This window comes from Metopolophium dirhodum, chromosome 5 (assembly GCF_019925205.1).
Source record: "Metopolophium dirhodum isolate CAU chromosome 5, ASM1992520v1, whole genome shotgun sequence".
Classification (NCBI taxonomy): Eukaryota; Metazoa; Arthropoda; class Insecta; order Hemiptera; family Aphididae; genus Metopolophium; species Metopolophium dirhodum.
Window position 1 is genome coordinate 12,971,754 of NC_083564.1, and position 288,358 is coordinate 13,260,111.

A 288,358-nucleotide genomic window follows, 5' to 3' on the forward strand; every position below is an offset into this window, starting at 1 on the left:
GTAGCCGGTTAAGTTGAATTATTATTATTTGTTTATTATCGTATTTGTATATGATAATATATTTTAGACGTTTCAATTACCCACGAATAATATTTTTTAAAATAGGCATATGTTTATATTACAAGTAACAACGAATTAAGAACGATATTGCAAAAAATAATTGCCGGAAATCATTAGTTTTTAACTGAAAACGACAGGGAAGTCTGAACTTGGCGGTCAGTCTTATTTTTAAGTTCTATGTATTATAACTAATTGAAATTTTTGGTATTTTCATATGTACCCGATATACCACACTGCGTTTGCTCGAACAATTAAAATCAAAAACATCCCTCGACTTGTTATGTAAAACCACCATGGGTGGGTGTCAGAATTATTTTTGCATCATCAATTTTAAAACGTTGATTTACCTAGATTAAAAAAAAAATTAATTTGTAATACTTAAGCTCGGTAAACTTTAAGCGTTGTACGGGTGTGTAAAACACCGAAAATCGTGAACTTCGTAAGGCTATACCATAAAAACCAATGATTTGCAGGTAGTCGAGTTTTGGACAAGTACCTACATAGGTAACTTATAATAATTCATATTGTAAATTAATTAGGTACCAAAAAAATATAACTTCTCAAACACTTTGTCTATTGGCACTGGCGGGAGAATGTATTAGAATGTCTATAAACTTGCGGACCAGTTTGTATAGTTAAATTTGGCATGCGAACTATAATTGAAATAGAAAACCAGAATAGGTGCATTGCAGATCACAAAGATTTCTGTAAAAGAACATTATACGATTTATAAATATACCGTATAGGTATACAGAGTACTAATAACATATAAGTTCTTTGGATTTATCATAGTAAATAATATATTTTATGATATCTATGGCAATCGTCAATTGTCGAAATTCGTCGGCGACGGTTAACAATTCTAATAATTTCAGAAATACTATTGTATTATAAATATAATATACTGTATATTTTGATTTCAGAGAAAAAAATAATAATAGGCCACAAATATAAACGGACAGTTCGTTAAACCGGAAAAGTTGTAACACAAACTCGCAAATTTCGTTTGATCAGGTTATTTTCATAAAATATTTCGATACTTTCAAGTTTCAGCTCATCGGAGTGAGATGATTAGATAAGGATGGATGAAGATAGCTGTTTCTTCGGCGATGGCGGCACTCTAGCTACGTTTCACCGGAAGAGTAGATGTTTACGAGTAAGTTTGTTTTCATATTATTACCTACTATTTTACATTTACTTTTTAGACTTAAATTAAATATTTATTGCCACGGACAATCTGTTAACTACGTGAGGTAGAAGCATTTATAAGTTTAATCCCAATAGCGCAATGTATAAAATACGCGAGACCGTCTTCGTTTCACCACGCCAAGTTTAATACGCACCTTTTTGCATGTTATACTATACGCCGGGTATCACCTTAGGTTTGCGCGAAGTATTTAAAACAATATAATGTTATCAATCTTTATATTTTATATTTTTATATACATAAATACATTATACACCTCATATATTTTATTAGCATATTTACACCTTTTTTAGTGTAACTTATACCCTAGATGGCTATAGATATAGGTATTAAATGTCTTGCAATTATATATTTTACTATAATTGTTAATTTCATTATAATATAATATAACAATACACTCTAAATTAAATTAGTTGTTATCAAGACAGACAGTCTTAAAACAAACTCTTTTCTGGACGTTTTCAAAACGTATTATGCTTAAAAAAAATTGCACAGTTGTCGTAGCAGTCAGTTGCTAGATCAACCCGTGTGACATCAAATAGGAATTATTCTTGTTTTTTTAAATAGTTTTTTCGAAAAATATATGTAACATGTATAGCTCATACAATTATGAATTTATAGTTAATGGAAATGCGGATGTTTATACTTCATAGATATTTTTTTAGTTAATAATCGTGTAAATAATTTGATTAAACAATAAGGTAATTATTAATAAGGTACCTACTCATCACTAGTATCAATTTTATTATAATATATGTGTAAAATCACCAACACAAGGTGCAGACTGCGTTTAAAAAATTAAAAACATAAAATAAAATATAAAATAATGTTTTAGTAGAAGCTGGAAACTGTAGTTTATTTTAATTTATAATCCAATTAATGTAACCGAGAATGTAACTATTAAATTCATCATTGAATGATTATTCAGAGATCACTTTGGGATAAATGTAAATTAAATAAAAAATAATTAAAAAACATTTTGTGAAAGGAACAAAATTACTGCTAATATTTAAGTCTTAATTATTATTAACAAATAAATACAAATAATAGATTTTTTAATAGCTTTTTACTATTAACATTCAGTGTAAATATAGTTTCTGATCGACTTACCAATATGTAATAAACCTATATGTAATAAAATAATTATTCATATCAAATAATCCTAACAATTTAATGCAAGGATTCTCATAAATTTATCTTACAGCAGCCTTAAAACACCAAAAATATATTTGTACATCATTTACAAAATTTTAGTTCCCTATTAAGGTGTAGGTATTAATACAAACAATAAATTGCTATTCGAAAACACAATTTCGTATACCTATTATTATTTACTAAATACCTACAATTAAACTAAACTAAAAATAAAAATATGATTACATACTGAGTGCCTATAATATAATATTATATATGAATATTGAATCTTTATTACGAATACTTATCGTTTACACAGACCACAAGAAAAAATAATTAAAAATATTAAAAAAAAAAAAACACACATCATTGTAAAAATATAGTTGGTATTATAGTATTTGATGAATTTACTGTGTACGTTTATGGCTTTATGTTAACTCTAAAATCCAGTAATCACATTTTTATTTAATAATTCATAAAATACAATATGCTCTTATAAAAATATTCTTGTGCTTCTGATATCTATTCACCACCTTAATCAATAATTAAATCGATAAACAAAAATAATAATTTAAATAATACTTATATCATATTATTATAATTCAAATTCAAAATTATAATAAACTATTTTGGTTTATTGTCATATCAAATTTCAATGAACAAATTGGTCCCTAACATAGAACTCTTTGATATAAAAAGTTGCATTATATTATATCCGTGGATTCATCATATTGACGTACCTAGTATAATATCTATCATTTATTTATTTAATCTATGGCAAATCTCAAAGTCGTTGCAGAAGACACAGTCGATTAAAAATTCTAAAATTTCAATAAGCAAAGAAGATATGAGCAAAAAACTTACTGCGTTTCGTATAATTTTATTTTTCATAAATCACAATATTCTAAGTTCTGGCTGTATTCTGGAGCGTTTCCTCACGGGCGTCGCAGTTCACACACGTCACGGATTCCGCCGAAGGAGTCGATAATTAAAGTAAGTTTGTTTTTATATTGTTTTGGGGCTTAAATTTACTTTTAAGACTTAAAACAAATATTTAATGTCACGAAAAATGTGCTATCCAAGTGTTGTAGGCGCATATTTTAGTTCCGGACTAGAAATGTATAAAATACGCGAGATATAAACGCCGTCGTCGTTTTTCCAGTCCCTGTTTGTAGAATAATTATAATTAATAGGTGCATACCAATACAGGGTACTTAATATAAATATATAAATATTTTGGTTTAATTTATAGAAATATATGTTATGGCTTATAACTGATAATAGTCATAAGATACAATTTTAATTAATAACTGGTAATTTTTTTTCCAAATACAACGTTATAAGTTATAGGTAACTATTAATTTAGTGTTACATACTTAACTTCCATTGTTCACCTAATATCTATATTCTATATCATAGGGATTAGTGATGTATAACCATGTACACATAAAAGTACATTCACGGAATGGTCAACTGCCTATCCTGACGTGTGCGCACTTATGAATAATATACCTACTCATATACTTGTATAGGTATATAAATAGTGTAATACTACATACACGAATGTGTTACCTATTATGTCCCTAAAAGTTCAACAGTTATTATTATATTTATTTATTTTTTAAATATAGGTAGGTACATTACAAGACTCTAATTAAAATCACATTTTTTTTTTATTTTTTTGAACACAATGTTTTAAAAATTATTAATTAATATATAATTTATTGGTATAGTACTAAATAAATTAATGAAATAAAACAAACACAACTACTATAATTATTAGTAATAATAATATATCCACGTATAAATTATTAAAATACAAAACGAACAAACGAAAAACGATTATGAGCAAAGATATCGTTAACTAATAAATAATATTGAGATTAAAGTAATTTATTTTTTCGGTAGAAAATCGGTATAAATATGAATTATAAATATTTTTTTATTTTCATATCATGACGCGTGTGTGAAAAATTGTTTATATTAAGTGTTTAAGATGTTAGATTTCGGTTCGGCTGATTGTCCACCCCCTCACTCTTCCGCATCAATGCATCAGAAATTATTATTTATAATATTTAAATATAAACTGCATTTTCTGAATTTTCTAAAACATTGCTTTCCAAGCAAAGAATTCGTTTCATATATTATCAACGAATTGAAAAATGAAATTAGAACATTTATATGGGATAAAGTCAATTTTATAAAAACTTATTAGAAAAAAATTAAATACAATTAAATAAAGGTAATTTTTTTTCTTAGATTTCTATTTTTTTACGTACCCATTATGTTCGATACTATAATTTCATTCTTCAGTTATAGAAAACAACACTTGCCAATATGGAATTACTGTCGAATTTTTTTATTTTAAAATATTAAATAGCATCTGATCGACTGATGTGCTATAATGAAACTCAAAATATAACGAATACACTACCTATACACTTATCTAAATTCTATTTTATATTCGTTTAAATTGGACTTTTAATTTTTCTGGCCATTTTATTAAGCTTTGTAATAGGTATAAGTGCATTAAATCGTATTTTTAAGGCATTTTTCTTATTTTTAATGCATTTAAATCCACGTCCTATTTATAACTTAACGTTATTTTGTATATACCAACCGATTAGTATACACAATAAAAAATATAATATTATTCATAGGTTAATAGGTTGATAACTATTATGTAGGTAGGTACAGTTTTGTACGTTCAATGTATCGTTTTTAATTCATAAAGTAGCTAAATGAGTCAAATGATTTTGTCAAGGGGTGGGGGGGGGGGGGGGGAGGAGGATATGGCTGATTTTTTAACATGCACAATTTCAAGTGTTCATCACCTCCTATGCTACTCTAAGGAGAAGTGACACAATTTCGTAAGAGAGGAGGCGTGAAAATGTTTAAAAAAAAACACGAATTTATTTAGTTATTTTGTTATTTAGGTAATACATATTAATTAATAGGTATTTCATAAATTCTCTTTTTTTTTTTTATTTTTTTAACTAATAAATGTTTTTTTGAAGATAATGTAAAAATATCCATCATCCATCGGTTAGGACCATATATATATTTTCTATGATTAGGACGGTTAGGTTATAATTATAAATAATCTATGGCAAATGACAATCGTCTGATACGAACAGCGATTCCAATACGTACTCACATATTTCGTTCCATTCTGGTTATGAGCTAGGTGCCTATTTTTTTAAATGTCATTAATCTCAATACTTCCAGACTGAACTTTTGGATCGGAGATATGAAGACGCGCGCTGCATTTTCCTTGGCGGAGATGCACAGCTCTGACACTAGACAATATTATACACTTGAAGGGAACGCGTTTCGCCGGAAGAATAAATAATTACGTAAGTTTTGTCCTTCTACTCTGTTGATGCGGTAGACTTAATGTAAATATATTTTATTGTCAGACAAACTTATATACCATCTAGGCGTAGAGTAGTTTTTAAAATCCAGTTGTTATAGGTGTACAGAAATAAGGATATTATGAAAAATACCTTAAATTATAATACTATGCCTACAACTGTTAATTTATTGTTATGGTAGAATAATTTTTAAAATTTGAAATCAATGATTAGGCAATGCTTTTATAAGTAGGAAGGTAGGTTTTTATACCTACCTAATAAAATAATAAAATACATAATGATTAATGTTATTTAATATGATTTGTAAGTACATAGCAGATTATACCTACCACTTGGTGACGATTTTTTTTGTCTTATACGTTCTTCGTAATTCCGTTCCGTCACGATAGTTTTAGTTTTCGTTAAATGTGAAACATACATTTTCTACGCATACGGGATACGGGTATTAAACATTTGGGTTTTAAGAGAACACCTCAAACGTACGTTTTATTTTGGGGGTTTTACGGGATATACCTATAGGAAATTTTCTTCAAATTTTCACATTTCACTATTTGATATTATGATATTATTTGTACCTAGGTTAAGTTTCTGTTTTAGAATCGATCGATTCTTTTTCTCAGTAGGTTTTTTTTTATAATTGTTAATTGATCAAAGGATGTATTGCCCGAAATTTTTCAATATTTGTATTGTAATTATACTGGTATAACACTTTTCCGGCTATCAATAAAGTCGTGTTCAAAATTAGAAAATTGGGAGGTATGATATTTTTTTAAGTAATTCTTTCGAATAGGGAATTCGCTCAATGATATTTAAATATTTTCACCGATAATCAAGTACGATTACTTGTAGGTAACTAGAGACTGGGTGAATAGGAATTAGGTAGTGTGTAATATGGCGAAGATAAGGAAAATGGGTCAACAGGATTTCAGAATGTTTGGTGTATGAAAGGGAAAGATAAAAAAGAAATGTAAGGTTAGGGTAGGTAAGTGGAGTGAGGGTAGCAGATATGAGAATAATAAGTTAGGTGTTAAGGTACAAAAGAGGATAGAATAAGAAATTAATTAATTAAGGGTAGTGTAGGTTAGTGGTTAGTGTACATATTGTAGTGAAAACAAGAGAGAATAGGTTTAGGTGGTTCGGTCACTGTATGATAAGAGATAGTGAGAGTGGCTATAGAAGTTAGTTAATTTAGGTGGGAAATGAGGGGCGAGAAGACTGAAGAAGAGATGGATAGACAGAATACCGATCATGGTGGTGTGGAATGAGAGTGGCTGAACCTGTATATAGCTGTGAGAGACGGGGGAAGAAAAAGTGTAAAGGTAGAATAGTTATGTTAACAATGCCGAATACGTAGGAAAAGATCTTGAATTGCAAAGGCCTCTAGCTTCAACTAACCATAGGTTTACCTAACTAACCTTTTTATGACTTATTAGGACACTTTTCAGAATAAAAAGATCCTGAGTTGCTGCAGGTTGCCGAACTTAAGTGTTTGATTATCAAGTTGATCCTCTGGTTGTTGACACCATGGATAGTCCACGCCTATGTTAAATACATTTGAGGCCGCGTTCCCGGAGGGGAAGGCAATTGAGGCTCTTTATATTGATAGTCGATACTCGATATGAGTATAATTTATTTGGCCTCAATTGTTCCCCTCGAAGGACGAAGACCGCTGATAAGACCATTATGTCCTATCCATATCTTTATTATCTTTGATGGAGCCATACCAAGCTCACTCGTGTAAACTTGTTGCTGGTTGGGATGTCAGCGCACTATTTGTTTTCCATCTTTGACCCACGCGTAGCATACCAAATGTACGATTAAGAAAACACTAAAATGATTGTGCGTGGGTCGGAGAGAGAAATAAATGGTGCGCTAAAAATCTGACATCCTCTTAAGTGTTAAATATTTGCCTGCATGTATGCACTAAAAACAGGCAAATATATGCACTGAAATATTCAAAAATATTAAAAATAATAAAATAATCAAAAAAATACTGAATGAAAACGTTTTTATTAAAAATTTTTTAAATTAATAATTAATAATTCAAATTGGTTTACAGCCAACTGTAATAAATATTAATTTATGAAAAAGTATATTAAAAAGCATTATTATTATAAATGAAACAAAACTATCAACTATGGACCGTGACATAATATAGGTATTTCTATATTTTTAGCTCCATAATTTCTGTTAAAATATTAGGAAAATGTATTAAGTACCGTAAAAGTGCTAAATTTGAGTTATTACTTAAAATATTATATTCATAACAAATTATAATAGAAGGTTAGGTACTGTTTTCCACATACCTATATTATAGTTTAATGTAACTACAACATTCTAGTAGAGTCTGATAAAATTTGGTTCCACGACTTTGATCATACAAACTTTAAATACTAAACTATGGGTCTGAAATTTAGTTTATATAGATCTAAATAATCCAAAACATATAATATTGCTTCAAAATATAAAAATAAAGTGTCTTGTATTGTAGTAGGTAGGTAACTATCAAAAAAAAAAACTAAAAAAAATCATACTTGAAATCTATGTATAATATACGTATATTGTAATAAACGTTCAAATGTTTACTATAGTACATTATAAAAAATTAACTTAAGTTCAATATAATACATTATAACAGGTGTTCAAATAAACATTTCATACCACAAATTTTGTTAATTCACACAGTCTCTCTTCAATTTTAAATTTTTCTTCAAATTATCTACAAAACATAAATGTTTAGTAAATTGGAAGACTTGATTAAGTATTTAATCATTTATCTAAAAGAGATGTGCCGGGTCGCCACATTACTATATCGAGGGGCCATGGTGCAAGTGTCGTCCATAAATATTATAACATATATTATATTAGAAATACAAACTTAATATTCCACTAACAGTAAATATTATAAAAAAATATTACGTAATGTACTATACTCATATTATATTATGATTGTATTAGTTACAAACTCTTGAATCAAGAGTTATGTTTGAGGATTTAATTAATTTCCTAAAAGGAAATGCCTCAAGGTTGCCTCAGTAGGTTAGGTTTACTAATTATTACTAATTATACAAAATACTGAAAATTAATGAAATCACAAATATTAGTACAATAGAGAGACTGTGCATTGATTTACAAATTTGTCTTAAATTCACTTTTTGCATAGAGAATATGAAGGTGGGCTGGGCTCTTAATATCAGAGTATGGGGGACAAGATCTGGGATTTCATATTATCATTAATAGAGACGCGTTAATCGCTTTTATGTGCTTCAAATTGTTTACACGAGTGAGCTGGGTATGGCTCCATCATAGATAATATAGATATAACATAATGGATAGGACATAATAGTATATGGTAATAGTCTTACCAGCGGTCTTCGAGGGGAACTAAGGTGTCAACAATCTAAGGATCAACTTGATAATCAATCACTTATAAGTTCGGCAACCTGCAACTCAGGAACTTTTTATTCAAAGTGTCCTAATGTAATTAGTCATAAGAAGGCTAGTTTGGTAAACCTAAGGTTATAGTTGAAGCTATGGTAATGATAGACGACTACAATCACTGGTCGTGAGCTTTGCGATGATCTTTTCCTACTAACTATAAAGGTATTCGATATTGTAAACATAACAATGAAAGAAAATATTTAAATATTATTAATTTGGTTATGTTAGGTTAGGTTAGGATAGGACAGTAAATTAGACGTTAACTAATTATTATAGTTTTTAACACGGTCTTAAAGACTGTCAGCTAGAGTTGTACCAGTATAGTTATTAAAAACTTAAATACAGCCAACATTAAATAATGATTTTTTTAACACAACAAATTATAAAATGTATTTTAAAATATAACAAAATATAATTTTTTTAGGATTTTATAAGGTTTTCAATACTTATGAGCTTTTGTAAATAGAAAATGTATAAAATCAATAGTTTTAATTTAATATATAGTATTGTGTTTTATTATCCTACTGTCAAAGAATTCTCAGGGTTTTCTTTCCACATTTTTTTACATTGTACTAAATCTAATTTTTTTCCGCACATATTTACAAAGACTAAAACAGATATCTGACTATGTTTTTATTTGCATTTAGACTTTATAGTTTGTTATTTAATATTGACTGTAGACCCAGCCAAACACAATATTATTTTAAATTAAACATTATTTTATGTCCTTCATAAATTACAATCACATAATAGAGTCCATGCAGGACCTTTTTCTGATTTAATTTTTTTGCATCCTTTATAAATTACATTCGTTTTTAAACATTTTCTAATACATATATTATGGTGATACACCTCTGATCATAATAACTGTTCGTATTATTATAATGTAAACAATACCTAGTTTTTGGATTGTAGTTAATATGTATTGCAGTATTTAGCTTCCAGCGTATTCTTTTGTTTAGTGTTATTTCACACAGATTTCTTAAACAATTTTTTTTTCAATTCATTGAACTCTAGTAGATTTTTTTGTATAAATATTTTTCAAGATTAACCGGTTATATCTGGGAGTACGCCGAGTACCCGTGTACTCCTAAACCGTGTTAAAGTAAAATTTTTTCCAAATTTTTTTTTTGTTTTCTAAAATCTATTTGCCTGCGGGCGCCAACATCTCCCTTCAATTTTTTTCTTTATGTTTTTAACTCTAGCCAAATTTTTTAAACATTGACAATCTGGTGCTCCATGAATAATCATTCTTTAATGAACTAAATATTTTAAATAGTTTCTTCTGTTTAAGTTTCGGGACATTTTAGTTTGAACTTTGTAATGTGTATTCATACAGTCAAATTTTTTTCAAATTTTTTTTTTTTTCAAAAATCTATTTGCCTGTTGGCGCCAACACCTCCCTTCAATTTTTTTTTTTTTTAGTACTGTAACTCTAGTTGAATATTTTGTATTGACTTGAAAATTGATAACTTGGAGCCCCATGAATAATCATTCTTTAATGAACTTAATATTTAAAATAGTTTTTTCTAAATTTTTTTCCAAATTTTTTTTTTGTTTTCTAAAATCTATTTGCCTGCGGGCGCCAACACCTCCCTTCAATTTTTTTTTTTTAGTACTGTAACTCTAGTTGAATATTTTGTATTGACTTGAAAATTGATAACTTGGTGCCCCATGAATAATAATCCTTCTTTAATAAACTAAATATTTTGAATAGTTTTTTCTGTTTATAGGTTTCGGGACATTTTAGTTTGAACTTTGTAATGTGTATCTTACAGTCAAATTTTTTCCAAATTTTTTTTTTGTGTTTTAAAATCTATTTGCCTGCGGGCGCCAACACCTCCCTTCAATTTTTTTTTATGTTTTTAACTCTAGCCAAATTTTTTAAACATTGACAATCTGGTGCCCCATGAATAATCATTCTTTAATGAACAAAATATTTTGATATTTTTTTCTATCAACTTGGTGCCCCATGAATCATCATTCTTTTATGAACTTAATATTTTGAATAGTTTTTTCTAAATTTTTTTCCAAATTTTTTTTTTGTTTTCTAAAATCTATTTGCCTGCGGGCGCCAACACCTCCCTTCAATTTTTTTTTTAGTACTGTAACTCTAGCCAATTTTTTTAAACATTGTCAATCTGGTGCTATGTTTCGGGACATTTTAGTTTGAACTTCGTTATGTGTGTTTCTACTGTAAACTTTTTTCCAAATTTCTTTTTTGTTTTCTAAAATCAATTAGCCTGCGGGCGCCAACACCTCCCTTCAATTTTTTTTTTTTAGTACTGTAACTCTAGTTGAATATTTTGTATTGACTTGAAAATTGATAACTTGGTGCCCCATGAATAATCATTCTTTAATGAACTTAATATTTTGAATAGTTTTTTCTAAATTTTTTTCCAAATTTTTTTTTTGTTTTCTAAAATCTATTTGTCTTCGGGCGCCAACACCTCCCTTCAATTTTTTTTTTTTTTAGTACTGTAACTCTAGTTGAATATTTTGTATTGACTTGAAAAATGATAACTTGGTGCCCCATGAATAAAATCATTCTTTAATGAACTAAATATTTTGATATTTTTTTCTATCAACTTGGTGCCCCATGAATAATCATTCTTTTATGAACTTAATATTTTGAATAGTTTTTTCTAAATTTTTTTCCAAATTTTTTTTTTGTTTTCTAAAATCTATTTGCCTGCGGGCGCCAACACCTCCCTTCAATTTTTTTTTTTTTAGTACTGTAACTCTAGTTGAATATTTTGTATTGACTTGAAAATTGATAACTTGGAGCCCCATGAATAATTATTCTTTAATGAACTAAATATTTTGATATTTATTTTTATCAACTAGGTGCCCCATGAATAATCATTCTTTTATGAACTTAATATTTTGAATAGTTTTTTCCAAATTTTTTTTTTGTTTTTATTAAAATCTTTTTGCCTGCGGGCGCCAACACCTCCCTTCAATTCTTTTTTTTTTAGTGCTGTAACTCTAGTTGAATATTTTGTATTGACTTGAAAATTGATAACTTGGTGCCCCATGAATTCTTTAATGAACTAAATATTTTGAATAGTTTTTTCTGTTTAGGTTTCGGGACATTTTAGTTTGAACTTTGTAATGTGTATCTTACAGTCAAATTTTTTCCAAATTTTTTTTTTGTGTTTTAAAATCTATTTGCCTGCGGGCGCCAACACCTCCCTTCAATTTTTTTTTTTAGTACTGTTACTCTAGTTGAATATTTTGTATTGACTTGAAAATTGATAACTTGGAGCCCCATGAATAATCATTCTTTAATGAACAAAATATTTTGATATTTTTTTCTATCAACTTGGTGCCCCATGAATAATCATTCTTTTATGAACTTAATATTTTGAATAGTTTTTTCTAAATTTTTTTCCAAATTTTTTTTTTGTTTTCTAAAATCTATTTGCCTGCGGGCGCCAACACCTCCCTTCAATATTTTTTTTTAGTACTGTAACTCTAGCCAATTTTTTTAAACATTGTCAATCTGATGCGCCACGAATAATCATTCTTTAATGAACTAAATATTTTAAATAGTTTTTTCTTTTTATGTTTCGGGACATTTTAGTTTGAACTTCGTTATGTGTGTTTCTACTGTAAACTTTTTTCCAAATTTCTTTTGTGTTTAATGAACTAAATATTTTGATATTTATTTCTATCAACTAGGTGCCCCATGAATAATCATTCTTTTATGAACTTAATATTTTGAATAGTTTTTTCCAAATTTTTTTTTTGTTTTTTAAAATCTATTTGCCTGCGGGCGCCAACACCTCCCTTCAATTTTTTTTTTTAGTACCTACTGTAACTCTAGTTGAATATTTTGTATTGACTTGAAAATTGATAACTTGGTGCCCCATGAATAATAATCCTTCTTTAATAAACTAAATATTTTGAATAGTTTTTTCTGTTTATAGGTTTCGGGACATTTTAGTTTGAACTTTGTAATGTGTATCTTACAGTCAAATTTTTTCCAAATTTTTTTTTTGTGTTTTAAAATCTATTTGCCTGCGGGCGCCAACACCTCCCTTCAATTTTTTTTTATGTTTTTAACTCTAGCCAAATTTTTTAAACATTGACAATCTGGTGCCCCATGAATAATCATTCTTTAATGAACAAAATATTTTGATATTTTTTTCTATCAACTTGGTGCCCCCATGAATCATCATTCTTTTATGAACTTAATATTTTAAATAGTTTTTTCTAAATTTTTTTCCAAATTTTTTTTTTGTTTTCTAAAATCTATTTGCCTGCGGGCGCCAACACCTCCCTTCAATATTTTTTTTTTAGTACTGTAACTCTAGTTGAATATTTTGTATTGACTTGAAAATTGATAACTTGGTGCCCCATGAATAATCATTCTTTAATGAACTTAATATTTTGAATAGTTTTTTCTAAACTTTTTTCCAAATTTCTTTTATGTTTTCTAAAATCAATTTGCCTGCGGGCGCCAACACCTCCCTTCAATTTTTTTTTTATGATTTTAACTCTAGCCAATTTTTTTAAACATTGTCAATCTGGTGCTCCATGAATAATCCTTCATTAATAAACTAAATATTTTGAATAATTTTTTCTGTTTAAGATTTTGGAGATATTAGTTTTATGTTTGTAATGTGTATTCCCACAATATAATTTATATAAATTTTTTCTGTATTCTTAATTGCATTTTCCGGCGGGCACCCACCTTCCTTCAATTTTTTTTTATAATTTAACTTTAGCCGAATATTTTAAACATTGATAACCTGGTGCCATACAATTCTTCTTTAATGAACTAAATATTTTTAATAGTTTTTCTGTTTAAGTTTCGGGACATTTTAGTTTGAACTTCGTTATGTGTGTTTTTACTGTACATTTTTTTCCAAATTTCTTTTTTGTTTTCTAAAATCAATTTGCCTGTGGGCGCCAACACCTCCCTTCAAATTTTTTTTTATAATTTTAACTCTAGCCAAATTTTTTTAAACATTGACAATCTGGTACCCTTTGAATAATTCTTTAATGAACTAAATATTTTGAATAGTTTTTTCTGTTGAAGATTCTGCAGGGCATTTTAGTTTGTACTTTGTATGTGTATTCCTACAGTTAATTTTTTTTAAATTTTTTTTTGGTTTCCTAAAATGCATTTGCCTGCGGGCGCTAACACCCTCCTTCAATTTTATTTTACGATTTAACCTCTAGCGAAATATTTTAAACATTGACAATCTGGTACCTCTTGAATAATCCTTATATTTAATGAACTAAATATATTAAATGGTTTTTTTTATTTAAGATTTTGGGCATTTTAGTTTGTACTTTGTAATGTGTATTGCTACAGTTAATTTTTTCAAAATTTTTTTGTGGTTTCCTAAAATGCATTTGCCTGCGGGCGCTAACACCCTTCTTCAATTTTTTTTTTAGAAATATAACTCTAGTTGAATATTTTGTATTGACTTGAAAATTGATAACTTGGTGCCCTATGAATAATTATTCTTTAATGAACTAAATATTTTGAATAGTTTTTTCTGTTAATATTCTGGGCATTTTAGTTTGAACTTTGAAAGGTATTTTTCTTCTGTAAAATGTATTCAACATTTTTTTTTGGGTTGTATAAAATTGTCAAAATTGTACTTCATTGTTAATGTAGTCGTTAAACGTCTGTGTTAAAATATTTCCTTATTTATATGAAAAAAACATTATATAGCCATATAGGTAGTATTATTTAAACATTGTTAATTAATCAAAAGATCATATTATATAATATACATTTATAACTTAGAATATAAATTTAAAACCATAGTACGTGCAGTGCTACTCTACCTATGTTGTGTTAAAATAAATTAAATTATTTATCTAAGTAATCACTGTAGCTTATGAAAAAAAACAGTCTGTTGTGGCATTGTTCATGTACAAAATGTATCTGAACCACTCAGAACACCCTGAAAAAAATTCTTATGATGTGCCTGATAATTATTAATATAGTATAGTGCAGTGGTCGGCAACCTTTTGAAGAAGGTAAAAAGAAAATAATAACTTTTTAAAACTTTAAAATAATAGAGCATAAAAATTACAGTTTTTAATAATATAATAATTATAATATAAAAGTATGGAAATTAAAACTGCTTAAGGCTTAATTTGATTTTTGTTGTTGGATATTGTTTATTATTTTTTAAATTTCCACATTAAAATTTATTGTGCTGGCTCGAAGTACATGGTGGAGATGGTCATTAATTAAACGTGAACGGTATGGATTTTTAATTTTTTTCATATGAGAAAAGGCCTGCTTCACACACGTAAGTGGATCCAAACATACTGAAGTATTTTGCAGCTATATTTTTAATTTTTGAAAATGATGCCGGAAGTTCAACGAAAAAAAGTAAAGGAGATGCTTTGAATGAGTCTTTTAAGATATCTTGTGACTGCAAATCTATTATTTCCATTTGAAGCTCAACATCAACTTCTTCATAATCAATATTAAATGGATTGGCGAGTAGTTGAAAAACGCAACGTTTTACTTTACTGAACAGAATAGAAAATTAATATTATAATCCAAACACACTCGTCGTATCTACTCTAGGTATCTTATCGGTAACTGTCAAGGTATATCTACCATTATAAAATATGACTGATAGAAACGTTCAATTATATATTTTATACAATATGATTTTTTTGATATAATATTCGATTAAATGTCGTTGTCGAATATAAAGCGGGCCACCGGTTGCCGACCACTGGTATAGCGTGTACTGAAAGAATTCAGATTTGTTTGTTTAATTAATATAGTATTAAAACAATTTTGTTAATTTAACACAAGAAATCGATAATATTTTTAATATTTTTTAAAAAAATTAACTTAAATTATAAACTTAGGTACTGTATATTTTATTATGATTACTTCTAACAGTAATTCAAGAAAGATAATGTGTTTATTGGTGCAAATGTATGTTTTCTTGCCAATTATAAAAATATTGAGTGCTGAGTGGGTATAATATTACATATAAATAATAATGTTTATTTTAGTAACAGTAAAAAACTGTATAAGGGATACATTTTCAATTCAGAATTAAATTAAAAGTGTAAAATTAAATGTTATACCCAAAAACGTATTATAAGATGTAACAACTAATAGTTATTAGGTTAAGTTGCGTTCGGTTGTATACGACTTAAGCAATTATTATATTAATTTATAACTTTTTATTTTTAAGTTAGTATTGCTAACCTGTGGTTATAATTTATAAGCGGTAGTTATGTTTTCAGATATTTTAAATTAAGATTTTTGTATTTGTATTTTAGAAACACTCGTATTTAATTTTTAAATAACCTAGGAATATTTAAAACATAATCTATCTATCTATCTATCTATCTATCTATACTATATATAAAATTGTAAGGGTTTTTCTTCGACCGCGCTAACCGAGAAAACTACTGGACCGAATTGGCTGAAATTTTTTTTGGCTGAAACCCGACACTCTGCTGAAGGTTATAGTACCACTTTTGTCAGTAAAAAAGTTCATAAAAGTTCATAAAAAATTAAAAACAATTGTACTTATATTGTGCGGGACGTATTTTGACCGTTTTATTTTTGTATTTAGCATAATAATATGTAACTATGACAATATTTAAAACATAATAATTATTAATCATATTTTTTTACCGCAACTAGGATTTTTACATATTTTGATATTTAACCTGTTTTGATCCCGAACGCAACTCGGATTTTTTTTTTACCTGTTATAATCTCGACCGCAACTCGGTATCAACCTCATTATCATGCCGAGAGCGCAAAGAGCACGCATTAGCAGAAGAACTGCCAATGCAACTCGAATGTATAACAGAAGGCAACAAAATAACACACCAGAACGTTCTCAAACACGTGCTCAGGAGCAACGTAACGCTTTGAGTATGAAATCAGCGTTTAATTATCAATCCGAGATTGATTATTTAAATATTAAAGCGCTTCAAATTGGACGAATGACTATATTATGTCCTAATTGCCATGCAAAAAAATGGAAAGATGAAACCCATGGACTTTGCTGCGCTGACGGTAAAGTTGTTTTACACCAATTTGAGGATCTTCCAGACCTAATTAAAAGTTTAATTGATAATTCTCACCCTCTATCAAAACATTTCTTTAATAATTCTAGACGGTATAACACTCTGTTTCAAATGACATCGTTTGGAGCAAACGAAATAAGTGAAGGGAACTTCATGCCCTCTTTTAAAATTCAGGGTCAAGTGCATCATTTAATAGGTAGTTTATTACCCGAAATTGGAAATAATGCTAAATTTTTACAAATATATTTTATGTCAGAGTCGGATCAAATATATATTCGAACAAATATGATTCCAAATTTAAAAAGAGGTCTCATTGAATCATTGCAAACAGTTTTGCGTGAAAATAATCACCTCATACAGAGCTTTAGATCTAATCTGGAGTCGAGGTCGTTTGATGAGTTGCAAAACTTTAAGTTAATTATTCATGCTGACAGAGTTCCTCAAGATGAACACAGAGGTCAATATAATGCACCTACCATCGATGAAGTAGCTGTATTATTAGTTAATGAAGATAAAGGTCCCAGAGATATAGTTCTGCATGGTCGGAGTGGACACTTGAGTCGAGTTTCCGAATTGAATAGATCTTATGATGCACTGCAATATCCATTGATGTATACTAGAGGCGAAGACGGTTATCACATTAATATATTACAGGAAAATAACCAAAATCGAACCAAAACTGTATCCTGCATGCAATTTTATTCTTATAGGTTTATGGTTAGAGAAACAGGTCTAAATCATCTACATTATTACAAAACATTATTCAGCCAATTCGCCGTAGATATGATGGCAAAAATGATTTCTGAAAGACTACACTTTATTCGTAACCATCAAAAACAACTACGTGCGGATGATTATGTTCACCTCCGAGATGCTGTTAACAATGATGCAAATATTAATGCTAATAACGTGGGGCAACAAGTAATTCTTCCCTCCTCTTTTACTGGCTCCCCACGTTACATGCATGAAAAAAATCAGGATGCCATGACTTATGTTCGTAAATTTGGCCGTCCAGATTTATTTATTACTTTTACATGCAACCCGGAATGGCCGGAAATAAAAAATGAATTATTTCAAGACCAAAAGTCGTTTGATAGACACGATATAATCTCTAGAGTTTTTCATTTCAAACTAAAAAAGTTTATGCATGTATTTAAAAATAAATATATTTTCGGAGATGTAAATTGTTATGTTTACAGTGTTGAATGGCAAAAACGAGGTTTGCCACACTGCCACATTCTTTTGTGGTTACAAACGAAAATTCAGCCAGATGAAATTGATAAAATTATTTCTGCCGAGATACCAAACAAAGACAGAGATCCTATACTTTATGAAATAGTATGCAAGAATATGATTCATGGCCCATGCGGCGAGTTAAATATTTGATCGCCATGTATGAATAATGGAAAATGTAGTAAGAAATACCCTCACAAATTGGTCAAGGATACTCAAACTGGAGATGATGGTTATCCGACTTACCGACGGAGATCACCAAATGATGGAGGTTATACTGCAATATTAAAAGTTCGTGGTAAAACAGAAATCGTGGTTGACAACCGTTGGGCTGTACCGTATTGTCCAGTGCTATCTAGGTGCTTTAATGCGCATATTAACGTAGAATACTGTCATTCGGTTAAAGCGATAAAATACATATGTAAATATATTAATAAAGGATCAGATAGAGCTACTTTTTCTGTTAATCGTGAAAACGATGAGATTACAAATTATTTGAATGGTCAATACATATGTACTTCTGAAGCGTTTTGGAGAATTTTCAATTTTGAAATCCATGATAGAGATCCGACAGTTCAGCACTTGGCTGTTCATCTAGAAAATGGACAGCGTGTTTTCTTTAATGCTAATAATCTTCATCATGTTATTGAAAATCCAAGAAAAACGACACTAACTGCATTTTTTGAACTGTGTTCACATGATGATTTTGCGAAAACACTGTTCTATCATGAAGTTCCTTCTTATTACACCTGGGATAATAGCAGAGGCTGGTTAAAGAGAAGACGGGGAAAAGATGTTCCAGGTTGGCCAGGAATAAAAATGGACACTGCCATTGGTAGAATTTACACAATTCACCCAAATCAAAGTGAGTGCTTCCATTTAAGATTGTTACTAAATTATGTACAAGGTCCTACTTAATTTGAAAGCTTGAAGGCCTTTGATGGAGTCATTCACGCGAATTTTAAAGCTACCTGTTTTGCTCTTGGGCTTTTAGAAAATGACGAGCAATGGAAAAATACTCTAGCGGAGGCAACTCTTTCAGAATGTCCTTCAAAATTAAGAGAATTATTCGCAATAATCATAGTTTTCTGCCAACCGTCTGAACCTCAATCTTTGTGGGAACAGTTCAGAAATGATTTTTGTGATGATATTCTTGATACAGAGCGCACTCGATTAAATGACTTGCAATTTACTTTTTCTGATGAAATATTTAATAGAGGTTTGATTGAAATAGAAGATAAAGTTGTTTGTCTGTCTGAAAAATATTTAACTGAATTTGGAATGAACTCACCTGTTCGAAATGAAAATGCATCTGATCCTTTTGAATTCTCAATTTTGCGTTCTTACGATAATAACCGATTACAAGAATTTGTAGAAATCAATTTACCAAAATTAGTAAATGATCAAAAATATGCTTTTAATGTTATTACAGAAAGCGTAATGAATCATCAAGGAAGAGTTTTTTTTTTAGATGCTCCGGGTGGTACAGGAAAAACATTCCTAATTAATTTGTTGTTGGCTCAAATTAGATCCTCAGGTAAAGTTGCATTAGCAGTAGCTTCATCTGGTATAGCAGCAACTCTCCTTAGTGGCGGCAGAACTGCTCACTCGACTTTCAAGTTACCGTTAAATGTATTATTTGATACAGAATACGTTTGTCCGATTCGTAAAAATGGCCCTCTTGGAAAAATTCTTCAAGAAACCTCATTCGTTGTGTGGGATGAGTGTACAATGAGTCACAGATCACATATCGAAGCAATTGATCGAACATTAAAAGATCTTAGGTGTAATAATAAGTTTATGGGTGGCATAACATTTGTTTTCGCTGGTGATTTCCGTCAAACCTTACCAGTAATCCCTAAAGGTACTCGAGCTGATGTCGTTAATGCTTGCTTAAAATCTTCCCCTATATGGAACTATGTTGAAAAACTTTATTTGCGAACAAACATGAGAGTTTATTTATGCGGAGGGGACGATATTTTTCCAAAACAGTTGTTGAAAATTGGAAATGAAACTTTAGAAAATGAAAATGGTTACATTTCTATCAATCACACGATTGGACGGGTGGTCAATAACGTGGAAGAGTTGATTTCTACAGTTTATCCTGACATTTTTAATCTGTCCAATAAATCTTATCAGTGGTTATGTAAAAGAGCTATTATCTCTCCAAGAAATGTAACAGCAGAAGAAATTAATGATATCATCCTTCTAAAATTCGATGGACACTCACGTGAATATCTATCTATTAATACAGTTACATCAACAGATGATGCTATTCATTATCCACAAGAATTTCTCAATTCTCTTTCTCCTTCGGGATTTCCTCCTCATAAACTAAAATTAAAAATTGGTGCTCCAATTACATTATTACGTAATCTTCAACCACCGAACTTATGTAACGGTACAAGATTACAAATAAAATCGTTGCGAAATAATATTATAGAAGCCGTAATTCTTACTGGGCCAGCGAAAGGAGAAATTGCATTTATTCCAAGAATTCCCATGATTCCCTCTGACTTGCCGTTTTCTTTCAAACGGCTTCAATTCCCGGTTAAAGTTTCTTTTGCGATTACCATAAACAAAGCACAAGGTCAAACATTCAAGTACGTTGGCGTAGATCTTCGTACAGAGTGCTTTTCACATGGGCAATTATACGTGGCATTATCTCGAACTGGAGACCCGAATCATCTTATGATTTTAATTTCAACAGGAAATATAACAAAAAACATCATATACTCAGAAGTCTTATAAAATTCTTATTTTAATTCTTTTTTTTTCTTCATCAACTTCAATCAAATTCTTTATCAACCATAAATTATTTCTTTTTTATCTGTATTTATTTTTATCATTTATAACGCTAGAAAAATTTCAATCCGATTTCATTAACCGTTTTTTACATTTACTTGCCGATCACATTAAACAATAATATTTGAATAAAAAATTCTACATATCATGGTCCGAAGGCAAAATAAACAACCAATCACGGGCGAAGCTGTGACGGGTCGGCTAGTATTATTATATTATTCATATTATTATAATACAATATTTAAATATAATATATTATGAACCTACTGCTCTACTATTTCTAGACGTTTACATGGCAATAGTAAAATTCTATTAAACCTATTAGGTACGTAAACAACATTTATTAATATGACAAATATTTAAAATTTCAAAAAAGGGGGACCCTCGTGTTAATAGCCCTCACTTTGTTTTTTGGATAGCGCTGGGAGTTTTTGTGCAAAAACGTCGGGACCTGGTGCACATTTCTGCACAAACGATGCACAAACGTTTGGCACATTCAAAAATCCAAATATTCAATGTGGGGGGGTTACCGTTTCAATGGCCCCCCATTTTGGTTTAGGGATAGAGCTTTCAGTTTTTGTGCACAAACGATTGGACTTGGTGCACATTTCTGCACAAACGATGCACAAACGTTTGGCGTAGTCAGAAGTTCAAATTTCGAAAGTAGGGGGGGCATTGAAATGGACCTATTCAGACCGATTAAATATAATAATTTAAATCACAGCTATCAGTATTATTAAAATAATTTAGTCCTCGAAAACAGTGACCGATGAAAAAACCTTCGATCGCAAACAAACACAGGTAAATATAGTGAAATTAAAGCATTAGGTATTTAGGTAGGTCGTTAGGTGCTAAGCAAATTTCTTCAAAAATTACACGAAAACTCCTTCGAAACCACCAGAAATTACAATAGCCACCAAGTACAATAGTTCCCAGTTTCCCACCATGAAATCCTTAAACTTACCAGATTTGGTGGAAACCCCACCAACTTGACAACACTGATGTCGGCCATCTGATGTCGGCTGCAGTGTGTGCATTCCCACATCCCACCTTCTTTTATTGTATATTACCTAACGGCTTCTTTGTCGCCATAAAAAAAAACACCGATTCATATAGCACATTTAATATGAATATTTTATATTAACTATTAGGTCATAATTTTGTATTTTTTATTTATTTTTTAAATATGTACATTATAAAAAAAAGTTCATAATCTAAAAAGTGAATAACGTTATACTTACATTTCTACCTAGGTCAGCGTTTCCCAACTTTTTTCCCTCGCGGCACACTAATCCCAACCCATATTTAGCCGCGGCACACTTGTCACTGACTTATATAGGTATGTATACATATTTTTTTTTATACTAGACTTTCATCATATTAATTATTAATACCAAAGTAGTTGTAAATCAGTATAATATTACCAGCAAACAATTTAAAATGGAAGGATAGAAAAAAAATATTATTATAATTATCCTAAATATTTAATTTATTGAAATGGAAAAACAATATAATACATACTAACTGACTAACATTTTAAATTAATTAATAAGAAATATTGAACAATATCCCGATAAGAGAATCGTTAAAACTATTTTAACCAATTACCGAAATTTTACGTAAACGTTTATTAATAGTCGTGAAATTTCGTGGCACACCGGTTGGGAAACCCTGGTGTAAGTGTTCGACTGGGATTTAGATTTTTGAATAAGAAAGTCAAAGACTCAGAGCTCAACATTGTAATAGTTAAGTTAATATTGAACCAACGATTGTAGTGTACTAATAACTAATGTATGTTTAGTGCAGTTTGTGAATTTGGACAACAGTTTTTTGATTAATGATTATTATTATACATAATAAATATTAAATAACAACTCGCCATAATTTAAACATATTTAATATTATATATAACATTTATTATCAGTTGTATTAGATATCACTTATTATAATTTAGGTACAGCGGAGTTATGATCATAAATTACAATTACAAATATAGAAATAATAAAATATATCACTTCGTTATCAATACTATACAACATCATAAACATTTTTTAGTCGTTGTTATATAATTTAAAATACCTATAGGTAATCTTTACAATATTCAATTTCGATAGCATATGGATCCTCATAACTGTGCATGTTCTTGATATTAGCGGCGTACACACATGGGTGGGAAGGTTGCCCCCTCCCCTTGATTTTTTTACGCATATAGAAATATAAAATTGAATACAATTAAAAAAATATTTTGATATATAATATACTTTGTATGTAACGCATTGAAAATATCTGTGTACGACACTGACTTATATATAAAGTAATTAGTAGGTACTGAAATACCTACCTAATTATTAATTACAGATTTCTTCAGCTAATAATTATACATTTTAATTTTCAATATAAATATCTAATACTGAACGAAAATTAAAATATTAATGACAATTTAAATTTGCAAATACATCCATCTAAAATATAAAAATAATCAAAATCGAATAAATGAAAAAAATTTGTTCTATGGTTTATAAATATTTCGATATTTAGTATAATAATATTATAAATAAATATTATTTTACTCGAGTGTACAAAAAACAGAACTTTACAACTTACATTTTCTAAAATTTTATTTAAGTAGAGTCTCATATTCTAGTTTAGGGCGTCTCTTGAATTCAGGTTTGGTAATCATATAAACCACTAATAAACAGTAAAATACACATAGAATACCTAAAATGTTTCCAAGCACACCTTCTGCCGGGAGCAGTTTATATTGTTTGTCCCTGGAAGAATAGTGAAATTGTAATAAACGTTCAACCACGTCAAAAATAAATAACACGTACAAACAAAAAATAATTTTTTCACAGAATCCTAGTACGGCAGTTGCAACTGCTAATACGAAGATGGAAATACCAAAGAACACGTGATACGGTGCCAAAGCTTCTCTATGTCGTTCAGCTGATCCCGGATACAAGAAACACCAGAATCCACTAAAAAGCTGTAGAGTATAACACATTTACAGTTTTAAAAATGCAATATTATGTATATTATTAACAATATATACATATATATATTATATAAGATGTTCAAAAAAATCGGAAACGCTTTAATTATTGTTTGAATATTTTTTTACCTACCTATAACAATATAACAGATAACACTGCTGCACATTTATTAGGTAAAATATATTTAAATATTTAATCACCTCATTAATTATATCATATTATCGTTTATTAGTCCTAATTAGTCCAATGACCGTTTCTAAACTTTTTTAATAGGTACCAGAGGTTAGAATATATATTATATATTTGAGGAAAAAAAGAATTACAAATTTAAAATGTATAGAATGTTTGCAAAATATTGATTTGAATAATAAGTAATATAGGTAGGTAACCAAGATTGATATGTAAAAAATAATTTATTTTTGAGCGACGAGAGTAAATAAATGTACAAATATTTCGTCGTTATTAAAGGACAATGCTATCGTAGTAAACTATTATTTAAATGACCTAGCAGTACAACGATTTTGGTATTAATCTTGATTCAAAATTGTCTTTTAGCACCTAACCATATATTGACTTCATATATAAAGGCATTTCAGAAATTAGGCAATTAATCTGTATACTGTATAGGGACTTTTAGGACGAGATTTCTTTAAAATTATTATACCTATTGCTCATTGATTCGCCACGGTTGGAATACGAATATCCTATAGTCATTTTTGGCACTAGAATTATTGAAGTAAATTACATATGTTATCTGAAATTCAAAATAACTTTCTTCGGTTTCTTTCATTTAAATTTCGTGTCTAAAGAATTCCACATTCAAAGTATATAAATGTTGAAGTAGATTTATCTACTTATTTAAGTAGATAATCTACTAAATTTAAAAATAGTACCTATCTAGGTATATTTAACAATAATCAATTTAAATTACTAAATAATTTAATCAATTGCCCTGAATTACTGAAACGTATTAACTTTAAAATAAACTTTATAGGATCACGTCATAAGTCCTTATTTTATCTAAAAAACACTACAAGAAATTAATTATTGAATTTTCAATGCAAATGTATTAAAAGGACGTCGCACTAGCATTTTTTAACTCCGTCCTTCAAGTGCGTAACAGAGCAAATTTACGCTCAGTAAATCACTTTTAAAAATTATAGTATATTGTCAATTGACCTGTTATGAAACATGATGGTAAGAACATCATATGTATTTGTATGTTGGTTTTTTTTTACTAAAATAAAGTTTTTAACTGAGTTATAAATGTACGCTATATTATATATGCAAAAGGCAAAATTTGCTAACCCATGTACAAACACAGATAATGTTCTTACCGACTTACTATCAAGTTTCATAAATCGTAATAATAGGTCAATTCACACTAATTGTTAGACCAACGAAGATTAACGTGTTCTGCTGAGCGCCCGAGCGTACATTCCCTATGGTACGCATTTATAAGACGGAGACAACAAATCCCAGTGTTACGTCATCCTATATAGCTAACACTATAAAAGATAATATACAATTTTTAAATTTCTCTCTCAACGAATTTTCATTACAGTTATAACTATTTAAAACTATATTTAATTTATTTATTAATATAGTTATATGCTATATACTTATACTTGACTCATTATGGTCGAGTTTGTATATTACATTTCATATACTTATTATACTAAATACTTAGATATATTATATTTTAATTTAAAATTTGCATCATGTTTAATATTTATAAACTATTTACATTGCGCAATGTCTCTTTAATATGGTAATTGCCAATTGGAATTGAATTCTGTAAATAAAGATTATTATTCTATGTATTAGGTAAACTTACCTGGGATAAGAACATTACAATAGTGACAACTCCTAACCAACTGTGTAAAGAATACAAATGAGGAATTTGAGGTTTAGCATATTGGTGTGAAACAAAAGCAGCAAATCCAGCAACTACGATAAGGATTAATATACAACCATGAATAAGCGCATGTTGGTTTTTTAATTTTCGTTTCGTATTATTCTGAAATGTACGATAATGAAGAATAGCTGAAAATAAAATAAATAATGTAAATAACACAAAATATAACATCAAAATCTATTTTGGTTAGGTTAGGTTAGGTTAGAAAATTGGAGCATTTTAAATTAAAAATGTTGAATATTTTTTACAGCATTTACTTGTTAACTTCATTTTATTTTATTATTATAATGCTATTTTATAAATTAAATTTATCATTATTATCCAACCCCTCAAACATTGTATACATTTTGATAGACCTTCGACAAATTTGAATTTTGAAACGTTTTGTTGCTAATAATTATTGTGCTATAATGAGTGATTTTTTCGGACTAACATCTTACATGGTTGGTAATTAAACTAATTTGATAATTACAGTTTCGGAATGTTCTTACTTTTTAATAGAAACAAAACGCACATTGCAAAACCCTAGGCACATGCATTAGACCTCACATATATTCGGTAATCCGGGGCTTCATATTATACAAGTTCTGAATCTGCTTAATGATATTAATTACATTTTGGAACACAATATCTTAAACAATTATGTTTTATAAATTCTAAGAATATATTTTGTTGAAACTTACAATTTGCAAATAAATAAATGAATGCAATTGTCATCAATAATGGATGCCAATTGAATATTATTTTAGGGTCAGTTATACTAAATCCTCCTCGATATTGAACAATCCAATGGTATACATAAAATATTAGTGTTAATCCAATTATCTAAAATTAAAACTCATAAAAACGAATATCATTAAAAAACATAATTGTTCAAATATATTACCTGAAATGGTATGTAGAACTTAGTATACAAACTAGTCCGGCCATTGTCACTAGACATATTATTACCGATTAATCTTATTCTTCAGTTTGATTTCCTAGAAAACTATTCTGCAAGCTTAGCTGTAATATTTTAACTATAGTTAATAGCTATAGTTATAGTTATAGTTATAGTTAGTTATTTAGTTCATATTAATATAAATTATGATATAGTTCTTGAAATCGGCGCAATAAATGTATATTAAAAACAGTAAAATCTATTTCAAATCTATAAAATTAATAACGAACATTAAATTTACCTGTGTGTTGGTATCCAAGTGTTTTGAACGAGTGTTAAATATTGACTGCCAATACTACCTACTGCTAAGTGCAGTCATCGTCGCTGTAACATATTACATACAGTGTGATTCTTTTAACATAATCATTATTTAATTAAACTATAGCCATTCGTTTAGCAGGAAACCTACTAAATTTTAAGATTATATACATATAATCTTGTATATAAAAATAATATTTAGTTTAGAATACCTACTTTAGATGATAGAAGATAACATTTATAGATGTTGTCGTTCTTTTTAAATATTTATTTTTTTTATAAAATAAATGCATATTTAATGCTTAATAATGAGGCATATCTTTTTACTTAATAATACATCTTAATTTATTATATGTATTATACTAACCTTATATAGGTTACACTTTTCTGATGTCTAATAAAAATGATAAATTTTTGACCTATGACATGTATCAATCAAATTACGAGGGAACATTATATTATCTGGAGTTGTACCGTGCTCATAGTGTTATGCTTAGATTATATTTTTATCTACGTATAGATAAGTTATCTCAACTCAACAATTATGTAGATATGTATAGATAATGAAAAAATGTACTCAATATAGCCGTATAGGTATCTAGGTAGAAATAAGATATTTTTTTATATCATATTCTTAAAAAAACATAATTTAATAACAAATATTTTTCTTGCTTCATATCAATATTAATATTAGTTTAATTTAAATCACTGATAATTTTCAATAAATGTTAAATAATTTAAACTATCATGTACATTACTGTACATGGCTATAATTTCAATCTTAGATGGGCATATACCATCTATACTGAGGAGTATAAGGTCTACGGATGGCAGTTATAGATACCAATTTTGTAATTTATCTAGATAGGATATAAAGATACTATGATTTAGGCTAAATAAATATATCCAACTAATTTTAGCTATTGCACAACACTTAGTCAATAAATTCTTCATATACAGTCGTCACTCGATAATTTGAAATTCAGGGGACTGAGCTAAAAATTCGATTTATAGAGGTTTTTGATTAACCGAGTGTTTGAATAATCGAGGGGAAAAAATAAAAAATTTGAATTAAAGAGAGGTGGAAAATTGTATTACCTACAAACATTGTATTATTTATTATTGTATATGTTTATATATGTACCTATGATTTATGAAATGTTATTTAATAAATATGTTATTTTTTTTTTTGTGATAAATTGTTGGCTATAATCTGGTCCTAGCGTTATTTAACTTACTGATAACTTCGAAACTAATAAACTACACTAATATTTTATCGCTGTCGTTATTAGTTTGATCACGAGTACGTCAATTAGGTTATTTAATATTTATACATAATCGTTATATAATAGCTAGGTATAAAAAATTTATTTAAGCTTAAATATATATAATAAAGAAATTCTAATTATAGATGTTCTGGCAAAAAAAGTTTAGATTGTAATATGTCTCCCACCGTCACACATTTCAGCTCATCGAAGGGATCGAAATACATGTATTTTCTTCTAATTATAGAGGGGACTAAACGTTTAGTTAGATTTATGTGTATTTACTGTTTAATTTTTATAATTTTTTTGTGTGTGTATAAGTAGTCAAAATAATGCTTCGATTTTTAACTTTTGTATGTTTTCTCACGGGGAAATTGAATCTAATTGGTACTTTTAAGAGGTAAATATAAAAAACTCCTAGAAGTTAGCATCAAAACAGATATTTAGGGAAATGGAAGTTTTTGCACTAAATCAGCAGCATTAACTGCACCTTTTTAAACACCTTAAAATGCTGAAAAATATTTTAACATTTTGAGCTATTTATAGGCATAAATAATTTTTATTTTTATTAGTATTTTTTTTATTATTGTAGATAAACATCGTTCGTTAAAAAATTTGAAATGCAAAAATATGCATTTAATTTTGAGTAAGAATTCATAAAAAATGTCCTTTTTATATCTAAGATTTAAAAATTAAATACACGATTCTTTACTTTTAACAGAAAAAAAATGTTCACTGGAAATTTGCATTAATGTTCTATGAAGTTCAAATGTTTATGACATTGAATATTCACCCGTTAAAAAGTTAACCTATTATTTTGTTGTAATTTATTCAATAATGAATAACCGTAGATACTTGACATTTTCACCATAGGTAAAAATTAGCATTTTCTATGCATGATATAGTTTTAAGAATGCTGTTATTGAATATTGTTGAGCTATAATATGCATTAAAACAAGGTTTCTTATAAGTGGTTTATACTCTAAACAAAAAATCCAAAAAAAATATAAACACAATTTTTTTTTTATTGACAATTTAAATTCAAATTAGGATGAAATTAGATATTTTAGTTTATTGGCGATTGTAGCCAAAAAAATGTATCCCTCTATCATTATATTAATCTTATCCTCTACTACTACTCATTATTCCCACCTTAATATAATTTAAATATTCAAATTAAACAATATCCCATGTATTATAATAAATAATTAAATTTTATATTTCCATTATTATTATTATTTTTTTTTTTATAATATTTATAACTTGTATAAACAGTTAACTATCTTATATTCTGCAAATAGTCTCTTTCAAACTTTTTGCATTTATGACCATTACTTAAATATTATAACTGTTAAGCTATAATAGTTTATGCTTGAAGATAATAAAAATATAAAAATGAAAAAATGTATTACTAACAAGTAACAACTGCGTATTACTTATAGCATAAAATAAATTAAATTTATAGCAATATAATATCATAAAATATACTTACCTAGTAACATATAGGCTGACAGACAGTCATTGCTTAGAATTATTTTTCGTAAGCAATTATATTTTAATATCATTGAGTTCACACCTACATGACATCTACAACTGTACACCCTGGCGGTGCCCATCTGTCTATTTATACCTAAAGTTGATCAAAAACCGGTCAGGTCACTTATTAAAAGAAAATCCGGTAGATCAACTATTATTTCTTAGAAAACCAAGTAGGACGTAGGATACTCGCCAAAGTTAAATAATTAAGCATTTAAGTTGTTGATAGTATTTTTTTATGCAATTCGAACTTCAAAGTCATTACAAAATAAAAACTATATTCTAGATTTTGAGTGGGGCGATGAATGTATTTATTTTACAATGATATTGTGTGTTTGTATACAGTGTACCTACACTGGCTATACTATACACGATAAGAAGTGGGAACAATTCTTAGACTTTCAACTTCGAGGGTGGTTTCTGGTAGAAATTGGATCTAGTTAGTACTTTTAAGTGATTTAAGTTGAAAAATTCCCAGTATTTTTCTTTATAATTGGAAAGAAATAAGGAAAATGGGATTTTTTTCGTAATAACTGCAGTTTTTGACAAAATTGTTATTGTTTTATGGGTAACTCAATATGCTTGAAATTTAATTCATTGTTCCTCATAAGTTGGTATTATAGCAATTTAAAATATTAATGATTCATATGCACGATTTTTTTTTTATAAGCATTTGAAGTTTACATTTTGATAAAATTTGTCAGAAACAAGAAATTTTGCAAATCATTTTGCAGTTAAAAATGTATAAAATGTTAAATAGAATATATAAATTCAAATGGTTATAGCTAGGGGTAGAAAAATCTATTACAAGGTTACTATTCTCATAAGGAGTTCGTACTGATAATACTCAAAATATATAAACACAGTTTTTTTATAGCCATTTAAATTTTTTCGTTAACATTTGCAGGATAAAATAATATATTTTAAGAAAAAAAAAACAATTTTAGTTATTTTGTTATAATTCAAGAATATTATCCGTGGGTCTTTAAATTTTCAATGTATATTATTATATTTTATACACACAATGATATTTTCAAACACAATTTTTTTGATAAAAATTAGTTCAACCTACGGTATTATTAAATATTACTAATACAGACTCGATAGTGACTCGACTGTAGTGGGTATATAACATAAGCTGACAGTCTTCGCTCAGAATTTTTTTCTTAAACATTGATGTAATATCATTGAATATGTGTTGAATTTAACACAACTATTACAGTGACCCCTGCACGATATCTAATGTACAGCAGAGTGGTACCGACATGCCCATATTGTTTACTATTTTTCATCGTAATTTTTTTTAAGATATTCATTATTTTAACGATAACATCCTTTTTTATTCCCATATTCTGAATTAGAATATTTTTTGGTGTATTTTGATACGCATACCTAAATCTGATTTTAACTTATTAAATATTAGTTTAAATTTCGTTAAATCTATTTCGACAAGAAAGTAAATAAATAATATCAACAGTTGGTAAAAAGATTTTTTTAATGTTGTTTAGTAGGTAATCTGGTAATGACTTTAGTAAGTAATGTAACAATAATACTTTTGAAAACATTCAAAGTATTTAAAATAATGAGTGTTCTACATCAAACAAATCTCCCTGTATATTATATATTAATATAATATTTTCAGATTAGGTCATACAGGGCAGTATTAAAACAAAATTAATGTATCAAAAAACGATAAGAATATTAGCTGTATTATTACTTAATAGTTATGATTTTTCGGTCCATTACTTCATAAAGTACCTATAATTATCTATAATTTATCAATAACAAAAAAAATATTTATCATATTTATAATAATAATTTATTTATTAATATATTACTATACCTATATACCAGATACGTATGTAATTTATTATTACAATTTATATTCGTATATGCTTCAAATATATTAGGTCTTTTTCTGTTATTGAATTATCTATTAAAAAATTAGCAAAGTACCTACTAAGTATATTTTATATATAATATTATAATATAAAGATTATTAAGATCTATGGCGTATCCAGAATTTTTTTCCCGAGGGGGGTAACTAAAATTAATTTTTGACAAATTTTATCTGAAAATAATTTATTAATCAAAATGTTGTCATTATTAAACAATTTTCTATAGGGGGGGGGGGTGGAATTAAATAAAAAACTCGCACGTAATTCTACCCTATTTTCAGTTTTGGCACGCAATTAGGATGCAGACATACATTCATTATTATATATTAAGAAATAAAAACAATTTAATCAATAAAGTGGGTGCCAGTTGGATATTAATATTTAGCATCAGTATTATACTAATCCAATGTCAGTACGGTGTTGACATAGAATAATATATTCTATGGTGTTGACTTTCATTATTGTGTATGTTCTTCATTATTTCTCCATTTTCGCATAAATGTTATCCACAAAGTTAACTGCCTGTATGGCTGTATCACGCTCAAAGGTTGACTCACAAACGCGGAACTACGATGACATGCTTTTGGCTAGTACCTAGGTATTTCTGTAATTGGAAGTATCTGTTAGCGTTTAACAAGGTCGTGATCGAGGCCGTCGAATAGAAAAATAACTAAGATTTATTGCTAGTTTTTTATTATTATCAGACTTATTCTAAGGTAATAAATAGTCAACAATAAGTGTGGTAACTGGTAAGAAAACATAATAGTATTTTGATAAAAGAAATTTACTTTATTATATTTATTAATTTTCGGAAAAGATGGCCCGAAGTCTTAAAATCACTGACTGGCCTGTTGCCTACCCAGTACCCAGTTTGACTCTGTCGTGTCGTATAGTGTTTTTAATGGCCATGTGCCTTCATGTCCTGCGTTTTTTTTATGTTTATACCAAAATGGAATACCAATGATATGAATATTGTACCATTTTATTATTTTTTTAAATTCTGAGCGGAGCGAGGAAGCTAGTGGTTATACAATGGTGTTTATTTATTTTTTTTTATACTGTATACAACATTTTTACCAGAAGGAGTGCTTCAATTTCAATATATAAGTACCTTATATTTTAGAAAATAAGATCAAGATGGTACTTTATATTTAGGTAATTTTTCGATTTTATCAATAGTTATTTAATACCACGGGAAAAACAACCGAAAAATCACAAAAAACTACTAAAAATGGGATTTTAATTTCTAACGCTTTGTTTATCAGCATAGAAACGAATAAAAAATTATAAAAATTATAATATTATAATATTAATTCAACTTCCATGATATAATAAATAATAACAATATAAAATATCCAGATTGACAAACCGTCTCCGCTCAGAATCGTTTTTCTTATACAATGATATTATATCATTGAATTCAAGTTTAATACAATTCATTATACATTGACCCACTTGTAACCTACTTTACAGCAGAGCGACATTCACTTACCCGCTTTTTTTAGTTATTACTTTTCCACACATAAATGTAACCACACAACCAAAAGTTGAGTATTATAGAGAATTATTACAAAATATAAGGGAAAAATGAATGATAATAATGTAGAAAATAGTTATTAAAAAAATGAATTATTATTGATTGTTAGAACTTCATGTACTTGAAAGGTTTTTTTATGTCTGGTTAATATGCACTGTTGCTTTCAAGGTATATAAATATAATATATAGACACATGAAAGTGTTCAACACTTACAGACTACAATTAGGGATTTGGCTACTTGGTATGCATTCAGAAGAACAATATTTATAAGAAGATTTTAAATTACATCATACCAAAAATATTTAATGTATTTCTATAAATATTTGTGTTGGCTCACTCCTGACCCACTCGACATCTTACGTACAGTAGAACGGTACCCACTTGCCTGCTTTTTAATAAATAAAGTATTAATATAATATTATTAATTAAAAATAAAAATTCTATAATATAAAGATAAATTCAGTTTTTAAATTATTTATTTATGCGATTTAATTATTATGTTACAAAATCTTATAATCGTGACTAAAGTCACGTTAATTATTTATTTATGTAATTAAATTATTATGTTACAAAATCCAATAATCGTGACTTAGGTCTAAAAAAATTAAACAAAGAAAAAAAAATAACATTTATTTTATAGTTTTTGCGTTTCCATAGTAATATGATTTTAGTTGTCTCGTAGTCAGACTGTTAAGCTTTGCGGAAATGAGAGACTTAGCCCCTTAAAATGATGTGTTTCATGTGAAAATATATGATATAGATTTACTAATTGTATAGTATATTATGTTGTTATAAAAAAAAAATTTAAATATTGAAAAGGATATTGTAAAACATACTAACAAGTAACAATGACTAAGTACATAATTAAAAAATGTGGGTAAGTGGATGTCGCTCTGCTGTACAATAGGTTACAAGTGGGTCACTGTAATAAATGGTGTTAAATTTGAATTCAATTATATAATATCATTGTATAAGAAAAACGATTCTAAGCGAAAACGGTCAGTCAGCATATGATATTACCAAGTATATTTGATGATATTATTGTGAATAAAGTAATTTATATATAACATATTTACGTGGAGCCTTGTTTTCAATTTTCTATCCTTAGCTATAAAAGTTGAACATTTTTTACATTTTTAACTCCAAATTAATTATTTCATTTTAAATGTAAAAATGTTGTCAACATTTGAACATTAAATGCTTATAAAAAAAATTGTGCCTATGTTTTTTTAATACTTTTCAACTGCTATTAGAACGATATATAAGAAGCCTTATATTAAATGTTCACGGTTTTTTTAACCAACAAATAAAACTTTATTGATATTTATAGAAAAAAAAACTAAAAAATTTGAAAACTGACAAAGTCCGCAAACAGCTCAAAAAGAGTCAAATTATTTTCAAAATTTTATCATGTATAGAAAATCTAATATAAACATTCAGTGAAATTTTCAAGTATCTACAATCATACGTTTTTTAATTACAACAAAATAAGAAAATCGTTACATGAAATATCGAGATATGTTGTAAAAATATGAATTTTAAACGCTCATAAAAATTTAATTTGATTTTTTTTGTAGACATTTTTTTTTTGATAATAGTAGACAAACTTATGGATAATATTGTAATATATTTTCAAATCTTAGATTTAAAATGAAAAATTTTTATGAATTCTCAACTCAAAATAATTTGCTAATTTTCGTGATTTTTTCCGTATTTTGTCAATATTTGAACTTTAATTGCTTATAAATAAAAAACTGTCACTAAGGATTTTTAATATTTTTCAAATGTCATTGTAACAATACAGTAGGAGCCTTGTATTAAAATGTCAAGCTTTTTTTAATAAAATTTTATTGATGTTTGTAGAAAAAAAAATTAAAATATATGGAAACTGAAAATGTCCGTAAACAACTCAAAATAAGTCAAAATATTTGGAAAATATTATGGCGTATAGAAAATGCTGATTTAAACATTCAGTCAAAATTTCATGTACCTATGGTCATTTGTTTTAGATTCACACCAAGAACCAAAATCGATTTTCTCAAAAATAGATTTTGCGTAAAAATTCCCGTTTTTCCTTAATTTTTCTTTTGTTTTTCATGTCGCTTTTGAAAACTACTGAGAAATTTTTACTTTTGACCCCCCCAAAGTACCAACTAGATTCACTTTTCTATCAGAAAAGTAGATTCACTTTTCTATCAGAAAAGTTACTGTCGAAGAAAATCCAAGCACTTTTACTTTCCTAAAAGAAGATGAAAAAAAAAAAATTAAAAAATTAAAAAAAAACACACATAATTGTAAAATCAATAAATTCGCTCAGAATCTAAAATTTGCAAAAAGAAATAGAACAATTGTGTTACAATAATTGAATAAATTATATTCTTTTAATGGTCTTTTGTTGTTGTATTTATGCGTCTTTACAGTCAGTTAAAATGAGTTATGATTCAATTGAATAAGAAATCCGACGCAGTGAAGTTTATGTTTCAATTACTATCATAATATTTAAATAATAATTATTTTAATATTATGAATTTTACCCTTAATTAATTTACCCCCCCCCCCCCCCCCCAGAATTTTCAATGGATTTCAGTCTATGGGCTTAAACTTAGAGTATATATATATATACTAATATATACGTTATATATACTAATATCAAGAAAAAACGATGTTCAGGTATTTAAAATACTATAGTATACTTAGTTGGGGACAAAATTATTTCACTACGTGATAATTACTGTCGTTTAATAGGTATATCAGTGAAAATAACCACTTACAATGCCCCCACAGAACTATTAAACTCAATGTCTCAATTACCTAGTAACTAAAGTACAAGTGATATTAAAATGAAATATCTCTTACCTGCCTGGTACTTTATGCAATTTGTTGAAATGTTGTCGTTCTAACTATCGGATGGAAAATTGTAAAATAAAGGCTATTCAAAACTATATTGCCTCATTTTTTATTTAAATTATTTAACATAATATCACATTTGTAATAAAAATAAATAATGGGTTCGGTACTATACACAATATAATGCCTATTTAATCGGAACAAAAATAGAATAAGCCGATAACAAAAATAAAATGAACATTTTCATTAATTTTCGGCATGCGCACATCGTGTATTTTCCAGTGTTAAGAATTTATCATAATATTATAACACGCTTTTTTTGTCTGTTTTCATATTTTATTCTTGAAATTAACGAAGGACCCGTTTGTGCGGCTGACAGGCAAGTTCACACCCCTGCGACACGATGTAGTGTGAACCCGTCAACGACCGCAATAAACAAATTTATCAAATTATTCTCGTATGGTATTCAATATTTATGCCATGTAAACCTGTCTAAAGTGCGGGTTTCCACTATATACACGTTAGCGTAAATCCTATTCTGTGTTTGGTTGGTTAGTTTAGGCTACCACACGTCTATACGATTAACCACAATACCGTGTTGTTGGACATATAGCTGAAAATTTTTCGTGTACACGGCACACGTGTATATTGGAAACCTGAATCATAATATGAAATTTGTGGTCATATACGCCAGTACTTAACGGTAAAAATGAATATATTATGATAGATTTATAATTTATTTTAGTCTTCAAGTCTGTTGATCCCGCGACACAGAAATGTCAATGCGAGAATGGTAAATCGGTACCAAAAGTAATTTTATATCTTTTTATAATATTATGGATAGATATATACGGTGGAACCTCGATAACTCGATTTGGTTGGGGGCAAAAAAAAATTTGAGTTAACGAAAATTTGACTTATAGACGTTCGAGTTATCGAGGTTTCATTGTATGTATAAGAAATATATTTATTTCTGCACTTTAAAAAATTAATTGTTACATAATGTCACCGGTGTTAGGTTAGTAACTAACCTAACCTAACCGGTATTCGTTTGCTTCTTTGTATGTACCTACCTAATATATTATAGTAATAATTTTTATCACCATTTTGGATTATTCTATTTGGATAATAGGTCCTACTATAATAGTACCTACCCACTGTAGAAAGGCGACAACAGTTATTATTTATCACACAATCCAACCTTGCCATTTGTATTCGTACTAATGATCATTAATTTACATTACTCCACCCTCAGTAGAGACTAGAGGCAATCCCGTCGAACACAATCCTAGCTGATTTGTAGCCAATAGGGCATGCTATGTTAGGATTATATACAGTTTATCTTTTCACGAATAAATTAAATATACTAAATATTTTTATTGATTACACAGGAGGAACAAAGAATATAATTATTTCGAAATTAGCAGAACTAATATTTTATTCAAATAATCGTTGATTTGCACTCTTAGAGTGTGTCTCTGAGTGATAAAACAAAATTGTTATAGTTTTCAAAAAAAGCCTGGTACTTATATCAAAAATATAAAATATGGATTGTTTCTTATGATTACCAATAAAATTAGCTACTGGAGGATGGCTAAACGGTGTGGAATTCATTCATAAATAATTAAAATGGAACAATGATAGATTCGATACACCTATAGGTATATTTGTAGGTATATGTATAGGTACATATCATTTTACCCTGAATTTGCTTTCAGTCATTTTAGTATTTTTTCATTCTGTAGGTAGTAGCAAGTCGTATCTGGTTTTTCAAATTAATTGAATATTGTGGGGGTAATGTGAATAAATAAATAAAACCCATAATCTTGTATTTAACTACATTTATTTATCAGAATTTTCAATAAATTAGCTCTAATACCTATTTAGGTACCTACATCAATATTGGGTTTTTTTTATTCCAAACCATTTCACCATTTTCATCATCTAATCCACAGACCATAATACCATTCATTTGCAATACAATATTATATTTATTAATAATACAACAAAAATTAGGAATTAGGATACCATTCCGTAGCTAAACTTAGGGTACAACAGGGGAACTTAGCGGTCACCATTAACTATATATGATAATCTTAACCACATTGACTTTTTCGTTCCACACTATTTGAGACACAGCTATGCAATCAAATCAATACTTAAAATATTAAATAAAGTATTTTATATAGCCACATAGTTGTATAGAATACAAAAACAATGATATGATAACGTGACACTCCTTAAATTCGTATAAACGTATATGATCGTGATTTAAAAAAAAATAAAAAGCGGGTAAGTGGATGTCGCTCTGCTGTACAGTAGGTTAAAAGTGTGTCATTGTATAATGGAATGTATTAAATTTGAATCCAATGATATAATATCATATTGTATAAGAAAAACGATTCTGAGCGGAGACGGTTTGTCAATCTGGATATTTTATATTGTTATTATTTATTATATCATGGAAGTTGAATTAATATTATAATATTATAATTTTTTATTCGTTTCTATGCTGATAAACAAAGCGTTAGAAATTAAAATCCTATTTTTAGTAGTTTTTTGTGATTTTTCGGTTGTTTTTCTCGTGGTATTAAATAACTATTGATAAAATCGAAAAATGACCTCTTTAAAGTACCATCTTGATCCAATTTGCTAAAAGATGAAGTACTATATATTGAAATCGAAGCACTCCTTCTGGTAAAAATTTTGTATACAGGATATATATATATATATATATATAAAAAAAAATAAACACCATTGTAAAACCACTAGCTTCTTTGTCGCTCCGCTCAGAATCTAAAATGAAGGATATTATATTCTTCAAAAAAATTGGCACTTTAATGGGTAAACAAAAAGGCAGCGCATAACTTATTATGATTATTATTATGAAATCTTATTTGAAAAAACTCTAATCGAAAGAGAGGTATTGTAATGCAACGTATAAATACATGTCGATTATTATTATGCTCTAAATACTAAACAGCCATAGGCGTTATAGTCAAAATGTTTTGTATCCTATACATAATATGAAAGTATATTATATTATTATTATACCATTTTCAGGACGGCGTAATAGGTATGCAATTTAGCTACATCGTATTGACAACGCCGTCAACGCCACACCAGATGGCTTTATATTAAATCAATATTATATTATATTAATATTATACCGGTAGTTGCTTGATAGGAAGAATGTCCTATAATTTATAGTTTTGAGTTAGAATTGTGGTAAAATATTAAATCGTATTCGAAGTCGGGAAGATCCTCGTTGATATTATTTTCGTTTAGAAATTACACAGAAATACATGACCGAAAGGTTATGATTGTATTTTACAAAGTTTGATGAAGAACTCATGGTAGATGTATAGTAAATAAATTAACTCTAAAATATAATAATAATAATAAAAAAGTATTTTACACAACTTTTAATATTTTAATAATTAGGAAATAAGGCACCTAAGAATAAAATGTAATGGCCAAAGATCACAATGTAAGAGTAAAACCAGACGATGACTGTTTATCCGAAGTTCTCGAAGTGGTGAATGAAGTATGGCAACTTTCTGCCCTTATTTACTTCTTCGCATGCCGTCATAACGCTCTTCGTCAGTGGCCTTGGTCCGCAACTGAACACTCCAATCTTGCTTACCTATGATACGATTATTATTATTATTATTATAACATGTTATTTATATGTTTTTTTATCACCATAGCCGCCGCCATCGTGGCGTAATGGATCGCAACAAGAGATGAAATAAAGATACTTACGTAACTATGTTTCTTCTGAACAAATTTCAAAAATGACGACATGTCCGGTCTACCGAAATGATTTACCGCTTTCAACCCGGTAAACATGCTCATTTTGCTCAGTCGTTGAAAGTGGTTTTCACAAATGTACTATTTTAGGAACAACACAAAAACCACATGAATTCAATATTAGCAAACGTTAAGTGTTGTGTAATTGCCATGCAAGTGTTGTATATTATACGTACCAACATGGTAGTCCGCAAATCGAACTTATGGAAGAATTGAGTAATGAATATGTGTATTTCTAAAACATTAGTCACGTCTTTTTTCTCGACGTCACGCAGCACGTCAATGAACCATTCAAAGTGTTTGTGCGAGGGGCATATCCACAAAAAGTAGACCTAAAATAGATAAATCAACAAATAAAATACAAATTTTACATTTCATCAGCCAATTTAGGTGATTCTACTTCTATTAAAAAATGTAACGTACTTTTTTACAGGAAACTCCCGAGTAACGGTTGGTCGACGTACCGAACACCAAATCGTTTAGGATAGAAGCGTACGGAGTGATACCTATACCTCCCCCGACCATGACTGCCACTTCAAACTTGTACCAGTCTTGATTTCCACCTCCAAACGGTCCTTCGAGACGTATCTGCGCACGAGACAAAAATGTTATAAATAAATGTTTGCATTTGACAATGTCTGTTGAACCAAATTATTGTGAGCAAAAATATTGTAATATATAATGCCAGGACTTCACCTTTGGCTGATGGAATTCTGGATTGATATTGCTTGGATCGAAGAAATTTCTCAACTTCCACGTCCAATGCCCTTGCGCCTTGATATGACAGGACAAGAAGTTTTCATGTGGAGCCGAAGTCAGCGTGAACGAATGGTATTCCGTAGACTTCAGAGCAGTACAATTCAAACGTATCCATTGGCCGGACAGATATTTAAAGTTCGGTGGGCGGTAGAACTTTACTTTGAGTACGTCGGATGGTAGAAGTTCAGTTTCTAGTATGTCCAAGGCCATGTATTTAGTCCTCAGACTCACCACCTTATCCAAAATGAATATGATTCCAGGACCTATGAAGTATTTCCAGAATTTCGGTGGCCCGGTTATCCTGGCTAACCCATGTAATAACATGAGTACATACATGGCCACGTACAGACAGTGAGTGGACCAGAAGTATGTGTACGCTTTTTTCCGTATGATGGGATGCGCAAACGTAAATATGGTGATCATTATCACGAACAAGCACACTCCAGTAACTCCTGAAATTAAATAGGTAATAATGTTTCCGAAACAGATTTCAATAGCACCGTCCACCGATGACTAACAAACTATTCTTGAGCTCTCGTACCTGTAATTGTTTTAAAGAGCCAGAACGATATGCCTGGCTTATAGTCAGACGGAAAATGTATTTCAGACGTCAAACAGTGAAGATTTTCTAATGGCTGAGTGGACACATGATAGAAATTGATTATATGACCAACGGTGTGTATGATGGAAAAAAAGAATGCAGTGCAAGCGATCACTTTGTGGAATGGTATGTGAGAGTCCAGTGGTATATACTGCTGTATAGAGAAGTCTTTTAGCTTCGTCAACAGATTTCTCGACATGGTGAGCAATAATAAACAATACCCGAATGACAAAGAGGCCGCGGATCCTCTTGTCAACGCTATGCCTACTCCCATTATGTGACGAAGATCGGTGTGTTCGGCCAAAAACGAATAATCTGCAAAATGGGTTCGTGAATAGAATAATAATTTAAATGCAAAGTTATAGACAAAAAAAAAAACAGTTTGAAAATCATCGGAACACTTACATATAAATTGGTGAACGAACAATGCAATAGTGATGACATAGAAGACGAACAGATAAAATATATTTTGTCTGTTTTCTTCCAAGTATGTGACAATGCAATCAATACGACTCTTGATTTTCCCTTTGTCGTCGTGGAGAGATGGATCGACGTGAAAACTAGTCATTCTACAGCAAAAAAATTAAATGAATAAAATATTCGGTGATCATATTCTTGAAAAAAATCAAAAAATTTTCTATTCTTATCTTTACCTCGCAACATTGGTCGATGTATCTAAGAAATTTTGTTTTGCACCTTTGCAATCCAATCCAATTGCGACAAAATCACCTTTGTATTCTTTCATCATGAGTTTAAAGTCTGCATACGTCATGAAATCTTTATTAGATAATCCCACATTCTATGGTAATCAAGTTTAATAGATTATTTTAGATTTGTAAAAAAAAGTAACTATTGTTGTTATATCAGTACTTGGAACATTCCATCAATTAGTTCTGTGACGTGCGCATCCGATAAACTAGTGGTCCGGGCGATCTCAACCAGGGATCTTAACATTTCGGAGAATTCTCCTTTATCAATGACTCCATTCCGATCGTTGTCGCACATATCAAAGATGATTCGAAGTTTGTCTTCAGTTTTACCTCGTGAAAAAAGAACAACTGTGTCCAAAAACTCCTATGAACAAAAATATTCGACTGTTAATAATTATGAAATTCGTGTGTGTAATTTGTATGGAGTTAATAAGGAAAATAGTAAATATCTGAAACAGTGATGAAAATGTGAATGGTTATTAAAAATGTACTAATAATATGTTATTTTAACTTAACATTTAATGAAATAAATTAGTGAGTCTTACAGTATTATGTGTCCAAGAGTGTTCATAATAATTAATTGGATCAAAAAAAAATATTATCTACCGACATGACTGAATGAAAAAAAATGATTCGAATTGATTAAATAATATCGTCCATTACATTGCGCATTTTCCCTACGGCTATTTTATGTAGGCAGTTTAGTATAATATTATAATATGGTAGTATTTACTAATATACGCATGGCATGAATATTACGAGACAACAAGTTCAAACCTGGAACGATATTCTTCCGTCGCTGTCTTTATCTACGATGTTGAACATCATTCTGACGAATACCGCATCAGCTTTCATACCCAATGCAGACGCGAATTCTGCTTTTGATAATGAAGTTCTCATGACCACCTGTGAAATCGTAAAAGTAAAATTCAGTTGTGATCAATGAACTGTTAATGTACATTGTTCATTCGCACGTTATAACAAGACATAATGAATATTGCATCGGACATCAGGTCAGTCATTATTGGTAGTGTATACCTTATTACTTTACACTATAATATATTATTTACTTTGTTACGTATAGATTCCTGAATTGTACATTTTGTTCATGTTAAATGGACATTATTGAATATTTGTAATAATAACTATGTAGGTAATATTATATAATGCAACAGCTGCCAAATTTAATCACATAGCGGTACAGACGACTGTCCACAAAAATAAATAATAGTCTTTATGCGTGGTTTTAAGCACTTTAAACACATTTTTGATATATTAGATCACTATAAAATACTAAGAAATGATTCTCCAAATATTTTTTAATAAAATTAGATTTCAATGTAAAATTTTTTTGTGATTTTAGCTTAATGTAATAATGTATCAACATTGTATATTGTATCAACTTACAGCAATGTGTACAACATGATTTGTACAATATATGTTTACTTTATATAAAAATAGAAGTCTTGTACACTCAAAAAAGTGTAAAATTCTGAAATTAAGTACTTCAAGGTTAGAATAAAAGAAATTTTATATTTACATCTCCATCTTCGTCACCTCGTCTTCGGTCACCTGGTCGAAGTCCGAATGTGAGCGCGTATGCTTCCCTGAAAAAGTGTTCTAGTCTTTTTTGTCTCCTCTCTCGCGTTTCAGCTTGGGCTAGCAGGAAGTCTCTGGGTGCCTGTAGAGTGACTAAGTGTTTTTTGTGTGAATTCAAAAATGCTTCGAACTTGTTGATGAACTTCCGCCTCTCGCCGACAGAGTCAAACTCGAGCACCATATCGTGATCTTTTGGAACTCTAATCAAGACCAATGGACGTTTTTTTTTTGCTACTGTCCACCTGTATACATTAAGATATTACATTATTAGCATTAGTTGGGCTCGGAACCAAAAGGTGCCGACTTGATTTTTTAAATTCCATTTAATTTTATTGTATACATATATGTTTAGTTATTAATGCTGTATACTTAAAAATGGCAAACAATCATTTAGAGACACAGTTCAAAGAGTTTACGAAAACTAAAAGGTTCTAAATCCACACAATTCACTAATTTATTATTTAATAATGATCTAATTATTAGTATTTATTTCTTAATTATATTGTTTAATAAATATATACTATCTACATGATAAAATCGGAGCATCCAAAATAGCTTCCGTCCATTGTTTTCTTATTCCTTAACGGCTCCCGTCGAAAAAAGTTTTACGATCAGTTAAATTCCCAAACAGCTGATGGTAATAATTTTAACCTAACTTTTTGGTTATGAGTTAAGTGCCCACGTTTATATACTCGAGGTGATGGTCATCATCTAGGTATATCAAAACGAAAAATGGTTACGATTGATTTAGCACTCAACGTTACCTGTGATTCTTCGACGGTTATCGTGTCACATTTGGCGAAATTCACGGATCTCAGTTTCTCTCCCTTTCGGTCTACTGTGTGCATTTCAGCTTGCGGGCCGAACCGCACCTTCACCAACCTTCTGTGGTTCGCATGCAACCATTCTCTCACTGACATCTTCTCGACTATTATGCCGTTCGATTTATTTCCCGATTTCATTTCTTCTTGCTTCATCCTCAAATGTCTTTTGCGTTTGTTCTGGAGTTTTACGACGCCGTATCCTGCCCCAGCGCAAATGAGTGGAACGACTCCCAAAAATATACAAACGTAAATGTACGCCAATTCGTTTCCCTGCAATTGGTATATAACAGTTTACATTTGTGAGAATTATAATAATTATTCCATAAACATACATAATATATATTATTATACACTTTTTAGATGTTTACGATTATAACACAATGGAATTAATAATAAATTCTCGTTTATAAAATATTTCTTTGATAAATAGAAATTAAAATAATGTTATTCACACCTATACTATAGTAATATTACTAAATTCAGGTAATATTATACTATATAATGTATTCTCAATTTTTATCAAGACTTGTTTTGTAATTAAATACGCATACGCAAAAATATAAATCCGCATTTAACACATTTTACATATTAGTAAATATTGATTACTTATATAATATACAATGTATATAAGTTGTAAGTAAGTTTATCTTGTTATTTATCATGCAATATATCGGAATAATTTATAAGACTTGCTATTAGACGTCATGTTATTCAAAAAACAGCTCAATTACAGTGGTTGAACATTTCAATATAATTAACATTTTACATTACCTCGAAATAGTCAAATCCTTTTAGATACGAACACGGTTCTAATGTGGACGGTTCAATTTGACCTGGCTGCGGACATGGATCTCCTTCGTTCCAGAAGAAGACTTCCCGTTGTATCGTGTCCGGTTCTATATCAGTGCTGTTTACTATTACGTCCCACAGAGTCACCGAACGTACCCATTCAAGCTCCTCGTCCGTGAACATACTGCGAAAACAATAGTTCAGTATGTTTAATGAAACGTTTCCACTCACTAAAAACGGGCGTAAGACTCACTCGTTTTTATCGTTCTCAAACCAGAATCTATCGGCTTCTCTGATTCGGACAAACTGGTCCAAGATTATTGCGGTGAACAATTCACCGGGACCGTCTTTCGACTCTAACATGCCCCCGATATACAAATCCACATTGTCTACGCTACCGTAAGCTTTTAACAATTTATCTGCCAAATCGGGATGGCGCCGGAACAGCTCCTCGTTTATGTCTTCGAACTTTTCGACTCGGGGTAGTTCGAAATACGTTCTGATCTAGGAAACGCCACCATAATCAATATTACCAATTTTTATATCACAACATCTAGTATGTGCGGTTCTTTCTCTCTCTCTTTCGCCAACACTACCGTATTGTAATCTGCTAGCCCGTTGTCCCGGCCTCGCATTATGTTGAGTGCGCCCAGATCTCTCCGGGAAAATTCATTGGGCCCAAATAGCTTATCACGGACGTCTGAACAGAGTACCGCGTCTTCCCGTTCAGCCAGCTGCGAAGCCATGCCCAACATGAACTCTTCAACGCTACTATCAGACATCACATCCTGCATCATTCGAACGTTATTAGTTATTATATACCGATCCAGGTTATAGTTAGAAGTAATGGGAGTGTAGGTAGTAGTTTTCACGCGTGGAGTCATCAGTATGTTATTTACATTAAACGTTTATAATATAGATACTAACACTGGAATCCCACCAATAAGCGCACAGTCTCAGAGCCGGATTCCCCATAGCTGTTTTCCGATAGTTGCATTTTCCGTCTCTCCGATATATGCCGGGTGGAATCATCGTGTGCCCGAACCGGAAGGCTGACGATTGGAACACGTGGCTGACACCGGGGTGTATGTCCAGCTTGTAGCCCGTGTACTCTGGTAGTTCTGTCCCCAAGAACGCAGGAATGTATTCATAAGCAATGATGTTCTGAAAAACGAAGGTAAATAAATAAATAAAACTATAAATATTCAGTAATCTGGTGATAAACTTATAATTGTACAGATAATGATTAGTGTACTGTGACGTAGTACATACCTGCAAAGTGGCCACCACGAACCGCCTAGCTCTCTGAAATACTTCTTCGTCGGACCAGTCCGGGTGTTCGAGCTGCACTCTATCGGCGAGCACGTTGTGCCATTTGAACAACAATATCCCAAACGACAACAAAGCCGGGTTTTGATTACTCCTGGGATCTCCCAATACTATAAACATATACACGCGATCGGTTTAGGGTAGGTTATAATTGAATGCCATTTACAAGAACATAAAATGAGTACTTATTACGATTTACGATGTATAATATAGTACATGGGTTAAATGTCGATATTATCGATGGATAATTATGAGTCACTTACGGAAAAGTCTCTCGGGACTAAGCGTCCGCAGAATATTGGGTACAGGATTATTAAATAAAGGAACACGCATCGTGTTCCTCACCGGAAATCCATTAGTGGGTTCGCTGAGAAGTGTACCGTTTTTAAAAGACCTCATGGCGTTTATCCACGCTTCACTAGTACTATAGATAAAACTTCCATCGATCCAGCTAGTGACCCGGTTTATCTGAAATAGATGGTTTCGTTGTAATAGAAATAAAATTAATTTATATAAGTACATAGAGTGTAAAATATTACACGTGTATGACTTGTGGTTACCTGTTGTCTCGGCGTGTTTGGACTTTGACCGGTGTTCCGGTCATAACCCGCTCTGTGGAACGGTATCGATTTACCGCCTTCGCACTCGTGGTCGTACATCTCGTCACACTTTTCGATTTCAATTGGATGCACTTCTATCGGACAACCACTTTCGCTGCCCATTACGATTTCGGAACTCACGACTTGACCTGTGCCGATTATCAACATGATAAACAATTAATTTTTATAAAATTATCATCGTTCCGGCATTTTTTTTATATAGTCTTGTATTCTGCGTACCAAAAAACGCTAAGATCGCAGTCCTGTTCTTCAGTGACGACAGACCTTCTGATCCTTTCATGAACAACGAGCTTAATTTTCTAGGGCTTGGTCGGTCTTGACCGGACATCATGTATACGCCATCGGAGTAACTGGCAGGTGTTTTCCTGGTCATGTGACTATCTGTTGACATAACAACAAATAAAAAACGATAAGTAAAGTTTTCGACAAAGGTAGGCATGTTAATTAAAAATATATTTGGATTAATTAAGTACCTAGATTCAACGTTAATAATATTAAGCTGCAATTTATAGCTAACAAACAAAATATGTAACTTAAAAAGTTTAAAGTTAATACAGAGAATACAAGTTACTTGACTTAGTTGAGTTTATCTTAATTACCTTAGGGTCACACATATAATGCTTGTGAAACTTTTAATTTTTTTTAAATAAAAACTAAATATTTCGTTAACAATATTATTATTTCTTATAGTGCACTTTAGCTGTAATGGTTTAGGCAATTACGCATTTGTGTCAACTAAATTATTAATTAAAGACATTTTTATTTATTTATTTATAATATTTGTATATAGATACAGAGTGTCGATGGATTGAACAAAAACATAATTAATTAATTAGATATTAAAATATTATAAGATATTAGATTTTTAGATATAACTATACAGTTGTAACCCATAAGTTATCACGTATGCATAGGTATACTATATATAGGTAGTTATGTATAAACATGATAAAAATTAAAAACCAAACGTATTATTTCTCAATTCAATTGGAATGACGCTATAATAGATTCTAATGAAGTTATTATGTAATTAGAAAATTGACTAATTGCTATAATTTGTTAAGTTAAAATGTTTTAAAAAAATAAGCGTGTAACTAGTTAATGCCCAACTTTGGTTTTTGGACATATTTTTGTGTAAAAAAAATCATCATCAGGTATATTGTAATGAATTATCATTAATGGTTGTAAAAGGTAAACACTCTAGTTCTCGACTTTACCGAGGCCGTTCTATTCATAAATTCGACTGTACGACGAAGGCGCGGCAAATCAACCGACCATTGTTTGCTTGAGTTGAATAATGTAACTGTTGCGACAAAAGAATGCGCGCAAATGACAAGAGAGATCCAGTTCAAGTGCCCGTTTTAACCTTATGCCTTATTCGATCATTGGGTTTATGATCGTGGTTTTAAAAGCAATAGTATAATAATTGTGCAACTAAAGCATTCGGAGAGTATCATATAAACATTATGGAAAGTAATTTATCAATTAAACCTATCTTTCCTAATGTATGCCACTCATTGACACACATACATACATATTATATACAATTCAACCATATGATATAGTCTTGTTTTTTTCGGACATTTCAGCCGGCTCATTATGAGCTATTATAGTCGAGTTGTTTATTATAATGCTTATTACTACACATGGTCTGAGTATATGTTAATTTAAACTCAATTTTTCTTTTTTAGTACAATATATATTTTTATGTTTTTGAAAGTGTTTTGCACACAACTATATGTATAAGGCATAGTACAGACATCTGTACAGTTAAATGTATAATAGGAAGGTACTTTGAATGAATTCATGTCAACTCGTTTTACAGGCATGGAGGCCAAACCATCATCACGATCTCACAACTAATTTATAAGCGAAATAATAAGAAAAAAAAAACGAGAAAATAATACCATCCATTTGTTTTGTTGTTTAGGTGCGTTTGTGAATTGAGCACGATTATTTATTGTACATTTTCCACATTATAACGTTACATCATTCCGAGGAAATGTGATTCAATGGAATTTATTTACTCATATATTATATACGACATAAAGCTTATTTATACACAACACACCGAGTGTGAATCACGTGCTGGATATAGAAAAAATAAATATTTAGGGTAAAAGTATGGTTGCCTTGAGGAAATATTTTTGGGCGCGTAATGCCAGAAGCACGAATCCGTCCTTGAGCCTCGAGCAGCTTAGTACGTGTGCGGTGAGATATAAAAAAAACTTAAGAAAAATATTAAATAACTACATAATATAAACGCCATTACTCAAACACACCAATTCATTTTTTTCTTTTACATTAAAACGACGTACCAATGAAAATATAACGATTTGTAAAAAAAAAATTACGTTTTGTGTGTATATATATTATAATAACATCACGCGATCAAGCGCGCGACACTGACGAAACTCGGTAGATCCGAAGCAAGGTCACTCGCGAAAAATTATAAAACAACATAATATATTATATCTACTGTGGTATTCGGGAACAGCAACAATATAATATTATACAGCAAAACGTTATATTATATATATATATATTATATTATTGTTGGTGAGTTGAATTTTTTGAAAGGACAATATTTTACGAAACGCGCACGCTCCACGACAGCGTATAAGTATAAGAGAACGATGACCGACTACGTGTGAAAAACACGTTTCTCGGTGCGAGTTGTTGTGATTCTAATATAACAATATTACAAATATACAGTCGAGCGAGGCCATCGCAACTTACGCAGAGTTCGAGGCACGACGCCAATTTTCGTTTTTTTGACTTGGCCGCGGGCGCCGGTCCAGGGGAGATTTCAAAAAGATTCACATGTTCGGGCGGTGACTTTGTCGTCCGTCCAGCATTTATGCGGCTGGCGATATATTATGTGACGTATATGCCGTGGTTGTGAATTTGTGATACCAGTATACCAAATCTCCGAATAAACATGTACACATATATATACCTTGGTATCGCAGATAAGAGATCGCTGCAGTTTAAACCGGTGGCGCCAATTGAGCAAAATTGGCTCGACGACCGCACTGGTAGCGTATTTGCGAACCCTTATAAGTTACAACTGAGCTGGGGCACACTATTAAATATTCGTGTAGCAACCACTACTAAACTTTTTTTTAACCACTTTTGACTACCCAGTGTATATACCTATTAATCAACTCAATATTCATTATTCATTATACCTATATGAAATGTGAATGTGTTTGTTGTGTCAGTTGTTTATTAATGTATTATACTTATTTGTTTTCATATTATCATTAAACTATTAGTAGTGAAAACTATAGGGTTTGTATATTTAATATTTTAACGAATTACAATTATTAATTACTAACTTATTTTCGTTTTGTATTTTTGTGTATAGATTATATGTATACATAGTATAATGTGGAAAAAAATTAGAAGGGGGATACAAAAGTGTAAACAAATTTGAGTATTTGAATGTAAGAAACGCCATATTGATTATATGATTTGATTTAAAGGGGTCCTCATAAATACTTTTTAATAACAAGAGGGATACCCCCTCCTCAATTCAAGCATTGTATATTCAACCTAATAAAAGGCTACAAATTAAAAACGTCAACACTTAAAAACATTTATTTTGTCTTTTAATTTTCATTAAACAGAATCAGTATTGATAAATTTACATTTTATATTCAAGCGTTTGAACAATGTGCGTATTACGGTAGAAGAATACTCTCCCAGTCATAGTTAAAATTATTGTTAATATATTGTTTATAATCGCATTTTAATAGTATAATACCTATACATATTATATACATAATTTTATAGGTAGTATAAAAAAAACTTTCATTATCTGGAACTTTGGAAATATTTTTCATCATGCACTTTTAACTTTTTACGCATAAATTAGGCATAGGAGCGTTTTTAGATAGTATAAAAGGCCAATAAAAAAAAAATAAGGGTGTTAATGTACAACCCAACCCTTTCCCAAAAATGGTGACCGACGTTAAGCTGTTGTCGTTAACAAGACCCTTGGAGGAACCTATATTATGTACATCAAGTTTTTATCAAAAATGGACCACCTATATTATAATATCAACGGTGTAATAATGAAGGCGCTTTTTACAGATTATTATTATTCTCCTAATTTTTCAGGAAATGTTGATACCAAAAAGTCGGTTTTAAATTTTTTATGTTTGCTCCGTTTCTATATACATACGATCATGTATACGATCTATATACATTATACCTATTATTGGCTATTACCATTGATTATAATTACTATAGTATTCATAATCAATGCTACTACCTACCTATACTAGTTAACATTTATATTATAATATGTATATGTGTGTATGAGCTGCTTCTAATTATTACCTATATAATTACACACAACATTGCATTAGCATTATTATAAGATTCAAAAAACATAAATTCTTTTCGAAATAATTAGTGTTTGCATCAGTTGAATTCATTCAATTTAATAATCACACAGCCCATCAAAATGCCTCTGAGGAAAGTACCTATAACTATATTTTACTGTGTCGTATGACGTATATTACTATGATATAATATTATACAGTAGATAAGTATCAATGTCGCCTGTTTTTAGTAGTTAACTGTTATTTCTATACTATTCCCGAACGTCAAAATAGATTTTCGATTTTGATAAAATGTCCACGTTACCACTTATCATAATTTATTATGCGTAAGTACCTACCTACATATACATACATCGCTATCGTAGGTAGGTATTTTACGATTCGCGTCTTTCAACAGCCCCGTTTCGTACTAGCAGCGGCGACGGCGTACGATGATTTATATTTCCTGATATCAAAATGTTATTACTTTTGTAATATACAAATATTATGTGTATGAAGTGCGTATCGCAAATATTATATGCAAAATGATTTATAATATTTACACGCGTATTTGTACACACATATCGCAGCTGTATTTACGTACACCACGATTAATCAACTAGGTATACCGTACACAACTTTGCTATTACAACCTCTTTGAACCATTCTGCATAGTACATAAATTCATAAAAATATTTTTTCGTCATTGCTGCAACAGTTATCACGGGACTCCAAGAGGCTGTGATCTGATTTCTTCACGGACACTTACAAAATAAATCAAATTCGATATTATTAGTTGCATTGCATACTGACATTAATATGTCATTTTTTTTGTTTGTTTAAATATACATCCCTCATCGTTTTCGGTGCTCCTAAATTTTTTTTTAACAACTTAAGAGCTCTGAAATCAATTGAGTAATTGAGATTGAGAACCGTTGAAATTAAGGGATGCAATCTCGAACATCAGTGAATTTCATCGGGTCTTATTGATGGTTCGCGCGGTATTAAAGAGCGGAGAGCGGACATTTTGTACTTACATAACCCATATTATATACCAATTACTGAATAACCTATTACTTTCCTAAATGTATTATGTGTGTATATCTACCTATATATTTAAATAATATGATAACAAGTACTTGGAAAATAATGTATCGTTTATTACAATATTGCCGTAGTTTATTTGGAATTGTTATAATTATAATTTATAATCATAGCCTAGGAATTATGTAAATTATCTAATCTATACCGTTGGCAATATAGAACGTATAGTAAGTTTCATGAACGTTACTATGCAATTTGTATTTTATTATAATCTTCGATACTTCGATGAGATAAAGTCGGGGCTCAATTGGCTCGTCGCGTTCCGACGCCCATGTATTCACGTATTATAAGATTGTAAAAAATGATTAGTAAAAAATATGTCAATCATTAAAAATAATACTAATATTCGTACACAAAACAGGCAATATAATTATTGTCTATAGTCATTCCTGACAGTGTCTGTAATTATCATCATTGCCGGTATAAAACCAGTAAAACTTGTGGCCCGCGAGGAATCGGGAATTATTTAGGATATGCGCGTTAAAGTCTCTATAATATACACAATATTTACATCACTACTGCTCACATACATGATATAATATATAAATGAATAACTACAGTCAACGCGGTGAATATAATATAACCTATGCGTACCTATTTGTAATAATTTTTTTTTCTGTTTCCATTAAACCCCTTCAACGTTATACATATAATATACGCGTCCATCGCGTGCTAATAATGGCCTATACTTTAAATATTACGAATTTCGATATGCCGTCACTCCCTCGTCTCTGCGTATACGGTATATACCTACCTATTACATGCTCGACTGCTACACCCTCTGTATTGTTGTACATATAAATATCAAATACAATAATACGTAATATATCATTATAAGTACACTCTACGTCGTGTAGGGTATTAGATATATAGGTACTTGATACAATAATATAATTCACCAATCGATGTGAATCTGCTAGAGTCTTATATAGGTATACTTATTAGTTATTAGCACAGCTATAACCGTCGAGTTATAACGACCGTGGTTAAATAGAAAAACATACGTTTTGAATAATATCATAATGTATTATTATTTTTTTTTTGTCCATGAAATTCCCGAATTCGAACAAGCACGCGGCGCGTTATAGCGTGTATAATATCGTACTCGCTACAAACGGTTATACTGACGTGACAGACGCTATCAAATACGTATTCGTTTACATAGGTATAATAACACACAAATACACACTGTCCGTGTTTGACTGCATCACCACGATTACGTGACGTATAGACGGTGATGATATAATATATGGGTAGGTATTATAATGTTGTTGGCGAGTGAAAAACCATTGAAAAACGTGTGTAATCGTTTGCTGTTTGTTTTCATCGCGTGTCGAATATTTCTGTCGATTATGGCCACAATCGCATGTGGCCATAATAGCCATAATATCTGATGAGATTCGCGGGACCTATAATGTTGGGACTCCGATATATTCGGTGACGTAGTGAACTTTAAATAATTGCTCAGAGCCAATTTATAGTCTATATTACCACACACCCACTCAAAAACCTCGATAAATGCATTTACTGTCTGCATATTTCTAACTTTACCTGTCCTAGTAGGTAAATACTAAATTACTACCCATCCACCCACACCAAATCTTAATACCTCAGAGGCTGCACCCTCTCGATTACCCCCTTCTCCCTGCCAATATAATATATATTATTGTACATGTACTATATGTACACATAGTCCAGGTAGAAAAACCTTTTTGTATCTCCATGTCAAATAAAAAATTGTGATTGATTCGTTATGAGCTATGACCGTTCAAAATATAGTTGAATATTGATATTTCGTACTTTGGTGAACAAAATAAAAATAAAATGCTATTTTGTAAAATAAAATCATAAACTAACCAAAAATAATTTCATCGAACTCAGTTTATCGAGTTACGTTGACGTGTCACTTGAAAAGTGTTCACGTGTCATAGATTTGCCATCCCTGCAGGAATATCCAGTACATATACTTAATAGAAGAGCCCGGAATGTTCGTGGGGCTCACAATCTAATGAATTCTAATATTTATTTTTGTTCTATTAAGTCTAGACTTTTTCATTATTACTATCATAATTATAATATTATATAGACGATATTGTTTCGTGTTGGAGCAGCTGCTGCTGTGCCCCGGAGGATTTATTATCGTTCCACGTTCACCTACACTACCGAAAACGCGGCCTTGCTAGCAATGGTTTTCGTCCGCAGCAAGACATATAGGTAAGCGTCTCGTCGTCGAAGTAATACTGTTATGCGACGACGATAACCATTTATTGAATATTATATAGGTATAGCATTATAGAAAAACGAAAATAATAATTAATATCCACGCGGTACCTATATTATGTATACATAGAAATAGGATATTAATTTATAGGTATGTTCAATTTTATTATATATTTAACGAAACGATGACCTTGCTTCAGATTCAAACAAGGAACAACTCGTCCTTGGCAAAAGCGCTAGCCAATGGTTGTCGATCGCTGCGGTTACTTCACGGATCCCGATGACGTGAAAATCCGCCTACCTATAGTATGCGTGTACCTATTATGTAAATGTGATTAAATGTTGTTTTATAATAATTCGTCCGATTTGATCGTGTCAGTTAATACAAAAAAAAAATTATCTTCGAAATTATGACGTGGCCGCCCTTATATTATAGACATAATACAATAATACATATATTTATTTTTAATCGTAAATCATAATATAATTTACGTACAGGACGAGGGGTTATAATATAACGATTTATACCTAATAGTTTTCTGTAATACATTATTACAATATTATGTTCTATCGCAGAATCTCAATCTCGCAGTGCTTATCGGGGCGATCGCCTTTTATTATTTTATATATTATTCTATACAATATTTATTTTTAGAATCATTAGAACATAATATATTAACGGCTGTCGCCTCCTACGTTGTAGGTTGCCCCTCCCAGTCACTAGATTTCATAAGACTATAGCTCCGTCGTCTATCTTACGTATGATGGGGAACTCTTGCGAAACGTAATTTTGTTTTATATATTTCTATTTTTTACATCGATCAGTTTGGCATAATTAAACTTGGCAGTGGAGAATGAATGGAAAAAACAAAATAAAATTCACCGTCCCTGGTGGGCGACGAAATCTGTTTTTGGACTGGCACACGCGAATATTATAAGAACAGTACAAATAGCACAATGGGTGCTATCTGCTGCAACTATCGTTTGTTAAAAATAATCGACTTGGTAACCAGCGGGTGGTGGGGAATTGACGATCTGCAATTAGGTGGGCATTGACTAGTTAAAAAGTTTAAGTCATGTAATAAGATATTTTTTTTTTAACTTTGATAATTATAGTTAAAAAATCCATTGTAACAACTTAGCTTTTTCCAGTTAGTTTTAAAGATAATACGTTAAGTTAAAATCGTGTAAATCATGTTTATATACATAACTTTAACTGTACACCTGTACCTAGTAGGTACTACTTATTTAGTTATTTTTTTTGTTTAATCACCCGACACTGTATTGGTACACATATAGGTACACTGATTTTAAATAGGTAGGTATATAAATTTTCCTAGATTTCATAATTTAGTTCATAGTTCAATAGTTGGCAACATAATAAGTATAGTAAAGTCTTGATCTAGAGAGACATTAGTATATAAAACAGTTGGTTTTAATGTGTTTTCATTTTTAAATGAGTTTTATAATTTTATGACTTTAAATTGTTTCACAATTTTTTTTAGCGTAAAGTCATATTTATAACTTATAAGGCTACCTATGTTACCAAATCTATTTAGTAATTATGTTACGAAATAATGAAAAATAATGATTTTAAGTACCTAACTACAACATTATAAGCATGTCTGTGGCTTGTAAAAAGGTTTGAAAAAATCTACATTATGGAAACCAATTTTACAGTTTCGTTCGAAACTTCAAACTTAAGACAAATTAATAAACCAAATAAACCAACAACGTCCATGAAACGTTTCACATATTATTGTTTTTTTTTTATGCGTGTTTTTATTGAAAATATATATGACATGAAACACAAGTAATCAAAATGGTTAGAACTCAAAAGAATAATTTTTATTTTGAATACCTAAAGTTACCTAGTATTATTTTTATTATGATAATTAGGTACCTTGTACCTACATATAAGGCTATATAGTGACAATTTAAAACAAATATTTACGTTTATTTCTAAATTTGTTATGTCTTCGTATGATTAAAATATTGTAAAACCTACTAAATCGATCGACACACACGTGATTGTCAACTAAAATTAATATTTATAAGTTCTATGGAATGATTGAGTGCAATTCGACCTGTTTTTTTTTAACCCGATTGGAATTCAAATATTTTGTTGGTTTAGCTAAGAAGTTAGTTCGAAAATCCCCAACTATACATAATATAATTTTGTTTATATATGATGTAAATCTACTTCATCCATTAAGGTACACATTTTTTTTTTACCTCGACCATATCTGTTTGACTGCATAATATATAGGGATATTATAGTTCACGCTATCATCAACCAATTACCAATAGGTAAAATGTATTACACCAGCGCCGGTTAACGACATTATATTGTGTTTTTTAACACTTTTCTTAAGTTTGGTTTCACGTCTGTCTGTGATCAAATCTTGCGCGCTCGATTTGAGGCACTTTTTGAAGATGAAAAATTCTGAAAATTGGTATAGACCTTGGTCTTGGATGACAATACAATAATCCGTTGTCATTTTGGGACATGGACCAAAAAAAAAAAAAAGGATTGTCCCCACGACGTCGCCGTAATATCTCTCGCAGATATTGAACTTTCTCTCTTCCCCAAAAAAAAACCGCAACCTCTTACGAAGCTTAACATATTTCTTAAACGTTTAATAAAAATATTTACTTTCAACTAAAAAGTAGAAAATAAAAAATAAAAAAAAAAATTTTAAAAACACACTTTTCCATAAAAACATTTAAAAAAAAAATATTTTAAAAATTGCACTAAAAAGACAAAAATAATTCTCTGTACTTAAAAATAATGAAAAATTTATTGATGAAAAATTTAAAAGTGTGTGGTGCATCATACAAAACATTAAAAGCCGAGCTAAGTCTCACATACACTTCTTTGTTCAATCCTGTTTATAAGATAGTGACTGGCAGTATATGTCAAGTATAAGAGCAAAATAATGAAAAATTTACTGATGAAAAATTTAAAAGCCAAGGAAAGTCTCACATACACTTCTTTGTTCAATCATGTTTATAAGATAGTGACTGGGAATATATGTCAAGTGTATGAGCACCACACACTTTTAAATTTTTCATCAATAAATTTTTCATTATTTTTAAGTACAGAGAATTATTTTTGTCTTTTTAGTGCAATTTTTAAAATATTTTTTTTTTAAATGTTTTTATGGAAAAGTGTGTTTTTAAAATTTTTTTTTTTATTTTTTCTATATTTATTATACACTAGTTAGATTTTGAAGAAGTGCATCCCGAAATGACCCTTATTTGTGCCGAGTATGTCTGAAATATCGTACCCAAGCGCATCCCGCGAAAAAGGATTGTTAATAATTATGATACTATTTCATATCTCTAATATTATACTTTTATGAAGAAAAAAAAGAAGAAATAAAAGCGAATATACATGAATACAAAATACAATCATAGTGCAGTCGTTCTCAAAAAAATCTAAAAATCTGATAAAATTATCGATGTTGATTTTGTGTTGTTAGCTTTTTATCACTATCATTTTTTTTTTTTTGATCAATTTCTATCTGTTGCGATTTATTCTTTCGTGATTATAATTTATATGCAGCTAGTAAGTATGCACACACGTACAGTTATATTATACATTTGAATAACGTTCACGGTACAGTAATCATTGTTATTATCTCAACGTTGGTGGTGTTGTTGTCTGGTAAGTAGATCGTTGTTGTACACACATGTAAATGTTCTGCTTACGAGTTATAAGACGTAGTTATAACCCAAATTGATTAATTTAAATATACCTAATAGGGGCACTTGAATTATACGAGCGCGCAATTAGATATGACGTGAGATATTTGCTCGATAGAGGGACTCAGCTGGTTATCATTGCAAATTCGCATCGTAGGTAGGTAGGTAGGTTATATTATGCAGGTACGGTATATAATATAATACTAAGTACAAACACAATATATACAAACCTCATTCCTCATCACACTATGTGAATATATTATTGTGCGTGTGAAATTACCGTAATCGCAATATAGCAATGTATAATTTTTCTATCGTAAATAGGAAGAGTGTACAGTGCATAATATGTAACGAAGTAGGTTACCGCACTTATCATTATACAGTGTGTAATAGAAAGATCAGAGAAAACAAATTATGCTAGTTAAATGTATGACAAAAATTGTGAACATTATATGGATGATAAATAATCTAAGAAATATATTCATGTCAAGAAATTCCCAAAAATAATATTTTGAAAAAAGTTATTACGTTTTAAACAAATTTACTCCAAAATAATATTGATATCTTAAAAAATTCTAAAAAGAAGCGCCTTGACTTAGATAAATGTTATTGATATTGATTATAACAAAAGTTATTGCATTGTTCAATTTTTTTTTTTTTACACTGTATATTTATATAAATAGGTAGTGTATATATGTGATGCTAATATAGTGAGAAAAGTATGAAAGAGAAAGAGAGAGATAGAGAGAATCTCTCATTGCACCTATCACACAGACTGTGAAATAACATCATTACTATTTCGTCCATCTCAAGTCCGTGACATTGACATGTACCGAACGACAGCAACTACAACCGTCGACCACAGAAACGTAATCAATCAGCATCATTACGATGGTCACGTTATTACGACGGGGAAACCGCGAATCACGTAATTCAGAAGGAATACGACCAAGGGGCAACAAGACGATGACGACGACACGACTAATGGACAAAAATACAGCCACCGATTGGCATAACTGTAAACTGTCTACTTTTGAAGGTAAAATATTTATTAATTTCTTTAAACGTACTGCGAATATGACTGCGCGAAATCAAAATTGGGAATATGACAAACGAAAAAAAACTAATCTATATGTAGGTAGTAGAGGTTAAGCCTAATATCAGAATGTTTTTAAAGGCCGGACATTAGGAGTGGTCTGGCTACGTTTGGCGGATGGATGGTAGTCTTATTCGAAATGTCCTGAACAATACCCCTCCCTCTGTCCAAAAACGACGAAGTGGAAGGACCTCACCAGCGGTGGTTTTGATAAGGTGAGGAAGGATATCTTGGATATATCGACGAGTCAATAGACAGAAATAGATGGAGAAGTTTGGTAGAAGCATGAAAAAGGCGCGTATAGCACTGACAAAAAACGAAAATAATATAATATGACTGCGTAGGACTAGGGAGTTTTGCTAATTTCCTACGTCATGGTTACAATGTTGCAATGTAGGTACTAGGTGTATATATTATACCTTAAGGTGTACACAAATGTGTAATGACTATAAAAAAAACAAATAAACCTACAACAAATTACAAAATATAACTACCTATAATAATATATAATATTAAATACTTATTAGGTAAATTTATATTATAATTTGCATTGTAACCTTCGTCCGATTAAAAATACGGCATATTTTATTGGACGTCGTTGGCGGCGATATATTATTATTAATGAATAAACTATTGCAGTATCATCTAGATCGCGAAGACATAGAATGTAACAATAACATTTATGCTGAATATACATATACATTATAATATAATATTATTATCATTATAATAAAATATAATAATAATACGACGGGTGTCAATCAACGAAAAACGACCAGACGGCGTCGTGACCATATTTTATAAATTATAATACTATTATAGTTCTACTAAACAATGGTGAACGACGTTGGAACTTCGATAGTCTTGTGACATTCGTCGAATCGCTACGATCTACCATTAGGTATATAATAATATATTATGGAATAAAATATAAGCTTTGACATACCGATCGAACCCCATTGCGGATGCGCCAGATTGTTGAACCATCCATCAAACCTCTGTTTCTCCGTGAAGCTGAATTTTTTTTCTGAAAACCAAAAAAAAAAACCGTTAGCACAATAATATCGGCGGTACCTATCGTAGCTAACCTATAGTAGTAGTATTATAATATTAGTAGTTTGTGCGGTGCTAATGTTTTGCAATATAAAATTTGAAAACTGTGAGCGAATAAATATCCACCGCATACTCATGCACTAAGTCGCAATGTTGCGACACGATTGATATAGGTATATATATATAATTTTTTTTTCAGCAATGGCCTTAATGAGCCAAACACAACGGCCATGTCTTTATTAAAAAATAAAATATAATAGTAAATACTCGGAATTATGACAACGGCCGCGGCGGTCGGTGGTTGTTAAGTAACGGGTCTTTAGGCGCGATATGAAGTAATTTCTTCGGCGGTTCTCACAGTCTCCACACACACATTCAAAGGAAATCGTCACGACTATATCGTTTGATGATACACGATGAGATCGTGAAAATTTCCAGTGATCTACGTCGGGTGTACTATATACCTATAGACACACGGTATACACCGTGTATTATAACAAAATTTTTTGTATACCTACAGAAATTTTTATTTTTCACCAATTGCTTAGTTAATTCCTTTTAAAAAAAGAAAAGAAATTCTAGCCCTCCAATATTACGACTCAACAATTATTAACACCCATTCCATTAATAATCGTATTGTGGCGTATGTAGAATGATAAACCCTCAAGTATTGAGGCGGTCTGAGTGTATACAATTGTTGACGCAGTCGCGCAGTGCATCGGTCTGTATATTATGGTAGGATGAGTGGTTTGTTGAACATTTTTTGAATGTATAATTTTTAATTTCAATAAAGTAATCAATGATAATTATGGTTTAATTTATTCATTCACTTATATCATCAGTTAACAGTTATTTTTGTTCGCTGAAGGGGTGGCGTGGGTGGGTGCTTATATGTGTCTTGCACCACTACATGACACTTTCAAACCACTTCTATGGCCAGTAAGTATGCAAGGCATACCTACACCTATTTTTAACAGTAAATAGTAAAATATACGCTTTTCATGATAAAATGTGGATTTATTACTATCATATAAATCAATATATATTACTATACAATATTATAGGTACACTAATTCTCGTAAATCATAATATGTAATTATCTATAATATATCAATAATCATGATATTATACAGTTATTATTTTTATTTCTATCCACAGTGTCCACCGTTGTCTGAATTCAATGTTGTCATTCAATATTTCGACAACGCTAATTTTTTGCTCTTATTTAATAGCGGAATTCGAATAAATAATAATAACAATAATATTCTAGGTACACTCTTGTTGGTTTCCGTCGACTTGTTAAAATAATAAAATAATAATAATAATATCGTTGGTGTACAACAATAGAGTAATCAATCAACGGTATTAATACGTTCAATATAAATAGAGTGATATAACATGTGTTATTCAGTTATATTTATTGCAGTGCGATTACGCACACTAATATGGCAATACACACGCTCAATCCTTTTTTGGCTTTTATACCGAGAGCCTGTTTTTATTTTTTTACTATACATTATAGTCAAATTAATTATATCAACTAAATTAACTAGGATTGAATTATTTTAAAGAATTTTGTATGAATAATTAAATAGATAATATTTATTGCTGATTTGCCTGCAGGTATACGCTTACATAATACTATATTATATGATTAAATTGGACTATATAATTACCCATTGAAACAAACAAGTATAAACTTCCTAGATTTATTAAAAAAACAAAAACATGATTTATTTGTGGTTATCTGCTTAAATTTGCTATCAATTTACAGTGTTGTTGTACAGCTATTGACTCTATATTAGCTTCATATATTTTGTTTCAAAACAACCTCAAACCGGCAGTATTTAAGTCCTGAGACCATATACTATAATTCATTTCAGATAAGAAATGGTGGTTTAATGGCTAGTATATAATACATTAATACAGTGCACTTGTTTTAATTACATTGGATAAATCAACAAAAAAAACTACAATGATAAAATATTTTTATAACAAGGACGCAAAGTTCACGAATTCCAAAATCACGGGAAAAACAATTGTTTTATAAGATTTGAACGAATTACTCACAAAATCTGTGAACACATTGAAGGCCGAAAAGTGGTTATATATATGAAAGTATATGAGACACAGGCGTATATAAAATAAGCATAAAAATTAATAGTTTTTCTAAAAGCCAATAAACTTTTTAACACCGCTCTTATATGGGATCTATACGAGGGTTAAATAAATGAAGTAATACAATTTGTCCAAATCCATGACTGTCGACAATGACGGTTACAGTGGCATTAATACTTATACATAACGGATGAGGAATTACATGAAAAAAAAAAATATATTTATGAATAATAATTATACGGCGTGTTTTTGCATTTTATATATTATAAGAGACTTAAACGCAGTCGCCGGGTGGACTCGTTGTGTCGCCCAACGCGACGCGTGTTGCCGATCTCGCTTATGTGAATTGACTGCGACAAATACATAATATTATAAAGTTATAGCAATTTATATTATGTATAAACATTTTATTAAACAGTTGTAGCAGACAACGAATGTATTTCGGTCGGTGTATAATATACACACACATACACACACAATCGTATAACATATTACCATATACAATGCGCAAACCGGGACGTGGAATCGTGACACTGACACAGCTCGACTTAAAATATTCCGACCGTTGCAACCTGCAGCGTACTTGGAACGCGGGTAATTAAAATCGCACGCAGTCTATGGTATATTATGCTATATTATATCGGAATATATATACGATGGACGCGGTTGAAATGACGAGTATTATTTTTATTTTTTGTATAAGGAGAAGCGGTTTTGATACGATTCGGATATATAGGTACACGCGCACACACACGCGGGTCACGTGTGTCTCGCAGATGTATATTATATAAGTCAAGGCAGCCTCTTCGACAGCGATGCTGGTCGCGCGGGTCGATGTATCGCATAAAGATTTAATATATTATTACTGCGACCGTATTATACATATAGGTATATTTATATTAAACTGCAGTAGACCCGTTTTCGTCTATATACGCGGCGCATAAACTATCTACAGTATAATATTCTCGTCACGATCGTGCGGAATACATGATAAAAAAAAAAATCACAGTGGAATCATTAGAAACACAACACGTTTAACGGTGTCCGTCTATCGTGTCTTGCAGCGAAATTCCTATCGTCCCCCGCCTCGGTGCAGCTGGATGACACATACAGGGCGATTCACCAAGCGTGCACACCTCCATTATTTTTCGAATAATGAATTAATTCAAATTTTAATTTCTGACATTTTCGAGTGTACAAGTATACTTGAGGTTGGTATACTCAAATATTTAGATTTTTATACCATTTAAGGAGTGTCCTGTCGTAGTGGTATACATTTTTTTTTTTAATGAGAAGATATTCCCAAAATGTTGATTTATCCAAATCAAAATTCGAACCAGTAGTTTCTGTGTTGTTAATAATATTATGTATGTTATACTAAGAAATAATAGGATAATAATCCTTAATAATGGGTTTAAAGTAAATATTTATAATACTCTATTTATATTTATTATTTTACAAATCATAACCTGTTGATGGATTAATATTAGGTCCTCGAGTTTTCAAACCATCATAGCCTCTAACCTAGTCCAAGTCCATTACCATAGACCTATAGGTACTATTCTCAATACCTATAGTCGAAGTGTTAAATAATTCAAAAACTACTTGTTGAAATTTCGATTTAGATCCATCGAAATTTTCAAAAGCTAAAGAGTGATAACAATTCACAGGATAAAAGTGTGATTTTCATTTTAAAATAAAAGCTTATATTGACACGATAATGCAATTCCTTAAATCGTATAAAAATCTAAATAATTAATTTAAAATACGATCCTTAAGTGTAATAATTTAAATAGTGATTGTTATAAATCAGAATTAAAATAAATTCAAATGAAAAAATCTGGATGAGCATCACGCTTAGTGGATCGCTCTGTATAATATTATGTATATATTCATGTATACATTATGTTCATTATACTGTTATATTTTATTCTTTTCACGGCCCACTCGTCATCTTTTCCACCAGCACATACCTATACTATTATCGTCGTTCGCCGTCGTCATTGTCGTCGACTGAGTTCGTGTATAGCAGCGATTGCGTAAAGCTCGTTTGACACGGCTGCGGAATTTACACGCACGTGGTTCATGCTGTTTTCGTACATAATTAATACATGTAATATGCATGACACTATGATATATTTATAATAATATGATATATAATTTAATGTGTACCTATTTAGCACGCACGCGTAGGATGAATCACGCTCGCATTTGACGTGTTGTTGTATATTATGTAGCCACATATAAATATGAATGATTGTTGACGTTCGCGATTTTCTATATAATATTCTGTGAATTTATGTGTGCCTACACCATGCCAAAAAAGAAACTCCTCGCCACCGCATTGACCGTAGGTATTCTCTTCGCGGCATTTCGATTTTTCATCTCGAGTTTCATTCTTGAAATCAGATCGAGTCACTTTATATTTTCAAATTTTCTGTCTCCGTACCCTGCGGATAGTCTTACGTATTTTTGTTTGTTTTTGAAACATATACAGTCCTAGTGACAATAATACTACCAGTGATTATTCGAATTGCTGCCAACGAGCTATTTCTTTTTCATATAGGTATTCTATAACCTAACCACTATATAGGTATACTATATAAATCAATAACAAGCATAATTATATAGTATTATTTGAATTTGAAATCAATAAAATTGATTTTGTGTCGATTATAAAAATATAATATGCACAGTTTAATAAAAAAAATCTTTAGAAAAATTAATTTTTGATATTATAATTGCTTATTGTTTATTGGGGTGGTGCATAATTACTATGCGTGTCAAGTGAGTTCTAGAAGAAATCTTCCTTCTTATTCAACCTAGATCATAATATATTATTAGTACCTAGTACCTACATATAAATCCTACATTTTTAAAACCAGATGACATTTTTATTCAAAATATTGATTAATATAATAAAAATAATCTATATATTATTAATATAACTGCACGTGAGCCATTCTACATTAAGTCCAGTTATTCTCTAATACTAACTTAACCTAAACGAACTCTTGGTCTAACGTATCTTATTTATTTTTAGTTTTAATAATATAACATACAAAATCCCATATTCTTATTATATACTTGCATAAGTACAAACCATGAGCTAACCTATGTATTTGGAAATAATATGGTTTTATGATGACGGTCAATGCAGGTTGCGATTTAAAAAAATAAAATAATAATAATTGCGCATTCTCTGTCAGATCTGATGTCGACGTCCTTTTTGGTCCAGTCATGAATACCGAGTACCGACTGACATTAAAATGCTTTTTACATGTTAATATACGAATTTATTAAATGTTACGTTTTATTCCATGACGTATTACGGCCTCGTAAATCATAATACGCTGACGCTACAGAATTGTTAAACATTAAATAATATTACTGCGTAAAATAGTATGTATATATGTGTATGTGTAAGCAGTAAGCCTCAAGGGCTCACTACGGCAAGTATGCAACTGCTCGATCCCATATATACATGTATGATGTATCCACTATATATGTATATTTTTTTTATATTACCTATAAATATAATATGCGCAATACGCGTGTCCTGTAGTGTATAATAGGCATGTACAATTGCGCCACTTCGGCGCAGGGTAATTCATTATAATATTATGTTCTGTGGGACATAATATTATAATATCTACGCGCTGCAGTCCATTTCACAACTTGCATAGCAGGATGGATAAAAATCAAAATCTCTCTCTCTCTCTCTCCATTTTGAAAAAAAAATGTTTACATGGTTTCTATTCCTACGTTAAGAACAACATTTTTGAAATATCTACATATTTTTAATATTTTTATCCTTAACATGTTTTAAGTTTTTACTTTTTTAAAAGACAATATACTGTTTTATTTGCACATTCCAATGTGTCCACAAATCACGTCGGAAGTATAACTACTGGGTAATTTCTTTGACCGTTGCCATTTTGTACTAGATAACATATTATTATGTTTATTGTGAACATTATACAGATTGTATATTTCATAATAAAAAAATTTGCACATAAGTTTTAGCTTTAGTAGGTAATTTTATTTATTGCAATAAGACAAACTTTAAGCTTTCAATATATTTTTTGTCACGCCTGCACCAAAAGTTTGGTTTTCGATAGCGGTTGAAGCGTTGGAAAGCGTCTTTTTTCCATCTAACGGGTTGTAAAGTGGAAATCCCCAAAAGTGCTGGGCGCACATATCACACGCGTATCCCTTGCACAACCAGACACTGAAATCTATACCATGGTCCTTACAAAACATACACTTTTGGTTACGTGCATCTTATATTCATATATTATAACCTCCACGCGTGACGCTTAAAATAAATAAAACCAAATCGTTTCTTTCATGAAATATTGTTGACAGTTGTCGTAGAATTATGGTATAGTTGTTGCATAGATCCCTGCATTACCTTTGTCGTGATCGATGAATTCAGAGGCGTGACAAAAAATAGTATGTGTGGCTCGGGCGGGAAGGCAATTTCAGTCTTGGGTGAAATGCAGCCCTCGCCTGCGGCTCGTACCGCACACGTCGCCCGTGACTGAAATAGCTCACTTTCCATCCTTGCCACACAGTATACTATTAAATATCACAAAATTTTGATATTTTTAGTTTTTCAACTATACACACTTTTTTTGCGATGCTCTTCGTTTTTCAATTGCATCACGTATACTCATGCCCAATAGTTTTTAAATTATTAGTAAGAAGCTTGTCTCAATGAAATTTGTCAGAAAATTACCAAAAACTCCATCGATTGGTCTTTAATTTTGTTAACTGAAAACTGTTAAAACAGTATTTAGTATTATATATATTATTATATTACTGTTCTAACTCCGAGTCTACCACTACAAACATTCTCCAATAACACTCTGTAGTAAATTTTCTAATGTGTTTTAATACTTACTAAATACTAGTGAATGCTTTCATACTGCTGCGATGAAATCTTAAACAATTTGTCGAGACTCGCCAATTATTATTTTGATTTATGTAAACATTCAACAATTGTAGACTTTCACAGTTACTTATATTATATATCACAAATCACAATATATTACTACCTATTAGGTACTCGTTCAGTGGTATAAAAAGGTGTTCATAATGTACGCTTTTATTTCTATATAATACACTTACATGAAATACAATTTTTTATTTGACTATCGCAATATCGTAAATTTGTTTATTGTTGTAATGTAACGTTTACCTGTAAATATATAAGCTCATCGCAATACAAGCTGTGATAAAACCTCGTCACTCCAACCTGTTCCATATGCAGAGATAAGTATCTACGCTATTGTTTACGTGATACAAGTGACAACGGACTTTTGTTCCGTTATTTCATTATTTGCGACAACATCGTCATGTGCGTTCATGTGAACAAATTTCATCTAAGTACCGACGTTTTCGCATATGAAAACAAATATATATATAGTTCAGTAGTTGCACATGCTTGCGCGTACTAGCTATGATTGTTTTATTACGGGGTGTCTAATGCCTATACTGTAGATTACCTATATAAACCATATTGTACAGTGAACAATTTAACGGTAAACACACATTATCTCGAAAAGTATAACCGTATTTGAAAATACGTAGTTTAATCAACATGATAATTATAGAAGTCGTTACAAAAATCCATTCACGGTCAGACCAATAAACCGTCCTATTCCATCACATTAAATAGACATAGGTAATGAATAAACTACCTCTGCACAAAACGTTCGTTACTTAGGCGTACATATTATAGACCATAGATCAACGGGGGCAACCCACATCCGTACTAAGGTATACATTGCTATCGTGCTTTGAATAATCGCTCTCAACAATAATAGTAACGATTTCTTCTAACATCCAAACATATTAATCTCAAAAGTAACACTTTATTTATAAGCCTCTCTCCTAGAGACAATATAAGACCCTATAATCTATACGGAATCCAACTCCAGGGCTGGAACATTAATAAAATCTAAACCTTACAATAAAAATGTCTTCGTTAAATTACTAAAACACTGTTTTATGTCTGAAATCACATACTCGCCCTCTTTAACCACTTATCCACTCTACATCAATTACCTTATTTAAAAAACAAATTACAAACTATGAAGTATATTTATAATAATAAAAAAAAAAAATGTAAAATATTGCGAGAATTAAAAAAATATACACTTACAACTATGCATTATACTTAGTACATAATATAACTAATAGTTAATTATATATGGTTGTATTTAATTATACTCGGTTTAAACATTAATTGTTGTATAGTCGAAAATAATAGATACCTATACGCGGTCTCTATGTACCTATAAATATAATTATTATGATTAATTACAATAGTATTAATTAGTAATTTATATATTCATATATATATATATATATTCGAAATTAGTTTTTTACTGACTGCCCATCTCAGAAACTACTGGATCGATTTCAATAAAAGTTATATCAATAGATTTTTTGAGACTAGGATGGTGTTATAAGCTCCTTTTTTCCGCTATAGGTTTCTATAGGATGGCTCACATATGAATTTCGTTTTTGAATTAGATGAGAACCGTATTTCACTCAAACCGGTCATATGGCAGAAAAGTAAAAGATACCAAGAAAATGTCGAAAATCGGAAATCCCAATCGTCAGAAAGAACCGAGGTCCCATCAGTACCGTTCTCTTGTCAGAGAGAATATTATATATTGTGCATAATGAATATTGTAGTATTCGTAAAATATATATTTTTTGCTTATTAAATATATGGCGACATTTCTAATTAGTAATTATTATATAGCGATATCAAACCGAACGTGCGGTAAAGAGATTATATTATGCGCACCTACGCATGTAGCCGTGTAGACTGAGAGATACCAGCTATATATACCTATTCGAGAGTCAGAAATCGTCGTTTAGTCGCAAAACGCAGTTAAACGTTATTTATGATTATGGCACGAGTAATATTATACTACGCGTATTTGAATATAATATATACACGCGTTTAATAGTGTGAACACGATTGTATTGTGTTTCAAAACAAACGATAATAAAATCACGACATTGACAACGGCGGCAACTGCAGCAACAGAGCCGTAAAGGTACATAAATCCGCAGGTATTGTACTCTGATTTTAGTAAACCTAATAATTTACAATATTATGTTTTATGCTCAGTTAGGCAAGATTTTCTAAAACAAAAGCGTCATTAATCAATTATCATTAATGTACTAATATACAATTCACACCCTCCACACGAAAAGTCATGAGAACATATTTTTTACTTATATAATATTATTAGAACTTGTAATTTGTAATTTATATTGGTTATAATTTTTAACCTACCCCTCCCCCGACATTTTTTTTCTGTTTATGTAATTATGTGAGTACGTGAGTGCTTGTTTTTGAGCATATAATATTTATTATTACAACGTAATTAAAACTATTTATCCAGGTACCAATACATTAATTTGTTAGTAGAAAAATCATTTATGCGTATATATTTGTACATTCGACTGAAGTATCTATAGACTATACGCTTAGTATAATATGGTAGTTTTAAACGTCATTTGATAGGTGTAAAAAACAAATAAAAAAACTCTTAAATAATACTAATGAAATAAAATATCGGGTTTTATCGATTATATAACTAGCCTCCGGCGGTAATAGCAAACTTAAGGAACTGTTTTTTTTTTTTTTATAGGTACATTATATTATTTCATCTATTAAGGTCATTCAACAATATAATAATTACGAGTATATTTTTCATTATAATTATGTATATATAGAGGAACGAAGATATATATTTTTTCATAGGAAAATCTGTGACTGTATAAGGATTAAGGACAATATTATACTATTTACAAAGAGAAGAGCACAGGTATACTTACTTGGTCTAACTATATAATATTTTACTGTAGTACCAACGTTCATATCTCTACCCGGCAGCGTTTCATGTTTATTTTATGGCAAATAATAATACATTAGTCGTCCGCGGTTACATATTATGTAGGTACGCATAAGCACAACACACACATATAGGTACCAGTTAACTATCTCCATATAGGTATATGGTTATACGTGTCCGCGATGGTTTTCTTTTTAAAAAAAATACAGTAATAAGACGAAAAAAATATTACATAGGTGGTTGGCACGAGTCGTCAAACCCTCACATTTACCGCAGTATAATAACAATATAGCTTTTACATATTATGCGGCCAAAGGTCACGCGAGACCGTAACATTAAAATAATAAACATATACGATTATCATTTAAACAGACGACGCCCCCCAAAAAAATCTCGATTCTCGGCGATATCTCGTACAATAATAATAATAATAATAATAATAATATTATGTTTAGGGCTAAGACATTCGTATGCTGGCTGCATACAAATTGCGTGCCAAAAGTCAAATTTGGTTCGAATTGAGAGTTTTTATTCAATGCAACCGAATCTCATGATGTTTGGATATTATACTGTACAACACAATATTGTAAGATTCCCCTACTCAGTCCTTCAGACTAGGGAGTTAGTTAACTAAATATAGCTGGTGCGGTTAAAAATCGTACACACCGTTATATTATATATTCTATATTAATATATAATGATAGTAATGATAGTAAGTACATAGTACAAATATGCATGCTAATTTATCAACGAATAATATCCATGTTATTCGGTTATTTTCACATTTATTAACTAACCATTATAATATGTATCTTATGAAATTGTCTTTGTTATTGCTACTATTCTCGTCTATTTAAAAAAATAATATATGACAATACGTTTTAAAAAATGATATCAAGATATACGATACAGTAAATTAATTAAAAACTGTGATATTATCTTATAGAGGATTATCAATTTTATGCACTAATAAGGTGTTGAATTACATGCATTTATGCGCTTAAAACAGACAAAATATGCACTAAAAACAGGTGAAATAAACACTAATAAAATTAAAAGTTATACACTGAGAAAAATGTTTACAAACAATTAACAAATCCTCCATACATATTTATAGACTATATTTCTAAGACTGTCGCTTGTAGGGTGGCCAAATATAATATACAGAAATACGGGAATAATAATGTTATATAATTTTCTTACCAAAATTTAAAATGTTTTATTTTTAATAAAATAACCTATCACCCTGATGATATTTTAACTATCTTTAAACAATATAACTCTGGGTTTAACTGATTTCTAGTGTTGGGAGGGGTAAAAGTATCGTGGTCCCCCTTCAAATACCTCCCCTCTAATACTATGGGGCGATTACATCCCTATACTCCCCCACTAAATATCACCTGTGATAGTAGTTATAGTGTCGATACGTCGAGTGTAGATACTTTGTCATTGAGTAGGCCACTGTAATGGATGGGTTGAATTTGAATTCAATGATAAATCATCGTGTATAATATAAAAACAATTTTTGTGTACTTACATTGTTTAAGTTAAACAAAAAATACATAATGTAACCTTACATTTTACACATAATATAGTATATGATTTATACACAAAGCTCTACCGATGTTCTTTATCCATGAGTGCCGAATACTTGAAATTAATTATAATCTATAATATTATTTCAATATAAGGCAGCGGTCATGTTGATGTTATAAGCAGTGAATGTTTGTATTGTTACCTTTATGTCAAAACTCTAACTCGGTGAGTATGTATACAGTTCAACTGTTGAGTGTAGACAAGAGTTTATTGTTGTCTTACCAATCAGATTAGATCAATATATAGTACATATAATATATATTATACAATTTGATCTCTTCTCCTTAGTCATTGGATTTAATTTTACACAGTACGTGCCTCATTATCGAAATCACAATAGTTTATACTATTAGGTGTCCGCGCGTGATTCGCGTGCAAAACGTGAGTGCCGCGTCATATTATTCCATGAGAAATAAACGAGCCACGTAAAAGTGTTTTCCTTACATCCGCAGTAGTCCAAAAATCTTATTTCCTGACAATTTAAAAACTATTATTTATGGCTAAATGACATAAAAATGAAAATACAAAATGTTTTGATAATGAATGTAATTGTTATTTTTATAATGCAATTTTAAAGTACTTACTTTTAGTACAATAATAAATTTATGTTAGCATTTTTAGTGCAAAGAACAGTCCTTAATTGTATAGTATATATGTATACTGTATAGGTACCTATATATACTACATCGTAGCTATATGTGTGTCAGTTGGGGGGAGAAAAGCAGGGTGTGCATTTGCACCTATTTTTTTAAAACGAATTTTTTGTCCTGCCAAAGGTAAAACGAAAGCGTTGATATTATGTATATTAAACGTGCAGATATTGAGTCAGTATTTCGTGTTTCGATTTTTGCATATTTTTACTTTTCAGATACATTTTTGCCGTAGCCCAAAAATGTACCAACTACTAAGTGAGAATTGATGACAATACCTAATATAATATTATATTATAAAGAATAAATAAAATAATAAAAACATCATGTTTAAATGATTCAGTGTTCAATGTTATCGATAGTACAAATTACAACCACCTGACTTGAGCTAAATCGTTAAATCGTGATAATAAGATATCTCACAAATCGATAATATCTCAACAAAATGTGAAAAGAAAGTCTAAAATTGCATTCCTAATTGTTTATATTTCATATCTTATGGCCTGCTTATATTACATGCGCCTATAATATATTAGATATATACTATGTGTGTATATACAACTATTTACCTACAGCTATAACCTATATCTATTAATGACTAGTAATGATTTTAAAACCGCCTGAAAACATTTGGGCACCAACTACTGAAAATCTAAAATGACGCCCCCGAACTACCTACTTCTGTTACATTGGGTATCTATAATTTGGGTGTTGGCCGATTACGTCAGTATGCGGATTGTGTAGGTACAAGCACATAGGACGGACAGCGTGACGCGGCGGTCGCTTGAAAAAGTTGCTACACAAAATATTATGTATATTATATTATTAATATTATTATTTGCAGGTGACTAGAGTCGTACAATTGTAACGAGTAGCTCATTAAAATATGTGTTACGAAACACAATATTATAATAATAATCAAAATAATTATATTGTTATATTATTATTATAGTGGATGTGAGAAACCTCGAGAGCGCGAAACGCAATAGTAAAATGCTTTAATAATATATAATATATAAATATTATACAAACATTTTTTTTATTATTATTAAGAACGTACAATAGGTACTATAAAAATATTTTACTATACCACATGAAATGCCTATAGGTATTAATAGTTATAATTAATAATGCCATTTTATTATATATGGCTATATAGTATCCCTGCGTAAGAGCTTAACACTACGAAACCGGAGCAGCTCAATTATAATTATTATAAGAAAAATTGCCATTTGTCCATTTAAACGTGTTTAACAACCCGACTTTATATAAAACTATTGACCTCAGACCCGGTTGATCTCATTTCAGAAAAGCAATCATTATATCCACCTTGATAGTTGATTTGTTGTAAATATCAGTAATGAAATAATGATACAAAAATAATGTTTAAAAAAAATGCATTATTATACCGAACATAATTCAATATTAATCATACCGGATAACCAGTTTTTTACGAGTCGTGCAAATAATGTGTATATAATAATACATCAATACATATTTAATACTAAATAAAATATAGTTTATATTGATCAATCGTTACCTTTACACATATGGCGACGTATAATAAAACATATACCAATACGCTGAACCATAAATCGCGACAGACGAACGCGCTGAGCTTCGATATATTATGTACACATCGATGTTGTAGCTATATTTATTTCCATCTCATTTCTTAAAATCATTTTTTAAGCCCCTTCAACCGATAGAATTTTTTTAATGATATAATATTATTAGACCATATTGGTACTAAGTACTATATTTTGACGTCAACCGTATATAGTTTATACTATTATTTTATGTGTACTGTACAGACGTAGGTTCTCAACATATTTATTTCTACGTACCACTTACACAGTTTGAAAAAGTTCTAGTACTACTTGACCAAAAAACATTTTTTTTTATTATCGAAAATGTATACGTTATTTTACATGTATAACATAATCTATTAGAAACTACAAAACTGTGAAAAAATAAGCATTAATGTACACAAATAAAATGAATTAGGCATATACAATTATTATTTTTTGTATTATTATTTATTAGTATCAAAAAACCCATGACAATTCATTCCATTTTTTTTTTTATAAATGGAGATTTTCTTCGCGTACCACCTATGAGCTTTCCTCTTATCGCTATTGGTACGCGTACCACAAGTTTAGCGACGCTAGTATAGACTATAGGTATAAGTACCTACACGTGCTCAATCCAAATTAAATGTCGTACCTATTGCTTCCGCGAAATGCATTGAATAATATTATGTACCTTGAACCGAAGATCAATTATGAATAAATACCAATAAATATAAAGCAGTCAAACTGGAAATTCGCCATATAAACGCCTACTATCGTTGTAGATAATATTTATAGGTAGGTACCGTTTATCTAGCTCAATCGTTGAACGGAATTATTTTTTTTTTCAAACGTCATCTGAATTGTCACTCACAGTCGCGATTTGTCTGTTGATATATGCAGTCAATATTATTATGATTGACAGTTCTAGTGGTTGATCCAGCCAAGGGGTTCATTGGGGTCATGACCCCCTTCCCGCCACCATACAAATCGAATGCTTTAGAAAACCTGACACATGACACAGAGCATGTCTTTTTTTCAATTTGATTATTGATATACCATTAATAATATTGAAGCTATATAGTTTCGGTCACGACTAACCAACGGCACCAGTCAGCCAAAAACCAGAGAAAACAATTAAAAAATGGCCTCCATATTGGATAAATAGTTGATCATCTTTAAACATGACCATTTCCAATAAATTATAAACTTTATTAGGGTGATTACTTATACTTTTTCAAAATATTTTTTGATTCCGTTTTTCTGTGAATGTTAAATTAATGTTCAACAATATACAATAGGTGTTGGAAAAAACAATGGTAAGTAAATAAGTACCATTATTGTTTATAACCTACTATACTAATAACTAATAGCGCTGTCAAGATTAAATATATAACTTCAACCAATCATATATATGTATAACAATTTACTAAAACCAAAGATTGATTCGTTGGCCAATAAACATTTCATAAACAAATTTTTAAAAATTTTCAAAAGTACAAAATACAATTTTTATGGTTTGGATCCTTTATTAATATAATAAATCTAGGACTGTAAAGTTGATGCATTAAAAACCCTTAACAATTCACCTAAAATCCCGAAATATTCACTAAAAACCCTTTATATGCATCACAATCTCAAAAAATCCAGTGTAAAATGTACTTTAGGTATATAATATATGACTCATAATTCAAAAATATGAAAATATCTCAAGTGTAAAATATTTTAAATTAAAGATATTATTAATTGTGTACAATAACTCTATGTAAAATATTTATAAGACGAAAATGAAAATAATAGCTCATCAAATGTGTGTAAAAAGTGTTGAATGTTGAAAATTATTAATAATATCATTGAATATTTTTTTTAAAAATGCAAAAAATTTAAATATAAAAGTTTCAAAATTGAATTCATTAGTACATCATTCAAGCTTTGTGTTAAGAAAGACATTTAAGTCTAAGTGTAAGAAATACACTTTAAGCTAAAAATAATGTATTTTTCTACAAATTCACAGCCCTGATTATTATAATGTATAATATTCAATTTATTTAAATGATTATAATGTATTGACTAATGATTGAATGATTGTCTTGTTTTTTTCTTTTAAATTAACTATTTAAGCAACAATCCGTTATTTTTAAATAACTTGCAAAAAAAAGCTATGCATGGCAACCAAATCCAACCAACATTTTTATTTGACTCTTGGGTGCACTGTAGTCAGGCCCGTCGTTAGATATTTTCCGCCCAAAAGCGAAAATTTTTATGCTGCTCTTCTTTACCGATATTTACACGACTTGCTTGTGCGCTAGCGACGGGCCTGACTACAGGCCTGACAAGTAGTATACCAATGCCGTTGTATACTTGTATAGATGATTCGACCGAAAAAAAGTTAGAGTCGCATGAACATAGTTTGGGGAAACGGGCTATCTTTTTTCATGGTCGTGCTGCAAGTACTGAAAGTTGGGTATAAGTCTATAAGAGAGAGTATACCTACTTAATATCCCAAAGTTAAACCACGAAATCCTTCAGTACTTATAAGTCATATGCTCAAAATTATCTCCTCTACTCTCTCAAGACTGCGCAGTGACTGTATGTGACTCTATAGTGATTCTATATCACGCGGTATATATGTCTTAAATTACGGAGCGTAGTTATTTTAAGCAACTAATGACTACATAATAAAATGCTGCGAGTTGGTGCACTGTATAATATTAAATATTGCGCAGGTTGTCTTCATACGCTCTATTAGGTTGAAAATAATACGTTGTTTCAGAAAATAATGAATTAAATAGTATATTGGTGGTATGTGATTTTTGTGACTATCAGCATACATTGCAACCGCGACGTTGCGATCTTTGTGCGAGCAAGGACACACTCCAGAAAGCGGGAAGTTTACCTACCTATGCATTAATATTATTATTTTATTGCTATTTGTATTCGTAATGTTGTGCAGTGCGGAAACAAATGTGTATAATTTCCGATATAATATACCTATATTATATAGCGCCAGAAGGGCCGTGAATTAATATTGGGTTTCAGTGTGGATTAATTTCGTGCCGACAGTTGGATAATATTATACAGCATAGGTAAATTATAATATATTATTATATTACTATAACCCTCCTGTTGATGATATTGTAGATACTTCTTAAAAGTTCATTGAACATACTACTGGCCCACCGGAGTATAATATAATAAAATAAAACGTTTTTATTTCTTTTAAAAATAATTAGGTGTATTTGAAAAACATTAATCTTCCTCAAGACAAAAGTATGATTATTAAAACGTAATTCTATATATTTGCCACATAATGCTATTGCTGTACGTGGCTGTGTATAGGGACTATTCGAATCACAATGGTATAATACATATATAAGTATAAAACCGTATAAGGCATTAAACACAATACAACCTCATTGTAATATACTATTAAAGTGTTTGATATTATGTTCATCGATACGATTTGTTTTCCCCAATTAATATAAATATATAATTTAGAAACTTAATGGAATACGTTTATATCAAAAAGTCGAGTATAGTTCTCAGACGGTTTAAGACTGTCTTCGAAACGCAAGTAGACCAATTACACATTTTATACATTCTTTATACTAATAAAAAAAATACCTTATTCATTACTGCCATCTAATAAAAACGTAATTGCATCATATTATACACATATCTACTTAGCTCAACAGAATATAATGTTTATACCTATATATAAATGCAATTTTATGCAGGAAGTTGTTTCGAAATAGTTTTATTGGATTGGTCATTGGTATATTATTATTATTATTATACATATTAATTACTTATCTATATATATATATATATATATATATATATATTACAATTACATCTATAACTATCTATAAGAAACTATTAAGGTTAATATTATATTAATTTTCTTATTTGATTGGATTGTTTACACTTTTACACATTTTGCTTCTTTGAAAGACTGCAACGTTTATTTATTTGTTTCTCTACCATGTATGTATAATTGTATAATAGTCAGTAGCTAGATAGTCGGTAAAATATAATATTATGTGGCTGCCTATATAATACGTTAGAATAAATTTAGATTATCGCTTTATGATCTATTTCATCTGGTTTATTTTAATTATGCTTAATGGATTGGCCATAAAAAAGTAGGGTTCTTTGTCATGCAAAATGAAAGTCATAACTCGTAAGTCATAAAAAATTAACACACGAGCATTGAAAAATATTTCAACCTATATATAGATGGTAATTAATATCTATAACAATAAAATCGAACTTTGCGTTGTAATTATTTTTACTTGGATTTGTATATTATAATATTTTTATAGTGCGATAATACGACTGCAGAATTTTACCACAGAATAATTGTTATAAATAATAATTAATAATAATAAAGTACACTATTCAAAATTACAGCTAACTGGGGTACATATCTACGTACTTTTATATAGGTTAAAAAATGGATAGTTATCTGAAAGCATATCGGATATTATTCTTATCTATAATATACCTATACAATACCGGTTGTTGTGAACAATGGGGTCTCGAGTATATCAGAACTTAATAATTACGGTGATCTGAATTGATTGTGGAGATCGTTAAAAAACAAATCTCGAGTCCATTATACGAGCTGGATAAAAAAAACCGTAATGCCCAGTTGTAATATTATGGAGGTATAGTGAGACCGCCGTAGCGGCAGCGTTAATACAATACGCGTGTGTATATAATATATTCTATATATTATGTTTGTTATATATTATGAATTATGTATATAGTAATATAATTGTTTCAACAGTTGGCCTGCGAGGCATATGTGGTTCAGCCCAAAAGGTTAAGGCTTTAATGGACCGCCGCGTGTGTACGCAAAAAGTATTTACTAATGACCAACAGGCTACATTTGTGACGCGTTTGTGATCGAAAAAAAAGAAATGAATACGTTATAGTACATTTATATAAAGGTAAGAACTAGGTATAATATACAAGTACCTATTATATATTTGTACTCACTGAGTACTACTCAGGTACCTACCTATAACGCGCACGTTCGACTAAAAACCACAGCAGTCACCTATGACCTATCTCAGTTTCTCCAACCTTACAGGAGATTAAAAAATCAATTTCCGTGCATGCAACTACAGTTGATATTGTTACTTATGCCTAATTCAAAAAAAAATTTACAAAAATTGAAAAATATAAGGTGTGTGCAGATGTTGTCTCTTAAGCCATGATATATCGTACTAAAATACTAGGGATAGTAGTCAGGCTGAAATCAATATAAAGATGCCTAGGTACAACTGTACAAGTGTACAACGTGTTGCTGATATTTGGATACCCAACTGATATATAAATATATAAATCATACGCAGTCATGGATGTGCACTTATATATTTATACTTTATGTACCTATACTTTTTATATTATACGAATAATATTCACTTATTTATTCACTTTGATAATATATAACCTCAGATCATATATATTATGATATAAGTAATATAACTATATAAGTAAGTAGTAACCAATAACCATTGCACCACATGGTGTGATTTTCCATTAACGGCCGCGGACGAACATCGTGGTTCAACGATCGACATCGACTGCATATTTTTATACACATAGTGATACATATATTATACAATATACACATACACCTACATTTATATATTGATGGGATTCACTAAAAATATATATTTACCTATTATATCAAATAATTTATGATTACTGATTAGTTGTGTAGTACTGTAGTGAGCCGCGGTATATTATGTTAATGCATACCACCTATCTAGTACCTATAATATAGTATAATATATATAATATATTATATTATATGCTTATAAATATGACTGTGAACTTAACGTTTTTGCATATCGGTGAAAATTGTTCTGAATTTAAGATAAGCGAGACGAACAAATAATTCAAGACAATACCATTTTAAATAGGAAATTTAATTTTGCATATTTTAGTCGTTATTAAGTGCATATAAAATATAAATACATAATATTATATTATATACTGTTTATTTTACATATTTAAATAAAAAGTTATAGAGTGAGTCTTATACCAATAGGCAATATGTATCGCCTATACCCTACCAGTAAGGCTTACCTTATTAATATTATTGTAAGAAAGTTTATTTTGCATTTATGTTTTTCTAAATTCTATCTATTAATTTTTTATCATAATAGGTACTATAGTTGCAATACTTATACAGTTGTATTATACATTTTTAATATTTTACGTACTTATATATAATATTTATTAGTCGGTACCTTACTTTTTGCACAGATAGTATAATCATCTCATAATCCTTATGATAAATATAATTTATTGATTTTATTTACTAGAATTTGGGGTTTTCGAATATTTTAGACTTTAGTTTTTTTTATATAGATGTAAGCAAAAATATTTAGGCACGATCAAAATGCTAAAAAATCTTCTATAAGATTTCTGATAATTTGTACTTATACAGGCGATTTAATAACATCAAAAATACATAAGAACAGTTTATTTTTATAGGCATTAAATTTAAAGTAGATATTTTGGATAAAACCCTTCAAAATCATAAACATATTTTGAAAATTATTTTGTAATTCAAAATTACAAATGTATGAAGTTTTAAATTTGAATAACTGAAGCTTAAAATATTAGTTAGAGGAACAATGTTCCTCATAATTTGTTCTCAGAGAAACATAAAATCTTATTTATTAATAAATATTATGCACAATTGTTTTCATAGACATTTCAAATTTTCAAGTTGAAATTTGTACGAAATAAGATATTTAAAAATAACGATTTTTGCAATTTAAAAAATATTTGGAGGAATTTAAAATTGTTCGTTACTTTCTAATCTATATTATTAGTTATTAATAACTTATTATACACGGTTTAATTTCCAAAATATTTAGATTAATTTTAATCTGTTTATACCAAGGACCTGTTCACATCGTCATCGTCATACGGTTGGTACATATCGGTATATCGACTTACAATAATTTAATGAAAAAATAGCGATGCTTTTACAGTGGCTTGTGTGACTGCAGTCGTGTACTTGTGTCCTACATAAATCGTAATGGACAGCGACGATGTTTCAGTAGGTAGGTAAATATGATTTGTAAATTTGTAATACACGGAGGAATGCGGTTGTTTCGCCAATAATGATAATAATATAAAATCTCCGTTAATGTTATTCATTTTTGTAATAAATTAAACGGACCCTAGGAAGACCCGGTCAGGCACATATAATATGTAATATTATTATGCGTAGGTATACGCAGTACGCACTAACGGAGTACGGCCTGCACGAATCGTCGACGACCTCCCGGCAGCCAGACTTTAACCTGCGGGTCAAAAGGTGTCGTACATATAATTTTATTGAGTTATATATTATACAGAGACCTAAATATAATGTAATAATGGATTACAAAAATGAATGTATTGCGCAAAACTGGCAAATGATTTCGGTTTGATATCTCTGACACTATCCGCTATAATACATAATATAATAGTGTATTCCTATACTATATGTATAGACTATAGAGCTATGGGTAACTTATTATGTTATAATATGCATAATAAGTATAATATTATAATAATATATTAGTCGTGTTTGCATGCGACCAACAACGCCACTGCACTTGGGTTCTGATTTTTTTTTACATTATTATTTTCTTAAGCAAACTGAGATACAAGAATTATTACTTTCTAAATACTATTATTACGCTATATGTAATAAACACACACACAAACAAATCCCATATTATATATAATATATGTATATATACAATATATGACTTAATATTATTATATTATGTTTTCCTCCGGTGTTACTATAATATATTTTAATATTATAACATTTGTACTTTGTGTGCACCGATTAATAACGATTTATTACCCATAAGTGTATGTAATTATTTTAATTACTGCTTATCCTCTCGGTGTGCATTACTCTCTCCAATATGCAAACGACTTAGAACACGTAAACATTATTGGATAGTCGTAGTCCACAGTGGGTAACCTAACCGTGGTAGTTATTATATTGTACACTTATACGCATATATGACATATCTTTATATCCATAAAATAGATAGATATATAACTATGTATATATAAGCATATTATATTTACGTTGCGCTTTTATGACGACCACCTATAGCTCCAAGCTTGACACAGCTTTTACATGGATCAATTAATTTTTAGCAGAACGAAATAGAATATAAAAACCATGGAAGTTTAGAACATCGCTGTATAAGTATGTTTTTTTTTTTTTTTAATTGATCTTGAGCCCGGCAGCTGAGGCCATTAGCTATTTTTAGTTTTTATTGTAGGTTATTAAGTCGGTAGGGGGAGGAACACGTGTGTGACAAGTATGTTTAATAATTAAAATAATAACAATTAATAATATTATTATTATTACTTAATAATATGTGGTTTAGGTTGAACTAATTTTTGTCTAAAACAAATCACGCGTACCTATAATTAATATACAAATAAAAAAAAAATAATATAAAAAATGATTACAATATTGTTTCATAAAATATTACTATCTGTTACTTATAAGTCAATTCCAACTGAAATTTTTAATTTACCCTTTCCATACAATACCTATAAATGATATGATTTTAAAAAATATATATTATGGCTTATTTTTAGCTTGTTTTTTAGGCTTTTTTAAATTGTTTTTTTCAAAGTATGTTAACAAATCTTTGTTGAAACGAAAATCTTGAAAATGTAATACAATAGTTCCATATAATTTATTATTTTACAATTAAATATATCGAAAATGTTATTATTCACTATTTTAAAAATAGTTAAATATGAAAAAAGTTCAACATAAAGTGAATTACTCATAGAAATAAAAATCACTCATTGCAATATTACGCGTACCTAATTTAAGAATTACATTTCGTATCAAAATTCAAAAGTTTTATCATTAAATTCAAATTTAACAAATTAATTGCAGTGACCTTATCAATGATAAGGTATTTACTTAAAACCTGCTGTACCTAGAATAGAGCAACTTCTCCAATTTTTTGTATGGTGTTTGCATAGAACGATACGAATATCGTGATAATTTGCTACTATTAGTTTATTAAATAATATCCAACTGACATAATAATATATACATAATATAATAGTAAATTTATCAAAACTGCCACCTTACATTTTATACGTAGTTTATAATTAACACTAGGTCTTTTATTTATTTCTATAATAATATATTATATATATTATATATTCATGCTTTGCTGTTCAATTTAAATTGTATTATATTTGTATTATTTAGATCAACTGCAATAGTACCAAACGCAACAAACAATTTCTAAAATACTGGGTCAATATCAAAATCATATTATTATTAATATATACGCATTTAATTAAATTATTAACGTTACGATTTTGAAGTCTTTAAACGTTTGTAATACCTACCTATCAGACAACTGAACCCGTTGCATCATAACACGATCAAGACAGCATATCAAAAATTAGATACTCAGTGATTTAAGACTGGCATAACTGCGTAAGAAATAATATTTCATTCAAATGAAGGGCCTTGCTCGAGTATCATTCATTCATTTCGCAATAACTTGTTTTTTTTTTTATTAACATTGATAAATCTACTTGGCTAAGTATTTTCAGAATAATTACTATAGGTAATACCCAAACAAAACATAGCAAATTTGCTTAACTATAAAAATAATACTTATTGCAAATAATTTGTGTGACAACGTATATTCCTAGTTTAGGTATAATAAATATTACAATTTACACAATGTATAATATTAATTAACATTGACATTTTATAAGACATTAACGGCTTAATAATCTACCTATTTAATTAGATAACACTTTTGACCCTTGTGAACATGACATGTTATTAATCGACTTATACAATGAATGACTAAATCAATTATCCAACGTAAACATAAAATTAATTGTAGAACATAATATACAGTGTAAAAGATAAGTGCTTTATTTTATGTATTCATCTTAAAGTTACAAATTATAAAGATATAAGTGGGTATAAAATATAAAAAATACAAGATTTTTAAACTATATAAATAATTTAAATATAAAAACCATAATTTATTTATAACAAAGAAATACTAACGCTAATGTATTGTACCTACGAATTATTGAATATTATACCTAGGTAATCTATAACAATGCATGTGACTTTAACGCTCGTTAAATAGATATGTGTATGTTAACAATAGTTAGGTGAGGTTATTTTAAAAGACCTTTAAGATCTTGAGAAGTCAACATAGTCTAGATATGAAACAATTCACTAAAATTGTAAATACTTAATTCAGTCAAAAATTGAGATATATATTTTGTTCTCAATATATATTATTATATTATATTAAAATGAAAGTATTATTGATAATCAGTTATATCACGCAAACATGCAAATTATTTTGTAATTAAAAATCTATATATTTTTTATTTTATTACCACACTTTAAAAGTGTTATACAATATTCCTCATATATTTTTCTTACTGAAATTAAAAAAAAGTTTAGCTACGTTAATTTACTAAGGACGTTTGAAGTTTAAATTTTGTCGAAATTGGATATAGCGATTCCTCCTTCTTAAACAATTCTTTTCATTTTAATATCGCAGAAACTTACAGGATAACTATTACTTTAATTATCATTGTCTAAGCCCAATGAGATTTTTTAAATATTTCGATTAATTATAAGCAATTTATTGGCATATGAAATTGTTTAATATATGTATACGAATTTTTCTATAAATGTTGATAGAAAATGTGTTTGTTCAAATAGTTTGAAAATGTTATACTTTATTTAGTTGTCCTTCCAGTATTTTAAAAATATTGACAATATGAATATAAATACAATTTTTATAAGCGTTTGAAGTTAAAATGTTGATAAAATGACTAAAATATTGAATCTAATTTTTAAAGCATTTTATACAATGCACTTATTCTTATTACTATACGGTTCATTGAATTTCATTGAACGTTGAAGTTAATGACAATATTATAATACTTAATACATAACATGCCCGTTATAATAACTTAATACTTAATTATAATTACTTGTATATAGCTACTCAAAACGTATATAGTAGATATTAAGTGATTAACTTATCTAGTTTTTTTTTAAAACTTAATTGATTCAATTTTAAACTATAGCATAATATTCATAGGTTTATTGTCTATATGTTACGTTAAAAGTGCTAATACCGGTGAAACCTATTGGAGTTACCGGTAGATCCTAGCTCTTATCGTCGAAACTGCCGGTAAATATCCAAATTTCGGATATTTACCGAATAACACTGGCTGAGGCTTGACTTCCGTACACGTTTGTAACTAAAGCCAACCACCGCATCACACCAGGCCACGAAATATATGTTATATAATAGAATCTTCGAGTTAATCATTTTTACCATTAATTAGACTTTAGTTATACGTATAAAAATAATAAATCAATTTTAAAATTCATTCAGGTATTTAATTACATTTTTTAAAACTACAATTCACTTAATGCATAATACAATAAATAAAAAAGGGGGAAAGTAGGTAACCGCTCTGCTGTACAGTAGGAGTCGAGTGTAACTCGGCATTGAGTAGGTCAATGTAATGAATATGTTAAATTTGAATTCAATAATAAATCATTGCATACGAAAATCGATTCTGAGCGAAGACCATCTGCAGTCAGCCTATATTAGCCAGTAAATTCTATGATAATTATGAAATTGATTTTATTATTAGTATCTATAGTACGATGTATAGTATAAACTATAAATAACAAATAGCATAAATTGAATCTATATTTTTTTGGAAATTTCATTGTGTATTTAAAATATAATAATATACTATGTAAAAATTTCAAATTGAAAAATACAAAAAATATTTTTGAGTTACAATAAATCGTTATTCTTGGTTTAAATATCGAGTTTTGTCCAGATTTGAACTTCAAACGTCTATAAATATAATCGTGTTTGTGCATATGTTAGATTTTTGGTTCTAGTATGAACTACTTAGGAGGAACCATGTACTTACTAATTTAATTTTAATGCCTAAGTTATGAAAATAAAAAAATCTTGCCTATGAATCTTTAATATTTTTAAATGGCTATAATAAACACGTATGAGGAACATTGTATTACATTATAAAATGTTTTGGTATACCAAAAATGTAAAATGTCTATAAATGCTCAAAAACAGTCAAAATATTAAAAGAATTATATTATATTATGTATATGAAATAATAATATTAACATTTAGTGAAATTTTAAAGTATATACGGCTATTCATTTTTGACCATAAAAACCATAAAAACCATAAAATCAATTTTGTCATAAACCGCGATTTAGCGTAAAAACCCGTTTTTTTATTTTTCCCAATTATCTTGAAGGGTACTGAGAGTTTTTGTTTCTTACGACTCAAAAGTACCAATTAAATCCAATTTCCTATCAGAAACCTCCTTCAAAGTTTAAGTGTGATGTATTTGTTCTTCTATTTATCGTATATACAAATACAAAAAAAAACACCCATCATTGTAAAATCAAAGCTCCGCTCAGAATCTAAAAATATGTTATTACAGGATAAAGATTATTAAATGCTAAAAGCATTTTAAGTACCTACATATTATGTTATTATTTTATTTGAAAATAAGATTTATAGCCGATATATTATTATAAGAATTTTCAAAACGAATTTGCAATAATGAAATATAGCAAGTGTATAAACTACTCACAGTAATATAATTGATTTCGTCATAAATAATATTTTATTAATAACCAATATAATATGTTATATTATGTGAGCTAGGTATATTATATATACTACCTAGCTTAGATTAGTCAGCGTACCTATAACATTGATGGATTAATATAGTAATTAGTATATTAACCTTGAAATTGGTCGAATTTGTGGCACTTAAAGTAGGACAAAAAATATGAATCACTATTATTGAGTATCTACCTCCAAATAATGAAAATTAAAATGTAATGTTTGGTAAAAATAAAAAATACATCCCAGCATTCCAGTCGTAGTTAACCTATATTTTGAATAAACCTTCGTCGAAGGATAATGGTTAAGTTCGTCAATAATATAAGGGGGACGGAGTGGCCGAGCCGACTAAGGCGTCGCTGGTTCGATACCTCGGCCGCGGGCGGCATTTTTTTCGGGCAAGTCACGGTGTCCGGAGAACAAGTGCCACCATCCCCCCACCCGGGGCATGGCAGAAACCTACGGGGGCCCCATTAGAAATTCTACCAAAACACAACACACACGTGTACCAACCTACCCAATTTAAAAACCTACAGTTCCCTCCCCCACACCCAATGGCCTATGTTACCGCGGGTTATCCAATAAAAGAAAAAAATATATATATATAATATAAACATTCTTTAATTTTAATTTTTTTAAGTGGGAACACATCTGATGTTATATCTAAAATAATAGAATACAGAGCAACAGAGCCCTACGGCCTACACCTCTACAACACTACCTATAGTACCTATACCAATACTCTAAACTGCCTACAATTTCACTGCTTCTGCATGGGACGTTTCGTAACTGTACTCTTTTTTATACTTCATTCGTACATTTTAGTATACCTACGTACACAGTAACACGTCTTAAATAATTAAAAATATATTTTTGTTACTTACAGTATATATTATAGTATACAATACTGTAATAGCTAGGTAAGTAATTATTTTGGAAGAGGACTAATTCATTATTATAGTTAAGCTCATTTAGGAATAATATACCATATACCAAGTCAAATGATAGTAGTACCTATGGTGTAGTACCTAGGTGAATATTTTATCATATACAAATAAGAAAATGAGTAGTTTTGAAGACAGTCAGCTTGGAATATACTAGAGGTTAAAAACAAATCTTAGCTGAGTTTTGACTACCAATAAATTGTCACAAACAACATTATTTAAGCTGTATTTTTGAGAAATTTTGAAATATTTTATTTTAGATATTTTTCAATTTTTAATCAACAGTTTTTTACAATTGAACTCTCAAAACTGTTTTTACAATACTAACATTTATTTATATATAGTTTCATCTCTGTAAAATGTTCAATCCATATAATATACTACTGTGTATGAGATACTTTCCACATGCAATTTTAATTCATTCCTTCTTTCTATGCACTCGATCACCCATCAAAAAAACTGTATAGGTACATAATACATATAACTATGTAAGTATATAACTACTTTATATTACTACTTTTAGTGTATAATAATATGTTAATAATATGTCATTTTCCGGAGACAATTAATTAGAAACGTTATATTTTTAGCGCGCATTTATTTATTCCAAATACAAACTTCTAATTTCCTATAATATATTTGTTATATCCCTTTCGTTTTACGTTACTTAGAATCACTGAAGATAATATATACAGTCGTGCAGACTGCAGATTAATATTTCATTATTATGAATTACAAATACAGTACCTACCTACATGAAAATAATTACCATTGTAATCATTAAACATTATAACATTATACGCACATAATTATAATTTTCAAGTGCGAGTGATGTTATACATAGCATCCGGGCGGATTACATTAGATTGTAACACCCAACAGTTAACGATATCAGCGTCACTGGCGATATACTGACAAGTTATTTTAAAACAGTTTTGTACATAATTAAACAACGATAAAAATTGAATATTATTATAATATAATTCACAAAGGGCCTCGCCCGTTTATATTAATAAAATAAATAATCTATTGGCTTTATTATAATTTGTGTGTAATAATTATTTATGTTAAATAGTTTCAATACATTTCGATTAGTTATAAATATTTAGTTTAATTAAGGCATTTATAATTTTAACTTAAATAGTATCAATAATTATAACAGTCGGAATCGAATGAAATACGAATAATATTAGTATTTATTATTATTTTTATATAACCAATAAATCTGATTTCTAATTACGATAAATTATATTATGTATATTTATTTATTTACATGTAAATAAGTTGGTATTATAATTTATAAATTAATATATTGATTTTCATTAAAGTCAGTTACGTGCAGTTCGAAAAATTAGAAGAGTAAAACTATATGTTTATGGCTTTTGCTCGTAGATTTTTAGGCAAAAAGTTATATAATAATAGTAGTAATACACTAATACCCATAAACTAAAAATGGGTAATGATGATAATTATACATTTTTTTTTAAATACTACTACTTGTACACCGAGTAAAATATAATTTAAAAATTGTGTAAGTACTAGAAAGCCATTGTTATTTGTAACAACTACACTCATTCTCGGAAATAACAAATGAATTATGTAAGTAAAAAAAAACCATATACTCATTAAAAAAGTTCTTGTCAGAATGTATGTTTAAAACACGGTGAGCGTCCAACGATGGAGGAGACCATCCTGTTGCAAGTATTCGAAAATCTATTGGTAAGAACAATGTTGGCTAACACACCACCAGAGAAATTTCGTTCTGGAAAATCTAGAAACCGATCGTGGCAATCCCTTACATCGTAACGTAATGCACGCAGTGGAAAATTATGTTTTTGTTTATTCTTTCAACATAATTTTGTATCAAATAATTAAAACTTATTTTTTGATATATTTAATATAAATGTAATACGTTAATTAAAATAATATATAGTTACTATTTTCAAATAGTATTTTGAAAATGACAGGTAAAAGTAATATTAAACATATTATTTTTAATGCCTTAAATAATACAACTTTCATATTTTTGGTAGGTACAGGTAAAAAATTAAATTGAAATTTGGATATTTAGAGAGGAAATGTAAATGTGACCTATGGTCTTTAACAACAAGAAAGAGGCGGGAGTGGGAAATCGTATGCATCGCTGTCGGCCAAAATCTTTAGAATGGACTTTATCGACCATCATGATTTACAATAACAAAAAAAAATGACTTACGTGCAGTTGACTTCGTCGTCGACAGTAACGCCGTGAGCAAGCACAGCGTCAGTAGAAACAGCACCGGCACCGGGGCCTTTAAGTATTTGGCGACGTTGTCCATCGTTGTCTTCGTCGCCGCTATATTTCCGATACTTGCAGATCTATTATACAATTTTGTATAATATATGAATCTATATGTTATGTCGTGCAGTGTGCACTATCTAACCCACGGTGTTCCCACGGGTAGTCTTGCGTTTGCTAGCTACGGCATTACGTTAAATCCTAAAATACCCCCTAAATAATCATTCCCGCGTCTGGCGTATAATTATTTATCACAGGAGAAAAAATTTTCTATCGTAAAAATTTTTTTTATATATTTACAAACACGTTACAGATAAAATCACCGTCGGACGTCGACGGGCATGCGTCGCGAACGAACCGTGTTGACGAACTGTGTATGTACGGTATGCGTGGTGGACCCGGAGGTAACGTCGGGTCTGCGGTGTTGCAGTCTGTGAGCGCGCGAGCTGGGAGAAAGTCGACTGTGCGTGCCGCCGCCCGGTTTAAGTCTTCGGCGGCGACAGTGAAAGTGTACAATGTATTATAATATAATTATATTGTGACGGTGGTTGTTTAGCCGAAACAAGGTCGCCCATCAGCCGACCTGTGAAACGTAAGAAAACATTGTACCTTTAGTATAACACTGTTTATAACATACATATATATCAATTATTATATTTATTAATCGCTTTTTATGAATGGACGTGTAAATACGCAACAATTATTATCGAATAATAATAATATTATATTATCTATATAAACATAGGATAACCATAATATTAAAATATGCATACATTATACATGTACATTGTATAATATCGACAAACCATTGTCGAAACGATTATAATAAAAACGTCAACACAGTAAGAGATAATCTGCATCTGAGCATCTCTGAACAGTGCACGCATCAGCCACAGTCTGCACTACTAATTATTTGTCTCTCTAGCGCTCTCTTTCTCTCTCTCTATCTATCTGGCGTGGCGTGACCTGCCGCAATATATTACAATATTACAATATTATTTCGTATCAGTGTATCATCAGCAAGCCACACTATCCTAATTATAACGAACCAGTGAGAACGTATCTCACTTACTACTTAATACTTATAAATTATAATATATAGCCTATACTTACGCCAATATTATAAGAGGATGACATACCAATGTTTGCCCAGTGTTTATCAAATAATTATTTATATTATAAATAATATGTATAGAAAATTGGTTCTTCGTCTTTTTCATTTTGTAGCAAAATTAAAGGGCTTGTTGTAAAAACGAGACAAATGCACTTTTTCGCGGAGTAAAATAAAGAAAATAAATCCCTACAAGTTGGCGAAATAACCATATTAGTCCATTTTATTGTATAAGTATAGTTTTTATATAGTAAACGGACTTATCTGGTTTCTTTATTTTAATGTAAGAATCTTAGAATCAGCTGATAAGTCCAGACTCCATAACCTTATTTTTTTTGCAGCAAATAATGCCATAATGGTATAATTAAATATAAGTAGTATATGCATTATGCATACATTCTAAGACTTGGTTAATGTGAATAATAGTTTCGTTTTATTTAAAATAATACAATTTATTTCTTTGTGATAAAAAAAATGTTAATGTAGGAGAAATAAATAAGATATATAAGTGCATATCGGGTCAAGCTCATTATATTATAGATTCGTGGAGCAAAAAAAGAATTGATTTTAGTGATTTTACAATGATATGTTTTTTTGTGTTTGGTGACATTTTTTGTAATAAAAACAATTTTTATATAATTTTTACATAATATTTTTTGTGGAGATTTGAACGTTTAAAGAATATTATTATATTTTATGCACACAATGACATTTTCAAATGTAATGTTTTGAGTTTTCTACAAAAATTAATTCAACCTATACCTATCGTATTATTATTTACTAACATTACCTCTAATAATAAAAAAAATGTCTTTCATAACAATATACTTTATGTATCATAAAAAATTACTTAGTAAAATTGACCGACAGATCTTCTCAGCTCAGAATCGTTTTTACGTATACAATGATTTATCTCAACACCTACTTTATATCAGAGCCTAACCTACCTCGGACTACTACCCGTAGTAGTGTAGTAGGTACTACCATTTAGTTTAGGGAAAAGTTCATCTGAGTGGATTTTTCGTCATTCATTTTAATTTTCTAGTTTGTGGAAGAATTTGGTTTGTTGTAGGTATAGCCCCCCCCTCCATTGACCGTGTTGACCTTCAAATTTTATCCAGATTAATAAAAAAATAAAAGACATATTGTATTTGTATACTTAGCCCACCCCCATATAAAATTCCTGGCTACGCCACTGTCAGTGGTTAAGATATTATATTGAGTATAGGTTAGAAGTCACTAATCCAGGGAACTCCAACTTTAATTTTTTGCACAGTTGAGTAATAATTTTTTTGATGAACTTAAAGTAAATTTTTTAAACCATATAAAAGTATTTTTTGATCATCCAACATAATTTTTAAAAATTGGACTAGTCTGGTTTTTTCAGCAATCTCGCCTCCAGTTGTTCAAATTAGGATATTAGATAAATAACAAACTAAAGCTATAATAAAGAATATTATCGAATGACCTTTATTTAATTTATTAGAACAATTAATATTTACACCTTATTAGAATAATAAGTACTAAGTATGTACCTACTATACAGTATACATGATTAAATTATAGTACTAATAATAATATGGGGTAAATTAAAATCTAAGAATCGTAAACCTGAATTCACCAAAAAGTTATAATTTTTTTTTTTATTCTTAGTTAACCCACGGCAACTTAGGCCATTGGGTGGTTTTTAAACTGTAAGGGAGGGAACAGTAGGTGTAAACACGTGTGTATAGTTTTGGCAGATTTTCAAGTGGGCACCGGTAGGTATCTGTCATGCCCGGATGATGGTGGCACTTGTTTTCCGGACACCAAGACTAGCCCGAAGAAAAATGCCGCCTGTGGACCGAGGTTTGAACCAGCGCTGATGTGCGTCACAACCGACGCCTTAGTCCGCTCGGCCACTCCGTCCCCCAAGTTATAATTCCTGATACCACGAATGGAGCAATTTGTGTAGGTATAACTTGGATAATACGTAATAGGAAATTAACAATAATAATTTGTAATAACAAAATTATTTAATACTGCCAAGGTTATGGGCCTCAGTGCCTCGCCTATTAGTATGTGCAATTAAATTAATGTACTTACAATTATTTTCAGAATTAATCAGTATCAAATAATACCTGTATATATAAAAGCGCATATTATGTAATTAGTTGGTAGGTACCTATAAAAAAAAAAATAGATTAATCTGATATTTGATTAGTAAATTAACAAAAAAAATTGTTCAATTATATATTATTCTTATGATAAATACCTACATATAATATAATACAGACTGAACCTATATAAGTAGGTATTTATAAACTGCAAATAATAATGCAGACTATTAAATAGTTATAAAACCCTGACAGACAGACGACAGTCCGTTTAAGCATAAGTCGTCTATATAGTACCTAGTTCATGACCTTACAGATAATTGCACAACACGTCCACACTTGCACAAAATAAGTACTAGGTATACCTACGACATAATACATTAATACATTTATATATAACATAGGTACTAGTATAATATTATATTATTATACATTTATACCAATCTACTACCTACTTTTATATTTTGAAATGACTACAACAAAATATAGTCGTACCTACTACCTGTCACTTGATGTTATGAAAACATATTTTTCGAAACCAGTATACCACGCACAAATTACGAGTCTAAAATTGAAAAATAATGAGTTTATATATTAGTGTTTTATAATAACAATACATTTATATCGCTGCCAATTTTTTGAGTTTATGGCAAGTGATTATTACAAATAGTTACCTATAGCATAATAGTAGATATACAATTCACAATTTACAAATTATATAATTATTTTCAATATCAATTAGAACTTGATCGATCAATGATTAATACCTACTTGGTACTTACTACTTGGTATAATAACTATTTTAGGAAGAAGTTTTACATTTTTAGATAATTAAATAATTAATTCATGTTTTTATATTTGAAATTTTTAGAAAATACGAGTAGTTTATATTTTAAACTATACTAACCTAAGTCCTTAAATTATCTGCATTTTAAGCGTTTCACCTTCATTAGACAAAATGATATGTAGGTAATATATATTTTTTTATTTTATTAAAATAAAGGTTTCTAGACATTGTCATTAATTCAACTTAATGTTATTGAGTTATTTTTTTTTTTGACATTAGTACCTTATTATTTGACAGCAAAATAATTATTTACAAACATTTACAATGTATTTATTTTGGACGCCACACGGACATTAATTGTTGTATCCGTCCCACAAATGCGTAACATACCAAATTGACGCTCAGCAGATAACGTTTAGCTCCATTAGTTTAAACATTTTAGTGAATCAACTTATCATGAAACTTGATATTAAGAACATTTTTTGTGTTTGGTTTTTACGATAGTTCAATTGTTTAGCAATTTATGCGTACCTATATTATATAGTGAAAATTAAAAATGCTCATAACTCACTTGAAAACTCTATAGTCGTATAAAACCAACATACAAACACAGATAATGTTCTTTCCATTAAGTTTCACAATAGGTCGATTCACTCAAATTTTTAAACTAACGGAGCTAAACGTATCTGCCGAGCGAAAATTTGGTATGTTACGCACTTGTAAGACTGAGACAACAAATGTCCGTGTGGCGTCCTCTTAAAAGTATAAAGATATTGATTACATAGACATGCATGTGGATTGCATTTTTAAAAATATTTTTCATTAGTACCTATTGCAATTGTGATGAGATCATGTCCAGGTAATTTTTTTATGATTTCAGAGATTTTGTTGGGAGTGGTGCATGGAAAATATTGGGTTCAGCTAGTTTTTTATACACTACATTTTCTGTTTCGATATCAATTAAATCATTTGGTGAAAAGGTATTTTCTAGATTTTTAGTAAATAGTTCACATTAATTTTTTCATCATTTGTGTATCAAATAAATGTTACCCGATTTTAGTGGAGGTGTATACTATAATATATCACAGGCTTGATTAATCTTTTGATAGTGAGCCATACATTTGAATCTGAATGATGTATTGTGGATACTGGATAGGTATAGGATAAGTATCATTAGTATGAATCTATTGAATGTTTCTGGAGATAGATTATGTAATTAGGTCGTAGGTATATTAAGTTAATAAAAATACTAACTAATCTCTCACAATAGTGAAAGACTGCCGACCGGTTGAACAAGACTAATGTTATTTATGAATTATGATTAAAAAAAAAACTTTTTATCTGATTGTATGACAAGATTAATAAAATATATTCAATACGGGAACATAATAATAAGTATATTCTAATGTACATCTTTTTTTCTTTCTTGTAAAAAGTCAACGAGAAAAATATGTGCAGATATCACACAGACACACAGTTGGGCTTGAGCGTACAATAGACAATTAATAATTATAAATGTATGACTATAAGCACTTACTAGTCTGGAAGCCTATCTAAATGTTGAACAATACTTATTAGTTTTTAGGTACTTACCTAGGTATAAACTATAAGCGCACAAAGTGTGTATATTTTGTACTTTTTGTATTGTTAATTTTTATGCTATTGTACATTTGTGTGTTTGTAATTTGTATACACTATAACTGTATACAGAGATTTGTGATGAGAAAAACGATAGTTAGCCGGATGTATTGTTATAAAATAATGGATATTATATTTCGTTGTAACTACTAACTTGTAAGGTTATTATTATTTTTTTGGAGTTTGGAGTTTGTCCTTTCCAAGCATTGGATAGGCAGCTAAATTTACATTGTGGCAGTCATGTTATGGAATTTTACTATATATTTAAAACCGTATTATTATTGCAGCTGTTTAATATTGAATTTGAATTTTGGCTACACTGTTTGCATGCAACAGTACGTTGTTATCGTTTATTATCAAAGCATAATGTACTAATTCGTTATGCGTAATGCGTATTGAAATTTGAAATATTGAACACTATAATAGGTACCTACCTATTTTAGTTTTGAATTTTGAATCAAATAGTTTTATTGTTGTAAGTTTGTATTTTGTTACTTTTAATATAATATTCAGTATTGTGTATTATAATTTAAATTGTACCGTAAAAAGTTACAAAACGTTTAAAGATTTTTGTTTCTATATAATTAAAAAAAATGCTTAAACCCAAGAAAAATAATAACCCATTGAAAAAACGAGACGATGACAACGATAATGCTGCTTGCCCTAAAACATGTAGGTATGATCCCAAACCTACTTTGTATTCATCGATCATTCAAACAGAATCAAAGTTGAGGAATATTTCACTTTCTCGATTAGTACCCAAGCCAAATATGATCAAAGTATGAATAATGTATGTGTTTAAGTGTATGTAAAATTATTTCTGATTGTATTTTTTTTTATGTTCAGCGAGGTGTCAGGGAAGTAAATTTTCCATTGACTGAACATGTTTATGACTATAATAATATGGTAAACGTCGGGTTAAATAGCAATTCAAGTATTGTAACAAAACCTAAGCCTAGGGAAGCACATTCTACAAAAAAACCGGAACCCAAGTTAAGTGATTATTACACACCAAGTTTTGATAATGTCCAACGGATACAAATGGACAGCATAAAAACTAACCCAGAGTTAACAGTACAGTATGATGGTTTGGCAGTGTCGAGATTACTGAATGAAATTGATGATTTAATCTTTAGATAAATAATGAATAGTAAAGTAAATTATACTAACTGTTTGTTAATTATTTAAACTTTGTGATATTTGTAATTCGTAAATCTGATTAAGACTATCTTGTTTATTATATATTAGTAATAATGAGATTTTGATTAAATTACTATTTGAAATAATTCTTTAATGGACAATAAGATCATGATAGATTTTACTAACTATAATAATATTTTATTTTTGTTATTCACTTAATTTAAGATACTAATTTAATTCAATTATTTATTGAACACTTAAAGCTCTATATGATAAAGTTTTTTTGTAATAGATGGATAGTATAATATTATGATCATTTTTACTTAGTATGCAGGTTATGCAAAATATATTTTTAATTGGTATATAATATGTTTTATTACTTCTTTATACACTTTGTATAGCATTAATATAATATTATTATTATGTAAACAAAAAATAATATATCAACACATTTATACACAATTAACAATATATTGTGGTTAGGAGGTTATATGAATTTAATATTAAATTTAGTAAATCACTTTTATTAAAAATATGTTTGACCAAATTTTTAGGAAGATGATTTTGTAAAATTCAAAATATCATAACATAATATTATACATAAGACGTACCTTGACATAAAACATTAATGGAAGCGTAATGATGAAGTGAAAGGTAATTTATACAGATTGTACATTACATTGTCTATTTATGTTCTGTTAGTATTGCATTAGCAACTAATCTTTTTGGATGTAACAAGAATAATCTGAAAGAATAATGTAATATGTTATTTTTATTTAGTATATTGTCATTTGCTTTAAAAAAGTGTTTATGGTGTATAACATAAATCATAACGTTTATTATTTATAAGTTAAACTGAAAATTGATTATACATTTTAAATCATTGTAGTTATAGTAGGTAAAGATGATTTTTATAAAAATATTGACACATTTCTACTGAACTCGTACAATAAAAATGTTCTTAACTTGTTATGTAAAAATATTTAATAACCTATTTGACAAATATGTACAAAAAAATAATTTTTTTTTTTATTTTCACTGGAGATAGTAGATAGAACATATTTTTTTAAAGTATATTTTTCAAAAACTGCTGCACTGCCTATTTGAAATATTTAGCCTGAAAAAAAATAGAAAGAAATATTTAACAATCTTACTTATTTGGTTTAATTTGATCAGTAGCATACTAGTGTACCTTTGCCTCAAAGAAGTCTCTTACACCTTTAATACCAACTTTGTTAAAGTCTACTTTTTCTTGTTTGGCCAATGCACGTTGACAGTACTCCAAAGTCTTACGGTTTGTCATAACAAACTTAACAATATTAATAACATGTGTTTCTTTACTCAGTTTAATAAAACATTTAAATTTATATCAATTACTTAAATTTAAAAATATATCAAGTGTTAAGTTAGATATATAAATTTAAGGTAGTCGTTTAGTATGTGACCTACAGGACCAATAATTAATTTAAAACAGTCAAATTAAATTATGTTAATAATAACTAATAAGTTAATTAATAAATTAGTAATACAAATATAAAATAATACAGGATTACATTTAGGTAACAATGTCAAAATGAGCCAAATAAAATATCAGTTAAAAATTGTATGAATACACATAGAGTACTTATAACATCATTATGTCAAAACTATTCAAAAAATTAAATAAAATAATTATAAAAAAATTGTATTTAATTTTTAAAATATTTTTAGCAACACAAGTTTTTGTATAGATATTACTTAAAAAATTTAAAAAATGCATCTTCTCTGTTAATAGATCGGTATCTGTACATAATATAAAAAATCCTCTTGGTAGGTCACATACTAAACTTGATTTTCAATGGGTCACATACTAAACGAATACCAAAATTCAACATACTTCTCTAAAAGTCAATTTTCCATCTTTGTCTTTGTCCACATCATCAATCAGTTGACTCAATGAGTTTTCAGTCCATGGAACTCGACGTTTGATCATCATTCGTTTCAATTCATTCCGACACAGATATCCATCTTTGTTTGCATCATATCTATGTGTAAACATAATAACATTTTTTAAAAATAATATACAAAATAACTTTGAGAGTTTCATTCACGGACAGTTTCCCTCCACTTATTTATGCATGCTTTGTACATTAACTAATAATGACAATATTATACTATATTTAAGTATAGCTGTATCGGTTGATTGTATATTTCTAAACAAAATATATTTTTTTCAAAGAATTTACACAATCACTATAATATGACGTGTGACCCGGGTGCTAATAATAATAAAAAAAAACATTAGGAACTAATTTCTTTTTTACTGAATTAAGACAAGTCGATATTTTCACTATACCTACCTTATTAACTTTAAACTTTTATTGTTAATATATATTATTTGTTAACTACTAATATTTGGCACGCTTGTACGGCTGTGCAGCACTTGACTGAAAAATGGGCGTCTTGCCTACCTATACTTATTAATTAGTACATGTCTTTACTTTTTACCTACGTCGAACACGGTTTTAGTACTTCTACTCTCTAGGCATGATATAAACTACAAGGTATGATCGCAACGTTTTGACGGTCAGATCATTCGGTAAGCACTTGACGTAGTGTAGTGCATAGTAATAGTAATATGGGTAAACAAGTGAAGTGTTGCGCGGAATTGAACTAAATTTGGACTTTTGCGATCATACCTACCGTATTACCGTGTTGTTTAAATCATGTTTCTAAGTCACTATTTGTACGGTCCTCAGTAAAAAAATAGCTAAAGTTACGTAAAATAAACAAATTAATATTTTCCATTAGTTTTAAATCGTATTAAGAAAATTATATTTAATTTTATTTTCCATGATGACCATAGTGTAGGCTATAGTCTATAGTATATATACCTATAATTAACCAGTATAGTTTTAATCTATGAATAGGTATATAATATAGACCATAATATTATGATTATATGAAGTATAACTAAGTAACTAGTAATAAAGTAGGTATAGTTCGGTAGTTATAAAATTAGAATAATAGTAATTTTCATCGAGTGCACAAATTATAACATAATATGTATGATAAATGATAATCTTCCCATGTGCGCGTTTAAATTCGATTAAGTAGGTCACCTATAACGTACTGGTTAAAAATGTCTTCGATCTTTCGAATCTGCGCCGGACTGAACTCTGAGAATTCCAAATACACCTGTCGCTTGGTCGTGCTGGATGCGTATTCGTTAGCAGTCAGCGCACCGCCCTCGCCGTTCGAATCAGACGAATCTTCCTGCATGGTCGGTTCTTATAGAAGGCGGAACGGAAGGGTTCGGATCGGAAGGAAGTGTTGCGAGCCGAAAACACGTAAACACAACAGAATCTGGGATATGAATGGACGACAAGAAACAAAAACCTACGAAAGAAAAGGTAAAGGACCTGCTTGCGGTTGACACTCCGTATGTTCACGAGTTATCCTCTGTCGTGCAATACCTACGGAATAATTGAAGTATTTTATAAATATTTATATTGCCTTGTACGTAACTTAATTATATAATACGAATTATGTGTAAAACAATAAACTTATCCGAGAAAAGACGCTTTACTGTGGTGTATTACTACGCCTATCGTCGTTTCCCCGTCGCGAGGGATGTTTGAAAAATGAGTCAGTCTCACACTCTGTAGCTGTAGTCACGGCGTGTCACGTCACTATAATAATAAAAACATAAAAGCACTCGGCACACGTAACTGCTATAATATAACTATAACACATATTATTATTATACATCGTAATTTTAATCGTCGTGCCATTTTGTATGCGTGTGTTTGTTATATTGTGTTTATTCACATTACTTCGGCCGATAAATCCAACTGAACGTGAATGAATATACGTATGTACGAAAGAAAACGATTGTTCGATGGCGGTCATTAGATAATATGTAATATGAATAAATAATAACATTATGATTAATTGACAACGCATTTATCGAAGTGTTGAATTGCTTTATTTATTTTCAATTATTGAACGACATGAGCAGTATCAGATTTTAGAGGCGGTGCAGAGGCATGGATGATGGCAAACCTAATTATTTTGGACCGTTAAGGTCCGTTTTCATGCAAATAAATAGCATTTCGATTATTGCGGTTGATACATTATTTTGAAAAGATGTTAATTGAAACTATTTCTTAAGAGGACGTTACACGGTTATTTGTCGCCTCCGTTTTACAAGTGCAATGTGCATAACATAGCAAGTTTACGCTCAGCAGATCACGTTTAACTTGGTTAGTTTAAAAATTTGAGTGAATCGACCTATTGTGAAACTTGATGGAAAGAACTTCATCTGTGTTCGTATGTTGGTTTTTTACGATTATATAGAGTTTTTAAGTGAGTCATGAGTATTTTGAATTTACGCTATATTATATACGCATAACTTATTAAAAAATTGAACTATTGTAAAAAACCCACATTCAATCATAGATAATGCACTATTACTATCAAGTTTCATAATAGGTCTATTCACTCTAATTTTTAAATTAACGGAGCTAAACGCGCACTCCTGAGCGTAAATTTGTTATGTTACGCACTTTATAAAACGAAGACAATACAAATGGCCGCGGTGAAGTGTCCTCTTAAATATTTTAAACATTGCTGCGGGGCAACAAATTTCGTTTGAATTCCAATGAAACATATTTAAAATGGTTGAGTATGTAGGTACCTTACCTATTATACTATGTGATAGATTTATATTTTTTTATGGATGGATTTTTTCAGTTATAACCTATAGGTACAATATAATAATTTAAGGAATAATTAATTGCTTATAATAAGTAGGTAACTCAAAATAGATCTATTTACAACTATTTATTCTATATGGTTGTAGGCACTATTGAAGTAACCTATCTTAAAGATGATTGTTTTGAATCATTGGCAACAGCCATAATATTTTTATACAATTTCAAGTCGTAACGAATTTAAAATGTTTAATATTTTTGAACTTTTTTATTATTATTATTATTATTAATATTAGATTCTGAACGTAGCGATGAATGTATTGGTTTTACAATGATGTGGGTTTTTTTCTTGTCTATCATCAACTTTAGTGGTAGTAAAAATTCTCCAATTATTACTTCAGCATCTTTTCTAATTTGAAAGTGAATCTAGTCGGTGTATTAAAGAGGTTAACATTTGTTTTATTTTTTAAAATAAATATATTTTTGGGCCAAGTGCAGATATTTTGTTTTTCTTTACAGATTTTGCGTAACGTTTTCGTTGTCATGGTTACTTTTTGTTAACGATATTAGTAGTAATACATATTTATGATTCGTACATTTTCTTCAAAGTAAAAAATATCGAGTAGCGTGCAGCTCCGTTTGTCTTCAATTATAGTTTTTAGTGTACCAAACTCAAAGACTAATAACCATAGATAGGTACTTAAAATGTTTTCCAAATGTTAGTACCTAGCTAGTAATTTTGGACATTTACTTGTCACAATTTTAAATGTATGCTCAAAACATGGAAATTCAAGCCTATATTAAGCCGGCTTTCCCCGCTGAGTGGCTTGTGGCTCAAGTTGGCTTGGTATCATAGAGTAGGTATCAATGTATCGTAGACGATAGACGTGTCGTGGGCATGGTATTCAAGGGTGTAACTGAAAAAAAATTCGAGGGTCCGACATTTGTTTAATATGGATATTAGACACTTATCGTTTTATGTTCAAAATATAAAAACTCTTGTTCTACTCTAAAAAAATTCGGAGGGGGGGGGCCGAATCTCTTGACCACCCCACAGTTACGGCATTAAAGCCCTTGATGGTGATACTATTGGTACCACGTGGGGGCGCACCGCGGGGCTCGTCAATCGTCACTTGCGTTTCCCCAGGTACAGTCGCGGCTCGCGGGCCCCTAGTCTAGTTGAGTTTAGTAAGGTCTATATATTTATTTTGATAACGGCAGCGTCATCTACTACTAAATCATTTTTAACGTGTCCGTGAAAAACTGGCCCTCGCCGCTGCAAAATTTCCTAGTTAGATAGCGCTGTCATATACGGTTATAAATAATATTATCAACGCGGTAATGCAAAAATAATAATATATTATATTCAGTAGATATATATATAATATATATATATATAGATTAAATTAACAGCTAGTTATGTTTTATTGTATTTTATTTATATAATCAGGTTTATTAATTACTAGCTGCATAATATTCCGACTTCGCCCTTGTGTGGTTTTTTTATTTTGTGGCAAATCCTATAATATTATAGTAGCTGGTATATACGCTATATAGGTGTATCTCGGTTTTAGTGTACCTATCTTAGTTTTAGTGTTGCAATTCTGCAATTCACGGATAAATCGGCGTCAGTATACCTATAGCTTTGTGAATTAATTCTACCTAGATGGACGGTTGCCCAATTTGCGGATTGGATTTCGCACTTGGTATATTTTTTAACGTAGTTTAAACTACCCTAAACTTTTCTGACATCTCTAAAAAATATCTTTTCGTCAAAGTCAATTGAGTGGTTTTTGAGTATATAAGCTATACATACTTACATTTGGTTTTTAGATATAGTATCTTTATTCGAGGCTATATATAAAAGTGGCAATTTGATGCATGCTTGTAGGTACTTTATCTGCCCGAGTAACCAATGGCAAACATTCATAGATAAAAAAAAATAATAATAATAATACTAATTTTTACTATTACTATTATAATCTGCAACCAAAGGCATACATTTGTAAACAAAAAATAAGTTTGAATATCCACCGTAAATTTCAATATCTCTGCATGTTTAACCACCTCTTTAAAATGCTAATGTCGGAATATCCTTTCTTACTGCACATCTAGATTATTAGAGGAAGACGCAAGGAACCACTATTCCAAATATAAAGTTCATACGTTTTGTAGTGGTTTAGATGTAGCGATGAATGAGTGAATGAGTGAGTGAGTGAGTGAGTGGTATGTAGATTATATAGATTTACTGGTTGTAATAAAAAAAATGCTGATTATTTTTCTGCAAAGCAAAATTAGTGTTAGTATTACTTTATAATATACACAATTTATATATTATGTTTCAACAAGGCTCTTTGTAATACCTATTATTGCTTTATTTTAATATTTTGATCACAATGATTACTTGGTGGCGGTGTTGCAACTTGCATATAATGACGTTTATCATCCACGGTGGCATCGTATTTAAATAAATATAAAATGTATGCCTTAAAACTTAATGCCTATAATATTTATTGACAAAGCGTGAGCCTATATTATAGCATTTCATTGTCTCATATTGGTATAAATGGAAATGTTAACATGTTAAATTTAAAGTATTATCAAATTATAGAATTATTTAAGGAATGTCACGAAGTGTTCATTTGATGAGTGAACTTTTCGCTGTCATGTACAGTTTGAATCTCATTTCTGCATACCTGAAAATTAAAAAACTAATATTTAAATAATGAAAAATTAAAATGTAAAATATTAAAGGTATACCTACAGCTATTGGTTTCAAAGTTTAAATTATTAGGAGATTTTCGTCAAACTTTTAATTTTAAATGTCTATTTTTCTAGTTATATTGCCATATTATTATTACTTTAAATAATCGAAATCGATGACCGATATTTCGGCTTGTACGAGTGACCAGAATATCCATAACAAATGTGATGCAATTGCAAACATGTTCACTTGGTCCTTAAGCACGGCCACCCTTTGATCGTCTTGGTCCAAAGATTCACCGATGTATTCTTCAAGGTACGACTTCAGCCAGTCCATTTGTAAATCAACATTTGGATACAGTGAAAAGTCCGGTTCTTGTACACCTGCGTTATTAAAATGTCAACGTAAATCAATGATGAGAAAAAAAAATTCATGTGTAAAACATAAAGATTCGCAGCACGTTAGTAATAATTTTCACTAATAAATATCATATTCAAATATTGGCCAACGTACAGTTCACTTATAACCAGAATAGCTGGAGTAGCTTCAAAGTGTAAAGTAAGGTTAGAACTTAGATTGGCATAGGCGCAACTTAGGGAGTTAGGCTGGTTCTGCATGCTTAAGCGTGTTGAAATTAGCACCCTAAATATTTTTACGTATTTATGTATTGGGATTGTATTTTATATACGATGTACCTATTATAAGTTGTAATACTAACTGTTATGTACCAACAGGTATAGCATATTCAGTAATGTGTTAATATTCCTTTCCGATCTTAAGAAAAATATTAACACGTTAACGATCTCATGTCATAGTAAGTTGAAACGTGCAGGTATTTAAAAAAAACCCTGTGTCCAACTATACTTGACATGCGATCTATATAAGAAAATAGGGTTTCCTGTTACTTTATTTTTCTTAACTACTAAACAAATTATATGGTTTTATTCAACAGGCGTAAGAGTACTTAAAAAAGAAAAACAGAAATTTTAATGTAAAAGCTTGAAAATTTAAAACAAGGTTTCTCATAATACCTATGTTGTTCAGTGTTCTTACAGTAAATAAAAAATATCGAAAATATATTATATTCGTCATATTTTTTATTAGCGTTCAAATTTTTAAGAAATTTGTCAAAATGACAAAAATATTATGTAAATAATTTTGTAGTTAAAATGCGCACATTTTTAATTTAACTTGGTTAATAATGTAAAACACACCAGCGAATTCAATAAAGTGATTGGCTATGTCGAATGCCTGATTGTTGAACATGGAGTACTCATAATCGATGAATGCTACGCTGATGGGACTACTTCCCACTGCATCGTCACTCTGCACAAGTATGTTGGTTAACAGCAGGTCGTTGTGACAGAACACGACTGGACTTCCAATATTCTCCAACGATGCTTTGAGCGTTTTAATATCAGCTCGTAGACTTTTGACGCCTTGGGGGAATGTCTTTCGGAACCTATATATAATGTATTAAAAATAATGAAATATTAAAATCATGTGCAGATGGTTTTAAAATAATATATTATATTATACTATAGTCGCGCGTAATCGGCTTAAAATAGACACTGATTTATATTTTTTTTTAAGACGTATACCTAAATATTTAATTAAATAATATTGTTACCGTTTAAAAAAAAATTTTTCTAAATGTCATATAGGTAAGTCGTAGGTAATGTAAACGTAGCAAATTAATATACCCGATTCTTTCTTTCGAAAACACAACTACTCACCAGTGACCGATAAAATGAGGGTTTTACATTAAGTATTTTTGTGACTATAATATAATAGCTCGTAAATATGTTTATAACTAATACTATGAATTGCTTTATGTATACTAACTGGAGGTCCGTGGACGGAGAGCTATACCTTTCTGGAATGAGATTGGCAAACTGTTCCATTTTACTCCAAAGTTCGGATTTGGTCGTCCTCCCGTCATCTGTCATTTTGCCACTTGTACCTAACCTGTGAAATCTCGCCATTGTTCTGGCCACAAGCCTGTAAATGATCGGGTCCCGGACTGTGGTAGTGGTCAGCGTTTTGCCTCTAATGTATTTGTACACCATACCATTATCGAACGTTGCGTACAAGTCCGGCGCGACTCCAGCACGGTACAAAAACTGGAAAAACACACAGAACGTACATGCCATTGTTATAATGGGGTTATGTTTATAAAATTTACAGTTCATAGCTATATGCTCAAAAATGAATTTGTATTAAATTATTTCTTCAAAGAGATAAGGGCCTTTTGTAATCATAACTTATAATCAAATATGCTATATGGTATGTATTGTAAATTGTAACCATACAGCACATTATGTACTCTACAATTAGTGAATAAGTTAATAAGTATACAAGGTGCGCAGGTATAACAAAAAGACCTGATAAATGAAATAACTTTTTTTATACAGCTTATAAACGCTCGCGTTCCTAGTACGGTATAACATTTTTATTTTGAATACAGAAAATAAAAAATTATTAATTTTTTTTTGGAAATAGCAAATTTTATTAATCTAATTAAAAAAAAATATAATGTTAAAAACGTTTATTTAAGTTTATTTTTTATTATTTTTGGATATTTTCAGACCTAAGTAAATCTTTCAATATTTATTGTTCATATAATTTTCATAATTTTGTTCATACGTTTATCAATTTTTTATTTTTTATTTATCAAGTCATTCTGTCTGTACACTCTGAATAAAATATAATATATACATACATCTAATACAATAAATTGTATTAAAATAGATAAACAAACATTAATTGCAAACAATTTTTAATTAAATGCATGTATTATACAGCCCAAGATATTTTTCAAAATATATGTTAATATATTATTATAATATAAGTCTATAACATATTAAAATAATATAAATGAATATCAAGTTTTTGGGATTATTAAAAAATTGTTAAATACCTAATAATTTTATGTACTTAATACACAAATATTTCTTCTGGTTATACAGTTTCCCGCATGCTAACAGCTAGCTACCATATTATGACGGTAATTTTTGATATTTACTGAAAAACCACTTGAACATCCCTTTACATTAAGGATGATTCTTTTAATAGTATATAGTAAACGCACTAATTAACTGAATACATTTTTTCATTCTATTTATTGAATAATATTTTTCAAAATTAGATTTTTTCAAAAATTGAGTTTTCTATAGTAAATACTTAATAGTGAAGACTACGTGAAAAATGTTGAAAATGATTAAAATTTACCGATGGATAAGTGTTTACTGTTAGAAGAATCAATAATCATTCAATAATACTTAACTACAAACGATTATTAATATACCTATAATAGGTTATATATTATACAATTGGTATGCACAATAATTAGTCTTAACAATCATACGATAATTGTCAATACAAATTACAATAATATAAGATTACTACCTTACATTATTAGGTAAGTACCTACTTTATATTATGTATGTAAATACTAATTACCATAGCTATTAATCACTTTCTTATTATCAATAATGTATGCAATATATTTTAATGTAGTGTTACTTATATTGTCATCATTTATATGCATATATTTTATGGGGTGTAGTACAAATGGCTAACACTCGATAAGCTGAAATACAAAATGATCAACAAATTTAAAGGTTGACTTGAAAAAAAAATGATTTGATATTGTGATAGGTATAATTATAACCTATAGCAGTATAGCCTTTTTTCCAACTTTCGATGTCATAAAGTGTATAAAGTTGTGCGAAGCGAATTATAAGGAACTACTGAAAAAATACCGACTAGGTATACCATTATATATATAAATATATATATATATATTATATACATTGTACGTCCTTGAATCACATTTTTCTATTATACGCCAAGTGATTCATTTTTCATTAAAATACTCATTACTTCAAAAACTATTAATGTTTTTGAAAACAAATTTTACAGTTTCTATTTAAAAAAAAAACATTTAATAAAACTATATATATTTTTTATATTTTTATCTTTATTATTTACTAAGTTTTTCCCTTTTTCGAATGACAAAATACAGTTTTAGTTTGACACTGCGAAGCAGAAAATATTTCTAAGTATTTTGATACATAAAAATCGAAGTTACAGCGAGTATAGTTTATGAGCTATAACTTTAAATAAGTACTTACTTATAAGTTATAAACTTATAACTCATCAACTACTCATCCTAAATTCGATTTTTATGTATCGAAATACTCAGAAAAATATTCAGCTTTCGAAGATTAAAGGAAAACTGTGTGTCATTCAAAAAAGTAATAAATTAAATTATAAGGATAAAAAATATTTTATTTTTTAAATACATGTTGTTTTGTTACAACTTGAAACAATGTAAAAAAATACTATTAAAAAAATTAATACTTTTTGAGATAACGAGTGGTTAAAGAATCACTCTGTATAACTTTAATGTACGGCTGTCCTTTTGTCCGCTATACTATTATAGCATAATAATAATCAGTATAGTTACTACAGTAGGATTAAGTGAAGTATTTTTTTTTTATTTAATTTTTTTTATTATTATCAAACAAATAACAATTGATTTGTAATATAAGGGAATAGTAAATTTAACTATAACTAAATAAAACAACAGTTTTATTATTATTGTTATTGTTAACAATTCCTATTAGCTCGTAATTATTGGACATTGCACATGTAAAGAAATAATTTGCGATAACTGACATCGCACCGATAATAATACAAATCCACATACAATTTATATACAGATATTATAATATTCTATATGTGCGTTTAACTTAAATATATAAATTATCTGTTTTTGAAACAAAATGCATTATTACGTATTTACGGGTGGTTATTATTTTGTACGTGAATAAGTAGTAGGTACCACAGTATGATAGCTGTAGCTATATAAGTATAATGTATATATTATGAGTAGGTATATTATCGTTACAAGCGTGAGTAAATAATAAATACATATGGTGATTCACCAAGCATGATCTCTCTCCCTCAACAATTTAATCTTTAAAATAATGTATTTTTTCAAATTCAAATTTTTGAAATTTTGTAAGTATAACTATAATATATATCTAAGATTTAGATTATTTATACTATTCAATAAGTATGATGGCGTCGTGGCGAAACAAATTTATTTTTTTCAAATGAGTACTTAACTTTTTTATGTGGATTGTTAATTTAAGCGGTTTTTTTTTTAAAATTGGACGCATTTAAATTGAATTTCAAACGAGTAGTTTCTTATTATTCTCTATGTAAGATAATAGTCTTTTATATTATAATAGTTTTACATAAAATATAAAATTATGATGTTGATAATAATATACTTAGCCCAGTAGGTGCCTATACTATTATTATACTCGGACAATTTTTACAAATTATAAAGTTATAATTAATTATTTAATATTAATATTATAACAATTTTTAAATCATCATAGTCTTACTTTGGTATATGGTATCTTCTAAAACTATTATCTCTAACTATTATAATATAATATATTAACATATCCTTAGAGCTTAAATTTAATCAACATGGAAACTCGTTCATATTTCGATTCATTTATTAAGTATATTCTATAAGATATAGTGCGTGCCTAAGTACCTAGGTACTTATAAAAAAATCAAAGTTTTGATAAATTCATTATTATAGGTATAGGAAAAAATGGGGGCGAGCATGTTAGGTGAATCACCAGTCACTGAGTGACCCAATATACTACGGGAACAACGAACCTTAAAGTTTTCGAATTCTGCTTTTCTGTCAATGATCTGTTCCGTATTTTTTCCGTAAATGCGAACCAGCACGCCATCATCTTCTGGACGCGAATCGTCGAAGAAACCGACTAACTTGTTAGTAATACCATCTGTGAACAACTAATGTTTTATGCACAATATTTCGATTAGTTTAATTTTAGATTTTTTGTAAACCATCAAAATAAATAATACTGCGATTTAGCTTAGAAGCTTATAAATGTATTTTTTTTTACCTTGTATCGGATTTTTTCTAAATCCCAGTCTGGTCTTATTAGTTTCAATATGATTTGAGATCCGTTTTCGATGGCGTCGTCTTCAACAAAAATGGGCAAGTGAGGAATAGTAGACATTTCGAACGGTCGAGAAGCTAATATTATGTTATAAAATAATTTGTATGTTTATCGACACACAACGCACGATGTAAAAGGTGGGACGCGTGTGATGCCGTGATACCAATCATAAACCAGAAGTATATTGACTTCTGATCTTGCCGACCACTTTTTCCCCTCTTATTTCAAATCATTATATAGTGTTTAATGGGACAGAAAAAAGATATATTTACGCATTATTTTAGATACACGCGTAATGGAATCTGTAAAATAAATAAAAGTATATAATAGTTTTAAATACATGTATAAACAAGTATTGTACCTATTTATAATCAATGGTGGGACTTAGGTACCTATATAAGCTATAGTAGAGCTATAGTAGGTATATTTACTATATTTACTATATATTATATTATTATAACATGTAATATTTTTAAATTAATTAAATTAAATATAGATACTTTGTGTTCCACGACCATTGAGACATATGACAATAATATAATCGAGTTTGACTAAAAAAGGCGAAATATTATGTTCTATACGACATACTAACTATAAGTACATATTCGTACCTTGATAGTTGTTTCCGAACTGGCCATATCATAAATCATAAATTCATAATGTATCTAAGAAACCATGATCGGGAACTTATTGGAATTAAAAATACTACTATATAGTTCTATGTTCTATCAAACTCTCATGCGAGTTCCAAATACATTCCAGAAACACAATACCCACGCCATGGGGTTTGTGACAATTCATGTAAATCTATGTAACTGTTGTCTGTTAGCAGGTTTATATCCTAATAGTTTTTTTGCGCACATTCCTCGAGTTTATACATTTCTTCAATTACCCAACAGCCTAAATTTATTTTAGTATTATTTACGAATTATAAATATTATGATATTATTGATATACTTAATACATTAATAAGTTACCGAGGAGTGTCTGTGCACTTAACGTAAAATTTGAAATTATAAAATCCAACTGTACATAATATTAGGTAGGTATTATTATTACTATTCTACAATCATATTACATTTGAAAATATAATATTTAACGCATAATTTATTATAATATAAATGTAATGGAAATCTATGCAGAGTAGAGCGATGGATGTATGTTATTGGTTGTAAAATAATTACAATAATATCACGACTACACCGTTGTAAGGAAAGTCGGTTAAGTTATAGTTGCATATAACTAATATACAACTAATCTATATACCGTGTGTCCCAAAAAACAGGGGCCACTTTACCACTCATTACCATGTAAATATTTTTCAATTCTGTCTGCGGGACATTAAACTAGACTAATGGATCGTAAATTTCTATGACTTACAATGTTTTTAACTCGTGTATCTTGCGCATGCGCAATAAAACTTACATTTTTTTAAAAGGCAACCTGTAATTTAAATACCATATTCGGGTTCATCGATTTTTTTCAAGCCATTTTGATGTACCAACTTGTGTCTTAAACCCAAAATTGACTACACTAGAGCTAAGTAGAATTAAAAAAAGGTTGCTATCATATCGCCAGTGGCCACTTTTCATTCTCCCGACTATAGTTCTGATTGAGTATATGAAATTCTATAATTATAAATGTCTGTTGTTTTTCAAAAAGAAATAAAACCTAAGATATAGCAATATGAGAAAAAAATAATAGCATAATATTATAATATTATTTTATGATAATTTAAAAATTATATGGATAAAACAACATTAATACCCAGGTACTTTTGGAGATAATTAGTGTTTACTGGAATCACGTTGTATATCGAATTAATTTGATTAAATTCAAGATTCATAATCTATTTTAATTTTCTGAAAAAATATATTTACCATTGAATGTTCTTTGACAGTAATTTTGTAATGCGAAATGTCTACAAGTAATTAATTCATGTGTTTGATCATAAATTAACACCAAAACATAGGTATATAAATATATAATGATAGAATGATTTAAAATAAATGTAAATTGTATGTAAAGTTAGGTAGTTAGGTAGTTTAAATTTAATAAGTTGAAGTTAGGTATCTATATATTTTTATTATTTTGTTTTATCGATAGACACAATTTTATATCGTTTTTTAATTTTCTTCTTCGGCGATTGTGTATTTTTATTTGAAGCAATGTTTATTTTCTTTATATCTTCATTTGTAACATTCAAAGGTTTAGCATTTTCATTAATTGCTTGGGAGTTTATTTGATTAGTTTTCTCAATATTTAATGGTTTATTGAACTCTTGAATGTTTGCGTTATCGTCGCAAACAGATTTTATATTGTTTTCTGTCGACTTAATTTTCTGATTTTCACTTGATGTTTTACCTAAAATTATATAGTTCGATAATAATTTTTAGAAGTGTCTTCCAATTAATTAACGTAAAATGTTTATAATAAGCCGGGTTGAGATATAAATGCTCATAAAATGCTTAAGAAATAGTAAACTAAGCATAAAAGTTGTTTCATGATTTAGAGAACTGGATTTAAAAATTTAAATTTGCATATTTTTTGGTTTTTATTATTTTAGTGCTAATTTTGGATTTTTTTGGATTTTAACTTGTTTTTTTAACAAAAATTGGCCGTATGTTAAGAAATAACATTTGAATAAATATGTTTTGGATTATTGTCTAATTTTAAAAGAAAATATACTATAAACCAACTTTAAACTTAAACTATAAACTATAGACCTAAACTACACGAACGCTTTAACGCGACGAAAGTATTGTATGCTGTGAACATGTACTGTACACTCGTACTATCAAGCTCGGATTAAGGATCAATTGGGCCCCGGGACACCATACACTTATAGTAGGCCCCCTTTTACCTTTTACTTAAAGAAGTTGTGTCATTACATATTAACGACTTTATATTATTGTATAATTTTAAAATATACTGGGTGTATCTTATGTCATTGTACACGGGTTTTTTTTTTAACAATTAAGGTCGATGATATGGAATTTCGTTAAAACAAAAAAAAGACGTGTTTCTTTATTTTTAACAGGCAATTTTTTTATAACATTTTCAAAATTTTTAAACACGTAGTTGTAACAATAATAAAATCGACTTAATTTTTTCAAATGGTACATATAACCACTATATTTTTTTATGGATTCTGGTAAAGCTTTTTTCTGAACATTTTGACAGTCAAATGATCAATTTTGATTCGCTAGGTTATTTTACTTATTAACAATATGGTCCTCTAAAGTTTAGTAAAATATGCATTAATACTTTATACTGAAATACCTAATCTACAAGAGCTAAATTTTTTTTCTTATAACTACCTTTTTATATACCTACTTAAATCGGTAATCTAAAATTATCAACAAAAAAAAAAAACATAAACAAAATTGTTGGCAAACATAGTTATTATTACAACATTATTTATAGTAATTTTTCGTAAAATAATTAAATAATTTTTTTTTTTTGAAAAACTAATGTAGGTACGCGTTAAAAAAATATATTTTGGGGATAAAGATGGGGCTCCAAAATCAATGGGCCCCGGGACCGTGCCCCCCCCCCCATTAATTGTATTGCATATTTTTAGCGCATATTTAGCGATATATAAGGTAATATTATAGTAAATATTTATGCAATTTTAAATTCTATAAAATCCGAACCCTGATAATACTATAATAAGGTACATTATATACTTTATGAGTTGTATGACAATACTTGTCACTTAATGTACTTACTACAAACGTTGTTTTCATTAGCTAAAATCATGGCTAAAGTGGTGAACGAGTCTTTGTTAATAACATTTTTGTATACTTCGTGCAGAGGTGCGTTGTCCGTTGGTCGCCTTAAAGGGGAGGTGTTTTTTTTAAATGTATTATCCACTCTTGATCTCACAATTTCTAACTCTCTCTTTAGTATTCCTAACTTTTCATTTGGGTATAGTAACTCTTCGTTGTCATAATCAGCAAATATTGTATATTGAAGTGTTGGTTTTAGATTTTTTAAATTCTCTTTATTATTTTCATCTACGTTGTCTGTGTTTGGTTCGGCCATTGTGTTAAAAATGTTGATTGTTAATATTGTTTGTGTCTTACATAATATGTATTATATAAATCAACAACTCAACGTTACCATGCCCATAATTTGTTATTAATTACAGAAGTTATATAGAACATACGTCATGTAAATATTATTATCTATACTTACAAGTTAAGGGAAAACATTGCAACTCTTCAATATAGTATGCAAAATATCCCGGTTTCTATAAGTTGTGATAGAAGAGAACACATTGTATTATACTAAAATATATTAATTACCTAATAAGTAATTATTTAATTAAGTACTTAATTTCTAATAATTAACATAATTTACAGACTATCATCAAATAATAATTTAATTGTATGTATCGTATAGTAAATAATAAAATATAGTGATAAGAAGTTTGGATGGTGCCACTCATTTGCTGGAAAGGCAGCTTAAAGAAGAATGGTGGCGCTCCATAAACACAACAAATACGTTCGAAACATTTTTTATTGATATGAAAAATACTTTTCAACTTTAATTGTGCGTAGATAGCATACGACATAATTTATACGTAAATAGCAATGTGTAGATAACATTCAGTGCGTAGATAACATACGACACCGCTACCAAAGTTTTAAGTCCCCACGAATTATATTTTTTTAATATAACTAAGGGCCGTTCTTACAATGTCAGGTAAAGTGTGGATCAACAATAAACCGACTGATAACAGATTTTATTATCGGCAGAATTCGGCCGGTTAAGTGTCGGTAAACTTTAACCGGATATTATATAACTGTTAATATTTGTTTAAATATTATCTAATTTTGTCAACATTTGGACTTGAAATGTATCTATAAAAAAATTGTACTTAATATTATAACATATTATGTTTATTAGGTATTTAATTAATTGTTTTTATTATGTTTATTAAAATATTAATAAATCTTAACAATCGATGTTTCTTTAGCATAAATAAAAACAATTACATACAAATATACAATATATAATGTTGTCTCCGTCTTACGAAAGTACAACATGTCAAATTTTTGTTCAACAGTTTCAAATTTGAGCAATTGCCTCTAATAATAGAGAAAATTAACCTTTTATCAAACTTAAAACTATGGACATTATCTGTGCTTTCGCATGGGGTTTTTGCGATATTTTAATTTTTAAGCAAGTTATGAGTAGGTGTGTAAAATATTACAATATATAAATTTTCATAAATAGCTTAAAAATGTAAAAATTGTAAAATAACACAATTGAAAGCACAGACAATTACTATACCTTACAGTATGATAATAGATCAATATTAACTAGCCAACTAGGTATATGATTAAAGCTTATCGCACAAAATTGGAACTGTTGAACAAAAATTTGCCATGTCGTACGTTTGTAAGACCATTGATTATAATCAATGGTAAGAAAACCCCAGGGAAAACACAGAAACACATACGGGTGTGGCGTCCTCATAATATTAATACTATTTTTATAACCATATTATAATATTAAATCGAAATAATAGTGCTTACGTGTTGGATGATCCGTTTCGCAGCGGTATTCTACTGTAGTTCTACATAATATAGGCCAAATGATTAGACTCTAATCGGGTTATTCGACCTACTGCTCCAGCAGAGGCCGCATCCTGAGCTCCTAATTCTGTTGGCCTTGACTGTACCCGTGCACAGAGAATTCGAATGAGTATTGGGTATCGGGACAAACGGAACACTTAGTCGAGACTCGAGACTACACGGTTACTGACCGACGTACTGAACACTACTGACCATTGACCTAAATTAAATGAATTGTGTGTATCATATAATAAAATATAATATGCACGTGTCATATTATTTTATAATATATTATATTCATTAACACGTACGTCGTATGAAACATTCAATCATTTCAATTTCAATATTATCATAACATAATATTTTATCTTTGCGGGACGTTGTTTACAGATATTGTTATCAATTTATCATATATATTATCTATGAACCCAGGTGTATTGATAAGGTGTCGTCACCATCTTATATTATCTATGGTCGTCACTTGTTTGAAAACTTGATTGAAAATTTTACTACAGATAGTCGTCACCACCAGGAGCGCTGTATGTCCTAAAGAGGCCGATAAATAAACAGTTTTGACAGTTTTGTACACCAAAGCGTCCAAAGCTATAGAAAATTGAAAATATATTATGATTTAAAGAATAAAATTCAACATTTTTCATTGCATAATGACTTCTATGTTCTAAATTATTTATATGTATGTATTTAAATACTTTCTTTTAACCAAAAACAATTATTAATATTATTAAATATTGTCATTTTTAATTTCCTATTAAAAAAAAATATATGAAAAATGTGAGAGTTAAATAGTTAATTCACTAAATTATCATACATAATGCTTTCAAAGTGTTACAATTAACAAATAATAATTATTAATTATTTATTTTATTATTAAATACAATTCATAATATGTTGATATTGAGGTTAATACTAGTATTCATATTACCTATGTGTTACCAAAATGCATATATTTTGAATACCTTTTTATAAGCATTTATTACTTGGTTGTACCTATCACCATTGATTTAATAATATATTCATAGTATTTATATTATATTATAAAATCAATGCCTATTACCTATATATTATATTTATTTTTATTTTTAGCATACATTACGGGCGTGAGCCCTATTTACATTTAATATTAATACAAGTAATTTATTACAATAGTGAGATATAACAGTGCAATTTACATAAATACACATATCCATAAATATACATAAATATTTGATTAGGTTTGTGAGACGGTAAAGGAGGGGTCGGAATTGGCAATAGACATACAGCGCCAAAGTGGTTTGTTTAAACCATAGTTAGTGGATGAGGTAATTATTAACAGGATATCCTGGGGATAGAAACATATCTATATGCTAAATGGTTGATAGATTTATATGGTGATCCTAGATCAGTGCTTGTTTTCTTTAGACTTTAAGAGTTTATGGAAAAAGTTTAAATGCTTAAATTTTAATACTATTATTAATATTTTTCAAATGTATATTAAAACATTAATGTACTATACATTTTAATAATTTATCTGTGTGAAATAGTACATGTAATTTTGGTATATACCTAATCTAGAAAAAACAATTAATAATTTTGATTAAGGGAGCCTTGACAGTTTTACATTAAATTTAAGGAGCCTCTTGACAAAAAAAAAATTGAGAAGCACTGTACTAGATTATACTGTAAAATATCTAAATATATATAACTAGCGGTCCCGGTAAATGATCAAGTTTGTAATGTTGCATTTCAATTTAAAAACTTCATATACATTTTTCACTGTTTATTTTTCTAACATAATTTGTAGTTATTGAAGAAAAATATAAACAACATTTTTGACAAAGGTTGGTTGCTCAATACACAGTCAAATATTAACCAAATATATCATAACGCATTATGTCAAAACAAGAATGACACATTCACTTGCAAAAGAAAAAAATTAGCAAGTTGCTAAAAACAAGAAAACACCAAAAAAACTAAACAATTTTTCAAAATTAGTTTGAAGTTTATAAGATGACTATTATTGAATAATATTATAATATAAATAATATACTTAATCATAAAATAAAATATGCAAAATATTTAGTTAGGGGAGATGATGGGAATACAACCCCCCACTCTCCAGAGGTTTAAGATTCTGAATGGGGCAATAAATGCATAGATGTGTTATCCAAAAGAATGTTTGTGCCCGGACCTATACGCAGTATACAGATTTTATTACTATACGATATTCATCTTTGAGAATAGTTTCTGATAGAAAAATTGAATCTAGTTTGTACTTTATTATTTTATACTTAAAAGTAAAATTGAGAATTCTCAGAAAACTTTTTAAAATAATTAACTTTTCTAAAGAATCGGGAAAAACAAAAAAAAAAAATTAAGGACAAACGGAAACTTTTACACAAAACCAGTTTTTGACCTAGCCGATTTTATTTTGGTTTTTTGGTTTAATTCAAACCGTAGTTACTTTAAATTTCCACCAATTATTGTTTATTTTATCATTTTCTATACATAATATATCTTAGTCTGTGCTAATAACCAATGACAAAAAAATTATAAATTAAAACTCTAGAACATATAAAATTTATGGGTTTTTAATTCTTTTTTCTTGTCCGAGGGCCGCCATTTAGTGACATCTGGTCTAGACTCTATGAGGTGTACATTTATAAATTGACTGGAAAAATGGTAGAGTATATAGATTTGATACACAGTAAAACTTAGAAATATATATTATGTATTATATACTAGAACATAGGTAAAAAATAAGTTAGAGCATATTCTTTTAAAAATGTATTATCCAACACTTTATTTTGTTTTAGTGGAACTCTTTATCATTAAAACTTACACATAAAAACAATATATATATAATATATAAAATTATATTGGTATAATTTAGTGACATTTTACATACATGTAATTTTTTTGCTTTTACGTATATTATATAAAAACGCTTTACAAATTTGAAAAAAGAGAAAACAAAAAAAAAAAATATATATAAAAACATAAAACGCACCATTTTTAAAAAAAAAAAAACAGTAACCAGTATACTTTGACAATACATAAATAAATATATAAGATTATTTACATTAATAACAGTTGTTTTTGCTTAAATTAAAATAATATAAAATTTAAATGCTCGGTGTATTATCCGTGTACTAAAATAAAAATAAATAATAATGTGATAGTTATTGTGAAAATTAACTTTTAAAGAATAATTATTTAAATAAAAATTCATTAAATATAATATGTATATTGTATATGTATGTCAGTGGTAATGTGACAAAATAATAATAATAAAAAAAAGTGAAAAAAAAATTAAACATAATAGTACTTTTTTTTACAATATTTCTACCTCAATGTTACAATGTTATTGCACCGTTTTTTTTTCATCAAAACAATATTGTCAAGAACTTTTAAATATATATTTATATATTATATTTTAAAAACAAATTATACTTCATCAAGACTATAAAACAATGTTGATATTTAAAAACATACCAAACTTTAAAGCATAATAGGGTAATTGACAACCTAGAAATGATAGGGATGAGCACAAGTTTTGAATGATGAAAACATGAGGGGAGGGTATGAGCACATTTAAGCGATAGGACAAATGAGATCAAAACAATTTTTTTAGAAAATACATTTACTGTCAAACATGTGACTCAAGAGGTACATTCAACAGTTTAGACACAAAGTTTGGGTCGGCCATGCTCCTGGGTCTAATACCTCTTTCTTTTATTCCATCCACAACACGAGCCCAACTAAGGTCTGGTGAACTGGTTCTTCTATCTTTGCAGCTTTTTTCTAATTCTTCTCTTTCCTTATTGTCCAACCATGTGATCTTATCAAAGTCCTTTGTACCACCCACTGTATGCCGCCTCTTGATGCTGCGATCAGTTGTAACACCGTTTTTACGTTTTTGGCGCGCTTCCTTATCGCGCAATGAACTACAGCGTCTAGACAATCCTTGTTTTCGCTTGTTCATGTTGCACTCGGTCTTCTCCGTCTTGGTGAGGGAGTCAGATCGCCGGTGTTTGGAAGCGTCACCGTTTTTTGTCAGCATCATTGCCTCAAACTTTGTGTATTTAGATATATATCTTTCGTGTTTATTCAGTGACTCACAACGACGTAGTTTTACATGATTTCCATAGTCTGGACGGTTTTCTTTTTGTTTCAATGATTCGGAACGACGCAGACGCACATTTGGGTTGGTGTTGATGTCTTGAAGACATTCAAAATTATCAATTTTTGAAGAATCTTTCATTGATTCACTAGTTGAATCTTTCATGGTTTCAATTTCCTGTAATACATAATGATAAAAATTATAATCAAGTCAATACAACAATCGTTAACATTTACTTACATGTTTTTCGGTTATATGCTGGCTGCGCCTTTCCAATGATCTATGTAAGCTTGGATCTCTGTAAGTCTGCACATCTGTTTGTTCATCACTTGATATAGCCACTGGCTGCTTCTCTTCAACATCCACAGAGTCACTGGGTATTAAAAGGGATTTAAGTTTTTTGTCAAAAGCGGAGGTCAGGCTCACCAATAAATCCCCTCCTGGAAAATCAAACACAAAACTGTCATGCAACACAAGGATAATGCTTAACACATAGCAGGTTCAGCAAACCATTCAATTATAATGTTAGATAGTCTACAACATTATGGTAACACACAGTTAAAACAACTATACATAACACTGAGAAAAAACCGTTTGTCAGCCATTACCATAGTTAAAATTAAAACCAAAAAGAATAACATTTACCCAAGTAAATATAAAATAAAAATAAAATTCACGAGCTATTAAATAATCAAGAGTGAAATTCTTTATATATATTTACTCAAAATGTCAGAAAGTAACTTAATTAAAAATGAATCCTCAAAATAGTCAAAATGAAAGTTTTAGCTAATTCGTTAGTGCATAAAAATAAAAGTAAAACCAATGTTTTTTTTATACGGTCAACATATTGCAGTAATTAAAATTTTCAATAATCACTTAAAACTATAACAGATGCCATTTGATTGATAAGAAAACATTGAGCAGATATACATTTGTTGTAGTTAAAAGAGGAGTGCAAGTCGCCTATTCAATAGTCATGTATTCAAAAATTAATTTTTTTAAATTTAAAAACGAAATTGATGATTATATTTTAATATTATGTTTCAGGTGTATTTAAATTCATTCAATTAGTACAAAAAGTGCAAAATGAAATATAATTAGCAACTAAACAGCTAATATCATGAAGGACTTTAAAATGATAAAAAAAGAATGTTGATATACAAAATAAATACACCGCTTAAATGTATTCAACACATATTATGAGTTACATATATTATTACTATTAGCATGACATGCAAATTTATTAGCCTTACAATTAGATTTTTGAAATCCCAGTTAGTGGACTAATGATACTATCTAAACCCTCTGATTCTCGAAGAGTTTTAGAAGCGCGCGGGGTAAACAAGCTTGTTGAGCCCAGACTATATCATCAAGGATTAGGTAGCCAGTAATTAGCCAGGTAGGTGTATGATATTTTTATCGTATTTGCTTATTGTGGTGTGGCATGGATTGTAAATTAAATGTAAATATTCAGTTTAAAACAAAATAAATAAATAAAAGAAATTTCTTAAATTTAAACTTATCTTTAATTATTATTTTTTTTTTTTTTATTAGGGTTAAGGCTCTTTAATTATTCTATATGAATTTAACATAACAATTTAAAAAAAATAGTCAACTAGCCCAGCCATTAATTTAATATATATATCTAAATGATTTTATGTGAGTAATAATTATATTATATTAGTCTTAGTTTTTAAAATCAAAGAAATGTGAAGACGTATTTAAAAATAAAATAGTACCTAGTTGGTAAATAATAATAAAATTAAGTGATATTTAAAAAATAGCAAGTAAATAAAAGCAGAAAATTAGTAGAAAAAAAAGCAAAACCATGTTAATTGATCAAGTCATTTGAGCTAAATGTATAAGAACCTTTCAGGTTGGTAGTAGTAGTAATGCGGATACTGGTTAAGGGACGTGCCAAAAACCCATCCTTGTCGTTTGTTACTTAAGTGCTGATGTATGTTACCATTTGCTGTAAATTTTGTCAATGAATCTCAAACAAAAATGATTGAGCCGGACGTGCGGTGCACGCGATCGGTAAATTACTTTAAGATTACGCAATAGTAAACCTATTTCAGTGTACACAAAGCACAACACTTTTTTTATGTGATAATTTAAAAATTATAATTATTCCCATTATTATTACCACTTTTCTTAACACATTTTGGTTATTGAATAATGATTTAATATACATATTTAAAAATAATATTTTATGCAATACGGAAACTACTAATTTTGAACAACAGTTTTATAATTATAATTACTATTGCGAACTCTGTAACATAGACCTAATAAAAACTTATTTTTACCTTCATCTGATGCGTGACTTATAGGACGTTCATTGGATATTCTTAAACCATCACTGAGTGAATCTACTGACCATTCATCAGTACTCTCAATACTAGTTTTTAATCGTTTCTGATTATTTTTTAAGTCTGAGTCATTTGATTGTTCATTAGTTCCATTGGTTGTTCCTTTGGATACTTTGACCATGACTTATGGGAAAAAATTACAAAATTAACAAAATAATGATTAAATTCTACTAAGAAATATTTACCTGGTGAATAATCTTTAGCTAGCATTAATGCTTCGTTTGCTTGAGTAACAGGCTCGTCAAGTCCAAAATACTCTCTTCTTCTTTGACCTCTATTAATTTCTCTTTGAAGCATTGCTTTTGTTTCCTGTTCAAATCGTCGTATTCTTTCTTGAGTAGTTTCAGCTAAGTTGACATAAGTCTTAATAGGGGGAGCACCATCGTTACTTTGTGGTGGTAAATCTAAACTTTGATCATTAGTTGTTAGGTGATCAAGACTGTCTTCAGATTCATTGAGGCTAGTACTTGAAACGGTCTCTGAACTGGCTTTTGAGCTGTTCAATTTATCTTTGTTAGACACATCCTACAATGTAAAAATGAAGTATTATTAACAGTTTTATAAAATGTATAGTTTCATTGCCATACGTGTTTAATATCAGATGCACTTGGAAGTACACTAATATGAGGAACTATATTATTGGTTACGTTGGTACGAGACTTTCGTGATGTATTTGAATTTTTGCCAGTAGCTCGATGCATTTTGCGATTAGCTGCAGCAACAATATTGGTCACAAGGTCTTTGGCCATAAATGGCGTGTACTGATTGCCAGAAACTTTGTTGATGTTATCCAAAAGATTTTGATTTGGAGCAGTTTGTTCAATTTCTGGAACTTGTCCACAATTTTCAGGTATGGATGCTGTAAGATCTACCACATCTCCGTTGCCAAAACACCAATCAGCCTGTTATTGAAAAAAAAAAAAATAAGTAAAAAAAAAAATAATAAAAATAATTATTCTTTATTCATAGGTATTATTATTACTTGTAATATTAGCGATTCCACAATGCGGCACTGATGACTCATATCTGTGACCATAGTAACCATGTTATCATCAGCAGAATGAACTAGAGTAGGGCCAAACACAATAGCCAAGTTACGTGCTTCCATTTTGTTGACCCCGCTATGATGAACAACTTTCTTGAGGTGCATCAGCAAATACCTTAAAGTCTCAAAATGGTGGTCTGGCAGTTTATGAACCTAGAGTACAAATAAAAATTACCAACTTTTCTTTTAAAATGTAAATAACTTATTTTTACTTACTAGTTCACGCAATTTAACCATTCGTTGAACAGGATCATCAATTTTATCAGCCTCGATGAAGTGTGGATACATTTCAGTTGTTAGTAGAGCATCGGGAAGTCTTCTAAAGAATGATTTTAATAGGCTAGAGATTACATTAACATCTGTCCACCGGGGATCTCGTTGTAGAAGTTTAAGGGCCATATCTGGGGTTTCCATACCACCGTTGTTGACCGCTTCTGTTAGTGAAGTAATAGCAGCCGTATTACCAGGTACTCTAAAAGTTTAAACATAATGAAATATAATATTTAAATAGGTAACAATAGATATGCATTAAAATTTGTAGTGAAAAAAAAATTACATACCTGTATATGCCGATGATATCTAACCCTTTTTCTTCAACGATTGATGTGCATACTTCTACTATTAATGGTACAAACTCGGAACGCGTCGACTGCGGAATAAAACAACCATTGAAAATGTATTAAGTATAATATTTTTAAAAACATAGTTGGAAAAAATTATTCCGTCGCGTCTTACCGGCGGACAAAGTTCCAGAGGTATGCCGATTGCAGTGCCCGGGGGTGGCGGTAGTGTGGGCATAATCGGTGATACCGGCGACCCCGATCCTTGCTGTATTTTTTTTAATTGTTTGGCCATTCGATTTTTCCAAGTATTGGTAGATTTAGGAGATTGTGGCTGTGATACTTGGCACGGGCTGCGGTCCGGTTTTCGCGTCTTAGTGATTGGAGAATCACCGGTGGGCGAACGGTTTCTGAACGTACCTAACTTACGCATGCCCTTAGTATTGCCAGGCGAGATGCTCAAACACTGAAAAACAAAACCAATAATCAGGACAGTTGACATTTTCGGTATATTTGAAATTCACTAGTATCATTATTCAGTATTTCCTGATAGTATATTGACATAGTGACCTACCTAACGAAAGATACCACCGAAGACTACGCTCGTAACGTATGTACTGGTATGTAAAATTTAAATACTGCCAGTTTCAGTAGTAATATACAATAAAAACATTAAAAACACATTACATTATTGTAACTATCTAACAACGAGCGAGACTGGGGTGGGTGACACACTGACACTATGTGTTACGAAATACACTTACTTCTTCTGCAGACAGAGGTGCCTGTGCCTCGAGAGCTTGTTCCTGCAATGCTTTCAACCAGCGCACCATGGACGAAGTGTCGTCGGCTTGAAGCAGTAGTTCAGTGCACCCCATGTCGGCGACGCTGGAGCAAAGTCGCATCACGTGCTTCCTCTTGGTGTAGTCGTGAGCCACGTCCGTAGTGGACGTTCTAAGGTTGATACGATCGCAGGACACGTTCACGTCATCCGACTTTTCAAGAGTTGCGGGCGTCTATAAAAAAAAACAAAGAAGGAATAAAAAAAAACTCTAATGTACCTTTGTAGAAACCATTGTTTTTTTTTATTTGTATATATGTAGTAGTCCAGCGTAATGAAATTCAATGAGAATTATTAGTGCCTATAAATATAACGCTTATAACTTATAAGTACATAATGTATGGACATACCCAAGAACCGGTAGACGACCACCGTTTTAGTCGAGGATGTTTCGATGCCCGGAACCACACGGGCATACAAGAATACCTAAGACGGCGGTCCGGGGAACAGAATCGATTCATTTTTAGTTTCGGAAAAACCGCGGTGTAAGATAATAATTAAATCGTGGGCTATAGGTACGACGTAACTGTCCAACGTTTGGACGCAAACTGTTACTGGTCAGATCACGGATGTGGAGGTTCTGTGGCAGGCGCGTGCCCCTATTGTCATGGGCAGTTGGGTACATAATCATTAATATATTATTCGTGGCGACGCGTGTGCACGAAGCGCAAAAAAAAAAACCGAAAACCCGATGGTTGTGTCTCTGTTCGGCGTTACGAAAGCTCTCGTGTAAACAATAACATTCGAAATTTTGGAGAAAGTGAAAGACAAAAATCAAAAGATAAATATCACGTTATAATGTAATGCACACACACAAGACATGATTTGGGGCTGAGAAGCGTGGACGCCGGACGATATATAATATATTATATATCGTGGGCATAGTTTTCTTCGATCGGGTAAAAAATTCGTAACAATGAATTCCGCATTGAAAAAAATCAAGGTTTTATGTATAGGTATACTTACGTCGGTCGAAATGTTAGGTATAGACTCTCGTTTTTCTTTGTACAGACACAACGTCTGTCCGCGTACAACGGCCCACACCGGTTTCCACGACCGATCGCATGCTTTCTGTAAACACAATAATATAATAATATGCGATATTATATTATACACTACAGCTGAGTAATATTATATTATACACGCCCTGAATGAGCAAAGATGTGTTTTTTTTATATTTTATTTATCGTCTTATCGATTATGATATGTATTAACAAATACGTAAAGTCGTATTATATAGACACTTGGTTACAATAAGATATTATGTATGGTACACGACGGACGATAATATTACCTTGCCATCGATCTGTATCACTTTGCACAGCAACGATCCTTCTTTGACGACGCGACTGTTGCCGAGGTCCTGGAACGGCGGGCCATTTTTCTTCGTTCCCAGTATGCTACTGCTGCACAAACACCGTTTAGAAGGTACGTATTAGTATATATATATAATATTAAATACGGTTTGAGTTATATAATATATATATGCGTCGTATACGGTCAGTAAAACGTTCATAAAAGCAATTCAAATTGTTTTATACAATAACTGCACGCACTATATTATTATGTCTAGTAATCAACACGGATACACGATTATTATTAAATATATGAAATTATATTTAATATTACATATTAATATTAAATTATATACATATTATACTATTTAGTAGTGAAGTGTATCGTATAATATACGGACATCCGCTAATTCTTTGTAGGTACTTAATGGAATGTATTATTTGTTTTGAATTTTTGATGTTTTCATCACATATTAAATATATATAAACACAATAATTTTTTTTGTATTTTAGCTCCTTTTAAGGTATTTATTAAGAAATTTGAAATTTTCCACTTTTTAAGATTTATGTTTATAACATTATTTTAAGGTAACATTTGGAAAATATAATACAAGGTTCCACATCAGTTATTCTTATGGCAACTCAAAAATATCGAAAATACATACACGTACAATTTTTTTTATAGAAATTTAACGTTTAACAAAATTGGATGTTTGTTGGACAATTTAGTTATTTTGTTGGAATTAAAAAAATAATAACCGTAGGGACTTGAAACTTCTACCTATATGTAGGCACAATATTGTTTTTTTAAATTATACACGATGACATTTTCAAAATATTATAAGATTATAAGATTATAAGATTGATATAAGATTCATTTCAAGCTACAATAACATATTCACGCACTTCTACGGTATACAACACGGTATTGACTATTGACTAGTTAATTTGAATAGACCTATATGATATAAAGATAACATGCGTTTTGTTTATAGCAAAAATTACTTCAATACAGTAGCATTTATTTTTTTTACTAATAGACAGATTAATTACTAAGAGTCATATAAATAAAAATTTTAAGATATTCTTAAAAATAGAGGCTGACATGCACCGTCTCCGCTAGGATATATTTTTCATTTACAATGATTTATCATTGAATTGAAATTTAACACATATATTATAATGTATAACCTAATGACCTAATCAATGGCGGATAGGTACACTCAAAATCTACTGTAAGTACCTACAGCAGAGTTCTCTGGTTTTTTTTTATTTTGGTATATATTACGAGTTACGACACTAAAGGTTAGACGCGTTATTAAATATTAATATTATAGTTATTAAAACGGCGGTTTTGGTGAGGGACACTAGACCCACTATATATGTAGTTACAACGATTACACTATACGCTGTACGATGGCAACTTTGGAGTGTTTTCTTTGAAAAAATAATTGATATGGTGCAAATATTGCGTCGTTGCTCGTACACGCTTCATACTGCACGTCGTTGTTTACATATATTATAATAAAAAACATGCATGTCGAACGGCAAACGAAAATATAAAAAATACGTTATTATTCATGAACTAAGTAACAGATGCATAGATAATGATGAAAGTAGTAATACATAATTCATGTAATGCGGGCTTCCGAACACCACTACCGCTGTGATGGTCGGTCGCGTGCCCGACATAACTATCAATCTAAACATCAATTAAAAAATTGGGAGGGGAGGGGATAATTTTGCTCGTAAACAGTTTTTAACGCGTCGCTGCGGGTAGGCAGGTATATAGGAACAGGCATATACAGTGTACACGAAAACATTCAATATTTCTGCATAATAATATAGTTGCTAAATTTCAATTTCTGGTTCAAAATTATTTTTAATTAAGTATATATTTTTATATAATATTAATTTTTATAGGCCTAAATAAAAATCCTCAAATTTTCACGATACACTTTTTGAAAAACACTGTTCTGTTGGTTGGTTGGTTTATTAGTATTTGTGTTTCAATATAAGTAATGAGGGATACCAATTTTCCTAATAATATTGGTTTTTGGCAATGAGTACCTACCGCGGATAAAATCAATAAAAGTGATTCAGTAGTGAGTAATTTATGAAAATCAGATTCAGAGTAAGAAACAATTATTGGTAATGAGCTGGTGAGAAACAACTTGTATAGCCGTATAGGCACATAATAAACGGGCATCATATAAATAAAGAAGATTACCAGACACAAAAGCGCGTAATGGTTTATAATAATAGCGTATAATTAGATATTATTTGTTTTTGTTTTTTTTTCAACGAACGTGGAAGAGTTAAAATAATAATAATATATCAAATTACACCAAGAGGGGAGCAACGCGCTCGCGAGAAATTGATAAAACGTCAAGAAAATAATATTGTTACCTAGATAACCAGTAGGAAATATTTAAAGCCTCAGAAGTAGTAGAATACAACCGTTGTTGACTACTGGTCTCAAACATCGCGTGCAAGACACAAGAATAAAACGTTGTTCAATAGAATTTTTGGAATGACAAGTGTACTCCAATATTTATAGTTTTGGACTTTAGGTTAGGGTTAGGACAAGTATTAAATAATATTATATACGTGTATCATACCTATATCTAGTATATGGATCGAAAAACGTTATGACGAACGACGAAATAATTCATAACAACAATTATGTTCATACATTATACCGTAAAGGACTATAGAATATTATAATAGTTTTAAAAAAATCGGAGAAGTCTGAGCGACAAAGCGGAGCGCTGTAGTAGAATCCGAGTGTTACCAATCCATACTCCCTAAATCGTCTTTGAATCAGATTATATAAGGAGTATGACGTTAAATTTGAAATAAACAATACATTTATTTTTAATTGCTGTAATAACAACTTATTGAGGGATCTTGTATCAATTTTTTGACTAATGTCTAGAAATTGTTCAGAAAAATGAAAAATATTTAAATCATAATATTATGCATAAAAGGAGGAGACTTTCAAGTATCTGCAGTCATTTGTATTTTAATACAACGAAAATCCAAAATCGATTCCGTCGAAAACCGATGTTGCGTAAATATACACGTTTTCCGTTGTTTATTTTTAGTTTTTTTCCAATTATTTTGAAATGCTTGGAAATTACTACGCACAAATTACATCTTATATATGCTACTAGATACCACCCTAAATATTGGAAATAAAGTATTTTTGCCGCAGTTATAAAAAGTGTCTTCAGAGTGACAGAGTTAGACAAGTTTCACGAAACATACAAAAAAAATAAAATAATTTTACCTATTGTAAAATCAATATATTTATTGATTCGCTCAGAATTTAAAATGTAAATAATACTAAATACCTCTTATTATGGTGTACCCGGTTTAGGGAAATATTTGTGGTAATGTTATACTCCGTTACATAAACCATTTGATTTGTCAACTTGAAAACATACAAAAATAATCGATAATGTGTTTTTTTTTTTTGTCAATGGGGCCCGAACAACAAATATAGGATTTATGGTATAATAATAAATACTTCAAAACTAATAGAGCCCAAGGACTCGCGAGTATTAATTACTGTAGTCCTTGGCGATGCGTGATTAATAAAAACTAGGACACTATTATAGTTTTTATTCGCTATAATATACAAAATGTATACAATATACGCTATTATATAATAATACCATCGTCGACTTACGAAAAATCGATGTATACAATATCTGTATCGCGATACGTGCCGTTATCTTTACGATAATAATTCCTTAAAAAACACATTTTTTCCAGAATTTATAACATTGACGAACTACGAACATATATTTGAATTTTTCTAGAAAGATGTCTGATATCTTGTATATAAGATTACTGTAAAGGCGGCGCGGCGGTAGGGTCTGATGTTGTGTGTCCGTAGCAAACGACGCGAATGAAACGAAATAGTTATGGAAAACAGTTGTGACGAATGAAAAAAATTGTTCGATGAGGACTTGAGGAATCCGAATCTAACAAAATGGATCGTGTTTCAACAAGCCGGTTTTTGGTTATTTATCAACTATCTACATAAAAAAAAACCATTGTCTCCAAAGAGTTAATTTTTTACTCCATATAAACGACTTTTTTATCTTAATTATTTTAATTAGATCTTTTGCTGCGAGACACATATATTATACATAAATAATGATACTATATATGTATGTATAAAATATGTTTATTGACAAATAGTCATATATAGATAAACGCGTTTAGAAAAACGTTTTCAGAAATTCAGAATTGTATTAGAAAAAAATTGTTTTACGTCGACAGGCCTATGTTAATAAGGGTGGCCTTGAACACATATCATCCATTATCAAACTTGTACGTACACGATTGAGGATGACAATAAATTGTTATAATCATGCAGAGATTTGAAAATATTATAGTAAACAAAAGTACTAATATATATTATATATACACAAGTACTTATACCTTTTGGCTATCATATGATTGATTTTTCACGATTTAGCCAAATACATAACGTATATAAAATGTATACCGTCACTACAATTAATTGATTTGTGTGCGTGGACGCATCTTTATTCTTTAGTACAAGCTTTATTACCCGGAAATACACAAAAAAAATATGAAAAATAAAATTAATAGGAATTTAAAAAAAATCAAAACCACCGTTACAAGCGAATATTTTTAATAGATCCTAATCATAAACGATGTATAACTATACAGGAATATTCAACACAGGTTAGTAAAGTTTAACCGTAAATTAATTGTACCTACGAAATAGGCTGATAGATAATTACTTAAGATATTTCTAAAGTATATAGGTGATTCACCAGGAATTCTCAGGCTAACTTTTTCTTAAATAATTAATTACTTAGTTCAAATTCTTATTTTTGGAATTTATAAGTATAGTTATAGGTCATTTTTTCAAATAATTTAACTTGTATGCCATATAAGAAATGTCCTATAGGGATATAATTTATTTTTTCAAATGAAAGCCACATAGCTTTACAGTAAACTGTTAAACAGATAGTTTTTTTTATTAATTTTAATAAATTGAAGTTCCTATTACGAGAAGTACTTTGGTACTAAATTTGGGTAATTAAACTTTTATCTACTGTGATAACATAAGTTAAAAGATATGAAGGCTATGGCCAGCTATGGTAATTTTAAAAATACATATTATTTATAATAAATTTAATATATTTTAGCATTTTATAACTTGTTAAATTAATAATAAGTACAAGAGACAATATATTTTATAATTGATGTAAAACTATTAAAGTTTAATAATTATTATTTTGAAATTAATCAATCAATAAAAGATTTAGATGCAAAAAAGATGTTTAAAAAAAAAAGTGAAAATAGGCGGTTTTCATTTGAAAAAAAGAAAGTTCGTATGGACACAGCCACACAGGACACTCCTAAAATGATATAAAAATCCAAGTATGGTTCAGAAGTATACTAAAAATCAGAATTTTAATTTGATATTAATAAGTATAAAAGATGGATTGTTGAATAAGTATGCTTGGTGAAACACCTTGTAAAATATTATTATAGGTTTTGTAAAAATTACGCACTTCACGTTTGCGCGTAAAATATAATATTATATTACAAGCGCACACAAAACACGTACTAAATATATTACAAGACAACAATATTATAAATAATAAAACAAAATAGAAAAAATGGTAATACAAATGACATGTGGTCAGGTCGGACGACACTGATATCGAAATACTATCTACCTATATACAGGGAAATCTATATAATATGTGCAATCCAATAAAATAATAAAAACAGTAATTTAAATATCAACGAAGAGTCTACATGTAAGATAATATAATATGACACAGTATATCCACATATATAGATATTATATTAGATGGATAGACTGCAGATATTCCCGGAGAAATGTATATTCAGCAAAAACAGAGTTATTATTAACAGTGGTCACACAGAAACAAAATATAAAGAATAAGTCACAATATAATAGACGAACCCGCGGTCACAACTTGCGGCGGCATCTTCGAAAAGTCGCCGTAACCTTTGTATGTCACCCGGAAATAACGGTGCGCGCCATTTTTTTTGTACTCTGCACAGTATATTGTTACGTATTATACATCATTATTATAATATATTATATATATAATCTGTATTCCGACTAATGTGTTTTGCAAACAACAATAATATAAACAAATGTAATACATTATACATCGCAAGAACATTATATATATATACTTACGTATCAATATTCAATAGTATAAGTATAAATTAAAGTACCTTTACATAGTATATTTTAATATAGGTAATACAATATAAAAGTTGTAAAACCTATAGTATATAATGTTGTATTGGAGTGTATTCGACACACATTGTGTTGTTCCTGTGTGTTTGTGTGGAATGATAGAGAATACATAACGAGTAGGTATATAAGTATTTATAAAATATAATTATATACGTACAGACATATTATATTATATTATATTATATGATATAGGTAGTACTTGTATATAATCGTACTTGTAATAATTCATCAAACTTACTTCTGTGGGGCGACGACAATCGAGGTGGGCTCGGATTCGGATTCGGTGGTGGTGAGGTCGTCGACACTCATACGATCGCCCCAGGCCGTCGCTTGCAGGTATGATATCCGTCTGGTGGTCCTTTCTTCTTCTATACACAACAAAAGTTTATTATTACCATATAATATAATATTGGCTGTATAAATATTATATATGTCATGCGGAGAAGGTTAGGTCAGGTTTTCGGGTATAAATCAGAGATCTGCGAATTAAAAACCTATATTTTGGGTTTTTCTAACTCGATTGCAATTTGCAGCATCTCACTAGACAAAATAAATCTCAACACAAAATTCTAGTTCATACGATTTCTCTTGATGCATTTATGGCGTGTAATTTCAAGACTTAGGAGAAAAACCAATGTCGACGCGTCTTGAGATCGAGTTAGATAAACCACAAAACATAGGTTTTATTCGGTCATTCGATCCAAATCGAAACCTTGAAGGGATCATACTACGCAACTTAATAGAGTAAATTTCAAAAAGGATAGCGATAAAAAAGTAGAGTTCCCCTCACCATTATCAAAACTCGAGTTAGTCGGTCTCAACGTGATCATTTCACACGGTTTTTGAAGCTCGGCGGCTGCGGCCACAGTTTCCGTATCGTCTGAAGACACTACGGCAACAGAGAAATAAAGAAATTCGTCAGCGTCAGCATTAATTCAACGCGGAAATAGAGTATTGTATATTAAAGGTACATAATATTTTATATGTTCGATGTATGGTATATACCTATATAATAATCATACATAATCTGAACCAAAAAAAGCAGTGTTATTGTGAGTTTGTTGAATTGTTATTAGGTATCATCGATTATAATGATGTGTACAATATGTATAATATATTATATAGTATGTGCAGATGTCAGGTGCAAAACAAATCGCGGAAAACACTGCACAACTGCTGCAGCCGTGCGCATGCAAAATATGAAAACATACATATTAGTATGTACTATGTATTAAAGCAGCAGCGACAAGCTAAATATCGTATGCATATTACGTTTTATTTTTACTAATCCATTATAGGTAACTGTAAGCATACACCATTGCACTACACACTGAAGTAAGCGGGCTACGGGGGGGGGGGGGGGGGGGGAATCGATCGGTGTGACTGCAGTTTACTATAATATGTGTTAGTATACTATATGGTTTCAAAATTATGATTACACCGTAATTTATATTATACGTGACAACCAGTCCATATTATAGTGAGTACAAAGCACATAATATAATATCATTATAATAGATAATAATATTATTATACTATTATGATTATTGTTATTTGTTTTACGGACAATATTATAATATTTTAAATACGAATGACGTATCATGCGGAGCAATCACGGCCGGGCGGGCCGAGGGGGATTAATAATATATTTTACTAATATTTTTTTCTTTTCTTAAACGATTCAATATTCATATGACCGTGCACGAAGACGGACGAGATAATAAATATTTATATAATAACATGATAGTTTATACACACTGTAAATACAGTTTTTGTTTACATAATATATGTATAGAGATGCGCCTCTGAGGTGTACAGTTCGGAATCGACAACAAAGCGTCACTGACATTTTAATAGAACCGAATATTATAATGTTATAATATATAATTATGTCGCGTAACCGATAATTGTATTTCGGCTTTAAGGTGGGTTAACATTAGAACTGCATAAACGAATGCTACCGGACGAATTCGAAATTTCGAACGCTTTGATATCAGACCGTCCGCCTTTGAGGCGAAGGCTTTCGTTTGTGTTCGGCTAGACCGTCCACATTGGTTCGTTCGGTACTTTATTCGGTACCATTCGTTCGTGTTCGGGCTCTAATGTAAACCCATCTTTGTAATGATATCGCTTATGCAATTTGAGAGATTTTAGGTATGCTGTACCATACTACCATAACCGATTGCCGTAATAAATCTCGTATTGACGGACAAGAAAGAGAAAAGAAAATTTGAAGTGTTTAATAAAGACATCCAGCACTCAATTGATATTTCGACGGCAGCGATATAATAATCTCTATATTATTATACCTATTATAATAGCTGAAAATGCCTATGATTATACGACATTATATTATTATTTATTACGCGCGTATACACAATGCATGGCGATAAGTATACAGTTCTGCGATAAATCTTCCATGCACTTTGTTAATTTGGTGAAATTTTAATCATTTTTATCGTTATATATACATTATTTCATTATAGTATAAGCTTTCCCATCGCAATTATTGTATACGTATATTATATCATAATGCTATACTATACATAATACAGTGGTTAGTATTTAGTATATTATCTTATAATAATAATGGTGTATTATACGTGGTACGTGCTGTGTGAATATCAGCGGATCCAATCGATTACTTTTATATGCGTTTCCATGTTGTTTAAATCGATTGTAAATTAATTAAAAGTGTTAAGGCCTCTCAAGTCTCAAGTAGAAAGAAGAAGAAAACAAGGATCATTTTCGTTTTTTTTTTTTTATTATTATTGATGTCATATTATCTTCTTTCTCACTCCCTCTCACTCTCTCCTTCATTTTTTTTCTATCACCACTCTCCATTTCTGTGTAATACACAACAGGCTAACCTTGGCTGGAGCCAGTGGACTGCGCGGCAAAATCGACAGGCCTATCCTTGGGCAGCTCGAGGCGCGTCGGTCGCGCGTTCCGCCGACGGGTTTTTGACTTTTCCGCTCCGTTTTCCATCGGCTTCTGGTTTCGTCGCTCTTCACACAATTATTTTCGTATTATTGACAAACATATTATTATATTATAATAACAATATCATATACAAAAAATCATCATATTTTGAATGACCATGTAATAGCTAGGTACAATAAAATGTATACATGTTATAGGTACATAATATGAACCCTGCACCGTGAACACGACAGAACCCAAATAGAATTTTAATTTTAATTATGGCTTATATGGCTGAATGCGTATACATCCAAACCACGCAAATATCTTTAACCGACATATATAGGTACACCCGAAAACATAATACCTACGTCAGGACCTAGATATATATGGATACATAGCTGGAATAAGGATTTTGTGACAACTTTCTCCTCACCAAACACAATAAAGATAAAGGCAAAATAAAAAAAAAACCAATGCACAAAAACGATTTACGGCCGATTTACAAATGAGGTGTGCATAATGTCTTTGGTCTTTTTTCTCGAAACAAAAAACTAATTCAATGCAAATAATATATTATATTATATTGTGTACTGGCGTAACGTTGGAAAGCAGGTCAAACCAGAAATGATTTTCGAACGTTTTTATTTAGACAATTTCGTTCACAATTGTTTTGTCTAAGACAAAATGGGTACTATCGCTCACAATACAGTATACGTTATAGTTAAACCATATATGTATACAATATATACACTATATACCTACAATATATTCAAGCGTATTATACAAATCTTGAATTAAATCGAAAAAAGAATTATAAAATGTATACGTATAATATGAAATATGTGAAATTTGAAGTGGCATGTAATGGGATATCTGGTAAAGTTGAAAATAAAAATATCAATGTAAATTACGACACACAGAATTCGTGGTTAATAATATTATCAATGTTCAATCAGGTTTACATATTATTATTATGAAGCTGCGCTAACAAAACTGATTCCCGGCAGATGACGGAAATAATGATAACATATTTTATAATATTTTGTAGTAGGTACGTCATTATAGTAATTTACCTACAACTTAATTTCTCTTATTGAAACGCGAGGCAATGAACATAATGTTCCATGGGAGAATAGAAATTCGATTTATTTACGAGCACCCGGCCACCGGGTTATTTTTATCCTTGGCGTAGGTGTTGACAATTTTAAGAGAATAATAATTATATTATGGTATAGCTAATGTCTTAGAAGTTCGAATTAGAGCATAGCTGTACAGCTCGCAACGACATCACTATCGAGAAATTACCAATATATTTTTTTGGAGGGCAACAAATAACAATTGTCATAAATTAATAATTATTATAGTAATGTTAATAATTAATAAATAATTAAATGTTATAGTTTACAAGTTAATTAATACTAGAGTTACTTATCCCGCTCATGGACAATAGGTACAAAACCTTTAAATCCTATACATTTTGTTTTAGACGAAAAATATACAAATTCTATAGAAATTTAAGAAGAAAAACATTTAGCTCCATACGGGTTTTAATGAAATTTTATTAATTTACAAAAATTAGAAAAGCTGTGTCAAGTGCAAGTAAGAATAATCTTATTTTTTAAGTTAACAAAATAGTAAATTTAGTTAAAAACAAAATTTTCAAGGATGATCAACATAATAGATGGTAAATGCTGGTATACTCAGTGTTGGTACTGTCGAGCGCTTTTACAGTTTTCTATAATATGAATCATTATAATCTAAAATTGTTTCGTTATAGGGAGCATAATATTACCTATTATGTATATTACATACACCTACACATAACATAATTATTATATACAATTCACATATTACATGGAAGCCGCACTTACTGACGATGAGTTAAAAAATAACTATGAAATAACAGCAACAACAAAAGCAGTTCGCGAGTTTTTACGTTAATTGGGAAACGTGAGAACACAAAATAATATTATTGATATTACATAATTAACAACTAATAGTAATAATTATATTTTATTCCAACCTAGAAATTTTGGAATTGGTATTCGGGCTCAAAATATTTTAGTAACAGCGGTAATAATTATTAATTATTGTAATGTTAATAATGATATTATAAAAAAATAATACGACGACGGCGTCCACGTCAGTGCTATTTTTATTTCGTACAGTAGTACGGCTTGTGGTCCGCATCTCGTCTACCTGAACAACGCCTTGTGCCGTACAGAGGGAGCTATTTTAAAATACTTAAAAGACGCATAAGCACGCATTACCAGATACCCGGTTTCAAACAGAATTTCATTAATTATTATTTTTGTTATTAATTATTATTATCATTAACATCAACTCAATTTATCAGTTCAAAAAAATTCATCGTGTTCGCTGCAACGGAATTCTCTCTCACTGATACATCTAACTACAGGCACACTGCAGCGTCGTGGCACTGCTGTAAACTAATACCAAGGCCATAATTCATCTACTGTAAACGTTACTGAAACGGAACGAAAAACCATACGATTTGACAGTGGCATTTCGGTAACAACAAAGCCAGTGTTCAAAAAATAGTAATTATACTCTGCATTCTACAATAAATAAATATAGAACTATATTTAAAAAAAAACTAATCTACAACACAAAATATTATATTATATACTACTAAATCGATTGTGTAAAACCATTCTGCTACTGGATAATCAGTTATAATATTTTATATTATAAATTATAATATAATAATATAATATACAGGTGTAAACAATATAATACAGATATAGTATAGTGTATAGAAAATCGAATCACCGGACGGCGGATAGTCGATGCTCACTATAGAGAATAGTTTTGAAGAATGAAGGTACATGAAAATGAAAATATAGATAAAAAAACCCGACTACAGTTTCTCTGATTTAGAGAAGTATCTTAAAAATCAAAACTCAGCACTTGGTGCAAGATATTTAGGTATATGACGTGTATGGCATAATATTGCAGTCATATAACATATAAATATCAAATTAATCATGTAATATTAAACATGATTGTATACTTTAATCTAGCTGGAATATATAGTTTTTACTAGCTCACCTATAATAGTGGGTTTTTTACATGCGGCCAGGTAGGAATCTTGACGCACCACCGGTTTGAAGCGATACGATTCATCTTTAGAAATAGACTCGTCTAGAAAAATAACCCCTTTTTTGTCAAAACACTCCAAAAGATATGGTTAGGTTAAGTATGTAAACAAATAAACAATAATAATAATAATAATAATATAAATATTGGCAATATTGCATGACAGTACACCCTTTTCATGCAAGTCTGAAATCTTATTGTTGTCCGTCCAGCACGATTTAAACCGACACAGTATATGACAAAAGCTCAGAACCAGACAGTAATACACGTTTAATATAAAAGAGCCAAATAATATATATATATATATATATATATATATTGTTCGTACGTCTTACCTTTTTGTGGTTCATATTCTTTGGGAGGATCGCAGTGTATTTTGCTGCTGCCAATCGGTACGATTAGATTCCCAGAATGAAATCCAGCGGAGGGACTAGTGAAAGAGATCGACTTATCAGAAGAACCTGCGTGCAAGAGAAAAGTTATAAAACAAAAATGTATTTGAAAGTTTAATATTCTGAGCGATTGTAAAATCTTCTGAATATTATGATTAGTAAATTGTCTCGGTGGTTAACTTTCCCGGGTCGACTTTTCTACCTGAAGGATACATATTAGGTAGGTATGTAAAATCTTTTCTACTTATATAGTAACGTTAACTTATCAGTCTCAAAAAAGGTACATTTTACATTAGACACCCCTATACAGTTGTATGAAAAATATAAAAATAAGTATGTAAAAGGTGTTGATTAAATTGTCGTAAAATAATAACAAAAAATATAAAAAAATATAATAATATTCATATACAATTTATATGAATAAAACAACTCCCGTCAATGCTTATATAATTTATCTAATTAAACAAAATTACTTGGGAGAGTTGACAATGGCATTTCCTTCAGGTGAAACAAACCTATACAGTTGACCCGGGAGTTTACTATTACCGGATATTTTAGCACCAACAAAACGTTAAAACGATATCCACGTTAGTCGGAAACATTATATATTAATTAATACTTATTATTATTTTTCACTGTACTCACTACTGTAGCTAGTAATCGAATCATCAGTAATCTCTTGATGATCCGCGGCGGCAGATTGTTTTTTATCGGTGTAAAGTTTTTGTTCGTATTCCATTTTTCTCACAGCCACATTAGGAACATTGTGTTTAGACGTTAGTCGGGCCAACTCACTCTTGTAGAAATCTGTCTTGTCGTCGATTTTTCCGCTCTCGAACTGTTTGGCCCTCATGGAAACCACTTGCGGCATGCCTGTCTGTTTCGGGTGATGGTGGTCGGCCGTCTCAGCAGCCGTCGCAGGTGACTTACCAGCGCTGCCGTCCTCGTGTATTTTTCCCAAAGTGTTCACAAACTGTTTGCCTTTAGGCTTGGACGCGGCTGGTGGCGGCTGAGCGGGAGATGACGTTTCCACCGCTGCAGAGCTGCACTCCGGAAATTGTTGCGGCTGGTTGACCGACGACGACGAGAGCGAGGGCGGCCACATGGGCGGCAAAAGTTTTTGTGGCCTGGCATAGAACTCCTTGGCTGGTTGCTGCTGCTGCAGTTGCTGGACCACGGGACGGCGGAGGAACTCTTCCTTCTGTTCGAGGCTTTTTTTTATCCGAGACATGATGACGGGGTCGACGGGCGGCGGTGGCTGCGACGCACCACCGTACTGCAGGTGACGTTGGAGCCGATAATGGGCCGCCGAGTTGTCGGCCGCCACTTGCAGTTGCAGTGCGTCGCGGCACGCCACCCCTATGTCCATGCTGTGTCGGGCGTTCGGATTGTTGGACTGTGCCGCTGCCGGCTTGTTCCGATGGTGAGGGTAGCCGCCACCACTGCCGTTCGTATCGGTGACGGACGACCGCCGGACGCCTGGCGTGCGGTGGGGTGACACGAATCTAGCTGCGGCCGACGTCGGTTTCGTACCACTGACACTGGCACTGCCAATGCCACTAACAGCGCTACGGTGTTGGGGGTGATCCCAGATGGTCTGGTAGATGGGACTGGAATCGCGACCACGGTGATGGAAACGCAATTCACTACCAGATGTCATAGCCGCTTTCAGGCGGCCAGGCCTCTGGTTCGTTTCGGGATTGTGAGCTGTCTCACTGAAATACTGCGTACACACGCCAAATGCACGGTTATTAAAATATAATACATCAAATATCTAATCATACTCTAAATATATCACGGGGATCGGTCCCCTAATCGCTTGGCTCAAGACCCTCCCCCCTTAGAGGCTTCACCATCGATCTTATTTGAAATTTAAAATTTAATATCTGTAACTCAAAATATTTAAAAATAAAATATGTATGGAAGAAAAAAAATATAAATTTGTTTTTTGAATAATTGAGAGTTATAATAATTTTTTATTTATGTTTTGGTATGGCCATGGAAATTATTTCATATGGAACAATATTATGTGGAAGAAAAAATGTAGGTGCCTACAAAATTTTTTTTATAAAATAGAGATATACCTAGTATATAATAGGTTGTAGCACGCGACTATAATTTTATAGTTCTGCGGATGAAAGTCGACGATGAAACGATATAGCAAGGTCTAAAAAACGCAATAATAAATATAATATCTACAGTTGGCTGCAGTATAGACCACACTATATTATTCACGCTATACGCTAAAGTAACTCTTATTTATTATGTATTACTCTTACACCTTTTCTCGTACATAGAATAATTAAATTAGTGAATCGTGCGTGAGTCATAACAATATGTATATAATATGCTAGAATAATAATATATGAGTAGACAACAGTAGACAGTTATACTATATATATATTATTATATACTCACCAACTGTAGAATGTCATTTTCCATGGGCACCACGAGCAAATAGAGATGGCATTGCGTTTGCTGGATGACCTGCACGACGTGTGCGTACGACTTACCGGCCACCGTTTCACCGTTGACGCTGATTATGCGGTCGCCAGTACTGAGACCCGCTACGCTAGCCGGACCGAATTCCCTGACGTGTTTCACAAATATTGTGTCCATCGGTTCGTCAGAATAGGCGCCAGCGCCTTGCCGCAAGCCCAATCGTTCGTCTCCGGCCAACACCTGTGGCCAACATAATACATTATTGGCGGCGAAAAATAAAAAAGGTAATATTGTATAAAGTTAAAATGCCCAACGTTATTAACAATATAGTCAATTCGTTTTTATATATAAATGTGGAATTGCTGTAGGTATATATATATATATATATATATATATAATATGTATTATTATTGTTGAGCCACCACTGTCAGATTTTATAAAAACGAACCGCATAAGTGTGTGCAATGTGTAGAACGAGCGAGGATTGTGTCACAAAAATAAAATATAATATAATATACTATATAGATATAGGTGTATTTACATTTAAGTAGGTACATCGCACATGCACAGCAATATAACAAAATATGATGTTATATAATATATTATTACAAAAACAAAAAAACAGGGTATACTATATATAGGTCACTGTAATGTAGGTATGTGTTAAATTTAATTTAATTCAATGATAAATCAGTGTACGATGAAAAACAATTCTGAACGGAGAGAGTCAGCGGCAGTCAGCCTATATTTCTAGTGATATATTTACCATATTATTATTTTAGTACATTTATATTACTTAAATAGTACCTAATTTATTTTATTATTAGTAGTACGATAGATCGAACTAATTTTTGGCAAACACAAATCGCATATTTTATATAAGAGGACGCTACACCTGGATGTGTTTGTTGCCGTCTTAAAAAATATGTAAAACATATAGCAAAACTGTTTTGGCTAGGAAAAGAACCAAGAAGGCTACAGTCATGTCAAAACTAAGAAACGAAATTTTCACCACATAAAAAGGAGAACTTTGACTGTATATCGTTTTTATTTTTTCGATATCGGAACTTCAAAAAGGTATTAAAGTTTAAAAAACTCAAACAATAATGGATTTTGAAACAATTACAATTTTTTTTGTACAAATTGTATCAAAAAATAAAAACAATATTTCACAGATAATGTTTTGAATTATATTGTACATTAATTTGGAGTCTTGACTATCACTACAGCCCGAGTGGTTCTATCCCGCGAAAAATATATTTTGCTAAGTTGTACATTTGTAAGACGGAGACAACACATGTGGGTGTAGCGTCCTCATAATAATTATAATATTACAAATATAGGTATAGGTGATTCTTTAATCATGAACCACTCATTATTACAATAAGTATTAATGTTTTTGAAAACATTTTTTTTCCATGGTTTCAAGTTGTTACAAAACGACGGTTTTTAAAAAATATATATAATATGATCGGAATGGTGTGGTGCGCGGTTACCTCGCAAAATGTTGGTCCAGCTCATTTAAACTTTAAATACTTATAACTACTGTTCCTAAATTTAATTTTTATGCATCGAAATACTCAGAAAAATATTCTGCTTTCGAAGATTAAATTAATACTATATGTATTATAATATGTTCTCATAAAAAAATAAATAATTAAAAAAAAAAGGTGGATAAGTGGATGTAGCTCTGCTGTGCAATAGGTTAGAAGTGGGTCACTGTAATGGATAGTGTTAAATTTGAATTCAATGATATAATATCATTGTCTAAGAAAAACGATTCTGAGCGAAAACGGTCAGTCGGCCTATGATATTACCAAGTATATTTGATGATATTATTGTGAATAAAGTAATTTATATATAACCTATTTACGTGGAGCCTAAGAGCCTTGTTTTAAATTTTCAATCCTTAGCTATAAAAGTTGAATATTTTATAAATTTTTAACTACAAAATAATTATTAAATAATAAATTTGATAAATATTGTCAAAATTTGAACTTTAAATGCTTATAAAAAAAAATTGTGCCTATGTATTTTTAATATTTTTTAAGTGCTACTAGAACGATATATCAGAAGCCTTATATTAAATTTTCAGGCTTTTTTACCCAACAAATACAATTTTATTGATATTTATAGAAAAAAAAACTAAAAAAATTGAAAACTGACTATGTCCGTAAACAGCTCAAAAAGAGTCAAATTATTTTCAAAATTTTATCGTGTATAGAAAATGCTAATACAAACATTCACTGAAATTTTCGAGTATCTACAGTAATACGTTTTTTTAATTAAAACAAAATAAGAAAATCGTTACATGATATATCGAGTGAATATCAAATGTTGTAAAAATATGAATTTCAAACGCTCATAAAAATTTAATTTGACTTTCTTGTAGACATTTTTTTTTTGATAAAGGTAGACAAACGTATGGATAATCTTGTATTACATTTTCAAATCTTAGATTGAAAAAGAAAATTTTTTATGAATTCTCAACTCAAAATAATTTGTTAATTTTCATGATTTTTCCGTATTTTGTCAAGATTTGTACTTTAAATGATTATGAAAAAAATTGTGAGTATGGATTTTTAATTTTTCTCATCTGCCTTTAAAACAAAATACTAGGAGCCATCTATTAAATTTTCAAGCTTTTTTAAATAACAAATAAAATTTTATTGATATTTATAGAAACAAAAACTAAAAAAATGGAAACTGAAAATGCCCGTTAACAGCTCAAAATAAGTCAAAATATTTGGAAAATGTTATGGTGTATAGAAAATGCTAATATAAACATTCAGTCAAAATGTCATGTACCTACGGTCATTTGTTTTAGAGTTGCACCAAAAACCAAAATCGATTTTCTCGAAAACAGATTTTGCGTAAAAATTCCCGTTTCCCTTAATTTTTCTTTTGTTTTTCACGTCGCGTTTGAAAATTACTGAGAAATTTTTACTTTTAACCCCCCAAAGTACCAACTAGAGTCACTTTCCTATCAGAAAATTTACTGTTGAAGAAATCCAAGCACTTTTACCGTCCTAAAAAGTGATGACAGACACAAAAAAAACACACATCATTGTAAAATCAATACATTCATCGCTTCGCTCAGAATCTAAAATTTTATTGTAAAACCGTTGTCTTGTAAAAACTTGAAACAATGTGAAAAGATATAATCAAAAACATTAATACTTTTTGAAATAATGAGTGGTTTATGATAAAATAATCACCTTGTAAAGTTGTATTTATTAATTATTAACTTAAAAGTCAATAACCGACGTAGCGCGGTTGTTCGTGGTATAATCAAAGGTATCATGGTATAATCAAGTATTTTGAAAATTAAATTGTGTATAGTAAATCTTTAAATAACAATACCTATGTTGTGGTTAAATGTTTCAAGTCCCCTACCTACAAATAATATTCTTTGAATTACAATAAAATAACTAAAACAATTATTTTTCGTTAAAATGTCAAAATTTAAACTTGAAATGTCTATAAAAAAAAGATTAATAGATTTCTGTAATATCAACTTACGATGAACACATTAATAATTTAAATAACTGACTAAAAAAGTGAACTACTGCAGGATAATGGAACATTGCGGGGGGGCTTCAGTCGATGACAAAGATATATTTGTGTATACACTTCTTATAGTGTAGTAACTCTAACAACAAATCGATGAATCCTATAAAGTAACCTACGAGCCACTTAGTAATATCCGATATAATTACATAGATATTGGTTTTATAATGAGTGTACAATGTGTAAAACAAAATAAATCCACTACCTATTACCCATTTGTTATAAGCTTGCGATACTTATTGAAATTCAGTTTACATTACACAGGTTCTAGATTCTCTAACAACATAATTTAATCTAAACAAATATAATATGATCCCGTTGAAACATAATACTATAAGTACTAGCTACACTTTTATAGCCGTTAATGATTTATTACGAAAAAAAAGCTTTTAACATATTTTTTTTATTAATGCACTTCCAAATAAAAACATACATATTATAAATGGTTTGGATGAATTAATTTTTTCTATAATTCGACCTGTTCGTATGCACTAAGCGTTAATTTTTTAGCATTAACAACGGAGAAGCGTTCCAAAAAAAAAACATAAATATATACTATACCTATATAGGCAGTAGGTAGGCGTATTTAGTTCCTACGTCTTATTTTGGCTACAGGTGGTGAGAGCCCATACATCCCAAAGGATACACACACACAAGAAAATAATAAGCAATTCTGACGATGTCAAAAATACATTTTGTAACCAAAAATAATTGGCAACCAGGTGAAGTATCTCACGAAAAAAAGACATTACGGATATATAAAATTAAATGCGGTGAGACAGTGAATAAAACATATATAGTATACACTGTGTGAGGTGTGACAATAGATTAGCCAATAATAATAATAATAATAATAAAAAAAAAAGCCTAGCAGAACTTTTGGTCTATATAATGTGTATGTATAGGTGCTCTACAGCGATTAACAAGCAAAAAATTGCTTGTGATTTTTCTTTTTATATAACTTATCCTAACCAATGTGCATTTTTGGTGTTTAAATAGCTTACTTATAAAAAAAATATTAAAAATATACGTTTAGTTATTTACTGCAGTATTAAATGAAAAAATATCACCAAATCTTACCATAATAATATCATCCTATGCAAAGTTTAAATAAAACGATGAATTTTTCTTATAAACTAATATTCGAATGTTTTTTTTTATTATATAAATTGTAACATTTATAACTTTACAGCCCATACAATTTTCATCTGAAAACTTGGCACAAAAGTTATATTATGTACATAATGTTTATTAATATACATACATATGTAGGTATATTATACACAATTTAAAAACTATTGAACGTTTCATAAAAGAAGGTTTACATTTAATTTATTTACATTTCCATTTATTCTTTTACAGCATTGTGAAGTTTATACAATATATAAACGAACTGAATTTTCAAATGTTTCTAAACGTATACAATTGTACAACATGACAATGCTTAAAAAAATCTGATGTAAAAAGGTTATAGAAAAACAATCATTTAAAATATATGATTAACACCAAGATATTATGTATATATTTATAGTTATTATTGAAAAAAAATGTTTATTGAATTAGATACTCGTATATAATTTGATTTTTCAACACTAAATCGAGTAAAATAAAAGTAAGTCTGGTGGTATATTGCATTTATAAAGCTATATCAAATAGATACGACTAGAATTCTTATATTTTATATAACCTATCTTGTTGTATACATAATTCAAATGTAACTGTCATCGTACACGAGTATATATGACCAAATGAAAATATTCTTAGTGTTTAAATTAAATATTTTTTATTAGGTGACGAAGAAAAACGACCGACTTCATGATACCAAAATTGCTGTTTGTGCATTAGTACATATTTTTATATTTTACACGTCTGTTATTCAATTTCAAAATATTTAAAATAATACCGGAATGCAGTAATTAGTTAAAATTACTGAAATAAACGCGTCCGTTGGATCCAAAGCTATAACACGGCATATATAACTATTGTCGCATACTTGCATGGCTATATATTTAACATATTTAATATTGAACATCAAAAATTATAGGAAAATGCAGAAAAATCAGAAAAAGAATTAGACATGTAAATTGTTTTTGCAAGTATAGGCTCACAGTAGTAAAAATATCAGTACCTAGCTAAATTTTTTTTAACTGTACATTCAATTATCGCGTTTATGTTACTATACTTGAAGTGAGTATCTGGTCAAGGTTAAATGTGTAATTACTTAGAATTTATACTATAAAAAGGCCAACGAAGGCAGTTTATATATTATAAAGAAAAATAATTTAAAAAAAAGTTCAAATGAGATACATATTATATTGCTCATGGTAGGTAAGTTTTCTATACTAACGTGTTATATAACGTATAGGATTAATTTAATTGAATTGGTGATTCTCTAGAGTATTGAGGTACTTATATAATATATATGTATAGTACATAATAATATTATGTATTGTGCTTACCAGATACGATTCGGGTGGATAAACGATGAAGTGGCGCAACGTGAAACCGAATCCATTTTCTGACCGGCGTATAAATAGTGATCTGGGACCACCAGCTCTATGTTCTCCACGGTTTTGGCCCTGTAAAAATAAAATGAAAACAATTCAAAATCTTAAGCTACATACGGAATACTATCCATACAATACAAATATTTTGTAAATATTAGGTAAAGACGTTACTCATATATTATATTATTAATAATAAACACTGCTAACTAAAAATATAACTAATGTAACTAAAACATTTCTTCTAGAAGACTATACCTATTATTCAATATATTCCGCGGGTCCTTGAAATGTCATAGTGTTTGGGTACAATATATAATACGTATATAGAAATAAAATATTAGCAATAATACGTCGTAGTTGCTTTATCTTGGTGTTTGCGAGATGTATATATGAACGGGGTCATTCGTGATCGTTTAACAAATAAATAATATTAATTCAAGAAGAAGTAGAAAATACTTAATAGAAATTATTACTTAGTCTTTAAAACTGTTATGTTTTTTATGTCTACAGACATATAGTAATTAATATTTTATTATAATTTTATCATGGTGAATTTTTCAAAACTCTATAGACCATGTATTACAGTTTTATAAGATTTTTTTATAAAATTGAATATGTAATTAGTATGTACAACAGATACAGTAGGTACTTTAACTGTATAGGTTACTATTCATACTATATATACAATACGTATAGTTGTATGCATTTTAAAACTAAATTTGATTAACAGTCTCGCCAAACACGGCTATACAACTTATTGACAAGATGGGCCGTATATTTTATATAATTACAATTTCGTATAAATGTTAAATATGTCATTAACTCGCATTATACTGATCGATAGCGATCAATGTAAGTATAACAAATACAACATTTATTTTATTACAGCGGAGGTGTGCGACAGAATCCTGTCCTTTTATGGACGAATATGAATATGAGTCGAAACCAGATTCTAGCACAGAATATAATATACCCAATCAAATGATACTGAAACAGTGAAACCACTACCTATATAGATCTCATTATTCGCCATGTAAGGTACCATGTCTCAGAAGTGAACAACATTTGTTTTTCAAACACACTAATACGAAGTGAACGTTGAAAACACAAGATTTTTCATATTTTATATTTTTTCAAAATTAATTTTTCAAATATCAATATGACAGTGACGTTAATAATATTCGATACATGTCTGATAGAAACAAATTCTGTTAAACGAATAAAAGTAAACGGATTTTTATGTTACCACACATATTGAAACTACTCACGTGTTGGCGTTATTATTTTATATATTTTAGACTTCGAGGATAAAAAGGATTTTTTAGTTTCTTACCATAAATAATAATGTAACCGTTGCATAATTATTAAGTTATAATATTGTTATGACGAAGTTAATGTGTATGGTAAACCAGGTCTTTAAAACGCTATATTATGGTGTGTGCCGACTGCCGACATTTTTACCATCAGATGTTTGTCTTAGGTTCAAACGAAATATAATTTTTTAACGGATCTTTGTGACTATATTCATGTATTGGTCTAAATTCAACATTTTTGGATTTATTTTAAAACTATGATCTGGTAATTTAATTAGATCATCCAATTTAATATTGGGCAACTATAACTTTGTTCAAGATTCAAGTAAAATAGGTACTTTTAAATTAAAATAGTAAGGTTGTTAAATTCGATTAATATCGTAAAATACTAATAATAACAATACAAGTATAACAACATTAACAGGTACTTGTTCTCAGTGGCGTATACATAACTTTTGTATGGGGGGGGGGGGGGGGATCAGTTGCAAACAAATTATTATGGAACAAAAATACCTAAACCTAGGTATGTGCACATTTAAATACCTAATAAATGATAAAACATATATATTCAATACATTTTATTTTAAATTCTACAAGTAGTTATATGTAGTTATGACTTGTTCGTACAACTGACATAATATTTGTGGTTGTTTTTTGTTTTTAGATAATAATATTTATTATTTAAGCTATTTTTAGCTATTTTTATATTTCTTTTTCTAATGTATAGGAAAATGTACCTATTATTATACGCACGGACATGCGGGCGTCGTCTCCGCCGCGTTGATATCGGTGACGGTGGCGACTGGCGACGGCCCGTGGCTGGTCTGCCACATATTATTATCTTATAATAATTTATTATACATTTATACTTGTATATATAATATACATATTATCAAATATCACATAATACGATTATATGAATATGAAATAAATATATGATTACTGATTAATATTAAGTAAATTATTTTTAATTAATTGTTGAATGTGTTAAAATAAAAATTTACAAAAAATCCTTGCCATTTTTTTTTCCTTGTAATTTCCTTACATTAAGTCATTAAGAATACTATTTTATAAAATTTAAAAAAAGGCCTATTGGGGGGGGGGGATCTGACCCCCACATCCCCCCCTTGTATACGCCCCTGCTTGTTCTTATACTAACTATAATAATAATTCAATCAAATAATTGTGTAAATAAAAAATATTTGTTGTCAGAATTTATACAGAATTGTTGTCAAATTCTAAACAATAGACATTCAAATAGTCCCTGGCACGGCATCATTTATAAATAAGGGTATTATCAATAACTGTGTTATGGGTTTATGTCCGAGTTCCCTCTCCTCGATGTCCCTGGGAATAGAATCATTTCCATGAGGATAAGTAAAGCGGCGTCACACCAATTAATAACACTATTAATCATCGCCAGTGGTGACTGTACCGACGATAAAAATCATCATCGATCTCGATTTCATGTATTACGATTTGAACGTTCGTCACATGGAGCAAACGTATATGAACGGTTGACGACTAAAGTGAATACAATGTATAAAAAAAGAATTTTGTACATAATATTCGTTATAGTTTTTATGCGTGTAGGAATGCACACCCACCGCATAGATTTTTACCTTTTACGTCTAGGGTGGGAACTTACATTAGTACCGTATTTCCATCCTCCACTTACATACTCTCACTCTTTAGAGCTGTAGCTTCTTTTTTCCATTCCTATTGCAATAAAATAAGCACGTGATGATCATTTGGAGCCTTTTCTGCCTCACCATATTCTATAATACATTTGTACGAATTCGATTTCGATAGTTTTCAGCTCTGAATTTCACTCAGAAAGAACGATATTCACGACCGAAATAATATTTGCTGGAAGATCTATATTATGGTACAGAGGCGATAACGATCTGCAAGTACTCACAATTTTATTAAATTATAAAATAAAATAAAAATATTATTACTACTATTTATTATTTACAACCATTCCGTTGACCGTCTCTTCATACTCGTCACTCATTCACTCGCATCTAAGCATCTTAATCCCAGCAACAGTAATAAAATGAAAGAACTCGATGATGATTATTATTATTATCAAGAGTTCTGAGCGCATGCGTGCGCACAAACGCATCACGCACTGACGTCTGACACACGTACACAGTTAGTAGTTGTCATAAATATAACTCTGGCTAAAGCAACACGCGTGCCCTCGCGCTCGGCGGCAGCGTGCCGTTCGGTATACTATAATATAATATTATGTATAACTTAATATAATATATTATACAGAGCGATTCATCAAGCATGCCGACCCTCATATTACCATTAATAATGAATTTAATGAAATTATAATTTTTCGAATTGTAACTTAAGAGGATGTCAGCGCACTATTAGTTTTCTCTCTCTCTGGCCCACGCGCAACATAGACAAAACACATTAACGCAGAATCATTTTTTCCATATTTTTATGTAATCTTTGAGTAAAATCATCCATTACAAAAAAGATAGAGAATAATATTTTTGAGGGAATGACATATCGATTTTATATTTCATTGTTATTTGACTTTGTATTCGACTTTCAAAATAAACAAAAAAATGTTGTAAATTTAAATTATGTTTAAATTGTTTTGAGACAATATTTAGACAAACCGATATGCCATTCCCTCAAAAATATTATTCTCTAACTTAAAAAACACTTAATTTTTGTACAATTTAAGGAGAGTCCTGTGGGCTGTGCCTATACCAACTTTTTTTCTAATAAAAATCACTTTTAACCAATCAATTGAAATCAGGTAAATTTTTTGATAAAATTTGAGATATCCAAATCGAAATTCAAATGGGTAGTTTTTGAGTTAATTAACCATGAAAACATTTTTAGAAGATATGGTGGCTATGATTTAAAAATTATAGATATAGGTACTATTCGTTCGTTTTTATTTATTAAGATACATCATCATCTCTTTACAGTAAAACAGATAGGTTCACATTAAAAAAAGAAGTTTGTATCGACACAGGACCACATATTATATGATATCTAAAAATCAAAATAATTGAAAATATAATCGTAATGTATACTTAAAAATAAATCAGAATATTTTGAATAAATTATTGAAGGAAAAATGGGGGTGGTATGCTTGGTGAAATATTTTATTATTATTGTTGTAGTGGCGCACGAACACGTTGGAGGTGCATAATATTATTTTGTCACGCGGTTGTTTTCACAATTTTATTATTATCACACGGCGGCGACGGTGGAGGATAGTTGATTTGCACACGTACTTTATGCACTCAAACGCACGCGTGTATAATAATATTAGAACTATATTATGCAGCTTAATGCCGACCGGCACCAATCCGCCTACCGTTACTTCCTCTTCTGATGACCAGCCAAATAATCGCACGGAATTTCCATTATTATTTTCACTGTAATAATATAATATTGTGCATTTCGTTCGTCAATTGTCGCCAAATCCCCTTCCCGTCACCACCACCCAACGACCCAACGACAATCGACCACACGTCCGCATCACGTTTACCCCAGTGGAGAGATGCATATAAAAATAATATACTACACAATGATAATAATATAATGGTATACGAATAAAATATTATAACTCATAATAATAACATAATTATGGAGTACGCGAAACCGCGACCACAATAACGACCGACAGGTACACGTTATCATTATGTTCAGCTGCAACCTACGACCAAAATTGCTTGGATATTTTACTCAACACGTGAAATTACAGCCAATAAAAAATAATATAAATTATATAATTGTTTACCGCCATATTTTAATGCAATTTGTTTTGTGCGTATGTATAATATAAGAAAAATAGCAACACACCTGCAATCGGCAATAATAATAAAATAACACCAATAACTTCAACACCAAATAATAAACTAGACTGGTCGAATTTTATTTAAATACATTATACGTGCAACATGCTACGTGGCGATGATGATAATATTTAGGTAGGTATAAGCTACAAACATTTATGAGAATAATGCCATATTACTCCGGGAAAATAACAACAACAAATCTGACAGTTTTGGATATTGGATTTTTTTCGTGGGTTGATTGTTTTATTTTTATTAAAAATACATAAGAACATGTGAACATTTACCATCTATAATATTTAAAATAATAAGAAAATGTATGTGGGATTACAGAAAAAACTGTATGACGGGATGGAAGACATTATTACTCCAGATTGTTTACTCTAGATACTTATGTAGGGAGACCAAGCAATGTGCAAACGGCTCAACCTACATGTGCGGTCCACAAAAAATAGGTACTTATATAGGGACTTGCACAGTATGGAATATATTTTGGTTTCAACGTCACGTCACTGGGAAATGTAATATAATATTAGATATTATATACTATCCACAAAACAATGAAGACAAATAATCGACATCGATGCAATTGGATTATTATAATTAATAGAACATGGTGCTTAACGCGTATATGCAGTACATAAATCGGGACGGATCCTATATATAGGAGTGTCGAGGCGGAAGACGAATGAGTCAGATGAAAGTGAACAAAGATGATGTATTTTAAATCACGAGTGTACGGTTTAACGGTTCACACCCAGACCCAAAGCAGTGACTGAGTTTAGACTTGCGTACACACGAGAATCATCATGTATATATTTATTGTAGTATACTGTAGTCTACTGTGACTAAAATAAAAAACCGTTTAAGTAATTCATTGATGAAAAAGAATAAGTGTCGTTAGTTAGTTGGTTACATTCAGTTTTTACTTGTGAGATTTATAATTATTAATTATCGTGAAAAAATTAATACATGAAATTAAAATATGATTATACTCATGCCGTGTCGAGCTTTCGGGTTGTATATTTTGTATACTTGTAATTTGTATATATACCATGATATAAGAAAAAAAGTTATTTATTTAAGACTTAAACAAGTGTTATTTGTTTATTTTTCAATGCTATTATTATATAATATAATTATCCAACGAATATTTTTCAAATAGCATGCAATGCATAGAAGTAAGAACGGTTTCTTGTATAATATATAAATCACCAAAGAATAATATTTTGATGATAGTATATCGACTAAAAACAACCTCTTCGAGAATTTAATGGCTCATAGTAATAATTGATGCACATTTCAATAGAATATTAAATTTATATTAATGTACACGTTTACGATCAATACACGTTTATAACTCAATAATAAATATTAAAGAACTAATAAATTGTACGTTCAATTATTAATGAACGTGTATAAAATTAAAAAAAAAATTCATCACATAGGTACAATGTTTAATAAATTTTAAATAATAACATATAACACGCACATTATAGTATAAATTGAATCAGTATGTTTGAAATTGAAGCATAAAACATAGGATATGGTGGTTACCTACATGATTGCCGTACTATGTATAAGCAGTACAGATTTGCTTAACACGAATCGTCTGCAGTTATAAGTAAAAATTATAATACTGCAAATAAGCTGGTACACATCATCATAATATAATATCTAAGTGCGTAAAACAACTATACATATAAATAATATTTAGTAATAATAATAATAATAATAATAATAATAATAATAATAATAATAATAATATATTATAATGAACACGATTTGCACGATTGTGGACGGTGCAAGGTGGTATGGTGACTTGAACGCGCGTTCTCCGACACAATATTATTATATAGATACACAAACGCAGCGTAACACAATAATAATATTCAACTACACGCAGAATATCCCGAGGTGTAAGATTTTATCGTATAAAGGGGCTTTTAAAATGTGACCTAGTTAAAGAATATATTATGTACATAAATATATTTTTTTTTAAATTACTTTCATTGAATAACCTCGAAAATTCCTGCACGGCAATTTTTGTTTTACAAAACGCACAAAAAATATATAATAATGCTTTTCTAAATTGTTTTTAAAATGATTATTGTTTTGATCACGAGTATAATAGAAAAACCAATAATATATAATTTCGTAAAACGAATTATCGATGGCGGACGTTATTATAGCAAATACACGACAACATATTTTGGAAAACATTACTTATGCTGGCTGCCGGGTTTTGACGTGGATGGGTTTGACACACACACACATATACACACACTAATGTGTTTTGGCAGCCACTCTATAGCCGTTCATAATAAATCGGCTGCTGGCCAGGAGGCGGATGATGATTACTGACATGCGGAAAAAAATCAACGTTTAGCCAGCCATAACTCGTTGATGGTGTTCGGTGGTGGGTTCGGCTTTACAAGCAGCGTTACATATTATTATTATTTCATTATTCGAATGTAGAAAATAATAATATATTACATTTTTTTTTTATTTGACATTCGTCGTCGCTGTTGTCTTTGCAAACAACCATGCAGCGACGACGTGTCTGTTTAAAAAAAAAATAAGACCAACAATAGAATATCTATACATTTATAAAAAAATAATTAACGAATTTCTCTTTTCACATCGATACCCAATTATAATTATATATAAATATACAAGTAATATACGCAAATAAAACCAGTGTCGTCTGCGGTGCACCACTGTACAGTATCTTTGTAATTGTATATAATAATATTATTGTGATCACTATTCAAAACAAAAATAATATTTGTCATCTATATAATATAATAATCACGATAACAAATTCACGTCGAGTGTTACTGCTGGGTAGCTACTCCCCTCACGCTGTCAGTCATTGTAAATTCCGCTCATATGCTCATTGTAAATAATATTACAGATTGTATACCTTCGAATAAATGTTAAAAAAAAGAAAAAAACCGATAACGAATATAGGTATTAATAAATTGTATCTATTACCTAAAGAGTATAGTTATATTTTTTTTTACGCTATGAAATAGATATATTATACGGTTACAATTATTTTTGACACATATAGAAGTTAGGTATATTTGAAGAGTGGCGGGTAGAACTTTTTTCAAACAGTTGAATTTTACTATACTTATCCATCGTCATATTATAATAACCCATGAATTCAGAATTATGCAACTACTATAGTTAATATATTAACTATATATGTGAGATGTCCCAAAAATGCTTTCCAGTAAAGACTGAGTTCGACTGAGACTGAGAAGAGTTGGTCAACTAGTATATCAGTAGCAAGGCTAAAATATGCATGTTTTTTTATTTAATTATACATAGTAATCACGGGCTATTTTTTTTTATAGCATCAATCATGTGATATTGTGATGACCAGACACACGGGTCATAAAAAGTATTCTAAACGATTATTAGGTATAAACCGTACAGTTCATCTTGGTGTCATAACCGCGACCGTTACAATTTAAAAAAACACTGGTATAAAAACTACATTATTTTCAATATAATATAGTTTTTGGATCACTGTATTTATTTAATCGTAATGGTTGCTGAGTGCCAAGATGAACTGGACGGGTTATAATATTAATCTAATTTATCGAATGGGCCCGTTAAAAATCAAAATAAATATATATAGATATTATACTATTCTTTATGTCTACTTTGCTTCTGCAGGTATATTTAATTATAATATGTATATTGTATACACTGTACCTAATAGTGAATAACACTTGGCTGCAGTAGGTACTTAAATAAACTATACGGCATATGTTATATAGAATCTTATAATTATTCAGATACTACACTCCATATTAATATTGTTTAAAAAAGTAAATACTGCACAAATGAAAAACGTGACTTCAACCATAAAAATCATACTGTTACTCAAATCAAATATTTTTTGAGTGATTACATAACCGATGTTCTAATGGTGCAAAATTTACTCTTCGCATTGTAATTTAACAAAAATTAAATATCAAAACATTTTTGGAAGCAAAACTCTTATTTGTAAGCAATTCGTCTATTTCTTTGTATGAATGGGCTACAGTTATCCACCTATAACTCACTGATTAAGAACAAAGATCTATTCTTTTTACTCATTATCAGGTTTGAACTCAGTACTTAATTTGAGAAATAATATAATATAACGACCTAGGTAAACGTTATAGTTGGTATATACTTAACGAAAAAATTATCATTAATTATGAATTATATGGTCAGCGTCGAAAATCATATGTGATTATTACTGATTAATATGCGATATATTATATATTCTATTATACGACACAATTCGCGGAACTCATGTTTATACACTTTAATATATTATATTGTTGCTACTCTATATAAAGACTATATGTATATACCAGGTAGGTACGCTCAACGAATTCGTGATCGACAAAAAAAAACTACGTATTCATTTATTTGTCTTGTACACACACACAAAATAAAAGTATAAAACTAGAATTGAATCAATACTATACACGCCACGATGATTGACAAGTATATGACTCGAAGGTCAGACACGACATTACCATATTATATTATTTTTGGGACAATGGCGCAGCGGCGGCCACACGCGCACATTCGCTTAAATTTCGATGCATTTGGACTAGATATATTATAGATACACTCGATGTGTTATAATGTAATAATTTAAACAGGTTGTAATTATTGAAACGAGGGCGCCAGGTGCAAGTAGATGATGGCTACATTTGAATGATATTTTATAGGACCCAGGCGCATACACGGGTACATAATTGACACAATACGTTTTCTGGAGTACCTTAATAACGGTAGGTGACAGTTGATGTAAACTTTTAAGCATAAAAAAATAAAAACAATTCAAAGACCGAAAAACGAAGAGAGAGAGAGAGATAGACGGCAGAATTACTCCAAGTTTTTTTTTCTGCCAGAGAATGATGGGCGGTTTTGACAGACATCGAAAAGGAGGACACGGATTTTCGGCCTATAATCGTCGTGTGCGTATAACGGAAGGCTGCCGAAATCGTGTCGAACAATATCGTATTATAATTTATAAAATTATTCTTATTTAGTCGGAATAGCAGACTACCGCACGTCATCTCATCGTTGTGTGATGTCGATCGTCGATGGAACGTATTTTTAAACAAAAACGGTACATTTATTAAAAATAATTAATATAAAATTTTAGTCAATATTATACGGCTATACCTATCTAGATACAAATAGCGAGCAGCGTATAATTAAAATGCGACCAATAAAAAAAATAGGTGAAAAATAATCATGACAAGACTACCGTAATACTTAACTCTAGCTATATAAGAAAACGGTTTTATAATTATGTCGTATAGGATACAGGTGTATAAACAAAAATATAAGCGGCAACGGCAGTACGCCGCCAGTATCCATCCGAGCGGGCGTTGAAATCGCGGTCCGTGTCACCGCCGCGACGCCAGACGAACGGGACCGCGTGGCGCGTAGTAAAATAATGTATTTCCGCTGTGAATAAAATTGAGATGTTCCGGCACCGCCGTTTCTGCGCTCCGATTGATTTTTGCGCGAAAATGAGCAGGCCACGTCGTTTTGCGCTTGTAAATAATTTCCGATTAACCTAACACGTCTACAATATACGCGCACGCGCACATACATATAAACGAATTTTATGGTAATGTTTTTTTGTGTTTCGAACGAGAAAACTCTGCTGTCACGGTGTTTGGCGGTGTTATATCGCATACAAAAGTCGCGGTCGAATCGAAACTGTGTCAAGACGAAAATAACGGCAGGAAGCTATATTTTTTATACATTTTATATTATATTATGGTACGCACGAATGGTTTTCGTTTGGTTTTTCACGCACGTTTGTATGTGTGTGTGTACTGTGTACATCAAGGTGAATCTATAACTGTGGTGAACACTGCACACACGCTAACATCCGACCGCCTTCTACACGGTTTACAATACGCATAGTATACATGATATTGTACATAGGTAGGCACCCAGATTGGCCATTAGGTACTCGTAATTTATACAAAATTGCTAGAATATTAAATCTATTAATAAGATGGCGTCGACTGTCCGTTAGCTTTTTAACAATTATTACATTTTAAAGCGAGAATTGAGCATTACACATACAAATTTAAATATCATAAAAATTAATTGTACAAACATAGATAGTATTATGTACTCGGCTTTAAACTTTATAATAGGTCGAATCGCTCTATACCTACGTATAATAACGATACAATGTTGGTTCTGCTGAGCGAAAATTTACCATGTTGCGCTTGGGTCAGAGGGTGAAAACAAATAGTGCCTGACACCTTATACCTCTTAGCTACCACTAATGATTCTTCGTCGATTTAAGTATTAAAATATGATTACTATTTTTAAATTCCAAAATAATTTTGATTGATGAAAACGTTGTCTATACATACAATAGCATATTATTATAAGTGATTTATATATTTTATAAGCTACATCATGTATGAAGTAGTATGTTGTATGAACTTACTAATGTAGGTACTGTGTAGGGCTTATATACTTCGTCAGTCAAGGTACTCGTGTATTATAATATTCATATTTTATATTCAACAACTAGCCAGCAATCCACATTTTTCTAAAGTAAATATTCACATGATTAATTATTTATTGACATCTCAAATTAAATTCAGTTAATTTTCACGATTAAAAATTTACTGTTTTTTTGTTTTTATTTTGTGACTTGAAACATAAGTTTATAGGTTAGGTATAGGTTTAGCATAGGACGTACCTATAGAAATGGAAATTTAGATAAACACACTTTTTTACCATTAATTTAAATATTATAAGTAATAAGGAATTTTATAACATATGAGATATATAAGTACATATTCATTTATTTTACTACTTGATAAACACATAAAACGCTTTGTTAACAACGAACATAATATGTATTTTATACTTTATAGGCATTAGGTAGTACACAATATTTTATAATAAAATTTGTTTTTTATCATTGAACATTTTTTTTTTAACAATTGTGATTAATACATTTAATGTCTTCTGGTAAATATATTTTGTACAAATAAAGAAAAGTATTGACATCAAAATATATTTAAAAATAAGTTAAAAATAATTTACACAAGCATTTAAAAATATTAGAAATACAATACGATATGCATGCCTCTATGCCAGACACCAGTATACTAACATATAAACACCATAAAGTAGTTAAAACCGTTAAAATGTCAAATATTTAAGTAAGTATAGGTATAGTAGGTATATACTATACTAATAAAATATGCTACATACTATTCAATCACATAAAAACACGGTTGCCAAGTCAAGGATCGGCATGTCAACTTTCTTGATTTTTAATTTTTAGAAATGTATTAACTGATATCACACCCAAGCGATATAACAATTTGAATTCAAAAAAATGTCGGTGTGAACAGGCTCACAAAAAATTTTCATTTTCATTTAGTGAGATAGATCTCCAAAACCGGAGGGCGGATTTCGTTGTTTGGGGTCTTGTTAGATTCACATTGGTTAGGAGAAGTGCAGTGAAGATTTTAAGAACTTTATCTTTAAAAGTTATTTTACTACATAAACATAAAAAAAAATTAAAACAAATTTTATCGGGTGCTTTTTGATGTTTTTCAGCTTTACAACTTTGTAGTGGATTAACGATTGGAGATAAAGTTCTGAAAATCTTCACTGCACTTCTCCTAGCCAATGTGAATCTAACAAGACCCCAAACAACAAAATCCGACATCCAGTTTCAGAAATCTACCTCACTAAATGAAAATCTAGCAAAAAATAACTTTTGTTTAATCTGTGAAAAATTAAATAATTTAAAAAAAAAAATTTAATTTCCACATTTAGTATCTATTTGATAATCCCTTTTTAATGAGTTATCAACCAACTCTCTAGCTATCATAGTTTAGAAGAAAAATGAAAAATAGAAATTTTGAGACTGTTCACGCAGACGTTTTTGTGGATTCAAGTGGTTATACCACTTGGGTTTGATATCAAATCTATCTCATTAATATTTTATATTAAAGCTAGCTAAATTACCAACCTATACTCATCATTACTAAGTTATATCTTTATTATTTTCCTATTTAATAAACTCTTGAAGTTTTAAAAATTCAGACTTTTTAATTAACCAGGAAAGTATGCTGTATAGTCGAGTAGTCGGTAATGATTTAATAAATATGTAATGATATTTTAAAATGTATTTATAATACTATTATAATATAGGTATATTAAGTATAATTCAGTGAACTAATTCAATATATTATTCATGTGATGAACTAATTGTAAAAAATATCGTATATATTATGTAATAATAATTATAATGATTTATCATATTATTATTCACTCATAGGTCAAACTTGAACCAAATTTAAAAAGCCTAGAATATCATGTCTTTTTGATGACTTTATAGATTGCCGTTAGATCCATATATTAGATTATCAAGCCTATATTTTACCTATTCCAATTTACAATTTTATGAATTTTTAGCAACAAAATAATTTTCAAATTATCAATGAAACACTTGAGTCTTAGAGGAACCTTGTTTGCATTACATTTTCAAGTTATTTAACGGAAATAAAACGTTATCAACATATAAGAACTAAAAAAAATTAAAAAATAGCAATATTTATATAAATATAGTTTAAAAATTAGCATAAGTATTTCGAAATTTTAATAGTAGGTATATGTATAGAAAATCATAATTTTAGTAATAGTTTAATGTTTCCCAATAACCTAATATTTTTTTTAATCACAACAAAATTACAAAAATTGTTACTTATAATGTTTGAATGTCCAATTTCGTTAATGTTAGAACTTGAACGCTAAAAAAAATATTTTACAGCAGGAAGAACAATTTTTTAGAATTTTTGTATTTAACATTTCAAGCCAAGGTATAGCTATAGGTAGGTATTAGAATATATTTTTAAATATAAAATAATTTTTAAATGTTCATGGTTTTGATAAATTTTGTTAAAAGTAATTTATAAACAAAAATGTTTATAAATTATATAAAAAGAGCAAAAATATTTTGAAAATTATATCATCAATTATCTAGAAAATAAATATAAATATAATACGTTGACTGATTTAGGTCTACGATTATTCATTTTTTTTATTACAATAATGTATAACCAAACAAAATTGATTATTTCGCAAACCAGGTTTGCGTAAATATTCAATTTTTTGATTTAATAAAACTAAGTAGAAACAAAACCAATACATTCATCGCTTTACTACCGGAATTCAAAACGTTTAAATCGTTTTAAAATACACATTAGTTAGGTATATTGGAAAAAATATCTTTAATTATAAAAATTTTAAACTTAGCTATTATTTTTCGGAAAGTAATAATCAGCTATATACACAAAAATAAACATTTTTAATTGTGTTTGTAAACGTACCATTATGCAAAATTAAATTTAATGTTTTATCTAGTTCATTTAACTTGCATTTTTGTGTTTATTATGCTTTTAACCAAAATGTATTTAAATAATACTGAGTATTTCAACAAAATTAACGTTAAAAGAGGTGCACTGGGAAAAAAAATGTATTCAATTTCATTATTGTTCGTTAATGATTCCACGTAAACCCGTGATTACCAAGTTCATCAATTTATCTTTTCCAAAAATGACTGCTCAAAATCAGTTGAATACAGATAGCGACAATGTGAAAAAAACTTTTATATTCGTTTGTACGACGATGGCGACTCGTATACATTTATTAGAACATTGCCGTAAAAATGTGAAATAATGATATCGTGCGTAGGCCTTAGTCCGGTGACAATATCATTAGAGAAGATCAATTATTTTCTAATTTGCGCTTCTCTTTTCAAACCCTCAACGCTGACTATACCGACCATGCTACTGACTCAGTTTAATAACTCATTAAGTCGTGTCCGAAAACAGTCACCACGGCCTGTAACCGTGTGATTTATGTGCAAATATCTGACTTCATGTTTTGTCGTTTAATATAACACATCGTCCGTGTTAAATGTGCATAATTATGACATGTACAAGACGTGGGATGTTAAAACATTATACCCATCGTATAATATAATATTATTATGTGATCTTTAATAATTCTATGGTAAACATATTATATGGTACCTATAATTATACTATAGGTACATAAATATTATATGTATTTTTCAAACAAAATTTTCTTGATATTCTGTCGTTGCCACTTTTTTATTATATACGTCATTTATTTTTCTCAACAATTCAGAGATAGGTAATATAAGTATATTATTTTTAAAAAATATAGGTGTATAATATCTTATTACAAAGCTATAACATTATTATAATACCTGGAATATAGTTAAAAATACGCGAAAGATTATATTATTGTATAAAAATGTGTAATATAGAGTTATTTAAGTTTTAAACAGTGACTTCATTTAACACTAAACTAGGATGAATAGAAAATAAAAATCAGCAATGCTCGCGAAATTTTCTAGTTGCAAGAACGCTGACCTGCCTAAAGAAGCATATAAGAAACTGGGTGGACTATTTCAAGGTTTTTATGTACTAAGTGTACATACAATACAAATATGATAATTTCATACCATATAATACGACTATTATTAATAGAATATCAATAAAGACAAATTAAATGAAATTTAAGGTCTCATATTAAATAATCATCTTCTTCTGTAATCTTCATATTATAATATGGCAATAAATATCCTACAAATATAATACCTAGTATCAATAAAAAATAAACACAAAATGTTTTTCAAATTTGTTGCTATTTTTTTAAACTCTAATATCAAACTAAACCTCACATTTTGATTTTATCAAATTTTGTTATATTGGACTTAGATTAAAAAGAAACAATGTAAGCATATATATCAACTACTTTCAGTATAAATTAAATATATTTATTTAATCTTAAATATACTAACGTAAACTGTCGAACAAGTTACCCGAGTTCTCATAACAAGTAGTTTAAAGATGCATGCTAGTTCTTTATTTTCAAGTAGAATAAGCGCGCTTAAAATTAATTTGATGAATTCACGAAAGTGTATAATATGTAGTTTAAGCATATTCAAATCTAATGCACACTACCATACGTAATGCTTGAGAGAGATAGAAATCGGTTTCAAACACTGCCCACGAAAATATTCATTCTAATCTAAATAATTTTGGATACGTCTAACGTCTTATATTATAGTAAAACGATGAAAAAATTATGTTGTTGAAAAAGATACTTAACATACGATAATTCAATTATCCATATTCATAATTACGCAAATTGCACACGTTGTTATACCTATATTACATTCTTAATGTTTATGAAAATAGACATGACATATGCTTCGAAATTAAGTTAGGTAGTTAAACAGATAAACCATTGTTCAAAGACTCAACGAATATTGTAAATAAAATAATTGTGATTTTCAAAACAAACAAAAAACTAATAATAATTTATTGACAATACTAAAATATTCTTTTAACAGAAAACAAATAACTAATAAGGATCTCAAATTTCACACGACGTTAAATGTTAAAATAATTTTCTTGAGTTCAATGGAACAAAACGTACATTTTGTTTTGTATACGTGATCCAAATCCATACTGGCTAATTTTGTTAAAAAGTCATTTTATGCTTAATATTCTTATTTCATAGAGCCTTATATATACTACCACGCGTCCACGCAGTCAAGCACGTTTTCGTTACGTTCTCAGACTTTTTCATACAAACATTTAAAAATCAATTAATATTTTTTAATACACCAGTATTCAGAACATTTACCTGGAAACAGTTCCAAGGGTCTTTGCTGAACAACTAAAACATGGAATTTTAATAATTAACTCGATTTCAAACAAATATACCCGGCGACATCCAACGAGTATTACATGCCATGTCACCTTTGACCAAAAAGCTCATCGCTTATTACGAATAAAAGTCATTACTGATATCGATTATTACGTGATTGTGGCACAAAACCATGTAACCCAATAGAAGGCTTCATGGAACTTAACGACACATCAACACAAAACTTAAAAAAAACAACAAATATCCGAAACATTAATAATATCTGTTTCAGTTTGGATAGGTAGATATACATATTATATATGTCTATATACAAACCAAGATACAAACCAGGCAACCCCTTCACAAACGTAATATTCTTATCGATTATAGTTAATGTTAGGCAAAAATCTCAATAATGCCCGGTCAGGTATTGACTTACATCAGTGATGACTGATTCGCTAGACATTCAAACACGGTTTTCGAATTAATTATTTTTTACACTAATTTCATTTGTAAATATGTGAAATACTATAAAATAATTAAATAGGTATAATTTTATGATTAATAAATTTCATTTTTAACCAAATTATGAACTAATCCGCTCAGAGTATCAGACATCTAAAAGGAATTGGCGCAGGGACTTAAGCTCCATGAAAGTTGGCTCAATGTAAAAAGTGCCAACAGTACGCGCATTCCCTACTATTTTCTAAATATTTTTTTATTACATTTACTATACTATATGGTATCAGGTATCTAGTACCAACGATAAAAATATCTTTGGAATAAAAAAAAATGTAGTATAATTTATAGTAAAATTATCGTCAAGTTAGACGGCTTATAATAATATGTAGTCTCACGTATATGATCCCACCATTTACACCAATCTATTAAGCAATCGATATTTTTGGATGCCAATATTATAAGATATATCAGGTTTCAACATGGATCTAATTACTGATAACTTGAATTCTTCTTCTATGGGTTGATGACCATGAACTTGGATTTTTATTCACTAGGTTAAAATCAATCTTTTTAACCGTAAAAAATTTAATTATTGATCAATATTTCTAAAATATAATTAACATAAAATTATAATTGAATAATTTTTTCGGTGTAATCCTTAAGCAAAAAAACGAAGTTCATTACAATTTCATTATTTTTTTTTAAATACATCTTTCAGAATCATACAGTCTGCATGAAAATATTCACAAGCGGTAGTAAAATACAAAACAAAATAATTAAATATACCTAGTAATTAGCTTACATTTTATAGAAAAACATGCGAATTGTATTTAGGCAGAAATATTGAATTCATAAAATACAGCCAAATTTTACTTCAATAATAAATACTTTAAATGCTATGTTATGTTTCATAAACATTTCTTCGTAACTTCCTGTACTGGGTATAACTTCAAAAAATAACACCTTCATCAAACTAAGTGACATATATATATATAAAAGAATGCGTTAATAAATTAATATTCAAGTCAAGTATAAATTATCAACACTATATATTTAGAGGTGAAACCATCCATATTTTATTAAATGCATGTACTTAATTAATATTCTATATTAGTATATTATATATAATCATTATGTTTATCACGGCATTGGCGTATAAATCGTCAACAACTCATTTCAAATTTGCAATAATGAGTTTTTGTTTTCTCAAAACATTTAGGTGAAAATCAAATATATTAGGCCCCATTTTACATATTTTAAATAAAATATATAGCATGAAATATACTATATAGGTGTACTATCTATATATCTAACGTCTCTTTTAAAAAATAAAAAAGAGAAGAAAAACAATTGCCATAAAAGTGACTGGCATAATATTTTAAATTATGTAGACTATATACTTTCTAGGTTAAAAAAAAACATTTTTGACAATACTTGTTCAATCAATACTAACTATACAAGCGTATGTTATATTATGTTCAAAAAAGAAATTTGGCTTTGTTTTACTTTTATATTTTCGATAATATCAGATCCATAAATAAACGGCTTGTTTAAATATACACAATAATAAAAATATAAAAAAAACCCGTCCAATATAATATATCATACATATTTTATTGCAGTCGTGTGCTGCACCACTTTCTACATGAGATTTTCAAATTAGATTTTAATATTTTATGGTTCAACAGCAATTGCCCCTTGACCAGCCGACGACGTGTAATAATTCTTATATGCAAAAAATGATATATATTATATGTTGTATATGTATGCGTCTGTATCCGGATCAGGTGTCTAAGAAACTACAGCTACCGAATCACATTCAGCGTGTGTAACATATATAACATAATATTATGCGCGGTAGACACTAGATATTAAACTCGTATATAAAAATTAATTTCACAAACATAATTTAGTACCCAACGGTTCAATGAATCGGGTTAACATATTTTAAAATGTATGTAATCCTTGTGCGGAGTTATTTAAAAATAAAAATATATACTATATTGTATTTTTTAATTATCCGACTACCTAACCCTTTTATTATTCATAAAAATTATTATTTAAACATTTTTAAGTTTTTCTTAAATTTTCTTTAATTGAATACAATAAAAAGCAGATGTGTGAGGTGGGACTTTCTTTATGTACAAGACGTGCGTGGTATGACATTCCGAGACAACACAGTGGTTTGTGTGTGTTCAGGGAGTATCATTTTATTAATCAGAAAACGACCGTCTTACTACACATCTAAATAGATATAATCGCCAATACAAAAATGATAAGGATTTTAACGAGAAAAACGAACAACATTTAAGTTACAAGCAAAATGCATTAGAAGGTTATTTATACACCTATGTCCTATATGATATACTTACAGAATTGTATCGGGGACTGTATGTTATAGCTTCTATATGACGAATATCGCAGATCACAAGAAACGATAAGTTTTGCACAAAAATTGAAACTATTGCAATTTATATACTTAAATACGGTATGTTATACTTGAGGAATGAGGGGACTTTGTATGAATAATTTGTATTGTTAAACAAACCTTTGGACACAACTATATAACGATAACATAATGGTCAAGCGAAATATTTACATACTTTTCCAAGTATTACCTATATTTCAAATACTAAAAGGACTGTTTTTTTCTTAGTAACGTCTATAATATTACATTAGGTACTAATAGTCTACTAGTCTACGTCCCTTTTATTATTCATACTTACAAATTATTCGTAATTCAAAAATTTCGTTATTGTGGTTGTTACACATTATTGCTACAAAGTAAAAATCAAATAACAACAATAATACAAAATTTACAATACCATAGTAAAAACTTAAATACATGAACATTTTATTTTGGAGGCCAAATGTTCGTAAAAAAAATTATCGGTTTTACAAGAATATATGAAAGACATACCTTGAAAATTGCAGTGTGACGTTATTATTTGTGCACTGTATTATACACCACCATTATATTATGAGCTGTGGCCATTAACTGACATTTAAATAACAGAGACTGGTGCCTTTGATTGAACGGAGGAAAAGACTCCAGAATAATACACCACAAAACGAGAATAACAAGTGCGATCGAGATTAAATTAAAAAACAACAGAGGAATAACAGTTACATACAACACGATCAATAGCGAAATATCAACCAAATAATGTTCGGACGGAAAGCACCGCAGAAAAGACAAAATGCGATATAATATATATCGACGACGACGACGACGACGCAACCGCGACGGGCGTTACGACTATGACGATAGCTCGCTGACTGATGATGAGCTCCTCGACACACGCAGTACGCACACACGGTTTCGCCTTTGCCTCCGCCGCCGTAAACCACTTCCACGAGCACACTCTATAATAATATATATAACACAACAATAATATACGGCCGCCTACACCGGCGCGACTCGGTAGTCGGTACATCGTCGTCGCTGTTGATGACAACGATGACAGTGGCCATTAACGCCCAACGATTTATAATACAAAAATTTATACACGGGTCGGGAGTCGGGAGCAGTTGTCCGAAAAACGACGAGTGCCCGGTCCGAAGTATAGTGGCGTCAAATGCATTGCTAACATACAATTTTCAAAAATTATAATATTTTAACATTTATTTTTTGTTTTTAGAGGGTATATTATTTGATGGTAATAATATTTTTTAATCTATATCGCGCCTAACAAGTCCGCAACCATTTCCACGGATGAGGTCAGCGAGGCCTATTATCTTCTTGAAGAATAAAAAAAATATACGAACCATAATTAATATAAAATAGCGTGTTACCATATTATAGTAATATAGTGTATTGAATGTCTTAGTAAAATAATTTGAAGTATAAATTGTGTAGGTATTAAATTGTAAATGTTTTTCGGACTACTGCCAGCCACCGTTAAAAATTAAAAAATATATTCGCAAAACCAGAATCGACCGATTAACACGTTAAGAAGGGCAGTTCAAAAAATGGAAGGGTGGGAATAAAACAAATCTTCTACTCCGGGAATAGATTTTAGCGCGGCCAAGTAGACTATAGTACGATGTCTGCGGTGACTATATTATGTTTTTCCGCTGGCGTACGGAGTTTTTAGAAACGAGACGCACCGATCACGGTCGACAATTTATACATTTTCACCGGCTCGTACTACTCCGTGATAACAACTGATTTCAAAACGTTATATGTAACCATCGCATGCATACTATATTATAATATATTGCTATATGTTATAACTTTAAAAAAATAATTTATCACTGTATTAAAGTAAGTACATATTATCTATTAATGGATATTGGATATCAAATATTGTTCTAAAAGCCAATATCTTAAAAATATTATATTATGATGATTCGCTAATTTACGGCTATTTTCTAAAATTAAATATAACATATTTTACCAATTGTGCATCAAGAATTAAGATAATTTATAAAATCAAAATATATTTGTGAAGATATCACAAAAGAAAAAAAAAGAAATGCGAATATTATTAAATATGTTAGACTTGGATATTATACAATAGTTTAATACTTTAATATGAAATTAAAAATCAAATCTCTCATTTTCCCGTGTTTTTTTTTTCACATTGCACATATTTACTATAGTTTTTGTTCACATCAAGTACAATATTAATAAAATGTTATATAATTGTACACAAATACACACAATATACATATTATGAACATGGATTTTATAGTTATTTCGTAATTTAATTAAACTTTGTTGAATTTATTTTCTTAAACAATTCTTGAAATAGGAATCCAAATTTGGTGGTAGTTTTTTCAATAATTGACTCAGTATTTAGATATTTACTGGATTAAAAACATAATATCTTAATACTAAATAAAAAACACTAATTTACTAAAAATATTAGTAATACGTAGTCATGTAGATAACAATATTTAAGTATAAATTATTAAACGACCACGCGCATGTGTTGTCTTCGTCTTACACACGTTCGACAGACAAAACGCGTTTACGCATTCTACGAGTATAATTAGCTCAATTTTGCTTCTAGAGTAAAAATACCTATTATAAAATTGAATTGGGACAATATTTATTAGGGCAAGTAGTTGCGTTTTTTCAGTTATACTCGATATAACGTTCATTATATCGTTTAGAAATAGCAAAAATTTCAATATTTTTAAAATACCTTTAACTTTATAAAATTTAAATTTAAAAAAACGCAGACTTGCCCTCAGAAATATTGTAAAAATTCAATTTTATAATAGGTATTTTTACTCTAGAACAAAAAATGAGCGAGTTATACTCAGACTGCATAAATACGTTTTGTCTATATCGTACATGTGTAAGACAGAGAAAACACACGCTGGTGACGTCCTCTTAATACAATTTATATACCTAAATTTACGATTGTATTAAACGTGAGTATTATAATATATACTTTTTTTAATGCTTCATTTATGTTAATCTTAGATGAAATCTAAAAATAATTTTAATTTATAATACAAATTACAAATTAAGGTTTAAAGGATAATATGTTATTTATGCTATTTCCGAGTTAAAAATTCACAGCGATTACACATATATTTTACTATAATATTTTATTTTTTATGTTTAGATAAATTAAATATTTTTAACGATAATAAAACTTATATGAAATGCAAATACATATTATAAAACTAGTAAGACATACTATGCTAATAGCTCACGAATGCATTACATATCAGATTACTTTATTTGATAAAAACGGTTTACAGCAGCACATATTATAATATAATATTATAAAATTAGTTAAATATGTTAATAGAAATTGTACACTTAAATTATTATTCAAACAATTTTTTTTTTTATAATAACTGATAAGTATAAATACCTTTTGTACTACAAAATTAGGTTAATTACTAGCTAAGATAAAAAAAATATGCAGTAAAATAGTCAGTAATAATAAAGTAGGCACAGTACATACTTATATTTTACCAGATTTTTTTCACACGATTTAATAATAATAGAGATAATAATAATCAATAATCGTTTTATGTTCCTTATTTCAAATACAATTATATAAATGATAGTCATCATGTTTTCAGTCTTTCAAAGTCTGTCAAAATAACAATACAATTATTATACTGCAGCCCAAATCAAGATAACTAACTAATTATTATTGATTAATCATTACACGTTGATGAAAGGTATCAAAATTACATACTTTATCTACAACAGGTCTAATAATAAGTTTTGAATGCTGATGCATATAATATATTATATTATATTGTTATAATATGTATAATTGTGTAACATCTAAAAGAATTTAATTTCTTATAAATAAAACTATACCAATACATTATTCACGTAAAGCAAAATATAAAATTATTTATTAGTTTAAGACTTCGAGAACTGAGGTCATTAGGCTGCGTAAGGTGGAGTAGGGTTAGTACGGTAAAGGCGGGTTTCCACTACATACGTGTACGTACTACGTGCATAAAAATAATTTTCTGTGATTGGTTTGTATACATGTTAATCTTTTGGTATACCAAAGTGTTCTACGTGTTTACCACAGGCTTGACCATGATACCATGAAGTTGCGGATCATTGGCGCAAAAGGGGGGGGGGGCTTGGGGGGACTTAGTCCTCCCAAATGTCGGTCAAGTCCCCACAGTTCAAAATCTAGTAATTAATACTAATTTTTATATTCTGTGGTACTAAGCAATATGGCCTATGGGGAGAGGGGCTTGAGTCCCCTCAAAAAATTTAGTCGATTTGCGCCTATGTTGCGGATCCAGTTGAACTTTTCACGTGTACACGGATCAATATTGATAACATCCTTATCCTTATATATATAAAAGAATAGGCCTTTTTTATGTTTCCATTTTGTGACGACGCTATTTAACTTTTTTCCAATTTTTTTCAAAGTTGTTCCAAATAATTTCCTGAGTGTCACCACGTCATTTCAAAATTTTGATTTTAAAGGGTTGAAATCAGTAAAAATTAATTAATTTGTAATTTGTGTATCTATATTCATTATTCATATATTATGACAATAACAGTCGGCCGATAACGGGAAATACAGTACAGCACAACGCGCGGCGGCCCGAGGGTTTCCAGCTACCTGCAACCTGGCCTTTTTTTTGTGTGTGCAGTTTATGAACAATCTATGATCTATCTATTACTATATCTATCCATCTATCTATCTCTATATATAAATTTGACTTGGACGCTCCATCACACGTAAACGGCTGCACCGATTTGGCTAATTCTTTTTTTGTTGTGTTCGTAATATTTTCAGGAGAAGGTTCTTAAGTAAGATCATTTTACAATATTTTTTCACAATATGAAATTATTATAATAATAATTACTTACCTACTATAATATAAACCAAGTTGATTAAAACAAAACTAATGTTTTATAATGCAACTAGACGAAAAAATACCGTAAACAGATCTAGTAATCTTTTAATTGATTATTAATTATATATTCTCTAGACTTAAACTCGCCATCCCCTATCACAAGCTATAATTTTTGGAAAGGAGAGTTAATTGTTCATTTTGATGTAATATTAATAATATATTGTATGTTTTATGTTGTTAAATAAATAATAATAATTAATGGTACTTCCGGTTGGAGAAAAATCCAACCAAGTTCTTGTAGAGTTAGGCGTCTAGCGTAGTTACAATCAATACACTACAGTCACCATAAAATATAAATTAAAACAATAAATCTCAAAAGGTTTCAATGTCAGCGAAACTGTAGTAATATAGGTACTATACGTTTGATAAAATAACATCTAATTGAAGTGAAGAGAGAGGCGAGTTTTGCATTTAAAACTGAATTGAATTGCCTAACCGGCTAAACGCCACCCAAGGCTCTTCAGCCTATACCGGCGGCGACGGAACGGACACAAATACATAACAACAACGTTTACACTGTATCAAATGTACAATAGTTGCATAGTGTATACTCGCATTGAGAATTGGGCATAGGCTTTGACATTGGAGATTCTTTCTCCCCCCCCCCCTCTCAAGGCATACACCAAAACATACCGTTCACGGGTCGGTTCGCGGGTGTAGTCAATTACGGTTAATCGAAGGGAATAATAGTAACCCATTCGCGGAGAAGGCTCGTGACCTGCCGGTGGAATTGTTACTAATTGAAGACGGTGTACAGTGGATATTTTATTTAGTATTATAAACTATAATAGTAGTTTAATAAAATACAATATTATATAGTAGTCTATGTGTTATGACGTACTGTACATCATGTACATTATGTTCCCGTATAATAAAGTAGCACACTGGCACGAATATTTTATATTTTTTTCTCCACCACTTCATCACAATTATCACGACCGCATGTCTGAATAACTAACGGCTAAGTATTAAGACAGCAATGAGATTTAGATAAACAAAAGTGGTTTTTAAACAAAGCAAAAGACATCGTGCTTATTCGTGCTATTATAATATGACGTCCGCGACTTAAGAAACCAAAACACTCGATACTCACTGCGATTGCTAGGCCCATAGAAGAAAAATGTTTAGGTGATGTCCAAAAAATAAATAAAATATTATTTTAAGCGAAAAACAGTTGAGGATACGATGCCGTCACAGGAAAGACTAAATACAACCGCACGACTGGGTGACTATTATTACGATGGTTTCAACTCGGGGAAAGGAGGATTAAAGGGAAAGAGAGAACGATACAGGATCAAAATAAAGGGGGCCAAGAAAACACACCAAGCTACTAGTTCGCGCTGATTTAACAAATGTGAAAAAACCCTTGTACAGTTGTCAGCTGTTCTTAAAAAAAGATTTATTCTAGAATATTGTTATCATTTATCGCTGAACTAAATACGTCACGTTATGCGTGTATTAATCAAAATATGATCCTTATAGAAAAGCGCCATATGCATTCCTAGTCATGAAAAAACATAATGAAATGTTATGTTATCTATGAAAATTGTATATATATGAGAATTATACATAATACGCATAACGCATTCCATGTATTTATAGTACAGTGATTAATAATCACCAGATAATATCTGGTTAATAAATATTATTATTGAAACATGTATTTGTTACACGTCAAATTGTTTTATTTAATATTCAAGATTTTAGAAGATACCTGTAAGAACTTTTAACCAAATTTAAAAATTGTTTATAATTTTAAGTATTACCAGCACTAGTATAATATTATATCTTGCATAATATGAAAGATATTGTTTTTTTTTCGTTTTAATAAATCTCCAAGATAATTAAATAAAATACTTATTTAGAAAGTAATCATTAAATAATAAATTCAAATTGTATAGCTTAAAATAGGTTATTTTATTAAGTCAACCAAGCTCAATTTAATTAGAGCGGATTATAAAAATTTGCCAAATATTCTGTACGTAGTCATAATCTCAAGGTATTTCGTTATTTTGGGAATTTATAGTATATTATACTATGACTTATGAGAATAAATATTTTTAGATATGTTGCAAGATACATTTTTATAAACATGTATTTAATTAAAAATAGTTATAAAAATAATATAGGTAGGTAGTTGTATTTTTATTATTTTTAAATAAAGCATTTAATAAAAAATATAAAACTATTACAATTCCTAGTTAAATTGTATATTTATATATTAGGATAAGGAAGTGCTTAAACAATAACTAACTAGGGGAACGGAGTAGCCGAGCGGACTAAGGCGTCGGTTTTGACGCGCACGGACGCCGGTTCAAAACCTCGGCTGCGGGCGGCATTTTTCTTCGGGCAAGTCACGGTGTCCGGAGAGAAGTCCTCCACCCGTGCATGGCAGATACCTAGGGGGGCCCACTTAAAATTTCTACCAAAACAAACACACACGAGTTCAAAACTTACAGTTCCCTCCCCACAGTTAAAAAGCCACCCAATGGCCTAAGTTGCCACGGGTTTATTAATAAATAAAAAAAAAATAACAAACTATTAATAAACGTTTTAACATATGAAAGTTAATAAACTAAAATAATAACTCATTGAATACGTTAATTAAAGTCACTTAAATTAACATAAACACTATACGCTGCAAGCAATATACATAATAATATAACATAATAGTATAATACTATCATATTTATTGGCTATTCGGCAAAATATATTTTTTGATAAAAAAATTAAATGTTACACAAAAATGTATTGGTAAAAATGTGTACATACTACATATAATTAGGTGCCTAAATAATTTCAATATATTTCCCGAATAAGATAATAACGTAATATAATTATACTATCGGGAGATCGATAAATTGATTGCGCTGCAACTCCATTTCAACTTCATACTAGTAAATTATATAAAATCTCTAAGCGCATAATAGTATATGCGATATAACATCGTATAATATAATAATATAGTCAGTAGGTATATTATAGCATAATATAGTTTATACGAAACTTGGAAGGACTTTGATAACTCAATTAAGGATAATGTTAGGTGAGCTATCCACTTTATAGTCCACTACAGTCTAGCCTGGAATAAAAGTAGGTATATCTTGTATACAGTTTACTAAGAAATAGACCCCGTTAGAGTCCGGCGCATTTAAAGCACCGGGTATATACTATGTAATTTTGTCCTCAAAAATGCACTTTACGAGAATAATAGATCCTGTAAAATTGACTAACTTTGATAATTTTTTGTTTTTAATTATTAGGGGTTAATATTGTATAGCCCCTCTGACATTAAACTCCGTTTCTCAAACTTAACACGTCTTTAAAAAATAGTAAACTTTAGTTTTATTAACAAATTATTTTGTACCACTATTTAAGATAAAATAAAAAATCAAAGTTCAATGCAGGCTGTAGAAAATATTTTTATTTCAGATAAACTTACAGTTATCAAAATCCAACAATTCTACGACACCTGAAGGTTTATCCTGTGACTTAATTTTTGTTTATATAATACACTACCTAATACCAAGACCTCTCTCCTAAATAGACAACGGACAGTAGATCGGTGAAAAATTATTATAATTAAGGTACTAAAATATAAAATATAATTTTCAAATTGTATAGAATAGCGAACAATGACTAGCATTGGCACAGGACCCCTTTAAGGGTTTGTTATTATATCATAAATACTATGGGAACGATTTTTACGTATAGGGACATACTACTGTACTATCTAATTAGTAATTAGTAGTAGGAATAGTATAATATACACTATACAGCATGCAGAAGGCACATTGGCGTCCGGTTTACCGCAGATAGGTCTTCTTCGACGTATCCCATCCGACGCGACAATAATGACGATATAAAGCGGCGGAAAGGGAAACCACTCAACCAGCGAGTTTTTTGCATGGCCTATAATAATTGTACGTTGTCGGTCAGCGACGGAATTACGTCACCGTCTACCTCACACCTGATATACACACGCATGCACGCACATAGAACATAATATGCACTATATGCACTCACTCATTACTACTACATTATAATATATGATAGTATACAATACGGTATGGCTTCTTTTTTCTATATTATGTATAACGTAGTAGCAATAATAATATATAGCAATGTATAAGACGTGCATGACACAAAACTGCGTTTCAAAATTTCTCGGAAATCATAAATTCATATGGTGACCATATATATATAGTTATATATTGTTATTATATTATCGACATTCAACGCGATCAACAGAATACGGATACGTACCTATACGAACACCTACCTATATTCGTATTATTCACGATTCGGGCAATCAGTTAAAGCAATGCCATACGATAAATAAATAAATAGTTAGAGCAATGAGAAAAACCGTTCTTCAAAATTTAAACAGGAGAAAATAATAACGGGGTACAAAATAATAAGGGCGAAAATACGTTACAGTCGTTATGGGGGAAAAACTATAGTGTACGTGACGAATACGAATACCTACACTCTATACATGCCATGTATGTTGAATGGTTCGTTGACTCGGCGGGGTACTCAACAATCAGAGTAGACGGGTGGTGGGAGGGGGGGAGGGGGGGTACATACCGGTTCGTAAATATTATAATATTCTCCCGCCTTTTAATCGTGTATATATTTAGTACATGAACACAATTCATAAATTATAAAATATACCCGGTATATAAGTATCAAAAATATAGTATTAAGCTTTATTTTCTGTGTGGCCTGCATATCATTCTATTCAATATTTTCGGATCTATTAAAACTTAGAGTTTGACATGCCTAGACTGGCTAGACTTACTGCAAGTCTGCGACAATCATCACAGATATGTTCGATGTAGCGCAAATCACAGTTGTAAAATCTGGACTAAAAGCCGCGATTCTACTAACAAATGTGTTCTCTAATTTTAATACCTAAGGTTTGGAAATATAATACAAGATTCCTCAAAGATTTTCATCCTGAAATAAAAAAATAGTTAAGCGTAAAACATATTTTTTTATGAGTGTTTGAAGTTCAAACTTCGACAAAATGTATAGAAATAACGAATATTTATAATTATTTAAAATTTTATAAGTTAATAAGACTTAAAAATATAATAAAATGTTCCTCACAAGTTATTTTCTAGCAATTTAAAAATTGTAAAAATAAATATGCACAATTTTTTTTAGATATTTCAAGTTAAATTTTTTTACGTAATTGATCGATATTAACAAAAAATAACGATTTTAGTTATTTTGCTGGAATTCAAAAAATGTTAACAGTATGGTGTCTATAACTGTTTGCCATTGCGTACATTATTGTTTTCTACGTACAATGAAATTTTCAAAATATTAAATGTTTTTTTACCATTTATTCTCCGAACCAGTAGTTCAGATTTACCATTCTATGGTAAGTCACATAGTCGGTTCTTGTACAACTTATAAGTTACCCAATAACAATAATCTATGATATAATATTATAATTATTATTATATTATATTACCTGTGCCATGTTTTTGAAAATAATTTAGTTCACTTTATATTGTATTTGTTTTTTAGTATCTACCAATGGTAAAATAAATTGTTATAATAGCAATATATATGACAAAATATACTCGATGAAAAAGGTTGATAGACAGTGTCTTCTCAGGATCACTTTTCGTATGCCATGATTTATCATTGAAATCAAATATTAACGCATTATAAAGACATTACACAATGACGAGGTACACTAGAAATACCTACTATATTATGATAAATATAATACAGCATAGTGATTTCCTCAGTTTATTTCAATTTCATATTCTGAATCTGAATATTTATCACAGTATTCGATTCATATCAATCGAGTTTAGAGTAATTACTCAATAATTAATTAGTATTTTAAGTTCAAATAAGCTGAGTAGCACAGGGGTTCGATAAAATAATTTTAACTAATAACCAAACGCGTTCAAAAATAATTATTATACATCGAAATACTACTCTTATTATGTATAGCCATATAGGATAGTCTCTCTGGGTTCAACCATATTGATCAAGGCGATTTGTGATTTCTTACTTTTTATTTTAGCAGACCGTTAAAAAGTACAAAGTATCCTACATCCAAATGGATTATATTCTCGTTTTTATAAAAGAAAATTAACAATAATAGTACATATATATATATATTATTAAAATACCAATAATTTTACCAATGTATAGGTAAATAATATAAGTATTATAGGCTATATAGCAATCGCTTATGATGCTCGTGGTACCTATTACTTATATATATATATATCAGCTCTCCCTATTTAAATTGAATAAAATATGCAATAAAAAAAAAATGAAAGTTCCTCACAACACTAGTCCGCGCGCATAAATTGAAATGGTCGCGTATAATTAGACGGGTCTTGAATAACGTACGTTAGTAGTGTAGTACGTACACTGGTGGCCAGAAATAAAACTAACTGTCCCCCCCCCCCTGCTAAATCGTACCGACCTTATAAATCATCTTGTTTCTTGGGAATAAAAAGTCATATAAATATTATACATAATAACAGAAAAAGATTGGATCCAAATGAGCATACGCAAACGAGCCAGAATTGGTGAATTGTACAGTGTACACGCACGCACTAATACGTAATATACCTAAAATAATATCCCGCTTCAAAATATTATGTCGAGAGGACACCAACCAGCATGTACAAACATGGCAAATTTGCGTTAAGAAGATTTAATTTTGTGTTGTTCGCTTTAATATTGGAGTTAATTGACCTATAATCAAATTTAAAGGTAAAACTATTACCGAGTGCATCGCGGCGACAGTAATTAATATTTTAATTTTGAAGCGAGTAATATGCTTTTAAAATTGTAATATTTTACATTGTTATAAATCACTTTAAAATTAAAAATCAATAAAAGCCTAAAAAAAAGTTCCCTAGATAATATTATTATTTTAAATTTGGTTATAAGTCAATTCTCTCTTATATTAAATCTAATCACACAAAGTTAGTTCTCCTGAACGCAAATTTGCAATGTCGTACGTTGTTTTTAGACAGGTGACAACATACTGGAGACTATATAGGGAATTATTTACGTTAAGTTAAAAAATGAACGAAAGTTTTATACAAATGGTGAAACTTATTACAAAATAATTTAAACATTTGTAAAAGAAAAGATTTTCTTTTAAAATTCACAAAATCATGAAATCTGATGTTTATTTATAATTTGTTATTAATGTTATATTACAGTATATACGGGAGTGATCAATTTAACGTAAGACACTCCACACTCTTTATTCAAGCGTCTAACGTTATGTTTTATCCCGTATGAACACAAGTTAAATAACAAAGTTTTTAGTTGTAAATAGTGATAAAAATATGCAAATTATAAAAAGATAAGTCATGAGTTCATGACATTGTACACCAACTCTCGTTTTCCTATTTACATATTTTATTTGTTTAAATTAATAATAAAATGTAATAAATAACTATTAATCTAAAACAAATAAAAATACTGTATGTAATAGATATGTAGAATTATGAACAAAGTGAATACCGGAAACAAGCAACAACACGGTTAAACTAGGTACTAATTTAAAATAAATAAAGATCAATGATAAGTGGTAACTAAAATCTTAATGAATATTTTAAATTAATTTACAATACAGCACGCAGAATTTACTATATTAAAGAACAGTACAATATATTAAATTATGTGTAGAGGGCCGAGAGAGTAAGGGAGGAATATGTGTTGGGTTTACATACAGTATTTTTGTTGAGGTAAGCGTAGAACATCAGCTCCGTATACTATATTGTCTAACCATTTTTACTTTAAATATCCCAACACATACTTTTTTTTATAAAATAGGATTTAAGCAAATTACACTTTTAAAATCAACAACTCACAATAAACAAAAAAAAATTTAATAACATAAAAAATAACATTGATGAGTGTGATTAGTTTGAACATAAATTAGTGTTAAATATAACTTATAAGTATATATAATCCCGAGTATAATCCCTATCATTAAAATAGTACAACGATATTCAAATTCCAAACATTTAAAAATCTATAACTAACTATAGGTAGGTATATCTAAATAAATAAACAATGATTATTGTTTATAACACTCAACTTTCGCTGGCATGCACTTTCTAATTATACAACGCATGGCTTATGACGAAGACTTATAGTATAATAAGTACAATTAAGTACCTAAAAAAATTTTAAATTGTTTGATCCAGACTTAATACTACGATCTGATAAACGTTTAAATTAATTTCTACACTAGACAAGCGTGGATTTTTCCTTACACATAATATAATATAGTAGGTATACCAGGGATATTATCAAAACTATTATGTAGGTGAAATATTGTACCAATACATTTCTGCAGTGGATTCGGCAAAATAATAATAAAGCAGTGTTGTCAATTGATGATTGACGTATAATACCTACTATAAAAGTCATTAATCACATTTGTACCTAGTAAAAGGTGTAAATCGAGTTTGGATCAGAGGACTTGTGTTGGACTCGAGACAGAACGCATTGTCAAATAACATCAAGACTCGAGGCTAAACAGAATGTTCCTCTCTTTTTAAATAATAATAGTATACCTATGTTAACACTACGTTCCAATTATTATTAAGTTGCAAATTTTAATAATTATATTAAGTTGTTATGGGGAGGATGATTTAACTAAACTAAATTATAAAAACGTAAGTATTTTGATACGAAATACACATAATTTGTCAATTAAATAGGTACTATAAAAATACGTGAAATATTATATGACATATTATAATGTGTCTATAGACACATAATTATAAGCAATATAGCCGATACATTACATTGTATTTGTTATATTATAAAGCCATTCGAAAAAAAGAAAGACATTTTATGTTCGTAAATTTATAGTGAACATTATTAGCTATTTCCTTCTACAATTTAAATTATATACACATACTACAAGTATACAAATAAATAATAACAAAGGTATTTATGTATACTGAAATTTGTATCACATTTTATGTTTAATTCCTATTAAAAGAAGTGTATAACTCAAAGTTCATATTGCTAAAATAAGTGGTTAAACACGTAGAGGTTTCGATTGTATAATATTAATAATTATTGATAGTCAAAATTCAAAGTTTAAAATAGGTATTTATAATAATTTATTCTCACATGATTCATTGTCTCATTAGTTGATAAATGTTTACATGTCATACAATTGTTGTTATAATTTAAAATAAATGGGTTCATTTGGATGGATCAACAAAATGTTTAGAATGTACAAACAATTTACTTTTTTTTAGTGCTCATAACTCGCGTTAAAATTAAAATATCAAAACAAACCTATGTCATTCACTAGATAATATTCTCCAAACTACTAAATTTGGTAAAGGGTCAATTCACTCTAAAATTTAACACAGCAGGGTTAAATAAATTATTCAGAACGTACAATTTGCTATGTTATGTATTTGTTAAGACAAAGACAACGCATGTGTGTATGTCGTACTCTTAATAGCAAGTTAATTTAATTCAAATTATTATTTCTAATTTAAAATAAGACACATCTTTAGATTACAGCACAGAAAATTCTTATTTTATGTCCCATACATATACGTGTTATATAATGTGTCATACATGGCACAATGTTCCCAAAAGGCATTATATATTCGATAATACCTATGTACTTATAATAAGCAATCATGTTGCATTTGTTTAATATAAGTATAGTTGCAATTGATCGTAATAAATTAAGAGAGAAAAATGATTTTTACTTTTTATATCTAGTCTTATGTTGTGAGAGGCTGGTCACTTTCCTTCAACACTATTGGGTGATGCAACCCATATGTGCGTGCAGACATATGTGATAAAACCAGTGTCTGCAGGATTAACGTTTGTTGAATCCCCTGTTTGAATTATACCGTTTTTTTACACTCTACTTTGAATTGTATAAATGTATTTATTTATTTTATACAAGTATTTTTCCCCGTACACAGTCTCGAAGCCACAGGTCCTCCCGTCATCACTGACGTTCACCTTAACATAATGCGCGGTTCATTGCTGTTCTACACACCACACTGCCGCCGCCGAATTACCTTCCGTTTTTTTGGTTTATTGAATTTATTGAAAAAGCAAATATTGCTAATGATGAGTGTGCACGTAATACAATATACAAATTTAATAAACTTCCTAAAGAATAATTCTTCACACACATTTGTTTTTAAATTTGTAATTAAAAAAAAATATAAAGCATTTGTAATTTGAGCAATTTGGCCTTTGACTTGGTTTCGAAATGTTGGCACTACACGATTAAAAGTACTAAAATTATAAGCTCTGTGATATACTGATATACCTATACCCCCTCCCCGCTCACATTGATATTAATAATTTTAGCCCCCTGAACTTTTAATGGAATTCCGCCTATGAATCTACTATACAAAAAGTAATACTAATTTACTTAATTTGTTAAATAAATTCTTATTTACACATTTTACAGTCTATAAACAATAGAAGTTGATATTTTTAATAATTTAATCCACTTTGATCTTTAGTGGTAGGTACATTATATTATATTACAATATTATATAGGTACCAATAATTTATACAAAAACATGATAATAAATAATAGGTACATACAACTTTACTATGGTATTGTTATTAAAATTATACCTACTTGGCGAACTATAAACAATGGTTTGATAAAAAAATGTAGTAAAAAATATATCATTATTTGGCTGGCCAACATTTATTTTTAAGTGTAATAATACGTATATATACACTATACGTATATTATACTGGGTGATTCAATTAACATAAGACACTTAACAATTGTTATTTAAAAAAAATGTTAAGTGAGTAAAAAACAACATTTTTCTACCAATATATATTTTTATTGTTATCAATTTAAATTTTTAAAATTAAAAAACATGCATTTTTACTTCCATATTTCAAAGCAGGATATGTTTTGGTGAACCAATATTTTGCTAACCCCGCAAAATATTAGTCCACTACTCTCCGCGATTCCGCTTATCTAAACTTTAAATACTTATTAAGTTATAAGTTAAAACTACTTATTCTTGTCCGAAATTTGATTTTTATACATAAAATTACTCCAAATAATATTCTGCTTAGGAATATGAAATTGAAAATATATGTTGTCATTCAAAAGAGGAAAAAACTTAAAAAAATATAACGATAAAAATAGTAAAAAATGTATATTATATAAAGACTTTAAATTATGTAAAAGAAACATGTTTAAATACGTGAGTGTCTTATGTTAAATGTATCACCCCATATTTATAAAATTTATTGTAATGCCTACTTTAATGAACATATTATTTCCATATCAGAATATAAACCAAGATATAAACTATGTCTAACACAAAAAGAAAATAATATTGTTTATTTTTAATCAAATTAATTCAATTTTGGTTATCATTTTTTTTTCTATCCAAACACGTTTTCAGACTAAAATTAAATACATGAGTCTTTAAACATTAATTTTAACTGACTACAGACATTGTTAGTTAAAATCAATTGCATAGCATTACTTTAGAGGAACTATAGGATATAGGTAGTCTATATAGTAACTTAATTTAATAATATATTAAGACTAGGCGATTCATAATTTTCAATAGTACCTATTTATTTTAAAATATGAATTAATAATGTATAGATAGATATTATGATTATTCATACCTACCTAATGGAATTTACGTAATTAATACTTTTTCAAAAAATATAAAATTTAAAAATTACAACATCTTCAATAATTCCTGAACATAATACTAGTTAACATTTCTTTCGCCACAATTGTTACCCCCCCCCCCCCCCCCTTATGTGAGTACGTCCATGTTTGACCCCCCATTTGACCCCAAAGGATGCGTATTAGATCCAATTTGGTATCAGAAAGATCTACAAGATAGCAATTGAATAGAAACTAATAAAAATAATTAACATCCCTATTATAATATTGGTACTGTGTTTATTAAGAGGTCAATGTTACTTGCGTATTATGAGAAAGCGATGTACTTTTTGTTTTGTTTTATTTTATGGTTAGGAAATTATTTTTAGTTGGTTGTAAGCCTTAACTAATAATAAATACATCGGACATTTATATCTGACTATTCATAGGTATTAGGTAGGTACTCTCAAGAAATAAAAAAAGAAAGCCTGACAAATCATAGAGATATGAACGTGACTTATAAATTATAATCTGTTATGTACTAGAAATATTATTATGTGGCGTGATGTCACAAATAGTGACAGTTAGAAAGAGAAGAAATCTTTACACTTCGTTTTTGTGTATGACACAAATGATAAATCGATTACAATTAATATTAATTCATATTCTTCATAGAGATAGTTATATAATTTATGTTGCTATTTAATATTAAATATATTATATATTTATTATTTACGCCTTAATGGCATTTTTATAGAACCTTTAAAAATAGTATTTACAATAATTAAAATAGGTAATAACAGTTGGTAACAGTATGGATAAAGTATTAAATGTTTACAAGAGATCATAATTTTTTTAATGGCTGAAAAAAAATTAAAAGAAGTATTTCAGAATTTCTACAAGTGAAATATATTTTATTTTAAGGATGTTGTACCCAGATGTGTTGTTCTTAGTCTAACTCGCTCCATTTGTATTTCGTTGATATTTAAATTGTGAGGCAATTTATCAGAATTTTAAAATCTACGATATTATAATGCTCATAACTTTAATTAACTCAAATATAAAAAATAACATAATTATCATTTTAACCAACTGTGGATTCTTCTGAACGAAAAATTTGCTATGCATTGGTAATACAGAGTCAACAAATAGAGTTATGAAATCTTCTTAATAGTAGGATGACCTATATACGAATAACATAATGGAGGAATAAATTTCATTCAGATAGTTTAGAGTTACAACATAAGATTAATACTTATTCAAAACACCAAACAACAGGTGGAACACTCAATTTTAAAATATTAAATTATCGTTGGACAAAGCTAATACAAATAAATTACTACCATATTATTTATTTAAATTTCTATCAACCCGGCACCTATATTGTAATGATATACTTTAGTCGAAAACAACTCGGGCAGTCCTTTAAGAATATACAACGATAAATAATTTAAACTAAAAATATTATAAATAATATACCTATTATAGGTATAGGAAATTATTGATAAAACAAAAAAGAAAGTTTCTTTTAGGAGACTACTAATATTTGAGTATTGAGTATGAGTATTTACTATTTAGTAATTAGTACTCAAGTACCTACAATCTTAATTTGCTTTTGATCCATAAAAAAATTTTAAATATTGTTCCATACAATGTACATAAATAGAATATATACCTATATAGCATATAGGTATAAAGGGAATAATACTTCCAAATATCAATACAATATATGTGATATTTGAGATGTATATATGATATGTCATATTTTAATGATCTATGAAAATTATGAAATCTATTGTCAAATTTTTGTTTTGATTATGACAAAATAATCATAGTTACCTAAAGTTTATTATTATTATTTATTATTATTTTTTGGCAGTTGACGTAGCCTATATTATGTCAATTGACAGGAAACATGCATTGTGACCACATAATATAACTTCTGGTCTCGTTTGTTCAACTATTATTATTTTAAGTATGATACCCAGGAAGTGGCCACTGTGAGTGAGACTTTCTATACAGATGTAATTATCTGATGCCTCTAGCTCTATGGGTACAATATTTTTTTGTGATAATGACATTATTATATTTAGGCCACATTGTATTTAATATAAAAACTATGAATAATTATACGGTGAATTATTAGGCCGTACAATTTCCTTATAAGTAGTGGGTAAATCGCAAATTCTGTCAACAAAATCTGATGACCCGGTATATACAATTTAAGAAATCTACCTGCCAACTGGAGATTTATTTTATCAAAACCGTCAAGGCCATCTGCTTGTCAATAGACGTTAATATAACCAAAGACATATACCTACTAGTTTTTTATACTTTGATTTCTCTAATGAATTCAAATACTTATACTTACACATAGTTTTTTATTTCTTTTTTAAAGGCAACCACCTCAATGTACCTTTATAAGTATAATAATTATACGTAGGTATATGTTTTAATTCATTCCTCTAAATATGTGCTCAAACTTATAATACATTGTTATACCTACCAACAAGTTTTCTGTCTAGAGCAAAAATATAACTGGAATCTTGTTTTTTTTTTCTAAATTATTTATTGCATAAGGTATGTAATTGTAATTCATATCAAAATGTAAGCATGGTTTGGAATTATTAGGTAGGTATCTAGGTACAACAAAACAGCATTAAATAAATAATTTATTTGTTAAATAATGGTATGATGAAATATGAAGAAATGTTACAAATTAACAATCAAATGTAGGTAGCACGAATTAAGATATTCGTGGTAGGTAGGTAGGTAGGTAGTTAAATAACATTTAACATTTTTAATGCACCATTATGATTTATGAAGATTTTTTTTAGATACTTTGCAACATTTTATTTTCATTTAAAAAACAAATTTTAATTTTAAGCTCTAGCTTTAGGTATAGGAATAATAAAAAAATTAATACATGAGCCTTTTTTTTTAAAAAACCAGTAATGTTTTTACGCCACAATTGTGATTTAAAAGATATTGGGGCCATGTTCTGAAAACCGGTAGTGTCCTGGTATAATCAAAAAGAAAGGCAACTTCGGACAACTCTAAATTACTAATATGGCTGATAATAGTTTATTTTACTATATCTAAAGTGATTATGCTTTGGTACATTTTGTATTATACTATAAAGTTTGCTCTAATGATATCAATATGAGAATAGTTCCAGGGGCATTAAATCATATGTACCTACCTATCAATAATTCTTCATAATTTTAAAACTTTATCAAAGATATAATGAAATAATATATAGCCAATAAATAGCTTATAAAATAATAAATAAATCTTATAGATATAAAATGTTATGTATTCTTTACATTATAACTTATAATTCATCCATTAATTTGACTCTAATTTTTTTTCAACAACTTACATAATATATGGCACAAATCCAAAATTATATCAATATTGATGTTAACTAAATGTGAGGACTTAATGAGCAAGGTTAGGAGTTATTGGATGTATAAATTTTAACAGAACAAACAAAAACCTAGGTATATCTTACAATACATTTTGTGTAAAATGTACAGACATTACATAATAAATATTGAGGCTTTTGCAGGAATTACCTACTTATTCTATTCAATTAAATCAGTATTCAGGTAAATTATTAATGTCTTATACTTGTATAGTCTTAACCTCAGTCTTAACAAACAATACAATTTTAAATAAGCCCACAGAATACAACTAGGTACCTACACAAATCAAATAAGCTAAGTTTTGTAAATATTGATTTAAAATACATTCCTATTTTAATAGGTAGGCACAGGTAAGCCGGTACCAATAAATAGAACCAAGGATAGAATCCACTTAGGTAGTTTATAATATAGGTAGACGTGTATATTATAAGAGAGTTTATAAGTATGAATTCATAAATATTATACAATTAAGTAGTAGTATATCAGTGGACATTCTAATGGACATCCTCTTCACTCAATTTGTTCTGTATTTAAATCTTTCTTATATTATGTAAGTATTACTATAGTTTTGATTTTATAGATTGTAAATATTTGTTTAATAAATGTTTCTAGAAATAAAGGATTGTAAAGTACATTACTTATCATGGTCATAACCCATTGGTACGGCACTAAAAGAGAACGAGTATTCATCAATTGTCATCAATTTCATATCATTTGAGATGAAATACAATCATAGAATCATTGTTCCTGTGCTTAATAAAAGTCTAAAAAATATACAATGGGTTTACAATTCTTTAGAATGTGGATAATTTGAGTAGGTACCAACCTACCTATTTATATTTTATTAATTTAATATATTTATAGATAAAAATCCGTCCTAACTTTGAAAGAAAAACTAGTTATTCTTTCATTTGTCCACATATTTGAGAACATTGTAAGGTATGCTTTGCTATATATTTAGCACTTGTATGTCTAAAGTATTACTGCTTATTCAGAAAATTGAAATAAAATACCTAGGTAGTTTTCAAAAGTGCCAAAATGCAGTTAAATTAAAAATTGTGGTCAAAGCCAATCATTCATACAGATAAACGTATGGTTATTTTTTGCATAAAACTACTATATAAACCTATATAATTTTGTCGATAACGATACACAATTTATGGATATACTATTATTAATTATTATACTATCTTCAAGAGTAAAACCAACACTGGTGGTAGGTTTCTGAACAATTGATAGTGGACGGATACCCAGCAGTAACATGCCAGCTGTGCTATATATAACTGGGCTTAATACCTACCTATAACGAATAATAATAATATTGGACTTACCGGCGTCGAAGGTGACCATTCTCTGTTTTCCGAAACATCTTCAGCCATCTTCACCCTGCAAGACACAGTACAACAAGGTTGGTGATAGGTACGTTTGGTTGTGCTTGGCTGTTGGTAGTGTTTACCTGTGATCTTATCGTCGTCGCACCATCTGTAGCTACGGATATTTTGTTGAGCACCACCGCCACCGTCAATGGGGTCGCGAAACTCTATGTCCACTACAGCGGTCGCAACGACGGTCGCACGGTGGCCCGCTGCATTTTATTCAACCGCACGATACGCGTCGTTGCGATGGTCGAACCATCGGAACGTTCACACGACGAAAATTGACGTACCACGACACAGCGTAGACGTTACGGAGAGGAAATATTTATTATGAAAACGCCGAAAATTTCGCACCAACTGTCCTACGGCTATACTCTCCAGTAACGACGACGGCAACGGGAGTGTGTATCAAGTATCAACTATCAACGACGAAGAAATCAAATTAAAAAAAAAGAAATGTGAATAAATAAATGATAGGTAGAGTTGTAGATACTGGTGCGTTTTCCAATCAGTGGCAGCGAGGTTACAGTGTGGCCAAAATGTACGCGAAAAATGTCGCTTTACGGCGCACAGCCGTCGATTTCTTGTAGCATTGAAAACTGATAATATAATTAAGTATAATATTATAACTCAATATAAGTATAATATATTAATTATTATGATTTATGAATATTATAATATTATAATAGTGTAATATTATATTCTACTGTATAGTGCATGTCCGTGTATATCTGTAGACCTTAATCGGCTTAATCGTGGTCATAGAATAATAATGACTACGATCGATAGATTTTGATCGTGTTTTTTGGTAATTGAATCTGAACCTGAATGTTTATTTATTAAAACATAATTCAAGAATCGTTAGTCGTTCGAATACGTAACGTATTTTGAATTACATATTTTGTACTTAGTTCCACAGTTTTATTTTTTATTTCGTATATTTTCCGCACCGATATATCTGATTTTCCGCGTTCTAATAAAAGAATTATTTTATAATTGATGTATTGTTCGTTTGATGAGAAACGGATGGGCACTATAGTGAACTTCTAGATAGCGCTGTACGTTACACCATACGTCGTATTATACAAGAAACTCGTAAGTACCGTATTTCAATCTGTTCCCACTCCTCAGTGTCATGTTGTAACAGTGACACGGTGTAACAATGCTCTAGAAGACAGACGTTTTGTATAAAAATTCAAAATTAATAAATAATTAATACCTAAGTAGTATAATAGTATAAAGTAGTTTACTTCATATTGTTATACATGTTTTTAGTAGACAATAAGCTAGCATAAATTTGATATAATATGTAATAAATGCCACCTTATTAAATTTAGAGACTTCCACGGATTTTAGATTTTGCAAGCAAAACAAAGTTTTTCATTTTAAAATAATTAAAAAAATTAACGCACCGGTTGAACCGCCTGCAGCGGTTGTATGGATAAAATTAAAATGACGCTAAGTTACAAGTAGAAAATGTAGTAAGCCCCCAAAAGCACTGATGTGACTATGGGAGGGGGTAGGGTTACAATAGGGCAAACGACAACGTTGTACAAACAATACTGTCAGCGAGTGTCACTCAAAAGTCATCTAATTGGACCAAGTTTATTATTATCATCGAATAGCACTCTGCGTCTTTGTGTCTTAGAATTTATATACATTTGTTTGATTTACATTTAATTTTACACGTTTTATACCCTAAAGCTATGACTCCGTTTACTTTAAGGATTGAATATTTTAATTAAAACCTTTATTGTTATAATAACCTAACTAGAAACCTCAGAATCAAAAAATATTTTTTCACATTATTAACGAAATTTTTAAACATCAACTTTGAATTACCTATATAATATAAATTAATATAATGTTTTATACACAATTTTGATAAATTTACTCCATTACGTGTAGCTTGTGGTGGAGAGTGGAGCAAAATAGCAAATCAATTACAAAGAGTTAACAACAATATCTATGCATACATTAGGCATATTTATTAATTATTATAGTCCCTTAATCCTAGGCAATTATATTGTAATACATATTCATAAAATTAAAGTTTAAACTAAGTAAAAACTAAAATTAAAACTAAAAACTAAAAACCATGAGTTTATTACTATACTTCTTCTAATAACCCGGCTTAATTACTTTTTTTAATACACGCATCATTATACTTTATAGTAGTATATACTCAAGAGGCAAGAATACTCTTTTTAAAATTTAGTCAAATAATTATACATATTTTTTTTTATACTTGGTAAGAAATTCTCGATTATACATACTATATAGGTTAATATAGCCTATAGGTAGCATGCTAAATTATGTAGGTATTCGATATTTCGATATCTATAAACATTTTAGAAGTAAGAAATCATTTATTTTAAAATTTTCGAAGAAATAATGAAACTCAAATCGGACAAAATTGTGTTTTTACTGTTTCATTTTTCATTAGTTTATATTGCACATGTCAAAATAATTTGCAAATTTAAAAATGTCCTTTCAAAAGTACCTAATTCAAAAGAAGTTACCAATTAGATTAAATTTTCTACTGGAAATGAGTACAACTTCAAAGATTTGAAATGGTCGAGAAGTAAATAGTTGTTCAGAGAAAAACAGCATAATCATTGTAAATACACTAGCTCTGCTCAGAATCTAAAATGTGTCCATATATAGATATGTATATTGCATATTAATTATTAAAAGTCCAAGTTTAATATAAACCAAGCACTACTACAGGTGGATAATGTCGACTTTGTACACAAATCAAATATTACCAACCATAATAGTATAATTCATTCATATTTCATACATATTATGTATTTATGTTGTATACTTAAGTATATATATACTTAATTTTTTTTTATTACTGCAGTTATTAATCAATATTTGCATACTATAGGTATATAGTAACTACTAACTCAATAATTTATCTACATTGATGATGTGATTGTATTTCTATAAATAATTTTTGGTTAACAATATATTCCATGATTTAATTAATCATCTATTGCATTTAAATAACTCATAAAAAATAAAACGAATACCAATAAATAATATAATAAATTAGAGACATAAATCCGAATTCTCAGCAAAGGGATGATGTATTTAAATTTAAAAAAATCCCCTGGGAGTCATGACAGAGGTAAATTCTTATTGGATATTTAGCATCCATGTTAATTACACCGTTTTCAAGCAATTATTTTATGTATATTAAAATGCTTACTTCAGTGAAATAGTAAACGCCAAGGGTAAATTAGTCAAAAACATGTTTATTATAACGCATTTTAAAAATAATTTTAATTGCATTTGATTTTATATTCTGAATTATAAGCGATGATTGTATTGATTTTAAAATGCTGTGTGTGTTTGTACACGTTTTATAGTAGAAAAAAATGGTTGGATTTTCAACTTCGAGAGTGGTTTCTAAAAGAAAATTGTATCTAGTTTGTACTACATTTCAAAACTTAAAATTTTAATTGTGACCTCCCAATAAGTACTAACTTGACTCACTTTTCTAACAGAAAAGATATTTATGTTAAAAACCAAAGCATTTATTTTACTATAGTTTGTGTATACATAGGTACACAAAAAACACACATCATTGTAAAATCAATATATTCCTCGCTCCGCTCACAATCTAAAAATATCATAATATTATTATTTAACAGGAAAATTAACAGACGACAGTGATGTACATTTAGTAGCCTATCTACGATGCAATGCGATCGTTATTATACGAACAAACTATAATAAAAAATAAATCAAAATCATTATATCAATATTTACTAAGAAAATTAACAGACGACCATCAGTAATTTCTATAAGCCATTAACACTTCAGGTGGGAGGGCTACACTTTAAATCATAATGAGCGTGAGGGGGGGGGGGGGTCTAAGCCCATGATTTGAGATGCACCAAAAATTGTATAATATAAAATATAAATATTTAAAAGTATTAATACCCTTATAATTTATTCCTGTAAATATTAAAATCAAGTAGACTATTTAGTACCTTTTTAACTTAAAAATAATTTACCACTAAACGATTCAGTATAGTTACGTATTATATTCTGATCATACAATATATTTATATATAAATATTATACAAATAAGAAAAAAATACCTATATTCTATGTACCATAATGATTAGAATGTTAAATTAGGTAATCATTAATGCTTTAACAGAAAATATTAAAAACTAATATATTTTCAATATCAATATCTAATAAATTAGTAGTTACTAAAATATTTAAAAATGTATTAAATTAATGTATATTTAGATTTTTTGTCAAGTTCAATTTATAAGTTTTACAATAATTTGTATTCACTTTTCATTAATTTCTTTTTCGGTTGTAAAAAGTTGAATTCATCACATTTTAGGTCAAAATCTTAGTCTAGATTATGGTAGGTACCTACTTTAAATTATTCTAAAGCCTAAAGGATAAAGGTATTCTTTCGTAAACTTCTTAATATTTTCTTCAAATTGAAAACCAATAATTTTATTACAAATCGTATTGCATATAAATATTATAATATAACGTTTTAAGAAATATAAGCAAGCATATTTCGAATTGCCTCATTTCACTGTTTTTTTTAAATCGAATTTTGGAACGCAGTTTATTATACTTTTTACTACAATAAGCGAGTCGCATGACTAAAACGACGGATTTCTATATTCTGTCTGGCTTTACACTTTTTATTTTTTATCATTATAGTATAACATTATAGTAAGTGAAACCCAATTTAGTATAGATTTACGATAGTACCTACATACTAAATAGTAAAGACATTATTGCAATGAACACATAATACCTATATAAGGTACAAAAACAAAATTATAAAATTAAAATCATAGTATGTGGTTGTGAATTTATGCATAACCTATCATGCGATCCAAAGGGTGGTTGTACTATCATAATAATTCGTAACATGTCTTAGAAGTTAAAACATTGAAACAGAGTGAAACGGGGAAAAACTTTTGAGTGAATTCGGAAAAGTATAGTTAGGGGGCGCATAGTGATATTATATAAGCAGCTTCCATACGTTCTGGAGTCCACGTCGTATGACACTATGTAAAAATTATGAATAAATTAAAACAAATTTTAAGCATTGGTTGTTAAGAAAAAAAACTGATTCAAAACTAAAAACCACACTTAATCGTAATAACTATATAGTGGACTTTCGTCTTTATAAAATAAAATAATGATTATAATTAATTTAAATATGATGATTCATTAAAGTGACGAGCGTGTATAAACTTAAACTACTAATCATTACTCACTATATACTTTTGAGATTAAAGGTTATGTAAAAAATATAAATAAATTGATAATATGCAATTTGGAAAAAAAATCTGCATGCAACTCGTACACTCTCGACTACATCATTGTAACGATAGCTATAGGCTACTACATGGCGTTTAAATGTTGTAATTATTTACAGAAACTATAAGATGATTAATATTATAATTCAACTGGAAATGAGATGTACCTATAACTTATTTTGTAAAGTATTTGACAAATATAGCTTAAATTGAAGACATGATCTAATTCAACAAGATTATGATAGCCCATCTATAATATACAATGATTAGTAAAAGTATTATATTTATTACACTCATTAACACAAAATGAGAAGAAAAGTGCAATACTATATTAATTATGGTGTAGCGCACAATATTTTAATTTAGCACTAGTTGTTAATTGCTGTGAAGCAACTGAATGTGTACAGTGTATACGAATTTTTTGGTACAATTAGTAGTATGGTAACATTTTTAGGTGCAACATACCTATGCAGGGTTTCAAATACAACTGTACCTATAAAAACCAATGTATCTGTCAGTTAAAAAAGTTTTCTGGTACGAGACGGATACACCACGACCGTTCTTTTTAAGTTATACAAACCACTTATAAATAAATTATTTGAACATTAAAAAAATCGGCAATGAAGAAATTGACAAAAAAACCAAACATTTAGCAAATAGTTTTTTAAAGCAACTTAATTAATTTAAATTTGTTCTTCAATGCATATGATGCGCAATGTATTCTTAATGACTACGCCATTATAAAATAATTCACAAAATGCTACTATTGATTTCATTCAAGCAATTCATATTTAATTAAAGGGACTGGGCAACAAATTCAAGATTTACGATCAATAGAAACTGAGTGTATATATGAAAACCTGTTTTCAGAATCAAAATTATTTTGTGGTGTACAAGACTTAGAGGAACACGAATACATGATTTACATAGACGTAACTAGACCTCAAAGTTAGGGTGACTTCAGCCATAGTATTTTCATAGTAAGTAAATTAAGTTGAGGTGCTCATTCGGTGGGTTTTTGTACCTTTATTATGACTTTTTGGTAGGTGGGTGGGTGATATTAACTATTCTTGAATCACCAATTGAAAAATGTCAAACTGCCTCTGAGCTGTACACACGACACAATTATGGTAAGAGAGTAATATTTCAGTAATTGTATCATAGTTAAATGATAATACTGGAACCAAACATATTTGAATTCGTCAAAAAGTTTACCCTGCATTAGTCGGAGGATATTAATATATTATTGATTTGTGAAATTCGCCAACTTGTCGAATTTGTTGACGAATCAAAAGACTATTTTGAAAGTTTAAATTGAGGGTTGGGTTTACGAGGTCTTTAAGAATTGTAATAGGTACTATATTATTAATATTATACGATCAAAGGATAGTAATACGAAAAGTTAGGTTTTAACAGTGGATTACTGTAATCATAAGCGGGAGACAACCTACTTTGCCCCTGTCTGATTTTAAGAGCATCCAAGTTTTTAATAAATAAACATTATTATTTTTATCATTTTCAGGAAATGTAATATTGCCTATGAAATTATTGTCACAATAATAATTATTACTTAAGTTCGAATATATAGATAAATTAGCGTGAATATAATGTAATATATGTGTGTGTGTGTGTGTGTGTGTGTGTGTGTGTGTGTGTGTGTGTACTATATTTATTTAGCTTCTCACGTTCACGTATGTTTTGTAATAAGATTGAGCTATTTTTGCCTATGATAATACCTACATATGCAATTATGTAAGTTAGGAATAATTCACTTGTTTTTTTTTATCTCAATACAATTATTGTACTGAGATAAAAAAAACAAGTGGAAATTAGATTGCGAGCGATGTGATCGGTTTTTTTTGGTTACCTATACGAAAAATAATGGGCTGGTAAAAACTTTTGTCCCCTTCTAATAAAAAATGAAATGACGCGACTGATGGGTTTTAATAAAAAATTGCATAATGTACAAAAAACTATATAAATGCATTATCTATAAAAATATTATCATACCATATATGATTCATTGATCTATGCCCTCGTGAGTGACTTTTTTTATTAAAGTACTCGACAATGTATTTGCGATACTTTATTTCCCTCTCCTAAACAACTAAATAGATTAGATATTCACTATTTTTATATTATGGCCTCAGCACTTCTCTACGATATACCAAGACGACCATCTTAATGCATTCACATATGTACATACACACGCATGTCACACACACACCAACCACCACGACTGTTATTTAAGACAAAAATGTTTACTATCGTCACGTGTTTGTTGTGTACTATATTCATGTCATCGATTATTTAACAAGTCGATTCTTGAATAGACGTAGGGTTTTCATCAGTTACAGGTACCGTGTAAATGAATTTATTTACTATCGCATCATGCCGTCAGCAACTTACACAGTGGATCAAAACGTATGCAATAGCAAATTCAACAACAATAAAATACATCAGGTACGGCAACAATTTGCTTCAAGTAATCTTTTGAAATAAATATTTTAATTTTAAATTATTTTTGAAAGATTCTGAAGGCTATAGGTACCTATGAATAAATTACCCTTCGTTTCAATTCCAATTATTGCCAATACATAGGCAGATAAAGTTTACGACCGTTTTGATAATTTATTATTATAGGTAATTAATTTTAAATAAAATTATCTAAACCAGTTAATTGAAGTACAATAAAATTAATACATGTCACACTGTCACAGCCCACAAGAAATCAATTAATATGATATCATAGAAAGCTCTAAAAAATTGTATATTATATAGATAATTATCTGGATATAATATATGATTTTCATAAAAGCAATTTAGAAAACAACGTATAAAACTTCCGTCATACCTAGTAGTAAGTTCATTATGTAACTTTCATATGACACAATACCATTACCTATACTTTCAAACTATTTTCTCTATTACACTGTTTTCATAATTATTATTATGAAAAGGTACCTACTAAAAATATTTAGATACTGTATATTTTTTAAGTTACAGATACTCATTGACTTATGTTATTAATTACAAATACTATTGATTCCCTTTGGCAGATAAAAACATTTTATTAGGAACCTGTATTATTATTTACCAATTATTATCAGTAATATCAATAATAATTAACTAAGTTATTAAAACAAGATTGTAATTTTAATATGAATATCATGATCTAATTTATTTAAACTTTTTTTTAATCACATTATTTTGATTTGAATTTTGAAATGTATATAATTTTCTAAAAAATGTATGTAGAAAAGTATAAAGAACGACATAATATGTATGTTTTTATAATTTAAAGGATGATTATTGGATGCTTTAGAAAGAGTTCTTATAATTAGTAAATGTTTAAGACATAATATTTTATAGTTTAGGTAGGGATATATTCTAGAAATTAGAAAATTAAAATAAACCGAATAAAATGTAAAATGTTTAATAATACATTTTATTTAAATTTATTTTTATTTTTAATCTTATTTAAGACTATCGGTGTTTAAAAATGTGAATGCATAAAGGATTTTTCAGACACAAGCTTTTTTCTAAAATATTTATTTGACGTAGATTATTTTCCACGTTTTATTTACTTTTGAAGAGTGGATTTTTCCCAAGAAACAAAGTAGGTATTGATACTAGGCTGCGGTAATATCCGGTTAAATAATCGAATTTGTTGATTTAAAAACACTCCGCTAGATAAACTAAAGCAACCATTCATAGGTACTATGATTAAATGAAGTTGAAAGAAAATAGTATAAATCGATATTTTATGTTGGGTCAATGTTAAAAATTTTAAATATATTATTTTGCTATTACAATTATACGATTCTGTGTTGACATTTTGCCGCTGAGATTATATTTTAAGTATTTGTCAATATTAGGTACCCGTTTTTGTAATAATACTTGACTAGAACAATTGAGAATAGTAAATTGAATTATACATTTAAATTGTGTACTTCCTTTTGTTTAATGCAAAGAAAATAAATTGAAAATATTATTAGTATCTTAATTATTGAGGATAGTATCTGGTCTCAAATTGGATTTTGTTTATACTATATGGGATAAGGGTAGGTCAAAAGTAATTGTAATAATCAGAAAAAAACGAATTACGGGAAAACAGTAATATTTACACAGAATCGGATTTTGGTTAAATCAGTTCGATTTTGTTTTTATGGTGTAATTTAGAAATCAATGACTAGGTAGTCTACAGAGACTTGAATTTTACAAAAAATGTATATTACCATGTTCTAGACATGATACAATTTTCAAAATATTTTGGCTGTTTTTATGCTATTTAAAGACATATTTGAAATGTTTTACTTTTTTTCAGTTCATGTGTGATAAGTTGACAACATTTTTAGTCTGTGTTAAAAAAAAAAACTGGAAAATTATATACTTGGTTCCTCAATATTTACCTCAATTAAAATGTATTAGAAATACCTACATAAATACCTATACATATAATCATATCCCTTTTTTGTAAGCGTCTAAAGTTCAAAAGTACTGAAAAAGTCATATCATTTTTAATAATTTAATCACCAAAGACTTGTCAATTATTAATACGAGATCCCTCATAAGTTATTTTTTTACTGAAAATAAGAAAATGTTTTGCTTAAATAATTATAATAAAGACATCCATAATTGTATAATAACGATTTATCAAAATATGTAGATAATCAAAAATATTATTAAAAATGTTAAACTGTGCAAACTATGCACTAAAAATGGTGGTTATTTCATTAACAACGTTGTAAGTCGTATTTTGTACTTACTTACCATACAATAAGATTAACGATAAAAAATATATGCAAATTCCCGATAGTATATAGTGACCACTAATTGATTAATACGACATTCAGAAAACAACTTCAGCGTTCATAAATTAAATTATTGTTAGTATAAAAACTGAAATCGAATTATTTAAAACACAATTTAATAATAAACATTAAACATATACATAAATTTGATTAAAAGCCACAATTGTAGGTTAAAATGAAGATTCGTGAATAGGAAGAATAAATAAAGATCAATAAAAAAAAAAGTAATTGCTTTACAATGCTGTAAGTAGACACGTAAATATGTATACCTTAAAATACCTCTATTAACAATAAGTGTTAAAAAAAATAATAATAACAACTTTAGTTAGCTATAATAATATGGAAGCTTCAATATAGCTAAGAAGAATTTGTAGTAATGAACAATAATTTGCGTATAGGTACATCAAAATTTACTATATAGTATATATATATATATATATTACATTATAGTATTAGTACCTAGTTACCTTTTGAAAAAAATATGTTTTAGTATTATGCGATTTCATAAAATCACACCACGTTTTATTTTTATTCATTGTCTAATGTAATAGGCAAATACGTATACCATAGATAATATTATACATCATTTTTAATTATTTAATGCATTACCGACGAGGTTATTAACTGATACAATTTTTTTTTTATTAAATAACTAACGCCAATTGACATTTACAATATAGTGTTCTAGTGTTCATAAATTAATTACAGTTAATAAGTTATAAGAATGACAGGATAACCATAATAATAATAGTAAGGCAGGTATATAAATAAAGAAGAATAGTTAATTGTAGTCCTATAGGTACGAAAATGTGGGTTATTGTTAGCAATTGATATAATTTTAATTAGTGGTGCATTTTTAGCTAAGTTAGTTCGCAGCAAGCTGGTATGTAAAAAGTCTTGGAGTCTGGTATTACCAGGAACACGGATGTTGATGATGAAAGGTAATAATTTTGCATTTGTCAGTGTTTAAAGATAATCTAAAGTAATTACACTATGTTATAAACTTATCCAAGACATTTCGGAGTATTAAACAGCCCTCCATAGAAGATACCGAATAGAAAATCTTGGCATCGTCTGCAAAAAGCAGAACCCGCATGGCTTGCAAGGTTGTTGAAAACACTGAATTTATAAAAATATTGAAAAGTAAAGAACTAAGTGGTTACCTAATACCTTCACAATTATATTATAAACCTACTTATATCTAAATATTCTAAATATCCTTCCAATTGTATTGCTATTAGTTTGGTCACATGTCAATTAGGTAAGTTTAAATTTGTCTATAAATAAAACTGTTAACGTTATACACACGGGTGGTGAGTAGATAGGTAGGTGCACCTACAATACAGTTATTAGTTTTTAGTTACTCATTTCTAATCAGTAATCATTATTTGTGTTTAATATATTAGAACGCTTTACAATTCACTTTCTAGTACTTATATAGTTATTACTTTAAAGTACTTTAAACATAAACAACAGCTATATTTGGGCAAAAGACTAATAATGAACGGAGTATCGAACATATTTTGTATTAAATTACTAGGAAAATATGTTTCGATTTTAAAAGTAGGTACATAATATAATAATGTAATAATTATTAATATTTAATATCGCTTATTAAATTGTACATGGGGGACTATGGGATACGTCGTTTTTTCATTTTTCTGTGTTTGCTTTACCTTTGCCAAAAACGTGAAAACGCGATGTTCTCAAATTAGGATACGTAAGTTCAAAACATTTCGGTTCGGACAAATAGGCAAAAAAGTATTTATTCCGTCGAAAATTAACGATTTAAGGTTAGTACATAATTATATTTCGTGTGGAACGTGTACACTGTACAATGGTCATAACAAACAAACGATCGATTATTTAATGTGAGTATGTGAATAAAATACAATAATAATATGTGCTACGCGCTTGATATGTTGCAGAAACATGAATTCGCTGAAGAGATTGAGTTGCCATCAATCATTGTAAGCGCGTCGATCCACTCGGGATTATCGAACTCTACGCTCAATCTGAATAATAGGTAGGTAAAAGTACATTATATTATAGAGAGACAACCCGATAAGTATTCTATACATCATATTATTACTCTACATATCGCTCCTATTCAATCTACATAATATTATTGTTAACATTGTTGTGTGTTTTTACAGATCCACCGTCAAACCAGAATTCAAATCAGTATCCGACGTCAAATTTGGCCTCTTGCATATTGTAAGTTACATATTGTCTCGTCTCTTAAATATTTTAAACCTTTGGGTATAACTTTATAAGTATTACATTGTGTTTGTGTAATACTTATTATTAGGGCATGGATGTTTTAGTAGTAAAAAACTTGTAAAATTGATTGCAGTATTGCACAAACAAATACCAAAAATTGCTCTTAAAAAATAACAACGTTCGTTATAAATGTTTTTAGTTCATTTTTTAATTCTTCTTCTTCTTCTTTTTCTTGGTTTCGGCCTTTAAGACCATACCGCTAAATACAAATCTTGCCATCTGTCCCTATCCTCTGCAGTTTCTCTCCATCTGATTCCTGGATCTATCATTTTTAAGTCCTTTTTAACACAGTCTTCCCACCTCAGTCTGGGTCTTCCTAGAGGTCTTTTACCTATTGGTTCATTCTCTATTACCTGTCTAACTAGGGATCCTTGTTTACGCCAGGCATGCCCCCCCCAACTGAGTCTTCTTTTTGTGATCTCCTTAACTATGTCAGGTCTCTGAAACTGTCTTTTGAGTTCATCATTATGTAACTTTCTCTTTTTTAATTCATTGTTATTATTTTTTTTTATATTACTATTCACAGTATACTTTGAATACATAATATACAAATATTATTTAATAAAAAAATAATTTCATATTTATTTTCGCCTTTATTTTTTAAAAATAATATTCTAATTCTAAAAAAGAAAACAAATATTTTACATTTTATTTTGACGATTTAAACTACTACCTTAAACATAATTCAACTAGACTATAAGAATAAAATGTTTGTTTTAAATTTTCATATTCAAACGTTCTTATTGATTTAGAGCTAATAACTAATAAGTAAAAATCTAAATAAAATTACGTGAAAGAAATTGAAAAATAGTTAAATAGTTTTAGAAATGAATAGATTTACAAAATTGCAATAAAATTAAAAAAAAATTGAAAATTTATATTTTAATTCTTACTTACTTAAAACGTATTTGAAACGTACTTAGCAATAAATAAGAACAGTAGAAGAAAAGTTACAAATTCAACAAGTATCCGTGACCTATTTATTATACTAGTATAGATATGACTGATATGATTTAGTATAATGAAGCAGCTAGAATATAAATGGATATTATGTCCCTAAATTAGATATTCACTTATAATACAATAGTACGAGTACCTATAATGTATCTATATAAGGAAATGGAAAATTAATATTTTGTAACGGGTGCCTTGGAAATCTAATCACAACTGCAGATCTATACTTTGGGTTAAACTAAAAGTTTTAGCCTAAACCTTTAGTTTTTATTTTATATTCTTTACTCTATGGTTTTTACAAATGAAATATTACATTTTGTTTAGATAATGCAAACGTTTTTCAAATTTCAAATTTAGTCGGAGTACGTAATAATCAAATGGATTAATACAACAGTGTTATACAATTATTCTGATACCCAGATCCAAATGATTCCCTATGATAAACTAACCGCATTGGTACCAACTATATACTTTTAGGATAAAATATTTAAGAGTTAATTTATTTCAACAAGCAATACATAAAAAATTATATAAATAAAATAAAAATGTTTGTTGAATTATCTTCAAAGCTGTAGGTTGTGCTGGAGATAAGGGCTCAAATAATTACACCAATTGTAGAAATGCATATTTAGTATAGAAAAAATATGAATATGTAGTGTAATAGGTATAATAAGAAACATTTAAAAGAGAGAAAAGAGTAAAATTGTATATATTATCCAGAGGTGGATCTAGGGGGGGAGGGGTCAGGGGTCAGTTGACCCACAGTTAATATTGGCTGGTCGAATTGGCCTCTTTTCAGATCTTAGGTAGTTGGACACTTGGACCCTCGAATAAACACACATACAGTATCAGTATAAATTCATTTTTTTTGTTTTTTATACCTAATACACAAGTATAGATTTCTAATCTGGTTTTAATAAGTGGCCCCTTGAAATGTCCTGACCCACAGTTTCCTAACTCAAGATCCACCCCTGATATTATCTATTCTTAAATTAAAATTACAGCTATAGATTATTGACAGAGAGCTACTGACGGTTTTACCTCACCCATTTTAGCTTCCTTGAAATTTGTATAGCTAATAAAATCGAGCCAGCTGAATACGATAGTAAAATCGGATGATTCGTAGACCTGTTTGGAGTGGGGAGGGGTTGTCTCAAGAATCAACTGACTTTAGCGCCTTAGCCACCAACACCAAACGATTTGAAATAATTAAATGATGTTATAAAAAAATCAGCTGATGAAAATTCGGATTCTAACATGTAAAAAATTGAAATATTAATTATAATGTTATATAAAATTATATAGTATACAATTGTTTGTAAATTGTTTAGTTTATAAAATGTATAATTGTTTTTACATGTTATAATCTGAATTTTCATCAGCCGATTTTTATAACATCATTTAATTATTTCAAATCGTTTAGTGTTGGTGACTGAGGTGCTAAAGTCAGTTGATTTTTGAGACTCCCCTTCCCTCCTCCAAACAGGTCTACGAGTCAACCGATTTTTCTATCGTATTCAGCAGGCTCGATTCTATTAGCTTTACAAATTTCAAGGAAGCTAAAATGGGAGAGATAAAACTGTTAGTAGCTCCTAGACTATTAGGTATTATATGAAATCGATTTGAAAATCGTAGCATTATTTCGACTACTTATCGTGTACACAGACATAAAAAAAAACCTAAAATCGCTCCGCTCAGAATCTAAAATATTGTTTAAACGGAGACATTAATCCACAACCAAATTATGCAATATTCAAGTGGTGAAATTAATAGACTAACATTTTTAATGGGTTATATTAAAAAAAAAAACTAATGATAATATATATTTATAAGAAAACATTCACAATAAATAATGACAATGTATGTTTTATAAAAAAACATATTTAATTTAAGAATAATTTAAATTTCTCTTTTGCAAGATATAAATATTTTTAACCCCAACTACAAATTTTTTTTGGTAGCTATTGTCCTGAGTCCTGATAAAACAGTGAAGGGAAATATTTGTATCCGAAATTCGCATCTCAAGGTTGACCCAACTTGACATCCGCAATTAGTATTTTGATAACGAAACCCGTGTCCGCAATCGTTATATTATAATATTGGCCTGAACAATTTGTCTGCAACTAGTTTGCAACCTAAATTAATTCTAGTATGTTATTATAGTTTTTTTTTTTTTTACTGTTATGGCAAGTAACGATAACATAATATATTGTATAGGTACCTACTATGTATAATATACACTGAGTCAGTGACACACATGTTAATAAATATGCGTCTCTTGCATTAAAAAAATGAAGAAGAAAGTGCATATTGTGTTTTTTTACAAGTTATTAATTAAAAAACTGTTATTTGACTAAAATCAGTCAGATAACCCTATTCCTAGGTTTTAACCCAGAACTATGTTAAACAAATGCATATGATATTATGTAATAGATAATAATTAATAATACATAATATACATACGTCTTTCATACAAACATTTTACATGTATATACGGCGAAGTCAATTTAGTTGAGATGCGTAAGAGTTTTTATTATTTTAATTAATGGTCCCGGTACCAGTTTTTCAAGATTTCCACCATTCTATAAAATTTGAAAATTAAATTTTATATTTTAGTTGCCACCTCGATTATAAGACTTTTACACTAATCTACTACCCGATACCTATTTTGCGTTGATAGGGTGTATTAGGTATATCGAAAAAATGACTTTACGGAAATAACTTTCAAGCTTTGTAGAATTGTCGGATTTGTATGACTATTTTTTTATCTGAAAGAAGAAGACTTCCTACAGCCCGCATCGATCTCTGATTTTGTATTTTATTTCAAAAAATTGTATAAAAAAAATTGTAAAAAAATGCTTTTTATCTTGTATTTTTTTAGACATATTATAAAGTTTGAGAATAAAATATTGAAAAACAGAGATCGATGAGGGCTGTAGAATATTTCCCTCTAGCAATTAAAAAAAAATTAAGAAATTTGGTTGATTCTACAAGGTGGTATCGTTATTCTCGCAGAGTGTATTTTTGAGGACAAAATGCCATCGGCACCGGGTGCCTTAACTTTAAAAGTAAAATTAGGTACATAATATTCAAGTCATATGCATACATTGGTCCGTGTTACAGTGTCTACAATAAAAGGTTGGGTATAAGAACAATTATAAATATATACATAAAAGGTGATACAATTAAAATGAAAATTATTGTTAGAAAATATTAATTACCTAAGTATGCATAAAACATACTAATAAATTAAAAAATAAATAAATATAATTGTGTGGCGGAGTGGTTGGCCACAGCCAGTAATGTGTGCGGCGATCTAGCACCGTCCGGCGTCGCTGGTTCCCAGATGGGTGATCACCCGGGTTCGTAGCAACAAATCCTTGTTCCACAAAAAGACCAGCGATCCTCGATCAACCGTAACACCTCACAAAAAGCTAAAGGCTGTAATTGCTGAAACTTGAAGACTAATTAAAAAAGAAAACACGTATTCATTTTCTAAAACTGTCAAAATGTCAAACTACTCAATAATTAAAATATGAATTTTAAATATTCATTGGTAAACTAAAAATTGTATAGAATGGATTTCTTACTTGATCGGCTATATTCGAGATCATAAAGTAAAACAGGCAACTATCCTAAAACTTCCGAGTCGTACTATTCCTCTATCGAAAATTAATTAAATAATCGTTATAGTTAAACTCGTGTATTAGTACAGTTATAATATTTTATTATTTTAGTTCCGATACGCAGACATTTGGGATGCGTTATTGATGATCGTGGGTATCGTCATGTCTTTGGCTACAGGAGCTAGCTTACCCATTCTGGCAATGTTTTTCGGTGAAATGACAAATACGTTTATCAGACAAACTAAAGCGGTAATATCTACATAATATTATAATTTATATTAATCTATAGTAGTATATAAGTACTCTTAAACACTTTCAACCAACATATCGAAGAGAAATAATTATCATTGACAACAATGTCTACTGGTAAAGCCCAACTTTCGATCGTTTAAGTAAAAATGAATACTGACATCTTGGTTAATACGATTGACGTCATTTATGTAAATCCCAACACTTACAAACCAATTAAAATTTTAAGGTTACAATTTTATTTTTATATTCCAGCTAAATTCCATCACAGCAACAACACCGGATTATAGAGCCCACCCGACCGTTAACGAGTAGGTATATTATATTATATGATACAATGTTTTCTATTTGTATATTTTATTTAGCTATATTACCTTAATTTGTTTATACTGTATCAAGTGTTTTTTTAAGGACAATCACACAATTTGATTCTATTCCACCACTCACTCCCGAAGAATTTGATCGTTACATGACGCAATTTTCGCTGTACTATTTATACATTGGTATTGTCGTATTATTATCTGCATACACACAGGTGTTATAGAACGGAAAGACGGTATTTGTACAACTGAATTAACGTATATTATGTGTAAATTTTATAGACTTGGTGCTGGGAGATGGCTTGTGAAAGACAAGTGTACAGACTTCGTAATGTGTTTTTCTCGCAGATTGTAAGGCAAGACATAACTTGGTTTGATACTAATCAGAGCAGTGATCTCACGTCAAAACTATTCGAGTATGATGCACATTTGTTATGGGCAGTTACTATCTATATTTACTTTGTACACATAATATAAAATATACCAAATATATAAATGAAAAATAAAGTTTCATTTAATTTTCAATTGTATGCTTAAACAGCGATTTAGAACGAATTAGGGAAGGTATAAGTAGCAAGTTCAGCATGCTCACGCAGTACGTATCTACATTTATTTCTGGGCTGCTGGTTGGTTTCTACATTAGTCCCAAACTAACTGGACTTTTGCTTCTCGTTGGACCTATAATTATAGGAATTATGGGTTTTCTAAGTCTGGTGAGATTATGTATATAATATGCACAGTGAAATCACACACGCATAATATTATACGAGTACACTATATACATTGGTCGAAATTAATTATGTTTTCAGAATGCGTCCAGAGCTTGTCATAGAGAACAAATAAAGTACGCAGAAGCAGGATCGATTGCCGAGGAAGTGTTTACTTCCATTAGAACTGTAGCCGCGTTCGGATTAGAAAAACAAGGAATCTCAAGGTGCTTAAAAATTATACGTACTATATATATCATATATATTATACCTACTATTTTTATCGAGTCGATGCAATTATGGTTTATACAATAGGGTTAGGTATTATTAAAATAGTTAATTCTCACAAAACTGAATGATTATAAATTTACAGTTAAGTATTGGATATTAGAGTTGTTAATGGTTAATATATTTTTGGTTTTTTAATAATTTCAATATTTTTGATAAGAAAATTTAAGGACATTTTGCATCTATAGATTCGCATTATATAGGCATACAGCTATATTTCTGAATCTTCAGTATGTAAAATTTCCTTGATTATTTTTGGTGTGGTGAAAATTCACATGTAGACTCTCTTTAGGTTAGACATTTTGGTAGGTACATAATATATGTATTCTATAGCCTACAGGACAACATAGATTATATAAGTACATTTAATTGAGGTAGCAATTTTTTTTTCCAGCATTTTTTTTATAGTTAATAATATCATTTATAGTTACCATTCAACCAAACTACATATGATACCCACATTGTAGTTATATTCCCAAATAAATAAGCTAAAATAAATTTTATATTTCACTGTGCAATAGATTTATCATGAATTTCACGATTACTCTAACATAAGATAGGTCCTAAATATCCCTAGCCTCACGCCGTGATAAAGCATATTTAAGTTCCCTATACTCAGTTTTAAATGGTTCACTGGATATTCCTAAACGGAATACGGACATCCGGCCGAATCCAAACGGCCGACGGCTATATAGGCCGACAGTCAGATAGCCGAAACTATTTTAGCCGACAAGGTCAAAAGGCCGACACTACGAAAAGCCGACACTAAAATAAATTAAGTATAAGCTATACATTTTCAATTCGATAACGTAGTGTTGTCTTTTGTTGTAATAATGTTATCGATAACTTATCGAAATTTAACGATACCTAATACCTATAGCCTGTAATCTACAGTGGGTATTGCTATTGCATGTTCATAAATACTGTTTCAGTTGATTCGTAACCACGCCGCGTCTTTGCATTCATTTTTGTGTCGTTGTTTAATTTAATTTATGTATTTGCATTAAATAATTATGGAATATAAAATTGAAATTTTTGGTACAAAATTATTAATTGACAATTTTATCATGATTAAAAACAAAAACCGTAACAATAAATATTATTGGGAATGTGAAAAGAGGAAACATACTAAACGGCATAATAGTAATAATGAATATTGTAATGCAAGAGCAGTAACAATTCTTGTTGATGGTAATCATATTGTTAAAGATAATTCTTTTTTAAATCACAACCATGGGCCTGACCCATGCCGATTGTTGGTAAAGAAAAACATAAAATATATTGTTTCAAAAGCTCTGTCTTCGAGAGATAAACCTTCGCAAATAATACAGGAAGCAACGAGTCGCATCCCCGTCAATTCTCAGCCATACATGCCATCAGTTGAAGCAACGCGAAAAATTATTTCACGGTGTAGAAAACATCAGAATCCACCAGAACCAACAAGTCTTTCACAAATAGATATTCCTCTTAACTTATGTAAGTCTTTTAATGGTCAAACATTTTTACTAAAAGAAAGTACTATTGAGAGTCACAAAATATATATTTTTTCTACTAAAGATGAAATATCAAAACTTGTCAATGCCAATTATTGGGTTATGGATGGTACATTTAAAACTGTGCCAAGTATATTTTTACAAATGTACACCATACATGCACCTGTTGGTGGAAATAATTCTAGAATTTTGCCATTAGTATATGTTTTAATGACCAGTAAACAACAATGTTGTTACGAACGTTTATTCGAAGACCTAATATCAATTTGTGATGATTTCGGTTTCGATGTTTCACCAAAATGTATTATAACAGATTTCGAAAAAGCTGCAATTAATGCAGCTAATAAAGTATTTCCAGAATGCCAACAAAAAGGGTGTTTTTTTCATTTAGGCCAAAATATTTGGCGAAAAATCCAGTCTAGTGGATTGGCTACTAAATATGGAGAAAATGAAGAATTTAGTTTACAACTTCGATGTATGTGGTCACTTGCATTTTTACACCCATCAGATATACCTAATGCTTTTGATCAATTGAAAGATTCATTACCCTATGACATTCAAAATTACTTTGAAGAAAATTACGTGCATGGAAAAGTACGAAGGAAATTTAGAAATGGAATAGTATCTCGATATGAGCCATTGTTTCCACCATCATTTTGGTCAATACATTTCAATCATGAAAACAATATTCCAAGGACACAAAACAAAGTCGAAGCATGGCACAAAAGATGGAAAGTATTAGTAGGAGCTGATCACGTTGGGGTGTATCGTATAATTGAGGAAATGAGAAAAGAGCAACAACACGTTGTGGGTAAGATAAGTTCACGAATAAAAATATTCTACTAATATTACAATAAAATATAATTTATTTATACATACATTTTGATTCCAGGGCAAATTCAAATTATTTTATCCGGACAAGCAAGGCCAAAACAAAGTTCAAAGTACGTAAAACGTCAAAACCAAATTCAAACTATTCTAAATGATAAAGAAAACAGAACAACCCTCGAGACAATAAGAGGTATTGCATACAATTTGCACTATTAATTTTTATTTATTAACATTTAACTATATAACATAATTATCAATTATAATTTTATAAACTATTAGTATTTTTTATTTTTTATGTATAAATATCAAATTTTTTAATTTTTAAAACATATTAGGAATATAAAATGTACTCAATAATAATTTATTAGTATTTTTTATTTTTATGTATAAATATCAAATTTTTTAATTTTTAAAACATATTAGGAATATAAAATGTACTTATAATTATTAACAATACACTAAATTTTATTTTTAAGAATAAGTATCACCTATATATATATATCTGTGTGTGTGCATAATTTACCTATCTCAACATAAAATTACTTAATCGGCCATTTAATATGTCGGCCTAATGCGTGTCGGCCTATAAATTTGTCGGCCATTTAGTATGTCGGCCTATTGCGTGTCAGCCAAATGTCTGTCGACCAAATGTCTGTCGGCCGATTGTACCACACCCTTCCTAAACTCATCGCTGCTATACTTTTTCGGTCCCTTCTCATTCTTCCTGAAGTCTCAAATGTATGTACCAACACACAAAAACTTATATGAGCATAACCATGCTCTGCATTCTATGCTCAGAGCAGCAAATAATAATCATTAATGCTTGGGCCACTCAACCACCTTACCTATATATATGTTGACTATTAATTATTAAATTTAATGTTTCCAAACTATTTTATTTGTACAATAACTACCTATGTATAATAGCTTATTGTACCAAACTACTTACATATACCCATACCATATATATTATACTATGTAAAATTGCCACTTGGCATATAATAAACAGTAAAATAAATAATAATAATCTATTGATTATATAGTTGCTGTAATTAATTTAAAAAAATGTAGCAGGTTATCCGAAGTTTACCATCGGTAGAGTTATTCAATTAAAATAATTATATATTTTTTATTATGTTGATCCAAAGGTATGTTGCAGCGTTAAGGAAAGGACGTAATATTGCGACAAACAGGTATAGGGTTTTCTCTGTAGGACTTGGCACCGTGTTCATGATGATGTACATCGGTTATGGTGTTGCGTTTTACTACGGAGCTAATTTGGTTTCAATCGGTGAAGCTACTCCTGGCACAGTTTTCACCGTAACTATTTCTGACTATTTTAAGACACTATCTCATTAACTTATAATGACATGATATAATTCTAAATAGGTTTTCTTTAGCGTGATGGCAGGATCATTTTCCATTGGAAGCGCTATACCGTATTTAAATTCAGTTAGTACAGCCATCGGGGTGGCGAGAAATTTGTACGGTATTATCGACAGAGTCCCAAAAATCGATTCGTATTCGAAAGACGGACTAAAACCGATAAAGGTTACCGGCAGAATTGAAATTCGAAACGTAGATTTCAGATACCCATCGAGACCAGAAGTCAAAGTGAGTTTAACGCGTTTGAATGAATAAAATAATATTCCTAACATCTATTTTATATTTTATTATACTGAACATATTACAGGTATTAAATAATTTAAATTTTACAATCAGACCAGGTCAAACGGTTGCATTAGTGGGTTCAAGCGGTGCTGGTAAAAGTACTATTGTAGGTCTACTTTTACGATTCTATGACCCAGAAGCCGGACAAGTAAATAGTTTTACCTATCACCTTGATTTACCTTTATTTCATATTACTATTGTACCGTTTCCAGATTTATTTAGATTCTATTAAATTAACTGATCTCAATGTTCATTGGCTACGAGATCAAATCGGGGTTGTATCTCAAGAACCGATTCTTTTTGGAGTGTCAATCGCTGATAATATCCGATACGGCCGAGAAGATATCACGAATGATGAGCTCGTAGAAGCAGCTATTCAAGCTAACGCCTATGACTTTATAAACGAATTGCCAAACGTAATAAGCCTTTAAACCATAATCATTATGTTATTCGATGAATAATAACATGAAACTTATTATTTATATAATTTAGGGCTTTGACACGTATGTCGGCGATAGAGGTTGTCAACTATCTGGTGGTCAAAAGCAACGGATTTCAATAGCAAGAGCATTAGTTAGGAACCCGAAAATACTTTTGTTGGATGAAGCAACATCAGCGTTAGACTCTCAGAGTGAAGGAATTGTTCAAGACGCATTGGATCGAGTAATGGAAGGCAGAACGACTATTATCGTAGCTCATAGACTCTCAACCATTAAGAATGCAGACGTCATACATGCAATGAAGGTACTTTTTAATTTAGTCAATCTTATCAATTATTTCAATTGTAGAGAACGTTTTTATTTATTTATTCATATTTAGAACGGTAAAATTTACGAATCCGGAACACATACTGAATTAATGAATAAAAAAGGTTTATACTATAATTTGGTTGTGGCTCAAACCAATTTGTGTGACGAGGACAAGGAAGCAACAATTTTGGAGGAGTGAGCACCTAGTAAAATTAAATATAATAAACATATATGTATTAACTAATGTTTACATTGAAACACAATTTAAAGACAAGAAGATAAGACTGAAGATAATGAAAATTGTGAAAAAGCATTTGAAGATTGTTTAATGTATGAAGATGATAATTTAAAAGAAATTGTAAGAACATTATAGCTGAAACTAATGCTTATTTAATAATATTTTAATCTGTTTGATACATTTCATATTAATAATATACTAATATCAATCGTTCATAACAATAATCAAAAAAATATCATTTTCATTTGTTTAAAGACTGATATTCCCGAAGAGCGGCAGATGCTTAACAAAATTAGAAAAATGAGCATAATAAAATTGCATAATAATTGTGTGGTAATAATATAGATACAATTCATTATTATTTTGCTTTTTGTGATGTCGGGATTTATTTACTTCACTATATTCATGCGGGTGTGTTAATGAAATACACTATAAATGTAAATGTATATTGATACAATTTTGTCATAGAAAAATAATTCAAAATACTGTATGTGGAAATTGATGAAATTTAACTCACCGGAATGGGCATATTTGTTGTTCGGTTGTATCGGTTGTATCATCAACGGTGGTTTAGTTCCAATTTATGCATATTTTTATGGACAAGTTTTTGAGGTGAGAAAATAACCAAAATTAAAAATAATTGTTTCAAAAATGTAATACAAATTATTTACAATATGTTTTTTACTGATTTGTCATTTTATATTATTAGTCTCTAACACTGAAAGGCGAAGCGTTACACAGAGAAGCTCGGTTTTGGTCTTTGATGTTCGTTGTACTTGGAATAGTGTCAGGTTTGACCATAGTATGTCAAGTATGTACTCCAAATTGTTATAATATTACAAATCAATATTTTTGGGATAAATAATAAATTGAAAGTCATGTTTACAGACGTGGCTACTAACATTCGCTTCAGAGAAACTAATGATGCGTCTCCGAGCCATGGCATTCACAAATATACTCAGACAATCGGTTGGTTGGTTTGACAATAAAGACTCGAGTCCAGGGTGTTTGACCACGAAATTAGCGAGAGATGCTCCAATAGTGAAAGCGGTCTGCTGGCATTTACCTAAATCTGATAGGTTTTGATTTTTAATTATTATTGTTATTATTTTTCGTTTATTATTAAGGCTGGTGGAATGCGTGCCGGTCAAGTGATGTCGTCGATTGTAACGCTCACTATAGCTATATGCATAGCGCTTTTTTATGGATGGAAACTAGCTATAGTACTTGGTATCTCTGTCCCATTGATAGTAGGCGCTGGATACCAACAACAAATGGGTCTCAGAAAAAACCAACGGAGAGATGCGAAATTTATGGACGAAGCAGGCAGAGTAATAAATATTATACGTTTATACAATATGTCATGTACATTTTATAAGTTATACCTAACTAAAGCAAAAAATGTTTGATTTTAGATTGCGACTGAAAGTGTGCAGAACGTGCGTACGGTGCAATCGTTAGGAAAAGAGGAAAAGTTTGTCGAGCTTTATCATAAAAGCTTAAAAGTTCCAAACAAGTAAAATTAAACCACGACCTTTTTGATAATTGTAGATTAAAAATTTAATTTAATTGTTTATTAGAGAAGCAAAAAAACAAGCATACATATATGCAGCTTTATTTGCTCTGTCGCAATCAATCACATACTTTCTGTATGCAGTCGCTTTTAAGTATGGATCTTATTTGGTACTTCAAGGAGAAATGTCACCTTCCGCCGTATATAGGTTAACCAATTGGTTTGATAAAACTATATTATTATGGACTACAAACAATAAATAAATAAAATTGCTATTTACAGAGTTTTTTTTGCACTGTCATTCTCTGCCCATTCGGTTGGTCATACAATGGCTTTCCTACAAGATTATGCTAAAGCGAAACAATCCGCCTCGCTTATATTCCAGCTAATTGAAAAACCAACGGAAATTGATAGTCAATCGAACGATGGGGACAAACCGGTACACAACCTATATTATTATTTTTCTTTTTAATACAAATTCCTATTAGATAGGTATGCTTATTTAATATTTATGCATGATCGTATTTTTAGGAAATAATAGGTAAAATATCATTTAGAGGCGTTAGTTTTTCGTATCCGACTAGGAAAACGAAGAAAATCCTAAATAACATGGACTTCACTGTAGAACCTGGAAAAACATTGGCATTAGTCGGTGAATCGGGTTGTGGAAAAAGTACGGTTATTTCACTTCTTGAGAGATTTTACAATCCTTCTTTTGGAGTGATCGTGAGTTTTATTATTACCCATCACGTTATAGATAATAATATAACTGTTTAACAATAATTATAACTTTTATTAATTTTTACTTTTAGGAAATAGATGGTTACGATATCCGGAAAATGAACATCAGACATTTGCGAAATAACATTGGCCTGGTTACTCAGGAACCTGTGTTGTTCGACTGTTCCATCAGAGAAAATATCAGTTATGGTGTATCTTGTAGTGACGTACCATTCGATGCGATAGTTGAAGCTGCGAAAAAAGCAAACGCGCACAACTTTATAATGAGTTTACCACAAGTATATAAAAAACTTTCATTGGAATAAATATTTTGAAATTATAGTATGTTATAGTAAAATTAAATTTGTAGGGTTACGACACGATAGCTGGCGATAGAGGTACACAGCTCTCTGGTGGTCAAAAACAAAGAGTTGCTATAGCTAGAGCATTGGTAAGAAATCCTAAAATACTTTTGTTGGACGAAGCAACTTCAGCATTGGACACAGAAAGTGAAAAAGTAAGATATTTATACGAACAATGTTTCATCAATGATTAGTTATAAACTTATAAATTATAATTCAACTAAATATGTGAAGTTATATATATCACCTCTGTCCTACTAGTCGCTTTAAGATAAAACAACATGTAGCCTTTAGGTGACGCCATATTTTATATTTTTCATATTGAGTTCCCCGTGATCCTACCAGCTTACAGTAATAGGTTTAACTTAAAAACATTGAACTTCAAATAAACTCTATTATTATGGTATTTGAGACCTAATGGCTAATATAGTAACATGTATACATAAAGTACAGACCCTTAGGCCAGTATGCCCTAAGTATTAAAATAGCGAATTTTTATTATTAAAATTAATAATATGAATGTTTTATTTTACCTTTATCATCATCAATAATATTGTCTTTGATACATATTATGTATAGGTATTATATTATTATTCAATTATTCGATAATTTCAAGCTCAATTCTGTTTAAATTTTAAGTACATAATTTAATAGTTATTTAACTATGTTAAGTTGAAATATATTTTAAACAATAATAAATTACAACTCAAAACAGTATCTAAACACAGCAATCATGGCATTTTGTCGGTTGATTTTTAGATCGTTCAAGAAGCTTTAGATGAAGCTAGGAAAGGTAGGACATGTATTACAATTGCTCACCGTTTGTCAACCATTCAATCGGCAGATGATATTGCTGTTGTTTGGCGTGGGCAGATCACCGAACTTGGTTCTCACGAAGAGCTCCAAGAATTAAAAGGATGTTACTATGAACTAGTAAAACGACAACAGATGTAACAATACAAAATTTTTCGCTATAAGTACAATGCTACGAATATACCGAATCCAATTTAAAACTGTTTGTGTAAAATTGTCTATATTCTATAATATTATCTAATTATGTATAAAAGACAAATAATGTCCATATCAGAAAAAATATTCACTAAACGGCTACAACACACCAAATAATATTATCTAGATTAAAAAAGTAACAATATTTGAATTTTGGAAAACTTTCGTTTTTGTTTTGTTATGTGTAACCCATATACCTATAGGTATATTATTTTAAACTAGCAAATCGTTTAGTTTATTTATCGCGTGTCATCATAAAAGATAAAACGTTTACTGTGCCATAATAATTTATTCCTTGCAAACTTCAATCAGATTTCATAAATAATCCATTAATATACCATTAAAAATTATTGACACGAAAAAAATACCTACTAAATCGTGTGGCCTTGTGCCTTTGTCCAACGCGCATAGTAGTTAGGTGGATACATACTACAATTTTTCGAAATGTCAACTTATTAAAACGAGAAAAACACAACAGATAAAGACATTAATTGGAAATTTCTGTTTTGATAAAATGTTTGTTTCTTGGTGAAAACCCTAAAAACTGTAATACATAATTCTTCTTACAGCAGTTAAACAATGATCAAATATAGGGAAGTCACAATTTTTTTAACTATTTTCAATTTTTTTAAAATGTAGATACTTCAACAAAAAATAACTTATTTAGTTATTTTATTGTAATTAAAAAAATATCAATCATAAAAACGTGAAACTTTTTACCATTGTGAATATTATACGCATCACAATTAAACTATGAAAATATTAAGACTCATAATCTTAATGTATTTATACCATGAAGGCACAAACTCATTCACACCATTCTAAAGGTAAGTTGGTAAATATTGCCTATAAATTAATATCAACAATATATAATATCATAAATTAATACAAATTTATGACGTAATATTACATGTGTTTTTTTGGCAAAAATTAGTTCAAATTATCTTATTAGTTATTACCAACATATAGTATAATGGTAGTATAATAAATGTATTAAACATCATTAGAATTTACTATTTAGAAATATATACATATCATTCTGTGAAAACTGGTACACCCTATAACCCAATTACGGACATTACTCAGTATCCTATACATATTTTAAAATTCTGTTTGCGGGAGACTGATGATCCAATGTCCTGCAGCATGTCCCAAAAACAGAATACAAAAATATGTTTAGGGTACTGAGTATTAAGGGTAATTTAATTAGGCAGTATACCCACTACCCTGTTTTCGAAGTCACACGGTATATGATGACAAGTAACACTCAAAATCTACTATAGAGCAGAGCGAGTTTTCTAGTATTTTTTTTCATTATTATATTATGTTTGGAAAAAATATTTAATAGTCAAAAATAATAATCTTACTTGCAGGTAAGTATGAATAATAATCATTGATTATATCATTATATTGATACATAATTAAATAAACAATTTTATTAAAATAATGTTTATCCGAACATTTTATCATAGTTTATACTTGATCATTAATTTTATTTATTATACCTATTCTTACGTATTAAATATTTAAATGTGACTTTTTTTGATAATGTTAATGTGTATTAAAAGATCTAAGTGACATTTTAAAGTATATTTTCTCAATAAATATAGGAATGAACATATTATGTACAAAATGAAACATAATATATAACTATTTTTCAAACATTATGACGTACATTTATATGAATAAGTTTTATTTCTTTATATACCATTTTTGTTGAATCGTTGAATATCCATTACTCCAACTTACAAAATTGGATATTTAATCTTTATTATTTAAATAGTTTGTTACTTAGAAGTGAACGAAATATCGTTTAATAATATTATGTAAAGGAGTTTTTTTTAAGTAAAAAAAATTCACTATAAAATTCTGAAACTTTAAAATAATATATATTACAGTACATGGGTTTATATTATATAAATAGTAGGTACTTATTTGATATGTTTAATACATTTTGTTTTGACATTGACTCAATACCAATATTTACCGATATTTTTGTGGACCAACTTTGTATGTCGAGTAAAGAAAGAATAACAATCAAATTCGTTATACTATAATAATATGTATTATTATGGTGTGTTTCATTGCAGTATATTTGAATTATATTATGTTTTCCGTCAAAATATACTGCAGCGTTGCTATAGCTAAAATGTACACTACCGTTTGTCATCGCATTGATCCAACAAATATTTTGGTACCTATATCAAACGTGACTCGATACTTGTTACTTGTTGTAATACATATTTTGAATTTACAAAAGCTATCGTGAATATAATATAGTATTATAGTAGATTTTGTGTTACGATGAGCAAATTCCAGGAGAATATTAAACACTTGATCCCAAGACCAAAAACACCCGTCGTCAAACCGCCGATGTACCGCTCGATTTATACTGAGTCTGTGAGGAGGACGTACAAGTCAAACAATAACTGTCATAAAACTATGGGCTATGCCGAAGTTGAGCTCGATCCACCGTCACAGTTTCTAAAAAAACACACCAGAAAAGAGATGAAACCATTTGTCGGTAAGTTTTATGTAAACTCCACAATATTGCTGGTACTAATATATTATTATCAGGGTTGTGAACTTAATGCATTTTCATGTTTTTTTTAATACTTTTTAAAAGGAATAAAGTTTAATAAAAATTAATTGAAACGGGATTTGAACACGTCACTATAATATGCCAAAGAAATTTAGATATTGGATAAGTATGAATAAAATACCAAAAATAAATCATTTGGTAGCCATAATTTTGAATACAGTAGGTATATCGGTTAGGTATATTTTCAATCACATTTTCCAGAAATAAATAAAACCAAATGCTGTGCTAGAAAATCGATTCAGCGACCGTGCGACGGCGCACCGACAAATGCTTCCAAAAAACTGCCAACAAAAACGCGGAAAAACATTAGGCAAACTAACATCATTGACGTTATAAGGAGGGTGCCACCATTGCCGAAGCATCGGGTCCAGGACACGAGGAATGGACACGTAATTGTTCTGAACGAGGCCGGCTTGGAGCCCACGTACGTGTCCAAGAAGGTATGTGTTGTATCATTATAATATACTTCTAATATTTCTCATGTAAATGTTTAGAATATATAAAATGTTTAATCTAAACAAGTAATATTGGGGGAGCTGGGAGGCTTGGAGGAGGCTAAAGCTTCACAAACATAAAACTAGATCCCTATCCCTTTCAATTAATTCTAATTTTTTATATTTTTTATTCATGCTAACCTTTAAGCTTATATGAAAATAGAGCTGGAGTTTCAGCCTAACTCCAGCTCCTAATAAGCTTATAAAGCTCCACCTATCAAATACGTAATACTTATACTACGATGTATACTATATACTTACGATATCTTGGTTATTATTTAAGAATAAAATGTATTCATATATTTTATTAGGTACCTATTTAAGAAGTTACCTAGGACCTTTTTTTCAAAAATCAATATCAAATGTTTAGCCTTCTTAACTCATTCAGCTCAAAAAGTATTTGCATTTTTAAATTCGAAAGTACTGTAAGAGGATTCTGTGTGTCGAGTTCGTTATAATCAATATTTTATGTTTAGACATATTTTCATATTAATACCAATCGAATATGGACACAGACAGGTAAAAAAAGAAGAAATGATTACGTATCCTAAAATAGTTTTTATTCCAATCAAGAGCGAACATTATTCCAGTAATATATTTTTATAAAGACTTACATTGTGGAGATGTTCTTTCTTATAAAAGAACAAAATAATATAAACACAATCCTTATTTATTGAACAGATAACTCTAATCAATGAACAATATACATTGTACTCATTTTATACTCACCGTCGTCGTAGTGAAAGAATATTATAATATTTGTTAGTAATTATTGTTTGTTTTAAGAATTATGGAAAAACACCGGCATACATCGTGAAAATGTACAAGGAAAAAGAAATGGCCCAACTGATGGAGACTGAACGAAAACGAGCTGTAAAACTTCCATTCCGGTATTTGCCCGAAGGCGAACGTACCGAAATGTTGAGCGTAAGGGCCCGACCGATTAATTTAAATACTTATTTCTTATTTTTCACGCTATTCTCTATCTCTATTTCACACCTTCTCATTATTTGTGCATGTGTCTGTATAACAAAGTCGACCGCCTTCGCTGACTTTTATATACGTGTTTTTCTCTCAGGGACTGAAGACAAATTGGGCTGAACTTCACAAGGAATTTTTACTGTTGCCAATGCTCACCGACACGGTACCGAAAATGAAAAGGAAAACCATGTTGGAGAAGCAGCTGAACAACTTGGAGAAAGACATCGACCTGTTAGAGAGGAACCCCTCCATTTATGTATGCCAAGATGTATAGGTCTTTGAAAACTTTGAGAATCGTCTGCGTGTCTAACAAATAACATCACTGTTAAATATTATTTTTATTCTTTAGATATCATAAAAAATAAGTAGGTATAACATTAGTTAACTAAACCTTTTTTTTTTATAAAAATCCAATTTTTCGTTGATGATAATAATTAATAACGATAGCAGTAATAGATATTAGGCATTTAGTATAACAATTACTTCTGAATAATATTGGTTTTAGATAATCGTAATTTTTTTTTTTTTAATCCATTAAGGTTAGGGTTATAGTAAGGTTAGGATAAAATCCCATTAAGATAATCAAAGATGAAAAGTGTGATAACACAATAGAAAATGAATGGAATCTAGGTACCTCATACTATAAATATTGTATGATCCTAGGACACGGAGATTTTCCAGTAATTGTTTACTCTCTATAATGTTTAAATTATATATGTTTAACAGTATTGGAATTAAATCTAATGATATTTTAATTGCATTCAAAAACAGTACCTATTCTGAGCTCAGCAAGTAATTAAAAAATGGTAAAATAGTTGTTCAAAACTATGGTAGGTATATAGGTACGAAAATTGTAAATATGATATTAATACTGCTTACATAGGTAGTTTAAAAATTAATTTCAGAATCTAAATTATATATTATTATGCATTAAACAATTTATAAGTACATTCATTATTTAATAACTATATTATATATCTATCAAAAATTAACAATTTTGTTTTTAAACAGCCTTTTATTTTTTTATGTTATTAAATGTTCGACATTTCCCTTACAATTTTTTTAATATTTCAGAAGAACTGCACGTGCGGGGAGCTAATAGGTAGTAGGTACTCATTAGCGTAATTCTATTAAATTTCAGCAGGTGTGAAACTTTTATTAGTCCAATAACCGTAAGGAAAAATTAAGTCGTATTTTAAGCCAACGCTTCCATTGCGTGCACTAACTTTTTATATTTGATTACGAATATGCAAATATCAAAATCTGTATGTTTTAAATACTGTATGTCTGTATAATATATATAATTAATAATTATACATATAAAATATAAAATATTTATATCAAATAAAAAATGTAATTTTGGTAAATTTAGTCCATAGTCAATTATAATGCATGATGGCTATCGAGCTGAAATCGATAACGAAATTATCACATAATTTTATTTCATTATTTGTTCAGTGTTGTTTTATCTTTTATAAAAAAAATTCAACAAATCAATAAAATAATATTATATTTTAATAGAATTAAAGTTCAGCTTCAGCTATGGTGTAAAAGCATGCCATTGCACTTGCTACATAATACCAGGGGGTGCAACTGTGCAAGTGCACAGTCCGTGCACAGTTCGTCGTGCACCCCCATAATTACGCTACTCTACCTACTTCAACAGTTATGTCGTCATAATCGTTATGTCAGACGTCTGATAAGTGATAAATGTCTTATTACTCGTTATAGTTAGATCAATATGATAATAGATCCGCCGTATATGGTCCCCGGATACAGCTCAAGATTAATTATGAATTAAACGGGCAAAAAACTGTTTTCTTGGAATGATTTCTCGATATATGAATCAAAATAAACGACGAACCACATGTCTGTATATAGGTAGGCTACTTTTAAACGTGCTTAGATTCTTAGAATACTAATACTTGAGGGTCACAGGCAAGGTGCTGGCGATAAATTTTTAAACGAAATAGTTTCTAGTCATATTCATGTACCAACGTTACTATCTAGAATTAGATTCAGAATTCGAATACCTCAGAAGCCATAAAAATACGTACGGTAAAAACGAATTACCTATAGAGGCCGAAACCCTAATAGTCGAATAAAATCCATGTCTCTAGACTCTGGCGAATTGCGATTATAATGTTTTATAATTTCAAAACTAAAAACTTATTCCGTATGTTTATTGTATTATTGAATATGTCCATTATTGTACACTGTATAGTGTACCTTATTAGTTATTTCTACGAAGTTTTAAATTATTTCCATGGGTATACCTATTTTGATTTTACACATTCGATTCACTCAATTGAAATAAAGTATTTGAATATGGTTTTTCTACATTAAGTTGAAAATTACCGATCGTTTCTATATATTGTCTTTAAAAATTCCAACTTATTTTGTTTATTATTTTTAATTAAAAAATATGATCGCCAACGCTGTTTCACTTTTATTACAACTATTTGTTTCTTACATATTATGTACTTGTACCTACAACTATCACATAATCAGAATCGCTTTTTTATGCCAGTCTTTAAACTTTTTAAATATTTTCCTTAGCAACCTACATATCAATAAATAACCATCTACTTAGTATTAAGTTATATTTCAAATATGTAAAGGGCCCTACCCTTAGGTAAATCCAGGGACATAATTTGGGAGGGGGGGCAGGGGTATGCATTTGCCCAACCCTAGATTTTAAAGTGGCAACGGGCCGGCCGCCGCATGACAGTTTATCATGAAATGTCTTGACGGGCCGTGATACAACATAAAAATTATTACCTATGAATATTATCATTTGAAACACTGAGATCAGAGGTAGATAACAATATTATATTGTCGCTAATCAGTGGTCAAAAACACAGACTTCCATAATAGTAAAGAAGTCTGTGGCCGAAAATTATCTATCCACGGTCTTAGAAGATAAGGTCGGACAACTATACATTATCAGCATTTCGCTTAGTGAGGCAAATCCATTTCAAAATTTGGCCGCTGTACAATAGGGCGCTGCCCTGCAGACTCTTTTTGAGGTTATGGCATTATAGTATTATACAAGTTCAAAATAACCTTTGACCATATAAACTAGCTAGTTTATTATAAACCAACTAGTTTATATGGTCGGAGAAAATAATATAATAATAATATAGTCCATAAAAATAACCCCGAATGCCATATAAATATTGTTCTTAACCTCAAAATAAGTCTAGCCGGCAGCGCTTTTGCAGCAACTTGGGAAATGTTTTTGCCTCATTAAGTGGAAATATTGTAATAGACGGGAGGGTGGGAAGTTGTCGGACCTTATCTTCTAAGACCGTGGATCTATCAGTAATTTACGATAGTACGATAAGACGAGTACAAAGCACGTCGAGATAAAGGATTATAACTACGAATAAAGTACGATTAAATAATATCTATGACTGAGACATTACCACGGTTATATCTACAACCGTGGATGTGACTAATTGACATTATGAGCATAGCTAAAATTTTTCTATCTCAAAAATATTACTGTAACTGCCCAAAAGTTACTCTGAAACATTAAAAATACTATCCGTCCTTATGATGTTACCTGTTTTCACTGCTTCTAATGAACGCTTTTTTTTATCACTCAAACGAATAAATTCTTTCTTAAGATTAACAATGGGTGATGGTCGACTTAATGATCTATTGATTGTTGCTGTTGAAAGTGATGAAGCGTCAACAATCAATTTAGATGGAGCACTTTCAATTTTTACCAATTTGAAGAATAGCCGCTTCCCACTTACATAGACACATAGTGATATGTCAAACGCTAAAAAAACCCAATACATGTTACCTATTGCTTTATAGTATAACTGTATATTAATTATTAGTTACATCTTACTTCTTTAAATTTGTACTAATATATTATAAATAATTAATAAATATTATAGCTTATACCTAATTCCTTATTTGTATTACGCTTATGCTTTGTAAAATATATTATTATAATTTATTAATGTTGAAGTTTCAAATAGGTGAGTATGCTTTAATAAAATTGATGTGTTTGATACTTAGTTGAATATTTTATTGGGATACTGTTATTAATATTATAAAAATTTGTTATGATTTGCTGTCTTTGTCTAACACACGTGGGACATAGAAATAATGACCTAAGCGACTGACAGAAATTAAAGTACTTCTAGTTGTTCGATTAAAAAAATGTAAAGATGTTTCAATTGGTATACAAGTTTACTTTGCATCAGTCGAAGCATATTTTTAATATTTTTTTACTATATTTAATATTAAAAAATTGACAAATTTATAAAATTTAAAATATTTATTCTCATCAAAATATTGCTACAATTGAAAAAGTACTTCGACCGATGCAAAGTAAACTTGTATACCAATTCAAACATCTTTTTTTTTTAAATTGAACAACTAGAAGTACCTTAATTTTTTTCAGTCGCTTAAGGCGTTATTCCTATGTTCAACGTGTGTTCAAGACAGAAAATCACAGCATCCAACGCACTTAACAAAAAACGGATACCGTTTGTTTAATATAAATTGTAAATAAGTATAACCTATATGATGGTTGGAATCCTGAAGGGGAAGGATAGGGTTGTACTTAATGGGCCGGTCATTATTATGCCCTGCCTTAGCAAAATATTGAAATTACGCCCCTGGGTAAAACATTAATAGTTGGATATATTTATTAATTATTAGTTATTACCTTACAGAAATGTTCGATTTATTAATGTAGGTAAATAAAATGTTTTTTCTTGACACTATGAAAATATGTACCAAAAGTCGTCGATTAATCATCATCACTCAAATATTCTGTCTTAAGGGTCCCGGTGCCAGTTTTTCAAATTTTCCACAATTCGATAAAATTTGAAAATTAAATTTTATATTTTAGTTTCCACCTCAATTATGAGACTTTTTTTACTAATCTACAACCCGATACCTATTTAGGCGGAGTTGATAGGGTGTATTATAGCAACATTTTTTTTTTCGGAAAGCAGGGGTACTACAAATCATAGACAAAATCATTCTATAATGCATTTGTATTAAGTAATTATATCTAAATCTAATATTTCAAAATACACGCTCTGCGAAACCATCACATAAATTCACTACCGGAAGTGTGCGCATCAGTGGCCATAGTTAATAGTTAGGTAATGCTAAAAACTTAATTATTATACCTAATTCGAGATATTCCATGTACCTATTTTAATTTTAATCATACATTTTGAGAAATGTTTATAGGTCACCTGTTCAAAGTAAATTTAAAAAGTAAAAAATTATAATCATATTATTACGGTGCCCGGAATTTTTTTCATTTTTGTGTCGGTTCATAACGTCTTCACTCCGGTGTTTTCCGTATCGATAAAGTTGTGTACCTAGGCAATTCATTTTTGTTCATGCAGATAATATTATACATACTTACGTGCGTATATTATGTTCAAGAACTTCAAACTGTCAACACAGCTACAATTACGCTGAGAAGGCGAAAGTTTTGTGATGAAAATCTGTTCAAGAGATAGGAATAGTCAGTCGCGTACACTATTTACTGATACGAGTACCCATAAACCATGAATTTATTGTAATGTGCCTACCTATATCGATTATACCATTATGATCGTATACACAACGTGATGTGTGAAAAAGGTTGAATAATTAAATGAAAACACATTTGTAATGTTTTTATGAACTAATAAAATTTAATACATTTTCAGAGATTCAAAGTCCATAGAATTATAATTATAAATTAATGTATTTATAAATTAACGGTAACATACATATTATGCATCTATGTGTATGTATTATATGATTACTTGTTAAAAATGACTATATTATAATTGATGAGATTCACAAACAGATCTATGACAAAAAAAAAAAAAACAGAAAATTGTTTATAGTTAAAGTTATTTTAATTATAATATTAATTTTTTTATTCGATGACTAACACACAACCACGTCAAAAATTATAATAAAATTTACTCTTTAAAATGTTTTTTACTATCGGATTCAATTCCTTTTCTACAGTACATATTTATAGGTTTAAGGTGGGGTATATACCAGTAAAATGGCACGCGCACATTTGCCCAAACAACAAAACAGATGAGGTGAATGTGAACTTTAGATGATCATCGTTATTATACATCATCATGACATATATTATTAATTATCATTATTATTATTATTATTATTATTTTTTTTTTTCATAAATATATATTTACTATCGTAATGCTGTGCGGTGGAATATATATTATGTAACCATTCTTACACTATTCATATTATACTGCAACTATGTCGCGGCGATGTGGATCTAGTTTGAGTGAGTATATGATATATGATTATTGTTATTGTTATTATTATGACGTATGTAAGTGTGTTTGGGTGTGCGTGTGTGTTTGCGCGTGCGTAGTCGGCGTCTATTCCAAATTGGCCGCTGGCACCTTGTTGGGGCGTTTCACGAAGCTATTGAAAGCACTGCGATCGATCTCGTCAAAGTTCTTCTTGACGAACCGGTCGAAACCACTGCGGTCGATCTCGTCAAAGTTCTTTTTCACGAACCGGTCGAACCCGCTGCGGTCGATTTCATCAAAGTTTCTTTTTTGGCCACCGAAAGATACGCCACTGAAAACAATCATAATATGCATACTATAGAACCAACGGTGCAACCTGCAGAATAAGTAGTCCTATTCAGTATAGGAGGACCTATACATAATGACTAATGAGTGATATATAGGTATATTTGGTGTGAGTAAAATCCTAGTAAAACCAGGGAAAAAAACCTATAGTCATGCAGTCAACTGATTCTCAGTGGAACATAATAATATAATATTATACATAAATTATAAATATGATTTATATATCCATTATCCATATTAGTGTTATATTACATATTATAGATAATTTATATGGACGCAAGACGTGGTCACTATACCTATTGTATTATATAATCACACTTATAATCACAGATTAAATAAAGATAGCATATTGTATTATAATATTATGTACTTTAATAATATGATATTAAGATAATTGCGTTCTCTGCGCAGAGGACCAGATGCTATGTAAAAAATACCTATAATTTAATTTAATTTCTATACACTAATACACTCCGCTCTCTAAAAAAGTTTCGGTTTGAAATCATGTGTTTAAAAAAAAATTATGTGTCTTGAATGGATTGGTATAAAAATATTTGTTATTAATTATTTGTATTATTATCTATTCACATTTTTTTTCATTATACATAATGACTAATATAATATCTCTATTCAGCTGTGATTTGTGAACTATAAAATTGCATTACAATATTTATCGTTTATCACTAGTCAGGAACTCAGGAAAAAACACGGAATTATATATTCAACTTAGGTATTGATCACGCGTGTGACTAATAGTAAGCTAATAAAATGTAAAACATACTTTTTGGGTACAATCATTAACTCATTTACATGGTAGATACTATTCGTTTCTTTATCCTTAATGTTATAAGTTTGTAAAATAGGTTTAAAAAAAAATACTTTTTTTGTGTGTTTTTACCTGTATTATAGAAAAACCAAAATTGAATACAATTTATTGTAGCTTGTAGGTATAGAACAATATGACGTGTAAAATATTTTAATAATATATATTAACCACTTAACATTTATTCATTTTTGAATTTACATTTTCAATAATCGAATTTACTCCTTACGGATAAGGGATGTCTTTAATTTATCCATGGTAGGTACTTTTTATTTCAATCACCCAGCGCCCTAAAAATATAATTTTTTTTCCACGGTTTTTTGATCCTTATCGTATAACTACATAAAATTATTATTTTTTTCAATCCTCTCCCTCCCTTAAATCCCAAAAACCTCTGAGAAAGAACTCTGAATTCGCCCCTGATGATAGCATTTATCTAATTATGTCTAAGACTAAGTGTATTGTCATACGAGCGTAAACATATTAAGAAAAACCATTGTCGTCCGATGTCAATAAAAACCGCATGGCTATATTGTAGTCGAAAACCAATTGGGATAAGCACTGATCGCAAGAAAAAAATTAATTTGAAATGTTCTAAGTAAAAACTTGGTAGTAGTTTAGAACATATTGTTGTTATCGTGTTTTTATAACAAAACGCTGAGGATTATTATTGTCTGTAAACAAAACATCGAAATACCCAGTACCAACAGGCTATATTGGCTATTGAAACAAATAACATTATTGTAAGATAACATAATATATTATGAATCGGACACAGTATCGAAGAAAGGCAGATATATTTTGAATAAACGCAATACACCTACCACCTACGTATAATGTAAATAATTGTTATTAACGATCAATAACATATTATATTATTATATTTATACACAAAACTTCTATAAAACTAAATTGTCGTAATGAACGGACCTGGACGTGTGCTGAATTACAGACTCTGTATTAAAAAAATAAGAAAAAAATATTATAAAAAGAAAAAAAATATCCAATTTCGATAAATCCACCTTTTGTGAATGATATAGACTTTGGTCTAACTGAACGACGTGATGCTGAACAGGTAGTGAAAACGTATTATTAAAACGTTATTTAAAACTTTTTTCACAAAATATATTGTGTTGTTTTAAAATTCTTTAAAAACCATATTTTCTGGGCTTTGAGAGAAACAAAGTTTTTTCCCGGAAATTGTTTGGCATTATTATCCCTAGTTAATAATATAATATAAAAACATGATAGTTTTATGCCATTAAGCGCTTATTAAAGAAATCAAAAAGGTATAATGTGTGATGTGTGTGTAGTGCGGACTGCAGTCAAAATGTTGGCTATGTTGTATCTTAATTAGTTTTCAAAATTTAAATGTATTTGCCAATACTTTAAATTATTGCAATATTTTGGTCACGCAAATAAAACTGACTATGTTTAACTGGCGATATTGAAAACGATTGTCAACTAATATTAATAAGCTGATAATCAGTGATCAACAAATTCATTTAGTTGGGAAATACTACATGTCTTAAAAATAATATTTTTAAACATTACGGCAATCGATAAAATAATCGGTAGTAGGTATGCTAAAAGAAGGTAATTCGAGAAGACCATTTGGGTGTACTCGAATTTCCTCCGAAAGCACTCGGAGACAATTCGAATGAAATAACGTCACCTAGGTACCTATATTAAAATATTTATAATTGTAAAATACATTACCTGAGGGTGTCAAATCGTTTGCTCTGCCCGAAACCTACACCGTCCAACGAATTAATATGACGGCTTTGCCTAGCGAAGTACTCAGCGCGGTCTCGCAATATCTCCAAGTCTCTAAGAAGATTTTCTCCCTCTGGAAAAAAAAAAACAAATAAGTAAAACCATAGAACCTACCTAGGTAATAAAATCAAAACGTCAAGATACATCTTAGCCGTTTTCATTGCATCTGCGCGACAATTATATATCCAATAGGATATGGAACTATTTGTTGACGTTCACAGTTGCTATGCATAAATATGTATATATATTTTCTACATATATCATATATGTATGCGTTATGTTATGTAGGGTAGAACTGTAGAAGTATATAGAGCGCGACGATCTCCGTAAATGCTCAATAGTAGTATGGACGACTGAAATTTGAATTCGTAGCGAAGTGCGGTACCACAAGAAAGATAATAAATTGAAAGAAAATAATATATAATATATTATTACAAAATAGTGGGCCGTGGTAGATGGGACTGATGGAGGAGGTAAAGTAAAGATATTGACTGCATAGATATACCGATATTAATAAGGCTTAAGTTTAAAAATGCTAAACAGTCTTATTATAGTTTTTTTTAGCAAAAGTGGCACGTATGTATATAAATGAGGTGGATTGATGTTATATAAACATTAAGCATACACATAAAACATAAATAATGCAGTTAAATTGAAGTAGTATCGATTAGAACAACACAGTAGCGGTTTTGACTTAACTCCGCAAGGGGGGTGAATTTAATACCATGCCACAAATAATATGCAAAATAAAAACTGTTTTCATCTTTTATTTAACTGTAGATTGTCGGTAAACTTTAATATTTTCATAATTAAAAACAATTAACCATGTCACGCGGAAGTGGGGAGGGGGGCAATCACTCCAATACGTTTAAATTACCGAACTAATAATATTGGCAACGGTGTGCTAAATAGTTCAACGCGAACTTTATAAAATATTTATAATTTTTGAACACCAATAATTATAAGTTACTCGAAAGGGATGCAAGATGTAATAATGTATGTATGTATGTACCGATTTGTGTGCAGCTCATAGGCTTTTATTGTCATTTTAATTGTATAGCGCTAGTTATGAACATTTGAAAACTGTGATATGTTACAAAGTTATAACTCACTTTAAAATTAAAATATCAATAAAAACCTATGAGCTGGTGTCCTAAATAATATAGTTACCCCTAAGTTTGATAATAGGTCAATTTTCTCTAATAATAAAGCTAACAACACAGGATTGGTTCTACAAATTGTCTAAGTTGCGCGTAGGTCAGCAAGAGAAACAAATAGTGTCCCGACATTCTCTATTGAATGTTTTAATTACAACGAATTGTTAGTAGGTAACTTGTAATATATATTACACTAAAACATAGTTTAATATGTCACAATATTATATAAATATACTATGACAGGCCACCATGTCAGGAGTCACCATTGGTCACATCGCTTGCTCAGTGAGGCCCATTATACATTGTACACTATATTATGTTATTAATGCAATATTATTGCATTTTGTAAATAAATAAATAATAACAATAATAATCTCTAACAGTAGGTAATCAGTATCATTATCACTATTGATCTTATACATAATATATATTATAAAGCTATACTTTTAGTTCATACTGTTTAATTCAAATAAATTGTATGGAATAAATAATTATGTTTACTTAGGTATATGAAATAAGGGTCAAGGAAAATATTCTATTTTCATTTTGAAACCGCAAACTACAACTGTAAAACTCAGAATAATAAATTATTATTACCTAAACTAGGGATCCTAATTATTATTCCGATCATCTGTTATGTATAAATACAAAATTAAAATCATCTTCAAGTGAGAATTTAAAACAAAATATTACTAATTCATAAATTAATTTAAAATGCTCTTAAAGAATTATAGTTTGTATATTATGGTTTTGAATTTATAAGGTATAACTTTAAGTAAGTTGAAAAGTGAAAAACTGTTCATCAAATTTCGAGAAAATATTGTACACTTTTACTTTAGTATATGCATACTATTGATATGCAAGACTTTCCTTTTGAATATTTAAATTATACTAAAGCAACAAAATTCAAATAAATTATGGAGGTATCTTATTAGTAATTAAGAATCAAAAATGTATTATTTTACACGTCTTGACTCCCGAAAAAAAGTCAATAAGTCACATTTATTCATTCGGAATTTATATGCTGTCCATTAGCTTAAAAACACATTAATATCAAAGTTTGTTTTTATATTTTATATCTGTAAAAGTTATTTTTATGATTCATAATAGTCTGGTTGACATTTTATAAAACCTAACAATTTAATAATAGTATTTCACCTGAAAGTTTTTTTTTTTATCAAATTTGTACTAATGTTCATGTGTATTATTTATGGTTTGAAGAAATAACTCAAAATAATACCTTACAAGCTGGACTTAACTTTACTGAATTGAAAACTATAATGCGGTAGGTATACAAAAAAAATATGTTCTAACTCTGATTGAGCACTATAACTAGAAATATTAGTAATATCAGTAATATTCATTATTCATAGTTTATATGAATAATATAATATGTTGCAAACGGCATTTGGCTGAATTATAATACTAACAATAAGTTATATAATATATTAAATATATACATTTTTTTTTTGGAGAAAGAAATAATCACCAATAATCTACATAATATTTGCTATTGTAAACATAAAGTGAGAACGGCTGTAGTTCTATAAGCACTATCTACAAATAACATTTTTTTAATCATTTATTTTGATAAATATGTTTTCTAAGTTATAACCTACCCATCTCATAATTATAATTTATAATTGGCTCTTATACTTGAATTATTTCAACACTATCTATAGTTGCGTAAAAACTAAAAACGTAATAATAATTCGGCAGAAATGCATATTTTATCCGACTGATTTCCAGTAATCATTGCGAAAGTACAATAATATAGTGTAATAACGTTAATTATACCGACACCACTACATCAGTACAGCTATTCTTCGATTTGTCTAATAGAATGGCGGCGAATGCAAAAGCTTGTTATTTTAGCCACACTATATGACGTGCTAATCGTCGAGGATTAAAATAAAACCACCGGCGTATTCGTTTCGAGTGTAATATACTATAATATGTATATTGTATATAGGTAGGTTGTACATATATATATTATATATATATATATATACGTACTATATTGGATGGCGACGAACTCGATGAAGTACGAACCAATGCGAACACTATTTGGAGGAAATAATGGGGGAGACACTCACGCGCACATATCACTATACGAGAAAGTATTTGTAATAAAAATGTTAAAATCGATTAAAATTCCTATATATTTAATACTTGCGTCGCGGTCGTGAACTCGGAAAAAATGTTGACGAGAACGACAATAATAATATAAGAAGGTACGATAATATTATACTACTTCGTACTTACAATAGTTAATAATAATATCGTATAGGTAATATGGGTATGGTTTACTGTATTTACTACCAAATCAAATTTCCGTCGTCCTAAACACACACGAGGAGTGAACGTGTGCCAAATTTTAATAATAATAATATAATAATATTTGCAATAAGATAATATTGTGATATATTATAGTATTACATATCAACAATAATATAATATAGTGTTTACTCGTCTGTCGGATTCGCTGCGAGACCTTTGCATGCTGGCCAGATGACGAATCCGAGAAACCAGCACTTCATAGTCGGTCATCGTCTCCCCAATGTTCAGTCACAAATATTATTATGGAAATTATTAAGTAGTTGTTCGACGTGTATCGAGTGTAGAAAAATGCTTCTCATGCTACATTAACGAATTTAAAGTCACGTGCAAATATATTATACTTAAATGTGTGCCTTAACACTAAAGTGCATTACGTATTTAATATATTATAAATTGTAATACATACCTATGATACTTACCGCATACCGTAGTGGTTCGCAACTTCTGCATCTAGTACCTAAGTACCTATCATCATCATTATATTGTGAATTTATTATTAGTGCCGTAACCTGTAAGAGTGTTTGAGAGAGTGGGCCATCGAGAGCACGTCGTCTCCGCTAAACTTGTAATTTGTTTATAGGTCACTCGTATCTACAATCTACTATATGTATTATATTATATTGTATAATATGGTATCTGAATTTAGAGGTGCGATCAATTATTATTATCGATATTGTAAAACAATAATATATTAATAATTTATGTATCTCATTATTGGAGATTGTTGACACATCGTGTTTTGAAGCTATTATATAGGTATCGTTTTCACCGAGCCTATTTAATTGATAAAAATGTTAGATGTCTTAGACCAGCGGTTGCCAACTGGTGGTCCGCGGTAAAAATTTGGTGATCCACAGAAAAATTTGAACATTATTTGTAATGTTGTGAGTTTATAATCGTAATACACAAAAGCAGTGTATAATGTCGCTGTATGTCAGTTTACAACAAATAAGATATCGTAATTTTTGTCAATATTATCGCGTGTTATAGAATAAATAGACCTGATTTCCAACGACGGTTTGTATCGTATGTAACGAATGCGTGTAAATAAAATTTTAACGTTTAAATATAAACCTCTAATTAATGGGTATTCCTTAAAGACATTAATCACCAATGAATCGAATCCAGTCTATTCATTTTAACTTTTATTTTTGTTGAAATATTTAGTCGTCCGCTGATCGTAGGCATTGTCGTAATCGTAATATCGTGTTAATAATGTGCGCCGTTCTTTTTTTTTTTTTTTTTTAGACAAATTTGAAAGACATAAGTGGTCCGTAGAATTTACAAAAGGTTGGCGACCGCTGTCTTAGACAACATACATGTTTTACTGAATTTTTACTAAAAAAATAATTTATAACACAATTCATATTGTTAAATTTATTAATGTATAGTATTATGTATACATAATGTTCAATTAAATTAAAATACTTATTATGGGTATGTACCTATCATGTGATGATTTATGTACGTTATATACAACAAATTTAGAATATAATTAGTGTAATTTATTTTTTAAAAATAATAAATTATATGATATAGGTTATACTTGTTAGGTACACGGTACACAGGTACGTTATACAACGAACTAACTACCAACATTTTTAAAGTTTTTTTTTAATTTTCAACATATTTTATAATATATTATATTGAATTTAAGGCTCAGCGAAATCGATAAGTACCTACCTATAGATAGCGTATAAACTACGAACAGTAACCAGCGGACTCGATACAACTGATAACCCCTTCGTAATTTATTGATATTTTAGTCTCTTACTCTCCCTCCCCCCCCATTTTCTCCAAAACAATTAATATTTAAATTCTCCGGCATACTAACAGTCACGTGTACACTAATTATTTAGTTGTACATAAGACACACAGTCCCTGAAACTCTATTGGCGAGACACACATTAAATATGTACGCCACTAATTACCTGGAACGCATACAACCGTTACAGTTTCAGGTAGTATGGGTAAAATTGAATTATTAGTATATAATATAATATAATATTTAGAAATAACTTTTTCATTTTCCATCAGTCAATCTATTTACTAATTCATCAGGTGTCAAGACTACATTGTGAACGGGGATAAGAACTTTTTTGCACCTCCCCTACCCGTACATTGAATGCCCCCAACCGCCACTTGCTGTATTATTTTACACCCGACGTCACTGAAGTCGACCTCCGAGACGTTAGAACAGAGTTTGGCTTTCATCGTGAAAACTTTTCTCCCTTCTATTTTTTTACCAAAAAAAATAAAAATAATACTCACTGTCCGTCTATACATTTTTCACCATCATTAATACAATAATAATTAAAGAGAGAGCATTTCACGGAAATATGTTTGAAACAGACCAAACGACGTCTGACGTGATACTGCAGTGATGGAATTTATTATTAGTACCTAGCATAACCCACTACCATGGCTGAGTTAAAAACAATAACATTTTATTATTAACATTTGGCCACGATCGCTGAACTTTGCCCCTCTTGAAAGTTTAAACTATTATCATGTTCTGTGTATGATATATATTATGTAGTATAGGTGCACAACACTGAATATTATATGACAGTGTGACAATTGGTTTTTGTAGATTCTGTAACATTTTATTATGATCATATTTTTATATCGTTATAATAATAATTTTAAATCATCGCAGACGTCTAAAACTGATCGATTCAGTTCGCAAAACTATAACAAAAAAATCTCGTGTGGATTTCCAATTTGAAAAATTCGTAACCAATATTTTATTTTGAGACGAACGTCATTTTTATTGTATTTCTAAAAATAGCAATATTTTTGTTGAACATTCAACGTAATATAATATATGACCTAATAAATATTATATAGTTGAATACTTGAATATGTTAGGATCTTATAAAGGCCACCAGAAAAATATTATCTTAGTAATCATTTAAAACGTATGTGCTATCATTTTTTGAAACTAAACGGTTACCTATAGAAATATAGTCAATAGATATTAGACTTAACGTAATAAGTATATTAAATAGGTAGGTACTAGGTAGGGTGGTAATTAGCATCAATAATATACTTGATACCTATCCGTTATTGGACTTTCATTTCCAAAATCAAACAATTTATAGATTATATTGGTAGATTAACATGGCGGGGGTGGGGGGTATTGTAACCCATCAGAGACCGATATATTTAAAAAAATACATTTGTTTTTAATAAAAATAAAATGAATACCTTTGAAATACATCTTATTTTTCCGGACAACCCCCCCCCCCCCCAAAAAAAAAAAACACCACATCAAAACGTTTAAAATCCACCACTGAATTATTGTTATTGATTACGTCGAAGCATAAAATTACCTGTGAAAAAAAGCAGCTGAGAACTCGCTTAGCTGATAGTGTACCTTGTCATTGAGTTGCAAGTCACTGTAAATTGTGATGGATGTGTTAAATTTGAATTCAATGATAAATCATTGTATACGAAAAATGATTCTGTTCACGAAAACGATATGTATAAGCCTCTATAATATTATACAATATATTTATATTACTATTAGGAAGTAATACGGTATTACTGTTTATTAGCTTTTTATCACACCATGAAATGGTGTTAATGGATTAGGTCATAATATATAGATAAAAATTAGTATAAATATTTTAAAAATGTTTTTGTGTAACATGATTACATAAAAAATAATATAATTTTTTTAAATTCTACCGTTAATCTTACTATAGTTTTATAAAATATTATTTTTCAAATGTATTTGACTAAATGCTTCTATAATAGATAATCAATTAAAATATTATTTTTTCGGATATAGCCATACAGATTCGATTCGATGAATAAATAATCATTATTTTACGTCTTTACGCACTTAATACACAATCCAAGACTTACAATATTATGATGGAAATTTATAGTTTAATAAAACCGTAGATTTGTTTGCATCTACACGACGATAGTTTTTTAATCTTTTTTGAATAGCCCTTGGTATAAAGGATTACGTGATAGGACTGTTAAAATTTCGTGGTGGAAAACCACGAGAATGGCGTACACAAAAACGCTCGAAAACAAATACAAATATAATAATGTATCAAATATACACGAAAAGACAAACAGATACGAATGATTTTTCCGGTGGCCTCTTAAAAAAATATATATATATATATTAATAATTAAAGAAATAAATAAACACATGAATTTTTTTATTATTTTGTGCAGCATTGAATCACTGCAGTAATAGTTTAATATATTTTAATACCAAAATTTCTATCGCATGATAATATTATGTTTTCGATCGCTGCCGTCGTGCCCATTACAGTATAGGTTAATATAGTTTTGTACCTACCTATATATAGCTATGATATTAATTATTAAATATCAGGGTGTTGCACCCGAATCAATTATTCAGGTTTCGGGCGCTGGCATCCAGAATACAACTATTCAGTTATTATTTATTTTATATTATTATTAAAATTTGTGAAATAAATGAAATTTTCGGCTTTTGCATGGTTAACTGGAATGTCTTATTCGGGTTTTGGGTCAATTTGGGTGTTTTGGACAAAAAATCATTCAAGTTATAACAAGTTTTTTTTTTTTTTAATGATTTCTAGGTGTGTTACGGGTTTTGGTTAATTCGGGTGCAATACCCTGTGAAAAATACTGTTTGATCATGACGTGTTGTTATGTGCGAGGACGACGACGAGAGAGGGTGACAGCAATTAAAAGGACGCAGCCTTTGCCGACGAACCACAGCCTAGACAATCATCACCATCGTAATCTTTCATGTAGTAGTCATCGCCGTCTTTCGAGTAGTAATCGTCGCGGTCGTTGTTGAAGGACTGCACGTCGGCTTTGGACCACCGGGTTAGTGTCTGAGGATACTTGGAGGGCTGCTGTTGCAGTTGTTGAGGAACCGATTGCAGCTGTCCACGGACGGGTAACGGACCTCCTGTGACCACGGTGAGACCATCGTTGAACCGTTCCGGTTGGCTACGTTTGGCCACCATGACGTGACCGCCGTTCAACCGGTCCAGGCTGCTACGTCTGGCCACCATGACGTGGCCGCCGTTCAACCGGTCCAGGCTGCTACGTCTGGCCACCATGACGTGGCCGCCGTTCAACCGGTCTAGGCTGCTACGTCTGGCCACCATGACGTGTCCACCGTTCAACCGGTCCAGACTCCGTTTGGCCGCCATGGTGTGGCCACCGTCCAATCGGTCAAGACTATTCCACGCCGCGGCGGCCATCATACCACTCGGTAGATTGCATTGGTTGCCGTCGACGCAAAACGTGTCTGCAAAACCAATGTAGTGACACGGTATATAGCCACGTGCACTTTCAACCATGTGTGACATGTCTATTTGACCCTCGTGGGTGGACATAACTTCGGTGGGTTTGAGGATCGTGGCTATCATGAGGTTACGGGGGGGGAGGGGGGTCTCGAAATCGGGTTTTTCGTTCATTTATTATTTTTTTTGTCTCACTTATCGTGGATGTTTTACCCGTACCTACACTACCTAGTGTTATATGTCCGAACTACTCGAATCACCAAACTACACGATTTACACGACATTTATTTTCCTATAACTGCACTAATTGTTTATTTGAGTGTATGTCTCTGTCGTTAAGATGGGTAATAACTCCCAAACTTTAGTTCCTAGTAATGACAGTCACTATTATACTGACAGCCATCATAAGAGGTTCCTACCTGAAATACCGATTAAAACAAATGTGTAATATTTTTTTTAAATATTGTTTTCCATATTTTTTCAGCGCCTATTAGATAGATTAATAAAAATACGTTAACTCTTCCACAACTGCAGAGTTTTAATATATTTAGTTCCTAACGCTAATATCAGATAAATTAACATTGGATATAAATAATTATGACACATTTTCTGCATTACAATAATTAATACCTAAACATTATCAGACTAGGTATTGTACTGTTTAGTTGGATTTATTCTGCGAACAAATACGAATTCGTATCTTGAAAATATATATGCCACTTCGTATTTTAAGTAAAACTATCCTTCGTTATCTTTCTCTCTTTCTCTTAAAAAAAAAATGTTTCAATAACATTTTTAGTTTAGTTCTTGTATTTATTCTTTGATTAAAATGCGCTGTTTGTAGTTCAACTATACACTATCACGCGTGCTGCAGTATACCCTGCAGGGTAACGCGATAAGTATACTATATTGTACAATACGTAGACGTGGACCAAGGAAGTCGGCTGTCACGCCATGGGAGGTGATCAGCTCTTACAGCACTTCACTTACCGACTTTGTGCATAAATCAAACAGCGAACTTACCCCACAGGGGATCGGCGCCTTGGCGGTCGAATCGAATATTTCGGGGTGGATAATTATTGTGTTGTGTGTGAAAACAACAACGTGCGATGTTGAATTATAACGTAATATAAATACAAATTAAAAACATTAAGAAATCGCATATTTTGCAATCGCATAAACTTTGTGTGTTACACAGTACCTACCTATATGTTATGACGGTTGTGTATTATTAATATGTTAAAATTAATAATAATTATTATAGAATAAGTAATAACAATAAAAGGCATACGAATACGATTTTAGAGTCGTTTGTCTTGTGTACGCAAATTAGGTCTACAAAAAATGATAATAATTGATTTCGATATCAACTATACCTACATAATAAACGTGCGATATGTGATAATGTCTGCCATTTTGCGCCTATCGTTAACGTGCGATAAATGGTAATGGATGTAATATCATTATATATTATTATGGATATTACCTATGCGTGTAAGTTGTAGTACGATTACGGTTATTGCAGACTGCCGAATGAAATTACCGGGGACGTGTTCAAGACCTCGAAAATATGCACAGCAGAAGTTTTCATAAGTTTAATTTTTGGGATGACTCGTCACGACGGTGGGAAAGAGTATAAAATATTGAGACATGACCGTTTTTGACCCTTCGAATTGCATCCCTCCTTTTTCAGTCAATTCACTTTTCGACCACACCAAAAAGTTTACTATCTACTTTATAAATATCGAAAATTTTTAAAAATAAAGTTGTATAAAATATTATAATGTATATAGGTAATATAAAAGGGTCTCGCCCTAATATTGGTCGTGTGTATGTGTGTGGCGCTACTGTAGTTCATAAGTTAATTAGGGGTGCTACAATAATGTAACGATCACATGGCCGTACGCCACCTAACAATACACATTATTACTGTATAATTAAAACTATTATAATATTCACACACTATTATTAAAAAAATGTTGACACATTTATCGTATTTTATATTAAATTGTTAAACATAACTTTCTGCCTATGTCAGCAACACATTGTGTTTAATATTTTTCTCTGTGAATTTCAGTAACCAAATGTCTTTCGATGTTTACGATAGGTACTTAAATTGGTGAAACGCTGGCAAACCATTGGCCACTCTTGGCCAATTATTTTAATTTTTGGATCGAGGGAAAACTACGTGTTCAAAATTCACATGTTGCTGAACTCACGGGATAATAATATATTATAGTGTTGGTGAAAATTAATACAGTCAGAATTCAAGACGAGAAGAACAGTTGTGAACAATGATTCATTTTTAAAATATAGAATTACACGGAACTTAGTGACTACTATAGTTGTTTAAATTTATAGAGACGAGGAACTCGAGGGTGCTCGAATAGTTAAATTTAGATCAGGGTGCTAGTAACCCCACTGCAGTTTCGCCACACTGTGTGTACATGTGATTAATCGAGCAGATATTCATAACAATCCATCTAGTATAGTGCATAATATACTATCGTGTATGGTATAATGTTATATACCGCGTAGCACATGCACATCAAACCGTCGCTGACGAGCAGCGTGTTCTTGTATTTAAAGGCGAACCGCACAAAGAGAATATAAATTAGTATATTATATTAAACCTGGCTGATGCGATTCGTCGAGGCGTTAGAAACCGGAAGTACCTATATACGTATAATATTATATTATGGCATAAACAGCAAGGTCGGATTGGCGTTTGTTTGGTGTTACATCGTCATCGTCGTAGGCGCTCGCGAAACAAGACCAAATAATAATAATAATATACATCGTATTACATCCATTACATGGGTAGGAATTACGTATACAAACATTATGAATATAGGACCATATACTGCGATACAAACGCGCGTATGTTGTGTTTAATATTTAAATGGGCACGTGTGCAGTACTTATATTTTGGGTCGCGTACATTTTAGTGTGCGTTATTAGCGGGACATGCAAATCGTGCGCAGCCATGGTAAATACTGTTCGGATAAATATAACATTATGATGATATAATGTACAATATCAGAATAAAAAATATTAGAGAACACGATAGAGGCCAGTGTAGAAAATTGTATTAGTTTTTTTAAACATGCGTGGCCGCTTATTGTGTGCAATATTATTGTAATAATATAGTATCGTATGCGGGTGCACATGACGTGCGTGCCAACGAGATACCCAAAAATCTTACCGATGAAGCGATCCAAATCCCTCGACGGAGAGTTTCGAAGAGGCAAGTAATTGTTGTCTCCGGAAACGCGTTCAATCTGATAGACAACAAAATATACACACGGCTTCATTAGTATGTTATTGTCATTATACCATTATTAAGTATACAATTGTGTGTGCGATGTGTGCGTAATATTTTCTAGGTAAGTGGGTAGGTAGGTATATTATAATGTCGTGTATCTGACGATCGGATAAAAAAAAGTGAATACGCGATTAAAATGTTGGATAAGGACGACGGCCGTTGGTCGCGTGACTCGCCATTGTGTAATAATGTCAATAGTCAACACACTATGCGCATGTGTATTACAATACTTCTATATAATAATAAAAGTATAAACAAAGATATTCATCGCGATAGAATAGACGTAAAATAGTGTTATTATTTTGGTTACCCGAAACTTTGTGCGTGTAATTATTATATTTTTATGTTTCAATAACACTCTACCTACGTGTGCAGAATATCTCGCGACAAAATGTGCACCTAACCTATTCGGCAACGGAATATCTCGTTCGACTTTCACTGGCTATATGTACGATTGTAACTCTTTAGATTAGTTTATAAGTATATTTCATCCGACGTTATTTTAGGTACTTATTTACAATATAGGTATACGTATCATTAAAATTTTATAGTTTATACAGATTATTATTATCTAGGACGCATATCGTTTTATCGACCATTTAACAGATCGAATCACCTGACCTATAACCTCTAACGCTGTGTAAATTCTCATGCACACACAATATATATATTACAATCAATTGTAGGGACAAAACTGCTGCCATTTGTTTTCTTATCTCTACAACAAGTATCTTCCATATCTTTAACTAGCTGCGTGTACAGTTTTTGGGATTGTATATAAGCAATGATCGATGTGGCTATATCTAGTAATGTAGTATTTTGGACTGTATGATACATTCATCGTTTAAACCGATAATTTAAAAGAAAAGCCAGAAAACTATCTTTAAAACGTATTTTGAATTACACAAAAAAAACGAGGGAAATCAATCCGGAACCGTTATACCGAAGATATTATATAGAAGATATCTACTAGGTCACTCGCTGTAATAATGAATGTGCCAATTTTTTCCCAATTCATTCATTATTACTACTGGAATTGTTTTTATTGTGTACCCTCCTACCCATCACCCAAACTAACCAGCTAGACCAAAATTATCCACTATAAATCACTCTCAAAGTTGAATATTAAAGCATTTTTTCTGTTCGTGATGGGTACAAAATAAAAAATAATAATAAAAAATTCATTGTAAAATATAAACAGATATATTGTATCTCCCCGCTCTAAAAGTAATGAAAATCATATTCAATATTTTAAAGTAATATGCAGTTTTAAAATTGAAATAATTATACGCGCAAGACTGAATATTTTAATAATTGTTCATTTAGGATAAGGTTCGCAATTGAAATAACTATTCATATTATACCATATTATACGTTTCGTGAAAGAAATGATACACATTACTAGTGTTCACCAATTTAGGTATTCATGCATGATTTTTGATCGATAAGTTCATATTTTAATTTATTGTTCATAGTTCTTTGAATTTGTCTAATACAAATCAATATGAATTATCTTTTTTAATATATCAACTGTTTCGTTGTACTCAAAATATTAAAATTAGTTTTTAAAGTTAGATTATTTAACATATTTTTACTGTTAGGAGTAGAGCCTCGACTATAATATTCTCTATTATGAATTATTAAATTATAATTAATTGCATACGTATGTGGAACATAAAAATACCACATCAGGTTAGTCTTTTTCATATTATTATCAAATTAAAATATGTTCTATATTATATAGTATCATTGAGGTACCATGAGAATATAGCAAATCAAATAGAGAAGTTACGAAAAATAGCGAAATCATAGTATTTTGAAACATAAAAAATCAATAATATAATCTATATTATTTTTTAATAAGAAAATTTTAAATCTGTAATTATAAACACAATAAATAAAAGCGATTACTGTATGTCTATATACATAATAATAATAAGCAAAACACATGGAGCATATGATGAAAGAATTCACCCAGCGATGGAACACTTCGATAATTGAAATTATTGTACTATATTATATTATTACATACATATCCACAATAATATTGTATTTTCATAACAATTGTACAAATCAATACAAATCAATATGACTACTAACTTGATAGGTATAGCTAAATTATTTGTGTAATCATATTATTTGATATATCTATGTTAAGTAGCTATTTTTACTTCACTATTTTGTCGTATGTACAGCCATCGTTGAATAAATACTTTACATTTTCAAAATTAACAAACAGTATTTATAATTAGGTACTTGTTATTTGTCCCTTTTACTAATTTATAAATATATAATTCATATTTTAATGGTATATAAGCAAAATTAAAATCGAATGTCTTAAGGAGCATGTTGTTTTCTATTTCAAAATACAATTTCATTTTTATTATTAAGCAAATATTTAATATCGTCGTTCATCAAGGGAAATTGAAACATAAATTTCATAGGTACTCAGAATATGTTATGGTTTAAGTTTTTGTATTTTTATATTTTTACTACCCTATTTGGTCTGGAATTTTACCATCTGGAATATCATACTTTTATAATTACATTAACAATTATTTAGTGATACTAAAAATCCTAAATACTACATTTAATTACACTAAGTACCTATACAGTATACACGTTATATGTTTTAAAATTACGTTATACCTTACTTTCATATTATTATTATCTTATATGAATTCTTCAAATTAATATTTTTAATATCATTCTATTTTTCAGCCGACACACAATACTTTGAAAATATCTATACAAACATCTCTAAACTATTTATGTATATTATTTTTTTTCCTTACTATGTAGTATATAGGTAGTAATATGTTTATAATTTAAACTAAAATATTTCTATAAATAATAATATGTTTGATTATTATCCAGACATGTGAGAACATCTAAAGATTTTCAAATAAGCTCATATTTTTGCCATTTTGTCGATTATATTACATGCTAGTATAGGTAATATTACTCTGCTAAAATTGTCGAAAACTACATAAACTAAGGTTTAAACAATTTACATAAATATTGTCTAAGAAGTGTACGAAGAATTTTCGATTATACACATTATTGTATATCAAACAACAAAATATATGAAAATGCCAAATATGTTTTTTTGATAAACTTTGCTTGCACACATAACTAACGTGTTAACGTAATTTAAATATCTTATTTCAATAATTTCAGTTTGCAGTAACTAATAACGAGTAATTTGATTATGAAATTTTATTTTACTGAAAAACAATAAAATATATACATAACCTTATGTGTTATGGGGGTATTTCGAAACATATCTAACAAACATTATTTTAAAAAATACTACATAATATAGACTATTAGACTGTACTTACACTAACCTTTACTAGTCTGAACAGACTGTAAGTCTGTAAAAATGGTATGCTTTTAATTACTAATATACTTTAACATATTTTGACTTCAGAAGCACTAATTCTAAAAAGTTAAATTAAATGTTATCATAATCTAAAGTTTTCAACAATTTATGTATTAAAGTGAAAAAAAATTCAACAGTATCTTTAATTATTATTACGAATAGACTAAAAAAAAAACAGTATAGATATAGTATCTAGATGGTAAGTAACAAAGATAAAAATTACTTCTTATTCTATTAAAAATGACGAATGACGATAAGCCAATGGAAAAATAGTATTCCCTTAAAGTTATTAAAATAATTACTTACAAATAGAACACAAACTTTAAAAATTCTAAGTACCTAAGTAATAAACGATTATTTTATATAGCATGAAAAAAGTTTTTGTGAGTACAATGGACGTTTTTTTCAATAAAAACAAATAAATATATTATATTAGGTTAACTTTTAAACTAACAAGTAAAACTAAATTTTTAGTTACAATATTAACTAAATGAAATGTGAAATAAAAAGTTAAAATTTACATTTTAGATTTTTCTGAAAATAAATGAAAGTGATTCGGGTATAGTAATGGGTATGGGTAATGGCATACTGGTCTCATCTGGCTCGTCAAACTGTCTGATTTAGTCTAAAGGGAATTGTATTTTGGTATATCCTTTGAGCAGATAGGTACGTTAGAGGTAGTTTTATGTTATTTATTACATTTATTTTTATTTGTTTTAATTTATAAATGATTAATCGTTGTATTCCATAACGTTTCTGAGCTCAGCTAAATGTAATACCCGCAATGTTAAATCTACAAGTCTATATTATTTAACCTAACCTATCTTTCTTTTTTAATTTTTTGTACCTGTCATTTCAACGAAAAAATGATTTCTAGACTTTCATAACTTATCTATGCTTTATTAGATTTATGATCGATTCTAATCAATTTACATTGAAACTATTGTGACAAACTAAAATAAACTGTACATTTTATTTTTTTTTTCCGCGGAATAGCTTAATTAAAATATATAAAATCATATTATCAAAATACATTTCAAAAATATACAACTGAATTAAAGTAAATACGCTAAAATAAATATCGAAAAAAGTTAAAAAGGTTTATATCATGTCTAGAAAGACAGAAAGTTCCATAGTAAATATTTGGTAAACATTGCAATTATCTACGGTTGTTCATTGTTGAATAACTGCCGTTGGTTGTAGTGATTTCCGATTATTTTGAAAAGTACCCATAAATGTTAACCCCCACCGTAATGTAACAACTTTATCCGAATTGCTTCCAGAAACGATCTTGAATTTTAAAGTTTGAAGTATTTTCACTCATGCAAATACATCACTGACCGACTTTTACTCATCAGTGACTGTGCAAAACACAAATATAAACACTCATAAAAATGCAAACTTATGAGTACCTATATCTTAATACATGTTGCATGATTGGTGCGAATAGCTTCTGAACTAGGCTGTGTTGTCCAAACTATCTCATTCAACTTTTGATCACCGGCGATGAAACTATATAGCTCTGCAGTGGGATTGTATACTATCGCCGTATGCAGTACCTACAGTAGTGTTTATTAATTATTATAAAGTACTTAATGCGACGTACTATAAAATAATGATAATACCTATAATGAAAATGCCTTACAAGGTACTATCTAGCTGATTATGACGACGTATGAATAATATATGAATGTTATTGTATGTTCATCTATCGTTAATCACCGAACATTTTTTTTTAGAAAAGCGCAAATGCCCAAACACGAACGTGTGCGTGCGTCTCATTTATAATGTTTTTTTTTCCTCTGCAGTAAGTATTATAAGTATAAAACATAATACGATTGTTTATTTGGGACTGCAGTACGTTATGGATAGGTATTAGGTGCAGTAATAAAGACTCGGAATGAAAACAAACATTTCAACATTTCTACTCGCCAAGCACTTGTACATACCGACTGGATGACCTTTAAAATGTATACAATAATAATAATAATAATAATAATATGTTATAATGGCATATAATATCGATTCGCACCGATCGCCGTAGACCATTTGTCCCTCTCGACGTATATAATATAGCGTATATAATTATATCTATATTGTATAGTCATCGCGCGTTTTATTTTTATAATCGCAGTGGTGAGTAATTATTTTCTCGGTTTCTGTCTCGCGTTTTCTCCTCGATAAAATAATGTTTTCTCGGTAAAGTGTTATTGTTTATCGCGCGGACCTTTTCGAGTCGCCTCACACGGGCCGCAAACTCCGGAGAGGAGCGTTACATTGCCGCCACAACGATCGCCATCGTCGCTACGCCCACTATACGGGGTCGTGAGTTTATCGAGAACGGTTTCAAACCGTTTTTACTTCGGCAAAAACATTCGTTTTTCAACGCCATATCTCACTTGTGACGTTTTCAACCTGTCGCCGCCGTCCAGTACAGCGCGTAGTCTTTAGATCTCATTGCCGCGTGGAGTATCTCTGCGTGGAAATCAGATTCGGCCTCGGGGGGAATAAAATTAATGGATCATTGCAGACGCAGTATTATTAAACGCATTGGTTTTTTCGCACTTCGAAATCGGCTTAGGGTTGTAATAATTACAAAATATAGTCTATTCGTATATTTCGAGCCACCCACTTCGGGTCAACAATTCGGATCCCCACAAATCCACGATTTGTATCGTACTTTTCATATACACGATGCATTAAAATAATTAACAACTCTATAACATTACTTTTGCAAATTCGACGAATTACCTTCTATCCCAATGCCCAGGGCCCAGCCAAAGAGCGGGGAAAATAATGCCACCGAAATAATAATAGTAGTATATTATAATATATATATAGGTCACCTATAGGTACGATTGAAGTCATTATATTTGTTACATATTTATCATAAAACTGCCATATGTTTGATTTCAAAATTAGGAATAAATTCCGATCGTAGCGAGCCCATATAATAGTATAAGTCAATGTATATTTATTTTAAAGAAGTTTACTGTCTGAGGATACTATACCTATAGCCATTATCTCAATTAACACGACACTTTTTAACGAGTAGTGAGTTCTAATGAAACGAATAAAAAATTTATGTTTTTTGTATAAGCATACTCTCACTCGGCACTTTATGAGGGCAAATTATGCAATTAACTGATTGAGGGAGGACGAACGAAATTCATCGAGAATTAAATTGAAAAAGAACCGGAAAAGTCGTTATAAGGTAATGGTATGGATGTGTCTTATTTGAATACAATGATAAATCATTGCCAACGAAAAACAGTATTCTTAGCAGAAACGATATATTTCTGAGGATATTTTGCAAATTGTAATGTATTTATATTTCTCTTAGTAATTTTGTTTTGTAGGGAATGTTGAGCTAATTTTAGTCAAAATTAGATTTTTAAATGTCAATATAAAAAAAAAAATTATTCTCTGGTACTTTTTATATTTTTAAAATACAGTCAAACTACATTTGCATATTTTGGGATTTTGTCGTATACATATTTAGTGAAAATAATGAGTATCTACGGTTATCAGTTTTCGAATTACAACAAAAACCAGAAACGAAATCGTCACGATAAGAACTGGGAATTTTTACTTCCCAATGTACCAACTATTGTTACAATTTTCTAAATCGATTTTGTCGAAAACTAGTTTTGCGTGAAGATTCCCATTTTTCCCGATCATATCTCAATGTTATCTAGGCATTTTTTTCTTTTAACAGGTCAGACATATGCCACATAGTACATTGTATTTTTGATACAATTTTCGCCAAAACCACCCTCATAGCTGATGATTGAAGCATTTGTACTAATCCTCAAGTTAACGTCAGAAACAAAAAATAAATACGCCCAAAATGACCTAATTCGGAAACCACAACTTTATGAGTTGTATATATTATATGTATAGGTATTATGATACGATATAATTAATACACCATATCACCCCTCCCCCTCCCTCTAGATATATATTGGGCAGTAGATAAATAGAAAAGTGTTTTAATTAAGGTAGCAACTAAAATATAAAATATAATTTACAAATTTTATAAAATTGTGGAAAAATTTAAAATCTGACACAGACACTCTTAACCTCGATACACATCCTATGTGGATAAATAAACACGTTGTAAAGTGACCATGTCTACTAATATTAATGCCATATTTCACATAGATTACATTAATTTTATCCATTTCAACAAAATATACCAATCGAATAACAATCAACAGTTATGTACAAAATATATATAAAATATGTCGACGTTTATTTCTGCGTTTAGATATAACACACTACAAACAAACAAACCACTAAGGTATGTTATTCGATCATAAAATGGAAAAGTTAAAATTATTATTTATTAATCTATAATCTATATACATTATTCATACAATACAATTTTAATTATTAAAAAAAAGGTTTTGTTTTTATCAATATAATACGCATGATTGTACAAATTGTTCAGTATATTATTTATTGTTGCAAAATATCCAACAGTCCGAAAAAAATCGTTTTTATGTCAATTTCAAAAGCCTTATATTATATTGAATAAATAATAACAAAAATGAATTATAAAATAGTATATTACAAAATGAAAGTGTATACATTTTAATATACGTTTTTAAATATTAATAATTAATAATTAGTGCAATGTACTTTTAACGGTCAACCACGTCATCACAGAATGTCAAAAATACAACATGTATCGAAATCAATACCACATATCAGAACAAATTTGTCAAGCACTAGGACCAAACCCACAAGACGTTAAAAACTTAATCTTATTCTTAAAAAAAACAGAATTGTACAATTTAATTTAATGTAACCATGTAAATGCTAAAATACTAACAATGTAATCTAAAATTCGTGTACTAATGGCCTAGTTGTCGATGTATATTTCAGATCAATAAAAAAAAAAAAAAAAATTAATAATTATTAATTGGTTTTCTTATATTATATTATTTTGTTTTACCCAAACAGTCATTATTTATTTAGTACAACGACATTTTTATTTGATTTTTTAAGCAACATTATGGATTTTTTACTTTATATCATTAAATATAATGAAAATTATATTGTAGCTCCATTATTATTGCTTTATGCAATAAAATTATTAAAATGTATTTCCATCTCATATAATCTGACGTTTATCCATGCCGATCAAATCATTCCATTGGTTATTATGATTACTGTTACATAAGTAGCCGAGCTTTACTGTCAAGTACATTCGGATTTCAGGCCAAAATTGAATATCCATATTATTTTCCCAACCGCAGTATAATGTAATTTAACATTCTATACGTATTACGTTTTCAGATAAGTAAAAGCGATTTATGGTACAATAATCAAATAAATACCTCCGTATAATGCGTGTCATATATAACATAATATATTATATAATATATGTTTATCGTATCGTACCTTCATTTACAGTCTACCGCCTATTGAGTACCACGTGTCATCATTGGACCACGGTTCGCTTAACACAATCTTCGAGTTGAACGCGTTTCAGCACGTGGGCCATGTGAAAACGATTCATCTCTTTAGAGATCAGTGATATTGCTTTTGCTGATCGACAAAAGGATTGCGAAAAAAATCAAGCTAGTAATTATTTATTATACCTCCACCTACATAATAGTCGCACCTATATAGGTACTCGTTTCCAAACTTCTTAGACAGTAATGCTGTGCACGCGTCACGCAGGTGCAGTGAACAGCAACAACAATGATATATAGCATGATTATTCTCTAAAAGAATTTTGTAGTAAGTAATTATTATTATTCCCATCGTTTGCTCTGCAATACATTTTAAGTCTCGCAAATGGATTACTCTTTCCAAAATTTAATAACATTAAACGCTTAAGAATTCCACATCAAGGATCTCATGTAATAGGTACACTAGAAATCATATTCTTATATTATCATATAAGTATTTTAAGCACACGTATAAGCTGACTGATGTATTACAGAGAATACTTTATACTGAAATTATAAAGATTTTAATGCCAATGCACTATAAAATATTATACTCAAAACCTTGAGACCATATTACAAATTTAATACTTTTGAAACAAAAAATGTTTTCTAAAATTCGTTGAATGTTTAGTTGAAAATAATCTCTAAAGCATATTTAATTTACTTATCGTTTAGAAACATAATATATTAAAAAGTACCTACGAAATATATTATAACATTTATTTTTTAATTTAACATAACATACTGACAACATCCATATGAACACCATGGATTCAAAATGAATATAAGACGACGACGGATAATTTTCATGTATACGAGAAAAATCACCGTATTATATGATAATACAATATACAACAAATTACTACTCGTTACAGTGACATGAAATGACGTGAATGCTCTAGAGTTAGAATTTATTCAAATTGAATTTACATAATACCTACTATAACATATTATAAATTAAGATATTAAATATTATTGTAATATATTGTAATATTTTTATTTTCGTCCAATCATATAAATATATCATATGATATAAAGTAGAAAAGTCCGTGTAAAATTTTTTGGAGAAATAATAACGAAAGTAGAAAATTAACTGTAATAAATTCATGATCGGTATATTGTTTGTACGGACTGAGGACGTTAAAAACATAAAAATGTAATAGAATTTTAAACGAGAAAAATCCAAAAAATCTGAATTACTCCTGATGAATGCGTATTCCGTGTAACTTCATAATATTATTATAACTAACGTGATTGAATAAAATTATGAATAATATATTTTCTTGCGTATCTTTTATATATCTGAAAATCTCAATTTCTCAGCGGTCCAAGTTACGAAAGTAATTTCAGTTACCTAACTTAATAACGTTGGTTAGCCGCATCTATTCCATTTGGATGGTTTACTTAACCTTATACAATTTCTTTGAATCTCGAACTGTCCGTATACTTCACGAACGAATACATTATTATATAATTCTGAATTTCTTAGTTATTACACGTCTTCTAGGAAAATGTCTATTTCCACATTAGTCACGTGCAATAGCAATAATAATATTATATTATTGTTACATCATTAATAATATTATTATGTAACAATTTGTGTGAGATTTAAATAATAATAATGATGGTCAGTGGTTGTCTCTCGTGTTTTTCTTAGTAACCCGATTACCATAAACTTTTGATTATGATATTTTATCCAGGTAATCGAATGGTCATTAAATTGATATGGGTAAACTTACGAAAAACCCAAACATTGGATCGACTAAAAATGGATAGTTTGATATCCATTGATTCATTAAATTGTATGCGGAAGTACTCAAATAAGTTGGACTTCAGACTAGAGTTTTGTTTCTGTAATTCAAAAAACTGTAACGTATAGGAGTGTTTTAAATTTTAACCACTTGAAATATAACACATTTTAAAACGAAAATACGTCATGATATAATGAATCAATAAAGTTGGTTCGGTAATGTTCACTGTTATAAAAATTTACACTTCGTTCATAACTATTAACTATTCATATTATCATGTAATATCAATAGTAATGCGTTAACTATTATATAGCTACTTTTTTCCTTCGATTTTTATGAAAAGTAAGACCATTATAATGTAGATTGTAACTATTCCCTTGAAACTTTTTAATAAGGCGCCTGCAGCTAGGGATCAACTCAATAATTGTACTTTACGTTTAATTGCTTTTCATTGAAAATATTTTAATTATTGTCAGAAAAATATAATTAAGTTAATTGAATGTTAATTTATTTCTGAACTTGTCTTCTCTTTTCTGTACGAATGCATCCTTCGATTCAAATAACTGTAGCTAGCTATCAACATTATTCAACAAGCAACATTCATTTGAAATAGTTTACAGTGTCTGCGGTATGTAATAATTAATGAATAATGCATATTAATACTGACAAAAAAAAACTGAGGAACTCAATCTGCTGTAGGTATAATAGATTTCGAGTGTACCTTCATCGTTGAGTAAAACCCTGCTGTAATGGATGTGTTAAATATGAATAATTAAACTCAATACAAACTCTTATTCAATGATAAATCATGTTGTAATCGAAAAAACAGTTCTGATCGGATACGGTGTTTAATTCTCTATTTCTAAGAATAAAATGTTGGGTTCAACTGACCTCCAGCAAGAAATTAGTTAAATATTATGTTTTATTATTATGATATCATATTTTATCAAATATTATTGTTATTTACTTACCTATATGTCAATATCGACGTACCATAACATTATGTAAATGGATTCGTGGGGGTCTAAACTAGTCTAAATATTTTGAAAATTCCATTGTATATGGAAAATTGTTATATAAGTAATAGTAGAATGTTTCAAGTTTTCAAAGTTCATATTTTTTTTAATTACAATGAAATAATTAAAATCATTATTTTACATACAAATATCGATTTTCGTCCAAATTTGACTTTCAAAAGTTTATAAAATAAACATTGTTATGTATTTTCGACATTTTTTTTTAATTCTGTAAGAACAACTTATGAGAAATACCCTGTATTATATTGTCCAAGCCTTTTGTTATTTTATGTAATGGTTTAAAACATATATTATAATATTATAATAATATGATCACACGGCGTTTTGGATAGGCTATTTAGCTACACCATCACTGTCGTGGATTCATCTTTTCTGTATCTAGTAATATTTATTTGGTTTGTTAATGTTTCAAAGTCGATTTCATAAAGTGAGTAAAATGAAATAAGTATACAGTAATATAGTGTATTAAGTCTGAAATTAACACTGATTGACATTACACAATCAAGTGCCCCGCGGCCGATGCGATGGATGGTGAAATATTGAGATGCAGTTAAACGTCTGACACGATAAATAATGTATACAAATTATAACCATCAAATATAATATTATCATACACCTGTGCAGTAGTATTTATATAAAGTCGGTGCACGATATTCTTAAAGTCTTAAGACACCTTATTATTTAGTATTTACCAGAGAAGTCCATTTATCATTCGCAAGTTCGTCAAGATAATTTCCGAGACCAAGCGATGGGCCAAAATAAAATTATAGGTAATAATAATAATATTATGTACCGTCGTTTTGGTATTATTATATCGTCATAAATTACTAAATTACACTGTATTAATGTACGCTAACCGAAATTATTTCAATATTGTCAATGTGTTGTGTTTATTGTATTATTTTCAGAACATAGTTGGCTATAGGTAATTATCGTTCTAAAGTTTAGAATTGACCTCTGATATGTGGTGGAAACCAATCGATATGAAAATATATGTATGAAGGAAAATTATCATCATAACGGGAACGATTTTGTTATTATATAATTACACTTTCTGAAAATAATTGATTTAATACTTTTTGATTGATTATGTATATATTATATTATATTTTATTATTAGAGATGAATACTCAAAACGTTATTATATTTGACAGCTATTTCAGCAAACATTTAATGATTACAATCTTGGTACTTACACTATACTTTAATAGTATGGCGCATAAAATTTGTAAAAAACAATATCAATTGAATTAATATAGAATACATATTAAATAAAAAGTTATACATTTTGACAAATCTCGTCTCATTAGTATGACTGTTTCTTCGGTAGGTATAACAAAGTACTTATACGAGATAAACAATAGGGTCGGTTCATTAGTTAATTACTCGTAACAATTACCTAAGTTATTGTACTTTTTTAAACGCGCTATGCTTATAATTTAATAACAATAGAGTGTAGTATATTAATATAAGAATAACGGTGGAAAGAAAGTTAAATTTAAATGATATTCAGATATTCTTCATCATTATTAATTATTTTTTCCATAATAGTATCTCATTATATCATAGTTATTACTTATAAGTTAAAGTGAAATTTGTTTAAAAATTATGGAAAACGAGTTTTTTTTCTAATAACTAATAAGTAGTTATGTAATAAATTAAAATTATACTACCTATACTTTTTTTTCAAAATATAATATATTAAGTACTTAGTACATAGTAAATTGTATTCAATATTAATAATTCTATTAAGATAAACCATTTTCCGTCCATAATAAATATCGTTCAAAATTGAATAACTCTTGTCACTTGTCAATAGCATGCTATGTAATGAAAATTGTTAATATATTATATGCATTTTTTTTTTTTTAATTACAATAAGGTTATATTTTTTTTCTGTTTGTATTATTGTTCAAAGTTTTACAGCAGTAAAATATAAAAAGAGACCAATCTCTCTAAATGATAATTTTAGTAATTCCATAAGTAGTACCTACGTAAATTTGATATTTATGGACAGTTAGAAAATTATCGTTTGATTGGCTGGCGATAATTAAGTTTCCCATTTCACGACGGTCAATAAAAGGTACGAGGAATAATTTATGTCAACAAAACGACGACCAATTTATTGTAAATTGAATGCTTTTATTTAGATTAACACCTTGGCACATTTACGAAACACTTCGACATTATTTTCTAAGGCAAGTGAAAAGTAGGTATAATAAAATAAAATATATATTATGATGTTGAAGATTTTTTTAAAACGGACGACTATTGTGGTTATATGAATTAACACAATAAGTCATTGAAATTTATTCTTAAAATAGTAATAAACTTTTACCTAAATTATTATTTTCAAAATAAAGTAACAAGCTAAAAATATTGATTGAAATAACTACATTTTTTTTTAACTTTAAATTTAACAAGTACCTACTTCAAAATTATTTTCAGAATTAGAATTATTATGATAATTTTAAAGTTTTTATTATTATTATACCATTTTAATTTATTGTCAGTTATAGTTTACGTTATACGGAAGTGCATCTCGTTTTGTATTTAAACATAGTTTAAAGTGTGGTCTTCTTTAGTTTTATTTAATCTAAATTAATCAATACATTGTACAATTGTAGTAAAAATTCGAGTTACTATTTAAATATATAATAAATTCCCTTTCGCTATGCAAATCATTCAAGCCCCTGATCCTTGCCCTTGAGTCTGACAATGTACCAGGCAATCTTCCGAAAATATAGGCTTAAAATAAACTCGTGTACAGATTTGTTAACATAAAAAAAAAATTAAAACATATATATCACTTCAAAAGTATTACTACTGGGTAATCTCTTTAATCTATTCTTGTATGTCTAAATAACTAATTATAATCACATAATAAGTTCATGTGTGTACACTGTAAAGATTGTGTATTTCTATAATAGATATCAAAATATACAAAATAAGAATGAGTATGATTTATTATAGTTATTGGAGCAGCTGCGCGATGCACAAGACATATTGTATAACTCAAAAAAACACTATTATTATAACGTAGGTAGAGGCTGACGATTCGAGTAGGAAAGTTCTGTTTGCAAATTGTAAAATAATTAGTATTTTTTTCTCATCAAGTAAGATTAAAAAAAAACTGAAGATGCTTTTATTGTAGAAAATGTATTATATTTTTATTAATCATTCTATGTTTAAAATTTGCGATGGATTAATTTTTTTGTATACTTAACAATAGCACGAGATCAAAACGTATTGTATTCCACACAAAATAAGTACAATTACGATTACGATAATATGTATGTTATACTTAAAAATAATAATTATCATGATCACATGACGAATTATTTATTATTAGTTATTGTCAAGTATTGTTGCAGTAATATAACATAATTTATAAATAGTAATGAATAAAATTCTGTAAATGTTATCTTTCGAATATGAAAAGAAAATACTAATTAGAGCGTCCACTGAGTTATATAATATTGATTAATTAATACCTAAAAATATAAGATGAAAGCTACAAATAAACGATGAATATGCACTGATTTAATAATATTATTCTTGAAGACAATTGAAATGATCAATTATATCATGGCAGTTGTTAAGTTAAAAATGTATTGGCATAATGTTATTATTGAAATGAGTACTTGTAATAATTTTTGATATTCATCTTTAAACATTTTTCACGAGTTTTTTTAAATGATCAAATTTTAAATTTATTGTGGTCAATATATTATAAATACATAATAAACATTTTTAAAAAACCAACAGTTTAATGTATACAAATTATTGTTAACGAACTCATTAAGTAAGTTTATCATAATGGAAAAGTGTTTTTGTACATTTAAAATAAAAAAATATGTTCATTCGTTTATTTAGTGGAATGTAGAATTTTTAATTTACATAAAAATTAAAATGCAGCCAGTTTTTGTATTCCTTGGAGATTTTATTTTGATCATTAAATATGTAGTATCTAAACGTATCCAGTACGCGATTGATTACATTTTGAACCACTAAAGACAATTTGATTCTACCTCCTCTAAAGACGCATATTATGCGAGGAAAATGTTCAATCTAAATAAATTACATTTCTTTAGGATAACATAATAATATAAATATTGTACTGATCAGGCAGTTAATTTAAAAATATCCCAACTGCTAAAATCTTGAATACTTTTGTTGTGACAAAATATTGAAATTACAACTAAAATACACTAATTACTAACAAACAATACAACTTTTAAATTTTCACTTAAATTATTTATCAATACGTGGATGTCTATTATACTAAATACTACCTATTTATAAACAAATTATTGATATTGTTCATTGATCAGTATAACTACATATTACAATTAATTAGCTATGGTGTATTAATTATTATTATCTAAATATGTATGATACAAAACTAATCTTCAATCATAATATAATTATTGAGTTATTTAAAATAATACAAACTAATTTATAAAAATCATATCAGCATAATATTTAATGTGGTAGGTACCTATCTACTCCTCGTCCGTGCTATTTTATTGGCAGTTGTACAAGTCTACTACTAAACTGTATTAATATTTACTTCATTTTTTTCAGCTGCAAGTCCTTCAAGGAGTACATACTATATTACCTATATATTATATATTTATAAGTTGGTATTGGGTAATTTTGGTATAATATTATACCTTTCATAATACCTACATAGGTAGTATGATTATACAGTAATAATTTAAACATTTTTCTTTTGAATATTTTATGCCAGACATTTTTTATTACATTGCACTTTGTTCTCAAAGCGTATGTATCTGCTAAAAATACCCCAAAAATGTTTTTTATCATTGGAATGTGTTTATACTTTATTTACATATTATGTACTTATAATGATTTGAGTTTTGTTTTTAAATTTTTTAAAAACTTACTGTAGCTATTTATTTGTTCTTCCTAATATGTAAAAATCTACCTATTAATGTAATATACAATTAGGTAACTATGTAAGTATCGATAACACTATATTATGTACAAATAAAATGTATGTTATTGAATATTTAAAACAGTACAATAACTTAAACCTAGTCGTGTGGACGTATAACTCTTTGTTTTTACAAGAAACATTTATTTCTATGTATTACCTATATGACTATATCACTAAAAACTTTTTTTACTGGCACTCCATAAAGAGTATGTAATAATTTAATGCGTTTCCACCTTGCCTACATTCATAAATCATAATAATATATTTCCATTTTAAAAATAGGCTAGGTATAAATTATTCTACATGTTGCATATAGTTCACTTAGCTGAATTGTCTCTTATGACTGTATACTGTATGCACCATAAGTAAGAACAAACACATTATTATTATTATTATTATTATAACTCTGGTAATTACCAACGTCAAAAGCGAATACCTAGCTATTCAAAACATATTCTACCAGAAAATAAATCCAGAGAATCCGTTATGTTTCAATCTTTCATATTAATATTTAATAAGTATATACACCTAATTTTTTAGTTAACAGTTAACAGTTATGTATGAAAGTATTTCACATTATAATCCGACCGAAAAATGTAACAAATATACAATGATTTTACGATGATGTTTTTTTGTGCTTGACGTCACTTTTTGGATCATTGAAATGGCGTTTAAGCTTCGTAAGGTTAGGCTCAGCTGAAACGTTGGAGTAGTATCTAGCAGCAAATTTGATTTCTTTGGCACTTTGTGGGGGGTGGTTAAAAAATTTCAAGTACTTAACTCAGAAGATAAAAGTGAATATTTACGCAACATCAGTTTTTGACAAAAATTGATTTTGTTTTTTTTTGTTGTGCAATCCAGTAAGAAATATACCTTCACCTAACCTTTAACAGACTTTACAGAGACTTTAAATATTTACTGAATATCTTAGTTAGTAATTTCTAGATATTTTAACATTTATTATTAACCTGTTTATGAAGATTTAAAATGTACGATTTTTTTTCGATTTATGTTATGTTTGTTTGTTAATCAAAATGATTAATGATGTAACACAAAGTTTCTTAATTTTTCATAAGTTATTCATAATTTCTTATAGTACCTACTTTTAATTAAAAATATCAAAAATGCATGAGTATAATATTTATTTTTAAAAGCGTTTGATGTTTAAAATGATTTGTTTATCTATTTATTAATCCCACATTTTAAATTTAATTTTCATAATATGAATTATTTGTAAATCTAACCAAACACTAGATGACTCTCAAATCAGACAAAATAAAATTGTGTTCCTTTGAAAATTATTTTCATATTTCCAAGCAAGTAAAACTGTTCAAAATAATACCTATAAATTACAGTAATTTGTATGAAGTTTATAGTATTAGGTATTCGTAAACTAAGGTCGGTATATATACACTATGTCAATGTATCAAACTGCAATTTTGAAGTAACTACAAAGTGCAATAAAGCATAGTAAGGTCATGTTAAAATAATCTGGACATGGCCAGTAGTAGTAAACTTCTTAATATTCACACTTATGCAAATTTCCTTAGTAATTTATAAAGGAATAATATGAATATATGATATGAGTTATGCGTATCGACTTCACTATACTTGAGTTATGAATACTTATGAATTATAATATTATATTAGTAAAAGCTGTTGAAAATCACAAAACTATAATAAATGTTCTAAATCCTCTTAAAAAAAAAAAACTTAAGTATTTAAAAGATTTGACATTTTCAAAAATCACTTATTAATTAGAATAAAGCTACGTATAAAATAATATCAAAATCTTTTTATATATAGGTACTAGATACCTTCTAATAGTTTATGATTAGAATATTTTATCTGGTCATTAGTATTTATTTTGAACGAAAATCGTCAGTGTAATAAAATACTGCATATTGAATATTGTATATAACATAATGTTATCACATATTATATGAAATAATTATTCATACAGTACATATGTTAGAATGATCTATTTTTCCATAAATTTAGAAACGTCTAATTCTCAATTAAATTCCTATATTAATTTGTGTATTTTTTTTCTGCACTTCAATAAAATATGGGAACATTCTTCAATAGCCCAAGTATAGATACTACTAGGTACCTATATAGTTATATATAAATATAAATTTACCGTCTAAATTATGGAGGAATATTTTTGATAAAAGTATAAAGGTTATGACACCTTAAAAACGCTCTCCTTGACAATGTCAAAAAAATCCACGAGGGAATTCTTTCATTCAAAGCCCGCAAAAAATAACAATTTATTTGTTTTCAATGATAAAAAAAAACTCTTTCTTTTTGTAAATGTGAATTTTTGAGTAGGTGGTTATTAGAGTATACTAGAGCACCTTAGATATTCGTTATTCTGTCATATTGTATAGGTAATATTACACGAAGCATATTGGCGCCGTTGGCTGAGAATTTGTTCATTTTAGTTGTAGGTCGGATAGTGGGAATGACTTTTTATTTCGTTGAAGTATAATATGTTCGAACTTTATTTGCCTCCGTGATTTGCATGTAAAGCACTCGTATCGCATGTTTTCGACATTACTGTCACGTTACTTTGCACTCATTTTTTTAAATGCGATGTTTTTGCTCTTATATAAATATATTCAGTTAACCAGTTGAGTTCAACAATATTTTAAGATCAAGTATATACAGATTACAGACCATATAATATAAAATTATGTATACAACACATAATATGCTATTTTGCTGTTTTCTATTGAATACCAAATGTTATTCAGTTTGTTTTGACATCGTTTATGTAAGAAATGAATATAGAAATAAGTGAAAATTTTCCAATAAAATCAAAGAACAATACTAAAATGTTTGTGAAGAGTCACGTTTTCTCAAAAAATAGTTAATCGATGTTACCAGAAAAAAATTACATAATATAACACATTTCTATAACACACACAAATCACAAATTAGTAATAAAACTGATATATTATATATAGGTACTTTGTATACCTACCTTTTTATACCTTCGTGATGTACCTTATATGAACCTAACCTTCGATGATGTGTAATCAATAGGTACATCGTAATTTTGTTTACATTGCCGTCAAATTAAGTACTTTAAATGTTTGCTTAAAATATCAAAATTGCATGCGAAAAAAAGATAACATTTAGAATGTTAATTGAATAACAATTAATAAAATAGTATTCTTAAACTATGCGTAAAAATGTATAGAAATAAATTTTATTAGCTATCATTAAAATTACCTTAACACAATGAAGGTAGCATAACCTATTAATAACAATGAAACAAACAAACTAACGAAACAATATACCTGCAGTGTATAATATTGCCATTGATTATACGTATTGTATGGTCAATGGTATTACTTACCAACCTATTCTTAAGTACCTATATGCACATTATGTACAATATTGTAATTGATATACGGGCCAAGATAGTTATAGTAGAAGGGTTAATTAAGTTGCTGGTGGTATAGCCACTCATATATATTATATTATTACCAGTACTATATTATTTTACATATTGTATCAACTAGAAATATATAATTATAAGTTATAAACTTATAACAATTGATAAAGATATAAACGTCTAATCGTAACAACATATTTTATAGTAGTTATTTACTACGCTGCATAATATATTTATGAATAACTATTTATGAGCCATGTATAAATGTCACTATATTTATTTCATAGTGAATCCTTTAAAAAAAATTATACATATAATTAAAATGTATAAATAATTTCATCATATCAGAAATTGATTCATTGTTAAATTCGTTCTCAACTATCAAATACCTATGCTTCATGAGAAATTCAGATCTGTTTTCTGAAATTGTATCGCTTTATTAGTTTTATCAATAGACAAAATATTTTCAGTTTTGGTACAAAAAATAGTTGCAGAACCTAATTAAATGATTAAAGTATCAAACTATGATGTGTCAGCAATCTGCATTGAATATCGGAACTTTAAAAGGAATAGGTGCGCAAAAAAAAAATTAGTAATATACCAAGTGGAGTGCCCGTGGTGGGGGGGGGGGGGGGGGGGGGTGATAAATCTCCTTGTTTGTGTCTTTGTTATTACCACCACAATTCATTTAAATCTATAAGATATTTCTTACAAGTAGTTACAACACCCCCGTTGAAAATTCTCGGCTACACCATACGCCACCTAGCTACTTTATACTTAACTACCTATCTATACAATTTAATATCAAAAAAATACCTAAAACGCAAATACCTATTGAATTAATTTAATAATGAAATAATATTTTCAATCGACTCGATTTTGTAAGCTCTAATGGGACCAGGTAACCCGGAGATATGCTCAAACAAGGATTTACGATTTATTTGAGATTTACGATAGAAATCGAAATTTTTTTTAATTATAAATGGTTGTTATTGGTTACAGTTTACAGATTATAATAGCAATAGGAGAAATGACTAATAAAAATTAGTATTTAATAAAATTCTTTTTTTATATATTATAAGCCCCTGCAGATAAACTAAAAGCATGCTTTAAATCGTCGCGTTCATGATTTTGACTTTCGAATAAAGAACTGATATTTTAAAACAAATATGAGATTTAAATTATAGCATTGGCTACATATTATATTAGGTACTATTATAATAAAATTTAAAGCAATGTGGCATTTACATTTATTTACAAATTACAAATATAATCAATGATATTATAATTTGTAATTATAAACCATACAAATCCTTGCACGAGCAATGTCAGGCATGACAGCTAGTTAAATATAAGATTTGACATTGATTTTTTTCTCTTTAAACTGATCAATAATAAGAGTTAAATAACTATCAATTAGCTAGTCATAATATTGTTTATTTTACTTTCAACATAGGTACATTAAGTATTTGTTAAAAAGAACAAATTTATAAGATCTCAACATCAGGGGGCGTAGCTCAGATGGTAGAGCGCTCGCTTAGCATGCGAGAGGTACCGGGATCGATGCCCGGCGCCTCCAGATAAAATTTTGCACTTTTTTTTTTACCTTTGGTTTTGGTTTATTTTACAAAATATATTGTTTTCTCACTCACCACTCCTATCATTTTTTTTAACTATAATGTGAAACAAAATATTTTATGATTTAATCCAAAAATAACCTTACTAAACACAATATCATAAGAATTATTAAGAGAATTAGAATTAATTATTATCAAAATATTAATTTGTACTTATAATAACGAGTTGATACAATTTACTATTAATTGATTGTAATGTTCTCTTCATACGCAACTTTTTCACGTTACTTCAAATTAATTTTTGTGTTGTCGGTATTATAAAAAAGGACATAATATTATGTTTTAATAGGTACTACAGTGATGACTTAAATCAGTGATGATCTTCGTCGAAACTTATCTACCTAATTTTGAAATGTAGAATAAACATTTAAGTTAACCATCAGATTAATATCAGATACCACCCAAACATCCGGTATATCAGTTCTAATATAGAGGGATAATTTAAACTATACAGTGTAAAATTACCTAAGCAATAGTGCAGCATATAAACAACATTTACCTACACAATTATAATAGTATAAATTATAATCGTCTAATACTGGAATTTCGGCCCTCCATATTTGTACGTATCGTGCAATCTGCGGAAGTTGAGTTATGTATCATGAGAGCGTATCGAATTCTCAGTATTATAGGTACATGATATTTATACTAAATGTTTGTAAACATTATGTAAAATAACGGTATTTGTTAATTGTTAATAGCTAGTAAATAGTATTATGAATTATTATTTTTAATTAAAATTTGAATTGCTGATATGGTATAATTAATCAAAAATGATAATTTTATGGTCCAATAACATGTATAAATTATACAAACAAACGTTTATGTAATATAGTACTATAGTTTGAAACGTCATCCCTGTAATACCTGTAATACCATTCAACATAACAACAATAGTGCATACCTATCATAGAAGACACGTTTGGATGACCCCATTTCACCCAATCAGAATTAATATTATGTTACTATAAAAAATGCGGTCGGCATATTATTCTACCTCACCTCTTCTGCACAAGATTAGGTGAACCAATGATATAAAATATTGTCTTTAATAAGGTTAAGTTTTTGATTATTTAATAATGCTTCAGATTTTCTCATATACAATTATGTAGTATTATCCCGAAGAATTGTATTGTCATAACTCATGTCTCATATACATTATATATTATTTATACTGCAGAGTGCAGGTTTATTTTACTTCATGTTTATGTTTTTGCAGTAGTTAATTAATATTACTATATTATACAAATATTTAGTATACAGCAGAATAATGCTATTTTATGAAATATTTGCAATTAAGAAAAAAAACAATTTATTCCTTCGTCTCGAAATCATTGTTGAGCGAGAGCTTACAATGAAAGTACATGTTATTCGAACTAATCTCGTCTTTGGAAATGTGTAGAGAATTAAATGAAAATGGAGCATTTTCCAATAAGATATAATGCGTTTCGGGATATTATATAGAAATATTCAAGTTTCATACAAATAATTCAATAGAAACATTCGATATTCATTTTAAATTTAACAATAGCTCGATTATTTCATTCCAACTAGGTACAATCAAATATGATTTTGAAAAGATAAATGTAACTGAAATGTGAAAGAATCAGAATTTTAAGAAAAATGTATCACTCTTATAATGGTATTATGAATTGGACAAGCGTTTCAAATAGCCTAGGTACCTATTATATAATATGTAAATAAATCATGATTAATGAGAGAAGATAATATAATTTATTCATAAACACCAAACGCATTGAATTTAAACGAGCAAACTTGCAGAGTAATAATATAATAATATGTTCTTCATCAAAATTATACTGTACCTACGCAATTAAAAATTAAATAAACTTTACGAGTTATTTTATGCAAAATAATCCTTTTGATATGCCATGTAGTTAATTTGTACCGCTAACATAGTGTGAATTGTATCAATGAAGATTCTTATTTTTGAAGTGAGAAAAGTCAATATATAATTTTAAATCATTAATATAACCTTAATATATTTACTGTGAATCAAGCTTTAATCAGGGTTTAAACAAATAAGCACATTTCTAAAATATTAAAATGTGTACGTGTGTCGTGTACAAACTACATTATTGTAATTGAACATAATTAACTTTAAGTTCGTGGTAATATTCTGAGAGTAATTAAATTTATTTATGTACCTACTTACTACAGTTAAATGTATTTCACTGTTAAGTGAAATATATACTTATATTCAATATTTATAAATGCCAATAATGTACTCGTGTCAAACATAATAAATGCCAGTTTTGACACTATTAAAAATTTTAAATGATCTTCATATATATTTTACGAAACTTAAAAAAATTGACGAAATTAATAATATATTCTGAAAATTGTCACTGTTGCTGTGCGTATTTCAATAAAGGAAATTTTACTCAGAACTTTTGTTATCATTTTTATTAGTAAGACATCAAAAGCAAAATAATTGTAAATAATTGAACTTCAAAGCTACGTTATACAACACTATGGTAAAATATACCAGTAAATACGTCATTATAAAGTTTAGAATACATTTAAACTGTATATAAAAGTATAAATGGCAAGTTTAAAATAAGTAAAATTTTCAGTTATTAACATATTAAAACATACAAAAGAATAAATATTAAGAAAGCAGTATAGCAGTATAAGAATAGTACGAAAGCACTTTAAAAATATTTAACAAGAATATAACTTGATCCGACTACGTTGAACTGTTTGGTTTCATTATGTAAACGAAAAACGAAAAATTTTTGTTTAAAATTTACATAGTGTTTGGCAATACAATCAAATGACTTATTGTGTACAGTTATAACAGGGGCAGTACTGCCTTTAAAATGTCCCAACCAGCTATAACTTTAAAAATGTACGGTTTTTTAAAATAATATTGTTTTTAATAAACGGTAGAGATGCTTCAGTTCCAATGTATACAAGCTCAACATTGTTGTTCAGGTACAATACGTATCGATTGAAAAATAAACAAATGAACAAATATTTAAGAATATAATAATAAAATATACACGACCGCGTGCTTCGTAAAATTATTTAGGTACCTACGTAAAACATGACACTTGTTGGTCGAAATCGACGTGTCTATATAAATATTATTACAATATACTTTCGCAGAGAAACAATAACATAATATAGGTAGGTAGTTTAATACATTATATTATACACAATAATTATTGTATGAAATAAGCCAACGCCGAGAGACGACTGTTCCACGCATGTGATATTAATATGATAATTTATTATTATTATATTGTATAGTTTTGGCCGTTTTGCGTTATTCAAAAACGGATTTCTTCCATATTTTCCTATACGGGAGCTAAATAATCATCATTCGTCTGTCGTGACACGAAAACTAATTGGCTGAGGACCGTTGTGTGCATTCAGTATTGTATAACTTTCCCCACATGACGTAAAGCTGCGGTCTGTGAATTTATATATAATAATGTATATATATATAGTTATACGCATAAATGCGGTGACGATAACGATCACGGAAATGACACGGAAAAGCTTTTTGCAAGTATTTACCCACCCACCTGTTAATATACTTCTATACTCATTTATTCTACAAACGGCGGTGAGTGATAATAATTAAAAATTGTATATCGACGGCAATGATTACAGAAGACTAATTATCTACGTATATGTCTGTTGTGATGATAAGTATTTAATTATAATCAACGTGGTCGATTAGAAATCTGCTTATTATTAGACGATGAGTGGCTTTTTTCGCTGTCTTATACAAGGTTTTAAGTACTTTTGATTAAGCCGATAAAATGCTACACATTATAATATTTTAGACATGTTTAGTAATAGGTATTATTGCATTAGTTGACGTCGAGGTGTGTTGATGTTACTGCACATCGAGCAGCATGATGTCCTCTCCGTTTATATATAGTGTTGATTGAATAATATTATTTTCTACCCGACCTCTTTCATTTCCTTCAAATGTTTGATATTATTATTGATGTGCAATACTACATACATTCAGGGCCAAGAGAGGGGGTGGGTTGTTGGACCTGGAGTACAGAGGCCTGTTGAAATTAATTATTTAAATTTTTAAATTTTTAAATTTTGATAGGAATTCTTATTTTATATTAAATTATTTTTTATTTTTTGTGGTGGGGGGGGGGGCTGCAAACACCACCCATTAAAACATTACCTGCTACATGTATTAAAATTTGATACTTCGTTTAAGACACGGCTACAATAATTATATTGTCGTATGTACAAAATACATTTTGGCAAATTTATAATAGAGGCGGTGGAAAATGACACGCGTGTACACATTATTGCCTACTCACATCGCCGGCCGTCACGTACAAAACGCCCCGCCATCCTGCACCGTATTAAAATCGCATCCCTTTTCACGGAAAACGTCTTGTAAAGTCATAACCGATGTATAAACGTATGTTACTGGCGGTTTGCAAGAGGTTTTTAATACATTACGTAATCGATTAGACGTATCGTACCTATATATATACGTGTAGCATTGAGTACGTGTACGTCAACAGAATATTATTATATTATTTTTTATATAAAAGTTTTGAAAGTAATACTATCCATTTGATTAGGAATGAATTCAATATAATTTTTACGATAAACATTAGAATCTATTTTTGAGACGGTATCTCAACATATTCTATATACCAGTGAATACCTACTGATGCGAAATTGAACAACACGATTTTTTGATACAGTTTGATTTGAAAACTATAGAAATTCCTAGCAAGAAAATATTATTATGATTATATTTCCATTTATCGTGTTTCGTTGACCTGCAGCAGCCTTTTTATAACCATAAATATAAAGTGTTGTTATTTATTATATAATAAATATAATATCTCGTCAATACACCGTTTGAACTGCAACACGAACCACGTTTATACCATATTATACCTATCGTATTGTATCTCAGAAAATTCTTTTCGCATTTTAATGTCAGTCTTCAACTCTTACTCTAGTTCGATTTTTCAGCTGGTATAGTCGGAAATTAACATTAATACTTAATAATATTTACCACGCGATTGACGTGTGTGGTGGCGACAAAGCGGTTTTTATGCGTTGTTATACGAAATTATAGTTTTTATTAATGCGTAGGTAACCGTAGTTCATATAAAAAAATATTTTAATGTGTACGTCTAAAATGGTTTACATTATGTATAATGTATATATATTTTATTATTATTATTATTAATAAACCAGGTATAGATTTTATCTGTTTTTCGTTTTTATAGGAGTGGTTTGCTACTGAATTATTAAACATACTATTAATTTTTATTTTGAACTATTATGAAAACCCTGGGAAATATTCGTTCCTTTCTATATGTTTTACAATATTATTAGTTTGCGCATTTTGCAACAAAAATAAAATAAAATTACACAGTGCATTTAACGACTTCCAGCCATTTATTGAACTAAGCATATAACACAGATGAATCCATGAATTGGGAAAATTTAAAACTAGAGCTAAGTTGGATATTTAAACGAAAAAACGATTTTCCTATTACAATTTTAGGTATTTAGATGATATATATAATTATTATTGATTCGATTTAATTTTTAATAGACTGAATTTTCTTTTCACTGATTCAGTTTAATTATGCCTATCTATTGTTTCAGACGTGTACATTTCAGTTGATTCCTTAATAATAATACTAAAATGTATAACATTCTTGTAATTCGGAATAATGTAACAAAATTAAGTTCTAAATCGCTTAATTAAATTCCAATAGGGACCCAAAACAAAATTCTACTGGAAATGTTTCCTAAAAGCGTATTATAATTTATGACCTAACGTAATAACATTAAAAAATATGTAATGTATTATATTTAGCAACCAAATTATTTAGGTACTAAAAAACAACATTAAGCATAATTTATGAAACTAAAATATACACCTCGAATAATAAAGTCATGTTTTTAAATCATAGATTACAATATAATTCAGATAAAATGAAACAAATAATTTAATAATATGATAAACACACTGTAGAGCATGATACTATTAAGAATATGAAGTTACTTATTTTCAGATAGTTTAAAGTTAAGTAAAACATATTAGTTGTAAATTATGCATTCTACATATTATTATGTTACTTGTAAGGATTGCAATAAAATGTATTAGATGGAAAATTGAATAAAAAAAATGTAATGATACATTAGAGTACCTATAATATATTAATATATATTATTTATAAAATTAGGTTTAATTTTTACATGGTCACATATAATAGGTAATTAATAAATTTAATAATATTTAAATATTTTATGAAGAACTAACAACATTTAACCACATATAATATTATTTTAATACTTTTGGCTGAATACTGTACATTTGTCATAGCATTAAAGTTATAAATTAAATTATACAAATACTTAAACTTTGAGTAAAACCAAATAATAATTGATACTTATCAATACAGTCCACATGTTAGATTCTGATTTAACAATGGTGTATGTTTTTTTTTTTTATTTTTTTTGTGTCTATCAACACCTTTTAGGACAGAAAAGTGCTTGGATTTTCTTCAACAGTAACTTTTCTGATAGGAAAGTGAATCTAGTTGATACTTGGGGGGTCAAAAGTAAAAATTTCCCAGTAGTTTTCAAAAGCGACGTGAAAAACAAAAGAAAAATTAAGGAAAAACGGGAATTTTTACGCTAAATCTATTTTTGAGAAAATCGATTTTGGTTTTTGGTGCAACTCTAAAACAAATGACCGTAGGAACATGAAATTTTGATTGAATGTTTATATTACCATTTTTTATACACTATAACATTTTCCAAATATTGTGACTTATTTTGAGCTGTTTACGGACATTTTCAGTTTCCATTTTTTTTAGTTTTTTTTTTCTATAAATATCAATAAAATTTTATTTGTTGGTTAAAAAAGCTTGAAAATTTAATAGAAGGCTCCTAGGTTAATTTCTCAAAAGCAGATGAAAAAAATTAAAAATCCTTAGTCACAGTTTTTATTTATAAGCATTTAAAGTTCAAATGTCGACAAAATACGAAAAAATCACGAAAATTAGCAAATTATTTTGAGTTGAGAATTCATAAACATTTTTCTTTTTAAATCTAAGGTTTGAAAATGTAATACGAGATTATCCATAAGTTTGTCAACCTTTACCAAAAAAAAAGTGTCTACAAGAAAGTCAAATTAAATTTTTATGAGCGTTTGAAATTTATATTTTTACAACATTTGATATTCCATTGATTTCTCATGTAACGATTTTCTTATTTTGTTCTAATTAAAAAACGTATGACTGTAGATACTTGAAAATGTCATCGAATGTTTATATTAGCATTTTCTATACACGATAAAATTTTGAAAATAATTTGACTCGTTTTGAGCTTTTTACGGACATTGTCAGTTTTCAATTTTTTTAGTTTTTTTTCTATAAATATCAATAAAATTTTATTTGTTGGGTAAAAAAGCGTGAAAATTTAATGCAAGGCTTCTGATATATTGTTACAATATTAGTTGAAAAATATTAAAAATACATAGGCACAATTTTTTTTATAAGCATTTAAATTTCGAATTTTGACAAAATTTATCAAATTTAAAATTTAATGATTATTTTGTAGTTAAAAATTTATAAAATGTTCAATTTTTATAGCTAATGATTGAAAATTTAAAACAAGGTTCCACGTAAATAGGTTATATATAAATTACTTTATTTACAATAATATCATCAAATATACTTGGTAATATCATATGCTGACTGACCGTTTTTGCTCAGAATCGTTTTTCTTATACAATGATATTATATCATTGAATTCAAATTTAACACTATCCATTACAGTGACCCGCTTGTCACCTACTGTACAGCAGTGCGACATCCACTTACCCATCTTTTTTTAGTTGAGATTTCATAAAATATTCATCAGGTTTCCGTAAAAAATAATAGAATATTAACACATTATATCTACTTAAAATGTTTAAATGTTATACACTAATTGTGACTTATAAATGCCTAATACTAATTATATATTAATTCAAAATCTAGGAAATTGTTCGATTCCCAGTATATTAATTATATACACGTAGGTTAGGTTAGGTTGGCGTTGGTTAGTCTGGTAGTTAGATAGTCGTATATTGTACCTATACATTATATTTTTACTTTACTTATTCGCGTGATTCACCCATCGTTGGTTTAAGTACTTACTTTGACTCCATTAATGGACATATGCCAGTTTAAATTGTCTCGTCCTATGACAACCATTAGTGACAAAGCAGTTATCATAATAAATCCGATTATTTTAGAGAGGTATAACCTGTTGATCATAGCTTGGAAAAGGTTTAAAATTTTGTCAAACTGCATGTTCGTCATCGTTCATAATAATATATATTTTTTAAGGACAACGTGAAAGATATTTTGTTAAAACCTTTACATAATTGAACTAACGCCTTGTTTTTGTTGTCACCCATAAATTAAATTAATCTCGCTGTTGTTTCGTTTTATTTTATGTTTTATTCCCCTTTTTGTCTGTTTCAGGTGATATTTGAAAAAATATGTACATACCCGATAAGCAAACTCCGCGCACTAATCTCTCAATATTTATTTTTGCGTTTTTATAAATGTTATCTACTGTTTTTACCTAGCATTTAAAAAATGCCAGTCATATTTATGTAATATATAATATATGTTTGTTTTTAAATGTTCAACAAAACTACATTCAGAAATTAGGAATTATTGGATGTTTAACATTAGCTTGATAAATCAATAAGTAATGCGCCTAGATATTGTTAATAAATTATACCTGCCAATATATAAAATTCCAAGTTAATCAATATCACGCTATTCATTTAAGAAAAATTGTTTAATAGATACGTTTTATAATTGTATATTTTAAAATAGCTAATAGTAAATCGTAGCAAATTTGGAATTTTTATTTTTAATTTCTGGAGAATTTAAAAAAAATAAAAAAGGGTTGTCATATTATTAATAATAAATGATAACCATTTCTAAGTTTTTTTCAACTTTTATAATATATTGATTCATTTTTTATCTCTCTAAAAAAAAAAGTCTAAGTATTAAGTGTATTTACAATTGTTATGGAATAAGACATTTACACATTTTATGATTTAAATTCATTTTCTTTCGAGGTCGGTAAATAATTACTAATGATACAACAATGGCATCATAAAAAAAAATAATAAATTCTACTTCGTGTATAATTAGGTACATTGCAGATCATAAAATAAGGATAATACTACATATTATATTATAAGTAGTAACACCTATATAAGGTTTTAATAATTTTCATAAATGTTGAAAATTTAAAAAATATTATGGCATCATAATTTAAGAAAAAATATTTTTACTTGTTAGTAAAATACTTACATGTTTGAAAAAAATAGGTTTAGAAGATTAATATACCTAAATATTTTTAGTTTATATTATTCTAGTAAAACCATATTTTATTATTTACTGTATGGCGTGTATGTATAAAACAATCTGGAACCTTTTCTATATTTATAAATAGATACCTACATTTTAAATAAAGTTTATAAACATTTTACAAAATACTATATTCTATACCTACGGGTAAATTAAATTATGAATTTACAAAAATTATAATATACACTGAAAAAAAAATAATTTTCTAAAGCTATTTTTCAAATTTAGAACTGAATTCTATAAGGAGGTTGCTGTAGGTTCAGATGGTTTTAGTAGGTTTCAAATATAAGTAAACAAACTATAATAGAATAAGTGAACAATTCTTTCCTAATATTTTTTAAATTTTATTTCTATTGACGAAATATTTGTCTTAATAATTTGAGTGTATTATAGCGTTTTATAAAAAAAATAATATAACTATAAAAATGTACTTAATTTTTTTTTAATTTTACCAGAATTCTTGGAGATGAGCTGCAACTCTTTCAGGAATCCCCATACTATGCCCCCGATATAACAACATGTCATGAACAATAATAATAATAAAAAAAAAAATGCTGAATCTTCTTAAGTTTTTTTAAAACGGATAAAGAATTAAATACGAGAACTTTTCGTTTTTGCTCAAAGTAGATATAGATAGCAACCTCGGGATTTCGGTGTCCAAATAAAACGACTTTTGATGTTTTGCCAAAAGACAATTTGTTCAATACCTTATAATATACTGTACTTAAGTTGGTTCAACACGATTTACCTTTCAAAATCGTATAGGTACCTATTATTTTACAGTAACTCTAACACCAATTCTCTGTTTTGTAACCAAATCATATTAGTTTGAATCTTTTTACATAGAATGGAGTACAGAAATACGTACCTAATGTTTAATGTTTTACAGTAATTATAAAACGTTGTGATTTTTCACCTGTAATAAACAAGTTAGTGTTTTATTCATTTGAAAATAAATCTAATTTACAATCAAATGTGATTTCTTCAAAATGTATATTACGTACTATAGTAGTATATTATTTATTATTTACACTTGGGTAAACAATTTAATCAGATTTCATAGGATATAATATTATATTGATAAAAATAAAATATATTTACCTCATAAAATAGAAATATTATTAAATAAATATTTATTTCCTTATGAGCTGTATGCCTGTATTGCTAAAAAGTCAAAGCTCATAATCTAGATTATATTTTAATTTTAATTATTCGTTAGAAATTCGAAATTAATTAAATGTGTTAAACTATTAAAATACAAACAAAATGTGTATTTATGTTCAAGCTTTTTTTTTGTCAAGCAGTAAAACAAATTATTATATATCTACTTAATTATTTATCATTATTGAGTGCGATGAGCTGTGCTAATAATGGATGTTTTGTAGTCATTTGTGTAAAACTATTTTTTATATGAATAACTTGTGATAACTGAGATATAATTTAATTTTCAATATTGACTTTGAGAATGAAATTAAATTCCACGAATCGTTAGCAAATACATACATATTATGTTTTATTTCGGCGTAATGTTCATACATTTTTCTTTTAGTAAACCAAAAACTTGAATGTAAAAACTGTATTTTTATGAATCCAACATAATTATTACTCATTCTTAAAAAACGAGTAGTACAGATTATAAATTTTCTGATTTTAATTTTTTTTAATCTAGATAGGAATCTTAAGATATTTTGAAAAATATAAATCATTCAACTGATATTTCTAAAATATTCAGAATATTCTACTTCTAATTAAAGTATAATATTAAAACAATAAATATGAATATACCTACTATTGTTTTTTATACTGTAATTCTGTGAAAAATGAAAAATAAAACTAATTGTAAAAAATTAAATGGTCAAAAATGTTTCAAGTTGCTTAGGTTCTTCATATAAATTATATCCAGGAAAATAGATGTATTGGCATTTCAAATTATATGTCTTAATTAAAGATTTTCGTTCCAAGGTAAACCTATACTAAAGCCACTGAAATATTAATATCTGTTTTGTTGATTTGTATCTAAAATCGAAAATTCTTTTAATTAATACAATTGTATTGCCTTATTATAGGTCGATATGAACTTTGAAATCCAATGAATTGCTAAAGCGAATTACATTTTTATAGATAATGTGGCAATACAAAATATTTATTTTTCATACTTCCTGAGAATGTTTTTAAATTTTGTGTGAAACTTACGAGTAGCCCATAAGCCAAAAGTCGTTAAAATAAATCAGATATAAAATGTATTACCTACGTCAAATGTGTTTACCACATTGTTAGAGAGAATCTGTTCAACGCATTAGTTGTCCAAAAGCCACATAATTCATGCAAGAAATGTTTGACATTTTGAAATAATGAGATATTATATATATTATTATATTTAGGTGTATGTTTACTTTGAATTAACGAAACAGTGTCTATCACATGTCTAATAAATACTTAACTTTCACTATTATTACATTTATAATCATAATAAATCGATAATACTTAAAATATATCAAATGTTAATGATATTTGGAACTTATCAGTAAATGTATAAACTATACAAGCATTAATAGTATTATGTACCTTACTTTAAAATATAATACAAATTAATCAAAAATCTGCAATCTTAGTATCGTTTTGTGACAAAAAAATTGGCTTCATACTGTCATATTATACTGACATTGGATAAGAAACAAAATTCTTATAAATTATCCTACCATTGTATTATAATAATTTACAATAGATAGGTACTCAAGTTTCCGAATTAAAATTATTTTGATATGAGTAAATGAAAATTAAGATGTAAAAAAATACCACCAAAAATGATTTGTTTTTAAACATAAATATAAATAAAGATTATTTGGAACTAGATTTAAAGGGGCCCTAATGCCCGAAGCAAAACCTGAAATCTATTACCGATACAATTTTGATAATATTCATAATACAAACTTATTGAATATATTGTAACAATCGCATCCAAAGTGCCTTAATTTTAAAATAAATAATATTTTATAATTTTATAATTATAACATATACAATTATTTAATTGTATTTGTACTTAGTGTGTACCTACATAATATATTTGCCTTAAATCTTTATTAAAACATGAACAAAAATAAAATAGAAAACCTCTGTAAATTAATCAAATTTAAGTAAAAGTTATAAACTTATTTATAAATTAAATTAGATTTGATAATTAGATACTGGAATCCGTGCTCTTAAAGCTAATGCACAACAGAGTGGATTTTAATGTTAAGCATGATAAACCAAAACGTTAAACAATGAAGAACAAGAAAAAATGAATAATAACAAAATTACCATAACCTACATCACTTGATGCTAAAAAAGTAATACAATTTTGGTTAAGGGGTTAGTGAAATTATTTACATTCAGAGGCCTGGATACAACAATACAAGGATACTTAGGATCATTCGTAAATAAGTGTCTGCTTATTATTACTTTATTAGGTTCTGTTACCATATTTAACTATACAAAGTATATATATAAAATATTTATTATTTTTATGTTGAATTCCTATTTTTACTTAAATTAAAATTTTTAAATATAAACTATTACTTATTTTAAAAGCAAATGTAAAAGTCTTCATAAAAAAAAAACTAAATGATGTACATTTATTACCTACATATAAAATTTCTCAAATAGGTGTAATAACATTGCTCCTAATGGTGTCATTTTTTTTAGAACATTTTTAAAGTTCAACCAGGTAAGAATGACTTATAGAATTGTTTAAATAACTTTCATTCAAATTCTTATAATATATATTATTATAATAAATGATTTTAGTAACTAAAGAAAAATTAAACAAGTGGTATATTGTATTTAAGTTTGAGTAAAGACTAAAGAGTTGTATTATAAGCATTTATTTACAAACATTCAATATAAAAATTAGGTAGGTAGGTACTTACTACTTAATATAAGTTTATAAAAGTTATTTAATTGAAATACACAGCCATTATAATTATTGAATATTAAAGATACTATTGTATTAACCCACAATAATTGTATATGTTTTCAGACAAACAAATTAATAGAAAAGATATCTACGAATTTTCTTTGTAAATTTGATACTCAAGTCAAATGAAAAATACCTATGTAAAATATTATGAAGACGACATATTTTATACTAATTATATATACTTATATTATTGTTGTGGCAAATTTATGAACAAAAACTATATGTCATGTTTATTTATATTTATTTTTTTTTTAAATTGTTATTTAAAATGTTTCACATACTATGATACTATTTTTTTTTTGTCCAAAATAATGTTTTTTTTTTTTTAAATACATCATAAATATGACGACATAATAAGTTTCGTACAACACGTTAATACTACAACGTTCAATAACATAAGAAAACATCCAAAATAATATTCTTTCGAATACTGTTGCAGAATAAGTATGACGTCTACATTGTACCTACTGTACATTAATGCATTATAGTCAAATAAATTTAAATTAAATATTCAGCGGACAATGGTATTAAAACGATATTTCAAAAATGTCAATAGAATCGGAATTTTCACATTTTGGATTAATACCATGACGGATACTATCTAAAGGAATGAATTGTATACAAGAAATATTGTAGAATATGCACATGTTAACGCAAATAAAATTTAATATCTATCATAAAAATGTATAATATTCATCAAAAAAGTATAATATACATAAGTTTATGTTCAAAAATACTTGGAAAATTGTATGTATTTTGTAAATTCAAATTTAAAGGCATGTTTATTTATTATGAAACAATAAAAACAGAGCAAATTATAAATTTAGTTTTACGCTTACTCATATATATAAAAATTAAAATGATACATTTAGCTAATTGCTCGATTGCCTTAAGGTCAATATAGCACATTAGAATCAAAATTTTAATCAAACTTTGAGGAAAATTAAAATTTAATGTATATACTATTTGCAACGTTTATGCAATTATCCAGAAATATGTTACATGTATTAATTTCTACTGAATTCTGTAGAAAAAAATCATCTACATAATTCACGTATTGGGAAACTTTGGCATAATATTTAATCAGAATTATTCTAAGTTAAGTGTAGACGAATTTTGTGAACGACTTTAATGCGACGCGCCAGACATCGCGGAAACTCACGGGGACTCGTATCGCGTTCGTTTCGTTTGAAAATGAAATAACGCGACTTTATCGTGAACGTTATGCTATACGGTAAAGCATCGCCGATCAGAATATGACATATTATTATAGTATGCGATGCTCACCCGGTCAAGTGAATTTTCAACAAAAAAGTTCATATTTATCGTAAAATATATATTATTTTAAAGTTTATCTTTGATGAAATACCCCAAAAGCGTCACACGGAAGTTAAACATAATATTATTATTATAATTATATATAATATATTAATATCATATATACAATATTACTGAATTCGTATTATTATAATACGGCGATATATTAGTGTATGTGCAATTTGAATATATTATTATTATTATATTTATATATATAGTATATATGTGAATGTCTTACCGAAGTCGGGTAGGCCAATATGGTGTGTACGCATAGCGCTGAGGCGACGGCGACGATCATAGTGCTGGAGCTGGCCATCTCGTCGATGAGTACTGTTTGGGGATGCCGGGTGAAAAGTGAAATATACGTATATTATAATATAATATTGGAAAAATATGGTATTGCGCACGGCAGATGATGGAATAATCGACAGGTGCAGATTTCAACGATCAATGTATGCTGTCGTGTGACGTGTGAATTCGAACCGCCGCGGTTGAAAGCCTATATCGGAATTTTGATTATAAATTAATAAATGTTTTCGAATAATATAATATAATATTGTATAATATTGAATGTTGTGAAATTTAACGTATAATATTAAATCTTAATTTACCGCCTATATAATAATATATGGTGCGGGTATATATTATTATGCGATGTATATAATATAATAATGTTATTATTATATTATATCAAACGGCGGTGGTGTATGAGTGTGTGTAATGTGGACTATAATAATAAAATGTTCGGCGTGGAGAGACAGCAGTTGGACACAATCGTACCGTCGTCGTCGTCGGCCGGATAAGTGAGGTGTCCCGAAATGCCGGCGCCCATATATATACTGGACGTACGCGCGTACTCGAGCACAGCGACGACTCCGCCTACGTCAACGGCGCACCAACCCTTGGCGCGGCGGCGGTGGCGTTCGCGGCGGTGGCGTGTGACGACTATTAGTTTTGATACAATAATATAAATTATTATATGATAATAACGTATACATAGGTATAAGTACCTGCCCTACACATACCTGCTGCTGGGTGATTCGTTTAACGCAAGACGCGCTCATATTATTCATAAAGTATTAATGTTTTTGAAAATATTTTTATTTTTTTACAACGTTTCAAAAGTCGTCACCGAACAACGTTTTAAATCGTAACTGTTTATGTTTTTCATTTTTTTCAATTATAACTTACAATTTTAATTTCATTATCAAAAACAAAATTGTGAGTATTTCGATGTATAAAAATAGAATTTAGGATAAGTAGCCCATGAGTTATAAATATTGACTCAAGTTTAGACAAACTGAGAAGTGGACCAACATTTTTCGGGGTAACGGAGTGTTCATCTACACTTTAAAGTTTAAATAATAATTATAACTCATAAACTAGGTATGTACTCGAAATAGATTCGATTTTTATGTATCAAAGTACTTAGAAAAATATTCTGATTTGTAGTACTAAAGCTATATGTTGTCATTACTCATTTGTCATTCAAAAAAGTAAGAAACTTAAAAATGTTGGGGATAAAAATTTTTTAAAGTATAATTTTAAAAAAAAATTGTTTTTTTTGAAACAACATTGTACCATGTAAAAAAAATATTTTGAAAATCATTTATACTTTTTGAAATAATGAGAGTTCAATGATAAATGAATCATCCAGCCGGTATATATATTATATATTCTAAATATAAGTATATACTCAATACAGGTACACCTACTGCAGCGGCGCGGTGAAGAACGAAATAATGATTACGTGACAAAATATATATAACCTTATAATAGAGAGACTGATGCATCTGTCAACGGACATATTTTAATATTTTGTATCGTTACAGTACAATGCGTGTATTAAAATCACCTGGGGGAGGGGGAGAAACGTGAAGAGCTTTGCGTGCCACCGCAACGGGACGTGTGCAATACGCGTTTGAGATTTCCATACCACACACCCTTACGCACCCTGGCATAAATAAAAACTAATGGTGTAAAAGTTTGACCCAGGTAAAGATAAAAATTATTATTATTAATATTATTATTATTTTAGACAAAAACCTTTTCGAATGATAATATTATATTATACTGGGTCATGGTGTGACGCAGTGGTCAAGCATCGTCTACCTCTTGGATGGGTGACCACCCAGGTTTTTGTGACGAATTCTCGACCCAAATAAACACGTGTGTTCCTCGACCAATCGTAACCGCCTGTACACCTAAAGTCCTAAAATGACCTATGCTTCCTAGGGTCATAAATAAATAAATTATATTATACATAGATATAGGTTAGGTTCTAGGCTAGGTTCATCAACTTTTGGGGCAGTAAAAATTCTCCGATTTTTTACATCATCAGATTTTATGATAGGAAAGTGAATCTAGTTGGTACTTTTGAGAGGTCAAAATAGATAATTCCCAGTGACTTAAGAAAGCGTCGAAAAAACAAAAAAAAAAGTGTAAAAAGGTAAATTTTACGCAAAACCAATTTTTAAAAAATCAATTTTTTTTTTTTATGTAACTCAAACATTAAAATATCCATAAACACTTGAAATTATAAAAACTTCTTCACTTAGTAAAAAGTTTGAAAATTGAATGCAAGGTTCCTTAAAAGTTTCATTAATAGAAGTTCAAACATTTTAAAGATACATAGGCACGATTATTTTTTATATGAGTTTAAAGTTCAAATGTTGACAACGTTTTGAACATTTTGAATATTCTGAAATTATTCTGCAGAAAGAAATGCATAACGTTTTATTTTATTCACAAATGTTTTATAGCTTAAGTTAGAAATTTTAAAAGAAGATTCACCACTATTTTTTTACCTTAAACAGTTTACCAGAAAGTAACATTAGTTTTTTATAAATATTTGAATTTAAAACTTTTACAATATTAAATTTTTAGTAGTAAATTAACGAAATTTTATCTATAAATTTTTGATATTTTTTTGTAATTCAAAAATAAATACCCGTAGACACTCGAAATTTTAATCAAATGTTAAAATTACCATTTTTCGTACAATTTTAAAACTATTTTGACTCTTTTTGAGCTATTTATAGTCATAAGAAATTTTTTGAACTTTGTACATTATTTTATATTTAGAAATATATAAAAGTTTTTCTTTTCATAACTATAAGATTAAAAAATTTATAAATAAGGTTCCACACAAATTTCAGTTTCAGTTCAAAAAGCTTAAATTTAAGGTACCTCATTTAAATTGCTCTTAAAGCAGTTACAAAAAAACTGAAAATACAAGTCCACACGTCGTAAATTAATTTTACAATAGCGTTTGATAATAATACATAAAATTGAAACCAATTAAATTATTCAACGTAGTGAATCCAGTCTACAACAATAATTTGAATTTTTATTAAACTTTGTCAATATAAAAATATTTTAGATGGTTGTATAAAATGTAAAAAATAGGTAAATTAATAATTTGAAACACACCTGCCTAACATTATTTTTATTTAAACGATTAATATTATGTTTATGTACCTTTTAAATATTATATTATGTATAGTATACTCTTTTGTAACATATTCCTGTTGTAAAAATATTTAAAATTGCCACAATGATATAACACGTTAAAATCTACCTACATTCCAACATATTATATTTTTATAAATCATAATACATAAATATATACAATATGTCAATATACATAACAAGGCTGGGCTTTAACGAGTAAAAAAGTTAAAGTTTAGTTAAAAAGTTGGTTTATTTTAACTTTTTAACCTAACTAGTTACTTTTGGCTTTTCATTAACTTGACTGTTAACTTACTAAATGTTTTTCTTAATTAACGTGAAATTAACGAGTTAATTTTTCATTTTAAGAAGTAAGTTAAGTTAATTTATTTTGTTTTTAATTTTATAATATTTCACTATTTCAGTATATTTTGTTTTCATGTTAAAAAATATGTATCGTAAATTGTTTGAAGTTAAAAATTTATATCATTTGAATCTAACTTATATAGAAATACTATATGAAGTATAAACACTATATCCTATAATTTAGTTTTGAGTTGGAAAAAAATTAAGTACACTAGCGTTGTATAAACTAATTAACTTTTTTTTAACTTAATAAAAAGTTAACAAAAATTGTGTATTAACTTTTAACTTTTTGTTATTGGTGCATATTAACTTAACTTAACTGAGTTAAAAAAAATCATTAACTTGCCCAGCCTTGATACATATTAATAAATAATGTACACAATATGTGTATTATTTTTTTTTATTAATCAACCCGCGGCAACATAGGCCATTGGGTAGTTTTTAACTGTGGGGGGAGGGTACTGTAGATTTAAACACGTGTGTTTGTTAGTTTGGCAAATTTTTTAGTGGGCACCCGTTGGTATCTGCCATGCCCGGGTGGGGGATGGCGGTACTTCTCTCCGGAAACCGCGACATGCCCGAAGAAAAATGCCGCCTGCAGCCGAGGTTTTGAACCGGTGTCACAACCGACGCCTTAGTCCACTCGGCCACTCCGTCCTCCATATGTGTACTATAAATATAAAATATGTTCAAACGCAGGTACGATTTATTTAATTTAACGTTTTATATCATCGTGGTAATTTAAATAATTATTTCAAAAATGTTTACATTTACAGGAATTAGGAATATTTGTCAAAAATATAATAGTATCTTATACATAATAATATAATATTAATCGTTTAAATATAAATAATGTGTAGGTGATACAAATTATTAATAAATATTCATTAGTAGACATTTTGATAGTTATACAAAATATCGTTGATTACTATTTATATAACAATTTCAAGAATATTTTTTAAGATATTTTTTATTTTAAGTAATGGGGATAGGTACGAAACGATATTAAAGAATAAAGGATTTTGAATGATTGGGGAGTTCATGTCTCCTCTCCCCCTCTTACAAATAGATCTAACATTGTATTATATGTGTATTGTGTTTATATTAGAACATAATATATTATAAGGTTTCGTTATTTCGTTCTACTCATTTTCCAAAGTTATTTTTTTATATTCGTGTCAAACACGAATATATTGTGTTTAAATTATTTAGGTACTCTATGGTATAATATCATAACATTTTGGTTATAAAATATTTGTGAAAATTGATTCACTTTTTACACTTTGATTTACTATTTAGATATGACTCAAGGATTATAAGTGTTTATAAGTGTAAATAAAGTTATTTTAAGACAATACACATATTTTCATTTTATATAATTCAATTATACACTAACTACAATATGTAGTAATCTACTTAAATTAATCAAATTCATAAAAGTTTTCCAAAGTTGGCTTGTAGGAATATAAAACTTAAAAACACGTATTGGATATATTATGCTTATCCAGAAAAATAATTCATAAATACGTTTAAAATATTCAATATTCATTCAACCTTTCCCAAATTTCCCGACATTCCCAAAATTAAAATGCTATCAAATTTATTGAAATAATTTTTGTGTCCAATAAAATTATATTATTTTTAGAGGGGTGACAAAATGCATTATAAAAATGTAAATACATTAAAGTATTTACATAATGATGGCAGCTTTTTCTTTACTGATCTTTTATACAAATATTTGTTACAGCTCTACAGTGATAAATGATTATAAACAATATTTATAAATTATAATCAAACCTAGCATAGCAATGGGAAAATAAATTCAAATTCAAAATATAAAAGCAGATAAAATATTTAATCGAATTAACGATTCAAAAAAATTCCTGAAAATCACCAATAGCTGGTTAGGTTAGGTTATACCTACCCACCCGATAACATAACAAAGTTAGAACTGCAATGACAATTATTCATTTATTCCTAATGTTTCTGTCCATAGTTAACCTACCATTAATCCTTAGTTATACCTACGTAATTTACTCTTTAGAACGTACTATAGTTTATATATATATATATTATATATGATATTTATTAGTATACCGGCCTATTTATTTAATGCACGGCATGACTAACATAATACATGTGCGTAGACCATTTTTATCAATACTGCAGTTTACATAGTAAATGTGTTTGTCCGTACCCCCACAATTTTTTTTATTCTTATCATCGATGGGTTTCTAATACTTTTTGACACATCAACAATCATTTGAATACATTTTTACACACATATACGAATACGTGGGTAGTTAAACGCCAAAAATTAAGTCCATTTGACGCGATGAAGTTTTTACTGTGGGTTATCGCATATCTCATTATGTGTCGTTGTTTTATAACTTATTACTATACTTCCGCTGGCGCCTCACACACATATGTCTGTAGCCAAGGGATTAACTCGTCCACGGCTTAGGTATATACAATACAACTGTCTTCCACATCCGGTCTGGCCGGAAACATCACAAATTCACTGCGCGTCATTCCGTTGCATATTATGATAGCATACATCGTTAATATATTAGTATACCTATTACTATAAAGAGTATATATAATATATAGATATGTACAAAGTAAAATTTGGTAATATAATAATTTTTTTTTTAATCGAAAATCAAATGTTACATATTGTTTAGAATTATTCATAATTTTCAACGATTTATCTATATTCTTTAGGAGATTTTGTGGTGGAGATACGTGTTAAGATAAAAATAACACATATAGGCAAAAAAAATACACAATTATAAAAGTTCAATATATAGGTACGTATTTTATACGCCAGACCAATCAATATTATACAATATTATATTGTATTAATAGCTATAAATTAATAGGACCAGACATCTCTAAAATATTATAATGTATAAATTGTCGAGCCGCATGTATCCGAAGTAGTTGGTAACAGATACCGCTTTCGTTTACTATGGTTACGCATATAGTATCTCTATATATTATTTAATTTGATAAAATCGCACAACGCGAAATTTCATGAATGCGAGTAAGAAGATGTTTACAAGTGGTTTGTGTGAAAGTATATTGTTGAGCTCTATTGTTACGCACAGAAGACGTCATATCCAACAAGATCAATAACCAAACAGAAATAGGTTTAATTTTGAAAAATATATTCAGATTACCATTATTAAATTAAGAATATGTCGAGACGTCGAGTAAATGCTTTGTTGATGATTTTATATCTATAATTCCGGTACTTGAAAAAGTTAATGCATTTATATGGATTATTTAACAGGCAATTATATAAATTGTGAGAAAATATTACAAGTAGTTCAGAAAATCAACAAATGCATATGAACGTTTCCATTCCATTTACAATTCATTATTTTCTACTCATAATATGTATTATATTATAATGGTATATGATATTTAAAAAACATTCAAATCGAAACTAAAATAGGAATCCGAACGGCTAAACAAACAAGAAAACCAAAATAAAATACATTTAAGAAAATCGCATTCGCCAAAGAAAATCGCATTCGTCGAAGAAAATATCCACAAATTTAAAACTAATAAAATATATCAAAACTGAGTTTTGTTAAAAGAATGGCACCAAATATCGACTATGTAAAAAAAAAATAATAAATAAACATAAGTAAACTCACACATGTGGTTAAGCCAAAATATTTTTGGGTTATAAGCCTGTATACTCTTCGTGATGCACCCTGATTAAGGCCTTCGGTGCCGATGCCATTTTGTCCTCAAAAATACACTTTGGGGGAATAACGATACCGCCTTGTAGAATCAACCAAATTTCATAATTTTTTTTTAATTCCTAGAGGGAAATATTCTACGGCCCGAATCGATCTCTGTTTTTCAATATTTTACTCTCAAACTTTATAATATGTCCAAAAAAATACAAGATAAAAAGTATTTTTTTTTCAAATTTTTTAATACAATTATTTAAAATAAAATACAAAATCAGAGATCGATACAAGCTGTAAGAAGTCTTCTTCTTTTAGATAAAAAAATAGTCATCAAAATCCGAAAATTCTACAAAGCTTGAGAGTTATTCCCGTAAAGTCATTTGTTTTTATATAATACACCCTATCAACCCCCCCCCCCCCTAAAGAGGTATCGGGTAGTAGATTAGTGGAAAAGTCTTATAATTAAGGTGGAAACTAAAATATAAAATTTAACTTTCAAATTTTATAGAATTGTGGACAATTTGAAAAACTGGCACCGGGACCCTAACTCTAAATTAAATAGAACGTCAAAAAATATTACTTATCTTTTTTTCTTTTTAGACGCACTCAGCCTGATACCTTATTCAGGACGCATTCAGGACATCAAATAAAGGTAATTTCGGATAGCACCCGGGCCCCGTTGGCAACTAACCTAACCTAAATGAATACGAATATCACATGAAACTAAAATAATAATTCTACCTGAAATTGTTGTTTTTTTTTTGGAATTTGTCTGTACAATTTATGTTCGATTCGGAACTACGGATATCAACATAATATTATATTGAAATAAATCTACCACCAGGCACTTTAGCTCCAAACATAAGAAAAATAAAACCTGTGAGACACAATATTGTGATACCTACATATACGGCTATACCTAAATAAAGGTCTGGTCAAACCATTAAGTTCAAAATCTTCTGCGAAAACACAGTTCGTGTACATACATTTTAATATATACACATGATTACTGTATTAGTATATTATACGAAATACATGAGTTTGTGCTCCTGCTGCAGCTATTCATTGTATGACATAATATTTTAATGAATTACTCCTAAGTCCTAACACTAAGTAATAAGTATTACACAAAATCAGTTAATAATAATTATTCTAATGGGTTCAAGTAGTTTGTACTAATTTACCATATCATCATACTTTCTTGGTGTTTGTGTAATATTACTCCAAAATATCATAGTTTAATTTACAACACGCTTATGTAGTGTGCTATATTGGGATAACATTCAATTACACAGGTATCTATCATATAATATAGGTATAAACTATAAATATATACAATATGAAAAACAATATACTCTCTGATGGTTGGATTTTAGTAGGAGGAAACGAGAAGTTCCTTAATAGACATTATAGTACCTAATATTTTTACTCGTATTTTTATTTTTTATACCACATATTTATACAATATGAAAAATAAAAACTGCAATTTTAAGTTTACAAAAAATACCTGTTTATAAAAATTAATTGAATTTAAATTTGAATTATTTTATCATATTACAATAAGTAATCTACTAAAATAATGTGGATTTCTCTTACTATAGAATAGGCCTGTTAAAAAAAGTTCGAACATTTAATAGGAAATCCCACATACATTTTTCTTATATAGCTATATACAAATATTAAAATACATAGGCACAATTTTTATAAAAATATTTTAATTTCAAATTTTAAAAACATCACGAAAATTTGAAAATTATTCTGTACCTAGTTAAAAAACAATTATTAAATGTTCAATTTTTATAGGTAAGGTTTGAAAGTTATGGAAAGTTCCTAGTAAGTATATATTATATAACCACACATTTTATTTTTATAGACATTTGAAGATAAATTTGAATAAAATTACATATTAAGACTTAATAAAATACTGAATAACGATAATTCACGAGGAGAGATAATGTGTATAGTGTCCAGTTTGTCACGTGTATTATAATGGGGTCGAAATATTCCGGTATATTATTAATTATTATATTATACACAATGGCTTTTTTTATAAAATATAAGCTGAGTACTGACAGACCGACCACACTCAGAATCGTTTTTCGTACGTAATGATTTGACTTGAATTCAAATTTAACATCCATTACAGTGATCTACTAGATGACAAGGGACAACCTACTCCTACCGTACAATAGAGCAGTTACTTTAATTTTTATAATAATTCATTGAAGTATTCAATATCGACACTATATTATGATACTTTTTTCTTTTAATATATCATGCAAATATGTATGTATTTTATTTATTATTATTTTATCGCACATTTTTATGGATTCATTTTTTAAATGAATGATCAAAATACTAAAATACTAACAAGACGTATCAATATTCAAGTTCATTTAAATTCTCCGATCTACACAAAAAAATAATAAAAGTAATAAGTACTTAATGATACGTAGTATATGGCACAATTATTATAATATAGTAAATGGAACAAATAATAATTTGGAATAAATTTAACATAAAAAATAATCAGGAAAAATATTATTTATTGAATGTATAATATATTGTGCATATATTAAAAATAGTTTTAAAAAAAACTATTTAAGAAAGTTTTTTTTTTATTACATATTTGTGTCATAAAAATATGGAGTGAATTGGATAAATAATATAAACATTAT

At 29.2% G+C, this 288,358-nt stretch overlaps 13 protein-coding genes and 1 non-coding gene across 31 annotated transcripts; 7 read left to right on the forward strand and 7 right to left on the reverse strand.

The window, feature by feature from the left end:
* The first annotated feature begins 16,974 nt into the window (after positions 1–16,974).
* LOC132944826 (uncharacterized) lies at positions 16,975–18,645 on the forward strand. Its single transcript, XM_061014344.1, has 2 exons — positions 16,975–18,344; positions 18,459–18,645. Exons 1-2 carry the CDS (start codon positions 16,975–16,977, stop codon positions 18,643–18,645), a joined length of 1,557 nt encoding a protein of 518 aa, XP_060870327.1.
* Positions 18,646–18,654: 9 nt separating this feature from the next.
* Positions 18,655–21,243, forward strand: LOC132944828 (uncharacterized). The gene is made up of 4 exons (XM_061014345.1): positions 18,655–19,357; positions 19,487–19,863; positions 19,925–19,929; positions 20,022–21,243. Exons 1-4 carry the CDS (start codon positions 18,655–18,657, stop codon positions 21,241–21,243), a joined length of 2,307 nt encoding a protein of 768 aa, XP_060870328.1.
* Positions 21,244–23,178: 1,935 nt separating this feature from the next.
* On the reverse strand, positions 23,179–30,258 carry LOC132945351 (transmembrane ascorbate-dependent reductase CYB561-like). 5 transcript variants are annotated; one of them, XM_061015065.1, is made up of 8 exons: positions 30,164–30,258; positions 27,390–27,472; positions 27,095–27,213; positions 26,892–27,033; positions 26,128–26,336; positions 24,129–24,283; positions 23,902–24,068; positions 23,179–23,759 (listed from the first exon to the last, which is right to left on the reverse strand). In XM_061015065.1, exons 3-7 carry the CDS (start codon positions 27,149–27,151, stop codon positions 23,915–23,917), a joined length of 717 nt encoding a protein of 238 aa, XP_060871048.1. In that variant the 5' UTR covers positions 27,152–27,213; positions 27,390–27,472; positions 30,164–30,258; the 3' UTR covers positions 23,179–23,759; positions 23,902–23,914. The 5 variants fall into 5 exon arrangements, with proteins under 5 accessions (XP_060871048.1, XP_060871049.1, XP_060871046.1 ...); XM_061015066.1 differs by having other exon boundaries at positions 23,179–24,068; positions 27,095–27,196; XM_061015063.1 differs by having other exon boundaries at positions 23,179–24,068.
* A 9,534-nt stretch (positions 30,259–39,792) lies between these two features.
* LOC132944752 (dual oxidase) lies at positions 39,793–90,962 on the reverse strand. Its single transcript, XM_061014236.1, has 22 exons — positions 90,776–90,962; positions 60,940–61,020; positions 47,754–47,915; positions 47,475–47,662; positions 47,178–47,382; positions 46,858–47,024; positions 46,513–46,749; positions 46,182–46,373; positions 45,839–46,089; positions 45,568–45,769; positions 44,727–45,066; positions 43,914–44,203; positions 43,151–43,279; positions 42,534–42,737; positions 42,317–42,462; positions 42,069–42,232; positions 41,604–41,978; positions 41,000–41,514; positions 40,727–40,891; positions 40,480–40,635; positions 40,256–40,384; positions 39,793–40,136 (listed from the first exon to the last, which is right to left on the reverse strand). Exons 1-22 carry the CDS (start codon positions 90,876–90,878, stop codon positions 40,008–40,010), a joined length of 4,530 nt encoding a protein of 1,509 aa, XP_060870219.1. The 5' UTR covers positions 90,879–90,962; the 3' UTR covers positions 39,793–40,007.
* Positions 90,963–96,853: 5,891 nt separating this feature from the next.
* Positions 96,854–97,937, forward strand: LOC132944540 (uncharacterized). Its single transcript, XM_061013948.1, has 2 exons — positions 96,854–97,249; positions 97,317–97,937. Exons 1-2 carry the CDS (start codon positions 97,064–97,066, stop codon positions 97,608–97,610), a joined length of 480 nt encoding a protein of 159 aa, XP_060869931.1. The 5' UTR covers positions 96,854–97,063; the 3' UTR covers positions 97,611–97,937.
* A 427-nt stretch (positions 97,938–98,364) lies between these two features.
* On the reverse strand, positions 98,365–103,288 carry LOC132944541 (EF-hand domain-containing protein D2-like). Its single transcript, XM_061013949.1, has 4 exons — positions 100,723–103,288; positions 99,487–99,634; positions 98,803–98,919; positions 98,365–98,727 (listed from the first exon to the last, which is right to left on the reverse strand). Exons 1-4 carry the CDS (start codon positions 100,869–100,871, stop codon positions 98,710–98,712), a joined length of 432 nt encoding a protein of 143 aa, XP_060869932.1. The 5' UTR covers positions 100,872–103,288; the 3' UTR covers positions 98,365–98,709.
* Positions 103,289–104,667: 1,379 nt separating this feature from the next.
* On the reverse strand, positions 104,668–116,948 carry LOC132944539 (ethanolamine kinase). Of its 3 annotated transcripts, XM_061013946.1 has the most exons (8): positions 116,922–116,940; positions 116,572–116,830; positions 110,969–111,327; positions 110,715–110,855; positions 106,854–107,131; positions 106,223–106,470; positions 105,166–105,391; positions 104,668–105,000 (listed from the first exon to the last, which is right to left on the reverse strand). In XM_061013946.1, exons 3-8 carry the CDS (start codon positions 111,083–111,085, stop codon positions 104,943–104,945), a joined length of 1,068 nt encoding a protein of 355 aa, XP_060869929.1. In that variant the 5' UTR covers positions 111,086–111,327; positions 116,572–116,830; positions 116,922–116,940; the 3' UTR covers positions 104,668–104,942. The 3 variants fall into 3 exon arrangements, with proteins under 3 accessions (XP_060869929.1, XP_060869930.1, XP_060869928.1); XM_061013947.1 differs by having other exon boundaries at positions 106,881–107,131; positions 116,572–116,948; XM_061013945.1 differs by having other exon boundaries at positions 116,572–116,945.
* On the reverse strand, positions 111,364–116,552 carry LOC132944542 (uncharacterized). The gene is made up of 2 exons (XM_061013950.1): positions 114,757–116,552; positions 111,364–113,389 (listed from the first exon to the last, which is right to left on the reverse strand). The coding sequence occupies exons 1-2, from the start codon at positions 115,070–115,072 to the stop codon at positions 113,112–113,114; spliced, it is 594 nt and encodes a 197-aa protein (XP_060869933.1). The 5' UTR covers positions 115,073–116,552; the 3' UTR covers positions 111,364–113,111.
* Positions 116,949–120,028: 3,080 nt separating the features above from the next.
* Positions 120,029–189,746, reverse strand: LOC132945932 (rho GTPase-activating protein 21-B). 10 transcript variants are annotated; one of them, XM_061015760.1, is made up of 23 exons: positions 189,380–189,741; positions 189,255–189,309; positions 148,044–148,163; positions 141,991–142,254; positions 140,218–141,295; positions 139,516–139,641; positions 139,133–139,225; positions 136,006–136,143; positions 133,926–134,024; positions 133,374–133,503; positions 132,830–132,922; positions 126,843–126,954; positions 126,515–126,619; positions 125,472–125,723; positions 124,883–125,173; positions 124,708–124,796; positions 124,364–124,619; positions 124,085–124,300; positions 123,690–124,004; positions 123,288–123,627; positions 123,040–123,225; positions 120,971–121,170; positions 120,029–120,907 (listed from the first exon to the last, which is right to left on the reverse strand). In XM_061015760.1, exons 2-23 carry the CDS (start codon positions 189,300–189,302, stop codon positions 120,257–120,259), a joined length of 5,202 nt encoding a protein of 1,733 aa, XP_060871743.1. In that variant the 5' UTR covers positions 189,303–189,309; positions 189,380–189,741; the 3' UTR covers positions 120,029–120,256. The 10 variants fall into 10 exon arrangements, with proteins under 10 accessions (XP_060871743.1, XP_060871746.1, XP_060871745.1 ...); XM_061015769.1 differs by lacking the exon at positions 120,029–120,907 and adding an exon at positions 122,600–122,702 and having other exon boundaries at positions 120,982–121,170; positions 189,380–189,746; XM_061015763.1 differs by lacking the exon at positions 136,006–136,143.
* Positions 189,747–196,787: 7,041 nt separating this feature from the next.
* On the forward strand, positions 196,788–217,260 carry LOC132944544 (ATP-dependent translocase ABCB1-like). Of its 3 annotated transcripts, XM_061013960.1 has the most exons (28): positions 196,788–197,077; positions 201,357–201,454; positions 201,585–201,645; positions 206,403–206,540; positions 206,796–206,851; positions 206,952–207,075; positions 207,143–207,276; positions 207,402–207,573; positions 207,670–207,794; positions 211,328–211,499; positions 211,569–211,793; positions 211,873–211,998; positions 212,063–212,266; positions 212,343–212,594; positions 212,670–212,794; positions 212,870–212,957; positions 213,093–213,170; positions 213,306–213,449; positions 213,547–213,648; positions 213,726–213,887; positions 213,965–214,168; positions 214,253–214,353; positions 214,418–214,558; positions 214,633–214,789; positions 214,882–215,076; positions 215,163–215,369; positions 215,441–215,587; positions 216,192–217,260. In XM_061013960.1, the coding sequence occupies exons 1-28, from the start codon at positions 197,006–197,008 to the stop codon at positions 216,384–216,386; spliced, it is 4,005 nt and encodes a 1,334-aa protein (XP_060869943.1). In that variant the 5' UTR covers positions 196,788–197,005; the 3' UTR covers positions 216,387–217,260. The 3 variants fall into 3 exon arrangements, with proteins under 3 accessions (XP_060869943.1, XP_060869944.1, XP_060869945.1); XM_061013961.1 differs by lacking the exon at positions 213,093–213,170; XM_061013962.1 differs by lacking the exons at positions 196,788–197,077; positions 201,357–201,454; positions 201,585–201,645; positions 206,403–206,540; positions 206,796–206,851 and having other exon boundaries at positions 206,952–207,043; positions 216,192–217,259.
* On the forward strand, positions 208,001–210,842 carry LOC132944545 (uncharacterized). The gene is made up of 2 exons (XM_061013963.1): positions 208,001–210,159; positions 210,241–210,842. Exons 1-2 carry the CDS (start codon positions 208,869–208,871, stop codon positions 210,393–210,395), a joined length of 1,446 nt encoding a protein of 481 aa, XP_060869946.1. The 5' UTR covers positions 208,001–208,868; the 3' UTR covers positions 210,396–210,842.
* A 1,007-nt stretch (positions 217,261–218,267) lies between the features above and the next one.
* LOC132945015 (enkurin-like) lies at positions 218,268–221,899 on the forward strand. Its single transcript, XM_061014620.1, has 4 exons — positions 218,268–218,964; positions 219,244–219,482; positions 220,323–220,463; positions 220,615–221,899. The coding sequence occupies exons 1-4, from the start codon at positions 218,745–218,747 to the stop codon at positions 220,789–220,791; spliced, it is 777 nt and encodes a 258-aa protein (XP_060870603.1). The 5' UTR covers positions 218,268–218,744; the 3' UTR covers positions 220,792–221,899.
* Positions 221,900–237,391: 15,492 nt separating this feature from the next.
* On the reverse strand, positions 237,392–278,993 carry LOC132945138 (uncharacterized). Its single transcript, XM_061014795.1, has 4 exons — positions 278,769–278,993; positions 278,396–278,656; positions 241,700–241,775; positions 237,392–238,499 (listed from the first exon to the last, which is right to left on the reverse strand). Exons 2-4 carry the CDS (start codon positions 278,471–278,473, stop codon positions 237,925–237,927), a joined length of 729 nt encoding a protein of 242 aa, XP_060870778.1. The 5' UTR covers positions 278,474–278,656; positions 278,769–278,993; the 3' UTR covers positions 237,392–237,924.
* On the forward strand, positions 263,330–263,402 carry Trnaa-agc (transfer RNA alanine (anticodon AGC)). The gene has a single exon. It is a non-coding gene; the product is annotated as a tRNA-Ala (tRNA).
* Positions 278,994–288,358: the final 9,365 nt, after the last annotated feature.

Bases quoted from the DNA above. Each gene is read 5' to 3' on its own strand.
- LOC132945138 (XM_061014795.1), bottom strand. From the start codon at position 278,473: ATGGCCAGCTCCAGCACTATGATCGTCGCCGTCGCCTCAGCGCTATGC. The intron at 241,776-278,395 runs GTAAGACATTCA...GTTGTCTATCAG, and splicing joins TATTGGCCTACCCGACTTCG to ATTGAACGCGTTTCCGGAGA. The intron at 238,500-241,699 runs GTAAGATTTTTG...TTGGTTTTGCAG, and splicing joins GGATTTGGATCGCTTCATCG to ACACGTTTTGCGTCGACGGC.
- LOC132944542 (XM_061013950.1), bottom strand. From the start codon at position 115,072: ATGGCCGAACCAAACACAGACAACGTAGATGAAAATAATAAAGAGAAT. The intron at 113,390-114,756 runs GTAAGTACATTA...ATATAATTTTAG, and splicing joins TAATGAAAACAACGTTTGTA to GTAAAACATCAAGTGAAAAT.
- LOC132944539 (XM_061013945.1), bottom strand. From the start codon at position 111,085: ATGTCTACTATTCCTCACTTGCCCATTTTTGTTGAAGACGACGCCATC. The intron at 110,856-110,968 runs GTAAAAAAAAAT...ATAAAACATTAG, and splicing joins TAGAAAAAATCCGATACAAG to TTGTTCACAGATGGTATTAC. The intron at 105,001-105,165 runs GTAATAATAATA...TTTAATTTTCAG, and splicing joins ATCGATTTCGATTATTTAAA to GTATGCAGAAATGAGATTCA.
- LOC132944545 (XM_061013963.1), top strand. From the start codon at position 208,869: ATGGAATATAAAATTGAAATTTTTGGTACAAAATTATTAATTGACAAT. The intron at 210,160-210,240 runs GTAAGATAAGTT...TTTTGATTCCAG, and splicing joins AGAGCAACAACACGTTGTGG to GGCAAATTCAAATTATTTTA.
- LOC132944752 (XM_061014236.1), bottom strand. From the start codon at position 90,878: ATGGACAACGTCGCCAAATACTTAAAGGCCCCGGTGCCGGTGCTGTTT. The intron at 61,021-90,775 runs GTAAGTCATTTT...TTTGGTTTTCAG, and splicing joins GACGACGAAGTCAACTGCAC to AAAAAAAATTCAGCTTCACG. The intron at 42,233-42,316 runs GTAAAGATAAGA...TTTTTGCTGTAG, and splicing joins ACATCGACCAATGTTGCGAG to AATGACTAGTTTTCACGTCG.
- LOC132945015 (XM_061014620.1), top strand. From the start codon at position 218,745: ATGAGCAAATTCCAGGAGAATATTAAACACTTGATCCCAAGACCAAAA. The intron at 218,965-219,243 runs GTAAGTTTTATG...CACATTTTCCAG, and splicing joins AGAGATGAAACCATTTGTCG to AAATAAATAAAACCAAATGC. The intron at 220,464-220,614 runs GTAAGGGCCCGA...TTTTTCTCTCAG, and splicing joins AACGTACCGAAATGTTGAGC to GGACTGAAGACAAATTGGGC.
- LOC132944540 (XM_061013948.1), top strand. From the start codon at position 97,064: ATGCTTAAACCCAAGAAAAATAATAACCCATTGAAAAAACGAGACGAT. The intron at 97,250-97,316 runs GTATGAATAATG...TTTTATGTTCAG, and splicing joins CCAAGCCAAATATGATCAAA to CGAGGTGTCAGGGAAGTAAA.
- LOC132944826 (XM_061014344.1), top strand. From the start codon at position 16,975: ATGCCGAGAGCGCAAAGAGCACGCATTAGCAGAAGAACTGCCAATGCA. The intron at 18,345-18,458 runs GTCGTTTGATAG...TTATGTTTACAG, and splicing joins GAATTATTTCAAGACCAAAA to TGTTGAATGGCAAAAACGAG.
- LOC132944828 (XM_061014345.1), top strand. From the start codon at position 18,655: ATGAATAATGGAAAATGTAGTAAGAAATACCCTCACAAATTGGTCAAG. The intron at 19,358-19,486 runs GTGAGTGCTTCC...TTGGGCTTTTAG, and splicing joins CACAATTCACCCAAATCAAA to AAAATGACGAGCAATGGAAA.
- LOC132945351 (XM_061015066.1), bottom strand. From the start codon at position 27,151: ATGTCTAGTGACAATGGCCGGACTAGTTTGTATACTAAGTTCTACATA. The intron at 26,337-26,891 runs GTAAGTTTCAAC...TTTTATTTTCAG, and splicing joins CATTTATTTATTTGCAAATT to CTATTCTTCATTATCGTACA. The intron at 24,069-24,128 runs GTACGTGTTATT...CTATTCTTCCAG, and splicing joins GAAAAAATTATTTTTTGTTT to GGACAAACAATATAAACTGC.
- LOC132944544 (XM_061013960.1), top strand. From the start codon at position 197,006: ATGCCGTCAGCAACTTACACAGTGGATCAAAACGTATGCAATAGCAAA. The intron at 206,541-206,795 runs GTAATATCTACA...TTTATATTCCAG, and splicing joins TTATCAGACAAACTAAAGCG to CTAAATTCCATCACAGCAAC. The intron at 212,958-213,092 runs GTAAGAACATTA...ATTTGTTTAAAG, and splicing joins ATGATAATTTAAAAGAAATT to ACTGATATTCCCGAAGAGCG.
- LOC132944541 (XM_061013949.1), bottom strand. From the start codon at position 100,871: ATGCAGGAAGATTCGTCTGATTCGAACGGCGAGGGCGGTGCGCTGACT. The intron at 99,635-100,722 runs GTACGTTATAGG...GTTTACACATAG, and splicing joins ATCGAAGACATTTTTAACCA to ATATGATGCAAACAAAGATG. The intron at 98,920-99,486 runs GTATGTTGAATT...AATATTGTTAAG, and splicing joins GAAAATTGACTTTTAGAGAA to TTTGTTATGACAAACCGTAA.
- LOC132945932 (XM_061015760.1), bottom strand. From the start codon at position 189,302: ATGGCTGAAGATGTTTCGGAAAACAGAGAATGGTCACCTTCGACGCCG. The intron at 133,504-133,925 runs GTGAGGGGAACT...TGTTGTGTATAG, and splicing joins TAACTCGAGTTTTGATAATG to AAGAAGAAAGGACCACCAGA. The intron at 123,226-123,287 runs GTAAATATTTCT...TTTTCCCATAAG, and splicing joins AGCTAAAGATTATTCACCAG to TCATGGTCAAAGTATCCAAA.